The following is a 217,080-nucleotide window of genomic DNA, read 5'->3' on the forward strand; positions in this document are numbered from 1 at the left end:
TCCCCTATTTGGCCATTCCACGGCTGAAACAGTGCTGCCAGCCAATCCGATGAAAGAACCCCTCTTTCCCATGATTCCTGTGATCCTCCATCAGGGATGACTTTACCAAAGGCAGGCAAACAACTTGGCAGGTGGGCGTGGCACCAATGCCACATTTGAGTACCGAGAAAGAAACAGAATAGGTGAGGGTTAGTATTCAAATTATAACTATCATGTTACTTATGTTTTAGTGCTAATGACTAACAACAGAGATGCAGTCTGTACAGTTAATCAGCAGCTCTAGTCAGGATATGCTAAACTGAAGTAGTGAGTCTTCAGCCGGGATTTAAAGGCTGAGACCGAAGGGGCATCACTTATAAAAGCAGGCAGACCATTCCACAGTTTAGGGGCCCTGTAACTAAAAGCTCGACCTCCCACTGTTATTTTATTAATCCTTGGAATCATAAGCAGACCGGCATCTTGAGATCTTAATGTGCTCAGGTTTGTAAGTCATGATAAGTTCAGACAAGTAAGCGGACCTTGGCCATTTAATGCTTTATATGTTAAAAGGAGGATTTTGAAATCTGCCCTAAACTTAACTGGGAGCCAGTGTAAGGATTTAAGAACTGGAGTTATGTGTTCATATTTTCTTGTTCTTGTAATAATTCTTGCAGCCGCATTTTGGATTAACTGGAGGCTGTATAGAGAACAGTTTGAACAGCCAGTGAACACCGCATTGCAGTAGTCAATCCTACTAGAGATAAATGCATGAATTAATTTCTCAGAATCCTGTTTATTTAGAAAGCGCCTTAATTTCCTAACATTTTTAAGATGGAAGAAACATGTTTTGGACAACTTTGTAATATGCGCTTTAAATGACATGCTAGAGTCAAAGATAACTCCTAGATTGCGGGCTGATTCAGTAAAATTAATTGGGATTCCAACTGAGTTAAATGATGACAAAATATTGCTGTGATCAGCGTCATTCCCTCCAACAATTAACATCTCTGTTTTATCTGTATTTAAAGACAAGTAGTTCTCATTCATCCATTCCTTTAATTCACTAACACAACTAATTAAAGACAACATGGAGAAACTTCATTTGATTTAAATGAAAGGTATAACTGGGTGTCATCTGCATACAGTGAAAATTAACATTATGTTTCCTAATGAGAGATCCCAGTGGAAGCATGTAAAGTGAAAACAGTAAAGGTCCCAGTACTGAGCCCTGCGGGACACCATATTGAACTTCTGTGTATAATGATGGAGTACTGTCTGCACATTTCTGTACATATTGGAATCGATTTGATAAATAAGAACTAAACCAAGCGAGCACGGGGCCTGTAAGCCCAACATCATTTTCTAGCCTGTGCAGTAAAATAGAATGGTCAATGGTGTCAAATGCTGCACTTAAGTCCAACAACATAATTACAGTGGAGTTTCCTTCATCAGAGGATATCAGAATGTCATTTACAACCCGTGTTAGTGCGTTTCTGTACTATGACCAGTCGAAACCAGACTGGAATTTCTCAAATAAATTGTAATGTAAGGTGTGACTGAAGCTGACTGGCGACTACTTTTCTAGTATTTTAGAGAGAAAGGTAAATTTGAAATAGGCCTATAATTATTTAGTATGTGTGGGTCTAGGTCTGACTTTTTAAGTAATGGTTTAATGACTGACACTTTTAGTGCATCAGGTACTGTGCCATGCAATAATGAACTATTGATAATGTTTAGAAACATCCATCACACTTTTTACTAGTTTTGTTGGCACTGGATCTAGGGAACAAGTAGTGGGCTTCATTTTAGAAATTAAAGTTAAGACTCAGTTACAGGATTAAAATTACTAAAGTGCTGAATGCAATGTGAGACAGGGTCTGCTAAGCTAGTATTTGGTTTGTACTGTGATGCTGGGATCTTATATTTTTAATTTTCTCATTGAAGAAGTTCATAAAGTCTGTACTGCTAATATCTGTTGGTATTTTGCACTGTTGATCTGAATTCCCATTTGTTAATTTAGCCACTGTTCTAAACAGTACCGAGGATTTTTATTATTGCTATTTATTAATGTAGAATAGTATTCTGAGCGAGCTTTAAAGAGGGCTTTTTTATATTTATTTACACTCTCTGTCCATGTAATTTGAAAGACATGTTGTTCTCCATCTGCGCTCCAGTTTTCGACACTCTAATTTAAGAGCTTGAGTGTTTTCATTAAACCAAGGAGAATTTCTATGTGCTTTAATCACTTTTGTTTTAAGGGGAGCCACTGTGTCCAGAGCATCTCTCAAGGTCACATTATAATGTGATGTTAGCTGATCTAAATTGTTTTCCACGTTTACATTTGATGTTAACTGATCTAAATGGTTTTCCACAATTACCCTTGACTTACTCAAGGTATCTATAAATTTTGAAACAGAATTACAATCTAGATGTCGCACTGTCTTTGTTTTAATCTTTGTTTTAATCTGTGACGCAACGCACTTGAAATAACCAGAGAAACAAAGTAATGTCCAAAGAAAAAGAGATAAACTCCCAGGATGCCAGGGAGAAAGCAGTAACTGATGTTGCTAAAGGGGCATCACCCTTTGACTAATGTCAGTGTCACACTACACGACTTCTAGTCAAAGGGGATCTCCAATTTGATGACTGCCATTTCTGAGCTCACTGCCCGAGTATGTCAGATTAGATGAATAATAACGCAGGGTATGGCAAGTTCTGCATTTGGGTGACTCATATTTCCAGAGTATTGCAGACTCATCTCTTCTTTTTGACAGCCAATAACATTTTGCCGCACAAAAGGTTTAGTCGCAATCTCTGCTCTTTCCTTTCTATTCTGTTGTGGTATGAGAAACATAAGACATCAGACCGATGGTCCAAAACACCTGCCTTCCTTATTCCTCATATATGCAATATTCACTGGATTCAGAAAGTTATCAGTCCACTTCATTTTCTACACCCATTATTACGTTGATTTAATTTTACATGGATTCATTTGCCATTGTTACCCGTCAATCTACACTCAATAACCCATAATGACAAAGCAGAAACGGTAAGAATGTAGCGGTGCCACATAGTTAGTGTTTAAATGTCAGTTCTGTGTGTGTCTCGTTTCATTGTCCCATTGACTGTGTGTATGTGTAGCAGTTAATGTTGTCCCCGTAAAGGAGGACGGATGATGGGAGGAGTTCATAACCGCTAATCTGGAAAACACCTGTGTATCAATCAATCAATTACTGCCGTCACGGACTATTTAAGGAGAAGAGGAGGAGACGAAAGGAAAACTAGCAAGAGAGAGAGAAAGAGGAGAACCAATACCGCATTCACGAATACAACCTGCCTGCTGAATCATTTTCATTGCGCTTTGATCCAGTTTGTTTTTCATTCATCCGGACTGCTTTTCAACCTGCTTGCCGCTGAAGACCCCGGGGTCGAATCATCATTCGCCACACGCCGAGGAATCACGGTGAGGTTGTTCCAAACGCCGGGAAATACAAACACTACAATTGCCGCTAATCAGTATCCGTATTCAGGACATTTATTCACGTTCGGACTCAAGTTCACGATCATTCCGTTTGCTAGTCATTTGTCGTTTGTGTGGTGTGTGTTATATGTTACGTGGACAAGGGAGGGGATTTGTATATATATTTTCAGTTTTGCTTTGGGATTGTTGGGGTGGAGGAATATTTGGGTGTGCATTTGTCTTGTGGCGTGTCTTGTCTCATTTAATACATTTATTCCTGTTTAATTTTACATTCTGCCTACTGTGTCTTTGCATTTCAAACCATCGATTGTGAGGAAAGTTTATCTGTGTAGGAGTACGGCTTGACAGGAAAGGTTTCTCAGTAAATTATCCAGGCCACAGGTCTTGGAGGTGTAGCTGCCGGCTGGGAACAAGGGGTCGGCCGTTACAAGTCCACTTCATTTTCTACACCCATTATTACGTTGATTTAATTTTACATGGATTCATTTGCCATTGTTACCCGTCAATCTACACTCAATAACCCATAATGACAAAGCAGAAACATGTGTTCAGAAAGGTTAGCAAATTTATTAGAGGTCAAACACTGAAATCTCTCATTCATAGAAGTATTTAGACCCTTTGCTTTGTGCTTTAGGTCACTGTTGTGTTGGAAGGGGAATATTTGGCCGTGTGAGGCCCATACCGGTGCCGGTTTCATTAAGGATATCTCTGTACTTTGCTCTGTGCAGCTTTCCATCAACTTCCTATCATCTTGTCTCTGAAAGACAACTTAGCAGCACAATGTTGCCATCACCATGCTTCACTGCTATAATGGTGCATGAACAGGTGATGAGCGGTGTCTGGTTTCCTCCAGATTTGATGCTAATCATGGTTACTTAAGATCAGAGAATAATGTTTCTCATTCTGATAGTCCTTTAGGTACCTTTTAACAAACTCCAGGTTGACTTCCATAAGTCTTTTACTGAGGAGAGGCTTCTCTCCGGCCACTCCGTCATAAAGCCCAGAGCAGTGGAGTGTTACAGTGACAGTTGTCCTTCTGGAAGTTTCTCCCATCTCCACACAGGTTTTCTGCACTTCAGCCAGAGTGATAATCAGGTTTTTGGTCATCTCTATTACCAAATCCCTTCTCCGTCATGATTTTCTCAGTTTGTGCAGGTGGTCAGCATTAGGAAGAGTTGTGGTTGTTGTCTTCCATTTAAGAATTACGAAGGTCACTGTGCTCTTCACAACCTTCAATGCCGCAGGATTTTTTCATAGACTTCCCAAGCTGTGCCTTGATTCAATCCTGTCTCTGAACTCTGCAGGTAATTACGTCAGCCTCATAATTTGGTTTTTGGGACCTTCTATAGACAGCTGTGTGCCTTTCCTAATTATGTCCAATCGGTTAAAATGATCACAGGCAGACTTCAAAATTTGATTTTAATTTATGATACATTTGTATACAATTCCTAAAGTCCTGTTTTTGCTTTGTCATTTTGGAGTATCAAGTGTTATTTGATGAGTGAAAAAATGATTTAAGTATAAGGCTGCAAAATAACAAAATTTGAAAAAAGTGAAAGGTCTAAATACTTTCTGAATCTACTTTACATAGATAGATAGATAGATAGATAGATAGAGTGCATCCGGAAAGTATTCACAGTGCATCACTTTCTCCATATTTTATGTTACAGCCTTATTCCAAAATGGATTAAATTAATTTTTTTCCTCAGAATTCTACACACAACACCCCATAATGACAACGTGAGTTTACTTGAGGTTTTTGCAAATTTATTAAAAATAAAAAAACTGAGAAATCAAATGTACATAAGTATTCACAGCCTTTGCTCAATACTTTATCGATGCCCCTTTGGCAGCAATTACAGCCTCAAGTCTTTTTGAATATGATGCCACAAGCTTGGCACAGCTATCTTTGGCCAGTTTCGCCCATTCCTCTTTGCAGCACCTCTCAAGCTCCATCAGCTTGGATGGGAAGCGTCAGTGCACAGCCATTTTAAGATTTCTCCTGAGATGTTCAATCGAATTCAAGTCTGGGCTCTGGCTGGGCCACTCAAGGACATTCACAGAGTTGTCCTGAAGCCACTCCTTTGATATCTTGGCTGTGTGCTTAGTGTTGTTGTCCTGCTGAAAGATGAACCGTCACCCCAGTCTGATGTCAAGAGCGCTCTGGAGCAGGTTTTCATCCAGGATGTCTCTGTACGTTGCTGCAGTCATCTTTTCCTTTATCCTGACTAGTCTCCCAGTTCCTGCCGCTGAAAAACATCCCCACAGCATGATGCTCCCACCACAATGCTTCACTGTAGGGATGGTATTGGCCTAGTGATGAGCGGTGCCTGGTTTCCTCCAAATGTGACGCCTGGCATTCACACCAAAGAGTTCAATCTTTGTCTCATCAGACCAGAGAATTTTGTTTCTCATGGTCTGAGAGTCCTTCAGGTGCCTTTTGGCAAACTCCAGGCGGGCTGCCATGTGCCTTTTAGATGGCCGGCCAGCTCTAGGAAGAGTCCTGGTGGTTTCGAACTTCTACCACTTACAGATAATGGAGGCCACTGTGCTCATTGGGATCTTCAAAGCAGCAGAAATTTTTCTGTAACCTTCTCCAGATTTGTGCCTCGAGACAATCCTGTCTCGGAGGTCTACAGACAATTCCTTTGACTTCATGCTTGGTTTGTGCTCTGACATAAACTGTCAACTGTGGGACCTTCTATAGACAGGTGTGTGCCTTTCCAAATCATGTCCAATCAACTGAATTTACCACAGGTGGACTCCAATTAAGCTGCAGAAACATCTCAAGGATGATCAGGGAAAACAGGATGCACCTGAGCTCAATTTGGAGCTTCATGGCTGTGAATACTTATGTACATGGGCTTTCTCAATTTTTTTATTTTTAATAAATTTGCAAAAACCTCAAGTAAACTTTTTTCATGTTGTCATTATGGGGTGTTGTGTGTAGAATTCTGAGGAAAAAATGAATTTAATCCATTTTGGAATAAGGCTGTAACATAACAAAATGTGGAAAAAGTGATGCGCTGTGAACACTTTCTGGATGCACTGTATGAAAGACACTATATAATAGATAGATAGATATTAAAGGCACTATATGATAGATAGATAGATAGTGTCACTCACATGCGATTGGTAGGCAGCTAGAGGGTCTAAATAATAGTTGTACCATGCCAGACTAGGGGGTGGTGAGCTGCACTAACTTTCTTCTTCCTCTGCAGACTCTCTGGTAAATCTCACTAGGTGCCGGTGCTACTGATGACATTACTTCTGGTACCGGTGCCATGGATGGCGTCACTTCCAGTCTCAATTAAATCACTTCTGGTCCCGGTCCAGATGCTGTCACTTCCTGTCACAGCGTTTAAAGTCACTATCTTATCAAACCAAAATCAGTTCTGGAGAGATAGGAAAAGAACCATATAAGTTTGACAAGGAGATCTAAAAGGCACTATATTAGACAGAAAGAAAGAAAGGAAGAAAGGGATCTATATAAGAGATAGATAAAATACAATTTTAACAAAGAAATTTAAAACTAGATAGATAGATAGATAATGATCACATCAAATTAAATAGGAATCAAAACTCCCAAAAAACTTATATCTAGAAAATGACAAACATTTATAATATAAGTCAAGGAAATTACTAAAGTTATTTAAATTGTGACAGGTATAAAGTTGAGGCACTGTGAGATGTGCATCTCCTTCTTTTAAATCATTCAAAAAAGTGATGCTATGATGTCATAGGTCACATGACCCCTGCCTCATGTGCATAGCAACCACATAGCATTATAGTGACCAAAAGCTGTAGAATGGTTGCATTTGTTTGAAAACAAGAGTACAAAATGGCAATAGTATTGTCACTAAAAAGAATGTTAATAATAAAACACATAAATAAAATTATTATCATTGCAAAACAGAATATGCAGATTCATAAAATGGTTTGTCTTTTGAATGTTTCAGTTATGAAAGTCTTCTTAAATTACTAAATTACCAGTCATGTTTTACACTGAAATTTTAAACTCCCAAAGTTGTCTTCTTGTGTCCATTGTAGGCTCGTAATCAAAACAGACACGTGACATGTACACAACCCTGTACGCTACAGAGGGGTTGCAGGTTTCCTCACACTTTAGCTGAAGAGCACAGAAGAAGGAAAACATTTTTGGAAATTCCTAGCTAATCCAAGATGGAGTCGAGGGAATGGTGATTATTAAGAGACTTATGTCTTCATACAAAAGCATGTCTAAATGACTTAATTATGCAATTAAAGTGTGGTGAGAATCGTTTAGTTCAACTCAGCCTCATGACGATTAGAAATCCTTTAATTGAGTGTGCTCAAGCATTAATTACAAATCACTTTAAAAATGTCGACACTTTTTAGGAACAGGAGATTTAAGAAAACCAACAATAAGACTTTCTAGGAATTCACTCACTTGATCCAGTAGTGGGAAATTTTACTGTTGCAGCTTCACTAAAGAAAAACAAAGAAACAAGGACTGGAGAATCAATTTATGCACCCCAAGTCCTACTTACTCAGAAAGGCACCAGAAAGTCCACCACAGGGCTGAAAAAATAATTTATAATTCAAAAGTAAGACAGAAGTAACAATGAGGCAGTGAAGTAAACAAAGATCAAAGACTAAGATCAATTTCTGGGCCTACCTAAACCAGTCAGGCTGGCTAACAAAGTGCAGTGCAGAATGCTCCATTCCATTTGCCAGCCATCTGCCATCTCAATCTACTGGCCTCCACTTGCCAGCTGAGCTCCTTCCTCTGCTCCTCTCCGGACCCCTGGCTTGTCCAGCTGAGGAGGCTCTTACAAGGGAACTTCCCATAGTTGTCCTCACTCCCGAGTAAGATAACCTTCACACAGCCCTACTCTTAACCATGATGTCAGCATGAAGTCTGAGGTACTCCTTGAAATGGGTGTGTAATGCAAAGGCTAATCCATGTCATTGGATGTGTGCAGTTTGATTGGCTAGTCAACAGAACAGAACTCTGAAGGTCTGCAGCAAGACCCTGGTGGGCTAAAGGGTCATTACGCCAGAAGTTTAGTCAAAGTTTACACATTTATTGTGAGTGTCAAGGACCAACAGGTAGTAACAAACCAAAAACGCAGCCAGTGCTAGGTGAAGATCATCAACAGGAGCTGAAATAGGAGATCAAAAAATATACTGAGCAACCACAGCCCTGGGACAAACCAAAAATCAAAGTCACGTTCAGAAAAACCAATCCTAGCACTTGGCACACTTAGAAGAAAAATTAACAAATTATGGTCACATGACCAGCAATTTTACTCACATAAATAATAAACGGGAAACATTAAATAAATAACAGCCATTCTGAACAGTGAAATCTGCAAAAATCAGTGTATACTTTGACAGGAAGGAAAAGCAAACTGGCGACTAACCAAAGCTAAGTTCAAAAACTAGGTGAGGACCGAAATGAACCTCAGGCTCGATGAACTCAGAGGAGGAGACAACTAACACCAAAGGTCTGTCGAGTTTCTTTTCTTATCCAACTGAAGGAGAATCTCGACTTGCAAATTGGTTGGGTTCCCAGGCTGGGAACTGAAGTCCAGTGCAGTCCTTTCAAATGTGCTCTGGTGGATTTTTAAGCGGTTCTCGTGAGTTTGCTCTGATTCTTGAATGTTTGCTACTGTTTCTTGGATTATTCTGGAAGATTTCAATTTGATTCTTGTTAGCGTTTGGGATTCTTTTTTGGGCAAGTCCTTTTTGGTTTTTTTTTTGTTCCTTAGGTTGTATATTCCTTGCACTGTTCTTGTCTCTGTGGTGTTTGAACCAGAAACTAAACTGCAGCCAAACTACTTCACAAAAGATTCATAGAGCCAGGAGATAGCGCCTTGCTCCAATCTTATTTCGATTTTACGAAGTTAGAGTGAAACTGAATAGAAGCTAATTACAAATAATTACCGATTTGAAATAAACAATATAACTTTGCTATATACTCATCTAATTAATATAAAATAATACTTTCAGGCTTTGCTTCGATGGGACTAACAAACACAGACTAATCGAGAAACTTGCTGTCTAACTACTGACTTCCTGTAATTCTATTTCCACTTCCTTACAACAATTTACATATTCATAAGGTTATGTTAATATTCTTTTGAACCACAAATAGCTCTTCAGTGAGGCAGAACATTCCTATTTCTGCCAATAAATCCTGCTTTTATAAAAATGTTCGTGGCCTTTCTCTTTACTAGCCACAGGTTGACAATGATCGTGTCCCTTTTGTGTCATCTGGAGTGTCTATGGACTTGTATTTTTTGAACTTTAAGAGTCAAGCGCATTTTGGCCACATGAAGGTCTAGGCCTGCCACCCAAGTGAAAGCGAACCTGCCCTTTGTCTGCACCTTTTCTTGGGCAGTCTAGTAGGTTTCGTCCCTGCTTTGCTGGATGTTTTTGAAAGCCTCACACCACTTTTGACCACTTTTGAGATTAAATTGCAGCAAAACCAAACGTCATTGAAAACAACAAGACGGTCACGGCCGGTGGAACACAACACAAAATAGCAGCAACATCACAATGATTTGTGCAAAATACAAATAAAGTAATCATAACTAATATAAATTCTTGAGCATTGGAAAGGTTTTGGATTTGATATACTTTGTTAATTGTCTTTTCGCATGACCTCTGGGGGTCAGCACCCCTGGAGCAATTTTCAGGCTGAGGGTCTTGCTCATGTTCTAGAGCACAGGTGTTGAACTCCAGGCCTGGAGGGCCACAGCGGCTACAGGTTTTCATTCAAACCCTTTTCCTAATCAGTGACCTGTTTTCACTGCTAATTCACATTTTAATAGCCCTGTTAGAAGGATTCAGTCCTCTGAATTGATTTGTTTCCTCATTAAAATGCAGCCAAACAGAAATCAGACGTGAAACAAGCCAACAGATGACCAGCTAAACTGGGGTTTCAAACTCCAACCAGTTTCTTAATGAGAAGCCAATTCTTGCTGTTAATTGAATTCGTTATTTAATTCCACAGATTGCTGGTGCTCTCATTCTGCCACAGCTGACATTTCCAAAACTGTTGATTTTCTGTTTTTCATAAGAACATCGTCAAAGTATGTTGGTGAGTTGAGAGATCAACCTTACTGAGACCTTCACATTTCTTTATTTTCAGATATTGTGTGGTGTAGCGGCTTGTTTTGTGTCTCATTATTGTTTGGCTGCTAATTAAGGAAAAAGAAACAACTAAAGGGCCTGAGTCAAGTTAATTATAAGAAGTAATCAGCAGCAAACACTGGTCACTAATTAAGAAGATGGCAAGAATGAAAACCCGCCACTGCGGCCCTCCAGGACTGGAGTTTGACACCCCTGTTCTAGAGATACCAGCACAGAAAGACTCAGACTATCTGGGCCTAACCCAATCAGCCCATAATGTAGTTGAAGAATGAAGCAAAAGTCAAAAGCACAAGGATATTTTATTTATGGCAAAGTGGTTTGCACTGCTACATCACAGCTCTGGCTGCTCGGATCCAAGTCCCTGCTTGGTCATTTTTTGTGCAGATGTTCTCATTGTACCTTCCAAAGATTTGTGTGCATGTTAGGGTCATTGGGAAGTCTAGAAAGGCCCAATATGGGTTTGTGTGGGTGTGTGTGCCACACGTTTGGCTGATTAGCCCCTCTGCATTGGGTTCACTTTTGTCTCTAAAGTTGCCAGTGTGAACTTTGGTCTTTGTGATCCTAAAATTGGATTGGATGGCTTGTTCTATATTATGTTCATCCAAAGCAACCTGTAAACTCTAAAGGTGCGATTGTTTCCATCTATCTGCAGTGAGCATCTCAGCAGATTAAGTGACTGACTTGCGGCCTCTTACTAAGACAGTTGCAAGTCAATCCAGCCATCAGTCAAATGGTGGAGGAGAAGTGAGGAGTGAAGGTAACTGTATGTAGATGACATTGCATTAAGAAGGGACTCGCTGGAGGAGGTAAAGGAATAGAATCAAATGATACAGGTCTATGGAATGGGTGTGAGGTGAATAAGAACAAAACAGAGCTTTGGTAGCAGCAGCTGATGGCAAGCAGAAAAGGTTGAGAGTGGAAGTAGCTGGGGATGAATGAAGGCAGGAGAAATCCTTTTAATTAATTATACCATGGAAGACCCAAAGAGTGTCGGATTTAAAGAGAACATGCCGTAGAGCTGAGCGTAAATGGAGGAAGACTAAACTTACTATCCACTATGAAATATTAAAAGTTAAAATAACAGAATACAATAACACTGTCCGTCTTAAGAGGCGCTGCTATTTCTCCAAGATTATAAATAACAATGCTAGTAATCCCAGAGTCTTATTCTCTACAATAGATCGTCTGCTAAACCCAGGTAACTCAAAGGAATGCCTCCTAAGTACTTCCAGTAAAACCTGTGAGGCTATCGCTGTATTTTTAATCAAAAAATTAATGATATTAGAAATAAAAAGTATATCTCCCCAACACTAAGGATCCTCCTAAACCCCAGCATCCTGTTATAAACAAATTAAACTCTTTCACTAGGATAGATTTACCTGATTTAAAGAAAATAATCTCTCAATTAAAACCCTCCACCTGCGTCCTTGACCCAATACCAACAAGGTTTTTCAAAGAAGTATCAGGCGTGCTAATTGATAATGTTCTGGACATAGTAAATCCGTCACTAGATACTGGGGTCTTCCCAGACTGTCGTAGATAAACCCCTACTTAAGAAACATAATCTCGACCCCTCAGCTCTTGAAAATTTTAGACCCATCTCTAACCTGCCTTTCTTAAGTAAAGTTCTGGAGAAGGCAGTCATTATGCAGCTAAATGACCACCTAAATAAACATGCTATTCTTGATAAATTTCAGTCGGGTTTTAGAACAAATCACAGCACAGAAACGGCACTCGTTAAAGTAGTAAATGATTTGCGGGTAAATGCAGACAGAGGCCATTTATCTGTTCTCATCCTCTTAGATCTGAGTGCTGCATTTGACACCATTGATCACAACATTCTTAGAAATCGCCTTAGTCAATGGGTGGGCCTCTCTGGCACGGTCTTAAATTGGTTTGAATCCTACCTGACAGGGAGAAAATATTTTGTTAGTTGTGGTAATTACAACTCAAAGACACATGATATCCAATATGGTGTTCCACAAGGCTCTATCCTGGGTCCGCTGCTCTTCTCAATCTACATGCTTCCGTTAGGTCAGATTATCTCAGGGCACAACGTGAGCTACCACAGCTATGCTAACACAATGTCTGACTTGTATCTCAGAATGGATGAATAGTAACTTTCTCAAGTTAAATAAAGAGAAAACTGAAATCTTAGTGATTGGCAATGGATACAATGAGGCTATTAGAAATAAACTGGATACATTAGGATTAAAAGTTAAGACGGAGGTAAAAAGCTTAGAGGTAATTGTTGACTGTAATCTGAATTTTAAATCACATATTAATCAGATCACTAGGACAGCATTTTTTCACTTAAGAAACATAAGTAAAATTAGACCTCTTATATCACTGAAAGATGCTGAGAAATTAGTTCACGCGTTTGTTTTCAGTCGACTAGATTACTGTAACGCACTCCTCTCAGGACTACCCAAAAAAGACATAAATCGTTTGCAACGAGTGCAGAATGCAGCTGCTAGAATCCTAACTAGGAAAAGAAAATCCAAACACAGTTTTGATGTCACTACACTGGTTACCTGTGTCATTCAGGATTGACTTTAAAATACTGCTTATGGTTTATAAAGCCTTAAATAATCTCACTCCATCTTATATATCGGAATGTCTGACACCCTATATTCCAAATCGTAACCTTAGATCTTCAAATGAGTGTCTCCTTATAATTCCAAAAGCTAAACTTAAAAGAAGTGGTGAGGCGGCCTTCTGCTGCTATGCACCTAAAATCTGGAATAGCCTGCCAATAGGAATTCGCCAGGCTGATACAGTAGAGCACTTTAAAACACTGCTGAAAACACATTACTTTAACATGGCCTTTCTATAACTTCAATTTAACTTAATCCTGATACTCTGTATGTTCAATTCATCATAATAACTATTCATGGTGGCTCTAAAATCTGTACTGACCCCTACTCTCTTTTCTGTTTCTTTTTCCGGTTTCTTTGTGGTGGCGGCCTGCGCCACCTCCACCTACTCAAAGCTTCATGATGCTCCAACAATGATGGATGGATGGATTAAAAGCCAGAAGTCTACATGACCATCATTTTCAAGTCCTTCCGTGAGAACCCTAAATCCAAAGAGGACTGTTTCATTTATGTTAGGTAGAATGTCCAGAGAGGACTGGGCGGTCTCATGGTCTGGAATCCCTACAGATTTTATTTTTTCTCCAGCCGTCTGGAGTTTTTTTGTTTTTTCTGTCCACCCTGGCCATTGGACCTTACTCTTATTCGATGTTAATTAATGTTGATTTATTTTATTTTCTTACTGTGTCTTTTATTTTTCTATTCTTCAATAACACTTTGAGCTACTTTTTGTATGAAAATGTGCTTTATAAATAAATGTTGTTGTTGTTTTTAATTACAGCACCTTCAGAAGGTGAATTTCAGACTCACATTTTGATAAGTTGTGGCCTAATGCTAAAATTATTTCAATGTATTTTTTCACTTCATCAAACAACACGCAATGCCCCAGAATGGCGAAGTGAAAGCGGGATTTCAGAGGAAAAAAAAAACTGAAATATTACACTGACACAAGTATTGAGACTCTTTACTATGACACTTGAAATTTGGCTTAGGTGTATTCCATTCTGTTGATCATCGCTCAGATGTTTCTGCACACGTTTTGGAGCCCAGCTGCGGTGAGTTCAATTAACTGCACAAGACCAGGAAACGCACAGTCCTGTCTATGAAAGCCAAACAGTTGACAATGTGTCCCAGGTCAAAAACCACGGCACGAGGTTAAAGGAATTGCCTGCAGAGCTTAGATACAGGATTGTGTCAAGGCACAGATCTGGGGACAGCTACAAAACATTCCTGCAGCACTGAAGGTTCCCAAGTGTACAGTAGCCCTCAATAATTCTTAAATGGAAGAAGTTTGAAACAACCGGACTCTTCCTAGAGCTGCCTGTTGAGGCAAACTGAGTAATTGTGAAAGAAGGGCCTTGGTAAGAACGGTGACTAAGAACATGATAGTCACTTTGGCCAAGCTCCAGTGAACCTGTATGGAGACAGGAGAAACTTCCATGACAGTCACCACTACAAAGCTCCACTAATCTGGGTTTTAGGTTAATTGGCTATATGAAACATGGAAGCCCGGTCAGACAAGGCACCGAATGGACTATCACACTATGAGAAACAAGATTCTCTGGTCTGATGAAACCAAGATTGAACTGTTTGGCCTCAACTCTAGGTGTTTGGAGGAAACCAGGCACCGCTCATAACCAGTGTAATGCCATTCCAACAGTGAAGTATGGTGGTGGCAGCATTATGCTGTTGAAATGAGAGACTAGATGGGGTGGTGGGAAAGCTAAAGGGAGAAAAGTACAGAGGTATCCTTAATGTAAATCCTCTCCAGAGTGCTCTGGACCTCAGGCTTGCCTGAAAGTCCACTTTCCAAGAGGACAATGACCCTAAGCACAAAGCAAAATAATACAGGAGTGGCTTAGTGACAGCTCTGGGAATGTTCTTGAGTGGCCCAGCCAGAGCCCAACCGTCAATCCAATTGAGCATCTCTGGAGAAAAACTGAAGACAGCTGTTCACTGATGGTCTCCATCCAACCATACAGAGCTTGAGGGGATCTACAGAGAAGAAAAGCCAAAACTCCCCAAATCTTTGTGTGTGAAGCATGTCACATCTTACCCAAGAGGTCTCCATGCTGGAATATCTGCTATAGATGCTTCAATGAACTACTGAAGAAAGGATTCAAATACATGTGTAGGTTTTTATTGTAAACAGACTTTCAAAAACATCTAAAATCCTGTTTCCATATTGTCTGTCTTGGGTACTGAGTTTTGTTCGATGAGAGGATAAAATTAAAATTAGCGATTTTAGCACAAGGCTGCAACATAAGAAACATGAACAGTGAAGGGGTTGCCTGCTTTTCAAATCCACTGTATCTTACAAGAGAAACAAATATGATAAAAAGATCACAGGAGCGGTCCGAGCCAAACAGATCCCACTTAAGATGAAGTGAGACAACGGTTAGACCCTCTCTAATGTACAGGCTATGAAAAAGCAACAGATTACAAAAAAAGCTGAGGTTATGGAGATGAAATGCCAAAGAGTAATTTGGGGGTAAGGTGTGATGAAGTATTTAGACAGAAGCTGAGAATTAGGAACATTAGAGACCAACGAACGGCATGTGTTAAGAATGAAGGGGGGACACAGAAATGGGAAAGAAAAAGGAATACCAAGGAAGAGATGGATGGCACTTAGCAAGAAATAGAGAGGTGTGAAGAGCAGCAGTAAGATGACCCAACCCTTAATGAGACAAGGGGAGGAGGAAGAAGAAGAAGCCATCTCACCTCTCAGGGACACATTATCTGCTGAGCACATTAACGGAGCTGCTGCTTTTATTTAAAGTGTCTGACAAGTACCCTTGGAGGCTGTGATGGCGCACAGAGGCATTGCCTTGTAAGGAACTTTGACATTTCCAGTTATCTACGGCCTCCTCTTCCAGCCATGTCTGTTATACATTTCGGTTTCAATTTGATTTTATTACCTTTAGTCCCACAGGATACGATTATACATTTTTTTACTAAAGCATTATTTTGACTAAGTCGTCGGTACAGGCCTGTGTGAAATCATTCGTTTTTCAGGACTGATGCCAAGAGCTCAAGAGTAAATCGAGTGTGTTTTCTTCCCTTAAATTACAAGGAGTTTCATTTCTCAGACGGCTTTTCTTTATTGCTTTTGTTTATTATTTGTCAAGGGCCGAATGTGCAGCCAATGCCGAGCGTTCAGCCTGCCAGCACAAGACTTGGAGCAGACTGGCATCACTCCTACTCCTCTTAATCCCAGTCTGAGGTGCTGTGTCTCTTCATAAGCACCCCCTCTGCAGTGCCACAGACTGTGGGAATAAAGCGGGAAGCCAAGTCCCATCTACAACGCTCCAGTGAATTCACACTTTAGGCTGAGGGAGAGAGACAGAGAGAGAGTGTGTGTGTGTGTGAGTGTGTGTGTGGGAGAGTGTGTGTGTGTATGGGGGGGGGATTTCTGTGATCCGTATAATGGTGCCAAATTTTTAAGGAGGAATGTGGCTGATCTTGATTTCTTTTCTCTTCCAGTATGATTGTAACAGGATGGCTCAGTCGTTAGCGCTGCTGTAGGGCCAAGGGATCCTTTCCTGGCTCAGGATGCATAATTACTTCACATTGACATTTTGGTCTTCCTCACCTGATAAATAATATTACAAACAGGTGCTAACCAGCAAGTCTTTATCATTCATTACTTTTAGACCCCCTAGCATGACGTGACCCCTTGGATCCAATGATGTGGTTAAATTCTGGGGTGCAGAGATGCCCCACAAAGCCCAGAACCCATCTCAGCAGTGTGCCCCCTGGTTGGCTGAACGTCTGAGCCTTGTGTTGAATTTAAAGGGTCAAACCTACCCAGCACCATTCAGGGCACAGCCCCCATTTTCTTCTTGGGAAGCGCTTGTTTCTGTTTAATGTCTTGCGGAGTAAAACCAAAGCCTGCTAATCTTAGAGTTCTTCGTTGGTCGGTCAGTCAGTCACTCATTATCCAGCCCGCTATATCTTAACACAGGGTCGCGGGGGTCTGCTGGAGCCAAACCCTGCCAACACAGAGCGCAAGGCAGGAACAAACCTGGGCAGGGCGCCAGCCCACCACAAGACACACACACACCAAGCACACACTGGGGACAATTTAGAATCGCCAGTGCACCTAACCTGCATGTCTTTGGACTGTGGGAGGAAACCCACGCAGACACGGGGAGAACATGTGCAACCAGAATATCCCCTGTTAGGGCAGCCAGTATATTTACATCGCTTGGTGCCCCCTAGTGGACTCTGTTTTCAGTGTGGGTCCTTCCCTGTTTTGTGTCCCTTTTGTACCCTTCCACATACTTTTGCCAAACATTCATAACTGTATTTTACAAAGCAAAAGCAAAATGTCAGCTAAAAGCAGTGCCAGTCATGCTTGACATGTTAAACAAAGTGCCAAGTCGAAGAAACATTACCGAGTGCCCTCAAGATTCCAGTACAACAGAAATGTAGAACCGGACCTGTTGAATGATTAAAAGCACATTAAAATTCAGGAGGCCGACTCCTGCAGCGTTTATTCCTATTTATAGGTGCGCCAGCTGTTTCTCAGTCTTGAGGGTGATGTGCCTGTGCGCTGTGCTGGCTGGCTAGAAATAGCTGCTGTGAAGGCCGGGATGGTCTGTGCTTACGACCTTGGGGGGGCCGAGGGGGGTGCAATTTGTGTCGGCCTTTCAGCTGGGCTGTGATAAAACTGGAGCAATATAATGAGTTCATTGCGAAATGAGGCACATCAGTTGAGCAAGGGTGGGAGCAGAGGGGGGCCTGAATCGATTGTCATTTACATACTGCAGGTGTGGTGTGGAGGTCGGGTCCTTTACATTTATTTTTTGCTTAGTAGATGATTTTATCCAAAGCGACTTACATAATCGAATAGATAGGCTCTTTGGGAACAAGTGGCACAGGACAGGGTTACAAAATGGATCATCACGAGTGAAAAGCTTAGAACAAAGTACAAGTGACTCAGGGTGTACTCACACTAGGCACCTCTGTTTCGTATTGCCCTCCATTGGCCTGCACTCACACTGCGCTTTAACATTCCAGGCCCGGCCACACTTTTAGCATCACCATGCGACTTCGTGCAAAGCTGACACAAGATCCGAACACGGAGTGACAGCATGCACGTCAAAATGATTTTCCTAATTTTGTGGTTGTTTTGGAGTCATGTAGGGCAGCATGACGCATTACCCTCTTACAGATTTATTAAGTGTGCAGGGTGGCAATTTGCTGCTAATCGTGCTGCATATATGTGAAGATTTTTAAGGAGACAAATGATGTTAAGGTTGGAAATTGCAGCTTTTCTTGCCAACTACAGTTCACATTCATGTGTAAGGTGAGAATAAAAACCTGCTGTTAACTCAAATGGTACGGAATGAAACGAGAATTACACTTCTCTGACTTATCGTATCGTTGACGTCACATCTGTTTTCTGTGCTCAGGCACATTTAGTGTTCACACCGTTCCTGAATGCTACTGAACCGTGATTGGGCCCACCTTTTCCAAGCAGGCCAGGGCACTGCCCGGTTGGCTTGGCATGGCGTAATCACACTAGTCAAACGAACCAGACTTTGGGTAGTTACATGTGGACAAACGTGATCGGGCACAGAACCATTTGCCATTGTGAGTACAGTACACCCTTATACTTAATAATAAAAATAATGATAGATTTTATTTATATCGCGCTTTATATTTAACAATCTCAAAGTGCTACAAAATAAGAATAAAATTAACAAACAAAAAAATCTATAGGAATAATTTAACAAAAAGCCTTTCTAAAAAGATAAGTTTTTAGGTTTCGTTTGAAGGCATCGATCGACTGTGGGGCTCTCAAGTAGTTGGGGAGGGAATTCCACAGCCTCGGCGCCACCGAAGAAAAGGCTCTATCACCCATACTGCTAAGTTTAGTTCTGGGAACTTGAAGAGTGTTGGTATGCACAGAGCGAAGGGTGCGTGACGAAGTATGAAGGATAAGGAGTTCCTGTAAATACTGGGGAGCAGATCCATAAATGCACTGATGGGTAAGGAGGGAAACCTTGTACTCAATTCTAAGTGGTACAGGGAGCCAGTGAAGGGTTTTCAAGATAGGAGTGATGTGGTTATGCTTTCGCACCCTCTTGGTTACTTCCTTGGTTACAACAGCTAACACCAATTTGACAGAAATTCACCAAGCAAGAGAGTCTTCAAATGCTTCTTAAACACAAAAGGGAGTTAGAACGTCAAATGGAGGTGGGCAGTTCATTCCACCTTCTAGGAGCTACACACGAGATGCAGTCTGTTATTGAGATTTGACGTCATCATGGAACTGTACTGGTATAAAGACAATAGAGGCTTCCTTCCATTCATCAGCAGATGTGAGTAGACGAGAAGAGAATAGGACCTCACAAGGGTCTCCATACATACAGGTGATGGCCCAGAGACTACACAGTAGGCAAGCTTAAAGCATTTGAACTTAATGTGTGCTGCTACAGGAAGCTGATGTAGTGACCTGAAAAGATGAGTGGCATGTCCCCACCTCGGCTGGTTGAACACCAGAGGTGTTGAATGACCTGAAGCTGTTTGGTGGCACATGTCGGTACTCCCACCAGGACAGAGCTGCAGTAGTCCAGACGTGACAGGACCAAAGCCTGGACCAGAACTTGCGTTGCATACTCTGTCAGCTATGGTCTGATCTTGTGGATGAGAGACAGAGAGACCATAGCAACACGATTGGTAAAGAACAGCTGGCCATCAATTGCTACCCCAAGGTTGCATGGCGACTTGGCAGGTGTTAGTGATAATGAGCCGAGCCTAACTGAGATGGGGAGCTGAACAGATGTTTTTCTGCATGTTTTGGTATTTTATTCTGCTTATTGGTTTGAATCCTATATGAATTGTACTGGATTGGCTTGCAATGTTGAATTCATCTTGAAACTGCCATGACACCCATCTGCTGTTATCTCAAGCTTTGCCTTTGCTAGAGGTTAAAGCTGATGATGGCCATATATTTAAAAAAAAACAAGGGTAGCTTTGTTATTATATAGATAAGCAGTTCATGAGAGAAATTAAACTTGTTTTGTGGTCTCATGGATCTCACAGCCACATGAAATATTCCCTTCTAGCAGATAAGAGCTGATTACTATTTTCTCTGGTGAACAAATATTATGCAAGTATATTCTCCTTTGTTTCAAATACAGCCATGTATGGCGTAAGGGGAATGGATGGGGCGGTGGGGATCTCTTCATTAAATTGATCATTCGAACCAGTACCACTTAATTCAAGACTTATCATTGATAAGACCTCAAATCCACTGATGTAAAATTATGAAAGACCTCCCATTTGGTAATGGTCTAATGTGGCTCTCTCTTTTTTCTTCCACAATATCATTTGTATAACACTGAAAAGAGAAACCACAGGACATGATGATAAGGCCTAGTGAGGAGGTACATAGTGAAGAAGAAGAGAGGGCCCAGCACCGATCCTTGCGGCACCCTTGACATCTCTCTTCACTAGGAGACATGGTAGGATCTGCTCAAGAGATAGGACTCATACCAACTGAGGGCAGTCGCAGTGATGCTAAGGTCAGAGATGGTGACAAGGAGGAACGAGTGGTTGACCATGTTGAAGGCAATGGAGAGATCTAGCAAGATGAGAACAGATGACTTGTTGGTAGCTCTAGTTTGCTGTAACGCGTTGACAATGGTAAGCAGAGTGGTCTCGGTGGGAGGGCCCGTTCTGAAGCCTGACTTGGTCCTTCCATCTACTCATTTTCTTTACATACTTTATCTGGTATGGTATAATGGGAACTAGAAGTCTATGGCAAAAGCCCCAGGTACAAAGCAGAGCCAGGCTTTTGAAGAGCATGCTCACATGACCTTTGGCAGTTTAAATTTGTGCTTGGCCACATCTGCAGGTCTTTTAAGATGGGTAGCAGGAAAACCAGAGTCATGGGAAGAACATGCAGACTCAATAGACAGCAATTATTCTAGGAAATGAAGATATGAGGCAGCAGCACTAAGCAGTGTGTCACTATGCCCATCCCAAACAGGTTCAAGTGACACCTCAACCCACCTGCCATCCTGAAATGAACTGGCCACCACTCATCTAAAGCAGCTACATGTCTTCTCAGTACTAGGAAGATGTGGCATAGCTGAGGCACTTCAGCTTCTACTATAAATGTCACACCATCTCTCCTGCAGGGTACAAATGTCACAGAGCAGAGTAGATGTGGCTCTCCGGGCATCTAAGGGGTAGAAATATCAGGGTCAGAGGGGCTCCTCGCTAAATAAGCAGCCACCTGAGATTGCCAGCCTGCTGGCCTGCCTTAGTGAAAACCAGCTTGTTCATAAGCAAAGGGCACCGGGGGGACAATCCTGTCACACAGTGAAGAGACGGCATTGGCCTTGACAGGACTCCCCAGGCAGTCTGGAGAATTACGCGAATCAAATAAAAGAGGAAGAAGCCGAGAGGTGGGCAACTGATAGGGCTGTTGATATGATAATATTCATAAGCATAAAACTGTCACCATAACAGCGAGTGCTGCAGGCAATTTATTGTGTTAGTGCTAAATGGGCACCTTGATTGATCCGTCGAGCAGAAGCTCTTATTTCATTTGTTGCTCTTTAATGTCTGCGCTGACAGCGGTTCAATAATTGGACTTTACATTTCACATTTAGTAGACTTACAAAGGCTAAGGTGCAGGCGCTGATTGTGGAAGCAACCAGCCCTGGACAAATTTAATGGCAAATATATTTAATTTAAAAGTTGATTTCTTGCAGAACGAGATGCTGATAACAGCTAAGCTGACATTTCAGGGACTTTTATATTTCTGTTGTTTCTTTAGCCTGTGGCTGCCATCAAGAGGACTCGATTTAATAAATCATGCATGGAGAGCCCCGCCCCCTGGGGGCGTGGCCACAGCACTGACCTTAAGGGTCACATCTTCTATAATCTTTACAGAAAGACACAAAAAGATAACATCTTAGAGAAGAGAAAAGCACATTTTATGTATAATAAAATAACAATTCTATGTCAGCACTCCCTTCCCAAAACCAAACCCTTAAACAGTTCATAAGCACGAAGTTCTCAAACAATGACTCCAAATGCCCACTACAGGGGGGAATTACCATCAAACCCCAGGTGGTAACGAAAACAGTCAGGTAGAATCTTTATAAATAAAAAAATATAGATTTTCAGAACAATACTTTGTGGCATAAATACATTCTGAAGAGCACAATAGGCATAGAAATCAATGTCTTCAAAAGGCAATCCTAAAAGCGAACAAAATCTCATTCTGATATCCAAGAGGCAAAGTCAAAAACAGAGCACAGGCTCAAAGAAATCCAACAAGTCACAAAAAATAACAATAAGAAAAATCACAAGAAAAACTCACCACCACAACAAGGCACTTTACAGGGCTGGGGGCAGTCCCTAGACGGTGATGGACAGGTGGCTCCGCCTCTTGGGGAACCACCCACAAAACACATGGCTCATAATAAAAGATGCCCAAATATAACTAAATCAACAACAATGCCTAACATAAACAAAGAACAAAGCAGGCATAAAACAGCAATACAAAATCAGCCATGGTGTCGAGGGCCACGTCACAGCTTATGTCCATGAGTCCTGGTGTAACATATAGTAACATACAGCAAATCATATAACAGTTGTGGCCTGAGGGGGGGTGCACCAGCTCCCTTAACCTGACACGAACAGACACAGACACAAATTCGCAAGCAAAACACCAGCTTTATTCAGTGGGAAACGCTTTTCCACCATTTCCCACAGCACAGTACCAAAGAACAATAATAAAACAGCACAAAGAAATGTCGTTTCTTCTTTCATCTCCATTATCTCATCCAGTCCTGTGCCATTGCCTGACTTTGTTCCCGACTCTGCCTCACTGGGGACAGTGAAGTTCTCTGTGTTACCCTGAGCCCGGGAGGTTCTCCAGTGTAATACAATTGCCCTCATAGAAGCCCTTCTGGTTCAGGAGGAACCTCTACCTGTTAGGGGATATCTCTCTAGCAGAACCCACAGAGTCCAACATGGCTGCCCACCACAACTACAACTCCTATGCAGCCCTGCGGGTGTTGAAAGAGGAGTTGTATCAGAGGGATGCTGCCACCCAGGGTACTGGAGGAATACTTGGCTTTGTGAAGCAGTCTGCCTCTGTACTTCCATTCCAATGGCTTCCCGAATAGGACCAGGATTACAGTGCGATATGGCTGGGCTGTGTCGCTGATCCTGTGGTCCCTCCATTATGGTATCCAGTCCAGGTATGAACTTTGTCCCTATCCCAGGCTGGATCCCATCTGCCCTCTCTGGTATTTACCATACACCTGTACATATATATATATATATATATATATATATATATATATATATATATATATATATATATATATATAAATTCATTTATAAATATATGTAAATCTCAATCTGATTATTAGGTGGTTACCTACCAGGTAACACTTGCGGTTGGTCGGCCAGTCGGCAAACATCCGCCACGTCCCTTCAGTTGCGAGGAGCAGCTCATAAATATGTGATACAGTACCTGCCAAATAATACAAAGAGTGCACGACACGTGTTTCTCCCTTACTGGGGCTCGTCAGGCCTACGCACATTAGCATGCCCCCTATGGGGATTGAAGCTCGGGCATCAGGCGACTGGCACACTTATTTGGCAGGGTGAAGATCAGAGTATTGCATTCTTTTTTAAGTCTGAATTACAATCTGATTATTAGGTGGTTACCTACCAGGTAACATTTGCGGTTGGTCAGCCGGTTGGCAAACATCTGCCATGTCCTCTCAGTTGAGAGAAGCAAATATATATATATATATATATATAAATATTTATATATAAACACACACATACGCAATCGGGCCTCTGTATTCAGGGGATGTGTATTTGCAGAAAGCAGTTGACGTCACTTACTTAACACTCAGACGACAACTTCCAAAACAAACAGAACCACACAAACAGGCCAGGCACAGGACACAGAACACAAATCCAGAAAGAAAAACTGTCGAGCAATGTCAATTATAACCCAAACGAACAGGTCTGCAGTGGCCATGAAAGTGATATACTAACAGACACACAAAATCATCTCGATCATCCCTCCTTCCTTTTAAAATCCAGCTCCTTCTCCCAGAAGCCCCAGAGTGAACAGACAAAGCTAGCAAGTAACTTCTTAGCGTGATTTCTTGTGCGTGAATTTGTATCCCACTCACTCTACCCCAGCAGCATCAGCTACAATGTCAGAATCGGTCCCAGAAATGTTAGATATGTAAAAATACTAAAGATGGCAACACATTTCTCAACATTGACACCCCAAGAGTGTCTCTGTAATGCCCTGCCACTGTTAATAACAACATCACAAATTTATATTATGGCAAAATCTCTCGATTCTTAAAAATTCTCCTCTGGGTTCACAATAATCAAACGCCATCCTTCACTAGGCACAGCCTGACATGGGGGCACATGGGCACCAGGGTGGACACATATGGCACAAGCCATTCACCTCTACTGAAAAACAAAGTCAGATGAAATTTGGATGAAAGGTGTTAGGCCAGATTGTAAAACCAGAAGTTTCTCTCAACGAACTGTTTGCGATTTATTTATTCATATTTTCATATTTACTTCCTTCAGTTGCCATGTTTGTCACAGTTAAAAGTGACACTACTGGTGAGGAATCACATTAGGCTCAAACAAATTACTTACACGTCTACTTTTGGCTGAGAGAACTGATCAAAGTGTGAAAGTGAAAACTGCTAAAGGGAGGCAAAAGAAAAAGAGAACAGAAGTCAGAGTCTGAAATTAGAAGACTAATCTGGGTCAACTCAGAAAACGCACGCAGGCACACGATGTGACTAATGGCTGCACTGTCACGCCTGTCACTCATCCGCTCAGGATCGTCAGCTCCTGCACCAGTAGATTCAGCCACAGCTTTTATCTCATCCGCTGGTCCTCCGGATACTCTCCTAATGTCCACTGTGTGATGCAACTTGAAGCTTCTTCTATCGAGTGTCAGCCATTCGTCATCTTGTGTTGTGATTGGGAAAACATGGAAGTTAGAAACTGATTGTACTTTGTGTCTACAGCGTAATCACCCTGCACTTAAATGTAGCTGATGCAGCAGTAAGCAAAATGCCCCAGAGCAGCGCTCAAACCTGACCAGAACTCACCATTACCGACCCACTTAGCGTACCGATTAGTACGGTCAACTTTTGTTAGCGTACCACCATGACACTCAATGCCTCATGGGACACCCAGCCTCCTCCCTTTGATCGAATGTTGATGTGTCGCGATGAAGGGCCTACCGAGGCTCTCGGCTGCTCTTATACTAATTATGTAGTATCAGGAGAAATGTCTGTTAAGCCACCTCAGACCAGTCCAAAGTGACATTTTGTCAGTAGCTTATCAGTAAGTAATGGCATACCAGGGGGGCACTCAGAGCTTCACAGGGCACCAACCCCACTCCCTGGCTTTCAGTCGAATGTTGCCCATAAACAGTGCCACCAATAATTTGGCTCCATTTCAAGCATTACCACAGTGATTGATAAGTCTGTTTGTAACCAAATTCCCAAAGACTATCTGCCTCCTCCAATTGGCCCTGCATGAGTGTCTGCTCTTACCGTGGTGGGCTGACCTTCTGCCCAGGGCTTCTTCTTATCTTGAACACGGCAGCGCTGGTGTGATGGGCTACCGTCCGATGTCAACTTGAGCTGAATTTAAGTGAGTTTGGAAAACAGAAGCATGGATGAACGAAATTGGACACTTGTGGTGGAAGTTAAAAGTCATCTCTCTCCATTAAAGAGTCACAGGGAAGGAAAAGTGGGGAGTAAACCAGGAGCCAAACCCGGACACCAGGCACATTCACACACATCAGCTTTCAAATGTAGAGACGCCACTCGATCTCGAATGTTACCCGCTGGGATGTGAGAGGAGAGGGCAGCAACTGAAGAATAGGAAACGTGCAGAACCTGAAGCACGTCAGTCAGCAGTTGTGCTAACCACTGTGCCACCATTCTGCTCAGATGTAAGGCGGTGGAATGAATGTGAAGGTTACATTGAAAGCAACACAATCGGCCTGACGGCGCCAGAGGCCTCAATTCAACTCCTGGCTGTGTTCACTGAGTGTGAGGGGTCCCCTCATGTTTGAATACATTTGTCCCCCCATTCCCCACCATATCAGCACATTAGAACAATCTGGACGAGAACAGGCCATTCTGCCCAACAAAGCTCACCAGTCCTATTTACTTTATTCCTCCAAAACGACATCAAGTCAAGTCATTCTGTGCAGCTTAGTTCAATTTGTTATTTTAAATTCGCACCATCAGGTGCATAGCAGCTTATCACACCAACAGAGAAAAGCCCACGCAGACAGATGCCCCTTGGTGCCAAGCTCCAGCAGAGTGTGCTGCCCCATCAAGCACGGCTCACATAATGGAACCTTGGCTTGGCTTGACACACAAAAGATAACTCCAGGTAAAACATAAAAGTCCAAAATCCGAAACGCAGAAGTTAATCAGAACAAAGTCACAAAGCGTAATGTGAGCAAATCAAATACAAAAGTGGAATGCAGACTGGCAAACAAAATGTCCACAAGACCAAACAGCGTTCCAAATTCATTCCTTTTTTTCTGATTTTGTCAAATCTTGTCATTTTAAACACATTTTGGATTGTTTTCGGCTCACTGAAGCTAATTCTAAAGTTTCCTTTTCAATTTGATTGTGACGTATGTTTTGGACTTTTTTGTTTGGCAGTCTGAGTTTTAGCAGTTCCTGCCATTTTGGTCTCCGACTGCAAGGACAAACCCAGCAGTAGTTAGGGGCGTGTCCTCCGAGGTCGTGACCTTTTTTTTTTTTTACAATGTAACAGGATAAAAGATCATCATGAGATTCAATAGCTAATTCTCAAATTCTTATTCAATTCCTTTCTTGCTTCTCTACTCAAGTATTTAGATTTTTGCTGTTTTTGACCTCCGTTTTTGCTTTGGCTTTGTCACACATTCTTTTTTAACTCTCAGTTTTGACCTTTTTCTTGCTCACTCTGAAACCTTGTCTGCTAGCAGATGCCACAGTTCAGATGAAGGCTTTCATAAGACACAAGCTGCACTGGTCTCATAACATAAAGAAAGGAGCGACAGAAGAAAAGGCACAGCAGACTCTTTTAATACTTTGAAGACTTTAACGTGGGTAGTGACACCCTTTACATGTTGCCATGATGGGCTGTGCTGTTACATCACTTCAAGAGAGGCCGGCTGAATCAATAAGGTGAGATCAGTTACTGGGCGAACTCTCATCTGCTGGAGGTGGCAGCGAAGGAGACAAAACTGAGTGCATTTCAGGGGGGTTGCTGTTATTACCATAATACTGGAGTTCTTTATTTCTTGAGCTTCTGTAAGAGCTAAATATCCCATTGGGACAAATAAAGTAATATCTATCTATCTATTGTAGGAGGAACGCAGGATTAGACAAGCTCCCTGACCAGGAATCCGGAAGATCCCTTACCTGGATGGGAGGCCACATGGGAACATAAAGGCATCCCAGCCAAGAAAGTGAAGGGCGTCGCACCTGGACAAGGCAGCCTTAATGGGTGGACAGACATCCCGGCCAGACTGAACGGTTCCTTACCTGGGAGGGAAGCACCAAATAAAGGGACAGGTGTCCCGACCAGACATGGACTTCATAACCTCCCTGGCCACAACAGAAGAAGAGGCTGTGTTGGCGGACTACAACTCCCAGCATTCCTTGCTGGTTCCCAAATGGACTCTGATAAGGAGGGCTGTTGCCATCTAGTGCCTGGGGGGAATAAACATTCCCTAGAGATAGTCCTTCCCTGTCCTTTTCCAGGTAAGGAATCTTCTACACTCCTGATCGGGGTGCTCCTCCATCCTGTGTGCCTTCTACACTATCTATCATATAGTGCCTTTCCTATTTACCTATCTATTTATTTATCATATAGTGCCTTTCCTATCTATCTATCTATTAATCATATAGTGCCTTTCTGATCTATTTATTATATAGTGCCTTTCCTATCTATCTATCTATCTATCCAGTTGCATTGGAAAAGGAGACAGAAATGGAGGTCAAAAAACTCAACGCCTTTTCTTGTTTGACTTTTCTTTTCTCTTTTCTCTTTTCTCCCACAGCCCACATGTCACAGCCATCTCTACTTTACTGTTTTGTAGCTTCTTTTTTTAAATTAAAGTACAAATACTGCACACATAAACAATGAGTGATGTACATTTGTGTTGAATGCCGTAAACAAGATGAAGGGGAGCTGGTAAATAGATATCTTATTATTAAATCATTGATAAAGGTAAAATTTAAAATGTGGTGTTATTTTAGGAGAAAAGGGTGTCAGTTTTAGGACTTAATAAAACATGCATTTTTTTCCCCACTGAAATTAGTCAAGATGCCATTTTTGAAGTGTAAGTGGTAACCTTAGTGTGTTTCTTCAGGAGCACATACTGTAGTGGTTGGTGACGAGGCAGACGTCAGTATAACAGCCACACTGTGCACATGTGCTGGACAGCAGCAGACTGTAATAATTCTTTTATTCACCTGCACATGAAGCACTTAACCTGGTCTTTAATATGCGATGTAGCAGACATTTTGGAATGCCTTCCTATCATCAGAAACGTGGTGAGGGTCACGGTGGCAGCAGGCCAAGCAGGTCAGCCCAGACTTCTGTGTCCCCAGCCACAGATTGCAGCTCTTACTGGAGAATTCCCAGGGGTTCCCAAGCCAGCTGAGACATATAATCCCTCTGGCACGTCCTGGGGCTGCTGCAGGGTCTATAGTCAGTGAGATCGCGCCCAGAGCAGCTCAAAGGGCAGCCACCCAGTGGGGGGGCTTTCTTTACGACATGCCCAAACCACCTGAACTGGTGCAGCGACTCTACTCTGAAGAACCTGTGATGATGTGCTGAGCATGTTGTTATGTAGCAAGACCTTACAAAACATCAGTAGATCGGCTAATCATCTCTGGGCAGTGTGGCACATTGACATGATGGCAAAATGACTTGTTAATATGAAGGATTCACTGCTCTGATACTAATGATGTAATATCAGGAGAAATGTCTGCTAAGCCACCTCAGACAACAACAACAACAACAACAACATTTATTTATATAGCACATTTTCATACAAACAGTAGCTCAAAGTGCTTTACATATTAAAGAATAGAAAAATGAAAGACATAATTATAAAACAAAATAAATCAACATTAACATCGAATAAGAGTAAGGTTCAATGGCCAGGGGGGACAGAAAAAACAAGAAAACTCCAGACGGCTGGAGAAAAAATAAAATCTGTAGGGATTCCAGACCATGATACCGCCCAGTCCCCTCTGGGCAGACCACTCCAAAGTGACATTTTGTCACTAGGCCACATTGCAAAGATGAATAAACACCTCACTGATGCTCTGTAAGTGATTTGTGCTTCTTACATACACATAAATGAGGACTAGTGATGCATCTTTGCGGTTCCTAAACTAAAGTGGTACACCGGCCCTCCTTATCCCATCAGGGAATACCGTTGCCATGAAGGGGTTTATGTGATCTTCAACAATCTTTAGGTAGGTGGTACGTGTCAAAGTGACATCCACATCAATGTCAGAAGCCAAGATTTTCCAGCAAATCATCGCCCAGAGCATCACACGGCCTCTACAAGTTTGCCTTCTTCCCATAGTGTCTCCTGCTGCCATCTCTTCCCACACACCCAGCCATCCATGTGATCTTAAAGGAAATACAACAACAACAACAACAACATTCATTTATATAGCACATTTTCATACAAACAGTAGCTCAAAGTGCTTTACATATTAAAGAATAGAAAAATGAAAGACACAATTATAAAACAAAATAAATCAACATTAATTAACATCGAATAAGAGTAAGGTTCAATGGCCAGGGGGGACAGAAAAAACAAAAAAACTCCAGACGGCTGGAGAAAAAATAAAATCTGTAGGGATTCCAGACCACGAGACCGCCCAGTCCCCTCTGGGCATTCTACCTAACATAAATGAAACAGTCCTCTTTGGATTTAGGGTTCTTACGGAAGGGCTTGATGATGATGATGGTCACGTAGACTTCTGCCTTTTAATCCGTCCATCATTGTTGGAGCATCATGAAGCTTTGAGTAGGTGGTGGTGGCGCAGACCATCAGACCAGACCACCTTCTTCCATTGCTTCATGGTCCAGTTCTAACACTCACATGCCCATTTTAGGTGCTTTGGTGCTGGACAGGGGTCAGCATGGGCACTCTGACCAGTCTGCTGTGGTGCTCTGTGTGTGTGTCTGTCATGGACAACACTAAGTGTAGCAGCAATTCAGGCTACAGTCGCTCTTTTGTGTGACAGACGGGCTAACCTTCGCTCCCAATATGTGCCAACAAGACTTGGGTGGCCGTGATCCTGTCATTGGCCGCTGTGTTGGATCACTTTTGGTAGGCATACAGAGAAGACCCATAAGACTTGCTGTTTTAGACATGCCCTGGCCCAATCATCTAGCCATCACAATTTGGCCCTTGTCAAAGTCGCTCAGATCCTTACGCGTGCCCATTTTTCTTTCTTCTAACTCATCACCTTCAGGAACTGACAGTTCACTTGCTGCCTAAAATATCCCACCCCTTGGCAGGTGCCATGTCAACGACATAATCAATGTGATCCACATCAGTGTTATCTTTTTTTAACATTGTATTGAATTCATTAAAATCAAACAACATTCCATGCAAGCAAGTCAAATTTTACAAAACTACCCCACCCATGAGAGAGAGCTAGGCCAACATAGTGAAGCTTTAATAGTAGAAAAGATAAGTAAGTAAATAAACAGAACAAAAAGTGCAAGAGAATCCACTTCCTCAGTCTCTCTATTATATAAAAAAGTCTAGGGTCGAGATCGTGATTTTCTCGGAGACACTTGAACGTCCCGTGAGACAAGGAGGACAGCTGATTGTACAGGCTTTTAAATGTTCGACGCGCCGTGCAGCATGCAGATCACGCAACACGGCACAAGCAGCAGCAGCAAGCCAGCTGATCGAGCAAAGAGGAGGTAAAAAAACTGCATTTGTTTCCCATTGTATCACCGTTTAAGAGGGGGATTTGGAGGAGCGACTGTATCTCCTCAGCGTGCGTTCAGCCCCCCTCTTCACAACGCGAGAGGCAAAGACGCAAAGTGGCTGGCATGTAGTGCGCCCTGCGGTGTGGGGGTAGGTGAGCAAAGCGAGTAGGGGACAAAGCCCCCTAGTTCTAAAATATTATTAATTAGACCCTGCCAGGTTTTTTAAAAATTTCGTACAGATCCTCTAAGTGAGTATTTCATTTTTTCCAGTTTCCAATAGTATATAACATCAGGTACTCTCTGACTTAGAATAGGTGAGTTGGGATTCCTCCAGTTGAGTAAGATAAGTCTACGTGTTAATAAAGTAGTAAAGGTAATTCCAGTTTGTTTGTCCTTCTCCACTTTAAGCCCATCTGTGAGCCCACCAAACACAGCTGTTAATGGATTAGGAGGGATTGTGACACCAAAGCTGTCTGATAGGCACTTGAAGATTTTGGTCCAGAATGATGTTAATTTGGTGCAGGCCCAAAACATGTGACCCAGTGAGGCAGGAGCTCGATTGCAACGTTCACAGGTTGGATCTTGCCCTGGAAACATTTTGGACAATTTTAAATGAGACAGAATAATTGTATAATTGTATGCTTGCGCGTATGGAGCTCAAGTGAATTCTCTGCATTGCTACCTTCCACTCCTTTTCTGAGATGTTGAGTGAGAGATCTTTTTCCCAGTGTTCTCTTGGATCTTTGAAAGGGAGGGACTGTAAAATGGTTTTATATATTACAGAAATGCTGTCTGACTCCTCGAAACTGAGCAATATTTTTTCTGGAGTAGAAGTAGGTGGTAGGTGAGGGAAACTGGGCAGGTTCTGTTTAACAAAGTTTCTGATTTGAAGGTAGTGAAAGAAATGTGTCGCTGGAAAGTTAAATTTGGAGTGTAATTGTTTGTTGTGGTGGGCTGGCGCCCTGCCCAGGGTTTGTTTCCTGCCTTGTGCCCTGTGTTGGCTGGGATTGGCTCCAGCGGACCCCCGTGACCCTGTAGTTAGGATATAGCGGGTTGGATAATGGATGGATGGATGTAATTGTTTGTAGGATGCAAAGACGTTGTCTGTGTACAGATCTCTAAGTGATTTAATCCTAAATGTTTTCCAGACATTGAAAGCTGCGTACATTTGAGAGGGTGGAAAAAGGTGGTTCTCATGCAGAGGTGCCACAGATAAAAGTTTTTCTAACTTGAAGAGCTTCCCACATTGGTTCCATATTCTGAGTGAGTGAAGCACAGTTGGGTTCTTAGTATATTGGCGATATTTTGTATTAATTGGCGCTGCAGGATTTGATTTCTATTGCAGACCAGGAAACCACTTCAGTGGTCTTCAGGTTGTGACTGATCACCGTCTGTCTATAGTTTATTAAACTGATTTGGTAAGATTACGATTATGTGGTCACCATCATTGTAAGCTGCCTGCCTGTTAGGCTGACAGGACAAGCACAGATGGACCCTGAGAAGAAGCCTTTAGCGATGTGTCGATTCAATCCCTTCCAGTATGCAGATATCAACTCATTGACATTTCTCTAGCATTATTCTGGGATTAGGGGATCAGACCCAATGTCTGTATAACCTACCTAATATGGCTGATCACCCACCTCCCCAAAAACCATTTGAAATCTGGGAAGAGACACTAAATGCCATGTGCTTGGTGCCGATTTCCCAATATTGCATCTAATAAAGAAATAAGCAGGAAGGCTCCTCTGTGCTGTGAGTGACAATTGAAATGACTTGACTAATAGGGACATTCGCCCGCCTCACTGGAAAATGTCTTTCACTTTCAAAAAGCCGAGAGAACAGAAGGGCTAAAAATGCTTACTTACTGAGATAAAAGAATGAAAATGTACATTTATTATATTTCCTCCTAGAATGAAAATAGCTTTGAAATTTCAAGGGCCGCCTTCACTGTGCCTCATTCAGAAATGAAAGCTTCTCCTCAAGGGGTTGTCTCTTCCCATCTGCTTTATGCCCGGCCTCCTGTGGCTCGGATTTGGGCCTCCAGCTGCTCTCAGCGTATTCTTCATATTTATGTATGTCTGCCGCACTCCATGATGGATTTTCCCAGAGCTGCCTGCAGAGCTGCCAGTTTGGCCAAATGGAGCTCAACGGCATTTTCTCTGAAATGCGTAACTCTGAATTTGCACTGCTCTCCTGTCTAATTAATGTCTGGACATGTTAACTCTGTCAGCCCACTCTTCAGTCTTAGAGGTAAGAGGGCTGATGTTTAAGGACATCGACACAAAACGGACTTCACGCTTGTTTTCTGGCTCTGTAGTATTAAGGATGTTAACTCGGCCAGACAGTTTACCACCCAGAAGTCAAAGCTTTGACTGAGTCAGTGAGCCACATTTAAATATATATGTATATATATATATGTATATATATATATATATATATATGTATATACCTACACATGGGCAGCACAGTGGTACAGGACTTGCCCCCAACCCTGGCCATCACTGCCTGTGTGCAGTTTGAAGACACAAAGACACACACAGACACGTTTGGTTGATTGATGATTCTAAATTGTTCCTAGTTAATGGCTACGTGGCAGAGAGACCCACGGACCCTCATAACCCTAATAACACTTGATTAAGCAATTTTGCTTAATGAATAGATGGACGGATATGCCAACATCAACAATATTTATTTCTATAGCACATTTTCATACAAATGATTTAGCTCAAAGTGCTTTACAGGATGAAGAGAACAAAAAAATGACAAAATATCAAGATAAAATTAGGCAATACTTATTAACAAAGAAAAAAGTAAGGTCCAATGGCCAGGGAGGACAGAAAAAACAAAACAAAAAAAAACTCCTGACGGCTGAAGAAAAAAAAAAATCTGCAGGGGTCCTGAGGCCACGAGACCACCAATCACCTCTAGGCACTCTACCTAACATAAATGACCTCAATCAGTCCTCATGGTATTCAGGGTTCACGTGGAAGAACCTGATGATGACGGTCATGTGGACTTCTGGCCTTTAATCCATCAGTGTAAGGACATCACGGTGCTTTGATCGGGTGGGGTGGCGCAGATGCAGTACTTTTTAACGTGCTTTGCACAATAAAATTTTACATCTCTCTATTATAAAAAAAAAATCCTGGAGAGAAACAGTAGGGCGACGAGACGTGATCTTCACGTTAAGATCATGGAAGGCACTTAAAAGACCCGCGAGACTGAAGAGATTGACCACAGAGCATCTCGTGATGACGTAGAACATGAGATTCTTGCAACGCACTCCCTACTTTCAACCAAATAAGAGCACGGGCAGCCAGCAAACACACTCAGTCGTGTAAAGGAGGCTTTGAGCACACACAGATCCAGGGCACGTCCAATCGGGCTCAGAATTCAAAGACAGAAAGTTAAAGACAAAGTAGAACTTTATAAAGACGTTCACAAACGTTGGCGCTATACACATACAGAGCAGGTAAGAGATTATGAAAGCAGTGGAATTCGAAAGATTTAAAAAAAAAATAAAAAATGTTTGCGCGATACACATGTGGAGAAAGTTAAAGAATATGAAAGTAGGAAAATTAGAAAGTATAAAAAAAAGAAAGTAAAGATCGCAGTAGCGCAAACAAACGGAAATTAGTACTCGAAAAAGGGAAAATAATCACCATGGACCAGGTGTCATTGGAAAAAAAAGCAGGACAAAGCGAGGTCAGAAATCAATGAGAGTAGAAAACAAAGTAAAACGTCATAAAGAGGTTAAAAAACAAGGGGGCCAAACACATGCAGAGCAGGTTAGAGATAATGAAAACTGGAATTCAAAAGACGCGTAGAAACACATGCAGAGCAAGATACAGAATATGAAAGCAGAAAAAGACGACAGTGTCAAAACAAAGAAAGTAAAGATCCCATTAGTGCAAAAAAAGAGAAATTATTACTTGGAGAAAAAACGAAAAGGCAAATAGAGATCGAATATATGGACATAGGTGATATGTCAGAGCTATGTAAATATTGTAAGGCTTTGAAGTTTAAGTCAAGAGAATTTCCAAAACAGGGTTTACCTCACATGCATTTATTGGTTACTTTGCAAAAAAAAAATGATTACCTGCTGATGATGTCGATCATTTTGACTGTGCTGAAATTCAAAACAGAGAAACCTATCCTGAATTACGGTACAAAGTCATTAAACACAAGTCTCACTGACCTCATTTAAAAAATTCAGCATATTGGGACTCGAAAGATTCCAAATATTGTTTTTACAGAAGTTCTGAAATAAAAGTGAAACTAATGAAATAGCAACAATTCAAAGAAAAAAAAATCTTAAAAGTGTGTATCCAGAAAACTAAAAACGGGGTTTGGTGAGCGAAGCGAGCAGGGGGCAAAAACTGAATAAAATTTAGTGATCAGAAAAATAAAATAATCACAGTTTTCCCCTGGATGGCAATGCACTGTGAGTCTGGAACAAATGAACACACATTCCAGGTACATAGATAAAAACATGTCTATCTATTATATAAAAATATCTAGGTCGAGACGTGATCATCTCGGAGAGACACTTTAACGTCCTGCGAAACAAGGCAGTGAGACAAAAGGACAGCTGCTGTGCAGGCTTTTAAATGATCGACATGCAGTGTGACAAGCAGAACACACAGCTCGCCAGCAGCTGATCCATCCACATCTCCTTAACGTGTGTTCAGCCAGAGGTGCTTCACAATGCGAGCAGCAGAGACGCAAAGTGGTTATGGTGAAGTGCGCCCCCATGGGGTTTGTGGGGTGGCCAAGCGAAGTGAGTAGGTGGCACAGCTCCCTAGTTTTTTTTAAAAAATCTGTATTGGGTGGAAAACTGTCTAGATGGGATGCCCGGCCTCTGCAGGCCCCGCCATGTTACCAACTGTGTGAAGTTAATACAGGAAACGGATGAAGGAAAGGTAAAGAGTTCTGAAAAAAAGGACTCTTTCTACTGTGAGTGCTGGAAAACGGAGTCCCGTTAGTACTCTGTTTGATCGTAAAGTGAAGGAAGGGTCTTACTTAAGGGTATGAAGGATTGGTGAAGGGTCAAAAACGGCCCAGTCCAAGGTGAAGTCAAGGGGTGTGTGGTAAGGACTACATGGGAAGAGTGGGACTGCAGCAAGCATGTTGGCCACACATTCTTTTGTTTTCAGAATAAGAAAATAGCACCCCTGGTGAGCACATCGCCAGTGTAACTTTCATTAATGTAAGGAGGTAATGTCTGCATACGGGCAGAAGGTGTTAGCACTTGACACTCTCCTCATTTATTGGCACACATGTCAAGTCAAATCAAATCAAAATTTATTTATAAAGCACAATTTTAAAACACCATGAGTGTAAAACCAATGTGCTGTACAGTAAAATAAATATATATATATGAATAATAAATCAGTAAAACAAAGTACAAAAATTACATAAATGCTAAAAGAAATAAGTTAAAAGAACTGATTAGAAGATAAACAATTTACAGAATAACAATGGATGTGAAAAAAAATGAGTACATTATTAATAAAATTGATACCAGAGTTACTCATATACAGTTAAAAGTCCAGATTTAAACATTTGAACTGAAGAAGCTGACCTCATTTCAATCGGCAGAGCGTCCCATAACTTTGGTGCTAGAACTGCAAAGGCACGATCAGCCCTGGTCTTCATCTTAGACTTTGGCATAACCAACAATTGCTGTTGAGACAAACATAAAGTGTGGACTGGTGTGTATGGAGCTAGCAACTCGGCCAGATAGGATGGGGCAACACCATTTAACGACTTATAAACCAAAAGTAAAATTTTTAAATGAATCCTAAATTCAACTGGGAGCCAATGAAGCAAGGCCAAAATAAAGGTTTGTCTCTTTCGTTATTCTGTAGCGCCGAGGATGTGTGACGTGTATTAGCCAGCTGCTCAGTATTCAGGCTTACGTCTCGTTCGGTCATCACTTGTAGCAGGGCTACCTAATAATAGTGTGTTTTATGTCTGTGCCCAGTGCGTTTTGTTTCATCGTCCTGTTTACTGCCCGTTATATGAGCGTCAGTGAATGTTGTCCCCGTAAATGAAAAGGGGAAGGATGATGGAATGAGACATTTTGTATTTAAAAAAGAGGAGCGAAAGGCCAAGGAGAGGCGAGGAGAAACAGAGAGGAGACAGGAGACAATTTACCTGGGGCCTCATGTATAACGCCGTGCATAGAACTCACACTATAACATGGCGTAAGCACAAAAGCTGAAATGTGTTTACGCACAGAAAAATCCAGATGCAGGAATCTGTGCGTACTCCAACTTCCAAGTTCTTCCGTTACATAAATCCCGATCAGCGTGAAAACTAACGCTCGTGCACGTGCATTATGTAACGCCCCAAATCCTCCCAGAATTACGCCTATTTGAATATGCAAATCAATATAAATCGCCCTTAAGCGCAGTCTTCTGTGAAAAGACAATGGGAAAAGCACGGGGGAAAATATAAGAATTTCAGCGAATACCAAGTGGAGGCAAAGGAAAAACATACTATTTGTTCAAATAAACCGTGGTATAATCAACAAAAGGAAGTTGATCGAGTGACATAGCGTGTTGGAGAAACTTGAAAGCTCACGTTCACAAAATCACACAGTGCCGGAAATAAAAAAGAAGTCACATATCAAAGCTGCCGTGAAAAGAAGAGTTGTAAGCCCACTGTCTGAGCGTCATATGAAAGTTTATTAGGGTACAGAGAAAAAAGGCACACGGTGGGGAAAAAGCACGAAATGTCAACTTCAATCTCGACATTTCCACTTTAATCACGTAGTTTATTTTGTCATTTAGTAGAACATTATAAACTTCATCTTAAAATCGTTTAATTAACCAGTTTCTCAAATCACATCGTAATTAAAGTAGCACGTTAAATGCTTTGTTTTGTATTTGATCTTCTACTCTTATGTGCTCTATGTGTGTGAATCACTACTTGCTTCTTAAACTGGCTCTCTTCCTCCAACTGGACACAGAGTCCATTACATTTATCTTTTGTCGAAATTTGTCGCTGCGTTTTTAGCTGTGTTGTTATTTTCTCTTTCTGTGTTATATTCAATATATATTGGCGTAGCCGTCACTGCAGTCCTTGCTTATCTTTCCCCAAGTAACCGATCGCCATACAATCAGCTCTGTAATAGACGTTAAGCCATCTGTAAGCTTAGCGCCGATTCTTCAAAACGTTTAAAGAACATTGAAATATCTTCGTAGTACATGTTTAATTATTCTATCCTTAACGACACTCCCAGTGAAGAATATAGATTATTTAAATGAAGTTAAAGTTTTATGTGTATAATTTAACAAACATATTTTGCTGCATTTCACCTTAAAAATGATATTGTCATCATATGTAAATACGCGCTTTATAAAGTGGCGCAGGTTGTGAGATATTATAACTGTAGTGCAAGTTTACAGTGGGGTGATTGTACTTATAAGTACAAACAGTTCTACAAGGAGCAATTTATTGAGTGCATTTAAAGTTCTTGGGATGAAACTGTTTCTGAACCGCGAGGTCCGTACAGGAAAGGCTAACATTTTGCAGTGGCTGAGGTAGCGTGTCCTTAAAGCTGTATACCGATAATTCTCTTTCCGATCAGCTGCTGCTGTGATTCACACTCAGATACAGTGATATAAATACTCCGAGTCGTGCAGTGAGAGTAATATGGAAAAAGATGATCCGCTGTGGCAACTCCTAACGGGAGGAGCTGAAAGAAAAAGAAGAAGAAGAAGAAGAAGAAGAAGTGAGAGTAACAATGCTAAAGCAGTTATGGTATTTGGAATACTATGGCTGTTCCCTGGACCATTATATTGTTACGAGTTAATTACAATCAGATGCATTACACTAATAAACAATATGCGGTTAGTTTCTGTGTATTTATAAAGCCGCGTCATGAAAATAAGGAGTAATCACACAAGAACAGTACCATTGCTTTGACGCTGGGTGCCGCCAGTCTGCAAAACCGAGCGGAGAACTTGCGTACGACAAGGCATGAGGTACCGTGGAAAAGTGCGTGGATTTACACCAAGTGTAGGTTTTATACATCGCGATTTGAACGTGGAAAAGTTCTTACGCAACATTTCTGTGCGTACGCACCGTTTATACATGAGGCCCCAGGTCAAAATGATCTACCTACATTAAAAATGCTGTACACACACATATATATACCGAGTATCAGAGGTGGGTATTAACGAGTTACATTTACTTGAGTAACTTTTTTAAAAAATTGTACTTCTAAAAGTAGTTTTACTGCACCACATTTTTTTTTTACTTTTATTTGAATACATTTGTGAAGAAGAAACGCTACTCTTACTCCGCTACATTGGGCGACACTCAAATCGTTACTTTTTTTCCATTAGATAAAGTCTGACAGCCAATTTTCAATCTGCTCTGTAGCGAATGCTGTCAAGTTGCGCAAACGCCTTCCATCGCGTCTCCATCTCTGACGCGAGGTTTTGGATGTTCCCCCAAATCAAGACGCTGCAGCTTTGAGGACAGATGTTGTATTTTTCGTTTGAACACATTAACTGAGCTAATCATATTGACCATGGTTTTGTCTTTTCCCTGCAGCTGTAAATTAAGCTCATTCAACATGTTGGTCAGATCGGAAAAAAATGCCAAGTCTAGCAGCCATTGATTGTTATTAAGTTGCTTGTATTCTGCATGTTTAATGACAAGGAGAAACTCCTTTTTCTCTGGCCAGGGGTCTTGAAATCCCAGCAGGAATTTCTCCCTAACCATCTGCCTCAATGATGGCCTCTTTTATCATCTCTCCATCTTAGAAGGACTTCTTATGCTTAATGATTGAGTGACTCACCCGGAACGATGCTTCGGTGTGTCTGCTGTTGCTTTTGAATTCAGCCGAGTGAAAAATGTCCAATTAACTGCGATTTTAGTTCCCTCTCCTTTTTCTTTCTCAGATCGCTTTTTCAGATGGAAGTCAGTTTTGTAGTTTTTATGAACAGTTCAAAAGTGCCTTTCCACATTTTCCTTCTTTGGAATAGCAATGATAGATTGACAGATCAGACCAACGCACTTCGATTGTGACATTGTGAGAGAAAAAAATCCTCTTCCAATTCCACATCCAGCCCATGCCCTCCCCAAACAATTTTTTTTAAAATCCCTTCTTTAGTCGATATAAATTGGAAGGCTAACTAGATCACAGCCGGAGTTTTGCAGTAGGTCACGTGTTTGATCGTGTGTGCGGGATAAACAGTGTGTTAGAAGAAAAGAGATCTCAGACTGGTCGCCCTGTATGTCAACCACGTGACAAATGCCATAGGGAGGATATATGATAGACTAACATTTAAAAATGTTTTTTTTTTAATGCAATGCGATCGACCTGCACTACCTTAGCGCTCTACCGGTCGATCGCGATCGACGTTATGGGCACCCTTGATTTACAGTACATCAGTGTTTGATTTTATATTCCTGTCCATCGTTTTCTGGTTATGTCGTCATGTGCGGAGAAAAATACAACTTGTAAGGCGTACGACTTGTTATTAAGAGCAGGAAGCCTCAGGTGATTCCAGGAATAGTCTTGGTGGTGTAGTGACCGGTCTGGTAAGGAGTCGGCCGTTACACACTGAAGCACAAACTCTTTAGCTGTCCTTTCAGGATTTGTCACCACCGGAGTTCTTGTTTGCACCATCATGGTGTGCGGTGCCGTGTTTGACAATCCTAATGGTGACTGTGATGTGAATCCAGGAGCACAGGTCAGACTGTGCAGGCATTTGTCTGTCCTCGTCATTCACTTGATGCTAAGCAAATGGAGCCACTGTTCTTGTTCTTCCTCCCAAGAGCGGCTCAGCAATATGATGCATGCTCAGCAGATGTCACTGCTGCTTGTTTCCTTTCTGCCAAGCCACCCTGTCAAGTAGTTTGTCATAAGAAAGACACGAGCCGCCATAGCTTCTCATAGTTTGCCACCACTTAAATCTGTCATGTGAGTCACCAGACCCGAACTGACCAATCAGATTGCTCTTAGGGACCGGACACTCACAGACCTTAGTGTTTTATTATATACTGTAGTTGATAGATATAATACAAAGCGTTACTACTGTTACATATTGTCTATTATTTTTTTAATTATATTAACAAAAAATTGTTCTCAAAGAAAGAAAATGTTCCTTCATAGCTGACTTAATTGGGGTAATCTGTTCAGGGACGCTGGCCAAATCCAGAACTTTATAGTGCCAACGTGGACACTGAAGTGAGCGCCGCCACGGCCACATGCAAAGTCAGTGGACATTCCATGACCTTAAAAAGGCTTTCTTGGGTTGGATCCACACACCATGAAATCCGATTTCCAGAGCTAAACACTGACAATAGGAAGAGGCCGCAGCACATGAGTCATGTAATGAGCACTGCGAGTCATTCTGGCCCATACATGGAACACTTGTTAGGCCCTTCTGGGTGATTTTTATTAAAAATAAATAAAAGGAGACACGTCCCTCATCTGTATCTCATAACGGCAGGTGACCACAAACCACAACTGCTGCCCTGATTGCAGGAAAACAGACAAAGGATGGCAACGTCACCCTGACTTCCATGTCACCTGCCTGCGGCCTCGTTTTCTCTGAGCGAAGTGACAGGCTGGGTTTTCAAACAGCCAGCCATCCCTTGACTTGACCCTTTTGCTGAACAGGCTTTCTTCAGCACAATGGAACTGCAAGCCAGATGCCATCCCAGCAGCATCAGGTGCCAATGGCAGTGCATGGCTGGGCATACTCTAATGCCAGCATCTGTGGAGGAATGACCCAAGATGAAGTTCACATTGCAATGAGGGCAAAAATCTGAGATGGACGCCATTCCAGAGGGACTGTCTAGTGGATTCAGAAAATATTCAAACTTCTTCACTTTTTGCACACTTTATTTTATTGCAGATTTAATTTTTAATTATTAAATTTGCCATCCCATCAATCTACACTCAATAACTCATAATGTCAAAGGCATAGCATGTTTGCAGAGAAGTATACAAATCACTTAAACATCAAAAACTGAGATCTCTCATTCAGCACCTTAATGCTGTGCCGTGCTGTGCAGAAGCCCTTTGGCAGCATTTACAGCTTCACGGCATCTTGGGTAGGCCTCTACAAGCTTGGCACACCTGCAGTTCTTCTTGGCACGTCTCCTCAAGCTCCATTACATTGGATGGGAAGCGTCTGTAAGCTGCCATCTTCAGGGCTCTGAACACATTAAGTCAGGGCTTTGGCCAGGACCCTCAAGGACAGTCAGAGGCTGGTCCCAGTGCCACCCTGTATGGTTCAGGTCATTGTGCTGCTGGAAGGTCACCCCAGCCTGTGGTTGAGTGCTGCCATCTGCAGTAGGCTCTCTTCATGGATTTGGCTGCATTCATCCTCCCCTCAGGCTGCCTGTCAATGACACCCATAGCTTGATGTTGTCTCCACCAGCGCTTCGCCATATTGATGGTGTTAGGCAGGTAATGCGCACTCCATGGTCTTCACCTGACAAAGCTGCCCAAACAGTTCCATTTGTGCCTCATCAGACCAGAGAATCTTTATCCTTATGTGCCTTGCCAGGTCATTCGGCCAACTTCAAGTGTCTGTGTAGCCGCCTACCATTAACACCTGAGTGACGGAGTGACGGAGAGCTGCTCAGATCGTCCGCCTTCTCCCACCTTCACCATTTGTAGGCGGATTTAAATTTTTGCAGCAATGCGCTATCAGTGAACGTTCGCTCCCAATGCCTAACAAAAAGCAGACCAACTAGACGTGCCAAGTCAAAGTCGTTTATGGTGGTATGGCCGGGCTTGTATATTTTTTTTTTAAATGACTGTATAATATACCCTGCTGCGATTCTGTGAAGTGTGGGAAAGGCGCCATGTAAATAAAATGTACTAGCGACTGGGAGCCCGATCGAATCGGGCTACAAATTCTACGTTTGTGAAATCCATACATTCTATGCAAAGAATTATTTGTTTTTTTAAATCCTTGAAATGATTTTGTTATCATGGCACTGATTTGTGCTTAAAATAGACCTTTTCGGCCGATGTAATGAAGAGCTTCCTGTTTAAACTGGGCTGCGAGACGTGAACTCAGCTCTTCGGCGCACCTCATTTGATTTTTTCCGGCAAACAAATTTTCAAAACAAACCGTATTTTACGACTCTAATCAGAGTCGGAGTAATAAGTATGTTGGCGTAGTCGTTTTAGATCTGAGATCGGCTAAAATTTAAACAATGACCATTATTAATACCCAGTCATCATTACTCAGTTTGCCAATTGATGTCAGAAGGACGGATGCCAAAACCGAACTGCCCAAAGATAGATTTCGACGTACCAAGCAAATGGTGATACGTTCTAAATTACTTACAGATCTGGAGCTGTCGAAGGGTCTAAGTTAGTCGACGATGTTAGTCTTGGAAAGTACGCCCCACCAGACCAGCGTTCCAAAAACCAACCAAACTTACTGCTATCTGCTCGAACCAACACTGACTTACTATACTCGGCCGTCCAGCGGCGTCACTGAAACGTTCGAATATTCTGAGCCAATCATGCAATACTGCGTCTTCGCGTGTGCCACGTGATGTTCTAACTACAGAGGCAGAGTCCCATTGAATGGTTCTAACTTGTATTGAGTCGAGGTATTGACGTGAACACCATACATACGGATAGTTTCTGTCGCATTTTTGCTGAGTTTGTGCCAAACACTTCCTCTCATTAAACTTGTATCTTGTGAATATCGCATTCGTCTTAGGCATGACAAACGCCAGCGGCAGCGTGTCTATGAACCTAATTTAAACTTAAGCTTTACACCTTGCTTTCCTATTCGTTTGCATAAGCACAGTCCTTCACCAGCAAGTTTAACTCCATTACAAAGTGATCCAAAGTCTCGTTTATACCCTGCGTCTTCTCATTAAACTTGTATCTCGCGAATATCGTAGTCGTCGTAGACATGACAAATACCAGCAGCAGCCTGTCTATGAACTTAATTTAAACTTAAGGTTTACGCCGTGCTTTGTTTCCGCAGTAGCTGCACTTATGAATATGCTTGTATGCGTCACTCGCTTCATATTCTTTTGCTGCCTTCTCAATTGTGTAATGCGTTTTTTGTTCAGCGCTCTCTGGAGCTCTTACTTGTTCTCTGCGTACTGCATTCACAGTCAGTTCATGTGAGCCGCTCGGAGTACATGCATCGAAGGTTCTCAGCTGTGCTTATGCTATCTTGTGCGATCTTGCGATGTCCACGGCTTTATTTAATGTTAGCTAAGACCTGGCACTTAAAAGTTTCTCTCGCAGTTTCGCCGAGTTTGTGCCAAACACAATTCTATCCCTGACCATCTCAGTTTCAATAAGCACAGCCCTAAACCCGCGAATATTTAGCGGTAGAGTGTTCCTATTGGATTGCCGTTGACGGACGGCCTTATATGGGCAGGCACTCAATTACATGGGCGGCGTGACGATGAGGGATGCAACTCCGCCTTACATGTCGACCGAGCTGCAGGCTATGGCTGTATATATGTATATAAGTAGGTTCCAGTTATGACCCTTACGTGTAGAATTTCAAAATGAAACCTGCCTAACTTTTGTAAGTAAGCTGTAAGGAATGAGCCTGACAAATTACAGCCTTCTACCTACACGGGAAGTTGGAGAATTAGTGATGAGTGAGGGAGTCGGTCAGTCAGTCAGTCAGGACTTTGCCTTTTATTAGTATGGATAGAATGATGACACAGAAAAGCAGGCAAAGCTGACTGGCAACTGGGTTTGGCGTCACTGGTGGTCCAATGGTGGTCTGATTCTTGCCGAGTTTGAATGTTCTCCTTTTATCCGTGTAATTTTCCTCAGACACAAACCCAAGTGTGTCATCTCATTTATCAACTTCAGTTTTTGCCTGTGTGACTGAGAATGTGGGGTCTTACGATAGACAGGTGCCAGTGTTGTAGAGGTGGGCACCCTAACCAGACAGGTGCAGTGAGCAATACTAAATGAGCCATACTGTAGACTGGCCACAGGGTGGCAGTGCATCTGAGTGGCCTGAACCTCAAACAGCTCACAGTGCCACCCTGCAGAGTGCTGGGCTGAGTCAGCAGGGCACAAGAAGAGACGTAGCGAAGGTCAAACCTGAGAGCTCAAAAGAAAACGTGAAGCAGAAGTCAAAGCCACAAAATAACGTAGCCTGGGAACTGAACAACAAAATAAATGAAAGCAAAGTCTTAGGCTATCGGTATTCTTGGATGGTGATGGCATGGAAGGGTGACGTCTTACCGTGTCACTTAGGTGACATCACTCATGATGTTGGGTTGTAACCAAAGTGACAAAACAACCATCGATTGACAAAAAAACATGACTTTAAAAACTGCAAAAAATAAATGTAAGCCAGTATGAACAGCCATTGATATAAATAAATTACCTAATATTGAAAACCTCAGTGAGATGCAAAAAATTGTGATGAAATGTGATGATATTTTTGAAACAAATTAGCAATGAAAACAATTCACAACACGTAGGGCCTGAACTTTTATATGCAACATTCCATTGAAAGGTTTTCATTTGTGGCAGGCGGCCGGGATGCCCATGCCCAGCTGGGATGCCCATGCAGCAAATGTTCCAGGGGAGCAAGGATGGGAGACCCAACATCTCCCCCTGGACGCTAGAGGGCAGCCTCCCTGGGTGGCAGTGGTGCCTCGGACTCCCGCAGGGCTTCATGGGAGTTGGAGTCTGGTGAAGCCCTGTTGGGTTCCGCAGGCACCGCCAGAGGGTGCTGCAACAGGAGCTGCTGGCCCCTTTTGGGCACTGGTTTCGCCACACCCGGAAGTGCAGCCAGATGTCGCCAGTCAAACACCTGGAGCACTTCTGGGTGTCCAATAAATAAGGCCAGCAACCACCACTCATGGGCCAGAATCAGGAGGCGGAGGACGAGGGAGGAGTGCTGGAGGAAGAAGAGGGTGCTTTGCTTTGTGTGTTTGTGCTTGGGACTGTGTACTGCCTGTGGCACACGGGGAAGACGTGCGCCCACAGGCGAAGAAAAATAAATAGTTTATTTATTTTACGTGTGTGTCCGTGTCCAGTCTGTGTCGGGTCGGGCGCCTATGTAGCGCCTTATCACACGTGATCTATTAGGCCATTTTGAGACTAATTGTTATGTTTATTTATTGAACAGCAGCCGTGCTATCCAACTAAGATGGACTGAAATCGAAATAATCGACAAAGACATCAGCGCTAACGTTTAGGAATGTATTTTGTAATGCATGTAATAAAATGAATTGCATTTGTCATTCCAACAGATGGCACATTCCAAACACTCATACCAATAAAATACTTTACTACAAGTGTTTGTGATGCTTATGTCTCTGTTGTATGCCATTTGGTATGGGATTCGTAAAAGAAGTGTTAAGGTTGGTGATGTGCCATTTGTTAGAATGACAAATGCAATGCATTTTATTACTACAAATCATTGTGATGCGCCATCGGCTGGACTGAGAAGAACATAGCAACTGGACAGACATACAGACACTTGTCCTTTTATTATGATGGAATTTTTTTTTGGCTATCTGTGAAAAAACAAGTTAATCGAGGATAATAAGCAATATGACCACTGATATCGTTATTTAAGCAAGTCCGTTGCGCCATAGCTTGGCACTATTACACCCTGGCCATCGGACCTTACTCTTATTCTATGTTAATTAATGTTGACTTATGTTTATCTTTTATTGTGTCTTCTATTTCTCTATTCATTTTGTAAAGCACTTTGAGCTACATTTTTTTTGTATGAATATGTGCTATATAAATAAATGTTGATTGATTGATTGAAGGCAGACCCCTCAAGCCAATACTCCGTAATGTCAGACCTGATTGGACTCTCTTGACATTACAGCCTTCAGGCAGCTTTGTGTTTGGGAGTTCGGCAGTCGCCTTCAGAGAACACACAGGCGTAGACGAGCCCCTGCCTGACACCGGACACTCACAAAAGGAGAAACTGGGGTCTGTAACTGGCAAGAGCCCAGCAGGACGGCTATCAGCAAAGGCTGCATTGATTGAAATATTCACTGCAATTCAAATAAATACGTCCCACAGCTTGGCATCTTCTAAATCCACTCTTGTTAAATGTGGCTGGACTGGACTTTATAATTTATGATCAGGTAGCACATGGGTTTGCCAAAAGGGCACATTAAATCAAACATGTTGAAATGCTACAATAAAGACAACGCTTGACATTTTCACGGGTGCCGCCATCTTCTTTACACTTTCCATGACCAACGCTGGTCACTTGATGTGTGACGACTGATGGTATTAAACCGGAGCACTGGTGGTCATTGAGCATGTGCCAGGTGGATCATGGGTAATCCTCGTGATCGTCATCAGTGCCGTTTCCTTAAGCGCAGAGCACCCTACCTGACCAGCCAGCAGCCCACAGCGTCCTTTCCTGCTGCTCTTCTCCTTCACCACTCTGACCCAGCATGGCAGCTCATAGAGGAGCGATACGAGGCCAAGGACCCGGACAGAGCCTGTCTGTCTGTCTGTCTGTCTGCCTGCCTGTCTGTCTGTCTCCATGTCTGTCTGTCTCCATGTCTGTCTGCATTTCTGTCTGCCTGTCTGCATCTCTCTGTCTGTCTGTCTGTCTCCATGTCTGTCTGTCTGCATTTCTGTCTGCCTGCCTGTCTGTATTTCTGTCTGCTTGTCTGTCTGCCTGTCTGTCTGCCTGCCTGCCTGTCTGTCTGTCTGTCTGCATGTCTGTCTGTCTCCATGTCTGTCTGTCTGTCTGCATTTCTGTCTGTCGGCTCTTCATTTAAGGGGTGATAATTGTAACCCACAAAGTTTACGGTAATGAGGTGGTCCTTCATGTCTTTGACTTTGAACATGTTGAGAACCATTGGTGTACAACCGGCCGCATTTCAAGAAATGTCCAAACACTGAATTCATGTTGACTTCTCGTCCTTCTGCGCCTCGTCTTTTGGTTTTCTTGCTATCCGTTCTTCACACTTTGATCCCGTTTACCAGTTTTTCTTTTGTTGTTTTGCCTCTGTCTTTGAAGGATCCACCCATCCATTATCCAACCCGCTATATCCTAACTACAGGGTCACGGGGGTCTGCTGGAGCCAACCCCAGCCAACACAGGGGCGCAAGGCAGGAAACGAACCCCGGGCAGGGCGTCAGCCCACCACAGGTCTTTGAAGGATGCTATACTTAAAATAAAAAAACTGCCCAAAAGTCAAAGCCTTAGAACTGAACTCAAAGCAATAATGTCTAAGAGGTGAAAGTAACGCAGCTCACCGAAGATTTAGGACAAGACGAGTCACCTCTTCACTTTTTGTTCTTGATCGGCCTCACAAAGCTCTTGCCACTCTTGTGCAGTGCCCACCAAAGCCACGCAGCACCCCAATGTCATTTGAATCAGTGCACTGGGGGGCTCTGAGAGTGGCCCTGACCTTTGTGCCCACCGGTTGGTGCAGAGCGCGCGCACACACACATACACACGACTGGGACGGCGGACACAGGCCTGAGAGAAGAGCCCAGCGCACCTCTGGAGTGCAAATGGCTGTACCCTTACATAATGCCGTGTCCTGGGCACTGCCATGGGTGGGACTCACTCACAACAATCATGCGGTTTAAGATGGGAATGTCAAGGCTGCCAGGCGGAGGAGGAGGAGGATCACTAACAACAGAACAGCCAAACACAATGTGAAGTGACCCTCGTAGCAGTGACAGGTGGGCTAGCGGCACAGTCTCTGTGTCTGAGGGGGTCTTTCCTCCCACACATGTGGGCTTATTGGTGACTAAACTGGACTTTCCGCCTGTTACTGTTAGAGGGATCACTCAAGTGCACTGACTGGTGTAGGCGTCTGTCACACCGGGGGTCCCGGGTTCAGTTAGGGCCTTGGTTACAGTAAATGGGGGCTTTTCTCCAAGTGCTTCGGTTTTCCTCCAATATCCCAGGCACATGCAGGGTGGGTGGACAGGTAACTCAAAACGCTCATTTTGACCATGCCCAGCACTGAACTGGCAGCCCCTCTAAGATGGTGTCCTGCCATCTGCTCAGTGCTGAAAGGAGATACGAATGCACTGCTGCCGCTGCGAGTTTGGCTCGATGCTCGCTCGGTGAATCTTGGAACTTCTCAGCACGTCACCTGGCCGTAGTCGAGCAGTTAAGTGATGGACGGAGATTGTTGGGCTCCATTTGTGTTAAAAGCCGCTAAGTTTCTTGTCTGCGTAAAGAATTAGTCATCACAGTGCTGAGCTGTCATGGGCGCTACATAAAAATGAACTGAACAGAGTCAGTTGATAAATTTCAGTCGGGTTTTAGAACAAATCACAGCACAGAAACTGCACTTGTTAAAGTAGTAAATGACTTGCGGGTAAATGCAGACAGAGGCCATTTATCTGTTCTCATCCTCTTAGATCTGAGTGCTGCATTTGACACCATTGATCACAACATTCTCAGAAATCGCCTTAGTCAATGGGTGGGCCTCTCTGGCAGGGTCTTAAATTGGTTTGAATCCTACCTGGCAGGTAGAAAATTCTTTGTTAGTTGTGGTAATCAAATCTCAAAGACACATGATATCCGATATGGTGTTCCACAAGGCTCTATCCTGGGTCCGCTGCTCTTCTCAATCTACATGCTTCCGTTAGGTCAGATTATCTCAAGGCACAACGTGAGCTACCACAGCTATGCTGATGACACACAGCTGTACTTATCAATAGCACCTGATGACCCCGATTCTCTTGATTCACTAACACAATGTCTGACTTGTATCTCAGAATGGATGAATAGTAACTTTCTCAAGTTAAATAAAGAGAAAACTGAAATTTTAGTGATCAGCAATAATGGATACAATGAGGCTATTAGAAATAAACTGGATACATTAGGATTAAAAGTCAAGACGGTGGTAAAAAGCTTAGGGGTAATTGTTGACTGTAATCTGAATTTTAAATCGCATATTAATCAGATCACTAGGACAGCATTTTATCACTTAAGAAACATAAGTAAAGTTAGATCTCTTATATCACTGAAAGATGCTGAGAAATTAGTTCATGCTTTTGTTTTCAGTCGACTAGATTACTGTAATGCACTCCTCTCAGGACCACCCAAAAAAGATATAAATCGTTTGCAACGAGTGCAGAATGCAGCTGCTAGAATCCTAACTAGGAAAAGAAAATCAGAACACATCACACCAGTCTTAGCGTCACTACACTGGTTACCTGTGTCATTCAGAATTGACTTTAAAATTCTGCTTATGGTTTATAAAGCCTTAAATAATCTCGCCCCATCTTATATATCGGAATGCCTGACACCTTATATTCCAAATCGTAACCTCAGATCCTCAAATGAGTGTCTCCTTAGAATTCCAAGAACAAAACTTAAAAGAAGTGGTGAGGCGGCCTTCTGCTGCTATGCACCTAAAATCTGGAATAGCAGACCAATAGGAATTCGCCAGGCTGATACAGTAGAGCACTTTAAAACACTGCTGAAAACACATTACTTTAACATGGCCTTTTTACATCTTCACCTTATCTTAATCCTGATACTCTATATGTTCAGTTCATCATAATAACTATTCATGGTGGCTCTAAAGTCCGTACTGACCCCTACTCTCTTTTCTGTTTCTTTTTCCGGCCTGCGCCACCTCCACCTACTCAAAGCTTCATGATGCTCCAACAATGATGGACGGATTAAAAGGAAGAAGTCTACGTGACCATCATCATCATCAAGCCCTTCCGTGAGAATCCTAAATCCAAAGAGGACTGTTTCATTTATGTTAGGTAGAATGCCCAGAGGGGACTGGGTGGTCTCATGGTCTGGAATCCCTACAGATTTTATTTTTTCTCCAGCCGTCTGGAGTTTTGTTTTTGTTTTTTCTGTCCCCCCTGGCCATTGAACCTTACTCTTATTCGATGTTAATTAATGTTGATTTATTTTGTTTTCTTATTGTGTCTTTTATTTTTCTATTCTTTATTATGTAAAGCACTTTGAGCTACTGTTTGTATGAAAATGTGCTATAGAAATAAATGTCGCCATCACTGTCATTGTTGAGTCTGCCCTCCAGTCTGTGTGGGCTCCCTGCGATGATGCCCAGTCCAGGCCTGGCTGCTGCCCCTCTGGAGGGTGGTGTCTTACCCATGGGCCACAGAACCAGCAGTGCTACTCTTACACAGCAATTTGAAATGGAACTGAATTGTGAAACTGGGGTGTTAAGCGATTGGCCCTATTGAGCCCAGAACAATGGTGTTTTATATATATATATAGACAGTAATCCCTCCTCGATCACGGGGGTTGCGTTCCAGACCCCCCCGCGATAGGTGAAAAATGAAGTAGAAACCATATGTTTGTATGGTTATTTTTATATATTTTAAGCCCTTATAAACTCTCCCACACTGTTAACATTATTATAGCCCTCTAGACATGAAATAACACCCTTTAGTCAAAAGTTTAAACTGTGCTCCATGAAAAGACAGAGATGGCAGTTCTTTCTCACAATTAAAAAAATGCAAACATATCTTCTCTTCAAAGGAGCACCGTCAGGAGCAGAGAATGTCAGAGAGGGAGAGAGAGAGAGAGAGAGTGTGACAGAAAAGCAAACAATCAAAAAATCAATACGTGCTGTTGGGCTTTTAAGTATGCGCACCGCGATAAAGCAGCCGCAAAGAATGGAGCAATGTGAAGGTAGTCTTTCAGCATTTTTTACACCCTCTGTGCAAATGGCTCCTCTGCTCACACCCCCTCCGTCAGGCACAGACCATGTCAGAGAGAGTGAGAGAGACCGAGAAAAGCAAACAATCAAGCATGCACCGCTCGGGAAGCACATCGTATATCATTGAGGAGTTTTATTTAATACGTAATACATGCTCTGATTGGGTAGCTTCTAAGCCATCCGCCAATAGCGTCCTTGTATGAAATCAACTGGGCAAACAAACTGAGGAAGCATGTACTTTAAATTAAAAGACCCATTGTCCACAGAAATCTGCGAACCACTGAAAAATCTGTGATATATATTTAGATATGCTTACATTTAAAATACGCGATGGAGTGAAGCTGCGATAGTCGAAGCGTGATAGAGCGAGGGATCACTGTATATGTAGTGGTGAGTGGCTGGGGTTGGTACCCAGCTAGGACGCCTGGAAGGACTGGGAGAGGAACTATGCCTCCTCCAGACCACGAGATGGCAGCCGTCCTGGTTGGTATGGGGACCACGGGAACACAGCATGGACGCCCAACACTATATGAGCCCGTGGTCACCACCAGGGGGCACCCGGATGCCTATGAAGCCCTGGACGTCGGCACTTCCACCACACCCAGGGGTGCTGGTGGAAGGAAAACCAGGGATGCCTGGAGTGCCTCCGGGTACTCAGCCGGCACTTCTGCCACACCAGGAATTGCCGGCGGAAGTTCATCAAGGGGCACCTAGAGCACATCTGGGTGGACTTAAAAGGGGCCGCCTCCCCCCATTCGTCAGCTGGAGTCGGGTGGAAGGGGACGCCGCTTGGAGGAGAGGAGAGGAGAGGAGGCGGTGAAGAGCGAGGCCTGGACTGCGGGTGCTTGGTGCGGGGGCACTGGGTTGTGCATGGTACTCTTTATTGTAAATATTTTAAATAAAGCGTGTGTGGTGACCTGACACCGGTCTGGCCACGTCCGGGTTGGTCCCAACAGTATATATATATATATTAAAATACAATCGCAGAATACGTTCAAGGGAGTGTAAAAACGATGGGAAAAGAGAAGCCTATTTACGTTTTTTTGACAGATTCATTTTTGTTTTGTGGTGTAATGACAAAAAAAACCTCAATTACATTCTTATTATTATTAGACTGATTTAATTCTATTACCACTACAACATTGTTACAATAAGAATAATGCAAGATGAAAATATAGTTAACAAAAACCAACATTAAACGACAAAACAAATAATACCACGGATGTTTCATGATCTGCGGTGGGCTGGTGACCTGCCTGGGGTTTGTTTCCTGCCTTGTGCCCTGTGTTGGCTGGGATTGGCACCAGCAGACCCCCGTGACGCTGTAGTTAGGATACAGTGGGTTGGATAATGGATGGATAGAAGGATGTTTCATGATCAAACTGTTTGTTGCTTTTTACGGAGCACACCAGAAATGTTCTGAGCGTCAACTGGATGATAACATACATACGAGACCACAAGACAGTCTGCTTTATATAGAAGATATCAATATAAATATATATTGTGGTGTATGGCCAGCCATTCATCCCGGCCAATACCCCCAAGTTGCAGTGTGAAGCCCTCCCTGCAGTATGGAGGTGCCCTGAATGCCAGCAGGGAATCCTGGACATTGGAGTTTTTATACACAGCCCTGCTGGATACCATGGGGGCCACTAGGAGACGCTGCAGGGAGGAACAACGAAAGTACGTCCGAGTCACATGGACAAGGGGAATGACGCTGAAGAAAGGGACTTGTTATCTGACTCGGAAGTGATAGGAGATCACATGGACTGGGGATTGGAACACTTCTGGGTCAGGGACTATAAAAGGACTCCCAGACGGCGAGCTGAGCTGGGTGGTAGGAGGGCAACGCGTCTGCGAGTGGAGGATTGATTATTGTAGTTATTGTGATTGAATATTGGTTTGTTTAATGAGCATTGTGGAGGAGAAGGGGCTTTGTGCACTGCTGTGTTAATAAAGTCAACATCTGGACATTCATCTGGTGTCTGGTGTATTGGACAGGGGTTCAAGGGAGTGATACTGCTCCCTATCTGTCACAATATGTATGTATATGATGATATATATATATATATATATATATAAATACTAGAGGGGCAGCCCCCCTGGCACCCTAGGACACGTGGTCGCTCCTCAGAAACCCCCTCTTAAACGGTGATATAATGGGAAACAAATCCAGTTCTGGTTTATTTACCTCCTCTTTACTTGATCATCTGCTGCTGCAGCACGTGGCACTTTGACATTTAAAAGTCTGTACAGCAGCTGGCCTACTCTTTGTCTTTTATTTCCAGCCTTGGGCGTAGTTAAATCTCCTGGCACTCTTGGTTAAGTCTCGTCTCACGTGACGTGAGTTCTTGATATTTTTTAGTTTACAATTTAAAATTGGAATAAGAATCTGAAAATGTAACAACAGCAGATTAAAGTTCGATAAATTCTGAAAAGAATTACACCAAACATATATATGTAGGTTTTTAAAATAAGCCTGATTTAAAGCATGACAAAAAACAGAAAACATAAAATCGTTGCACAAAATTGTTGTACTTTTAGGCTTAGAATTTTATATATAATTATGTATGAGATATATATATCAGATACAGTGCGCCAGGAAAGTATTCACAGCGCATCACTTTTTCCACGTTTTGTTATGTCACAGCCTTATTCCAAAATGGATTAAATTCATTTTTTTCCTCAGAATTGTACACAAAACACCCCATAATGACAACGTGAAAAAGTTTACTTGAGATTTTTGCAAATTTATTAAAAATAAAAAGCTGAGAAAGCACATGTCCATAAGTATTCACATCCTTTGCCATGAAGCTCCAAATTGAGCTCAGGTGCATCCTGTTTCCCCTGATCATCCTTGAGATGTTTCTGCAGCTTAATTGGAGTCCACCGGTGGTAAATTCAGTTGATTGGACATGATTTGGAAAGGCACACACCTGTCTATAGAAGGTCCCACAGTTGACAGTTCATGTCAGAGCACAAACCAAGCATGAAGTCAAAGGAATTGCCTGTAGACCTCCGAGACAGGATTGTTTCGAGGCACAAATCTGGGGAAGGTTACAGAAATATTTCTGCTGCTTTGAAGGTCCCAATGAGCACAGTGACCTCCATCATCCGTAAGTGGAAGAAGTTTGAAACCACCAGGACTCTTCCTAGAGCTGGCCGGCCATCTAAACTGAGCGATCAGGGGAGAAGGGCCTTAGTCAGGGAGGTGACCAAGAACTTGATGGTCACTCTGTCGGAGCTCTAGAGGTCCTCTGTGGAGAGAGGAGAACCTTCCAGTAGGACAACCATCTCAGCAACAATCCACCAATCAGGCCTGTATGGTAGAGTGGCCAGACGGAAGCCACTCCTTAGTAAAAGGCACATGGCAGCCCACCTGGCGTTTGCCAAAAGGCACCTGAAGGACTCTCAGACCATGAGAAACAAAATTCTCTGGTCTGATGAGACAAAGATTGAGCTCTTTGGTGTGAATGCCAGGCTTCACATTTGGAGGAAACCAGGCACGCTCATCACTAGGTCAATACCATCCCTACAGTGAAGCATGGTGGTGGGAGCATCATGCTGTGGGGATGTTTTTCAGCAGCAGGAACTGGGAGACTAGTCAGGATAAAGGGAAAGATGACTGCAGCAATGTACAGAGACATCCTGGATGAAAACCTGCTCCAGAATGCTCTTGACCTCAGACTGGGGCGATGGTTCATCTTTCAGCAAGGCAACGACCCTAAGCACACAGCCAAGATATCAAAAGAGTGGCTTCAGGACAACTCTGCGAATGTCCTTGAGTGGCCCAGCCAGAGCCCAGACTTGAATCCGATTGAACATCTCTGGAGAGATCTTAAAATGGCTGTGCACCGACGCTTCTCATACAACTTGATGGAGCTTGAGAGGTGCTGCAAAGAGGAATGGGCAAAACTGGCCAGGGATAGGTGTGCCAATCTTGTGGCATCATATTCAAAAAGACTTGAGGCTGTAATTGCTGCCAAAGGTGCATCGACAAAGTATTGAGCAAAGGCTGTGAATACTTATGTACAGTACATGTGATTTCTCAGTTTTTTATTTTTAATAAATTTGCAAAAACCTCAAGTAAACTTTTTTCACGTTGTCATTATGGGGTGTTGTGTGTGGAATTCTGAGGAAAAAAATGAATTTAATCCATTTTGGAATAACAAAATGTGGAGAAAGTGATGCGCTGTGAATACTTTCTGGATGTACTGTATATAGTATATAATATATAATATATATATATATATATTGATATCTTCTATATAAAGCAGACTGTAACAGTCTTGCGGTCTCGTATGTATGCTATCAACCAGATGACACTCAGAATGTTTCTGGTGTGCTCCATAAAAAGCAACCAGCAGTTTGATCATGAAACATTCATCCATCCATCAAGTATCCAACCCGCTATATCCTAACTACTGGGTCACGGGGTCTGCTGCCAACACAGGGCGCAAGGCAGGAAACAAACCCCAGGCAGGGCGCCAGCCCACCGCAGATCATGAAACATCTGTAGTATTATTTGTTTTGTTGTTTAATGTTGGTTTTTATTAACTATATTTTCATCTTATTTCTAAATGAGCTGTGTAAGCCTGTGCTGTCAAAAGCCTGGGGTTCTAGAAACTATTGAAATTGTCAGAAAAAAAAATTGAAATGTAGCGATGTCAGCTAATTGAGAGGAACTCCTCTGGGCGTCTCTCCTCGGAGGTGTTGTGTTGCTGATGTGCTCACGTCGCTTGTGTATTAGTGGCTAAGCGGCTCTCTTTCATCGGAGGTTTCCTTTTGCCGATGTGCTCGCCTCACGCTAAGCGAGTGTCTCTTTCATCGGAGGTTTCGTTTCGCCTCGCTTGTGTATCCTCAGAGCTCTCACTTCCGGGCCGGACAGACACACACACTCCGTTTATACAGTATACAAGATAGATATATATATATATATATACTGTACTGTGCAAAAGTTTTAGGCAGGTGTGAAAAAATGCTGTAAACAAAGAATGCTGTCAGAAATGGAAGTGTTAATCATTAATTTTCATCAATCAACAAAATGCAGTGAATGAACAAAAGAGAAATCTAAATCAAATCAATATTTGGTGTGACCACCCTTTGCCTTCAAAACAGCATCAGTTCTTCTAGGTACACTGGCACACAGTTTTTGAAGGAACTCGGCTGGCAGGTTGTTCCAAACATCTTGGAGATCTTCTGTGGATGTAGGCTTCCTCACATCCTTCTGTCTCTCCATGTAATCCCAGACACACTCGGTGATGTTGAGATCAGGGCTCTGTGGGGGACTTCTTGATCTTCTTTACGCTGAACAAGATAGTTCTTAATGACTTTGGCTGTATGTTTGGGGTCGTTGTCCTGCTGCAGAATAAATTTGGGGCCGATCATACGCCTCCTTGATGGTATTGCATGATGGATAAGTATCTGCCTGTATTTGTCAACATTGAGAAGACCATTAATCCTGACCAAATCTCCAACTCAACTCAGCCTATAAGTTCAAGGAACCTCTACCATGCTTCACTGTTGCCTGCAGACACCCATTATTGTACCGCTCTCCAGCCCTTCGACGAACAAACTGCCTTCTGCTACAACCAAACATTTCAAATTTTGCACCTGCTGCCATTTTTCTGCACCCCAGTTCCTATGTTTTCGTGCATACTTGAGTCGCTTGGCCTTGTTTCCACGTCTTTTTGGCTGCAACTGTTCCATGAAGACCACTTCTGGCCAGACTTCTCCGGACAGTAGATGGGTGTACCTGGGTCCCACTGGTTTCTGCCAGTTCTGAGCTGATGGCACTGCTGGACATCTTCCGATTTCGAAGGGTAATAAGCTTGATGTGTCTTTCATCTGCTCCATTAAGTTTCCTTGGCCGACCACCGCGTCTACGATCCTCAACGTTGCCCGTTTCTTTGTGCTTCTTCAAAAGAGCTTGAACGGCACATCTTGAAACCCCAGTCTGCTTCTAAATCTTTGTCTGGGAGAGACCTTGCTGATGCAGTGTAACTACCTTGGGTCTTGTTGCTGTGCTCAGTCCCGCCATGACATGACACTGTCTTCATGAAGCAGCATTTTTTCACACCTGCCTAAAACGTTTGCACAGTACAGTATATCATATTATCTTATATATAAATGCGTGGAAATGTGTGTGTCCACCGCTGAAGAACGAGTCACCCGCTTAGCCGCTAATGCACAGGCGATGTGAGTACTTCGGCTAAACGAATCCTCCGAGGAGCGACGCCCAGAGGAGTTCCTCTCAATTAGCTGACATCGCTACATTTCAGTTTTTTTCTGACAATTTCAATAGCTTCTAGGACCTTGTGCTTTTTACACAGCTAGTTTTATATATATATATATTATATATAGTGTGAAAGGCGCCATATAGGCGCCCGACCCGACACAGTCTAACAATGGAGGCGCCTGTAAAATTAACACAAAGTGATTTATTTTTCTTCACCTGTGGGGCTCGTCTTCCTCGTGTCCCACAAGCACAAAATCAAAGCACCAAACTACTCAAGTTCTTCCTCCACTGCTGTCCTCTCGGCAGCTTCGTCGTCCTCCTCCTCCTCCTGACTGGCACCTTGATTGGTGGCAGTGCTCCAGGTGCTAATTGGCCTAATTAGGCTGCGTTGCCACCCTCATGGGCTCATTAAGCCGTGCGGCTCCCCCTGGTGGTGGCCATGGAGCCCAACGGGGTGAGCTCCGGTGTAACACAATTGTGGCCCCGATGCAACCCAGGGGGGCTGCCACCAAGTGTTCCGGGGGACATAATGTGCATCCCATGGCTGCTCCCCCGGATCCAGTGCCAAAGGGGAGTCCTGGCCGGGCATGGGTCACACACGTGCACATGGCAGGCTGCTAAAGGGCCCAGGGGAAGCAGTTTGCATTGCTCGTCTCTCCATTACCTCTGCAGACTTTTACTGTTTCTCACTGGCAGACATTTATTCAAACCCATTTTATGAAGTGGGACATTGAATTTTAGAGTTTGATGCCAATGCAGTACACCGTCAGGATTTGTAGCAAATTTAAATCAACTATGAATGATCTTAAGGACATTGGCAAGTAGCATAAAAAGTGTGCTGACCTGCAATAGTCTTTGCAAGACCGGACCCCCGGACCCCCCCTTACTGAGAGCAGATATGGCTGAGTGCCACAGTGAAGTGTCATGTGCCATGGTGCCAACGTGAATGCAGCTGTGCCCTTTACGTCAGCAGGCATTCTGAGGAGTCGAGTTACCATGTCTTATAATAAACTGCCATGTGCGTGCGTAGAGAGAGCCCTACCAGGTGACCTTCACCAGCCAGCAGTCGACCCGATGCCCCGTCACAGAAACTCGGCTTTGTGGTGCCTGTGGGCCCCTGTGTGATGCCCCCGACACTGCAGGGCTCCTTAATTATTGCAGTCCTCTGTGGGTGCCCTGTGAAGACCAGCTTTTTGGGAGTGGACGGGTGTCCTGGGATCGACACCTGTTCTGATTCTGTATGTTGGCAGATTCTCGTACGCTTTGTGAAGTGTTTTTTAGCGAATGGTTTCCCATTTTGTTTTGTGTGAGGCATTTATTTTTATTTTAGATGTTGTTTTTAGTTATCACAAAATATTTTGCTCTGTATTTGTTGTCATTTTGTATTTCTTTGAGCTCCGTTGTCATGATGCCATGATGGCTGCTATGGTATGCAGTCCGAGAAGTTATGTGGGTGACGTTATCAAATATTTGGGGTGTCAGACGTGTCACCATCTGAGTTTGAATAAAACAAAAAAAAATCCATCGGCGTGCGTAGAATGTTAAGATTTCCCACCCCCAGACGTTTGCTTTCATGTCTCTTTCCAGGACTCTCCGCTTTAGATTTGGGTGCCGATGCCCGACAGGACGGATCTCCGGTTTCGATTCTCTGCTTGTTTTCCGTTTCTTCTCTCGCTGATCCCTTTAAACTTTGTGACCTTTTCTGTGTAAGGCTGACAGGACCCTGGCCAGCCATGAGGTGCCCTGCCATCGTCACCGAGCGTGGCCTGCGGAGCCAAAGGGCCGTCTGCTTGGGAGTGTTCCTCGGTTGGGATTTGCCATCATTCTTATTCATTCATCTCTCTGCTTTCTCAAAGACACTTCGAGTTTCTAGACTCCCAGGAGTTGTTCTTTGCAATAGTAAGTAAATGTTTGGGTCAGAATTTTTTCAACCGTTTGTTTTGACGTCATTTTTGGACTGTGTTGCTATGATGCTAGTTGGTTGTTATGGGTGTGGTCATGTAGGTCACGACCTCAATGCTAATTATGAAGAGGGCTTTAAAGGGTTATTTGTTTCGGTCATTTTCTATCCGACAAATCCCCAAAGGCAATTTAGCATTTTCCTCGAATTCCCAATCCCCTTTTTTGTTAGTTCCTTTTTAAATTCCGTTTTTGCTTTGGAGTTTTTGGTTCCTCTGAAAGATTTCCTGCTTACGATCCTAGCGTGTTTTTCGACTACGTCATATTTCCTGGTCCCTTTTCTTCTGAGACAGCGCGTACTCCAATTGTAAAAAAGTGTATTTAAATCTACCAATATGAGAGCTCAGCACCTTGGTGTTGTTAGGGAACTTCTGGGTTTGTTTAACTGTGCTATTCATTTTGGGATGTCCCCGTGGACTATGGTGTTTGCTGGTGACATTGTGATCTCTAGCGATAGTAGGGAGCAGGTTGAGGAGACCCTGGAGAGGTGGAGATATGAGAGGAGATGAATGAAGTTCAGGAGAACAAGACAGAATACATGAGTGTGAATGAGAGGGAGGTCAGTGGAATGGTGAGGATGCAGGGAGTAGAGTTGGCGAAGGTGGAGGAGTTTAAATACTTGGGATCAACAGTACAAAGTAATGGGGATTGTGGAAGAGAGGTGAAGAAGAGAGTGCAGGCAGGCTAGAGTGGATGGAGAAGAGTGTCAGGAGTGATTTGTGACAAACGGTATTAGCAGGAGTGAAAGGGAAGGTCTACTGGATGGTAGTGAGACCAGCTATGTTATATGGGCAGGAGACAGTGGCACTGACCAGAAAGCAGGAGACAGAGCTGGAGGTGGCAGAGTTAAAGATGTTAAGATTTGCATTGGGTGTGATGAGGATGGACAGGATTAGAAATGAGGACATTAGAGGGTCAGCTCAAGTTGGACAGTTGAGAGACAAACTCAGAGAGGAGAGATTGCGTTGGTTTGGACATGTGCAGAGGAGAGATGCTGAGTATATTGGGAGAAGGATGCTAAAGATAGAGCGGCCAGGGAAGAGGAAAAGAGGAAGGTCTAAGAGGAGGTTTATAGATGTGGTGAGAGAGAACATGCAGGTGATGGGTGTGACAGAGCAAGATGTAGAGGACAGAAAGATATAGAAGAAGATGTTCCGCTGTGGCAACCCCTGATGGGAGCAGGAGAAAGAAGAAGAAAGAATTTGTTGAACGTTATTTCTTTTACGTTTTATGTTGCCGCTTTAGGTTCTCTTTTTTTTTTTTTATCAGCGACACCCTTTTGTTCTTTGCTGTCACTGACTGTACGCTTGATGCCAGCTTGTGTCATACGAGTGTTTCATTACGTGACATTCACCCCAAAAATGCCCAATAGAGGGGGAAATACTGTGAAACCCTGGCTAGTTACAAAAGAGGGGAATGAAGAATCTTTGCAAATGAAAAAGAATTCTTTATTATCAAGTGATTGTCTCCAAAATGATCAACCCGTACCTTGTTCTGCTGACGTAAAAGATTTAGTTTAGAAAATCTACCAAGGTGGTTGGTAGGTATCTAAAATGGCTTGATGGCACATAATCATCAATTCTTCCTAACAAAAAGCTCTGTTAAACTAAATTGAGTTCCAAAGAGCACAAAGGCACAGAAGGCAATGCCTTCAAGAACATCCAAATACACAATCAAGACGGCAAAGTCAACAAGCAGAGCAGATCACAAACAGCACAGAATGAACTCGAGGGAACTCACCACACCACAAGCGCATTCACAATGAACCGCAAGGGACTGAGGTATGTCCCCACCTTTACAGGGCTGAAGGCGGACTCTTGACGGTGACAGGCAGGCAGCCCCGCCTCTTGGGGGACCACCCACAAGACACATGGAACATGGGAGAAGATGCCTAAAATAAAGAAATTCATCGGTCCAACAACCAAAAATGCGACATTTAAACTTCAGCCCGGGGAGGAACTCTGACCGAAAAACGACAACATTCTCATATCACACAAATGAAATGGTACAATACAAGAGGACAAATATTCTTCCTTCCTCATCATTTCAGTACAACTTTCCATCTGTTTGTGCATAACTAAATGTGGGTTGACATCAACAGTGATATTTTCATAACGAAACGAGAACTAAAAATATTGTTTTTCTTTTACAAGCATGAGAACTAAAATTAAGGCAAACAGAGAAACTAAAACTAAATACTAATTACGATTAGTGATATGTAAGCAAACTAAAGTGAGAAGAAAAATTGAGTAAAAATGAACAACAACTGGTAATAGCATTTGCGTTCAGTCCGCTTCAGTCGTGCAGAGCGGTTGTTTGTGGGTCGCCCTGAGCGTTCAGCTACGCTGCGCTGTTCACTGTGCAGTGATGTCACATGGCGCGACCTCCGTAAAGGACCGTCGTTTGTTTGTTGAGCACATTTGGTTCATCGGGATGAAGCAGTAAACACGTGTGGTTGACGATGGCGAGTTTTGCACAGATGTTTGTGGGTAGAAAGCGAGAAAGTAACGTGTGGAAATACTTTAATTACAGCGCAGATTAAAAGCAAATGTTGTGTGCGAGAAGAAGAAAAAGAGAGTGTGGGTTTTTAGTTAGTGGGAAGAATACTACGATTCTGAGGGCTCATTTAGCTCAACATCAACCAACGAGTTTTAGAGCATTAAACGGAGCTGAGACGACAAAGAGAGAAGGCAAGCGTAGGTCTCGGAGTTTCAGTGCACGACCAGCAGGACCAGAACTTAATGGAAGTGCAGCACTTATCGGGCACCACGACTGCACTTGGCAGCAGAAATCGTCACCATACAGTCTTCTGGCGCCAGCGGGCCGAGGACCTCGTCTGTGGAGATGCATGACAGGCGCTCGTCGAGTGAATATTTTCACTGGGTGGCTATCTGAGCAGTGGACGTCTCTGGCACGTGAACAAACCTCGCTTACACAGACTGGTTCTTGGGTTGAAACATTCGATCTTGCTGGCTACGCTCACTTCATCCGTCTGATCATCGAGAGTCAAGTTGTGTTTAACGCCATTAGGAACTGGTGACTGAAACATAACTCGCATTGTAAAATACGTGTGGGCCGGCATTTGTGGTCTTGCAACAGAAAAAAAAAAACGAAAACTGTACTAATTTTATGTAAAACTAACTAAATAAAATAAAAACTAAAATTTTAAACACAGAACTAAATAAGAATAAAAATGTTTGACTGCACTGAAAACTAGAACGAAATAAAAAGAACAAATAATTTTATAAAATAAAATAAAAACTAAAAGTCCAATTAACGTATGAATTGAGATATCACTGGACGTCAATAGGAAGAGAGACAGCGAGGGGAACTCCAGGGGCCTCCGGGGGAACAACAACACGTGGCGGCGAAGCAACAAAGTCTGAGACGACGCGGCATAAACAGACGGCAAACGCCTTGGAGATGGAGGGCAGCTGCTCGTGTCGTTTAGGACTCGATGAAGACATCCCTCAGAAATCCAATGTGCAGGATTAGCAGCGGTTAACAAGCGACATGCGGACGATAAACGCGAGGGGACTGTGGAAGTGGACGTTTTCACTGAGCGCTTTGACCCCATTGGCACGCGCTGCTCGTCTAACACTCAGACTCAGTCACTGTGCGGGTCGAGGTGACTGGGGATTGGCATTCAGAGCTGCACGGGTCACTGGTCACCATATACTGTGAAAGTGGTGAGGGGGGTCCCTCTTACGCCACTCAGGGAAATGTCGCTGTGGCACTTCACAGAGCAAATGGCGCTCCGTGTGCCGCAAAAGAGAAAACTGGAAGGTGGGGTCCTTCTTAAAGATTCTCATCTGAAGATGTGGACCCCACTTCTGAGCGCCTCACTTCACTGAGCAAACACAACCGTGTAGTTCATGACAGAAGTTACCAGAAGTGTTAGGATTTGACTGCATTTTCGTTTTTTATGGGCTCAATTCATTTTCTAACATTGTGCTAAATCTCAAGTTTCCAACTGTGCCCCCGTGGTCTTGATGGACTCATTTTAAAGTCATAGTCTGGATCCACCTGACTCATTCACTTCATAATTTTAAACACTTCAATCATGTCTCCTCTTAATCTTCTTTTGTTTAAACTGTAAAGGCTCAGCTCTTTTAATCTTTCTTCATAACTCATCCCCTGTAGCTCTGGAATCAGCCTAGTCGCTCTTCTCTGGACCTTTTCTAGTGCTGCTATGTCCTTTTTGTAGCCTGGAGACCAAAACTGCACACAGTATCCCAGATGAGGTCTCACCAGTGTGTTATAAAACTTGAGCAGAACCTCCTGTGACTTGTACTCCATATATCAAGGCGCTATATAACCTGACATTCTGTTAGCCTTCTTAATGGCTTCTGAACACTGTTGGGAAGTTGATAGCTTAGAGTCCACTGTGACTTCTAAATCCTCCTCATAAGGCGCACTTTCGATTTTCAGACCTCCCATTGTGTATTCAAACCTAATATTTTTATTTCCTATGTGTAATACTTTACATTTACTGACATTAAATTTCATCTGCCACAAATCTGCCCAAGCCTGTATGCTATCCAAGTCCTTCTGTAAGTCCTTCCACTATGACTCCTAAATCCTTCTCATAAGGCGCACTCTCGATTTTCTGACCACCCATTGTGTATTCAGACCTCACATTTTCACTTTCTGTATGCAATCATTAGACGTCATCTGCCACAAATCTGCCCAGGCTGGTATTTTATCCAAATCTCTTCTTCATCATCTGCCCTTCCACTTAGTTGGGTGTCCCCTGCGGATTTCCTGATTATATTCCCGTGTAGGTCATTTATGTTTATTAAAAAGAGCAGCGGCCCACCGAGGGACCCCACTTAATTCTGAAGACGTTCCCCCTCACCCTCACCCTCTGCTCCCCGCGTCGGAGGCTGCACTTCTTTTCGTTTCATCGCTGGCCTTTCTAAAGCCATCTGACGATGAAGCTCAGTAACAGCATGTTGAGGCGTCTCTGTCAGCGTGTCCCCCCCATCTACGACTCAGAGCGAGGCGGCCCCCCACAGTCCAGAGCCTTTGCACAGGCGGCAGGGTATTTTTTTTTTTAGCATTCGGGCGCTCGACCAGAGTTTAAGTGTTAAACTTGATAGCGACACACGATTTGAACCTTAGGTCACCAGTGTCAGTCCATCCTGCCAACACAATTATCAGAATGGTCATCGGTCTGGAGGGGCCGCACGGGATCCGCGGTGCTAAAAGACGACTTCACTCCACTTTCAAACTCCTGTGGCGTCTCCTAGCGCTTTACACTCCAGGCACCGCCCATGAATCCACATGGCACTTTGGACACTGTGGACGCCAAGACAGCTGTGAGCCCCAAGACCTCTGAAGGTGTCCTGTGGTATGTGGTGCCAGGGCGTCAGCAGCAGGTCCTTTAAGTACTGTAGGTTATGAGGTGGCACCTCCATGAGCCTGTCGTTTGCCTGTGAGACGCAGTAGCGGTCCTAAGTTGAATGGTGGACCACCTGTACTTAGAAGAGCCTGCAGAATTCTGGAAAAAGGTCTTGTGGACAGACAAGACAAAAATGAACCTGCATCAGAGTGAGGGAGAGAGCAAAGTGTGGAGATGAAAAGGAACTGCCCACCATCCAAAGCAGACCACCTCATCTGTTAAATGATGTTTGGGGTGTTATGGCTTGGGCATGTATGGCCGCCACAGATCCTAGTGCACTCTCATCATTTATGGTGGAACTGCTGATGGCAGCGGCACAATCAATTCTGAGGTGTATAGAAACATCTGATCTGCTTGAGTTCCAGTAGATGCCTCCAAACTCAGTTAACGCTGCTTCACCCTACAACAAGATAATGATCCAAACATACTGCTAAGGCAACACAGGACTTTTTCAAAGCTACAAATTGGAATATTCTTGAATGGCCAAGCCAGTCACCTGATTTAAATTCAATTGAGCAGGCCTTCAGTATACTGAAGAGACAACTTAAGGGGACAAGCAAGCAGGAGCTGAAGATTAGAGGCCTGGCAGAGCATCGCCAGAGAAGACCCTCAACACCAGGGGCCTCATGCATAAAGCCGTGCGTAGAATAACATGACGTAAGCACAAAAGTGGAAATGTACTTACGCACAAAAAAATCCAGATGCATAAATATGTGCATTTGCCGACTTCTACGTTCTTCTGCTACTAAATCCCGGTCAGCGTGAAAAGTAACACACGTTCATGCGCCTGCTGTCCCGCCCTGTCTCCTCCCAGAATTACACCTCTTTGAATATGCAAATCAATATAAATAGCCCTTAAACTCAGCCCTCTGTGAAAAGGCAATGGCAAAAGCATGGGGGAAAATAGAAGAATTTCAGCGAAAACCAAGTGGAGGCAAAGAAAAACGTACTATTTGTTTAATTAAACCGTGGTATAAACAACGAAAGGAAATTGATCAAGTGACATAGCGTGTCGGAGAAACTCGAAAGCTCAAGTTCACAAAGTTGCACAGTGTCCGAAATAAAAAAGAAGTCGCATATCAAAGTCGCCGTGAAAAGGTGAGTCGTAGCCCACTGTCTGAGTGTCATATGAAAGCTTATTAGGGTACAGAGAAAAAAAAATAGGCACACAGTGGGGAAAAAGCATGAAATGTCAACTTTAATCTCGAAATTTCCAGTTTAATCACGCAGTTGATTTTGTCATTAAAGTAGAACACCATAAACTTAATCTTAAAATCGTTTAATTTACTAGTTTCTCAATCCCATCGTAACTAAAGTAGCACGTTAAATACTTTGTCTTGTATTTGATCTTCTATGTGCTCTATGTGTGTGAATCACTATGTGGTGCTGGGCTTTCTCTTCCTCCGACAGGACACAGAATCCATTACATTTGTGATATTACAGCTCTCTGAATAATTAAAATACTGAGATGTACTGTATACTTGATATCATTTTCATGATGATAGGAGTTAAAGCATGTTATTAAACATTGGAACACAGTGGCGCAGTGATTGTTCATGTCTCACTCAAGATGCTTGCTGCGCGTTACGTGACCTTGGATGAGATACTTTATTGTAGCAGTACTGTCTCTTTCAAACATACTAACCTCCAATTCCTGTCCTTACTTTTCTTTCTCCAAATACCCAATCGCCACACAATCAGCTCTGTAATAGACATTAAGCCACCGGTAAACTTAGAACACTGATTCTTCAAAACGTTTAAGGAACATCGAAATATCTTCGTAGTACATGTTTAATTATTCTATCCATCTATCTTTCCAGTGTCGCGTCAGCACCAACAAGAATACAGTGCGAGGCAGGAACAATCCGTGAATGGAGCGCCAGTGGCTCGCTAGCGCTGCAGCACCGTGTAGTTAAAGGTTTATCTGTATAATATAATAAACATATTTTGTTGCATTTCGTCTTAAAAATGATATCATCATCATATGTAAATACGCGCTTTATAAAGTGGCTCAGGTTGTGCAATATTATAACTGTATCACAAGTTTACAGTGAGGTGATTGTCCTTATAAGTACAGACAGTTCTACAAGGAGCACTTGATGCAGTGATTGTGTGTGTTTAGAGTTCTTGGGATGAAACTGTTTCTGAACCGCGAGGTCCGTACAGGAATGGCTCTGAAGCGTTTGTCATATGAGAGCAGTTCAATAGACAGAATGGCTGAGGCAGCGTGTGCTTGATGCTATATACCGATAATTCTCTTTCTGATCAGCTGCTGAGCTGTGATTCACACTCAGATACAGTGATATAAATACTCTGAGTGGTACAGTGAAAGTAATATGGAAAAAGATGATCCGATGTGGGATCCGAGGTGCAGTGAGAGTAACAACGCTAAAGCAGTTATGGTATTTGGAATAGTTTGACCATTCTGTGGACCATTATATTATTACAGGTTAATTACAATCAGATGCATTAAACTACTGCGGTGGGCTGGCGCCCTGCCCGGGGTTCATTTCCTGCCTTGTGCGCTGTGTTGGCTGGGATTGGCTCCAGCAGACCCCTGTGACCCTGTAGTTAGGGTTGGATAATGGATGGATGCCTTAAACTAATAAACAACATGCAGTTGATTTCAGTGTATTTATAAAGCCGCGTCAGGGACGTCGATCTAAAAAAGAAAGGATAACCACACAGGAACAGCAGCACTGCTTTGACGCTGGGTGCCGCCAGTCTGCAAAAACCGAGCGCAGGACTTGCGTACGCCAGGGTATGAGCTACCGTGGAAATGCGCGTGGCTTTACACCGAATTTAGGTTTTATACATCGTGATTTGAGCGTGGAAGCGTTCTTATGCAACATTTCTGTGCGTGTCTGTGAATCAAGCAGTCACTGCATGAAAGGGATGTGCGACAAAGTAGCAAATATAACTGCTTTAATAGAGCAGCCATTGCTGTGTCCCAGACGTCTTGGTGCCCTGAAGGTGGCGACCCTGTAGAAAAAGTGTTGTCATTTCTGTATGACGTAACTGGAGCGCCTGCAATGTGCACTTCATAATCACGATGTCTCAATTGTGTGATTTGTCATTTTAAACAGTCGAGCAGAGGAGTAAATCAAGAGAAAGGCGTCCCAAACATTATGGAGGGCACCGTCTAAGGTTGGTCTAATTGTGTATTTTGTTTCCCAGTTTTGATGCTCACCTGCCCATCGTAGGTACTTTTGGTGTTGGATGGGGGTCAGCATGGGCATTCGGTCTGGTCTGTGGCACACTGCGTGTTTCTCTCATGGCCAGCATTAACGTTTTTTCGACAGTTTGTGCTACAGTGGCTCTTCTGTGGGATCGTACCAGACGGGCTACCCTTGGTTCTTGATGTGCACAAATGAGCCTTGTATGCCCATGACCCTGCCGTCGGTTCGCCAGTTGTCCTTCCTTGGCCCACTTTTGGTAGGCATTAACCACTACATACTCAGAACACCCCACAAGACCTGCCATTTTAGAGATGCTATGACCTGCGAGCGGGTCCTCCAACTTACAGGGAAAACTTGGGGGCTGGTGGCAGGATTGGCACTCCCAGTGTGGTGCTGAGGTTTCACCCGCTGCCCTCAATCCAGGTGCTTTGTGGTGTGGTGCTCAAGATCACAACGCCCTCCTCCAAACCAGCCGTCTGGCCCGTGTCAGAGTCGCTCAGACCCTTACGCTTGGCCATTTGTCTTTCTTTCAACACATCATCTTCAGGAACGGACTGTTCACATTCTGCCTAACATACCCTACCCTTTGACAGGCGCCATTGTAACGAGACCATCAGTGTAATTCACTTCACCAGTCAGTGGTTTGAATGTCGTGGTGTAAACACAATTCACATTATGGGATACGTACTTTGTTATAAAAGGTGACCTCTGATGTCACACACAAAGAAATAAAAAGTGCACAGGAATTCACGCTCTTAAAGCCACAACTGCAATAAAGAATCTCCATGAAGCCCTCCGAGACGTCCCACCCAAACTGCTGGTCCTTACTGGGAATTTATGCAAAGATGAAGTGAGTGGGATGGGAAGCACTGGCTTCTAATTTAAGAAATCTGTCGCAGTCACGAGGGCTCTCCAACAATGACGAGGCCGAGACCCTCGGCGCACACACAGCCGCTCTTTGTAGGCCGTCACGACTGGCGTGCGTCTGGTCGCAATAATTTAAAAAACAAAAACCCGTCCTACTTCACCTCATTTCAAGTGATGATTGCCACGACTATTAAAGCCATTTGACATCCTCTTACTGTAGAAGTGGCTTCATTTGAACCATGACATGGAACCGTGACCATGGTGGTGGATTTTAGGAGGCCCAGGCCCCTCATGGACCCCGTGATCATCAGAGGTGACTGTGTGCAGAGGGTACAGACCTATAAATACCTGGGAGTGCAGCTGGATGACAAATTGGACTGGACTGTCAATACTGATGCTCTGTGTAAGAAAGGACAGAGCCAACTATACTTCATTAGAAGGCTGGCGTCCTTCAACATCTGCAATAAGATGCTGCAGAAGTTCTATCAGACAGTTGTAGTGAGTTCCCTCTTCTACACGGTGGTGTGCTGGGGAGGCAGCATAAAGAAGAAGGACGCCTCACGCCTGGACAAATTGGTGAGCAAGGCATGGCAAGGCATTGTAGGCATGGAGCTGGACAGTTTGACATCCGTGGCAGAGCGACGGGCGCTGAGCAGACTCCTGTCAATCATGGAGAATCTACTGCATCCACTGAACAGGATCATCTCCAGACAGAGGAGCAGCTTCAGTGACAGACTGAGGAGACCCCACACTATGCGACTCTTCAGTTCCACCCCAAGGGGGTAAACGTTAATATTATACAAAGTTATTGTCTGTCTGTTATACCTTCATTGTTATCACTCTGTAATTTAATATTGTTCTTTATCAGTATGCTGCTGCTGGATTATGTGAATTTCCCCTTGGGATTAATAAAGTATCTATCTATCTATCTATCTATCTATCTATCTAGTGCCTTTCATATCTATCTATCTATCATATAGTGCCTTTCCTATCTATCTATCTACAGGGTGGTCCAGATCTAATTATGCAGATCCAGATCATCTGGTTGACTTTGATTTATGTGGTGACAATTCCAGTTCAGCGCAAAGACGATTCTTCATGTCGTCAGTTCTCAAACTTCTCGATGCTCCGGGATTTTGTGGGTGATTTTCTATGTAATAAACTTATAAGTTATAGGTAATGAAAATTGCATAATTACTGTAGATCTGGACCACCCTATATCTATCTATTATATAGTGCCTTTCATATCTATCTGTCTATTATGTAGTGCCTTTCATATCTATCTATCTATCTGTCTATTATATAGTGCCTTTCATATCTATCTATTATATAGTGCCTTTCATATCTATCTGTCTATTATATAGTGCCTTTCATATCTGTCTATTATATAGTGCCTTTCACATCTATCTATTATATAGTGCCTTTCATATCTGTCTATTATATAGTGCCTTTCACATCTATCTATCTATTTTAAAAGTTATTTATGGCTGCCAGGCCTGTCACTACTTGCTGTAGTTAATAACTTTCTCTGTTTGACAGAACTTAACAGGCCAACTTAGCAGACCCAAATTGTGAACAACCCGACAAGTCTGCTGAAAGGCCTCCCAAGGAGCCCACAGAGGTGCCATCCTGAGGCTTCCCCTCCCAACTCCAGTTAGTCTGCTGTGGCTTTAGAGCCGGCCTGTGCATTTTCACACGTGGCTGTCAATGGACTCCACATCGCTGACCTGAATAGCACCACACAACCAGAAACGGTCCCTGCGAAGGAAAAAAAGTCGAGCCCTGAGATCCATCAGAATTGCGAATGCGGGCAGAAGGGAGAGATTCTTGCATGTTGTTTTTTTTTTTTTATTATTCTACAAACAAAAGAGACGACTCTACTAGTAAAGCCTCAATCCAAGCAGACACACACACACACACACAGAGTCCTTTGAATGTTCCCCATCACATGCTCATCAGCCAGTGACATTTTCCATCCTATTTTTCATAGTGACAGCTTCAGCACATTCGCACAATCCTTGTTTGTCTCTCCATTCCTGAATGGCACGGTCAAACAACAGCCACGCATTGTCAGAGGGCTCTCCAGAATGAGCGGCGTTGTGTCCGCACAAATTCAGCCGACTCTTTGGACAAAGGGCAGCAGTGTGGAAAACTCGTCAGGATGCTCCCAACTCCAAAGCCACACAACTGCTGGGCGCCGTGCTGTGCCGTCAGCTGTGATCCCCCCTGATGATGGAAGGCCCAGCACTTTGTGGAGAGATGGACACGCAGAAGCAATGGCAACTAACCTGACTGTGTGTGCTTTTTTGGTCTAAAAGAAGAAAGTGAGACCCTAGGAGAGCATGCAAACCTGAACTGCAGCACCATGAGAAACAACTGATCGCAACCCGACTTGTCCGGAGTTCCTACATTACTGTAACGCTTCTCACATTGAATCGTTTTTGTCGAAATGTTAGATGAAGCCTCCTGACCAAACACGCATGTAACTTACTAAATGAATAAAGTTATCCAGCATCAATCTGTACTGTGTGAAAAAGTAAGTGCCCCTTACACTTGATTCTAATCAGTCACGATGGGCCATTCTACCGAGACAGCTCTACCCGATGTTGACAACACAGTTACGGTCGGCCAGAGCTACCAGACATGTCTTCTGTGCACATCCTGCAAGATCTTTCTCTCTCCTCTGCCTCTGGCATGGTCAGTCTCTTAACTATCCTCTCTGCCCTTGGCATCAATGGGTTTCAGGCCTACCTACTGGGAAAGATGGCAAGGCTGCCCCAGAGATTGGGCTCTCTCCTCTTCTCTCTACACTCCACCTCACTAGGTCCTATCATCACGTCTCTTTGTTTTTCATATCGCTGCTACACTAGTGATACCCAGCTATACCTGAAGAAGACCACACAATATCCACCCTGAATCTACGCATGTCTCACTGATGTTGCAAACTGCATGAAGGAACACCCTTCTCCAACTTGGGCTAACAAAGATGGACCTTCTTGTTGTCCCATCTCTGTTCTGCAGAGCTGCTGTAAATTCAGAAATGCCGGTTGGGTTGTTGAGCATGAAAAAATCCATTGGCTTTAGGTTTGGAGTTGGACAAGGCAAGTCCTAAACTCAACTGGCTTTTCTCTCAGCCATGGACTTTCGTCTGAGTTTGCTCAATGTCTTGCTGCACGATCAGCTCACGGACAGATTTTGAGGCGTACTATTTAAGAATCTTCTCATCACGAGCAGAATTCAAAGTCCTTTCAGCTACTGCAAGACCTGAGATCCAAGACCTGAGGGAGCAAAGCCCTCTCCACACCACCACCACCACCACCACCATGTCCGACTGCTGCTATGATGTTCTTACTGTCGTCAAATGGCAATTACTCTGGGGTGGTGTTGGCCTGATTGTTTCACTTTTGTCCCATCTATCCATATATCATTCTCAACAAAAGGCCTGAGATTAACCCAGGAGTAACCTTTTAAAAGGGAGGTGAGCATTTACGCTCTTCTTGGTTAGCGATGGTTTCCACCAACTCATTTTTGCCAGGTGTCTTTCTGATGGTCAGGTCATCACTGCTGACCTTTGATGAGGCAACTGAGGCCTGCAGCTTTTTTTTTTTTATATAAACTTTCCTCGACTGTCTGCCTGACTTTACACCTCATTCCTAAATAACTGTGACAGGCTGGTCACTCCTGACAAGACTCATTACTGTACAAGTGTCTTCCAGTTACAGATTATGGATCCCATTGTGGTACAGCAGAGTCTCAGACCCCTAGAAATGGCTTCCCAGACTGAAACATATCAACGTTTTATTAAGATCTCATCGGGAATTTCCTTTGATTGCAACATACAGCACTTGTTGAATCAATTTGACTCGGAGGTGAAGGCTCAGAAAAGGAGAAGATTACAGCATATTGAGCAGGGCTGGCGCTAAACAAGAACGGCTGCACCATTTATACCCTGATCTGATGTGACTCGACTGGGGACAACTACTTTATCACACAATACCACTTGATGCTGGACACCTTTCATGAGATACTTGGTTTTTAATGTAACAAAGATAGATAGATAGATAGATAGGGCGCTATATGATAGATAGATAGATAGATAGATAGATAGATAGATAGATAAGGCGCTATATGATAGATAGATAGATAGATAAGGCGCTATATGATAGATAGATACTTTATTAATCCCAAGGGAAAATTCACATACTCCAGCAGCAGCATACTGATAATGAACAATATTAAATTAAAGAGTGATAACAATGGAGGTATAACAGACAGACAATAACTTTGTATAATGTTAAATATATACTGTATATATACATATACACACACACACACACATACATACACATACATATATATATATATATATATATATATATATATATATATATATATATATATATATATATATATATATATATATATATACTAGACATTAAGCCCGTTACAATAACGGGCGCTAGAACAGTATTGCATAAACATTATTAGTAACAGTCTATATTAAATAGCAAGGGACCTTGACCTCATTCTGTTTGTTGTCTTAATTTTTTTGTAAAAAATATTTTTGCAAGAAGCCTAAAGTAAAATATTAAAAATAAATTAGAAACGTATATGACAATACAGTAAGTATAATTAATATTGCCTTAGTGTAAAACTTTATAACAATCTGTAATACACAATATCTGAAGAAGATATTTAGGAAAATGTTTTATTTTTTTACCTCAGGAAATTTTTCAATAAAATTTCATTACAGACAACATTTTTTGTAAACACTCTTGTTCAGGACCATCTACAACGTTGACAACAACATCTGTAAAACTTCTAACTCTTGATAATGCAACATATAACTGACCGTGGCTGGACAGATTTGATTAACAAAGTTTTAAATTTGGAAATTGTGTTGATGGGAAGCTAAATTTGGAATGGAATTGTTCACAGGATGCAAAGACGTTATCTATGTACAAATCTCTCAGTGATTTATCCCATATGTTCCAAACATTAAAAACTGTGCAAGTTTGGGAGGGTGGAAAAAGGTGATCATCATGCAGAGGTGCCACCGACAAAAGCTCCCTCTTGAAGTGCTTCCTACATTGGTCCCATATTCTGAGTGAATGAAGCACAATTTGGTTAGTATATTGGCAATAACTTGTATTTACTGGGGTACAAAGCAAATGATATAACGAAGTGCTGCAGGATTTTATTTCTATTGTAGACCAAGCTTGTGTATGTTGATTCTACACACAACACCCCATAATGACAACGTGAGTTTATTTCAGGTTTTTGCAAATTTATTAAAAATAAAAAACTGAGAAATCACATGTACATAAATATTCACAGCCTTTGCTCAATACTTTGTCGATGCACCTTTGGCAGCAATTACAGCCTCAAGTCTTTTTGAATATGATGCCACAAGCTTGGCACACCTATACTTGGCCAGTTTTGCCCATTCCTCTTTGCAGCACCTCTCAAGCTCCATCAGGTTGGATGGGAAGCGTCAGTGCACAGCCATTTTAAGATCTCTCCAGAGATGTTCAATCAGATTCAAGTCTGGGCTCTGGCTGGGCCACTCAAGGACATTCACAGAGTTGTCCTGAAGTCACTCTTTTGATATCATGGCTGTGTGCTTAGGGTCGTTGTCCTGCTGAAAGATGAACCGTCACCCCAGTCTAAGGTCAAGAGCGCTCTGGAGCAGGTTTTCATCCAGGATGTCTCTGTACGTTGCTGCAGTCATCTTTCCCTTTATCCTGACTAGTCTCCCAGTTCCTGCTGCTGAAAAACATCCCCACAGCATGATGCTCCCACCACCATGCTTCACTGTAGGGATGGTATTGGCCTGGTGATGAGCGGTGCCTGGTTTCCTCCAAACGTGACGACTGGCATTCACACCAAAGAGTTCAATCTTTGCCTCAATTTTGTTTCTCATGGTCTGAGAGTCCTTCAGGTGCCTTTTGGCAAACTCCAGGCAGGCTGCCATGTGCCTTTTACTAAGGAGTGGCTTCCGTCTGGCCACTCTACCATACAGGCCTGATTGGTGGATTGCTGCAGAGATGGTTGTCCTACTGGAAGGTTCTTCTCTCTCCACAGAGGACATCTAGAGCTCTGACAGAGTGACCATTGGGTTCTTGGTCACCTCCCTGACTAAGGCCCTTCTCCTCCGATCGCTCAGTTTAGATGGCCGGCCAGCTCTAGGAAGAGTCCTGGTGGTTTCAAACTTCTTCCACTTACTGATGATGGAGGCCACTGTGCTCATTGGGACCTTCAAAGCAGCAGAAATTTTTCTGTATCCTTCCCCAGATTTGTGCCTCGAGACAATCCTGTCTCGGAGGTCTACAGACAATTCCTTTGACTTCATGCTTGGTTTGTGCTCTGACATAAACTGTCAACTGTGGGACCTTCTATAGACAGGTGTGTGCCTTTCCAAATCATGTCCAATCAACTGAATTTACCACAGGTGGACTCCAATGAAGCTGCAGAAACATCTCAAGGATGATCAGGGGAAACAGGATGCACCTGAGCTCAATTTGGAGCTTCATGACAAAGGCTGTGAATACTTATGTACATGTGATTTCTCATTTTTTTATTTTTAATAAATTTGCAAAAATCTCAAGTAAACATTTTTCACGTTGTCCTTATGGGGTGTTGTGTGTAGAATTCTGAGGAAAAAATGAATTTAAACCATTTTGGAATAAGGCTGTAACATAACAAAATGTGGAGAAAGTGATACGCTGTGAATACTTTCTGGATGCACTGTATTTGTGTCAATGTCCAGGTTTTTATCGATTGTATATTTGCCACCCGTTAATAAACTGTAAGTTAGGTAGAGCCATGCCACCTTCTGCTTTAGCTCGGTGTAGGGTCGGCCGTTGGATACATGGATGTTTCGAACTCCAAATAAATGAGGATATGATTGAGTCTAATTTCTTAAAAAAAAAAAAAAAAAGATTTTTTTTAATGTAGATGGGGCTGCTTTGAAATAGAAAAAGAAGTTTTGGAAGGATATTCATCTTGACAATGTTAATTCTTCCAGCTAAAGTGAGATTAAGGGTAGACCATCTATACAAGTCTTGTTTTTCCATACAGACAGCAAAATCTGGTTGATAAAGAGCTTTATGTTTACTTGCGATGTTTACTCTCAGGTATTTAAACTGATCTGCTAAAATAAAAGGGAAGGTGTCCAATCTAACATTGTGTGCTAGAGAGTTCACTGGAAAAAGCACACGTTTATTCAAATTAATTTTGACTCCAGATACTGTATCTGTTGAAATTCTGTTTGTGCAGTTAGGACTGCAGGCACAGTATTTTATGGATCTGATATATACAATACCATATCATCTGCATATAGTAATGTTTTCTGTTCAAGTCCTTCTCTGATAATCCCCTTTATCGCAGAAGCAATTCAAAAGTGAACTGCCAATGGTGATTGCAAATAGCAATGATGTCAGGGGGCAGCCTTGTCTAGTGCCGCATTCTAGTTTGAAGTAGTCTGAAATAATGTTTTTAATACTAATTGAACCTTCAGGACTGGTACCCTGTAGTTTCACCCATGCACATATGTTCGGGCCAAACCCATATTTGTGCAATGCAGTGAATAGGCAGTCCTATTCAACCATATCAAATGCTTTTTCTGCAGTCAAAGATAATAAGATCTCCAGGGTATTAGCCTTGGTGTGTGAATATTACATGAAACAGGCATTGAAAATTGGAAGCTAATTGTCAGCCTTTAATGAATCCTGTTTGGCCTTGTGATATTACCGAAGGGAGCACTTTCTCAATCCTTCTAGCATGAATTGGAGAGTATCTTAACATCATTGTTCAAAGGTGAGATTGGTCTGTACGATGCACATTGTAATAAGTCCTTATTTTTCTTAGGAAAGATGGTAATTAATGGATGGCGTAACGTTTGAGGCAGAATTTTATTGTTTCTGGCTTCTATATATGTTGCTAATAAAAAGGGAGCTAATTTAAACATTTTTATAAAATTCGTCAGGGTAGCCATCAGGTCCTGTTGCTTTCCACTCTGAAGTGAGTTTATACCACCTAATAATTCAAAGAGTGTCAGCAGTTTATCCAATTGCTCTGCATTGAGAGTATCTAACTGTGGTATCTGTAATCATCAAAAAGTGCATCCGATTCTGTTTTATATTCTACTCAGTTTAAAGGAGACAAGTAGTCTCTAAATGAGTGCATTATCTATTTATGCTCAATGATTTTGTCTCCATCATTGTTGGTAATTACTGCTATTGCATTGTGTACTTCCTGCGTGTGGACCTGTTGAGCTCAGATTTTATTAGCCTTCTCTCCGTGTTCATAGCAGGTTGAGTACTAAATGCAAAGCCTGCCTTTTCCTATAAAGTGTCTCATTTGGGAACCTGGTGTGTTCTCGATCTATTCTGGTGATTTTATTGATTAACCTTCTTGGTTTCCGCTTTACTTTTGTGAGAGAGAAATCAAATAATCTGTCCTGTTAAAAATGCCTTCAGAGATGTCTGAGGGAGTATTTGTCTCTATTAGCTTGGATATAAACTGTACAGTTCTCGTCAACTAATACTTGAGAGCTAAGATGCCAGCTGCAAGAGGAGTATGTGGGGCGTAATGATTTGAACTCCATGATCAGAGGGGCATGATGGAGAGAACAATAGTGGTGTACTTGGAAGATTTGATCGTGGGCAAAAAGTTGTCTATAAAGAAATAATCAACTCTTAATTAACAATGATGTACTGGTGAGAAGAAAGAACATGCTCTCGAGTTTGGATCTAAAAACCTTCAAGGGTCTGCTATGTTGGGTGCGTAGATATTTATCAAAATCACTTTACGATTAAATAAATTACCCATAACGATCACATATCGTCCTTCAGAATCAGATACTGTATCTGATAACACAAATGAAATTGTTCTATGTATTAAAATTCCCCATAGTTTTCTTTGCATAGCTGGAGTGGAATATTTGGCCAGTCCAATGTTTTTGTAACTGATCCTTGCTTAATAAGTGGGTCTCCTGTAAAAATATTATGGTGGTGTTTAGAGAATACTTTCTCTAATTTGTGATCGAGACCTATGACAATCCAGCTCACAAAGTTTGCTGTTTGGTCATAGAGGCACTATGACATTTTGTAGTCTTAAATTAAGGTAGGATAGCTTTAACCTTAATTTCCAGTTTTGCCAGGAGTTATTGCTATGAAGTCTGTTGCTGTGTTGGCATTTACAATTGTAAGGGTTAAAAGGACAGACAGAAATAGCTTGCTCTCTTTCTCTCAGCACCCCATTTAATTGTTAAAACAGTAGTTAAAATAAAAGTAGTCAAAAGCAACATATAATTAGATTAAATAAACTTTATGAATCCCTTACGATTAGATTACATAAATTTTACTAAGTCCATGGGGGATATACAAGAGTTCAATTACAATTATGATGATAACAGGCCACTCACCTCAACACGCTCATCCATCCTGCTCTCCACAGCACAACTTGGTAATTTATTGTATGTGGTGCCTATAAAAAAAAAGTATTCACCCCTTCAGAAGTTTTCACGTTTTTGCTGCTATACAACATTGAATCACAGGGGATTTAATTTGGCTCTTTTGACAGTGAAGAACAAAACAAGAACCTTTAATAATGTCAAAATGAAAACTGATCTCTGCACAGTGGTGTACACTAATTGCAAATATAAAACACAAAATAACTGACTGCATAAAATTAGGCACCCCATTAATATCCATCCATTATCCAACCCGCTATATCCTAACGACAGGGTCACAGGGGTCTGCTGGAGCCAATCCCAGCCAACACAGGCCGCAAGGCAGGAAACAAACTCTGGGCAGGGCGAAAGCCCACCGCAGGGCCCCATTAATAGGACACCCCTAAATCATCACTGGTGCAGCCAGTTGGTTTTTAACTCACAGATATTTCAACGGACCACTATGAATGAATTTTGTTCTAGCTATACCTGGTAATCCATCCATTAATTCCGTACCAAACTCTCTAAATCCAATTCAATTTTAAGTTAACACTACAGTTAAGTACTAGATACTATGCAAGTTCAAATACTGCTTCTGCATTCAACAAATGGTTATCACAGCACTATTGCCAATTTCACATAAGTTGCTAACATATTGTCTTTTCTTAAGATGAGTGTAAAACATTCATTTGTGAATCTCAAGTTGAGAAAGCTGCAGATACTTTCTTGACATATTTGAGTTTCAACTCTTTAAACTGAAAATGCATAACCCTACCAAATAATACAACAGATATGAAATTCCCTAAAGTAGATTTCTCAGTTTCCTATTTCTAAATTCCTGAAACTAATAATTATAAATAACATGTGCATCTAAATAATTTATTCCCCATAAACAACCTCCTTGGGGTCTCCAAAGAGGACTTAAATATTTTTTCTTTAACAAAAAGAGGCCCATTTTAGACAAGTTACACTGTACATCCTGGAAAATAGAATAAATTAAGGCCAACTTCTTTAGCTTTATGTACACAGTATAAACCTCTTTGTCAATGTGAAAATAGCATTCAGATAATTATTAAAAATCAATTAGTAAAATACCTGGTTTAGTAAAGTGAGCATCATTAACAAGTACAGGTGCCGGTCATAAAATTAGAATATCATGACAAAGTTGATTTATTTCAGTAATTCCATTCAAAAAGTGAAACTTGTATATTAGATTCATTCATTACACACAGACTGATGTATTTCAAATGTTTATTTCTTTTAATTTTGATGATTATAACTGACAACTAATGAAAGTCCCAAATTCAGTACCTCGGAAAATTAGAATATTGTGAAAAGGTTCAATATTGAAGACACCTGGTGCCACACTCTAATCAGCTAATTAACTCAAAACACCTGCAAAAGCCTTTAGATGGTCTCTCAGTCTAGTGCTGTAGGCTACACAATTTTGGGGAAGACTGCTGACTTGACAGTTGTCCAAAAGACGACCATTGACACCTTGCACAAGGAGGGCAAGACACAAAAGGTCATTGCTAAAGAGGCTGGCTGTTCACAGAGCTCTGTGTCCAAGCACATTAAAAGAGAGGCGAAGGGAAGGACAAGATGTGGTAGAAAAAAGTGTACAAGCAATAGGGATAACCGCACCCTGGAGAGGATTGTGAAACAAAACCCATACTGTGGGGGAGATTCACAAAGAGTGGACTGCAGCTGGAGTTAGTGCTTCAAGAACCACCACGCACAGACATATGCAAGACATGGGTTTCAGCTGTCGCATTCCTTGTGTCAAGCCACTCTTGAACAAGAGACATCGTCAGAAACGTCTCGCCTGGGCTAAAGACAAAACTGCTGCTGAGTGGTCCAAAGTTATGTTCTCTGATGAAAGTAAATTTTGCATTTCCTTTGGAAATCAAGGTCCCAGAGTCTAGAGGAAGAGAGGAGAGGCACAGAATCCACGTTGCTTGAGGTCCAGTGTAAAGTTTCCACAGTCAGTGATGGTTTGGGGTGCCATGTCATCTGCTGGTGTTGGTCCCTTGTGCTATCTGAGGTCCAAGGTCAACGCAGCTGTCTACCAGGAAATTTTAGTGCACTTCACGCTTCCTGTTGCTGACAAACTTTATGGAGATGCAGATTTCATATTCCAACAGGACCTGGCACCTACACACAGTGCCAAAGCTACCAGTACCTGGTTTAAGGACCATGGTATCCCTGTTCTATGGCGTATTGTGAAGAGGAAGATGCAATACGCCAGACCCAACAATTCAGAAGAGCTGAAGGCCACTATCAGAGCAACATGGGCTCTCATAACACCTGAGCAGTGCCACAGACTGATCGACTCCATGCCACGCCGCATTGCTGCAGTAATCCAGGCCAAAGGAGCACCAACTAAATATTGAGTGCTGTACATGTTCATACTTTTCATGTTCATACCTTTCAGTTGGCCAACATTTCTAAAAATCCTTTTTTTGCATTGGTCTTAATTGATATTCTAATTTTCCGAGATACTGAATTTGGGACTTTCATTAGTTGTCAATTATAATCATCAAAATAAAAAGAAATAAACATTTGAAATACATCAGTCTGTGTGTAATGAATGAATCTAATATACAAGTTTCACTTTTTGAATGGAATTACTGAAATAAATCAACTTTGTCATGATATTCTAATTTCATGACTGGCACCTGTATAAGGCATATGGCACCACCAAAACATTGCCTAGATCAGGCCATTCATCCAAACTGGATGACCAAGCTGGGTAGGCACTGATCAGAGAGGCTACCAAGAAGCCAAAGGCAAATGTGAAGGACATACAAGGCTACATGATTGTGACTGGTTGATCTGTGCATGTGACAACAACCTCTCATGCTTTACACAAAGCTGGCTGGTATGGCAGGGTGGCAACAAAGAAACTAATCTGCAAAAACACATCTGAGAGATACTGCTGCCTTGAGGAAAATGTGCCCGTGGTCAGATGAGACAAAATTGACCTTTTTGATTGAACTCCAAGTACTATGGTTGGTAAAAAGCAAACACAGCACACCGCCCAAAACACACCATACCCACTGTGAAGCATGGTAGTGGCAGCATTATGTGGGTATGTTTTTCTTCAGCAGGGACTGGGTGATTGGCCAGGATTGAAGGGAAAATGGATGCTGCCAAGTACACCTTAAATCTGGAGGAAAGCCTGCATCCGTCTGGTAAACAGCTGAAGATGAGAAGGTCATTCACCTACCAACATGACAACGATCCTAAACATACACTCAAAAGAACACCACAGCGGCTTAAAGATAGGAAGGTGAATGTCCTTGAGTGGCCAAGTCAGAGCCATGACGTAAATCCAATAGAAAATCTGTGGACGGACTTGGAGAACAGACCATTGCTGCTCACCACTGAATTTGACTGAACTCAAACAATTCTGCAATTTACTAATCTAGGTGAGCAAAGCTGGTATAGACGTATCCAAAAAGATTGATGGCTGTAATTACAGCAAAGGGTGCCTCTGCTGAGTATTAGAACAGGGGATAGATGACTTTTCCCTCTCCTGCCATTCTTGTTTTTCATTTTTTAATTTTCTGATCACTTTCTTTTCAACAATTTGATGTCGCAAGGCAACTTTTGTAAATAAAGCTGGTAAAATCTTCTTGTGATCAAGGTTTTTGATTTCAGGCTGTATGACAAAGTAACCATTTAAAAAGGGTATAATGACTTTCTATAGGCACTTAGGAAACTATAGTCTGCCTGATTCTTAAAGGTCCACTTAAACTAAGGACCAAACCTAAGCAAAGGTTTCCTTGCACAATCAAATAAAAACAGCAAACATTAACTATGATAAAAGAAAACTACATGCAATACCAGTGTACAATAAAAATGTTTTCACATGCCTTGTTGAATACTTAAGGGAACTCAACTGACCTTTCACATAGAATTTACGCTGTTCCCTTTTATGTAGGGGTGGCAATAAAAATAAATGTTGTAGAAAATAATTCAACATGGCCACTAACACATCAGACATAAAATAATTATTTCAATCTCAGTTGCAACACATTAAGTACTGCCTAGTGACCACTTCCTGTTCAGGTATTGTTTTTAGATTTAGAGTACAGCAGTCGCCACTCAAGGTTTTTGTTGCAAGAAAAAACATGGGATGGCTGCAAACAGTTGTCTAATAAGAAATCTCATGAGTGTTACGGCAGGCTGCAGCCCCTGTGACTGTGAGTTGGAATATGTAGACCTGAGAAATATATATATATATATATTTTTTTAAAAACTCTTTAGTATTACACATACTACTGTTAACTTTAAATAAAAACAGAACAAAGAAACAAACACTAAATAAAAACAACAACACTTTCAAATGTGTCTTTGTAATTTTAATTCCCATTAAAGGTACGCAAGATGGTCACTTTTGGCAGAAGTGAAAGATATATATCCAAGTTACAGTACAGTATAAAATATAGAATGAAAAAAATGTGTCATTTAAACAACAGAAAAAATTATCACAGAACATAAAGTAAATGGCATCTTCTAGGAAGTTGAGTCTTCCAAAATTTATTCTTAGTGATTATGAGATGAAACAGATTTAAGCCGAATCCAAAATAAAGCATATTTTGGTTTAATTTTACTTAAGTGTGACACCAATTCCCAGATCTTCTTGTGCATTTGTATATTTCTATTTGTGACCCAAGAAAATAAAATGATGGGTAATTAATTTCTAACATGGTATATATCAGAGCAAGGACTAGCCTGCAATATTTGATTGGGACAACCAACTGGGCAATATCACAAAATCTGCTTTAAAGTATGTGACATTGTGGCCTCCACTCCTTCCAGACCGATATTTTGACACCTTTGATTATTGTTTGTTTTTTGTAGATATATTTATACACAAACTGTAATTATTTCTATGGGATTTTTACCCTATAGGACTGAAGTATTTTCTTGACTCATGATGCTCTTGAAATAATTAGGGAGTAAATTATTAAATGTGGGTTAAAAAAAAACTAAAATCCGGGAAACAAAATTACAAAGCTCAAGTCTCTCTCTCTATATTATATTATATCATATTATATTATATTATATTATATAATATAATATAATATATGAGAGATTAAAAAAATACTTTATGCTGAAAATTTTATACCTTCAAATATATCATTGGCAATTAGATTTACTCCACATTTAATAACTTAGAAAGCCTGGGCTGCAAAATTGGCAACAATTGCTGAACATCTCTCTTAACGACTATGACTTAAGTTTTACTAAAGTTATTCAATTTGAAAACAGGAATTCTAGTCTAATAAAGAAAGTAAGATATAAAGATATACTGGATAAGGTAAACTCAAATAAAACTTGCATGTGCAAATAAAAAAAGAAAAATGGGAAACCTAAGCTAAGTTAAATGGGAAAGTAAAATCGCTTTAACTTTTGGACACTGGAAAACTGTCATTGATTAGAAAAATATTTTAAAATACTGCTGCAATTTATATTCTTCTATATCTTTGGTACATTCAGTTCTTTCTTATTTAAAACGGGTATTATGGAAATGCACCTCAATAAAAAAGGAAGGAAAAATAATGGCAACTAATACTTTATCATGTTTAAAAAGTATTTACAGTAGAAATTACATTATAATACAATATTAAAAATGTTAAGTCAATTTTAAAATACACATTACATTTTATTAGAATCAGATCACTGCCATCAATTTCAGATTCTGGCATTATTATTAAAAAGAAAAACAAATCATGGTGTGGCCGCTCTCCCTTCCTCTACCATCAGTAGTGTGGATTATTGAGTACCTCGTTTTAAAACATGTCATAATGACAAGCAACATTTGATTCACCACATCTCTTCTGTGTTAAAAGCAAAAAAATAAAAAATAAAGAACATCTGCAACTGATGTACAATATATACATTTGCTTATAAGAAAAACAAAGGGAAACATTCTTGTTATACCTGCCCACCCATTTTGCAAAATGACTTGATCATTTTAACTAATACCATTTTAATAGTTATGTGTGTAGGTATATATATATATATATATTTATTTATTTATGTATATTTTTAAACTGCACCACATACAAGTTATATACCACCATGTCAGCAAAAATACAGTGTTATGTACATTAAGCTAAAATTGGAAAAAAATAAAAATCAGTCCTTATTTGCTTTTTGTGGATGGTTTAGACAAAATGTTGGCCTCCTGCCCTAATCACTTTTCATTCCAGCTCTACCCAAAATGTATAGGTTGCTTGTCTTTTTCTGTGCCATGGAGTGATAGAGAGGATAATGATGAGATGCTCAGACAAATGGAAGTATGCCATAGACAAAGAGAGCCATAACAGCAGCACTAAATAATCCTGCTACTGGAACGGTCACAAACCAGGCTAAAAAGATATTTCTAAAAAGACGCCAGTCCACAGCTTTCTTGGATCGGATCCATCCTACAGCCACCACAGAGCCAACCTGCAAGTGTGATAAATAAACAGTTATGTTACAGCATTTGAGGAAACTTGGCTCTGACTACATACAATCAAGTACAAAGCAACAGAAACCGCTGATACCAGACATGCCACAGTTTATCCAGGTCTTTCTTATACAGGATGCAATAAAGTTTCATTGATGAACTCAGTTAAGACTACAATTTCAAAAAGTCACTTTAAGTTGCAATTATTTTATTGTTTTCCCCAGATTGTAGTTAAACTTGGCACAGTATAAACTATACACAATCTTAAAGCAACATCTGTCCACAAATAGTATTTTTGGGGAGTCCAGGATGATTAATAAACTAAATGATTGCTTTTTTTTCTGAATCCATTCTCATGTGAAGCTAGCATCACACAATTGACTAAACTTTCAGATTAATTCCAGGACAATTAGCAGATACAGTATGTTTGATTTTTTTGGCATGAAAACAATGTATTAAATTATTATTCACCCCTGAAGCTTTTGCTTTTAATACAAAAATATAATTAATTATTTCAAAGGTACTTATGAAGTAAAAAGCCAAGGGGGAAAACAAGGGGATTACTCTTCTATTCAAATCTACAGTGCTTAGTACAGCACTATATTTTTTAAACCGATTCAGATTAAACACTGGCTCCAAAAAAATTAATATATTTACATTGGCAAAACTACATTTTGTAGATACCAAGTAAAAACTGAACAAACCATGGCATTATGATATCAGCAAAACCAATTTGTCTTACAAAGCAAATTTTAAATTGAAATGTTACTTGTTACATTTATTGGGTTAAAGCAAGCATAAGTGAAATGATTAAAATAAAAGAAAAAATGGAAGAGAAAACAAGAAATAAGAAAGCTATTGTTTAATATTGCTATTTCTAGAATTTTATTTTTGCCTTTAAACACATGATTAAAATTAACATTTTCACTTGATCGTAACATTATATGAGCAATCTGTGAAATGCTACAGTATGTCAACCTAACAAAAACTCATTAAAGATTCCTGTAAAATAAACCTGCTCCTGCACATCCAACAGTGTGTGTGGTAAAATCTCACACTTGGGTGCAAAGAACTGAAATGTCAGTTTTCTTGCTATGGAAAACTACATTGAATAACTTCCTGCAAAGGGGAATTAACGGAAATAAATAGCAAGAAGCAAGACTTAACTCTGTACTTAAAGAGTACAAATACATTATAAAATATGTTTATAGGGTCACTGTCATGTGTACAGAGTTCAATCAAATTGTTACTTGTATGTGCTAATCACAAAATGTAGCATGTTGCCAATCTCTTCGACCACGACTATTGAATATAACAATAGAGAACATTCACACTTTTGACTGCAAGCGCACCAGACTGCAAGAAAAAGTGGCACAGAAATACTGTGAATGCTGGCTATTTTAATTCAAGAAGCAATGAATTTGACATCCTCTCAGGAGTCTGCATCTGGAGCATTTGCTCTAAAAGTGGCACTCGATGACCAAATAATGTGTTCAATTCAAACAGCATTTATTGTACACCGAAAACTGAAATAGCTTTTTACCAAAGCTGAATAGTAAGAAAAATAAACAATTTTGCATTTTCATTTTCTACACTTCAGATTAGTAATCATCTATTTCTCACCAAATAATATTCTACATAATACACCTGCAGAAGACAGTCCCAAAACATACATATTCTTCCAGGTGAAATCTACTCTGAACCTGCAACCATTTTGAGACACAGGTCCAACTCTTATACCACTTGGTTATGTTTTCTTAACTCTTTTTATTTGATTAGTTTTTTATTAAACATTGATCCAAATGTACACATCTTCACTGCACATACAAGTATGCATGTCATTTTAAAATGAGGTTTAAAGGCAAAATGCAAGAATAAATATATTCTAAATGAATTTAGAAAGTAGTTTTTCTCTTCTTTTATTAGCAGTTTGATTGTGACCATCACTGCACACTCCAATACCTTGCAATGAGTGGAGCTTATTGGAATGCCCACATTTGAGGCAACGAGTACAGTTAGTGCACTCATTATTTCAATGCAAAATCCACTGAAAAGAAATAATAAACACAGTGAGAGGATTTAGTACAACAAGACAACTGGAAAGTATCCCACATACCGTAACATGCAATGAGTAAAGGAAGGAGGGAAGGAAAAATTGGAATCAGTTTCACTCATTATGGCTTCGTCAGATCAGTCACTGATGGCCTTATTTTAATTGGGTTCATTGGCTATGAAGTCATCATTTAACACTCAATAACACACTTTCAACAGTACAACTGTGTGATGAATATTTATTCAGAGAAAGACATGTAAAAATACATTCCAGTGTTTTATCTGTTCAGTGTTTCAATTTATTGAAATATATAAACATACTATTCTTACTATACTGTATATAAACTGTGAAATAAGCATATTTTTGAAAAATTAATTTCAACTAAGCTGTTGAAAGCTGTCCTTTGCAACATTTTACAAGGCCTATTGATGTTATTTAATAGAAAAAAATAACTTCCTAATTCCTTATGTGAAATGACACAGAAGCTCTCAACACTACTCATGAGTATACATTTATTTTAATTATTCAAAATAAACATACTGAAGTAGTATGTTTGTGTATAATCTAATAAATCATTTAAATATGCCAGTTTTAATAGAAAGCGTATAATAAACACTACAAGCATGTGTGCACAGTATACTGTATACCACAATACAAAGTATTATTACATATGAATTCTTAGATGTTTGTAACTTCTCTTTAATCTGTAAGCCACTTTCAAAATGTTATTTTCCGTACAGTTTTTAACTTCATTAATTAATACTTATTTCTACATTTGCTTTAAAGCAATTCGCATAAAAATAACCTTTTCAATGTGAAAAATGTGTCTTTTTATTTCAAGAGGCTATGCCACAATAAACTGATCTGAGCTGCCATGAGCAGAGGAGGCCATACTGCAGGGGACTGCAGTCATCTGGCAAAGGCATACCTTGCAATGTGTGGTACTGATAGGGAGTCCAATATTGGAGGCAAAGACAACAGTAAGCGCTGAAGCCAACTCAATAGTGAATCCACTGCGGGGGGCACAAAGAAACAATACCTCACAGTCATTTTTTTGTTGTGTTTTGCGGCAGCCTTCTTCGAGCACACATGTGCAAGTTCAGATTTCTTACCTTACACCTTTTTTCCCCAGACATTAATCCATACTTACAATGCCACATAAATATAGCTAGCCATGTATATAAACCATTAAAAAGAAATCAGATTAGGTTCCCATATCATCTTTCAGTCAACCTTTTTTCAAAGCACATTTCTCCACTATCAGGGTATATTTACTTAAATGACCAAGTAAACATTCAAATTATATATATATATATATATATATATATAAAAAAGTAAACAAGTTTTCAAGTACAGCATACAAATACTGTATATATTAGCCCTATATTGCATTTCCTCATAAATCAAAGAATATATACAAGTTAACTAAAGAGTAAGTGCACTTAAATATACGCAAGTATTAAATTCACACAAATCTCTGGGCAGGGTAGGATTTAATGATCTAAACTTTCAAAAAGTTAAACAAGATAGTACACGTGATTCGTTTTGCTAAAGGGAATTGAAAATTTTAGCCACATAATGAAAATTAAGACATCAAAAAATGAAAAGGTTACATTTGAGAAGTCTCCACTTAAAGTCCTGAATCAAAAGCACTGAATTCTGTGCTATAAATCCTCAGATGCAACAGATCCATGGCACTGGACATTCATACTGATCTCTGCCAAGTCAAACTGGCTTTACACATTCACTCTAACTAACCTTTTAATCACAATAGAGTTCAAAGAATGAATATAAAGTTATTACCCAAATAGACATCCATTTGTAACATGCATTTAGTCTATGAAAAGGGACAAGTGTAAATAATAGTGAAGAACAGTTATTAGTAACAATGCCTGCTGATCCAAAGTGGCCACCATTAAGGACTTCTTTTGACATAAAAAATGGCGTTACCAAGCATACTGCAAACAACAGGGCCTAATGGCTCAGTGAACCCGTTTGTAAAAGGCAAAACAGGCAGTTAAATTCCCATAATTTTCTCACTTTGTGACAAACAACAAATAAACATAGCATGCAAGTAGTCTTCATGTTGAAATGTGTCGATAACTGTACTATACGATTGTATTTTCAGAGTTGCTTTGGATGAGAGTCATCAGTTATAGCAATAAAAGATAAAATTGTATTTGGTCTCTGTTAGGTTGTCTACAATAAAATTTACATAAAAAGTATAAACTGCATTCAAATAATTCAATAAAAGTGAAGAGTCTGCCTGTGACCCTCCTTGGTCCTTTGAGTATCACTGGTCCTAAGCATATTGCCTAAACTTAAGTCAAAGGATCGTTACGAAAAAGGTAGTGGGCGATGAATTTAATGAGAATGAAACGAACGACTCATACAAAATTATAATTTTCTTTCAGTTTAAAAATAATAAAATAATGAATTACATTTATATAGCACATTTCCGGCTACTCAAAGTGCTTTACATAGACAGTAGGGAGTTATTTCCAACACCACTAATGTGCTTCATTCACCTGGATGATGTGACAGCAGCCATTATTGTGCCAGTACGCTCACCACACATTAGCAATTAGGTGGTGAAGGAGTGCGAGAGATGGTTAGCCAATTAGAGGTTAGGTATGATTACAGGGCCAGAATGAACATGGTCATAATGAACAATTTAGCCAGAATATTAAGAAATTTCCTACTCTTTTCGAAAGATGCCCAGCAATCTTTTATGATCACAAAGAATCAGCACCTTGATTTTACGTCTCATCTGAAGAACAGCGTCATTTTTAAAGCACAGTGTCCCTGTCACTGCACTGGGGCATTGTGATCCACACTCAGATCACAGGGTCATACCAACACCTCTTCCAGCAGCAACCTAAGCTCTACTGGTTGGTCTCCCATTAGTACTGGCCAGGTCCAAACATACTTTTAGCTTCAGGCGGATTACCTGTGGTGAAGTGTAGGTGGTATATTTGTATACTGATAGAAGCCTTCACAAGACCAACAGACTACTTTAATATTTAAAAAGTCTGATTGAGCTTGCATTGGCTTATTTATTAAGAATGCCACAGTTAATAATTTGCTCCTCTTCTTCAATATTTGCTTTATTACGGCAGGTAAAAACAGACAAAATGTAAATGTCTGTCAAAACCCCATAAATATTATGGGGTGAGGGTTTAGTCAAAATATCATACAAACTCTACCCCCTCCAACTTATAGAACAGGAGTGGCCAACTCCAATCCTGGAGGGCCGCAGTGGCGGCAGGTGTTTGTTCTAACCCAGTACTTAATTAGAAGCCAATTCTCACCAATAACATAGCTTATTTAATTTCATGGTTTTATAGTGTTTTCACTCTACCATGTCAGTTCATTCTTAAATCGCAGTTTTTTTCCCTTTCTAATGATACATGTATCATTCAAGTGATTTGAAGCCTAAAACAAATGAGTAATTTTGAGTTCTTCAGTTTCTTTTCAGTTTCCTTTCTAGTTCTTAATTAAACCAAATAGTGAATGATGAATACTCATGGGTGAAAATGGAGACAAGCTAGATGGAGAACTGCTGGCCCCTTTGTCTTTTGCATGTTATTACTAATAAGGAGTGGGTGAAACAATGAATACAGCTGTTTTTAAGACTAAAATAAGCAATTAAGGGTTCAAAATCTTAACAAGAGAGACCACTAAAATGAAGCAATAAAATGTAAATTGAGCAATACCTGCTTCATCAGCAATGAATGATTTCTCAAGAAGCAATTGGGTTGGAACTAAAAACCTGAAGCCACTGCGGCCCTCCAGGACTGACATTGCTCAGCCCTTAATTAAAGTGACTAAGTAGCAAATACTAGTCACTAATTAAGAAAATAGAACTAAAACCTGTAGCCACTGTGGCTCTCTAGGATTGGAGTTGGCTACCCATTATAGAACAATCAACAATACAGTCCTGAACAGTAATGTCCTGAAACAAGATTTTTTATTTTCCCCCCAATTTTTACAACTTTGTTTCTCCTGTAACTTAATTCTACAATATTTTAAAATTAACATATAAATACTCATACAGTGGCTGAATTTTCTTTTAATACTTGTTTATTTAATAGTTTGGCATTAAGTTACATTAGTCAATATACTGTACTGAATGTAAGAAATAAATATTAGAGGGTGATCTTTTTATGACACAAATTCAACGTGAAATGATACAAAACATCATAATATAGTGAAATAATTATGTTCTCACTGGGTCTTTGAAACTTTTTAAGTTGATAAGCCCCAAGATGCAATGAGCACAAAATACTTTCCAAGTGAATCTTGGTTTCTCATTGTGCAGCCATGTGCATCCTTTTGTCTTACGTCTGCAATCATCATGAGAATCAATAGTAAGAAAACAGCATAGGAAACTTTATTTCATACTGTTGAGATCCACTTTGGTTATCTTTCTGTACTGCCAAATTATAAACATCTAATCGTAATGTACATTTTATGAGCGCCTGGGACAAATGTGATCAAATATAACACTACATGAATCAAAGTCAAAGCTGCTCCTTGTGAAGAAAATTTAAGAGATCCAATTTGGGTTCATGAAAAGTATAAAGTATATTGGAGCAGGAAATTTAAAATAGCTTGTTTCTAAGAGGTGCTAAGCATTTTTCTGCAGTTCCAATTGTACACTGACAAAATTTATTTTATCAAGGAAGTAATTAGCATTTATAGTCTGTGAGGAAAAATTGGCAAACATATTCTGCGCCATATTTACTAGTATTATGAAAAAGTTCTAGGAGGCTAGAATGGACAAACTCGGTCTTGGATGGCTGTAGAGAATGTTGGTTTTCAGTGCCAAATACCAGTTTCATATTGAAATTTAAGCAGCTCCAGTCCAGTGAATCACCTGAAATTGTACAATGATAAAAAAATAGACCTTTTCAGGGAAATAGCAATAGGTGAACAACTTAACTTATCTACATCAATGAAAGTTAATTAAGCCTTGAAAGTTGAAGCAAACAATTCCTACAGGTGTCCAGCTTGTTGATGATTTAAAAACCACTGTCTGTATTAAAATCAATACACCCTCTGAAGCAATAGTTGTACAATATTGCACTACATATTGCTATCATAACAGCAAGAAAAAGACCGTCAAAGAAAGAAAGACAGATCACTATAACCTTTAAAAGTACTCTTCTTTCTTTTAGAAAAATTGCAAAGGAAGCCAAGGTGTCAGTGAGTTCAGATTCCTAGATCAACAGGAACTTGAAAACTGGAGGAGGCTGAGCAGAGCAGGTCTGCCAGACCGAAAGACACAACAGCATCAGACAAGTTTCCTCAGAGTTAACAGTTTACATGTTAGGCACCTCACCAGACAGTAGCAAAAGTGAACATGTGTCATTTTCAACTGTGATGAGATGACTTTGAAATCATTGCTAATACTGGAAAATAAACTATTGCCAGTCTCCGTGTACTCTGAAATAACAGTGCAGAACAAATAGACAATTGGGTATATTGATATTTCTAAGCTGTTAAGCTGTGCTTGAAGCGGTTATCTTGTGAGGTGCCCATCATGCAAGCTGTTGACTTTCAGAAATTGTCAGACCTGTTCCTGTCAGAATTTCTTCCAGTTTCTAAGTTCCTTTTAATGATGTAGGAAACTATACTCACTGACACCTTGGCTTCTTTTGAAGTTTCTGTAAAGGAAAGATAGTCTTTGAAAACATATGTAACGGTCTATATGTCGATTGTCTTTTTCATGCCACTATAATAGCAGCATAATACTTCCTGCAGTTCAGTATTACCCAGATAATGATTCAAAGGGTGTAGCAATGAAGTTTGTTCCAACAGTGCTTTTTTTACCGACAGAGGGTGTGTAAATGACCAACACAAGCTGGGACACCTGTAGGAATTGCTTACATTAACTTAAAGGCTTAACTTCCATTGCTGCATAAAAGCTTTAAATTATTAATCCATTTCTTGTTCATAGAAAAATACTTTTTTGTGTAACTGAAAATGACATTTTTTTTTAACTTTTTGGTAACCTAAACTTTTTGCCTTTTCCCTCTGGCAGTTTACTGCTTTCCTTTGTATCATTTCAGGTTATTCACTGGACTTGAACTGCTTAAATTTGAGTATAATCTGGAAAAATGGGAGTGTTTCAAAACATTTCACCACTTAGAGCAGTATCTAATTTATATAATTTGTTAGTTTTTGGTCTCTTCAATTAAAATTTTCAAATCCTTTTAATCACTAAACACATAGTTAGTTAAACTAGGTATTAATGCCCAGGTGTATGTTAGCTTCCATTGTTCTCATTTGCAGAAAGCAAAATATGCAGCTACTGTAGCCATGCAGGACTTCTCTTATTCTGGATTTGCCAGATCTTAATGTTAAAAATAAAACATAGGCACCTTAACCCAATGCATCTTTACTGAATAAATCAAAGATTAACAGACATGATTTAAAACATTTGGAATTGTACTCTGACAGTTAACCCTATGCTTTCAATATATAAACATGATATACTGTATATAAACCCTCAATTGACACCTAGTAAACAGGACAGTAGTAAATGATCATTTAAAAACAAGGTGATAATTGTTCAACCAACACCAAATACGCACAAAAATAGAGAAGCCAATTTTATCAAGCTGCTATGTGCACTGAAAAGGCATTTACTCTGTTATCATACATTATGTTAAGCATGAAAGCTTTTCATTCTACTTAGGGAATAGGTTAAATCCCAAACCTCCATCATTTTAAAATAAATGCATACTCTACAAATGTTAGCTGTATAAATACTCATTTATAATTCAACTGAAAATTGATTAGTGGTTAAAATTATTATACATTTTATTTTAGTATTGAAATGTATAACCATTACTGCAGCTCTCCCCAAATAAAGGTAAATGTCTAAAGATTTTTTTTTTCCCCAAAAAATAAACAATATTTTACATGAAATTCTAAAAAAATATCCTGTGGGATGGAGCCTCCACAGTCCCTTTGCAAATATCTACTGATAACAGGCAGGATAACAGGCAGGAAAGGTTGAGAAGAGGTCCTATCAGAAGTGAAATAATCTAGAATGTCAAACAAATATGTTAATGCTAGACAATACACTGTTATGTACGTACTTCTGTTGAAGCATTTTCAAAATTCAAGAAACAAGGGAATTAAAATTGAATGCCATCATCCTAAATATATACCTTTCATACTAATATGCTTTGTTCAAAATTAAGGAGAAAAACAGAAAAATATTTAGAGTTCCAAAAATCTAACTAGCAGCAGGGTATAATGATTGAAAATACATTTGAAATGTGGCTTGTTTGGAATTATTTCTTGTATATTCAGTCTAACTCTGTTTTTTAAGTTGATCAAAAGGTATTTTTTAAACTGTACATATGGTGTACATATAAACACATTACAGCATATTTTAGCCACATTCAGACTTAAATATATCTTATAGAATATTATTATTATAATCTTAAAAAATGTTAACAATTGGTTTCAGCATGCAGCAGATATACACTTAATAAATTACCTGGAAGGAGTGATTGGCGTCAGATCTTTGCCCATGGTTTGGATGACTCTTCGACCCCAAACCCATAGGCCTGCACAAATGCCTACACCTCCATAAAAAAGCAACCAGATTGGAGTTGGGGCATCCTGCATTACGCCACCCTGCTTGTAAATCATCCAAAGTGCAACCAGTGGGCCAATAGCATTACTGTGGAGGAAATAATATCAGTTTACCCATTGTATATTTTATTAATAAGAGTGCAAACTATACATACATATACATACATACATACATACACACTGTATATATACATATATACATATACATATATACATATATATATATATACATATATACATATATACATATACATATATATATATACATATATACATATATACATATATACATATACATGTATACACAGATCCCACTTTCATGCTAATTTATTTAACTTATCAAAATTTAATTTTAGCAAGTAAACTGACATATTTATGCTTTACTTATTTTTTATCATGCCAATTGTATTAATTTGGGAAAAAAAATCAAATTTACATTAGATAACGAAAATCTCAGAAAAGTTACATTATTTAAAATTATGAGCTAATTCCTTTACAAATTTGTATTAACTGGTGGTCATAATGTAAGCCTGGGAGCTCCCCACATAGTTCAAACTATATTGTTTAGGGCTCTTAAATTATTACAGCATGACAAAGTGTGTTTGTACGTTATATCCTGGAATGTAGGCTAGGATGGACAAACATACCAGCCAGTGTGGATTTCTGTTAATAAAGGATCTGGTTGCTGACAACTCTACACATTAAACAACTCATAACTGTACTATTGGTAGGCACCTAATTCAAAGGGCTTATACACGTATAACGTGCTCTAGATATATGCCTGTTATAAGTGATGTTCATAAATTCTGTCAACTAAAAAACATTTCTGGACCAGTATTCACCTGAAAAGGTACTATATTCAATTTGTGAATTGCTTAGAAATAGGACTGAACTGACAGAAACCGACTTAATCTAATTAAGAGTCTTAGGAGAACCAGAGCCCACACTCAGCACCACTAGACACAAAGCAGGAGAAACTCTCTGCTTGCAGGGCCACTCATGTACACATTCAAATGTTCATGCTTACATGCCATATTAGAATTGGCAGTTAACTAAACATATATGTTTTTGGGATGTGAGACAGAAACTGGAATATCTGGAAAAAAAAAAAAAAGTCATATGAACACGGGGAGAACATGTAAACTCCATACAGACAACATCTGGGTATGGGATGAATACAGAACACTGGATCTTCACAGTAGCAGCTCTAACCATTGTGCTAGCTTACAGCCCATATCAGACTGATCCATACTAAAACATTTTATCCAAACCTTAAAACTCTGTTATGCTTTACTCAGAAAGAATATACTCATTTAATTTATTTACACAGTGCTGCATTTTTGTTATCATCATCTATCGCAAACACATTTCCTAAAAAATGTTAGATTTAATTGGTGAAAACAAAAGTAGCTAGATTACCTGACATCATTGCCACCATGTGCAAAAGAACCAAAGCAAGCTGTGAGAATCTGTAAGAAATGAAACAGCAGGAACACCTGAGGCTTGTCCTTTTCTTCCTTCTCCTCTTCAATAGCATCATCCTGGGAGAGTGGTTGAGGTGTCGGCCTTACATCTGCAGATAATTTCATCTCTACCCCACCCTCTTCAGCTTCAATCTCTGCCTCTGCAACTGCATTGCAATAACTTGAGTAACTGTCATAGCGAACGCGCTTCTTAGAGTATGATACAGAATCTCCCACCAACTTCTCACTGTCCTCGGGAGCAGTCGGCTCAGATGATCTGAAAGCTGGCTGAACAGGCATGCCACAGATTGCTGCAGTATAGCATGTATAGCTGTTGTTGCGACGAAGCAAGCGATAAGAGTTGTCAGGTACTGGAGGAGTACGGTCATCTTCCATGCGACCCAAGTGAATTTTATGTAGAAGATCTTTGTAAAGACCAGAGTCTTTATGAACTGTATGGTACACGTGGCCATCGCTTCGCATGTGGCCATCAAAGCTGAAAGATCCATTGGACAGAGGTGATTTGAGACATCCATTGGTCATGGAAGATGTTCTCCCTAAAAAAATTAGTTATTAGTCTTAATTTCCACAAAAACATTTACATACTTTGTGATACTCCCATGTTCTCTCAATTATATAGGGTGGCAATTATTGCCTTTGAGAGTACGTGGCTACTACTTTTCATTTCAAAGCACTGTTGTAATATGTAACATGTTTACAAATGCATATTTACAAATATAAACTGATAAGGCACAACATCAAAACAACCTGTCTAACATTATGTAGGTCCCCCTTGAGCAGCCACAGATTTCACAAGACCTCTGAAGGTATCCTGTGATATCTGGCACTAAGAAGTTAGGAGCAGATCCTTTAAGTTCTACATCTGTGAAACTGGACTGTGATGAGTATTTATTGTTTTGTCCTTAGAGTTTCTTTTTTGATCGGTAATATTAATCATTTATGTTGTTTACTGTCATAAATATACACACAAATTTATTATAACAAGTCTTGGTTTTGGGGTGCCACACATCTTTTTCTCGACAGCCACTCTTACACATGTGATTGGATTGTGCAGTGATCATTCTATTCTATGTTTCTCTCAACTTTTTTGCAACGTATTTAGTTCAATAAAATTACAATCTACAGTAATCACAGGTCCAAAATGGATTTGTGTATTTTTCAAATTCTTGGGTGTACTACACCACTAACCCCAGCAAATTGAAAGGAATTACTGTAATTAAAATATTGCAAAAATGAAACTATTACTCCTATAATGTTACATAACAAGACCTTAAAAAAGGGTTCTTTTGGTCTTAATGATACTTACAAAGAACCAGTAAAGTGGTTAATCATATCTGCAATGTGTGTTTACTAAATATATTAGAATCCAAATAAACCTTTGTTAAACTCTTTTTACATGACAGTATATTTGTAACAGGTGCATTTTTGCAGCATCTAAACTAAAGTGTTACCAATAAATGGAAAAAAAGACACCCTGCCAAATTGGGTTTCTAGGAACTATATTGAAAATAACTGCTTAATTATAATAAAAAGTGAATTAGCCAATCCTGCTACTGTTTTATTCTACCACTTAGTCTATATTTTTGTTATACTTAATGATTTTCATTTAAACCCTTAAATCGCGTTTTATTTTTAGAAATGCTAAATTGTTGTTTATTGTTTAACCTTTGACCTCAAAGAGTACTTTCCCCAGTGTTATTGGAAGTTTAGACAGATTCCAATAATAGTCAGATAGTGTTAGATTAGGGAAAACAAGAATATGTCTTGCAGCTTATATACATACCATACACTCTTCCTTTAGGAAAAACTGTACTCCCATTGGAAAGTGCCTCATTTTCTACAGTTGATTCAGTAGCACCACTGGTGAGGGGGACAACAGATTCATCTGCATTTTTTGCTCCTGGTAACTCCTTAAAAACAGGGGCATCCTCCTCTGGTATTTTGTCTAAACTTTCATCTGATATTCTTGAGAGGGCATGTTCTTTCTTTAATCGACCTGACAAGCACAGACATGGGTTACTACTAAAAGATATACTGCTTTACACTCTGCATACACTACCAGTCACAAGTTTTAGAACACCTCAGTTTATTTTCAAATTTAAGCAGTTGAAATGTATTGAATGATCTAAAATGGTGAAAAAGTTTAAATTTAAAAAGTTTAGGTAGGCAAAAACTGAATAAGGAAATATCAGAGTATTACAAGTGGACCTTCTTCAGGGAATAACTAATACAATACAACCTACAGATGCTCTGCGGCTATTAAAGTAAAGCAAGTCTTGCACGTTGAAGTAAACATCTTGCACAGGTGTTCCAGCTTCTGTTGAGTACTTAAAAACCTGTCTGTCTTAAAGCAGAGATGGAACAGACTGCATTACTACACCCTCTGAAGTACTACTTGGGCAATATTCCAGTGATAATATGGCAATTAATAAATGAAATGAGACAGAACATTATTACCCTTAGAATTGTAGGCTTTTCATTTAGAGAAAAAAATCTAAATGTCAGTGAGTATAAGTGTCCTATACAATCCAAAAGCAACAGGAAGAAACTCTGATAGGAAGTGATCTGGCAGACCCAACGTCACAACCCAATCAGAAGACAAGTTTCCGAGGGTCACCAGCTTGTGTGACAGGCACCTTACAGCACAACAGTTTCAAGCATAGCTTAACAGTGATCGAAAAATGCAAGTATTTGTTTTTACAGTGAAGATTAAGTTAATTTAGAGGAGTCTTCTAAATGTTTTAATATAAACAAAGACTGCTTAATATTACTTAAAACAACCTACTGTAGCAGACTTACTTGTGATTTTTCTTTTCATCCAGGGACACACACAAAACCACACTATAGCAGCACAAACAAGGGCACCAGCTAATGACATCAGCGCTATTGACCAAAGTGGAAGAGTGTCCAGTCCAAGCACTACACAAAAGAGAGATTAAGGATGGGATCATTTATACAATTTTGCTGTAGAAGAAATACAATGGAAAATGAAGATTTCCTGTATTATAAAAGGGATGAAGTGATCTCTACCTGCTTGTGCTTATACTTCAAAGAAAAGCACAAGGTTATGAAAAGGTATGGAAATTTCCAAATCCTCAGTCATTAACAATGCACATGAGCTACTTACATGAGTAAGCAATTTCTTTTTTAGTCTTGCAAGAATTAGGTTTCATTACTTTGTGCCAGCCAGTCTGATACTATTTGTACTAGAACACTTTTCAAAGCAGCTTTAGAAAAACAACAGCGGTAGCAGATGAAAAGAGGACTGTGGAGTACTTACATGGGGCCCCGGTATACATGATTGAGAAGGTGTTAATTCCTACAGTAGCAGCATAAAATAAAGGAAGTGCACGGAGTCCATTTGGAACTGGGTCATCCTAACAGTAGGCATAAGAATCGGAGAGAAAAAAAAAAAATAGGAACTGAAGTACCTATACATGAATTATGGAAAACTACAGCATAATTTGTTTGTAAACTACAGCATGTGTGTTAATAGTTCTAAATGCCCATAATGCAAACTTCTTTGGCTTTAATCTGAAATACTCTACTGAAAAAAACACCCACATTTATACATTCATTTGAATGATTATTTATCACAAGTTAACAAATAGTGTTTATACAATTATAAAAAGTTAAATAAAAACAATTGTTAAAATAGTTATTTGGACTAAGCAATAAACCTAATATTATAATAGAATACTAACTTGCAAATAATTAATGAAAGTGTATGCTTAATTTTGTAGATGGACATGGTTAATTTGATTGGTCTTAGTAAATGTATTACTTATAAAAATGTAACAAATGTATTTTTTCTTAACTTCCAAAAGATTTATCTATATTTTCAAAATTGTAACATACTCCATATACAGGAAAATCCAAATACATATTTTCAATCAGAACTTCTGCTGCAGTAAGACAGTGACAAAGACAGAAAATGGAGGACAACAAATTACAACACTAAAGACAATTGCACTGCCAGCAAAAAGTATAACCAGCGGAAAATTCTGGAGAAATAATTCTTTACTGAAGGCAATGATTTATTTCTAAGTGAAATGAAGTGATGTACAGTTGGTTGTACTGAGCATCAAAGAGATGCATCTTACCTTGTTCAATATGAAGAATCTAATAAGAAGAAAAAGCAACCCAGACATCAGACCAGACAGCAGAGGAGAAATGAACCAAGAGGCAACTGGATGAATAAACACAAAATGTTGAATAAAAAAAAAGGTAAACACTGTAATCTATACCCCTTTAAAATAAAAATTAATTAGTCAAAATATTAGAATACCAGATTAATGTGGAAAATAGAGTGATAGCTTCAAAAAATCAATAAAAATAAAAAAAAAATTAGAAACACATGCACTCTAAAAACATATAGATCAGAAAACCTTACTTCATTAAAATTGTATTACTAGTAGACAAAACAGAAAAAGATTAAATCACAATTAAATTACATATACCATTTAACTATACCATGAACAAAACAGGAAATGAAAGGAAAATGGTATGAACAATGTCACAGAAAAAAAAAACAAAGAGGAGCTGTATTTTTGTAATGGTATAAAATCTGCAAAAGTATTTATTGAACATAACTTAATACATAAAAGAAGAGGTTAATTACCAATCTTGACCAGTTGCATCCACTGAACACCCTGTGTACCAATAGCAACCAGGGAAAACCCAATGGTAGAGCCCACAATGCAGTGTGTTCCAGAAATAGGCAGCTTTAAGAAGGAAGCAATGAGCTGCCATACAGCAGAACCTGTTTACAAGAAAAAAAAAAAAAAAAGGAAGAGGAGAAGACTAATTAATTGACATCACATCACCTTTTTTAAGAAACAACAGTAGAAATGTTTTAGTAAAACTGTTATATTGTTTGGAATTTGCAACTAGTCAAAATTTGAGATGCCTATCCCATATTCAACCACACACACATACAAAAATTTACAAGAATGGTTCTATCAGGGTCCTGAATTGCGACTACCTCACCAATCGTTTCATTTCAAAACACTGGCTTATGGCTTTTAGAATACCAAGTTGGTATCATTACTAGATCATTAAGGACTCCGGACCACATGCCTTCACTTACTTGTACTGCATCAGCCTCTCACATACCCAAGATGTTCTTAATTCCTTCTCGCTATTACAAGGTCTAAACATGAAATACTTCTTTGTTGGTCATTCACCTTGGATAATGCCTACTATTTAGAAATCTCTCTATAAGTCTGATTAGTTAGGGTCCTCTGGTGTCAATATTCAAGTCATGGTTAAAATCCCTCATTTTCTCTCTTTCATGTGTATATGATTTTTAACCCATTCCCCTGTTCCTTGTCAAATGTAGACAGAACAAATGGACCTACATGTACAGAATCTGAAATGTGTGTTCTAGATAATGAAAAACATTTTTTGGGCAGAGCATAGAAGGAAATATCTAGTCATTTCGCTAAATTGTCTATATGATAAAAGGGCATATAGGTAACCAAAGATGGCTGATATTTTATGTACTACAAAAGAGCCGACATGAAATAAAGCAATACTTACAAAACTAATCAAAATATATAATAATTACATCTTAATTGTGTTTCATTTACTACAAAAAAAAACAATGTTATTAAACAATGAAAAAAATGTCAGTATGTGGATAAAAGAGCAGTTTTATATGCTGCATGGTGACTTGCATTCCTGTCAATTTGTGGTAGTCGTAAATTACACCAATGCACAAAGTGCAGTATGACTGCTGGTGCACAATTTAAGATAACTGAAAACTATATAACATTCTGATATATTAGAGATGCAAAACTGGGACTTTTTTGCATATACAGTAGAGTCTTGCTTATCCGACATAAACGGGCCAGCAGAACATCGGATAAGCGAAAATGTCGGATAATGGGAGGTGTTAAGAAAAAGCCTATTAAACGTCAAACTAGGTTATAATTTTACACATTACGAACCCCGGTTCAAGAACGTCTCTGGACACGTACAAATCGGGTTATGACCAAAAAGTTTTGCATCTGTTCACAACCACACACTAGGTATACGAACGAGCCAGTTTCCCTTTCGGTTTGTGCGCGCTGATGATTTCCGCACGTGTTCAGTCTCTCCCTGTGCATTCCCTGTGCAGCAAGAGAGAGGAGAGAGACACACACACACACCACACACGCACACGTGCAATGAAATCACACCCAAAGTTTACAAAGAGGTACCCTCATAAAAACTAAAAGACAATTGGTATTGAGGCTATACTTACAAGTTTACTTAATAGTAAAAAGAAAGTAGGTGTCTAAAGTTGAAACATTTTAACTCTCCAATTGTAGTTAATAAATAAAATCTATTTAATTTAGTTTAAAGTTCACCTACACACCACATGACAGTCACAAGTCTTAATAACAAGCTCCCACCAAGTGGCTCAATCCCTCATAGTTTTCTTTCTGTTATGCTCTATAATTTTGATGTCTACTTAAAGCCTAAGCATTGCACAGCAGGCTTCTGGACAACAACTCTGTGTTTTGAATTGTGAGACAATTTGGGGAAAATGAAGAGCTACAAAAAAAAATTTTATATTAACATTTGTAATGTACAAAGCTGTGAATGGTTTAGCACCCCTTTATCTTGTTGAAATGTTTTCATCTTAATGTAATAAAGAAAAATCTGTAATAACAAGGCACATGTGGTCACGTAATTCAGAGCTTTTAGTTACACGGTTATACTTTTTATTTTAGCAATAACACATAGTCCTATTTTTGATGAACACCAAGCACAGAGAATAAGGTAATTCTCCCCCTCTTTTTTTTTTTTAAAGAAATGGGGTGTTATTTTAACCTTTGATCGAGCAGTTTCTCCTTGCAATGAAATCACATCTTCAATGCTTAAGAACACAATGTACTACAAGGGCAAATCAAAAATTATGCAGAGACCGCTATAGATAGAAGTTGACAATATACAACACATTTGTGATGGCTTAGGGTTAGTTTAAATATCTACAGTGCAGCATTATGCTAGTTGAAGTGAGGGTCAAATGAAGATGGACACTCTGCTGTGGGATTGCACCACTGATGAACAACATGTTGTAGTGAGATTTCTTTGGGCAGAGGAACAGAAACCTGTTGGAACTCACTGATGGATGCTGGCTTGTGTAAATCAATAAGCTGTTGGGGAACATCATGCACTATGGCATGTGCAGATCCACTGCCGATATTGAAATGTGCAGCAACAGCAACTAATAATCTGTTGCTTCTCTCTGAAGAAGGGGCTCATCTTTAAAAGAGCTCAACGGTGTTTACCTTGGACACTTGCTGAGCATCTGTATATAAAGACACCAATGGTAACTGCATGATAAATATTTGAAGGCAGAGTTAATGGTACTAAAGGACAAGCAGCACATTCACAGACCCTAAATGCATCTGTTTGCAATTTATTTTTGAATACCACGCTAGTTTCTTAACCCCCACTGTTGTATGTATCAACAGGTGATCATTTTCCTGCTTGCATTACGTTGTGTATGATGTATTCAGTGTATTTATGTAATTAAGTCTTTACAAAACAGGCAGAAAACGGATAGTTTATTTTTTATTGGCTAAAATTGCATGTTCAGTGCAATGCTAATATTTTGCTCATATATTTAATGTAATATAGGGAGAAAGGTGGGTTATGTATGATCAATTATGTGTCAAAACTGTCCAATTATCATCACCGGTCAATTCATTGTCAAATCTCCAACTAGCAAACTTAACAGTTAAACAAATTATTGAAATTAAGCTAGAAAAATATTTTAAAAAATGACTTCCATTCATTTTTATAAAAGAATTCCTGGTTCATTTGCCTTTGTACTGCTATCTGTTTACTTGTTCATTTATCCTGGACTTTTTTCTCAATATTTATAACATGACTATGTGAAAAGTGTGGAGAAAAACATTTGTAAAACAGGGGACAAGTAGAGTTTTGAAATAAATTGGTCTGCTGCTTTTTAAGGCAATGATCACACTTTTCTGCCTTTTCTATACTTCACATTTGTAGACCATTTGCAGTTCACTGCTTGTTGGTAAATACTTCCATATGAATAACTACTCACAAGTAGAACATGTAAACATTTTATAACATGGCTGCATAGTTTTATGTATTGCCACAGCTTTTATCTCTCTTGTACAGTATATAATTCAAAGTGAATGCAGTATTTCATAGCCAGTACAGTTAAACTTTCTGTAATTAAAGGTTTTTTATTAAATTTTCTAAATTTCTTTGGCCAAATTCATATTTGCTTTCTGTTTCCTATTTTACATGTTTTATGTTCTTGTACTGATGTACTGTGTGTTACACACTTACTATGTAAATGGAAGAGATGCAAATATGAACTCATTTACAATTCTCTTACACAAACTAAATATTGACATTTGCAAACACTATTACAAAAAAAAGCACCAGTTACTTCTCTGGGGGAAAAACAAAAGGACATGGGAAAGGTGCTATATAAATAAAATGTATTATTATAATTATTATTGGGGAAAGGAAATCCAAACACAGCAGTTAGAAATAAACAAAATATTAAAGATGGCTTTACTCTCTCTGTCTGTCACAACTGGTAATGTTTTTAATGGACAAGCAAAGCAAAAGTTACATTTGACATTTAGTGTTCCAAAGAATTTACTACTTGGAACGTGTGAGACATTGGAGGGTATCTGATAATACTGGGTTCCCAGCAGACGCATTAAATTTTGTAAAGCCATCAATCACTTGAAATATTTTTTATAAACCAAAATATCCCTGTCTTGTTGCATGTTTCATTCACTGATTAAATATATAAATTTCTCACTGCAAAGAAACTGTAAATATTACAAATCACAGTGGCAAAAACATTTCAGATGACTCAATTAAGATTGGAGTTAAACCCCATTCTGGATTCTTTGCTGTAATTAAACACTAGGATAGTAAAAAAAATAACTTGGAAATATTCTTCAATATTAATAAGTTGAAAATTTGTCATTTAACATACCATTAAAGAGAAAAATTACATTATATACTATAATCTCAGCTGGGGCGTGATAATATAGACACTAATCACCCTGAATAGCAGCTGACTGCATAAAATCTGTGTATTTGATGACCAGAGGTTTTTCCATGTTGGTGCTAGGTACTGTCAGTCGATGGCATATTGTTAATGGGTGCTCTAAATCATCATGTAGTTCTGGATATTGCAGGTTGTGCACTTCCTAATTATAAGCATATCTTTGAAATTACTATCCGTGCCTTATTGTGCCCCAAGTGTTTGGTAGTGACTAGTAAGAAAAAAAATGAATCATTCATGTTCAGAGAGAGAGAGGTTGGGAGAGTGGGCCATTAGCGTGTGAGTTTTTGCCTATTTTTTTAAATTTTAAAAACTAAAATTTCCTTGTAAGCTGGAGGACGTACTTACAGGGCTGGATGCAGATTAACATCATACACAGGACGAAGCAATTGCAGGTTAAAGGGCCTTGGTCAAGTGCCCTACAAAGTACACACACACAAAACACAAAAGGTGCATGCAAAAGAAAACAAGAAATGTGGTTTTGTGTCAGTGCATTACTGTCTTAAAGATAAGACCATTATGTATGATCTTTTATGTGAACTATGCATAATTGGTGAACTTGCCTCTTTAAGAGAGCTACCCAGAGTGCTGTGTGGTTTACTTTGATTGGTGAGTGAATGCAAACAGGAGGTGAAGACACGAAAGGACCATTTTTTTCTGTTTGCTTGGCAGCGGTGGCACAAGCAAGTGAGCGAACAAGACAGAGAGAATGAAGCTGTACTTTTATTGGTTCAGAGTAGAACAACTGCAGTCAAATCTGGTTGGTTAACAGTGCATTAATGGGCGTTTTGATAGATATGAGGCATGCCTGTGTTTATTAATTATTACATTAGTCAGTAAAACATTTGATATTTGTTAAAAAAAATAATTTTCAGTGGGAAAATGATATACAAATGCATGGTTATCAAAGAAAACAGTCAGAAATATGGTTCTTTTTCCTATGAAGCAATACAAATACTTTTGAATGAATCACCTATGTAAACCTTTTTTGATGAACAAGGAATTCCCGCCTTTAACAAGGTCTTTTCTCCATCTTGTTCACTTGCATAGATATAACATACATGTGCTGCCCTTTAATCATTGTTACATGTGAAGTTTTTGAATCCAAAGGGTGAATAAAACTAAAATATAACTGTTTATAACTGCTTTTACACTTGAGACACATGCAGAGTATGTGTCTAACTATAAGACGTTCTTGACATTTTTTTCATATGACCATATTTTTGGCATCGGTATCAAAAGGTTCTCTTTTCATCATAAGCAAAGTGTAAACCTTTATACTAGTGGTTGTCAAGATCCGTCCTGGGGGGAAACCCCAAGGCTACTGGTTTTGATTTCAACCAATTTCAAAATCAGTGTGCGACTTTTACTTTTAAATGATCCCATTGTTTAATTATGCTATAATTATGTGAGTAAACTCTATAGAGGATTAAAATAATAATAACAATTCTTTATTGCATTGAACAGGTAAGGCAGGAATTTGCAAAACAACCAATTAAAACTCAAAATTCGAAAACCATTATGACTGTGTTTCCCATTTATGCACTACTAGCTACATTAACTGTTGAAGACAGGTACTAAAGTAAATGTTTTAAATATTTGATACTCTTGGCCTAAGTGTACCTTCAATGCCTTTCCTTGGTATCCTCATATGCCTGAGCTTCTCATGACCGGTGTTCCCTGTCCTTGCTCACCTCCTGTATGCTTTTATACATCCTGTCTTTGAAAGGGACTTTGTGTGCCTCACACTCGCAAGTTCTTTATCGATCACGTCCCCAAAGCCAAACTGGCCAATCAGACCAAAGCCGAGCTGGCCAATCAGCCTGCTCGAAGGAACTGGACCAACATAGACCGTAGCATTTTATAATATAGTAGATCCTTCCAAATCAGGTAAAAGCTGCCCAATTACTCTTGCTGTGCAACAAAGATAAGTGTGCAGTCAGAGGCAAGTATTATTAGACGGGAAAGGCTATGGTCTTAGCCCAAGTCTATAGCTGATAGTATATTATGTTCTATACTATATTCTGTGTGGTTTACTATCTTCCTCATAAAATGGACAGTACTGTAATTTTGTATTTTTTCCTTATTACTGAATGTTTTTCTTATTTGTTAATTAAAGCTTCATATATGCATAGAAATTTTAATAGAGAAGAAATCTGAGGCACTTGACGAAGAAAAAAATGAAAAATGTATTTAAATTATAGGATAAACGTCAAAATATGATTAATATTGCATCCTTGTTGTTAGATTGTGAGCAGCTGGTTATAATGTATACAATATTCAATGCTTAACGTCTGACAAACAGAAAGGAGTCACAGAAGCACAATCATTGCCCTTTCAGAGGCTAAAGTCCATACAAATTAACACAGTTTCTCTATGCATTTTTCAACATTTGCAAGATATGGGCTAGGAGGAATTATGTAATTGATATATTGGGAAAATTCCAGATTTGAAACATGACGCAAACACTGTTTGTTGGGAGTTTCTTTGATCACTCCATTTCCTCCTTCATCTTAAAGATGTGCATGCTAGGGTAACTACTGATTATAAACTGGCTCCTTAGTAGTTTGTAGGTGCAATGGACCTCTGCTCCATTTGGGGTTGGTTTACACCTTTTACCCAGTGTTGCCAGGACTATAAACAGAATAAGCAGGCTAGGAAAAGGATGAACAGGTTTATGAATTACCCTCTTCCTGGTTTTATCAAGAATCTTCTGTGCTATTAAGCACCTAGCTAGTTTCTGTCATCCAGAATCATCAAGGCAATAGACAAGTCAAGTTACAATACTGCTCATAATACATAGTTTTATAAAGTGGGTAAATTGTGAAAAGCACATAAAAAACAAAGCTTAGTCAAGATTTGCTTAAGTTGTAACATTAGCATTACTTGTTTTGGAATTCTAACTTCCTATTTACACATTATCATCAGGTTAAAGGCCATTTATCCGGATTTACTCCATACATCCACCTGATCACTTTAATCTTTGTTCTTTCCATTTTGATTCATGTTCTCTGACTACAACTCACTCCCATAAAGCAGGCTCTTCCCTATTACTATTCCCTATTATTATTTCCTTACAGCTTTCATTAATATTTTTTCTTTGCCAAATAAACTTCTTTAGAATGGGGAACGACCCATGGACTTTTCTTCCATGCCCCTCTCACCCTAGCTGTCACTGCCATGCCCACACCTCCATTACACTTAAGTAGCATAACTTCCCTTCTTTTCCAAAACCACTCCATTGATGGTATGCAAATTTAATCTTACAAACACTAGAACTACTCGTACATGTTCTTTAAATAATTGTTGCACTTGCTGCCTACAGAGTACCATTCACAACACATCTTTTATGCAATTACTTAAAACGACCTGTGCCTTGAACTGTGGTTCTCACAACACAGCCATATACCCAAGTAATCTATACTCCTACCCTTAACCTCTAGCCATAAACTTTGTATTTTCCTGCATTTCCCTTGAAGCTTTTTGCTTCCAAATCCACTTTGATATGTTGCTAACAATTCCAGATCATCTGTGTACAACAGCTCCCATGGCAATCCTTTACACAGTTATCTAGTTAAAGCACCTCCATTGTTATAATGAAAAGGAAGAGACTTCAAACAGAACCCTTAGTGCAGCCCCAACGTAACCTCACAATTTTTACTTTTCCCACCTGCTCTCCTGACTGCCAGTTAAGCTTCCTTCTACATTGACAATACCACAAGCACTAACCATTCATTCCTACTTACCTTAATGCCCTCAGCACCACCACTTGTCTTGGTACCCTGTCAAACACCTTCTCCACATATACAAATGCATAATGTACTTTCTTTCCACTGACCTAATGCTTTACCTATATTTGCTTAAGAACATGCAAACTGCATGAAAACTGCATCTATATTCTCTCTCCCATAATTGAAACAAAGTTGTTTCTTGCTAACCTGCACCCGACATCTTGATTCTTTTCTCTAATACTCTTTCACCACTTTTATTACCTGCTCCAAAAGCTTGTTTAATTCGTGTGACCCACAATCCAATGGATCACCTTTTACTCTGGATTCAAAAATGAGCACACTTTCCAGTCTTCAAGAAACCTTCCCAGCACACACACACGCACACATGTTGCAGTACCATATACATGTACTTATTCTAGATATTCTTAATCTTAAGTTCTTGTCATTATTTCTCAAAAAGTACAGACCTTTTGCCATCTGCTTTTTCATCCTGAACATTGTGGCAGATGGCCAGGGACCTTGCCCCACTGGGATACCTGGATCAGGGAAGCACTGGGAGAGGGGCAATATCTTCCTTGGGCGCAAGAGGGCAGCCCCCCTGATTTTCATCAAGGGCCCAACCAAGGGGCTGCCTGGATGGATCCTGAGCCGTGGAGGACAGCACTTCTCAACCACACCAGGAAGTGCTGCCGGAAGACCATTACCGAGCACCTGGAGCACATCTGGGGCATGATAAAAGGGGCCACCTCACTCCCTTCCAGAAGCCAGAGTTGGGAGGAAGAAGACCGAGCTTGCGATGGAGGAGTGCAGGTGGCCGAAGAGAGACGTAGGACTGAGCATTAGTATGTGAGTCACTGGAGCCATTGTGGTGAAGGCTGAAAATAAACTGTGTGCTGTGAACTTGGGTGTCATGTCTGTCTGTGGCCGGGCTAGCTTCTTACAACATATTCGTATTCCATTCCTCAGTCTCGGTCTCCTTATTGACTGCTTAGTCTCCTACTGCTTTTGCTTTCTGCTACTCCTTATAGCATCTCATATCCTCATTTTTCTATCTCTAACTCAGCATTCAATCACCAGGTTAACTTGTGTCTCTACAGCAAGTCTATCAAATTGCTGACATCTTCTGCAGTCCTCTTCCCCCTGACAATTTCTTCACCATTGTCCACTTGCCATCAACACACATGATGCTTCTAAAACCTCACTTCCTCTTGCTACCAATATCTAAGCAAATTTACTTCTCATACACTCCTCTTTCAGTGTCTAGACGTTCAATCCTGGTACATGCTTCCTCTTACTTTTGTTTAAAAAAACCGAGTGATTCTATTATACTCACAGTTATCCAATGATCATCTTCATATTTTCCACCATGCCTGATCACCAAGAAATTTTGTACATGCTTCTTACACCACTGGATACAAAAGTTACCAAATTGTTCTCTTCCTTTTTCAACATGATATTGCATATAACCAACTCCATTACATCATCAAACTCCAAAATCCTCTTGCCCTTACCATTCTTAGTACCGAAGCTAAATTACCCACGGACTCCCTCATAATCATAAGCACTAGATCCTATCTGTCTATTTAGGTTTCCAAACAGTACAATCGCTTTCCCCAGGGGCACCCCAGTTGTCATCAATATCAATTTAAAACAAACTACACCTTTGCCTTTGTCACTTCTGCCACCCTACTGAGCATATACTGAAACTATACTCATCTGCTGTTCATCAACAATCACTTAAACAACTCTAACTTGCTCATTCATGTTCTTCACTTTGCCTATTATTCAGACACAAATGCAGCAACCCCAGCACTGCTAGCTCTTCTCCTCTCTGAGTTGTCACTTCCATCAACTTGCCTCAAAACTCTTTTTTCTCTTTGTCACTTCTGACAGCATGTAAAGAATATTCAGGGACTATATTCATCTATTGTTTATCATTAACCTTCTTAACACCTAAAATATATTCAACCTCTTCACCTCCATCACTTTGCCAGCATTTTTCTGACACACACACCCACCCACCCGAATGATACTATTAACGGTCCTAAAACCTACTGTCCTACTCCCACTAAGCATTACTGCACCTTTACCTTTCCATCTCATTTTCTGTAACATGCACACATCTATGCGCCTTCTGTTTAGCAGCTCTACCATTGATTTTGCCATCATGCTACTTAATATTCCAAGTTGCAATCCTTACACTGTCTTCATAACACCTCTTAATCACGGATACTCTTTTGCTTGTCTTGCTATCAAAATGTGCATCCATAAATCAGACATTCATCAACTGCATTTCAGCAAGCTTACCCAAGTTACAGCCTGCGGCCAGCAAGTGGGGGAACCCACCAGGTACTATGGAGAGTAAACCTAGGTTTTGTATCACTCTTCAGAGGAGTTACTGGAGCAGACATTTTTAAGACCAGAAACCTTTCTTGATGCCCATCATTTGATTGTCTTTTACAACAAAGAAAAGGAGAATTGACTGCATTTAAACCCAGTGTCAAACAGGTAAATAATTTCCTGCATTACTGCCTTACAAATTCTAACAGCAATCCAGACAAATAATAAAAATATATTAAAATTACAAACTTCAATTTTCTTGCAAAGATGAATTCACAATAAACATGTTCAAATTTTCATTTAATTACAAGGTCAAAATTATTTTCTTTTCTTCTGAATAATCGCCTAATATACCCTAACCTTACAAACAGCTATATTAAAATATGCCCCAAGTAATACTATCATAGTGATTATCTGTATCCCACATACAGTGGTTTTGAGAAATTTAATTCTTTCATTAAACTAAAGTTTCAGAATTCCCTGGATACATGTGGACACCAATATGTTAATAGATTAAGAATATGGAGTTTTTATCAAAATCAGTTGGCTCACATGCAAATTGGCAGACCCATGCCAAGGCCCAATGAAAAGAACCACAGTTGTGCAATACTGGACACCCGTTTCTCTATCACTGTCAGATTTACCTCTAAAATTTAATTTAGTGTACATAAATACTGAAAAAACAGAAAAAAGTGTGTATAAAGAAGCATCAAATAGATGTAGACCACAGGGATACCAATACTGTAATTTTATTTTCCTACTCTGGAGAGTACATGTCTATTGATCTTTCTGCAGAGCCAAAGTGAAAATATCTTCACCAAAGAGGTTTATCATTTTAGTTTCTTTGGTAGATTTGTGTTTTTCCAGCATGTCATAGTCTTCAGCTTCTTCATAGAGATCTTTATGAATCCAGTTTAAGTGTGTTTTGAAATTTGTCTTGTTCTTTTCCTTTAAGTGAGGTCCATAAACCTGACTGCCACACAGCTAATTTTATGCACTTGCTATTATTGCCAGAGTTGTACTTCAAGTACTCCCAGACAATTCTTTGTTGTCTGTCCACGTTCAAGAACATGTTCTGTCTAGGCATCTGACAACAACCATACTCATTAGGCTACATATAGTGCTTAATGAACAAAGAGCTACAGTCAACAGGAGTGTTCCCTTTAAGAACTTGTTTAGAGTGAGCAAAACAATTTCTACTTGAGTAAAAAGAGTAAAAAAATTCAATTACATTACCCTGTGAGCACTACTTATTCTTATACAATTATCCATTCATATATAATCTATAATTTTTATGCATTACAGATTACACAAAGTGGCAAATTTAAACAGATTCGGTACTTGCAAAAATGACTACCAGCCAAAAATGTATTTCATTTTTATAACAATTAATGTATGAATCATCCATTCCTTTATGATCTAATCTGCATATTCTATCACAGCCAAATCTGACAAAATTATGGCCAAGGCAGAATTAAAACCAGAACCAAAAAAGTTGGTTTTCAAAAATGAAAAAAATGATACAAGAAAAAAAACCTGTAAAAACTGACCAAATGCTTTTATCTACCTACAAAGAGCATAGAGAAGAAAGTGTTTAGTTGTACTTTAAATGGAGTCTGATGAGTGGGGATTGGAGACAATGATGTAATCCAGAAAAATCCACATTGCATTTTTGTTTTTTTTTTCCCAGAAAGCTTTTCTTGCTATGCAGTCTTCAAGTCTTTCGCATATTATTGTGGTCTAAAGAAGAATTTTCAGAATATTCTTGTTGATACAAATTTTGAAAACTTGATGTTTTAACTGCACACCCATAAACGTAACCGACACTCCACAAGATATCTGACTACTTTTTCAGTCCATTCTCTGTGTGCCTTCCCTCTTCTCCACCTGCCATTCGTACAAATGTGTCCTGCATAAGAGGGACCTTCCTGACTATGGCTCTACGTAGTCTATGGGCAAAAGCCCAGGCTTTTAGATAAGTATAAACCATTCCTATCTGCATTCTCTTCTGCTACTACCAACACCAATTATGTTGTGCCCAATGTGTCCTGCCATCTCTGGGACACTACTGATTCAACAGATTCAGCTCAGGTCAGATATTAGGATTTTCTTTTTCAAACTGGGGTTAGTGCATTTCTCAAAATATTTGGTGTTTAAGCTTTGCTTCAGTTTAACTTACAAACCAAAATAACTTTAAAGCAAAATAACACTGAACTATGCACAAATAACATTTGCAACGTGTGGAGATTATGGAGATTCTTGTGTTCTACTGGAAAATGTTGTGAATTGAAATTTAAGTTGTGTGCATATGCACATATGAGCACCTCAAAGGGAATCTAGCCAATAACAAACTGCAAAAGTATGTCAGCAATTGGTGTACTGAAAGAACAAAAAAAAAAAAAAAGCCTACCAATTTTTTCTTTTTTTAAATTTCACCTACTTTAGTATGCAGCCTTTATTTCCATTGACTTTAGCTTCCTTATTTTCTCATTACATAAAATGCTTTTTTACATTTATACGTTTTATTTATCTACAAATTAAAAATTTTAAATTGGTGATTTTTGCATTCAATTTTGTGAAAGTTCAAGTTTAAGGGTCCAAAGTACCTTTTAGCATTTGCCAACAAGTTCTTGGTTTCTAAATAATTACAAATACTAACAAATGATCAAATAAGAACTTTATATATTTAGAACTGTTCACTATAACAAACCTTTACTGAAAAATAACAATAATGCAAATAAAATTACTTGTACCATTTCAATCTAAAGAAAAGGTTATTTACTTACCAACCATTGCACTGACTTCTCCGGCCATTAAAACTTCTACAGAGTTGTTGTAAAGGTTAACGTCTATAATGCCTTTTCGTATGGTCTCTCCCACCTTGGCGCCTAGCAGCACTGAACCAAGGGTCTCAAATATTGAAGCTAGGATGCAAGCCTGACGTAGACTAACTACCCCTGAGCCCACAGCTGTCCCAAATGAATTAGCCACATCATTAGCACCCACTGAAAAGGCTAGAACAAAGGCAATGATGAAGCCCAGGATTACCATCCACAAGTAATGATCCATCTCCATCTTGAAGTGCAAAATTAAAAAGGAAATAAATAATCAATTAATGAAAAAAATAAGATATCTAGCTTAATGATTTAAGATGACTGGTATGTGTAAACAAGGATTTATTCTTCTTCCCCCGATTTAACAAAGTGCTCTGTAGTGTTCAAGGGGAGGGAAGAGGCTGCTAACTGATAGTTTTCAGCAGACTGTCACAGAAGTTCGTTTCAAATGTGGCAAGAGGCAAGAGGAGTTCCATAGTTTGCTCCCAAAACGTTATGACCAAAATGTCTCCTTCCTAAAAGAAAAAGAAGAAAAAACAAAATAAGTGCCTGCAATGTGTTTTTGCTTAAGATATATTGTTTTTAAATAATGAACAGTGTTGTGAACATGCAAAAATGTTGTAGCACCATAATGAGACATTTCAAACAATACTCACTAAAATGGAGACACACAGGTAACTGAAAAAAATAAAGGAAACACCACTGTCAACCCCCTTAAATGAGAGCTGCTTCACGATAAGCTGGACAGTTTTAGCGTACCTTACATGTGTCTGCAATTGCATTCAAGGCATGTGACACCACTTTTTAATTTAAAAAAAGAAGAAGTTACCATTTGGATGATGCTATTAGAAAATGGATCCAGTTGGTTCTCTAAAACTTTACAAAACTGTATGTATGTATGTATGTATGTATGTATGTATGTGTGGGGTTTATGCACCACAACTATTCCAGTGTATCCCTCTCTAGTCTTAACAAGCCTCCTGCTTATTAAGTCTCCTGCATGTCTGTTTACCCTTGTATCTTTAATCAACTTCTAGTGGTTGATGAGGTCTTTGCTCTGACTTTTATATTTCTTTGCTTATGTCAAACCAAAGAAGCCACGTACAACTATTTTGTTACTTGAGTACACGTTTCAGCCATTTGTACTGTACTTGAGTAAATTTTATTCAGAGCCATTTTTAGTTTTATCCCACTACATTCTGAAGTCAAACAGCATAATTTTTACTTTGCTGCGTTTCCCAAAAAGTTCTTGTTAGACGTTGCACAGACCAAACTACAGGTATTATAAATTCATGAAATAGACTTATCAGGTGTGTTGTTAACTTAGTATACTTCAGCACTGGTCAGACAAAGGCAATAGAATGTGATAGATTATTCAAAAATAAAAAACACCAAGCATATCTTCCGCCACTCATTTTATAGGTTACTTCCATCCTTCCTGCTAGCTGTTAAAGTCTAGAAACTGCAAGTGCATCCTCCCCAAGATTGTATTTGAGCACCATGTCCAAAATTCTTACATGCAAAGGCGATTTGTTTATAATGCAGTGTCATCTGTGTTTGCAATCACCAAAAAAAAAAAAAAAACTATTCTTTCAAGAATTTTCCTTAAAAATTTAAAGCAACATGTTGAGGTAAGCTTTTTTCCTCTTCTTCTAAAGAGCCACCTACGTCCAAAAAAGCAGTGTCTTTGCAAACTTATGCAAACTAGACTTTATGGGCACAAGTAATATTTTGAGACAAGTTATACAGTGTCTGACCATACACACAATATTTCAGTGGATTATTAAAAATTTAGAGCGAGTCTGGCTGTAAAAGTTGCTGGTTAAATAGGGAAGGCAGATTTGGGATTCAATTGAGATCTTATGGCTGGTGAAGAGAGTGTTTGTGAATTTCCCCTTGGGATTAATAAAGTATCTATCTATCTATCTATCTATCTAAATGGTACAAACAAGGTGATGTTGTCTTGCTTTCCCTTTCATTATTCAAGTGGTAATAAAGATACAGAAGTCAAAATTACAAAACACTAGAATATTGACTGACTCGGAAAAGAACCCAAGTAAGCATCGCACATTATAAGACAAGTCAGGGTACAGAGATCACACAGCAGGTAGCATGCAACCAAATTACATAAAGCAATAAACTCCAAAATGTTTTCTCTAATGAAATATTAAACACGCAAACTGAAAATAATAATAATATTTTAATAATTTGTTAAAAAGCAAAAATAAACATTTAGAGATTTGGAAAGTATTTTTACCCTTTATAATGCACAGGTACAGTGATTACCTTACCAACATACCCAATTTGTCGATTGTCCTCACCTGTGAAAGAAATGGGTGAATTGTCTGTTCTCAATTAATTTATGAGGATAAATCCCTCCCTTTCACTGATGTTCTAACAGTCTGTCAGAGATTTTCCATAAAGAAAGCCAAAATGAAGAACAAAAGCACAGATCTGGGGAAGGGCACAACACTACAAAAACACTGAACATACTTCAGAGCTCAGTGCTGTTTGTCATACAGAAGTGGGAAAAAAAGGAAACTATAGCTAGACTGCCTAGGTCAGGCACTTGTCAGAGAGGCTAATGTGATGCCAACTGTCACTCTGACTGATATGCAGAAGTCATTGACTGTTTGGAAAGGAGGTTCAGCATCCCGGGCATTGCACAAAAAAACGGCTTTTATTTAGAAGTGGCAAGGAAGACCATCTGGCAGGGGAAAAAAAACTTCTTACCTGTAAAGAATTTGTAAAAAACTAACTTGGAAGATACTGCAAAGATGTGACAGAAAATCTTGCGGTCTGATGAGACTAAAGTGGAAAATTTTGGCTGTATGTGTGATGTAAATCTAGCACTACAAGTCAGCCAGGTAACACAACCTGCACTGTAAAAATTAGTGAGGTGGCAGCAGCATCATATTGTAAGGATGCTATTCACAACAGAGACTGGTTATCTGGTCATGTCTGATGGGAAGATGAAAGCTGCACAGATTATGGAAGAAAACCTGGCCCCCTCTGCTAGAAAGCCTAAACTGTGGAAATATGTGTCTGAACAGGAAATTGACCCAAAATACACTACTAGAACAACAATGGAGTGGCCTGACATAGAGAAACCTGACTGGCCTAGTCAGATTCCAGTCCTTAACTCTGTAAAACTTCTAAGCTGTGACCTAAAAGGTAGGTGTTCACCATAGCTTTCCAATTAATCAAGATCTTTACAAAGACTACTTGCAAAACGTGGTTCAAGAAACTACTGTCGAGAGGCAATAAATACTTAAAATTTGTTCATATTTAAGTTTAGGATTTTTTATGTTTTACACTATTTTCTATTTTGGCCAAAACTGTGAAAAAGATTACCCAGATTACGGTAATGATCTTTGTTTATATAAATAAAAAAAAAATAAAAAAAAGGGAAGGGCTGAATACTTCTTCATGTCACTATATATAAAAATAACATAAACCTGTCTATTTAAGCTGCAGTATTTAACTTTCTTTGCTAGACACCATTAGCTACAGTCCATTAGTTATTCATTCTATAGAGCTTTACAAACAATGCCCACTCTTTATCAACAGAAAACAACTGCTTCTGAGTTTTACAATCTACAAATTGTTTGACTTTGATTCCTTAACCAAATTTCATAGTCTGAGATCCAAAACATAAAATAAAATCCAATAAACTGCAGCAAATATTGGCAGCAATTCTACCAAAAAGTTACATTTAAAGAGTTCTTTCACTTTATTATAAGAAAACTACAACCTGGAATCTTCAATGCGATGAGTCAACTAATGATGCTGATGTTGATGACAAAGACAGCATTGAAAGAAAAAAGAAGGAAAGAAAAAAAAAAAAAAATCACACAAAAACACTGACTGCACAGCAGAAAAAAAAAGCGTGTGTTACCCAGAATTAATCATCCTGAAATGTACAGCAAGAAGTACTTTGTTGGCAGAAAGGAAGATAAATTGGTTATGGTAGCAACAGCTACACAATCAGTCTTTTAATCTCAATGAATTTTAAATGATATGACATTGATTGTAAGTTAAGGTAAGGATTCTAATCCAACAGGACAAAAGCAAAAAACCATATAATATTTACGAGGAGTCTGTATAAAAAGGGAAACATATCAGACCCCTAAAAAGAGCTAATATACAGATAGAAGCCGTAGAAATTAAACTGAACTACAAAGTTGCCGTAAATATTTGGGCTAATTCTTTACAATGCCCTCCTTATAAGATGCTACATAACTGTTGGTTAACTTTAATTACTTTGAAATATAACAAAATTAAAAAGTTACACAGGATTAAAACACACACACACAGAATGCCTTTAATTTGGCAATTTTTTTCTGACGTACAGATAGTGTACAGAATTTTGTAAGCTGATTGTACAATCTAATGAATCGATTTATTTGTAGACTTTTGAATGCCTATTAGATGTCATGAACTAGCAGTATTAACACTTATGATCATTTTAAAGCATTCCATTAGCAGTAATGGAGCCATACTAATACCTAGAAAGAGAACATTAATTGAAATAAAATTTGGATTAAAGAGAAATTAGTTAAGACATCTGAGGTGACATTCTGATGAAACATTTGATAATACAATTTGAAATCATTCATTCTCTACTTCTCGTGACAGACCTATATAAAGTGAAAAGTGTTTCTCAGATTCGGTCAAACTCTCTACACAGCTCCTCTGATGTATACAATCATTCCAAGTACTGCATCAGGAATATGCTTTGTCCATCTAACAATAATGTGAAACAAGTAGTACATATAAATGTAGTTAGTACCAAACCTCAACCCCACTTTATGTGACATTACAGTAGAATATACTTGTTTCATAGTAACTGCAATACTAAACATATTAATTACTATACTTTTGTGTAAATTACCATTATCACAGCTAAGAGAAACTTTTTGAACACTTGTAAGACTGACTAGAGCTAATAAGTGTAACTCATAATTGACATTTATGGGCTTAACTATAAAATAAATCAAAGAACACAGTTGACAGATCATGCCAGAAGTTCACCAAGAAATATTTTTGTCAGATTTTGACCAGTTATCTTTTACAGAAATGTCGCAGACTTCTTCAGTCTTATTATTACTGTACCTTCAAGTTGTCATTTCTCTTAATCAGGGCACGACCATGGGAAAACCGGAGTCCAAGCCACAATCCCTGGACAGGGCACCAGTTAGATCATCACAGAATGAACAACCATTCACAAACGCACACTAGGGCCAGTTTAGCCACAGCAATTTAACTAACCTGCATGTATTTGAACTGTGGGAGGAAGACCTCATGGACACAGCAAGAACATGCAAACTACATGCTGAGAACACCTGGGACATGAACTTCAGTTTCCTCATTTTGAGACAGTAGCACTACTACCACTGGACCACCTCTACAAAATGTTTATTTAAAATAATCACATAGTTCAACCTTAGCTTTGTGAATGAATATATTATGTACAGTACTGTACATGAGCACTGTGAATTTTTAAAGCCAAGTCTCCGGTTGTTTCAGTTTTTGGGGTAACAAAGGTAACTTATACATTCACCAAAATCACCATAAACATGTACAGTACAGTATATCAATGAAGTGAAACAGTCAAGGTCACGCCTGCCTAAGCCAGATTTCTGTGAGTTTACATGTTTTCTTGCAATGATCTTGCAAGCTTTTCCAGTTGTTATAGGCTCCTCCTTCTTTATCATGCTATGCCATTGTTCACCATAGAACTGTTGGTGCCCTGCATCTTTGTACATTCCATCTTGTCACTAGAACATTCCTGGACAATAGAATAAATATTAAATTATATAAGGTGTTTTCATATCTTAGCTGTTCTGCTTACAGTATATCCTTAAGAAATCGGCTTAGATATTACTTTTTATTCTCTAAAATGCACTACTACTATTAAAAATAAAAACAGTTCCCCTCATAAGCAACTATGAAGACAATCAATTCCCCGAAGCATTTTCTACCATCAGTATCTACTTAACACTTTTCAAACCTGCATTTTGAACACTCATTTAAAAGTTTTACTGAGAATTAAACATTACTATATTACATTCTGTAATTATTATCCAGGTGATGCTATGTTGTATAAGGAATTACTACAACATGCATTTAGAACAAACAATCCATTATATTTCTTACAGGTGCTCTAAACTTTAATCAGAGTACTTAATCTAAAGCAATACATACTTCAAAATAACTTTCATTCCAACTCAGAAAGAACATATTAGCTTTACAAAGTACGTTTTACAGAGCCCCTTCCAAAATCTACATCTTGACTCTTTTAGCGTATGTCACGGAGCTTGGCACCTTTCTGATTATACACTTGAATAATCTTTGGAATAACTTTCAATCGACTGAGGTTTTTAAAATGTTCAAGGCAAGTATTTGCATTCAATGAACAAAAATCTAATTGACTGAAAGGCTTTCCTATTTCATTTCTCAAAAGTGGTGCATGTCATGCGTTAGTTTCCTTTGTCTAATTTTAATTTCAGCACGCAGCAGTGCTTTCAACCTGACAATCTAATTAACAAAACAAGTTGCTTGAGACAAACTGAAACAAAATAACTATGCCTAAGGAGACAGAAGAGATGATCTGATAATTAACTCATTAAAAGTCTTACTATATCATCTGCATAGTTTAAAATGTCATGGTTGACCTGCATCAAAATTACAATACAAATGAACCCAGTATAACAGAGCTCTACCAGAATAAGGCATAAAATGTATCCAAGGCAAATTGAACACTGTAATATATTTAATGCTTATGTATAAGCAAGGCAGATTTTGTTGATTCTGACTCATACTGAGACATGCAAGAAAAAATAGGAAAATAATCAGAATTATAAAGTTATCCAAGGAAAAAACAATAGTGAATTACCTGTGATTAGTGTTATGAAATCCCCTATAATGTATGAAACATCAGAGCTCATTTAAGAAGCTCAATCAAAAGTAGCCTCTGTCAGACCTTAGCCTGTATCCTTTATAGACCTGAAGGACTTCTTCAATCTTCCAAAGTGCAAACCCAAATCAGGAGAATTATAAAGGAAAAGATTTCATTCTATCTATGCACCAAAGCCAAGCATTCAAAAAGACATACAAAAAATGCTGAAAGAAGAAGAAGAAGAAGCAGCAAAGAGCTTCCTTATGGTAGAACAAGCACTGAAATTGATTAATTAGAAAGGAGCCCTGCACTGCCTCTTAAAGGAAAAGCCCTGCAGTGAGGTGGGCAAAGAGGGAGTAGCACTTCAGAGCATCACTGAGTGACTAACCAATAAAACTGCGTTCTCTCTCTCTCTCTTGCTTGTCTCTATGTCACACACATTACTGTACGCACACAGACACTGCAGGAGGAGGGTTGCAGGCAATGAAGGTTTACCTTATTGCACAAGTACTGGCAACATCCACCACAAAGTGAGAGTATGGACATAACAAGCATATGCTTGATTAGAAGTGCTCACAATGTAATTTTCTAAATAACCCCCTGATTATAACAAATGTGTAAACTATGGTTATCTCTCTCACATGATTTCCATTCTTTTTCCCTCCCCCACTGGGTGGTTTCTGAAAATTATACATAAAAAAAACAAGTGGTTAACTTTCTCAACTTATTTCAATTGGGGGCAAGACACACACACACACACAGATATATCAAACATATAATTTAACACAGGGCACTATTTCAAATGAAAATAAACTAAGGACAAAATCGAACATTTTTAATGTCTTTTGGACAGACTGTTCTTACTGACCACCATATCTGAAAAACAAAATTAGAGCTTTTGAAAGCTGTTCATTTTGACATACACAGTATAATAAAGATAATTTGAAAAATACAAATTTCCTAAAAGTACAACAATAAATAACTTACAAATGGTATCATTTAAATACTGGAATACCAGGGGGGAAAAAACACACACACACACACACACACACACACACACACACACAAACACACACACAACAACACAATGGCACTGGTCTGGTCTCTTTCTAAATTTTGCATCTAGACTGCAAGGCACTACTCAGTGGTTTTACTGATTTCAACTAAGGAATGTATTTCATACAAAAAATTTATGACCTGAGGTTTATAACTAAACTACAGCCTGTCAGTGTCAAGATGGCATTCAGTGGCAGGGACTATAAATGCATTTTCCTGAGGGAGTCACACTGGCACTGTGGCTACCATTGCTGTCTCCCACACACTGCGTCCTGGGGTTTAAATCACGTACCTGGCTATTGTCTATGTGGAGAATCCCCTTTTTTGGGCTGTTTCTTGCCATGTGTTACTGTAAATGCTGCTAGTATATGTTTCAACCCTCTACAACCCTGAATTCCATGAAAAGGATTTGACAATATTATGCTTATGTGACCAATTGTGCTACACACACATAAAGGATACTAAAGAAAATAGCCACCTTAAAATAAAGCAAGTTCAGTGTTTGTACTGTATAATTACATGATTGAGTCCATCAGTTCATCCAATTACTAGGCCACCTTTTCCAGTGAAGGGCCAGGGCAAACTGGAGCCCTTTCCAGCACCAATATGGTCAAAGAAGGTGGTAACTAAACAAAAAGCCAGTTCTTCACAAATATACTCATAGCCACACAACCTCATACTCATAACAACATAATTTAAAATCAGAAATCTAATTAAATGAATGTGTGTGAATTGTGGGAAGAATGCTGATTAGTCAAATGACCCAACATCCACATATTGAGCTCATACATTGAATTACAGTTTCTGAGAGCAAATCAAAGGCTTTAGGCTACTGCTTACTGTTACACGAATAACAGCCCATAACCAAAGGAGTCTTAATATTAACTTCATATAATTGGACAGAGTAGCCTCACGTACCTCATGTCAGCCACATCTTTTTAGCTTAAGCCTTTGCATCAGGACTACACTGCACCAGCATTACTGAAGCAAATGATAGTTCTCAAATATTCACACAGTAGAGATCACTGCTACTATGGATCAGTGAATGAATCTGCATTGCCCAAAGATAATTTAGGAAACATCACACTAATGAATAAATCTATCTACTATATAGTAAAACACTAGGTTATCTTTGTCCAGTCCCTCAAAGGTATCTAAATGGTCAGTTTGGATTTGGCGACATGACGAAAGAGGGAGTGTGAGATGCACAAGGAGTAGTAAAGGCGTATGAGGCATGCTGAGAGATTCATCTTCAAAGACGACACGTATAAAATGAGACAGTAGTGCTTCAAAAATAAATAACAGAGTCTGACAAGCAGGCTTTATGGGAACATGCTTGAGAGAGGGTGCACCAGTCAAGAGATGTTCACAAATGGAAATACAGAACAGAGAAAATGCATTGATGGTACACAGTGCAAGAGATTGCAAATAATTTTCTAAATTATTCTATTACCTGTCTTCAAGTAGGTACCATGACAGGTACAGTACAGTCAAAATCACCAACACAGCAAGTACTCAACCCCAGTTAATGTTTTTTTATGATGTAAATCTAGAAATGTCCCATGAAAAATCCAAGTATAATATGTACTGTGAAAATACTGCATTAAAAAAAAACATATACACTTTTGGATTTTTTTTTTTTTTTAAAGAAGTTAAAATTTATTTTGAAACAATACAAATACAACATCACCTCTCCATGAAATAGTTTGTATTGGCTAAATCTTTAAAACTTTCAATGCAAAAGGGGGCTTGAGGATTTTTGTGATAATTTACAGAACATCTGATATTTATGCTATTGTCATTGGTAAAATAAATGTACTTATTTTTCTAAGAAGCCAAATTTCCTTAAGTGAAAACATTTTTTTAACAATCTGTGTAAAGTATTTTGGGGGACACCCACCATTTTTTATAGTGGAAGAGAAAGCTGAAAGCTGCTTGTAAAGCTACTTTATCTGAATCATGAAAAAACCTTTTCTTCTCTATGTGCGCATATAAGATTAGGTTGAATTAAAAAAGAAAATCACTATCAGCTATAACTGATTGCTTAATATCTATTCAAAGCCAGTGTTATTAGGCATTTTCTTATAGATGATTCATTTTTCAACATAATTCATGTTTTTGTTTTTTTTGCTAATAACATTTATGAAGGTTTTTCTATCTCTGAGAGAAACTAATTTTGTCCTGCATCTGCAAAAACTCTCCTCTAGTTGATTTCTTTACAACACACCATGGCAGCAGTTATCCACAATGGGCAACAATTTGTAGTCTCAGATGGCCAGATATGAAGACTATGGAGTGTATGGATTGAATCTACAGTTTTGTAAAGCAGCCTCTGCATTCCATATAGTGTGAGCACAGGCTGTGAAACTGAAGAGGGTCACAGGTTTTCTTAATAATTATCTTTGATTGATTACTGCAAATACCAAATAAATACCAAAGCTAATCAGTGCTTAACTGACTAGTTACATGGACCTTACAAGGTATAATAACCTACACTTATTAGCAACATAAAAACCTATGCATATGACCCTACTGGTATGTTTTATAACATTTTTTGCCCTAGTAGAATCTCTCGATTTCATTGTTTAGATCATTGCTTGTTATCTAGGTCAAAGTAAGGTATCCAGGATTTGCCTCTTTTTGAGAAATGCGTCTTAAATTTCTCTCTGAATTCATTAGCTTGTGATTCTCTTTGGAACCCTGAACACAGTAGATGCTTTCTTTCAAGAGTCAACTTTCTAGGAATCTAACTTGTTTAAATGTTCATGAAGAATGGACTGAATATCTCTACAGTGTCTGCTATCTCACACACTATTATATTTTGATTCTCCAGTACTATAAGCTCCACAGTGACAATAGTTTCCTTCTGTTGTCAATGTTGAAGTTTGGTTAGACCCTGGCTAATCTTTCAGAGATATTCTGCTATAATGAAATTCTGCAGCCCATTTACGACTATGGTATTGGAAGGTGGTCCCAACACATTCTGACTAGGCAATTATGAATTGGGGAAAAAAAAAAAAAAAAAAAGGCCTACTGTTTCTTAGCATTAGAAATTCCATTTTATCAGACTATTTAATTTGTCACCCATGTTGATTCAGTTCTGAAACAAGGAGGTAATCTATGGCCATGTACAAAACCAGTACTTCAGAATAACCCTTTTAGGTTCAGATTCATAGCTTTATGATCACCTATAGCATAAGCGGTGAACTTTTTTATAATTGGCTTATACAAATATAATTTCTAATTTAGGTGTAAACTCATTGATGCTCTGCTATTCCATTTGTAAAACAGTAACCTTAACACATTCTTAGGCAATAATGCACATAAACGGGTGAAAAATAAAAAACAAACAAAACAAATATGGAAAACATTACTATGTTTAAAACATACTGAGGGTACAAAACTGGATTAGGTCTATATATTGACATTTAGTACAGCATTACCATAGTTTCCCCTAACATTAGTGGGCAGGTCACCAAGTAATCCAAAGGCACTTACTCATTAATAAATCTGTATGAATTTTTGAAAGAGGCACACTGCCACCAAGTAGTCCATTGTATTTTTATGCTTACTTTCACAACAAATCTCCTGTTCTTATTCTAGTGTCAGGGTGAAAATTTATGAAACAATCTTTTAATTAGTCATGTACTACTACTTCCAGCTCCAGCAATTGGGCAGTGTTGAGATTATAACAACCACAATCTTAAATATAATGCCTTTCATCAAAAACTCACCACAAGTTGTTCTGAGCTATACATCTGTTTTAGGCAATAACCTTATCACCCTTTACCCCAAAAGCAAATATATCCCAGCAATTAGTTCCCCCTTCTCAATAATTCACATTGCAAAACAAACAACAGTGTTCGAACCTCCTACTTACTACACAAGTTAGAAAATGTATGTATTGTATAATATTCAGATGCATTTGAGGACTTTGTTTTGAAAGATTAGAGTATTTGTAATTTTTCTTAGCTTCACTTCTGTATTAAATATGTTATAACAATGAGTTATATTCAGAAATAATGGTAATGATAGAGTTGAACTGCATGCAATAGTACAGTACATCAAACACATGTTTTTGAATGACATTCTATTAAATTATGCATTTCAACACTGGCCCCAAACAGAATTTCTGTATGATGCCGCTTTAATCTTGAGTGTTGTGGAAAATGATCTGTATTCTATATTTATATACATATCTGCCTTGGGTAACAGAGGAGGTGACAGAAGATAGACAGAAGTCTTTCACTGTAATATTCAAGCAACAAATAAGATAGTAGTAGTTTCACTTACTTCTTCATGGCTGTGTCAACAGATGACTCACATACACAATACTGATAGGGTACAAATTATATAGCAATGAAGACATGAATTTAAAAAGCCACACTAAGTTTATTAGTCTGCTACACTACTGATGAGGGATACAAATCATTATTTGCAAGAATCCAACAATAATAGCTTCTAAGAAAGACTGTCTTAAAGTAGGCAAAATGTTTACCAGGCTAGGCATGGGATCATTTTTCCAGGAACTACAAATACATTACTACCAGTCTACAACATACACTGTGGCAGTCTTACTACTTATAAATATGTACTTTTACAGAACATTAAAAATAATATTTTTTTTATAAAAAAAAAAAAACAAAAAAAACGCTGTTCTTATCATTCCAGTTCCTCAAAGTATTTTTTAAATCACTGCTGAATAACCGAACAAATTAAAAATATGCAGTTGTTTTGTGTGTAGGTAACACTGCACTGGTCAACATAGTACACGGCTTGAAAACTCACACACATAGCAAAATATAAAAATGACAGTGGCATATACACTCTGTTCTCAGAATAACCACTCAGTTTCTATTCACAGGATGTTTCTAAATACAGCACAGAGTAGAGAAGTGAAAGGTCCCTGGCTCAAACTCAAATTCTTCACGTTAAAAAAATCTCCATATTTCAATCACATCGTCTTAGTCTGTTTAGGCTAATGCACTTCCACTTATACATTACATTCTACCCAGTGACATAACATCCAGGCACACTCCATGCTTCTAATTATTATTTTAATGTGGTGGGGACTGACCCTTGTGTGTGTTAATGAAACTTTGGGCTAACAACAAAAAAAAAAAGTTTTTTAAATTAACTGTTAAAAACCTGACTGACCACACAGGCAAAGCTGACAACCAGAAACTATAGTATGGTCAAATTTAGAAATTGAAAATGAATTGCCTATTGTATAGGAGGGTCACTTTAGTCAGTTTAACCATTTTTCCAATATAACCAGTAACAATAATGAGGCCAGTGATCTAAGCTCTACCTGCCTTTCCACTGAAAGTAAGAACTGTAAAGGAAGTCTAAACTGAAGAAGTCACAAATCAAAGGAAATCCACACAAGCAAGTAAGGGATTTTAAGTAGCAAGCAGGAACAAATACTTTGAGCATAAATTTTTCATCTGCGTAACGGAACAGGCAGTAAACCAATCTATGACGGCCATACAAGCACAGCTGTGTTGAGACATTCACAGGTCAGGGCAGATAGATGAAATTTTATTGTTGATTCCCGGAACTCTTGGTGTTGTAGGGGTTAGTTGAAGAAGCATAACGGAAACTAAAGTGGCAATGGTTTGTTTGCAAAAAAAAGCTTTTTGCCTTTTGTTTCAAAGGTCTTGCTCCAGAGACAGGCTCTGACCTGCTTCTTCTCCTTTTAAGGTATATCCAGTCTATATGCCGGTGGTCTTATTCTGCAGTCTCAGATTTAGCCTGGTAACTAATATGTGGACTTTCTCCAGAACTACACACAGTATTACAGTTGCCTTGATGGTTTTACATGAGATGATCTAGCTGGAAATCATTTAATCCCCACTAAGTCATAAAACAGATTTTATTTTGATATTATATACTGTATTTTACCAAAAAGAAAAAAAAAAACAAAACTCCAACATACAGAAGCCAGCTGTTTCGGTCTGGACATTTTTAATGTAGCCAGCCACAAACCCATATCTTCTAGGTTACAAAACATGCTCAAAGAGTTAAGCAGCTGCATCTGGGCAGGAGAGAAGAATATGCTTAATTTCTGCACACAGGACCTGCTTCTTAGCTACTGTGCTTCCTGGTCATTTAGGCCTTACCCTGTGTACAGCCCCACTGGACAGTGCTACACGAGCATATCGTGTTAAACAAATGACTCTTCACTTTAATCATGAGTGAAGGTGTCTGCGATTTTGATTTCTTGTTTGATTCTTCCAAATGCAGCTCAACGTCAACTTTTTTTTATTGTCATGTGACCATAGCATGGTTAAATTTTGTTCCAAATGTACCTGCCTCAGCAGTGCTTTATAGACCTGGGCTGAGCAGATGCTGTACCAGGTTGGCATACAGTCAAATTGTATGGACTCCTCCTTGGAAGTGTAGAAGACATTTAAAAGAGTATTACTGGTGAACCTTCTTGACTATATCCAGAATTAGTGATACTTCCTTCATAGAGGCATGGCCAAATGTTTTGGTTGGGTATGCTACATTAGGTGAACAGCTTCACAGGAGAACACCACTGACTGGCTAAGATTATGTAAAGTAGGATACAACCAAAAATTGCTGAAAAAACAGTCTAATGTGACAATGGCATTGTGTTTCATAAACAGTGAAAAATCAAAATATATACATCAATTGTTATTAAAGTTTGGATTTACTTAGACAAAGTAAGGATTTGAAGAGTACTGCAAGATGTTCATTTTGCCCAGATATGTAAAGCATACAACTGAAAAAGGATGTTACTTTCTCACATCACAATAACTCAGCAGACTTTCATGTCTGGTTATTGGTGATTACAGTCCAGAGGAATTACCAAGTATTTTTAACGCTAGATGGAAAGTTAACAAACTACATCAGAAAATAAATTGAAAAGCTACATCTTAAAGTTGTTTCCTTCCTTCCATCGATGAATGGATGGATAGATTTGCCTAAATTACCCATCAATCCATCTACCTACTTTCCAACCCATTTATTAAGTTCAGAGTCGTGGGGTTTAGATGTTAATCTGAGCGACGCTAGGCACAAGGTCAGAACCAACTGAAGATGGACAACAGTCAGTCAAAAGACAAACTCACAAAAACACTCGCACAGTCTTTGGGTGTAGAGAGGAAAAACAGAGTATCTGAAAGAAAAACCATATATTGAAAGAACATCCAAACTCGGAAACAGGCTCTACTCAGGCCAGAATGTAAATACAGTGCTCTGTAAGTGTGACACCACAGTGCTTACCATTAAATGTGCTGCTCCAGTTTAATTTAGCAACACCTGAAAAACTAACTTATTGTTAGATGTATATAATTACATGCATACAGATCATAAGTGGCAGCATGTCCAATCTCTGTAGTCTGTAAGTGGGATGCCACTTTCAACATCTCAAAAGTCATACATTTGACAATTGCACTGTAACCTGTCTTCACACATGGATCAGCTTTATGTGCTGAATCTTTGAGGAAGTGCTGCCAATCAAGAGGAGTTAATACACCTACAGTATATGAAAGGTGTGTCTAGTGAGGCATTTTAGGGAAAACTAAAAGCCATCTAGCCAAACGTTTACAACGCTGAACAATTTGCTTATGTACGCCTACAAGGTTTTGTGCAATGCTTTACAGTATGTGTCTCTCTTTTTTATATTCTCATGCATGTAATGTGGCACATTATTTAGATCGTCATTATGCCCTATGCTTTGGAAAAGTTGTTTCTAATTGTGTTGAACTTCATAACCAGGAAAAACTAAAACCACTTTTAAAAGTCCTATAAATGTAGTTGCAGCAAAAAAAGCAATATAACATCACAGACATAAAAATTATACAAGAGACACACAAGGGGTAGGTCAAAAAGCATATCTCAAAGTTAACATACAAACAAGGTGTGGGTTATAGCTGCAATATCCTAGCTTTGTAAGTTACTGGAAACATAGCTGTCTCGTGCTGTTGTTTTGAAGTTGTGCTCTAGGAACCTGTGCTTATGTCTCAATTACAGAGCCATCTAACCACTTTCTACTCCAGACCTTACCTAGTATCATTTTTATACATTGCGTTACTCCTCAAATAGCAGATCACATCCACTTTCTCCTTAATACGTAAACAGGAATTACCCAAGGAGCCCCATTGGAAAATATGAGATTATGAGACAAACTGGTACAATCTATTCAAAAGTAACTGAAACTGTACATTTTAAGAATACACTCCAGATGAGCTTTTTTTTTAATGTGATGACAAGGCAAGTAAAGTACTTCTGCAGCTCAGTCTTAACTAAGCACTAGACACAGACAACAGAATCAACACTTGACTAATCATGCCCAAATGTATACCTAGAATTTCTCACACACACACAAAAATGTGGTATTTAGAGATATAAGCCAATACATCAGTTTATTTACAGATGATATACAGTATATAGACAGCATAAAAATATACATTTCAATTGTTCAGAATGCAAAAAACAACTTTCAAACTAGGACCAAAGATGAAGGTATAACTGCAAGTTAAAGAAAAAAAATAAAAAATAAATAAATAAAATTATATTATATATATGTCTATGTTATGGCTGAATGAATGGCATTTTCTTCTTGTTAAAAAAACACAGTATGAATATAAACAGCATAAATTAACAGTTAACTATAAACAAATACTTTTCCTAGGAAATAAAAGTGCCAGAAGAGGTGTAATGTTGTAATATTTCCCCAATCGAGGGAGGTGCACTGCATTCTGACCGGCTGAAACACTTTAATCAGTAAGTGGACGTGTTAGGTGGTGTATTAAATTTCAGCTTTCAACCTCTGGCTGGGATTTAAATTCTTGTTTAATGTTCTTTTTGCTCAGCAAGTCTTTGATTTAAGTTAAATGTTATGTTTGTTTATTATTTGCATTATTCTTTATACTTGTGTTTTGTGGGTGCTTCCCCATGAGGTAGGGTCAGGTACCTATAAGAGCAATGGAAAGCCTCAGTGCTAACCACAGTCCCAAGTGATTCACTTAAATGGGGACTTCTTGTGCTTTGTGTATTACTGGATTTTGGACCTCTGTGCTGTGTAATTCGATTATTCTATGGACTTGTGATTTAGACTTACTCATCTTGAATTGCCATTGCCTTTTCAGACAATTCCTTTTTGCCTTTTGCGACTGTGCTGCTTCTTGTTACAGAGTATTTTTGTGAGGAGTAAATGGTTTTATTTATAAAGAATCTGTGTTCGTCCTTGTCACTAGCTAGGTTTGATGTTTTTTCCCCCTCTAGTGGGCATGTTTGGAAGTTTTTATGTGCTTTGGGAACTCTCAAGTTCATAACCATAAGTCAAAGGAACACTCAGAAAAGGTCAATAAGAGGAAAGATGAATTCTTGTCAAAGCCATGTCAGAAGCTAGAGTCAATAGGGTCACAACCTCTCCAGAGATATGCAAGCAAGGTGCCATGAAAGGAAGAAGACTCACTTGTAGCTGGTGGCTCACATCATGCACAACATCCTTGAAACATTTCTCCCTTGTGAGCATCAACAAAGACAAACCTATGTAGTGATGTCAAAAATCCACTCATTCATTGCAATAGAAGAGTAGAGATGAAATGAACCTAAATAGTAGAGAGGCATTACCGTAAGATTTATGAGACATTTATTATGGAAGTGATGGGGTTTGGTGTGCTTGCTTGAGGTGAGCGCTTGGTATTATTATGTCAGAGCAATCACCTTAAAAATGGACAAAAAGTTACTAAAGTAAATCTGTATACACATATGTTAATAGTTAGATATTACTCTTAGATTCATTTTCAAATTAACTTATTAAAAGAGGACAAGGACGGCTCTGGCAACAAAATGTACAGCCCTAGATAAGATACCAGTCTGCTGCAGGGTATACTCGCTTTCACATACACATTGCCTTACACCAGATCAAACTACAGGAATGTGTTTAGGACGTGGGATGAAAGCTGGATCAAAAAGATAATCAAATGAAATATAGGAAGAACTTGCAACTCAACACAAGATGGTGATTTGACACCAGTGTTCTGGTGCCATCAGTCAGCAGCATTTACTCCTGCAGCAAATACTGTATTGTCTAAAGTGATTTGTCTCTAAAATTGGGATGGATAATGCCTTTTCCTCAGAATGCAGACACTCTCTTGTTTACAGCTTTCTTTTAGCCCTTTTCCTGTTATTGTAATTCAACCGGGAGCTTTTATATTCCATCTTCACAGGTCTTTGAAAAGTCATGAAGCCATCATGCACAGCTGCCTTTTGGAGTCCTTCATTTTGACATTCTCCATTTTTAGAAGCAGTCCCAAAAAAAAAAAAACAAAAAAAAAACCCAAGAAAAAACCACCTATAGATATGCCTTTTGGTCTTCTAAGAGGACATGTATGACCAAGCACAACTTAATCTCTCTGCTGCAAGTGGCTGAAAAAGAAAGTTTGGCAAATAGGTTAAAACACTTACACAACCTGGACTTGTATAATACAATGTCTGTGGTCTTGTTTATTATCACTGTTCCCCATACGTTACTAGGCATAACAAACATAACAAAAGACAAAATTCTAAACAGCATACTCTAGAATTCCTTATGCAACAACAGGACATTCTATCTGCTGAAACCTTAAACACTGTGATAGCCATAACAGATGGACTAGCATCCCAACTTGGATGGTCGTCCTTTAACTGGTCAGTCGATCATTAGGGAAGGTCAATGCAGGCACGTGCACATCCCTGCTGATATGAATCCTGGTTGGTGTGAAAGTGTAGCCGATGGACTTAGGACAGCTGCCTGCCAGGAAAAGTCATTCTCCCAGTACAATAGATGGCAGTGCTACTCTGGTCTTACTCCAGTTTGGACTCTCACGGGGATACATGGGACTTGTAGTTCAGGAGGTACGCCCTTTTGGGTTTCTTTTAGGGACTGCCAGGTGGCGCTGCAGGAAAAGGTCAACACTTGCTTTGATAGAGCAGAGTATAAGTGAAGGAAGGAAGGACTGCATTCTGTATATGTTCACTGCAAAAGCCTGTAAAAAGTTAGCCATTGCAATAAAAGAACCTCAATTTGAACTTGTTACTGAGTCACTGAAATTGTGTCTGGAGTTTCAGGGTCTGCAATTGCCAAAGTGTTCACAACATATTAAAAAAAAAAAAAATCAGTATATTACTGTAAAAATTATTAACAAATCTAATGGTGGTATATCATTTGATTGTAGCCTCATTGAATGTGGTTGCACTGCATGTTTGTTTTCCTAACATATTAACATATGTAACATAATCCACGAATAATAAGATACAGGCTACTTTAATAAATCTTGATTGCAAGACTAGTTACAGTTAGCCTATTGTAAAATGGGAGGCGGCAATAAGTAAAACAATTATTATTGAAAGTGTCAAACTTCACACATACTGTGATCCTCACTCAGTGTTCTTGCCATGCAGTTCTGCATGAGACTGTTCTATAAGGGCCTCCAACCTTCATGAACATGTAAAATCTTATAGTGCATGCCTGCCTTTGAATGGCTCTCAGTACATGGGAGTCATTAAATGTGACAGGGCACCCACTGTCTAATCTAAGCCTGGCCCTCCAAGTGAAAGGGAATGAAACAATGCCTTTGGAATATTAGTGAATAGAAAAGAGAACAAAAAGTAAACATACAATTCTATAAGCATTATTGAAAAGAAGAATTTCTCATGCACAATATCAATATATTTACTTTCACTGATCCCACAGAGTAAAACATTTTAAGAATGTTATAAACAAAAAAGTTACAAGAAAAAATGCCCAGTAAAAAGCAAAAAAAGCAACTAATATTTAATTAAACACCTTAATTTAATGAGAGGAAAATTGAAAAGGAGCAACCCACTAGTGACAGTAAACATTAACTATAACAGAGACACAAAAACAAAACCACTAACAGATGAACAAATTGCGCTGAGTAAAAAAGTCATATAGTGCCTTACAGACAGTATGAATAAGGAAAAGGTAAACATAGTTGGGGTTGGACTCGCACTGGGAACAGAATCCGGGTTATTTTTGATGATATGGAGTGTGTTCTCAGCATTTGTAGACTCTCTAAATGTAGGTGACTTGACTATAGAATGCCAAATGCTGGCTAAAAAGACTTCCCTAAATGCTGTATCACACTTCTTAACCATCACAGAACTATGTGCTAAGGATCACTTCCAGTTTAAAAAATGTTTTAAATTTTGGGTCTCCATAAACAGGAGGACAACTTTATACTGCATCAATGCCTTTTTCAGTAGCAGATCTCCACCCAGCTGCTCAATTTTGTTGATGATGTGCAACACCTAAAATGCATGAGGAATCCATAGCCAGCCAATCTGCATATGCTGCATTATAAATTTAAAATAGGTGTCATTTATAGATGGATTTCTTCATGCTCACATGAAGGAACAGACAACTGTGTGGGTCTCTTCACCACCTGGCCAAATTCGTGTCCTGGTAAATTTGGAATGTTCTGGAAGCTAAACATGACAAGCTCACTACAGGTCAGCTATAACTGGAAGGTGAACACACCATGTTTTTTTTTTTTTTTAAATTTTAAATACCCAAAAAAATTCAGAACGCTTGATTTACACTAGATGGGGAAAAAAGATTTGAATCATTGTAAACAAACAGGCTTTTTTAAAATGTCAAAAAAAGAGATTGTGATAACTCAACTCTAATACAGATCTAAAGGAAAGGTAGCTAAAGAAATGTAATCACATTTTGAAAAAGGCAAGGGCACAGAAGAAAATCATTCAGATCAACTGTACTCACACCAATACATAGACCTGGATCACATTTTATACTGAAAAACCACTTGATGAGACAGACTTTGATTAGGATAGGCTCCCGGCCCCCTGTGACTCAGCCCAGGACTAAATGGTACTTTCAGTTAGCAGTGTAAAAACTTCAAATCAATTACACACCAGTGAGCACAGCAAAATCTCTGAATTTCTTTGATCACTACACGTATAAAAGATATATTCACATACCTAGTGCATTTTTCACAGGAAAAGCTATTAAGAATCAACTGATGCGCCTTACTTTCTAAAATGGACATTTATATTAAATATCCATCCATCATCCAACCCGCTATATCCTAACTACAGGGTCACGGGGGTCTGCTGGAGCCAATCCCAGCCAACACAGGGCACAAGGCAGGAAACAAACCCCAGGCAGGGCGCCAGCCCACCGCAGATATTAAATATCCAACATGTCATATTATTTCTATATTAAAACAGACACACACACTTATAACTTTAAATAGATAAAAGTATCTTAAGTTCATTTATTTCTTTCTCTGATGAGAGGGCAGGATATGAGTACTGGATACGAGTACAGACGGGGCAAAGAGTGACCTATTTTATAAAAGCACACATGCAAGTAAGACACAATGGTGAATCTGAAGTAATCAAAATCGCACTGATAGAGAACCACTTGTGAGTTCCTATCAGGATCAGGTCAAGTTGCATACTTCTTTGAGGGAGTATATTAATTCAGATTTAAATTTTTAACTTGATAACTTCTGTTTCCAGAGCACTCCAAACCATTATTATAAATGTATAAGAGTGCCCATGAAAATGGTTGGTCAAGGAGGGAAACATATCAGACTATTTAATTCAGCAGCATTCGATCCAGATCCAAGAAATTGCAAGCATTCCTAAACTTACATACTGTAGCTCTTAATAATAATTCTTTGCATTTATATAGAGCTTTTCTCACTACTCAAAGTGCTCAGCAATTGCAGGTTAAGGGCCGTACTCAAGGGCCCAACAGAGCAGAGTCCCTTTTGGAATTTATTCGATTCGAACCTACAACCTTCCGATTGCCAGTGCAGATCCCTAGCCTCTTAGTGAATGATGTTTTCCTGTCACCGTAAGTGCAACTCAATCAAAAAAAACACACACACAAATACTTAATTACAGTATTAAAAACTAAAGGACTTACTGTATACTTTAGTATATTTGGCCAAAAGGAATGCAATGGTGAAAGAGAGAAATTGTCAGAATCATGTATTTTAGTCCACTCTACAGAAAAACATTAAATTGTTTTCAATTTAAAAAAAAGAAACTATCAAGTCTTAAATAAGTGTGGATAACTAACATGACATTCAAATACTTGGGGAGAAAGAAGTAGGAGAACCCAACTCTCTGCTCTCTAGTATCGGTATCATACAAGTCAAAAATAGGACTGTAACTCAACTACTTCAGTAAGACTTTATGCTTATTGGTGCCTATCTGGGAGAATTTAATTATCCTTCCACTTTTGATGCAATCTAAAGAAAAATAAATCACATATACTGCACATACTAATCACAAGATAATTACAACTGGCTGATCAAAATGTAGCATAAAAAGTTTGTTACTTATTTTAAAATGCTATGAATGTTTGTGTCCTTCTGTGGTCCTGGACCCCAAGCTCAAAATACAAGAGGAAAACGCTTTCTAGGCTCTCACTAAACTTGATTGGACATACTAAAGATAGAAATAGAGTGATAGAAATCTCCAAATCTGGCAAGCTTCCAAAATATCAAAGAAAAAAAAAAACACTACAGTGAAATTATTTATTAGTGAAGGTACACAATGCTAAACATGATTACAAAAATTATAGCTGGCCAGAATGTATTGCACTGTGTCCTGGTATGAGAGAATGAAAACTTAAAATTGCCTCTTAAGCAAATTTAGGAGCTGTCAGAACCTACTACCCTGAAATCAGCAATGTCACCTATAAAACATCTGTCACCCATTAACCAACTCTGTAACTCACCACTACAAAAATAGTAACAAGGGGGGGAAAAGCATTTCCACTTCTTTAATAAATAATATGTACTAGATTATTTGAATATCTAATAGCAATAAATCAGATACTGTAAATTTCTCTCAAGTTTGCATAACCAGAATAAAGGATCAAGTACCTTTTTATGATTTCCAGTTTCTCCTCCTTCCTTTGATCAAGTATCAGCCAAGTTTTATATGGTTCTTAGGTTATTCCAATTGCGCTGTGCTGTTCAAATGTTCACTGATCCTTCCAGCTGAGTCGTGTGGCTTCTTGACCCCCCACTGCTGTTTTGTTTTCCACCCCATTTCTAATCCAGCCCCCACCAAACCACACACACTCAATATGCTATTCAATGCATGCAGCACATGACACGGCTAATGTGTGGTTGGGAATTATGGGATGCTCCATTGCTAAGTGAAGTTGTGCTATGGCAGTGGGAGAGAAAAAAAGAGAGAGTGTGAGTGTGTGTGTGTGTGTGTGTGTGGGTTGCGCATGGGTCTGCTTACTTCTCTCTTGTGCACATGCAGCTGCCACTTGTTCTGGCGGAATGTTGGGCTGAATGCCCAGCAAAGGATTATATTTTGCTTGAGCCACTCACTCATATTTATTCCATATAGCAATGAATTGGGGTTTAAACTGCATTAATCTAATCACGTGTGGACCAGGGGAAGAACTTTAAAATATCTTTCAGCTTTCAATAGGCAAATGACTAGACACATTTGATATCAGAATGTTGCCTATACAGCGCCGCAAAAAAAAAAAACACCTTTTTTATTAACAAAGTCCAGGCAAACCACTGACAACAATGCAGCCACGTGAAAGGCATTATAACAGCTGAATAGTGCTGAACGCAAATTATTTCTTCAATAGAAAATAAAATTATCAAATGCATAATTCTCTCTCACAATGTATTACAAACATGAGACTAGCATTGATCAACTGCACTTTAATTGACAAGGCTTTGAAATGAATATTGAAATCAACTGTCCAAGAGGATGTCTGCATTGTATTAAATAAAGTCCTATAACTGCTACCTCCTCAGAACAATATGTCAAATTAGCAAAACTTTAAATTTCTCTAAATGCACATACAAAGAAAGAGGACCTTTGCTGCACACAAGGAATGCGCATTTAAAATAACTAAGTATTCAGTTGATTTAATGTGCTACTCAAACAGCTATTTTAAATGAACTAACAAAAGGAAATCTTTAATGGTTGATTACAGATTTTGGATAGAAAAGAATTTTGGAGGATTACAAATGGCATAGAGTTACACCATATCATTATATTTTGCCTTAACATGGGTGTCCAAATAGTTTTTTCATTTCAAGCTAATACACTCAAATTGCAGTCAAAAAGATAGTGTTAAGTATATATATTCTTCATTTATGCAACACTGCTAAAGACAATGTGTTTCTATAATTGTTAGATTATTCCTTAAATAAATTTTGTTACATGTTAAGCATGAGAGGTAACCATTCTCTTGTCATCAGATAGCCAACCAAATCATATTTTTCACTTGTTGACATACAGAATGGGCCAATATATAATTTAATATGTTATTTTTGTGTAGTTATGTCTGTGTGTTACCCATATTTCTTATATAAGGTGTACATGTCGAGAATAAAGATGAGATGTTGACTTTATCCTCGACATTTACACTTTAATCTTGACGCTTATGACGAGAATAAAGTAGACATGTTGCTACATAATTTATGACGGGGTTTGAGAAAATCTAGTAAATTAAACATTCATTTTAAGAAGAAGTTTAGTTTATGATGTTCTACTTTAATGACAAACTATGAGAATAAAGTCAACATGTCGAATTTAATCGAGATAAACGGTGAGAATAATGTAGAAATGTTGAGAATAAAGTGGAAATGTCGAGAATGCGTACCTGCCATACTGCAAGTGTGAATTGAATATCCAACAGGCTCTTCCTTTACCACTCAAAAGTCTTAATGTTGGTAAAAATACACATTACGCCTCTGAAAGCATAATTCAAGAGCTGATGGATGTCTTAGCATCAGAAATAAAATCTAACATACTGAAATTATACACACAGAAAAGTTTTTCAGTATTCTGTGTGATGAAACCATAGATATCTCAAATGTAAAACAATTAATTATTTACATTAAATATGTTTGCCAGGTGACTAAAGAGGTCAGAGTTAATTTTGTATCAACCTGCAATATGATTGACTGCATAGCGGAGACTATAACCAACACACTGAGTGAGACTATGGACACACTAGGCTTGAATTTTATGTCAGATCCTCAAATGAAGGTCTCCTTAGAATTCCAAGAACAAAACTTAAAAGAAGTGGTGAGGTGGCCTTCTGCTGCTATGCACCTAAAATCTGGAATAGCCTGCCAATAGGAATTCGCCAGGCTGATACAGTAGAGCAATTTAAAACACTGCTGAAAACACATTACTTTAAACATGGCCTTTCTATAACTTCAATTTAATTTAATTTAACTTAATCCTGATACTCTAAATGTTCAGTTCATCATAATAACTATTCGTGGTGTCTCTAAAATCCGTACTGACCCCTACTCTCTTTTCTGTTTCTTTTTCCGGTTTCTTTGTGGTGGTGGCCTGCGCCACCACCGCCTACTCAAAGCTTCATGATGCTCCAACAATGATGGACGGATTAAAAGGCAGAAGTCTACGTGACCATCATCATCATTTATGTTAGGTAGAATGCCCAGAGGGGACTGGGCGGTCTCATGGTCTGGAATCCCTACAGATTTTATTTTTTCTCCAGCCATCTGGAGTTTTTTTGTTTTTTCTGTCCCCCCTGGCCATTGAACCTTACTCTTATTCGATGTTAATTAATGTTGATTTATTTTGTTTTATAATTGGTGTCTTTCATTTTTCTATTCTTTAATATGTAAAGCACTTTGAGCTACTGTTTGTATGAAAATGTGCTATATAAATAAATGTTGTTGTTGTTGTTGTTATGTTTTATGTTGCAAAGCAACTCTTTTTAAGTTTTGTGGATATTATACATGGTTATGCTCAGGATATGTCAGCCCATTTTCACTGGAAATGCCTATTGGTTAAACTGTCAGCAAGGAATTTGCATTTGCACTGTTATATTTTTATATAGCTTTAATGCACATAAAAACAGCTGCATGTTTAAGTGAAAATAAATTGAAGGGGTTTTTTTGCACTAATAAAGTTGTGGAGTTGTAAAGTATTTTGTCTTGCGTCAATCATATCGTCAGTTATATCGTTATCGCAAATTTTAAATATATATCGTGATAAATAGTTTTGGCCATATTGCCCTGCCCTAGTGTACATGAAGGGCAAAAACAAAGAATGAACATAAAGACTACAAAAGGAATCTTATTGTACCCAGGGCTGTGGAAATGGAAGCAAGCCAAGTCGATGCATTTGTATTTGTATTTGCAAGCAATACAAGTCAAATAAATCACACTTGAAAAGACCAGTAAATAAAAGAAGTTCTTACATTTTCACAGCTATCTACAATTTAATCTAATTTATAATAGTGTTTGTGACGTATACTAACATCGAGGTTAAGAACAGATTTTGGCAGAGAAAACAATTCTTAATATGAACAGTAACTGATATATAAAATAATATTTTACTTTGAAGTAATTTACATATGTACTATTGATTTTCCAGTTTCCTCAACAAGTTCTGTGTGTCTAATACACACATGATTTAAGGAATATAGCCTTTCAAAGTATGTCACTTCTGAGTATCCATCCATCCATTTATCATCCATTGGTTTTGGTTATTGAATTGGATTTTCTTAGTGAACAACTTTTTCAATTCAATTCCATATTGATTGTTGACCATACAGTGTTTTGACAAACATTCAAACAAATTACAGTATGTACCTGTACATTGTTTTTTAAGCCATATGGGAAAAAAAGATTCTTCCATTAAAAAAAGTAATAAAACTGGCCAAATTATTATTATTTATTATTATTATTATTATTTTTTAACTACTATAAACAGAGGTACCAGTTCATTATATCAGGAATCCAACGTTTTGATAATAACTGAAATGCATCAGGAAAGACAAACAAACAAATTGAACAGTACAAAAATTAGAAGGGCATCATTTCTAAAATGCTCAGAGAATTGAGGCTTTCACTGGTCACAGCGTGCCAGTCATACATCCAAAGAATCTTTGATAGCTTGGGTACAAATTGCCACTCATCAAGTATGGTTTTCACAATTGATAACCACTACTGTATAAGACAATTTTAACTGTGTTACATCACCACATTGATAGCCAAGGCAGGTTAACGTTATTGCTATGGGATCTTGCCTGGTCAATAGGGTCTGCCTCCCAATACAACTAGAGGAGCTGCAGTGCAGCTTCACGAGCAGCTCTGTCCAAGATATTTGAAGATATAGGATTCAACCAGTGAACCAGGGCTTGATATTCTGGATTTTAACTTTGGATTGACATGGTTTATGTATTAGTGTTTTAGTTGTGGTTACTAAATTGGATTTTTTTTGTGAAAGACCTTTTCCAATTCCATTGTGCCTCCGATCTGAAAAAACTCATTGTGTACTCAGAAAAGATGATCTTTTGTTTTTGTCTTTGACAAAAAGAATTTGTGTGTCTAAAAAAAACAAGAATTTCCTTGTCAGCTTCGTTAAAAATCATGCTAGCTGGAAACTTGGGATAGTTAGTTTTTTTAAAAAAAGATGGAAGATTGATTTGGAAAAGATCAGTCAGCATCCATGGTGCAAGTATTTAGACCCTTTCTTGTTTTTCTGTGACTGGGATAATAATAATGTGTTACAAAATTGTGTTACACTATGGTAATGCGGTTTGGTACAGATTAAATGTTGCAAACTGTTTTATTTAGGTTGCTCACATTTCATCTAGTTGTTTTGTTACCAGGCTGTTGTTCTCTGCTGATTGTTGACCTTACACTGTTTTGACAAGCACTCAAACCAATTCCGCATATTCTGATTTTGCAAGTAATACAGAAGAAAAGCATCTTCCATCAAAAAAAGTTATAATAACTAGGGCAGTTTATTTTCTTTGATTCTTTAAAAAAAGAAATAAAATGTCAGGCAAATATTAAATTAATCTTTTTTAAGAAATGCAATGATGACAACACTGAAATCAGATTATTAAAACAATGAAACCTTTCCCTTATAAGCTGTTCAAGAGATATTTCTTTAGTCTAAAGTAATTTAGAATTTAAGCTTACTTAAGAAAAATATTTAACGGTTAAAACATGGAAAACACCTCAGCCTTGTTGCACACTGGCAGCCACTTGGTAATTGTTTTCTCGATATACAAGTAATGTGGGAATTCATTATTTACATCAAAGATAACAGTGTCTCGTGAAATTATCTTTGCTTTTGCTATCGAAGTAAGCAGTTGGTTTACTGATTACTTGTTTTGCTTCTATTAAAAACTATTTGAAAGGGAAGCCAAAAGAGTAGGTTGTATTTGGAGATATAGCTAGTCAAAATCACAAAATAAGTTCAAGCTTTGCTAGCTTAAATCACCCATAATACTGATCCAAGACACATGCAATTTCAGTTCCATGGGTTATTCCTTTTTCCAAGTTTTGTTAAAATCTGTGACACAGGTCCAAAAGTGTGATGATTTGAAATGGAATTACCCAAAACACACAAAAATTAACTTGGGACACACACAGAAAACAACCATGGAGAAGATGCAAATTCATCACCTTTCATACAGCAGAACACGCGCGCGCGCACACACACACACACACACAAACACACAAACACACACACACACACACTGTTCAATTCGGAATCATCAAACAACATGGCAGCAAGTCTTACACTTGTTGAAGTAAAACGGCTATGTCTGTAGCAAGCCAAGACAAAGAGAGGGTGAATGTGTAAATTCAGCAGAGATACCACTGACATGCAGTATTTGAAGTCCAAATTCATCAGTGCAGGAAACTACATGTGCAAAGACGACTCCTCAGAAATAACTATAAATGAACAGATATATTACCTAAACATGTAACACAATCAGTTGGATTTGTTTTGGTGGCATTCTGTCATTTCATTTTTAAAGTATTTTCAGCCTTAATCAGTACAATATGACTTCAATGTTAAAAAGATCAAATGCAGTTCCTGTGGTGAGTGAATGGTGTAGGGTGTTTTAGTATGGGAAGAAGTAGTTTTGTTGTCTCACAGAATGCTGCAACTCAGCGCAGGCAGTGGTATTTGGTAATGTTATTACCATGATTCAGAGGTGATTCATTGTAAGTTCATTTAAAATTTCTACAAATCACGATGTCGTATTGGCACAAAAATCTAAAATTAGATCTGCAACAAACTAGAATTTAATATGTTTACTCACTCTAAAACACAACATTTTCAGTTGTTCTCTTTCTACCATTTTTTGAACAAAAACACTTAGCATACATTATAGAATGAATTATATTGTCTATACAGTATATTTTCTTTTCTTATCATGCATGCAAATGCCATGTCATAAAAAGTACATAAAGCCAAGCACTAATTGGTATTGTGAGCTTGCAATGTACAATGTGCAAGCAGCGAGCTTTGATAAATCATGTAATCAGTTTATTTCAGATGTATTATCTCATATACACAGTACAGTTACATTCCTATTTGCCTGCAAGTAGTGCTTGAAGTGTAATCAAATTACTGGCAGTACACTGTTTTGTCAGTCTTGTTCCTACTCTCAATTCAATATTACTTTTGCAGGATGAGCCTGGTCATCTTGACTCAATGAGCATTGTTAATATTCAATCGAGGGTTGGAGGTCCCTTTTGAAGCTTCTGTCCTTGTCTTGAGCCCAAATTTCATTGCATAAGTTATGTAAAATATAACAGCACAAGGAACGGCTCCAGGTGCCCCATGACTCTGCCCAGGATAAGCAGGTTAAGAAAATGGACTATGAATGAAAAACACTGCAATGCCACCAGCAAGCTGCATCAGCTTGAAGATCAGTCACCTACAGTATGAGCTGACATTTCATCTCACAAATTAGTGGCTTCTGGGGACCCTTTGAAAGGGACAAACCTGCTGAAGTTTAAAAAGAATTCCAACTTGTGCAGCCACAGTAAAAGATAATTTTAAGGATAGTGAGCTACCTAAAAGAGAGAGAAACCATTGGCCAGTAGTGGCACAGTGCTACAAATATTATATATATACTTTGTATATATTATATATATATACTGCTCACAAAAATTAAAGGAACACTTTAAAGAAACACATTAGATACATCAGCTCTCAATATGAAGTTGGATATCTATACAAATAACGACAGGGCAATGTCTTAGGAATAAAAGGATGCCAAGTCTTTTAATGGAAATAAAAGTTTTCTGCCTACAGAGGGCTCAATTGTGTAGACACCCTAAAATCAGAGTGAAATGAAGATGTGGCAGGCTAGTCCATTTTTCAAAAACTTAATTTCTGCTACTCAAAATGCTTTTCAGTATCTTGTGTGGCCCCACGAGCTTGTATGCATGCTTGACAACGCCGGGCATGCTCCTAATGAGACGACGGATGGTGTCTTGTGGCATTTCCTCCCAGATCTGTATGAGGGCATCCCTGAGCTGTTGTACAGTCTGAGGAGCAACCTGGCGGCGCCTAATGGACCGAAACATAATGTCCCACAGATGTTCTATTGGGTTTAAGTCAGGGGATCGTGAAGGCCATTCAATTGTTTCAATTCCTTCATCCTCCAGGTACTGCCTGCATACTCTTGCCACATGAGGCCGGGCATTGTCGTGCATTAGGAGGAAACCAGGACCTACTGCACCAGCGTAGGGTCTGACAATGGGTTCAAGGATTTCATCTCGATACCTTATGGCAGTCAGAGCACCATTTCCTACGCAGTAGATTTCTGTGCATCCCTCCATGGATATGCCTCCCCAGACCATCACTGACCCACCACCAAACCGGTCATGTTGAACGACGTTGCAGGCAGCATATCATTCTCCTTGTCTTCTCCAGACTCTTTCACGTCTATCACAGCTGCTCAGGGTGAACCTGCTCGTCTGTAAAAGTACAGGGCGCCAGTGGCGGACTTGCCAATTCTGGTGTTCTTGAGCAAATTAGTCAAGCTCCACGGTGCTGGGCAGTGAGCACAGGGCCCACTACAGGACGCGGGCCCTCAGGCCATCTTCATGAAGTCTGTTCCTGATTGTTTGGGTAGAGACATTCACACCAGTGGCCCTCTGGAGGTCATTCTGTAGGGCACGAGCAGTGCTCAGCCTGTTCCGCCTTGCACAAAGGAGCAGGTATCGGTCCTGCTGATGGGTTGAGGACCTTCTACGGCCCTGTCCAGCTCTCCGAGAATAACAGCCAGTCTCCTGAAATCTCCTCCATGTTCTGGAGATTGTGCTGGGAGACACATTAAACCTTCTTGCTGCAGCACGTGTGGATGTGCCATCCTGGAGAAGTTGGACAACCTGTGCAACTTCTGTAGGGTTAAGGAATCGCCTCATACTGCCAGTAGAGATGATTACTCAAGCCAAAACTGGCACGAGTGGAAAACCAGCCAAAAAAGATCAAGAGGGAGAAACTTGAAATGACCTCCACATGTAAAACCAGTCCTGTTTTGAGGGTTTTCTAATTGTTGCCACTTTAGTGCACCTGTCGTTAAGTCCATGAACACCAATACAGCTGAAAGTGATTAACAATGACCTCAGCTGCTTAACCAACCAGAAAATTATCAGACAGGTTTAATTGATTTCATGCCAGGCCCAATAAAAAAAGTGTTCCTTTAATTTTTGTGAGCAGTGTATATATGTATATATACACACATACTGTTCCCATTCAAACGTTGTGCATGATTCACTGATCAGGCTGCCTTCCCTCAACTACAGCACACCCCTTCTATAAAAGGTAATCAGAGGAACCTCACACACCTGCTGCAGTGAATACAAGTGGCCGGCAGCTTTATTCTTAGGTGTGCGGAGTTTGGAGTTAAGTTTCTGCAAGTTTGGTGCCAATCAACAATGTTTATTTACACTGATGATGTCCCTGGTCAATTGCCGATGGACATCATCAGCAACAATCGGTACAGCCCAAGTGTGTAAACAAACAGGACTTTCACATTCTGGTAAAGGCTGTGTGAAAGTCATTATCAAGACAAACACAGATTGCTAATACAGATTAATACTTAGAACACTTGCTCGTTATTAACATTGAATATTTATTTGCAGATTATCTGCAAAGACCTAGATAAGATAACTTACTAAAAACAAAGTGAAGATTGTAGTACAAAAAAAAAACAAAAAAAAAAACAATGCAGCACAAAAAAAAATACTTGGAATGGACGGTATCCATTCATTCTTTTAAACATAACATTAAAGCATGAAATGATGCCAAAAATATCAAAACAAATATGCTAACAACCTCCGCTAAAAATATTCATTTGTGGGAGTCAATTTCAAAGACCTACCAAAGGCATTTTCAATGTTAGTACTAGGGAATCTCAGTCTTAAATTTATTAAGTTACCTGGGGTTTTGTGACAGATTAGATATATGCAAAGTTGGGAGGTATGCGCCAATATCGTGTTGCCACACCTACCACAGGACAAACCACCTGCATTGGGACCACAGTGCACTGGGCAACACCTCAGCACCACACTGTAACAGTATATGCTGGGGTGTCTTAAATTTGTTCTATTATTTTTAAAACTTGTGGGCCTTACAACTTCAATCAAGAACAACATCTATTTCTTTATTCTGACAAAGATGCCTTCATCATCAAACTTGTGAATATTGAGTCTTACAGTGCAACTCCCCAATTCACTCCTTTCGTTTTCTTGCAGGAGGAGGCGGCTCAGTCAATGATGGGTTCATACAACAACTTGAAATTATCATCTCAGGATGCCTAACATTACTAAAATAAATGTATAAATATTATAATTAGGTATTAGGCAACAATTTAACATACACTGATGAAATCCTAATATAAGATTTAATTGGGGGAGGGTGAAGGCACAGATGTTTGGCTGCACTGCTCATTATAACAAATCTGTAAGCAACGCTACAAACCTTAATTTATCTTCTTCCAACAACATTCTCAGCATAACATATAAAATCTCATTACTGGCTGTTAGAAAAAGGCATTACGGTATGGCTCAATCGAGAATGTTCCTCTAAATCCATGGTAAATCTGTTTTAAATTACAAGGGAATAAAGTTAACACTTTATCCGAAAATCACAGCTGGGAAATAATTTCTGAACATACAGTACTAGATATAAATTTCACAAAACGATTAAACAAATGTAAATTAAGTATTCAGTTTGTAACCAACAGATATTTATTTATATTAATGAAAAATGCTGTGGAATCAACATGTGTGGCATACCCATTGTGTCTCAATTTGAGTACCAAGGATTCTTCTGCAGATCAAAAACAGTGCATACACTCCAGTGCATACAAATCTTTTACTGATACATTAAGCATTAACCTCTCATACAAATGTGACCACTTTATTTTTATCTTCAGCTGAGCTAAAAAAACAAAAATAAACTGATGCGTCTCAGATTGGTATTAGAATTACTGACATTTTTCTCCTCTTCCACAAGATGGCAGCTATTAACTTGAGATGGCAAAAAAAGAGAATGACAAGAGCAAAATGGCACACTGTCAGACTTTATAATTGAGAAGGATTACAGTTTACAATAACAGATATTTAATAAGCAAAAAAAAAAAAAAAATAGTTTTGTACCCCCCATATGAAATCTTCCTCATTGTTTTTGGAATGGGCAAACAACTTAAATCATTATTCAAGTATTTTTTTTGATGTCAAATAAAAAAGCAATGATTTCATTGGATTTTATACTGTATTGAGGAGTTGTTCTGTTCTGTGTATTGTATTATATTGACCCCCTTCTTTTTGAAACCCACTGCACGCCAAACCTACGTGGAAAGGGGTCTCTTTTTGAACTGCCTTTCCCAAGGTTTCTTCCATTTTTTTCCCTACAAGAGTTTTTTTTTGGCATTTTTTTCTTCTCTTCTTAGAGAGTCAAGGCTGGGGGCTATCAAGAGGCAGGGCCCGTTAAAGCCCATTGCAGCATTTCTTGTGTGATTTTGGGCTATACAAAAATAAATTGCATCGGTGGAGGGGCACACAACAGAAAACGTTTAAGGGCCACTACTACTGTACACGTGTGTTCTTCTACCTAGAACAGCCAGCTGTAGTATTGGTCAGGCATAAAGGTACCCACTTTAGAAGCACATAATGGAAAAAACAGCTGACTCGAGTGCTTGGTAAAAAGGACATGGAATCAGCATATAGCTAGATCTAAGAATGGCTTGAGAAAGCGCTATACAGGTAGCAGTTGCTGAACACCAAAATAAATAAATAAATAAATAAATAAATAAAAAATAGGACGGTTCAAAATGAGCATACTCTATATCACATTATAGAGTATGCAAAGGTCAAAAACTAACTAGTCATGAAAAAGAAGAAAGCAGTTTCAAGTCTAAGCAAAGATGAAACATGGAAGGCTCTCTACAATAAGACCTAAACAAGTAAATCAAAACAGGTGAGCCCACCACAGTGAAAACCTGCTGCCTAGCAACTGAGCAGGTCACCTGAAATATAAACAGAAATAACACTTGGAAACAAATACCGATCGGAGTATTCCAGTAACAACTGACAAGATTATTTATAGCACAGTACTCTGCCAGGTGCAAAGCAAATAAATTCCAATCCCGAGTTTTTGCACAAATAAAACAAAGGCAGAAGGGCATTGAAGGGTGGAGACGATCGACACGGACTATATAAAGTAAACACCTCAGACTAATGTAGCCAAAATTACTATGTATAAAAAAAAAACAAACATTTTTTTCCAATATTTTTACTCATTATCCATATTATTAATTAGCATCTGACATTTGAAATAAAAAAGATAAAGAGGGTTAAATGTAAAAATATCTATATGAGCGGTTTCTTAAATCCATGCCCTAGCCTAGGTGTAAAAATGTCTGACGAAGGATTCTCAAACCCAAAATGTGGAAAATGGCTATTTCTTCCATCAGCAGGTGGCAGTGTTAGCCATCTATAAAGAATGGTTGAATTTAAATCTACCAGTGCCTGCGGTCGCCAAAAGTCATAAATAGCTGTAACAGTAGAGACAGGAAAGTATTTACAAAAGGACACCACAAACACAATTAATGTTTAATCCTGAAGTTTTGTTTGAGTTATTTGATATTTTTTTTCTGTATTCAGTATTATAATTACACTTATAAAATTGGGTTTATAATAAACATATACTTTGCATTTTCTCCCCGTGTCTGCGTGGGTTTCCTCCGGGCGCTCCGGTTTCCTCCCACAGTCCAAAAACATGCAGGTTAGGTGGATTGGTGATTCTAAATTGGCCCTAGTGTGTGCTAGGTGTGTTTGTGTGTGTGCCCTGCGGTGAGTTGCCACCCTGCCCGGGATTGGTTCCTGCCTTGTGCCCTGTGTTGGCTGGGATTGGCTCCAGCAGACCCCCGTGACCCTGTGTTCGGATTCAGCGGGTTAGGAAATGGATGGATAAACATATACCACTCATTTATATAATGATAAAGAATATAAATATACAGCAGTCAAAAAAACAGTTTTCAAAATGTAGCTAAAGTAGAAAGGATGCGATTCCATTTCGTGTAGGTGTTGGGCATATGTTTTATAAAATTTGATGATCGAGACCAAATGTGCTCAACCTTGATCATGGAGGGCCACAATGGGTTTGAAAGATTATGACAATTTATTTCTATTAGATAGATATATATATATATATATATATATATATATATATATATATATATATATATATATATTTCTTTCTATCTATCTCTTCTATATATACACACATTTTATATCTATATCTATTTTTTTAATATATAAAATGTGTGTGTGTATATATATATATATATATATATATATATATATATATATATATATATATATATATATATATATAGTAAAGTTTGCACTCCTCCCCATGCCACCATTTTCCAGTGACAGTAGGTTCTCTAGTTGAGGTTATCAGAATAGGCTTGACCCTACATCCTAAACAGGATAAACCCGAAAGGACCTGTTCATCAAAAAATTTTTTATAATACTGTATGTTTTAATTAGTTTAAAAAATTTTTATTAATTTTGCATCAGTGTCTTTGTGCATTATGTGGTTGTCGATGAATGCAATATGTTGCACATAAATGCACTACTAGCATATAGGAGATTTAACCAAAAACACTCACAAAACTGCTTCTCTTTGTCAAATAGCTTGGCTACTTACGACACCATTTAACATGCTTTCCTTCATTATGATTTGACTCAACATGGGAAATTTCCTGGAAAAAATTAATGACAAAACACAAACTAAGTCAGTTTCTTGATGTACATGTATCTATTTTGTACAAACAAAAATAAGAATTCAAAATAAGTACAGTACTGCAAACTGATCATAACTTTATAAATGCAAAAACTGTCTATATTCCTGAAAGGCCAGATTAACAAAAACAAGAAAAATGCAAAGTCATTGATTTTAAGAACACAGAAAGGTACAGTAAAGTTAAACATTACATTTACAAAAAAACATTTTTTTTTATTATACCTGCACACATATAGCTGTGTTCTCAGACTGTACTCAGTGAAAAGTGCTATACGAAAAGAAAATTAATTAAAAAGATGTTATGTATACTAGATTCCACACAATTGTTACCAGGCATCAAAAAAATTAAAACTACAATTAAAAAACCCACCAAAATAAGGTAAACGATTAGATGAAAGGTAGCGATTATATTAAAAAACTTTGTTCACACTGAAAAAGACAACTTTGAAGAACAGATGGACTCACCAAAAATTTAACAAACAGGTAATTAGGAGATTTCAATTAACATAATTTCCTTTCTGTTACAGTGTATCTTTCCAAGAAACAGAATATTTAATATGTTATGAATAAAAGAAATGTGTTTCAACTCTCTTACTAGCATGAATATAGCAACAAATTTGCAAGAGTGGGAACTCTATAGAATACTGTCAACAAGAAATTGATTATTGTTGCGAGATCACGGATCAAACTTAAAAATGTATTCAGCAGCTCAAAAAGAAAAAAAGTTTTGAGTAACCTACCAAAAAATTTCATAAAAGTAAAACACATATTTATTACCTTGATTGTTAAGAAGGCCATCATGACTTACTTTAAGAAAAGACACCCATAAATGCTAAAGGAGGCAAGAATTTAGGGTGTGTACGTGGATATGTACAGACTTGGATTAAACAATTAAAAAAAAAAAAATAGGCTATGGGGCAAATAAAATTCTTTTTCTGAATTTGGAATGGTAAGTAAGGATCTTGCAAGATCCATGCTCATGCTCATGCAGAGCATGACTGCATTCATGCATGTGTGCAGACCTGGGCTGTAGCTTGGGACTCTCAAATTAATCAAATGTATATATAAATACTTGCTACCTTTCAAAGAAACACTCCAATCATCTGACTGGCTGGTCACGCCCACTTTAACCCCTGATTGTTATTCCTAAGATGACTTTTCCTCCTCATGTCTCATGCACAATGTCATCCCCAAGTTTGTCTCCAGTAACCAGTAGCTAGTGACAAAGTGTGACTATTGATATAGCATTTTTTTTGTATCGGTATACTGCTGCTGGAGTATGTGAATTTCCCCTTGGGAATAATAAAGCATCTATCTATCTACAGCAGCAGGGTGAGCAGAGTATGAGTTATTTGAATGGAAAGTGATTGTATAAGAAAGCAGTTTATTGAGGGGCAGTAGTGACAGTTCTTCAGAAATGGACAGCAACACTATAATACACTCTAGTTCTAGTACTGGTTAAACAAATGAATGGGACGGGTGATAACTTAGATTAAATGGTAAATTATAACACCACTCCTCAATTTGCATGGTGTGACAAGAATGTTGGGCAAATTTCAAAGCTGCTGTTCACTGGATCTCGAAGTCATAAGACAGACTTATTAAATACAAATGATCTGTTACCAGTGGCAACAAGAAAAATCCCTCAAATAAATAAGTATGCAAGTTAGAAATATATAGAATACAGGCTGTAATTGTAGTCTCTACAAAACAATAAATGCATAATTAAAATAGTGTAGTGAAAACAGTTTCCATGCAAATCCCAACAAAGCAGAGGGAGCAGGAAGTAGATTTAAAAAAAAAAAAAAATAGGGAGTAAGAAGAAAGGGAATGATAAAAAAAGAAAAAAAAAAGGAACAGATGGAAACTGCCAAAAGCAGAGATTCATCCCCTTGAGATATCAGCTCACATCACTTACCAGGCAATGTGTGGATGATCTGCTGCTTCTTTAATAATATATATTCAAACTCCAAAGTGCTCATTTTCAGTGTCACACATGAAAATAACTGCACTGATTTCCTATGGTATAAATTCAGCATTTGCCATGGAGTTCACAATTTGCCAAGAATAATTTGAAAATGTCAATAGTTTTATAAAAACTAAACCTTGCTCACTGTTAGCTCAAGACTTTCTTCCATAATTAAAGGAGACGGGAAAGGGCAGTATATGTTACTATCGGTCTTTAAGCGCTACAGTGCAACTTGACAAGTAGTTCAGGAAACATGTCCACATTTAGGACTTGAAATTCAGTGTAGGACTGTGAGAATTACACATTTTATTTAAAATACTGAATATTTCATATTTTTAGAAGGCTATTGTTTTTACCAATTACAATGTGAACTGTGAAATAAAAAGTATATGAATCAGATGAGGGATGACTATTTACTACCCAGGTTACCAATGCTGATGTGTCAGGCTGAATAAAGAAATTAGCAACAACAAACAAGTGGATTAAACTCTAATATAAGCATCATTGTGCATATCTGCAATAGGGAAACAATGTTCACATTCACTGTCCGAGTTTAATGAAGCTACAACTGTGCCAAGTAAAAACAAAGACAAATTTCACATAAAGTTACTATCTGTACCTATAGCCAACCTACAGTGGAGATGATCTACAGCATACCTGGTGTTTATTTCAAAATAAAATCTGAGTCAGTGTTTCAAAACTCACACCCTGCCCAGACACATGCATATCTTGCGTTGCAATGCTGCTTTAAAAGGAAGCATGAAGCAGACTGACTTAATGATAGTCTCAAATAAGCTGAAAGCAGAATAGACTCAGACATGTAGTTGAGAGAACTGCTATAAAAACAGTCTACTTCACTTCTAAAAACAAATTAGCAAGTGCTAAATATGTGCTGCTCTTTGAGCTTTTGAAGACAATGAAGTGCCCATCACTAAAACAAATAAAATGTCATGATATTGCATACTGCATCAATCTGAAAAGTCTGGGAAAGACTGATATATGAAGCCTGTTCCATTAGCCTCTACTTCAGAAATCCTCTTTTTCACTCTTCTGGAGGAGTCTTAAGTTTGATCACATGATTTTCCATCATCTTATTCGTCTTATTCATAGTTCAAGTATCCTGAATGTACAAGTGAAAACACAAATACTACAAACTACGCATTTTAGACAAAACAACTGACAAAATGACCGGAGGACAAACTTGATTTGACCGGTCTAGTTTCAAAAGCAGCTTTAAACAGTTGCTATAAAAGAAATTTTGTAAATTATTATGAATATTCATAAGCTTCTTTGGAATTGATACAATGATGTTTGGATTCCAACTTTGACAGTACTGATTAACAGCTGGTTTTCAACTGAAAATAAAAATTCAAAGAATTAACTTACTATACACAAATGGTTAGATAAATAATGTGTGATTATTACAGATTATTCTTCCCAAAACCCACACAGGCACTGCCTTATCCAGAAGTCTATATACCCATCCTATCTGTTGTTTTATCGAGAGTACATCCTCTAACCATCATCTGCTAAACATAAAATTAACACATTGATGTTAGTTCACATATGGATTTTTTTTATAGTCTCATGGAAACAAAACCTGAGCATAATAGTAAACTCTGCTTAAGGTAAAAAAGAAAACTGGCAGTATTTCATGTCACACAGAAAAGTATTAAATAAGACAGAATTTACAACTGTCTGTAACACAGATGTGCACAAACAATAAATGTGAATTGTAAAACTGTATGGTTTAATTTTCCATGTCCCAGTGCAAATTTAATTTCTTGGATAAATATAATTTAATTTCTTGGATAAATATAATAGAGGAAACTGTAAATAAATATCAGTATGAAATGGTCCATACAGTAATTCCATGTAAATTTCACTTTAATGATACTGTAGGAAAATTGCTTAACAGAAGATTAGTCTATTGTAAAGTACAATAAGTACATTAACTCCTATTTATTACACACACAAATGTAGAATAAAATGAACAGGAAACTGAACAAGTTAAACAATATTTAATTTGAAACTATACACAACTATACTTCATGTCTATTAGATGCCATTGTGCATTTTTTCTGAATTATCCGAGGCTTGCTTATTTTAATTAATTGAATACAGCATTTGCAAAATTTTCATTAACCTTTCAATTTGTTAATGCTATGTTTAAGATCTCAAACCATTTATTGAAGTTTTAGAACTTAAACTAAGCTTGGTGATGCTAATTCTGCATTCTCTTCTAACAATCAAACACCATGGGTTCATTTAAGCAATGGATTTAGGCTTTAAATATGATCTAAATGGAAGTTCAATCAAAATAAAAAAAAATTCCCACAATCTCTTCTTAAAGGTTAAGATCTTAAATTTGTAAAACAATAGTTAAACAAGCTGAAAAACCTTGCAAACAAAATATTGATAACTGATAAAAGAAAAATGTAACTTTTTGGTCACAACCACAGAAGACTATATATGGAAGAAAGCTGGTCAAAAAAAAAAAAAAAAAACCTGAAGAAATTAACAGTTTGGAATCAACACAGTAGACCTTGTTATGTTTCAGAGTTGTGTGGTACAAGTAATGATGTGAAGGTCGAAGGAAGAATTCATGCAACTAAAGATCAAAAAAACATGAAGATAACGCTCAAGAGTCCGAGAAAAGCAGATCCTAATGAGAGGCTGAATATTTCAGCAATACATTGATTTAAAACATACTTCAGGACCCACCAAAAAGTACCTACAAGAATTAAACTTCAATGTTTTAGCCTTCTTCAACGTCAATAACCTTGATTTCTAACTCTGAGTGAATTTAACAAGTAATTTAACCAAACCAAAATCAAATTGCATTCAGACGGTGTCTATGATTCTTTGAACATCAACTATAATGTGTGCAACTACAGTTTCATGATATCAACTTATTACACACCTGTGGCAGATTCTATTACCTTCCTGTTAGAAAGCCAGAAGTAACGAAGGAGCAATACAAGGAGCAATAGACAATGTCAATACAAGCATAATTACAATTTCCTATATTGTTGTTTAAAGCAAAATAGCTTTCCAGATGACTTCTTTGACATTGCTTTATAATAAAATACCAACAACACGGTCACAATGTTTGGGGAAGTACATCACACAAGAGAATTAATATATGGATGTCCCACTCTGTACAGGCAGAAAGAAACTACAGTTCCAAAAAAAAACACAAAGGTCACGAGAATGACACATAAACGGAAAGTTTGGTATAGATGCTAACTGTCCCATTTCTGTCCCTACCTCAAGATCACAGTTTAAACCTGAGCAAAAAAATTATGAATGTAAACTATACTAAATATCATTCTTGCACGTCACCCTGGAAAAAAGGTGACAGTCACATCCCTAACAGCAACAGTAATTATTAACAGCAAAGATAACAAGGCAGCAAAATTACCAATCAGTGGCATTGTCAAGAAATAAGCAAAAATTGAAAAGGAGCAAACTTAGTCAAAAGTATCAACAATTGAAACACCAGCAGCGCTTCCAAATTCCATGTCTGAAGATTAATTCTGCACCCTAATAAGTAGGGTGGGTCACAGGAAGGAGCTTACAAAGTAGTCACTAGAAAGTAAGGACCACAATTCAGAACAAACAGAACACAGAAATGTCCACAATTTATTCTATTTTTATTTTGTTTTTTTTTTGTGCTGGACTCCCTGGTAAATAATAGACTGTGCACCCCCTTTTAAATATTTACCTCATCACCCTGAATTCCATATGAAATGCAGCAACACTACAACAGTATCAACAAAATAGATAGAAACAGCATAGTATACAGTATACAGTATATGGCTTCACAAGTACACAGAAACCCACTCTCACTGGGAGCTAGGCTCATATACATACTAAAAATTAAGAAAGAAATAAAAAATAGGGATTGATAACTATAATCATCTTTCATGTGATATAACTGTCAATTCTAATACCATAATAATATTGATATTTCCAATAATTTTTCTGCACTTTCTCTATATGCAAAATTCAACCATAATTCAGTACAAACTAATTATTTAAATGACTGGTTAAATTAGTTATTAAATTAATAATTTGTTTCTAACAATGTTTTTAAATTTCCCAAATAGCTTAATTTCAGAAACAAAGTCCAGTCAAAGTAACAAACAACCATATTATTTCTAAGAGGTTTTAATCATGGAAACATAGTGCATACTGGGAATTAATGTGAACTAATGACTTAAACTTAATTGAATAAGGAAACACATTCTAATCCTTGCTTTCGATATTAATATGTAAAAGGACTACTCATATTGATTCATTAATCAACTACTGAAATTACTAAATATCTCCTGTCATTTTTTAACCCGCTTTACCGAGTCCACAGTCACGGGAGGGGCTGATGCCTATTCCAACTAGCATAGGGCACAAGGCAAGAACAAACCCTGGACAGAGCGAAATGGGTGAATATTTCTAATTTAACTCAATTCCAAACTTTCACCAGAAGAGAATCTGAACAGCTGCAGAGTTCTACCACAAGCATATAAGCTCTTTGAAATTTTTAAGGAGGAAGTAGAGGAGGAGTTTGGCTATGATTAGTCCTTCATGACTCTTTAACTCTTGGTGATGATTGCGATTTGAAATATTGATCTACTGCACCACATCAAAACTGAACATGCAGTATGTCCCTACTTATGTACTTGGAAACCTTTCCTTAATTCTGCAGGAGGTTAAACCTGAATAGCAGAATACAATAAAAATACCACTTAAATAATAATGATTTAAAATGCTACAAAAAACTCAGTGCAATTTTTCAAGTGATATTCTTTATTACTGCTATAGCAGACTGCCATAAATGTCAGCTAGTTGTAAATGTCAGCTAAGTGAAGGTAATGTGTTTTTATAAAATCATTTCAACTTCAGCAAGAAATGATTCCATAGAATTGCTCATATAAACAACACACTACATGGTTTTTGAAGATAATTCATAATCCTTGCCATATCTTTTAGTTAAAATTTTAGGAAAACTGAAAAATAATGCTATGCTATATAATACAGAAAAAGTGCACACTATTATATTGTCATTAATGAGGATGCTACTAAAGGAATTAAAAATCATTAATGAAGAAAGCAAGCATGACTAACCAAAAATAGCTCAAAATATAATGTCTAGAATGGATGTAAACCTGTAAAGAGAAGCAAAAGACCTTACAAGACATTTCAAATATTTGGTGCATTCATTTTCCAAAACATACATGATGCCTTCAAAACCAGACAGCTTACTACTCTGGGCCTGTTAATACAATTCCATAAAAGGAGAACAGGCACCAGTCAAGACACAGAGGCATCAGTTGCCAGGGTGGCTGTGCTGTGCCTCTTTAAATCAAACATGTTTCCTTGATCTAAACAGTTATTTATATGTTCAACAAAAATAAATAAATAAAATCAAAAACTGGCTTACTACCTGTACTCAATCAGTTTAAAAGCCACTTTGGCTACATTCACACTACAGGTAAAAATGACAATTTGTTCCCCTCATTTCATCACTGATAAGTAAGCCAAATCTGACCTTTATTGAGAAGTATGAACAAAACAAAAAGTACATATAATTCTAACTTTTCACATAACATTTAGACGATTTCTGAATGCAGTACTAAATCCTGTACAGACAGAAGTGGCTTGCTTTGAGTTAGGCCTGAGCACTTGAATGAAAATTATTATACTTTATTTGTCCCCAAGAGGATATTAAAATTTTACAGAAGCTGCCACTACCTCCAAAAATAAACAAACAGATATAATAAAAACACCACCCCTAAACCCGAGAGCTGCTGTTGTCAATATCAGGCTTGTAAACGAAAGTAAGATGAGGTCAGACCTGCTCAAATTGTGCCAAAGATTTATATTTAAAGTTTTTAGCATTTGGAAAGAGCATGACTAGCTTGTAGTGTTCACAAACAGAACATATTAAATAGTCACAAGCATTCAGAATGATTCAACATTAAGATATTGGTACAGAGAAAATCATTTCTGTTGCTGAGTTAGCCAGGATGATGTATTTCTCTTTCCTGGGCAGTGACATGCATGAATTTAGTCTGTATTTCAACGTTTTGATCACAAAGTTTAGTTTGAATTGCACTGTGATCTTTTTCACCATTGCACATTCATAAAAATATCAAGTCCTTTTCCTGCTTTTTGCAATCAGAGGAAACCTGTCTGTCCAGCAATAATATAGAATCTGAAATAAGAGGTGCAAGTCAGTTCTTCACAGTACCCAAAATATCACAGTATAACTCGCTATGGGATACAACAGTTCAAACAACTTGTTTGAAAGAAATAGAACATGTTTCATTATACAGTACAATGTCAGGCCAAGTCTGAATTTTACTTTTATCCATGCTCCTCTTACACCTCCAGATTATCTTGTATCTTTTATCCTTGCTCCAGACATTTGCCCTTTCTCATTTTTGGATGAGCAGCTCTTCCAATAGGGTGTAACGAGGGCTCTTTAAGCAGTGGAGATCACAGTGCCACCAGATGCATAAGATAAAGTTTAATACATCTGAGTTTACATTCCTCAGAGTCTCTTATAGTCTCAGATGTTATAGAAGTAGGCAGCCATCAGATCTTCTACACTGACCATGCAACATTTCTAAAGTTCAGAGCTTATATGAGAGGCAGTTGAAATGGGCAGAACCATAGGTCTGCATTGACCGCAGCATTTCTTCAGCTTAATTTAATAATTGATTAAAAATGTATGGTAACAAGCCAGAGGCAAAAATCTTATAACTAATAAAACTAATTACATTAAAACCATCAATAATTCTAAATAAAAAAGAGAAAAGATCTGTAAAGGCTGAAGTGCCCAGTAGTTGAATGTAATAATTCATACTTTTTTTTTTAAAATAGTAGATGAAACATGTCAAGTACCTATTGACAAAAGTACACCTTCCTGAACATTCTGAAAATGTCAAACCACTGCAGTGTGAATATAACCTATGATGTCCATTACCAGAAGTCCCTCGCCTCACCATCTGGAAAAGTCAATTAATTTTGCTGGCAGATGATTTATTGAAGTATTTTGTAATTTGTTATCATATGGAAACCATTAAACCATAACATATGTTTGGCCAAAAGTATGAAGAGGCCATTTCTCAAAAATATAAAATTTTATTGGAATATTTAAATCAGAAAGACATATATTCTCTCTGAGAATTCTAGATAATGCTTCAATCCCATTGTGTTTATAATTTCGAATTTAAAAAAACAGTAATACACAAAGTCAGATACAGTTGCTTTTCAATTTTAGAGTCTTAACAAAATCAGCGTATGTGACAGCACTAAGCTATTGCCAAGCTTGGATTCAATGATTCAGGCTGAAGAGAAAAGAAGCAATTGACACAAATGATATACAGAAAAATACTGTTACAAGGTCGAAAATGTTAATATAAAAGTTAATTATTCAACTCATGTGTCCTATATCTTGAGACATACCCGGTACTAAACAGAACATACAGTACTTGCACCAGAGTCATAAACATGTACCTGTGCCTTTGTGTAATATTGAGTAACCAGGAACTGGGTACCCATTTAATCAAGAACAGATAAGTGCTGCACGGAAATGACTTTTGTTTGTCTATTCTCCATTACTAGATGATCATAACATTCTGAGTGTAAGCTGTAAAAGTCTACATATGTATATATTTCTGCTGCTTATATCTAGGTACATAATCCATGGTGTTTTGGATCAGAAAATAAGCTTTTGTCTTCATGGCATTTTTATTTTTGTATATTTTTGCGTACAGTGCAATGGGCTTTGTAATTCGAAATGAGCTTGTGAACGCTGGCCCGGACACAGATAGGCAGACACGTGTAAAATCACCCCACACACGTTTATTTTACACTAGCAAAATACCCGAGAAGTAGTGTGTTAAAGAAGTTATGAAAAAGAAAAGGAAACATTTTAAAAATAATGTAACATGATTGTCAATGTAATTGTTTTGTGACTGTTATGAGTGTTGCTGTCATCAAGGATTTGATTATAATTTCTTTCAATCAGGTTCGTATTTGGAGGACGTGTCGTGTTCAAGTTACATTCCGTGTTTGTCAACCGTCGTAAAGATAACAGGTTTCATTCATTGAAGTGTTCACTACCCAAATCAGTACTCATGAATCTAAGATATTTAACAGGCATTCCCGGTATTAAGTTGTGGATTTGCCTGCGAGTATTTAGCGACCGCTGCATCAGAAAATGTACCACGACGTCTGACATGCCTCCTTTTTACTGTTTTCTCACAGTTTGGATTGCTGCTGTCATAATCAGTTTGAGTTTCGGTAAGTGACAGTTCTTTGATCGATGGTGATCACCTCGATAGACATGTTAATGGGGGTACGGTTGGAACGGTAAAGGAAATGGGTACCTGAACAGTAAACTAAGTCTAAAATACCTACACAATAACTATAATCGTAATAAACGAACAATAAAATAGCGGAGAAGCCGTGGATTAAATAAAAAGGCTGCAGTTATCAGCAGGGAGATGTGAATACCATGGCGAAGTAAGGAAGGGAATGAAGAGACCGGAGCGACGGACGGCCTTATATGGGCGGGCAGCCAACTACATGGGAGGCGTAGGGATGGGGGAGGACGTAACGCTGCCTCACACAGCGACCGAGCTGCAGGCTATGGACGTATATATATGTGTAACTAGGATTCAGTTATGACCGTTACACGTAGAATGAAATCTGCTTAACTTTTGTAAGTTACTTGTAAGGCATGAGCCTGCCAAATTTCAGCCTTCTACCTACATGGGAAGATGGAGAATTAGTGATGAGTGAGTCAGTGAGGGCTTTGCCTTTTATTAGTACAGACTAGCAAAATACCCGCGCTTCGCAGCGGAGAAGTAGTGTATTAAAGAAGTAATGAAAAAGAAAAGGAAACATTTTGAAAATAACGTAACATGATTGTCAATGTAATGAGTGTTTCTGTCATATATATATTATATATACACATTGTGTATATATATATATATATATATATATATATATATATATATATATATATATATATATATATATATATATATATATATATACACACATATACACACACACACACACGTATGTATGTGTGTGTGTATATATGTAGATATGTATGTATATATATGTTTATATGTGTGTGTATATGTATATGTATGTGTATATACAGTATATATATACGTGTACGTGTGTGTGTGTGTGTGTGTGTGTGTGTGTATATATATGTAGATACACACACACATATACAGTCTTTGGGGTGTGAGCAACTGTTGCTGGGGGTGCCAGAATCCATGAAGGAAGAAAAATGAAAAACATTATTTGTACAAAATCTTTATTTATCCATTCCTAAATAATTAAATGGGCAGGCTATTTCGTATCAGTGCAATACGCTGTTTGTTAAAACGGATGACTCCGCCTTCAAGCAAGTCTGCGTGGATATTATGAACTATCGTTTCTGTTCAAGTTCGATTTACATTTTAAATAGAAGGAATTTTTATTTAGTCGACAGAATATTATTCCGGAATAAATCAACTCAAACCTTAAATAACATAATATTTTGCTCTCCATAAAAATATATCCTGTCAAAATTATACAAATTCAAATATGAACATGGTGCATAACAAAACCTGGAAATATAAATAAAATTTATAAAAATTAGTTCTTTTCAGCAATAACAAATCAAATCATTCAGTTGTCTTTGCTCTTATGTCATTTTATCAGAGCTGGGCGCCTGGCATCTTTATTTGACCACAAGTCCGTTTATGTTTGGTGTGAGGTTCTGTGTTGTGGAGATTCTCAGGATGGACTGCAGGTGCTCATCAGTGAGGCGACTCCTGTGTGCTGTTTTAGATAGATAGAAGAGCTTCTCACACAGATATGTGGTACCAAACATGCACAAGGTTCGAGCCGCATGTAGACGGAGCTGGAGCATTTGTGCGGGCCGTGCAGTATCGAACTTTGCCTTCAGTGTGCCATTACACTGCAGCTCAATCACCTCCATCTGAATCTGCACAGGTGCAGTTTCCTCATCGACGGCAAATGGGTTGCGAAACTCCTCAAAATTCTTTTTTTGTTCTTCAAAGCCACCAAAGCGCCGTACGAACTCAGTGCGCTCAGTTTATCAGCAAAGTGCGTATTTGGGAACACCGTTGTGCCGACTTGGTTCAACATTACTTGGCAACAGGGAAAGTGGGGCAAGTTGCACTGGTGCATTTGTGTCTCCCATAAAAGTAGCTTCACTTGAAATCACTTTGTGATTTTGCACGGGTAAAAACGTCTGCTGAAGTGTCAGATTCTTCTTTAACTCTTCTGCTTTCTGTATCTTGTGCATTGCATTCAGGTCTTTCAGGTTATCTTGATGTTTTGTCTCATAGTGCCGTCTTAGATTAAATTCTGTAATTATAGCCACATTAGCTCCACAAATGAGACACACGGGTTTACCGGCAATGTCAGTAAACATATACTCAGCCTCCCATCGGTTTTTAAAGGCTCTATGTTGAGAATCACCTTTTCTCTTTGGCATTGTGTGGGCTAGCTTCGCAATAACTTGCAGCATCATAAGCTAGACTTGATTAACGCAGTAAGTGTTCGGCAAGGCAGCTGAAGCGCTGCATTATGGGATCTGTAGTTTATTGTGTTACCAGCGCTTCATATCCCCGGGCCATTAATAACAATAATATAGTATATAAAATGATCTCGGGCCGGATATAATTACACGCGGCCGGATGTGGCCCATGGGCCTTGAGTTTGACACATATGGACTAAATAGAACTTGAAAAGAAATATTTTTTCGAATGTGATCGCGCAATTCAGATCGAGTTGACTCGCACTACAGTACATCGAGCCCGCGTGCTATTGTGGTTTTGCCTATGTGCCTCAGTAAGTTACCCTCCCTCGCCCTTACTTTTTACCGTTCATCTAATGAATACACTGAGTATGGCTTTAGCAAAACAATCATTGATCGCGAATGAAGTATCCATTATTCATGAAGCTTCAATTGGTGAACTGTCTTTCTGCGTTAACCGCATATGTTTTCATACGTCTTAAATCAAGGGGATGCGAGGCTAAAATGAATCGAGAAGCGCGCGTACATACTTAGTGCATCCCCTCTCGGGAATCGAACCTCGTACGTCGGCGCTACAGGCGAAGGCTCTATTATTGCGCCACGGCATGTGGTTTGTCTATTTGAGCGTAGCAGTGTAATTCGGTTTTTGTTCAGCACTCTTTGGAACTGTTGCTTTTTGTCTGCGCACTGCGTCAGTTCACATGAGCCGCTGAATATGGTTTTATATGTCACTCGCTCGCTTCTAATTGTTTCGCTGCCTTCTTAATTATATAATGCATGTTTTCTTCAGCGCTTTTTGTAGCTCTTCCTGGTTTTCTACGTAATGCGTGATTACGTGAGAGGCGTGATGATGTGACACAAAACTCCGCCCCCCACAGCTTTCGAGCTTAACTCCATTACAGTAAATGGAGAAAAATAGCTTCTAGTTATGACCATTATGCGTAGAATTTCGAAATGAAACCTGCCCAACTTTTGTAAGGAAGCTGTAAGGAATGAGCCTGCCAAATTTCAGCCTTCTACCTACACGGGAAGTTGGAGAATTAGTAATGAGTCAGTGAGTCAGTCAGTCAGTGAGGGCTTTGCCTTTCATTAGTATAGATAATATATTACAATAAGTGCTATTATAGCTAACCTATAGGTAACAAAGCTATTTAATTATTAAATCAATTTTCAAACTCACTTAATCAAGTTTAATGTCACAAGGAGCAAAACAAACATGCTTGCATAAACAGGTAGTCCCCAGGTTACGGACATCCGACCTACGACTTACGAGGACGCAGCTGCGACATATGTGCCTCAGTGACTGCCGCTCCGTCATCTTTGGCCTGGGGATGCTGCAAGCGGTGACTGGAGGGGGGTGATATCGCTGCTTGCGCAGTTTTGTGTCCCTCGGGCGGCTCCAAGCGGCAATCCGTGGTCCATAGTCACCAGAGCCACAGCTATCACTGATGTTTAGGACAATGGTTCGCTGCCCGTCCACTACGCCGCCATAGCTACTGCACCTGACTTGACGCAGACTGGATGGAGCGGAGGGGGGCATTTCACTGCTCGCCCAGCACACATGGCTGGTAATGCTGCAAGCAGTGACCCAGATGTGGCTGAACGGGGCGGCGGGGGTAGCATTGTAGTGTGCCTCGGATGGGTGCCTGTTGAATTGGGGTTGAGTGATTCACTACCCGCCTTTGGCCACACCGTGTTCGTTCTTGGTAGGCAGACACTGCAGGCAGCATATTGTAGTGACTGTGTGGTGGGCAAGTGATGAACTCCCCTTCGCAAACCCCATTCATTCTCAATAGCGAGTCTCTTGTCAATACATCAGACGTGTTGACGGGTGCCTTCCTGCTGTGATAGTGTGTATAGTGCCGTGCAGAAGAGCTCATCTTAACATTTTGTCGTCACCCTTCAAGAATGTCTCTGAAACACAAATCTGAAGCAAGTGCTGGTGATACAGTAAAGAAGAGAAAAACCATCACCATTGAAAATAAAGTAGAAATAATAAAATGGTCAGAGAGAGGTGAAACTCCATCATTCATTGGCAGAGCACTTGGTTACAGTCGGTCAACAATAGCATTTATTAAAATAATGTACCTGTTCTGACTTACATACAAATTCAACTTAAGTACAAACCTACAGTCCCTATCTTGTAACCCATGGACTGCGTGTAATTAGGAATCCAGTTAAATTAGCCCCTGGTTATTGGGAGGCACTTTAGAAACTCCTGCATTAAAAAGTATATTTTAAACTAGGTCTTGAAAACATTTAGCAAAGAAGTAACACAGCATCAAACAGTAATAGCAAATCCAATTAGGCAACTGTGAAAAGAGATTTAGCTAGATACATTGTAAAGTGTCTAAACTCTATTGGGACCCCCAACATGCTAAAAAGCGTCCCGAAGCACAACTGCCGCGCCTGCAGAAGACAGCTTATCCTTTGCCCTGGCAGGCTCCCAGCACCGCAGTGGCTTGCCGCAAAAGCAAATCCGAGCCGACCGCAGTTGTGCTATAAGCGCCGTCATTGATGGGTGATGCAAGGAACATTATTACTTGCCACAAACCTGGCCACGACCCTGCCCGATTACCGTGTCTGTGTATAGGAGAGTAGTAGATCCCGCTACAATAAATAACCATGCTGTTCCTGTTTCAATAGGAATAAAGCTGATTTTGCTGAAGTACTGAGACTTAGCATCGTGTTTTGGGGTGCAAGACAGGGACTCGCATGTCACAAGATAAAAAAGGTCTTCCTGATAAAGTACCTGCCTTATAAAGAGAATGGCTGAGGGAGAAGTAACTCTGATTAAGGTTATTCAAGCAACTGCTGAGATATTAGACACCTGGGTATGGACATCAGCAGTCACTTTCCAGAAAGATATCTTATTTCCTAGAATAAAACACCACATTTAAATCCAGCTTCCCAAACATGTAAGGGAAATGCATAAATGAGTACAGTACTTGGAAAACTACCAAAAGTTCCAAAGGAGCAACACATCTACTGCATGTATCCTTTTTGTGTTTCTGTGCTATTCCTGTTTGACAACACTTCACATATATTTTTACATTGGCAATAAAGTTAGTAATACACTAAGAATAAGAGCAGTATGTCACTATCACTTAAGCGTTTCAAATGTTAAAGTGCTTCTGTGCACCATTTCAATATGCTTTGTTCCACTTAATCCTTCTCTGCCGGATGTAAACAAAAAACAGACACTCAATGCCCACATTGGGCTTTTAAAGACTGAGTTGGTGAGAAAGCACTTTGTACGAGCAACTTAAAATTACTGCTTTTCAGGCCATCATTTGGATTTCTAAACATCCAGATTTTCCCACACCGCATATAAACATTCTTTATAGAGTTTCTGCTTACTAGTCTCACAAACTGCTAACAAAAACACCTTTCATTTCTTTATTGGACAGTTAAAGCAGCTTTTTGTTTCAAATGTCACTGAAAAATACATTTCAACATGACACCATAGATATGCAATTGTTATGAATAATCTCATCTATTGTTAGCATGCAAACTATTACACAGTGATCTATAGCAAACATTAGAAACCTTTATAAATCCAGGAAATTAATAAAACATATTTTATTTGTTTATATATTAATGGTAGATTAAAAAAAAAAAAAAAGAAAAGAAAAAAACGTAAGACAGGTCAGGAGGCAAAAACGTTCACCTGCAGTGCTAAGCATTACAAAATCCTGCAACTGTATTTTCTTTTTATTTTATATTACTACATTTGCATGCAAAAGTATTCAATCGCCTTGAAAGTCATCAAAAATTTCCAGCATGACAAAAGATCTGTACACATGTTTATTTATTTATTCAGTATTTTCAATGTGAACTCTTATGCTGTGACAATATATTTCCAAAGTCAATCTAAACTTTTTATAGATATTTAACTGAAGAAGAAAAACTCCAAAGTTCTTGTTTGCCCAAGTGTCCAAGCCCTACACATTCATACTTTGTCAAAAAACCCTTTGATTCAATAACGTCCTTCATTCTTTTGGGTATGTAAGTTTGTCCCAGTTTTACACATTGTTCAGGAGCGACTCTTCCTCATTCTTCTTGGCTAAATTTATAGGGATCCTCTAGGTTGGTGGGATGGGGCTTCTGGACAGCAGTTTTGAAATACTGCCACAGATTCTCAGTTGAGTTAAGACTTGGCCATTCCAAACCATTCACCTTTCTGTTTTTCCAGACATTCCAGTGTAGCTTTGCCCTCATGTTTAGGGCCATTGTCATGCTGAAAGATAAATCATCTCCCGAGCCGTAGGTTCACAGCAGTCTGGAATAAGCTCTCCAGCAATATTGTGCAGTATTTGTGTCCATCCATCATTCCCTCAGCTCAGTGCTCCCAGTCCTAGCAAATGAAAAACATCCCTACAGCATGATGCTGCCACCACCGTATTTCACTATAGGTATGGTGTGTTTCTTGAGGCATGGGCAGTGTTAGTTTTGTGCCATATATAGCTATTTGAAGTCTAGCCAAAAAGTTTCTATTTTGATTTTATCTGACCATTACACCTTCTCCCACATCTTAACTGGGTCTTTCTCTTTCTCTGTAGCAAATGCCAAATGTGCCTTTATGTGGACCTTTTGAAGGAATTACTTCTTTCTTGCTACCCTGCCTGCTTTATGGAGCGCTCTTGGAATTGTTGGCCCAAGCACCTACACTCTAATTTCAGCCAAACAGCATTTCAGACTTCTGAGTGTGACAGTTGGATTTTTAGTCACCTCTCTCTTCAGTCAAACTCTTGCTCTGATGTTTAGCTTTGAGGGATGGCCTGTTCTAGTAAGCCTCTGGGTTCTGTGACGAACTTTCCACTTTCTTATATTTTGTTTTATTGTCATTTCCTGTCTTGTGAAAATATATACACTATATATATATAGTATATATATATTATATATATATATAGTATACATATAGTATATATATATATATATATATATATATATATATATATATATATATATATATATATATATATATATATATATATATATATATATATATATATATATAGTATATATATATATATATATATATATATATATATATATATATATATATATATATATATATATATATATATATATATATATATATATATATATATTATATATATATATATATATATATATATATATATATATATATATATATATATATATATATATATATATATATATATAATATATATATATATATATATATATATATATATATATATATATATATATATATATATATATATATAGTATATATATAAATATATATATATATATATATATATATATATATATATATATATATATATATATATATATAAAGGACTAACAAGAAGTACTTAATCATGGTCAAATGGCTGTCCCCATTATGTCTTTTGTGATTAAATTATCATATGTATAAACCTAGAGCTTCCAAAGCACAGAGATTTAAATACTTATGCAAACACTAACTTTTGCGTTAAACAGCTACAGAAAATGGTTTATTTTGATTTTGGAAATGTTGATACAGCAGAAGAGTTCACATTAAAAATACTGAATGGATAAATGTGTACAAATCTTCTGTCATACTGAAAATTATGACGACTTTCAAGGACCCGGAATTTGCATACAACTATAACTTCTACTGAGATAAATAATAAAACAGCCTCCTATCTTAGCATATCCTTTAAAATATCCCATTCAACTTTGTTGTAAATCTTTCACTCACATCAGTTGACTTTTCACTGGTAAACTTTACTATATGCCTTTGTAATAAGGCAGCACTGACACTAATACTACACAATACAAATGGATGACAGCTGTTAAGAGTTTAGTTCCTGCATTTTAGCTTAATTTGTATAACACTGTTGAAAAGAATACTTCAATAGATAAGGCTGATTTTTGAACTAGAACACCTTCTAATAGCTTTGGTATGCATATCATTTTTTATTATTTTGAAATGGGAATTGGTGACATTTTTGTTATTAGGAGGCTGAATGATCTTTTTCTTAGATTAACAGTCAGGTATACTTTTAGTTTTCTGAATTTTTCAACAAAACAAGATAGGTATGGTTGTCATACTGGTTACTTTTTGGCTCTGCTTACTAAAAAGAAATAGATCTCTAAATTCCTCATTTGTTGAGCTATTCAATATTCAAATCAAACAAAAACTAAAATAAATTACACCTAACCAGAACTTGCAAACAGTTTACAAATTAAAACTACTCAGGCATTGGTATACAGTTAGTTATACATGTTTGACTAGATAATCCTATTCAATGCGCTGATATTTATTCAACACAAAATGAACTTACAAGAATATAACTATTTGTAAAATCTGCAGTTATTAAACAAATATTGTGCCTGTAAACAGACTTCTTCCTATCCAACAACATGTGCAACCTACATGTCTCCTTTGCTAATGTACACAAATATGGCTGAGGGCTGTCTGCCAAAATACAATTTGTGGTCTGTTTCTTTAACAAATGTAGTTTCTAACATTTTTACCTCTGAAAACCCAACACATTTTTTTTTTAAAAACAAACCTGTAACATAATAAGGAATGGTACCAAATTAAGTACAAAGGTAATAATAAATAATAAAAAGGCGATTCTGCTCAGGATTAGCAGATTTGGAAAAACGGATGGAAGTTAAATAATATCAGTTTTGTTGCACTTCACATTCTGGTCTAATGTACAGTATATCATTATTTATACTCATTAATCATGGCACAAGAGAGTGGCAACATGTTGAATGCTAATTAGCACATGCAGGTAAACCTTTTCAATGTACATGCGACAATAATGACCCTATAAATCTGTAATTGCATATTTTATTTTTGTTTTCTTGAGTTCATACTATAAATTATTCCAAAGTTATATTTATTTTCCTAAACAATGTAAACTATTTTAACAGACTGCCCTACAAATCACACTTTTATTTTATCAGTATCATATGAAGTATAGAAGAGCATGAAAATGTTTTAGTAAAGAAAATGGGCTCAATGTATCAGAGACTGAAGTAAAACCTCCACTATGAAAACTATAATGAGGCTAGATAAAACTAGAATTTAAGAGGATGCAAATTTTTACAAAAAATCTGCATATTTTTTTTAAATCTAATGAAATCTAATATCTAATATTACACATTAAACAGTATAATAAACAATCAGCACATTCTTCTCCACTATAAAATTTTGCATGAATTCATTTCTTGTCAAAAGTGGTATTCGGTATAGCAGTTTTAAGGCTTTTACAACATATGGTTGGGCATAGGATATTGACCAAATCATAGCAAGTTGTTCATAATTAGTCTTAAGCTACAAGAGTTACTTTCGGGCTGGTAATGCAATTGAACTACATTTTATCATTGCAGCAACTTCCATCAAAAGTTCTGTAAAAATTTTTTTTTTTTTTTAAATATACTGTAGATTCCGGAATATAAGCAGAGAATTTTATCCTAGATTTTTGGCTTGGAGTTTCGGGGTCGGCTTATACAACCAGTATCGTTTCAGCGTAATGCCGGTTTTGCCGATGAATACGGAAGTAATTAATGATGAAACCACAGCGCCATCTTTCAGATGAAGAAGTAACTTTGCATGTCGGTACTTTAAATTAAATAAACAATTTATTCAAAAAAGTGTTTAAGTTGTTGATTTTATTAATAAAATTTATAACAAATTATCAGGAAGTTTAAAATAAAATTTTTCGTTTTGATTTACGACCAACATCTTGTGTTACGACCCGAATGCGGTCACGTGTATCCGCTTGTGCGATTGTAAACAAACAGCCGAGAGCGTTCGTAGGCGTCAGTTGGAGCCCAGATACATGTGTTTGTGGATGTAATTTCGGTCATTGCAGTGATTTACCTATATATATAGTTCACTAAGACCATGCAAGCAAGACACATAATTGCTAAGGAAGGAAGAGAAAGTAAAGAAAGCGATCACAATCGAAACGAAGATGGAAATTGTGTAGAAATATGAGAGAGTGCTGTTCGTGTGACCGATCTCACTAATATGTACAGCATGTCGAAATCCACCATCTCAACAATTTTACAAAGAAAAGATTAGCATGAGGAGGCTCCTTCTAAACAATAATTCCGTTTCATTCTCCTCCTCCCTTCCTGCAGCCCAAAGATGTCAAATTAAATGGCGAGTACAGTATGAAATTGTTGTTTCTAGAATAGAATGCCTTTTATTGTCACTATACACATGTACAATGAGATTAAAAGCAGCTCCTTCAGTGCAGACATATGTGTAGAACACAACAAGTAAATAAACAAATGGTGCGAGAATATGCAAAGAAGTTGCAAAAAAAAAAAAAAAAAAAAAGTTCTGTATAGGGCTTGTATGGTTGTTTTTTTAGCCTTAGCATAACGCTGGATCTGCAACCCCGCTTCTGCTTTCTTTCCCTCCTCTGTCTGTGTCGTCTCCTAGACCCGACAACAATCCATGGAGAGCCCGCTGGTCTCGCTATGTTGTCTGGGATGTTGTGCGTGTGATGAAAAACACTCGAAACAGATGTCTGGCTCTGGACACAGATGTCTATAAGGTTCTGATGGGTGTAGCGGATGTTCGCCAAACCGATCGTGCACAAACAAGCAAAAAAAAAAAAAAAAGTACAAAAACAAAAAAGCCTTGAGCCGCTGCGAAAATGCGCGCGGACATGCTCCTAGCTTCATCTAGCCTACTTCTGGTAGGCTAGGAACTTTTTATAACTTTTTGGTTAGTACATTAGAAAAATTATTGGTGTTTCGGTAAATTATGCACATTATACAACCCTTTTTTATTATGAAAAGGTTAAGTAAGTGTTGCAGTGGGAGGTTCGGAACGCATTATGGGTTAGCCTTTGCGAACGAATTAAGTTCTTAAGTCAAGGGTCCACTGTATTGCATATTTAAGTTATTCAAATTTATAACGAGTCTCCGGAAATCCACCTGCCAACGTACCGTATTTGCGTATATAGTTTCAACACAAAGGTTTCATTTTACCAAACTACCCTGCAATCACTTCCTAGTTTCCATCAAAAATGCCGGCAGTCTCAAATTCTCGCCGATAAACATGATAAATATACCTGAAGAGACACTTTAAGTAAATTTAGAAAATTTTGCTTGGAGAAGGGGGTCTACCGCATTAGCAAATACATGTAATTTAGTAGGTAGAGAAGGGGGTCAGCTAATATACTGAGTCGGCTTATATTCTGGGATCTACGGTAATTTTTATTATCATGTGCATTTTATTGAATGATCCTTAGAAGGGTCGATTAATTGGATTGATGGAACAGCACAAGAATAATACAGCAGAAGCAAGATGGACAAAGATGGAGGCTTATGGTTTGTTCATGCATATATCTTGAGCTGCATGACCATTAGTTTAAATCAGACAACATTGCCCTGAAAAATCTATTATCATTCTTTAAGCTGGCTTGAAAGCTCCAAACTATTTATTTCCCCACTGATATTCATCTTTTAATTAGTTTGCAGGTTGCTCTTGAAAGAAGCACCCTCTGCTGAGAAAACATTGAAATTTAGTTTTAAATACAAGTGACTGATTTTTCATTTTCAAGCCATACCATGACAAGGAAAAATATAGCAACAAACAAACAAGCAGGTGAAGAATGTTTAAAATGTGTTGTTTTTCAGGAATGCAGGTCAAAATATATATTGTGATTTATTTTTTCAGATGAATTAAAACTACAACTACAGCACCTCTTCCGTTTAGAACCTACATATTCACTTCTAGACTACGACTCAGGATGGTTTTATTTTCTGTGTATGTTTGCACTTTAAATATTTTTCCTTCTAACCGAGTATGGACGGCAAGCTCCATAGTAAACCATGTTTACATTTAATGTCTTCATTTGAATAGCTAAAATATGTCAAAATTACAATTTAGATATGTAAACAGTAATTTTGACTTTAGAATACAGGCAGTCCCTGGGTTATGTACAAGATAGGGACTGCAGGTTTGTACTTAAGTTGAATTTGTATGCAAGTCGGAACAGGTACGTTATTTTAATAAATGCTATTGTTGACCGACTATAACCAAGTGCCCTGCCAATGAATGATGGAGTTTCGCCTCTCTCTGACCTTTGTATTATTTCTACTTTATTTTCAGTGGTGATGGTTTTTCTCTTCTTTACTGTATCACCAGCACTTGCATCAGATTTGTGTTTCAGAGATCTCCTTGAAGGGTGAAGACAAAAAGGTTAATATGAGCTCTTCTGCACAGCACTGTACACGCTATCACAGCTAACACATCTAATGTACTGACAAGAGACAACGTCCTGCTATGTGCGTAACAGTACAAGCAGGCTTACTATTGAGAATGACTGGGGGTGGCGAGGGGCAATTCACCATTCGCCCACAACACAGTCACCCCCACTACAGTATGCTACCTGCAGCATCCGCTCACCGAGATCGAACACGGTGCGGCCAAAGGCGGGTAGTGAATCGCCCAACCCCAATTCAACAGGCAGCCATCCGAGGCACACTACAATACTACCCCCGCCACCCCGTTCATCCTCAATGGCCTCTGTTCAGGCACAACCGGGTCACCGCTTGCAGCATTACCAGCCGTGTGTGCTGGGTGGGCAGTGAAACGCCCCTTTCCACTCCATCCAGCCTGCATCCAGTCAGGCGCAGTAGCTGCGGTGGCGTAGTGGACGGGCAGCGAACCATCGTCCTGCACACAAGCTATAGCTGTGGCTCCAGTAACTATGGACCACAGGTCACCACTTGCCGCCGGGAGCTGCCCGAGGGACACTACACTGCGCGAGCAGCGAAATCGCCCTCCAGCCAATGCTTGCAGCATCCCCAAGCCAAAGATGACGGAGCAGCAGTTACTGAGGCGCATGTGTTGCAGCTGCAGCCTCGTTCGTAAGTCATAGGTCGGATGTCTGTAACCTGGGGACTACCTGTACAGTGAAACCACTAACGGCACAATGTACGATAACATGCAGTGAATACACATGACTCGTGCATTTACAGTTTTCATCCTCTTTCTCTGTGCGTTTAGCATACATTTGCTCAGAGGTTGATGCGCTTGCTGCTTCCTGAGCAGATCTTTTTTTCTCCACCCTAGCGGCCTGCTTCGTGTCTTCTTTCGTCTGCATCTTTTTGCGTTAAAAGTGATTAAGTCAGTGTTTGTGTTACAATTACTTAGTACATTTTCTTTAAACTTTCACTTAAACTGGCACTGAAGTCTTCAATCTGCCTCAAGAACGATTTAAGATATGAAGAGGTAGGGGAAGTGACGAGGAAGTAGGGATGAGAACGGCGCCCATACACATATGCCATACGGCTGCTGCCGAGCGTTGATTCAACAATAAAATAAAAATAGGAATAAACTTGGAGGTCAATCATCACCCCAAAAGCGGACAGTAGACGTCACTTAGTATATGTGTACTGAATTTCAGCTCAATAGGTCAAACTGTTTGTGAGCTACAGGTGATTTAAAATCCTGGAAAGACAAACAAACAGCTACGGTAGCGTATTATATATAAAGATTTAGATAGCTACTTGGCTGGTCAACAATGAAAGTTACTAGTATCTCCAAAAACTGGCACATGTTTGTCACTGCTGCCCCACAGATTCAGAGCACTAGATTTGAACCCCATGCCTGGTCTCGTGTGGAATTTCAGTGTCAATATGGGCTTTTCTACAGGTATTCCAATTTTCCCCCCACATTCCCAAAGCTGACCAGATTAGGCTAACTGGCAAATCCAAATTTGTCTGAGTTGTTGGTGTGTGCCATAAAATTGATTGGCACCTTGTCCAAGTTTATATTCTGTCTCAGACCCTTCTTATAGATCTCTTGAGAATTTATGGGCATAACTAGCATTCCCTCATAGGAGGACAGATATAAACTATTTGTTATTTGCTAAAGAGTGATCACTAATCAGTACTTGTGTGTTTGTGTTTTCTTTGGTTCCATTACTTGGTGGTGGTGCTTTGTGCCACTGCCATTGCCACCAAGTACACCCCAGCCATCTGTTATAGTGAAAGATGGCTGCAGCTCCACAAGAGTATCTGGCTAATGGTGACACACTCATGGACTGTAGAAGGTGCCAGTCTTTTGGTCTTGGAACCTCTGAAGTTTTATTTTATCCAACAGCCTCCTAATGGAGGTTTTGTTTTCATCTATTCCCTATCTGACCACTGCATGTGTTATTATACTGGCCATTATGTTGCTCATTCCTACTGTTTAATATAAAGTTTAACAAGTAACTTATTTTTATTTGTACTTAATGAACTTCTTGGAAAGCACTTTTAGCTCAGCTTGTGTATAAAAATGTTATAAAGAAATTCAAACCAAACAAGTCTTTTATTTTTTTGTAAGAATGTTTCTATGACACTCAAAGAAACTGTTTCATCTTGCTTTTGCAATCACTTTTCAATACCTGACCTGATGCCACTATCACTACCATAGCACATTTCACAGAGATGAACCTTCAGAGTGGGGAACAGGTGTTCATCTTAAATGGCCTGGTCTGGACCATAGAATGGATGGCATCTCTTTAAATCCATAGTTTTACAGAACAGTCTTTACAACCTGTGTAGTATTACCATTGACTATGGACACTCCAGAGGATATTTTTTCCAGGGATGTGCGGAGTGGAGTTGTTGTTTTCCTCTCGATCTAATGTCAATTGGCTATAGTTCAACAATTCATGTGTTTAAACAAATCTGTGCTTTTATTTGAACTCACTATCTTATTAGTAATTTGTTTATATTTGTATTTTAAATTGCACTCAAGGAAAAGTGAAATACAAAAATAAGTTGAATTTAACCAAATTCAGCAGAACTGTTGAACATCCTGTCCCGAATCACGACTGTCCTTGCCAGTTTCCCCTGATGCAAATGACAAAGCAAAACAGTGTAATATTGATTAATTATGGCAGCCTTTCAAGACATGTGCCCAATATGGACTAAACCCTCAACATCACTCAAGAATTGTACACATGGCCTTGCTGGCACTGGTTCATACGTCGGAGTGTCACTATGCCTGTATCATTTCAACTGTTGTTTGGATTCTGGATTAGAGTTTTGAATCCAGATTTTCTTTCCGGATATGAAATGCATCTTAAAAATTTACCATGTCTGAATCCAGTATCTCAGGAATCTCTTTGGAACAAAAGTTGAGAATATTGATATCATACATTTCAGATGTCAACATTCTGTTTCCCCAAAGTGCATAGACCATTCTCATGTGTAATTGTTAATGAGGAGTAGTTAAAGCTAAATTGAATCAAATCTCTACAGAAGTTATTTCCACTCAGGCCTCAGGATCCTTGTGGGTACAGGATTTTGTTTAAACTAGTTTTTAAAAATAGTTACGGTAATTATTTTACTTGAAACTGATCTGTTTAATAAGTTGATCTTTGTTTTCTTATTCTGTATTTAGAAAATAGCTTGAGATTTACATTCATAAGAATTTACAAATAAAACCTGCAGCTATTGGAATTTGGCGGCTTATTGGCTATTTGGTGGTGGTAAAACACTGACTTGGTGAGAATAAATCTTCGAAGCCATTGGATTCTCTTACAAAACAAACATAGTAGTAGGGTGTTGTACCGTGTTAGCCATGATGGATACAGTGAGACTTCAAGCAAAATGACACCTTTTATATTGTAATCTACCTCAGTAATCCAATAAGAGGTCATTTTGCTTGACTTTAATACAAATATAATGACATTACAATATTTGATTTGGTTGGTTTTTAGCAGGTCAATTTTGTTCTGAATTAAGAATTATACACTACAGATTATAAATGCTGCAAACTTGTAATCTTTATGTGTTAGTACAGAGAAGCTACAGTCTGGCTACTCTTTCAGATCCTAACCCTAAAAATCTTGTATGAATGGAATGAAAGCTTAAGTCATGTTCAATTAATATTTATGCCAAATACCAGGAAATATTAAATTTCCTTGTACACGAACAAGACCAAATAAGTAATTAACTCTGTAAAGTTCAATGAAACAAAACCAAACTATTGAAATGCCTGATACATCAATAGAAGAGTCTCTGTGGGCCAGTCTATGGGCCAATACAGAAAGAAAAAAAAAACAAAAAAACAAAAAACACACAAACAGCAATTTATACTAAACTCTATCCAACACAACATTAAATCTTACATAAATAGGATCTGATATCTTCTTTCTAAATAATAAAAAAACACAGCATAAGAGCCTTACTTCGATTTTAAATGAAGGAGGGCATTAATTTCTTCATAAAAGTCACACATTTTTCTTATCATTCCTACCAAATATTTCTTCGCCATAAACATTATTTGTATTCCTGTATTTTGATCCTGTTGGTTCCCAGCGCTGCTCCAAAGCCCAGAAGCAGATGGTCTGTTGTGTTGGTATGACAGTAATGCATAGGCTGCTCTCTTCCACCTGTCCAAATGAGCCATAATGATACATCAGTCAGCATCTACAAGTGGTATAGTGCAATGCTTGCCTGGAACATTTATCTTTGTCAACATTTTTAAAGACAAGCAATTGTCAGAAAAGTAGAATAACCGGAGTAAAATTAGAGAACAACGATGGAAAAAACTTAAGAGCTTAATTGGTCAATACAATTATTATATTTTAATTATTTTAATTTTTTTCATTGTTATCACTCTTTAATTTAATATTGTTTCTTTGTATCAGTATACTGCTGCTGGATTATGTGAATTTCCCCTTGGGATTAATAAAGTATCTATCTATCTATCAATGGTGTTCAGCAAAATAAATCTTAATAAAAACAGTTTTTCAGAAATCCTGAATTGTGTACCTTTAATACTGATTTTGTAGATTAATATTCTAGATATACTGGACTTCCAATTGTGCACAAATCATTCCAGTCATTGCCATTTTTCATATGCATGTTCCCTGATTAAATTACAAGATGAGGAGAAAATCCCATTATAAATTGGCACAAGGCAAGAACCAGCACTTTTCTAGAAGCCATTCCATCACTAGCTAGTTCAACATAAAATTACCCTCTGCAATTTCAAGACTCCTACAGGTAATGGAAGGAGACTTCACAAAATCCCAGAGCAAAACTATCAGAACATGAAAAGCACCGTCAGACAGCGATGAAGGCAAGGAGAACTCACAATAAAACTTCCAAATTACTCAGAAGAAACTACATATCTTAAAAATAAATAAATTTAGTGGACAGCTATTAGCAAAGTACAGTTTTATTAATTCAGTTATCTATACTAATAAAAGGCAAAGCCCTCACTCACTCACTCACTGACTCATCACTAATTATCCAACTTCCTGTGTAGGTAGAAGGCTGAAATTTGGCAGGCTCATTCCTTACAGCTTACTTACAAAAATTGGGCAGGTTTCATTTCGAAATTCTACGCCTAATGGTCATAACTGGAAGGTATTTTCTCCATTAACTGTAATAGAGTTGAGCTGGAAAGACGTGGGGGGGGGCGGAGTTTCGTGTGACATCATCACGCCTCCCACGTAATCACGTGAACTGACTGTCACGCAGATGCGTAGAAAACCAGGAAGACCTCCAAAAAGCGCTTAAGAAAACATGCATTATATAATTGAGAAGGCAGCGAAACAATAAGAAGCGAGCGAGTGACATATACTACCATATTCATGAGTGCTGCTACCTCGGAAAGAAAACAAGGTGTAAACCTAAACTTTAATTTAAGTTCATAGACAGGCTACCGCTGGCGTTTCACATGCCCACAGGTAATGCGGGATACAAGTTTAATGAGAGGACGCAGGATATAAACGAGAGTTTTGATCACTTTGTAACAAAGTTAAAATTGTAGGTGAAGGGGTGTGCTTATGCAAATTCCGAGAGACTGTGTTTGTGGGGGATTGACAGTTAAGGCTGGTTGGGGAGTCACGTCATCATCTCTCCTCCCATTTACCTCATTTCGCTCTGAGCTGAGCTCCGCGGCTAACGTCGTCTTCCAAAGCAACTTCGTCACACTGCCACCAAATACTCACAGAAAAATCCACAAGTTAATACACACGCTGTCTCTAGAGTTTCTCCACACTGAATCCTCCAGGCACTACTTACAAAAGGTTACATTGACAATCGTGTTACGTTATTTTTAAAATCTTTCCTTTTCTTAGCACAAGCACAGCTGAGAAGCTTTGATGCATGTGCTCCATAAGCGTTAAAAATAATGCATTTAATCACACTTTGCATTACAAGCAAAGGGAGCTTTTGTCAATGCATGATTTCCTGGTACACCGATTACATTGATCAGCGCATCCCGATTCATTTTACCCTCGCACCACCTTAGTTTGAGAAGAAGTATGAAAAATATGAGGTTAACACAGAAAAACAGATCACCAATTCAAGCTTTATGAATAATCGATTCGCCATCAATAATTGTTTTGGTAAAGCCATACTCAGTGTAATCCTTCTTCCATTTTATAATTTTTCCGCCACTCGCCATGATTAAATGAACGGTAAAAAAGTAAGAGCGGCGAGGGTGACTTATTTAGGCAGGCATATATATGACAGCAACACTCATGACAATGTCAATCATGTTAAGTTATTATTAAAATGTTTCCTTTTCTTTTCATTACTTCTTTAACACACTACTTCTCCTGTAGCGCGGTATTTGGCTATATATATATATATATATATATATATATATATATATATATATATATATATATATATATATATATATATATATATATATATATATATATATATACATACAGTGGTGTGAAAATCTATTTGCCCCCTTCCTGATTTCTTATTCTTTTACATGTTTGTCACACAAAATGTTTCTGATCATCAAACATATTTAACCATTAGTCAAATATAACACAAGTAAACACAAAATGCAGTTTTTAAATGATGGTTTTATTATTTAGGAGAAAAAAATCCAAACCTACATGGCCCTGTGTGAAAAAGTAATTGCCCCTGAACCTAATAACTGGTTGGGCCACCCTTAGCAGCAATAACTGCAATCAAGCGTTTGCGATAACTTGCAATGAGTCTTTTACAGCGCTCTGGAGGAATTTTGGCCCACTCGTCTTTGCAGAATTGTTCTAATTCAGTTTTATTTGAGGGTTTTCTAGCATGAACTGCCTTTTTAAGGTCATGCCATAGCATCTCAATTGGATTCAGGTCAGGACTTTGACTAGGCCACTCCAAAGTCTTCATTTTGTTTTTCTTCAGCCATTCAGAGGTGGATTTGCTGGTGTGTTTTGGGTCATTGTCCTGTTGCAGCACCCAAGATCGCTTCAGCTTGAGTTGACGAACAGATGGCGGACATTCTCCTTCAGGATTTTTGGTAGACAGTAGAATTCATGGTTCCATCTATCACAGCAAGCCTTCCAGGTCCTGAAGCAGCTAAACAACCCCAGACCATCACACTACCACCACCATATTTTACTGTTGGTATGATGTTCTTTTTCTGAAATGCTGTGTTCCTTTTACGCCAGATGTAACGAGACATTTGCCTTCCAAAAGTTCAACTTTTGTCTCATCAGTCCACAAGGTATTTTCCCAAAAGTCTTGGCAATCATTGAGATGTTTCTTAGCAAAATTGAGACGAGCCCTAATGTTCTTTTGCTTAACAGTGGTTTGCGTCTTGAAATCTGCCATGCAGGCCGTTTTGCCCAGTCTCTTTCTTATGGTGGAGACGTGAACACTGACCTTAATTGAGGCAAGTGAGGCCTGCAGTTCTTTGGACGTTGTCCTGGGGTCTTTTGTGACCTCTCGGATGAGTCGTCTCTGCGCTCTTGGGGTAATTTTGGTCGGCCGGCCACTCTTGGGAAGGTTCACCACTGTTCCATGTTTTTGCCATTTGTGGATAATGGCTCTCACTGTGGTTCGCTGGAGTCCCAAAGCTTTACAAATGGCTTTATAACCTTTACCAGACTGATAGATCTCAATTACTTCTGTTCTCATTTGTTCCTGAATTTCTTTGGATCTTGGCATGATGTCTAGCTTTTGAGGTGCTTTTGGTCTACTTCTCTGTGTCAGGCAGCTCCTATTTAAGTGATTTCTTGATTGAAACAGGTGTGGCAGTAATCAGGCCTGGGGTGGCTACAGAAATTGAACTCAGGTGTGATACACCACAGTTAGGTTATTTTTAACAAGGGGCAATTACTTTTTCACACAGGGCCATGTAGGTTTGGATTTTTTCTCCCTAAATAATAAAACCATCATTTAAAACTGCATTTTGTGTTTACTTGTGTTGTATTTGACTAATGGTTAAATGTGTTTGATGATCAGAAACATTTTGTGTGACAAACATGCAAAAGAATAAGAAATCAGGAAGGGGCAAATAGTTTTTCACACCACTATATATATATATATATATATATATATATATATATATATATATATATATATATATATATATATATATATATATATATATATATATATATATATATATATATATATATATATATATATGAATTACCTCCAAAAGCGCTGAGACTTTTGATATCATGAGCGTGTACAAAAGGGTCTCCTGCCCAGCAAAAAGTCGAGCAGCCAGCGCGTGCATAGCTGTGCCGGCCTTTGAGACGCTGACTGCGCTTCTGCCTTAAGTCAAAGTGAGCACTTTTAATTTTTTTCTTCCTCCCCCTGCGCTATAGCCCAAACAAGTGCAAACACGGGACCCCTTTTCTACACCACGGCAAAATAATATTAAGGCGATTCACACTTTCTTTTGCACGTATACGATTATGAGGTCCTCAGCTCGGATTATGAAGACACGCACAGGAATGGAGGACTGACAGTGCCATCACAGCCGATTAATGGCGGGGACGTCTCACCAGTTTACACAAGACCCACCGCGACTGTCCCCAAAAGGCGATCATAACGTCAGCGAACACATCTCTATACTATATAAAAGAAAAAGGCAACTTTCCTTTCTTTACACCTTTTTCCTTTTATCCCAAACCAAAGCCTTTCTCTCTTAACACTGCAGAGGACACAAAAATAATTTTCTTTAATTGCCGGTAAGGCACATTACCAGAGGCACAAATTTGAACGTTCACATAGAAAATGTCATTTCTATACCACAGCCGTCGTGTAGCGCCTTTCAAAAGGGATCTACTACCTAGAGATGATCCATATACATTTTAGCTGCTGTTAGTTACTTACCTGTTGTGTTACACAGTCTTTAAAATGTAGTTTACCCAACCACTCCAGTAGTGCTCAATGTACCTGTACTTCTTAAAACGTTAATGTTTTACTGTTTAATAGCTTATAGACTATATTTTATTATTTTTCCCTTGCACTCAGTGACCAAAGCTATACACACACATATAGACACATACAAACATACACACACACATATAGACACATACAAACATACACACAAGTATATGTATGTGTATATATATATATATGTATATATATATATATATATGTGTGTGTGTGTGTATATGTAGATATGTATATAGATATGTAGATATCTCGTTTTGGCATCAAACCATGAATCATTTATTTGCTTTAAAACATTAGTTTGGTTGAACTCTGCTTTTAAGAAGGAAATGCAGTTATTAGTGCTATTACCGCAAAGAGTCCCTACCCCATGTTGCTATCTGTCTGGATTTTTCTGGTCTCTCTCTTTTATGTAGATATGAAGATATGTATGTATATGTATGTATATATATGTATATATATGTATATATATGTATATGTATGTATATATGTATGTATATGTATGTATGTATGTATGTATATATATATATATATATATATATATATATATATATATGACAGCAGCAATCAAGCTGTGAGAAAACAGTAAAAGGAGGCGTGTCAGGCGCGTGGTACATTTTCTGATGCAGCTACGAAAACAACTTGACGCTGCCACCAAATACACAAAACAATTACTTTGACAATCATGTTACATAATTTTTAAAATGTTTCCTTTTCTTTTTCATAACTTCTTTAAACACACTACTTCTCCGCTGCCAAGCACGGGTATTTTGATAGATAGATAGATAGATAGATAGATAGATAGATAGATATGAGAACAACACTCATATCAATGACAAAACAATTACATTAACAATCATGTTACGTTATTTTTAAAATTTTTCCTTTTCTTTTTCATTGCTTCTTTAACACACTAATTCTCCGCTGCGAAGCGCGGGTATTCTGCTATATAATATATATGAACACACTTTTACTTCAGCCTTTTGTTTAAAGATATTTGTGAATACAATGCACTGTGTAACTTTTTGAACAGCACTAATAAGATTTAATTATTCATATGTGAAAATTTATCATACTGAAAAGCTGGATTATGAATACTAGACTCTTGCAATTGTACTTAATTTGGAGGTTATGAAACAATCAAGTACAGTATCAGTCAAATGTCTGGACACACCCAGATATTTTCATGTTTTGATAGAAATCAAATTACATTTTGTCACACACAAATTAAACAAAGTATAATGCTTAGTTACTCAACTCCAGTGATGGTGTTTTTAAGAATATAAAAGTACACTGATATGTGACTTTTTAATAACAAAAAACTTTAAAAGAATTACAAATATTTGATAAATAATTAAATAAATATCTCATTAGGTTAAATAACTTAATGCAAGAGTTAAAAACAGTTTGTCATGTAATTCTTGTCACTTTCCTTATTCAAGATACGAATGCGCAGTGGGGAAAAAGCTTCTTCTCAGCATCTCTAAATTGGACTTTAGGCAGCGGTAGTGCCGTTGTTGGGGTGGCTAGTGTCAGATAATTTCACTGCCCCGATCCAGCATTGCTTGGTGTAGATTTCCTGGAAGTTTGAGAATGCACAACTAATAACTGAACCACTCAGCAGACCTTTTTGGTTCTGCAATGTGCTGTTCACCAAACCAGGCAGTAATACTTCCTGTCAGGTTTATTTTTAATGGTGGATTTAAAGAATTTCTTTAATAATTAGGATGGTAGTTCAAAATCTCTAGGCAACTGAGGTGGTAAAGACATTGCTGTGTCTCCATTACCAATCTGTCAGTATGTCTGGACTAAGGTTAAGTCCTCTGTGATGTGGACTTGTCCACCCTCCACACCCCCGTATTATTAGTACTGAGGGGGTTGTAGTCCCTCTGCTGTTTTGTCCATAATCAGCTCCTTTGTAAGGAATAAACTACTCTCCTGACACCAGTATGACAGACTCACCATTTCATCCAGGTAAAGCGTGCTCATTGTTGTAAGAATCAGGCCTACCACAGCTGTGTTATTAACAAACTTGAAAATGATGCTAGAGTCATGCTCTACCTGTAAAGTCATTGTGTAAAAGGATTCCAGCAGAGGGCTCAGAACACAGCCCTGTGGAGCACCAGTGTTGAGAGGGAGGGATGAAGTGTGACCACCCAATCAAACCAACTGGGGTCTTGCCTGTCAGCGAGTTATAAATCTACTTGGACAATTAGGTTCTCAGACGCAGATCCGAGTATGTAGAGGTTTTAAAAAGAGAATTATTGTGTTAAATGCAAAGCAACACAAACTGTAATGGATCCAGTTCTTTTGGCAGATATTTAATTCTTGGCTTAATTCCTTGATTTCCAATACCTTTTCCATCAAGATACCACTACACACGGATTTAAGAATGCAGCCACAACACTACTGGTGCTTCTAAAGGCTATTACTGCTTGAAATGACTGATTTTTTTAATTTGTTGTCACATACAAGTACAAAGCTCCATTTTGCCCAAATGGTCTGCTACCTTAGTTTATCTTTAACTAATCATTTTAAATGCTAGTTGGTCAGAGTAAGGCAGGTTACATACCTACCTCAGTAGCAGAATTCAAATAAACTATGCATGATTCCTTAACAAGTTTTTCTACAAGCTGTACGAAAAGTATAGCAAAGTCAAACGGTTGTGGCTTCAACCAATCTTAAATCACTTTGACTCCATTGCTAGGGTAAACGCCAATTTAGAACTTAAAACTGAATTATTACTCTTTCAAATTAGGCAGAAGAAACTTGACAATTGGATTATGTCTTGGACTAAATACTGCAAAAAAAAGACATTAGAACTTTAAAGCAATCCAGCCTTTCTGCCCAACAAAGCTCACCAGTCCTAACCACTTAATTCTTACAAAACATGGAGAATGACAGCTATTTAATGTTAATGTTCTGCATCCCAAAAAAAAAAATATATATATATATATATATATATAATTCTTTTATTGCTTGTCCTCCTCTACCTCATTCTAAGCGCAAATCCTGTAAATACAATGCTTTGAAAGCATAGCTGCTAGGTTCACTCACCTGTTATACAACAAATACACACACACAAACATATAGTGATTGTGGGATCTGGGAACACAACCACATTTTCAAACTTTCTTTGATAAACAAACAAGAAAGGCAGAGGAAAACCTTGATGCTCAGTAAATTAGATGCGTTAGCACAACCAAGCAGAGCTTGAATACACATGCAGCGCACATACAGTTTAACAGAACAAAAGCTTTTTTCTTTAAAACACTGTGCACATACAGTACAATAAAAACACCTTTTTGGAAACCACCACAGTCCCCACCAGAAAAAGTGGTTTGAGATGGTGAAATCTTTTGGAAAACACCTCTTGAGAAATGGGGAATGTCACTGTAAACACTCACTTATTCAGCAGAACTGTACTGAGCATGTAGATGATAACAAACTAGGTGGAATGGGACATAATCTAGAAATTAGCAGAATCATTTCACAGGAAACTGGATCCTGGATACAATATTACAGGCTTGGGTATGCAAGGCAGTTTATTTTGGAAAAGTTAGAAGAATAGCGATTTACAGCCTTTGTTGTGCTAAATGTCTTGTACCCATCAAAATTGTTGTATTGTTGTAATAATCACCTTATGTCAAAACAGAGAACATACCATAATGCTTATTCCATTTCAGGATCATAGGGCTGGAGACTGTCCCAGTATTGCTTGGCCATAGGGATGTCACAAGAACCAATTTTTTGGTACTAAGTCAATATCAAAATACCAAAAATGTAAGAGTACTATCTTTATGCAGGATCTATGCCAAAGTGAAAGTCTGTACCACACTGATGAGTGACTGCAAGTAGATGTTTTACTTTGGAAGGCACAATATTATTTGATACAATCGTGAGTAAACACATGTAAAATGCCTCACAGTGCTACAAGACCACATGAACACATATCAAACAGAAAAGCGACAGAAGTCATGTGTGGAAATAAACATTTTAGTGCATGCTTAGAATTGGCTCAGAAACATGTGTGCATGCTTTGAGAGTGCATGACATTATTAATTAGATTCTAACTATAATTGCTTAACTTGTAGATGAAAAGATTAAGGTTTCTTAAATACCATATCCCATACTATCCTGATAAAGAAACAGAGGCTTTCAATTGATTCTTTAATGATTTGTCTATAGACATTCATCTGAGCACCCACCCTTTTCCTAAACGGCTTCAGGGTCACACATATAGGACTGTATGATGTGGGAGAAAACTGCACAGCGGCAGTGCTAACAACAGATGTAGCAAATAGAACTCTAGACAAGTTACAAGTAAAGCTGCTATTTGGTCTAAACCAGCAATACAATGAGCTGCTCCACTTGTAAATAACATAATAAAATTTTGTGTTTCAATGCTTTGAAGCCCAAAGCACATCTCTCGAGGTAATGCAACATGTATCGTGTTAACAGAAATGCACCACACAGACATGCAGTTAGAGCAATACAGACAAAACAGCATACTGAAATTGAATCTGCAAGTGCTAGAGTTGTATCAGTCACGTGGATTTAAAAGGTAAACAAACATTCATTAGTATAATCCCTAACATGCAATTATCGCAGCCAAAGTACATACAGTATATCATATGTAAGAGTGGAAGTCGAATTGCACCTAGTAGGTGACCAGATAACTGTTAAAACAAGCCCAACTTTATTATCTGCCGAGTTTGTGCTCGAGTTTCATACTTTTATCTTCTGAGCTTATGCTTAAGATGTTATTTATATTCACTATGATAAAGGCATTTTTGGTGACATTATAGCAAAATATCTCAAACTTAAGAGAAAATGTCTTATATTAAGACATAATCATTGCTCAGTCTAAGTTTCTTGTCGATGGCAAACTTGGGAAGCATATGGTTTAGAACGAAAATGAACGTGCACCCTCTGTGCCGAGTGAACTTTTAACACATTTTAAAGTTACGTACTCCTAAGCTGACTATCAATCAACCTAGTGGACGGGGTTAATTGTGGATATTTAAAGGTATCAATGTTTACCATGTCCCGTTAGCAACTGGGAGTAACCAATCATGTTAAAAGTTTTCCGATTATGTAATGAATTGTGATCTAATCAGTGAATTATATAAATATAGTGCAGAGGACACTCCTTTCCTTTGAAATACTTGCTAATAAGAGATGCCGTGTTGCCTCTTGCAAGACTTAGATTATAAAGAATAATGATTGACGCTTTTTCCTGCCTGTGTGCGACACCCAGTGGCGGTGACCGTTAAAGTTCTTCCACACATACATACAGTCAAGCGCCGATTTATGGTCTACCGAGTTCAGGCAACTTGGACTTGTAGCAGAGGGCCATAGGAAATGAATAGCATAATACTGTTCCAAAACATTGCCAAAAGCAGACACAGTAATAAATGTTGTTATTATTATTTTTTACAGGGTTTTGTTTGTTTTCCAACTCTAGGACAGCCTTTTAAAACCACCAGTGTTTCTCAACCTATATGGCTATTAAATAAATTAATGCAAAACTGAAAAGTCTAATTTCATACAGGAAGCCTTAAAGTTGGTACAAATGTAAATAAAAGGGAGAGATTTAGATAAAGCAGGAAGAGTTTGTAACATTTGAAATTTGAATCAATTTGACTCATCTGTTAAATATTACTTTTTAGTAAATTTATATTTGCATCATTAATTGGTAAAAATCTATCTTAAGATGGCAAATGTTACAAATCTAACGGATGCATTCTCTGATAAACCACACTTTAAAGTGGTTTTTGTAACAACATGCTTTTGAAGAGTTTAAATGAAAATATCCAGAATTATTTTCACAAATTCAACAGTACAGATAAAATAATGTTTGAATTTTTATGTTTAATGTTGGTTTTAAGCAGTATTTTTTGACTAATAAGAAAATTTCAGAGAATAAAACTGGAATGTGGATGTGAGATAAATCTGTTTCACTGTGATGATATGGTTCTTTACAAATGCTATGTTAAAATTTCCCTACAATGATAATATTAATTTTGTGATTTACTGTGTATTTACTTCAAGATTTATGTATTTTATAATTAAATGTTTATATGCTTAGTTGTGATTAATCACAATCATTTGTGTTTTTTTTCCCCCCATTCCCAGCCCCAATATTTATATATTTTATTTTCTATTACAAAAAAGGTACCATATTTTCCACTAAATAATGAAGATACTTTTAATTAAAGAGCTGGTGGTGAAAGGGATTTTAGGTAGAGAGTATTGTAAAAATTTCACTGGTATTGTGACATCTTTACTTGGCACATAGCAGAAAATTGTCCTGAAAAGAATGCCATTCCTGTTAATCATAATAAGTAATCGAAAGAGACGGATTACTTTAGGAGAATCCAATTTAAAAATAATATAGACTGTTTAAATAAAGTGGCCAATAATTTAAATATTAAATGTTTCAGGAAAAAATGTATTTGTCACTTACCAAATATTTTTTTTTATTATTTCTAAAATTACCTTTTTAATGCGGTCTTTGGCAATGAAACACATTTCAGAATGTGAAAGACTGAAAGGCTTAGTTTGAATCACACACAGGACATTTAAAATGACAATGTGTGCCTGAAATCGGCAAGCAGATCTGGCCAAAAGGGAAAAAAAAAAAAAAACAAACAACAAAAAGCATCCTGACTGATGTATCTCCAGTGATTTTGGCAAAACACACATTTGGAACACTGTGCCAGAAGACATGCTTTTAGACGCAAAAATCTTTGAAAAAAAATATTATAAAAACAAGCAGATAAAATATTTTTACCTAATTATTATAAGGCTCAATTTCAGTTTTGCTGAGTAGCACCAAAAAAACAAAAAAAAAAAACCACACCATTCTATCTTAAAGCCAAATGTATATTTGCATTTTATTTTGTGCACACCACATTGCCCACTGAAAATCTGGAGTCAAGTGCAATACAGTATAACTCTCCAAGCATAACCCCCATATTATGTGCTATTCTGTAGTGGAAGCAAAGGAAAAAAGGACATTGCGATTTTAAAATGACTAGACTAATTTATGGTATTAAATATTTCCTTTCTAAACTAAAAGCATTTTGCATTAGGATGGAGACACAAGCGACAGTGACAGTGACAAAAGTTATTTAGTTTGCATCAAAAACTTGGATCCCAAGATTTATTGGCTACTCTTAACAACTCAGATTCTATCCATCTCATTTCTCAATTCATTTCTTTGTTTAAAACTGATTAGTACACAAGTCCTTTTCAAGACTGTATTTTAACCTAATCTGTAGCTTTTGTATACATTATGTAGTTTGTAAAACTAATATGGGATGAAGATCATTACTGGCTGCAGCTCGAAGCGGGAGGCCACCATTGAGAGAGATGTGGAGAGAGCAAACCAGATGAACAACTTCTTCAACATGTTTGACCACCCTAACCCGCTGTCACCTCAGAGTACTGCACCCTCCACCCATCCTTCTGCGGATACCAGCATAGGAGAAAGTTTCCCCCAACCCACAATTACTGCAGCCCAAGTAAGCAGAGAGCTGAGGAGACTTTGTGCCAGCAAAGCAGCGGTTCCAGACGGAGTATCGCCACGACTGCTGAAGGCCTGTGCATTGAAGCTGAGGAGTCCTCTACAGCACATTTTCAACCTGAGCCTGGAACAGGGGAGAGTCCCAAGGCTTTGGAAAATATCTTGTATCACCCGAGTCCCAAAAGGTATCCCGTCCTAGTGAGCTGAATGACTTCGGGCCTGTCGCTCTGACGTCACATGTGATGAAGACCATGGATCGGCTGCTGCTTCACCACCTGAGGCCACAGGTCCAACACGTCCTCGACCCTCTGCAGTTCGCATATCAGGAGAAGGTGGGAGCGGAGGATGCCATCATCTATATGCTACACCGATCCCTCTCCCACTTGGACAGAGGCAGTGGCGCAGTAAGAATTATGTTTATGGACTTCTCTAGCACCTTCAACACCATCCAAACTCTGCTCCTTAGGGACAAGCTGACAGAGATGGGAGTAGATTCATGCCTGGTAGCATGGATCGTGGACTCTCTTAAACACAGACCTCAGTATATGCATCTCGGGAACTGCAGGTCTGACACTGTGGTCAGCAACACAGGAGCGCCGCAGGGGACTGTACTTTCTCCAGTCCCGTTCAGCCCATATACATCAGACTTCCAATACAACTTGGAGTCCTGCCACGTGCAAATGTTGGCAGATGACACTGCTATTGTGGGCTGCATCAGGAATACTGCATCCACTGAACAGGATCATCTCCAGACAGAGAAGCTGCTTCAGCGACAGACTGCTGTCACCGTCTTTAACTCTTTAATTTAATATTGTTCTTTATCAGTATGCTGCTGCTGGAATATGTGAATTTCCCCTTGGGGTTAATAAAGTATCTAAAACTTTCGACTCAGTAATAAGTGATTCACAAAAATGAATAAACTGAGTATGTTCAAGCTTTGTTCTTCATTTTTAAATTAACATATTTTTATTTGTGCTAATGCTGTTTATTATGTTCTTTTTCGGTTTATTTTACTAAATTAACACAAGATAATTTGTTCAACAAATACTAGTTCTGCAAAAATGCACTAATCTACTAACTCAACACCCAAAGCTATTAGCTTTAATATACATGTCTGTATGTGCACTGAAGTACACCTCTTGGTATATTCTTGTGAGGAAACAAAAATCCTCATGAACTACAAAAACAACAAGCAAAAAGCCATACAGACAGTCTCCATAAGAGAGGATGTCAGAAAAAAAGCAGCCGGTTATTTATACACAGTCTTTTCTTCATCCAAAGACAGGCAAAAGGTAATTTTAACTAGATAAGCATTGGCTTGGAGAATATTAATTTGACAGTTAAACTATATTCATTATGTTAATTAAATTTATGATAGATAGATAGAGATAGATAGATAGATAGATAGATAGATAGTAAAGGCATTATGTGATAGATAGATAGATAGATAGATAGATAGATAGATAGATAGATAGATAGATAGATAGATAGATAGATAGATAGATAGATGTAGTCCCTCCACCCTAATCAGCTTAACATATGGACTTTATACAAGCAGGTTATTCAGAGTATACAACATTGGTTCTTTTTAAAAATTACTGGCTTGTATCATTTTGAATCAGGATAAGCTCAAAATCTCCACAACCTTGAAAATAATAATCTAGTTACATGATACAGGAAGGATACTTCTTCTAAGCATAAGAAAATCAATCTGAAAACAAATGGTTATTTATTTCTTTTATTTTTTTTTAAACAAAACCCTTTTAAGAGAATCCCCCAGGTAATTTATTGCACACAATTCTCTATTGGTGAATAGACTAAAATGAAACTGTAGGTATTGCTAAATTTTACTGGAGACAGAGAGTCTGTGCTGGGGCACAATGCCAACAGCTGCCCTGATAAGATGGCTGACTAATATGGGATCACCACTGGCCCTGCTGAATCTCATAATGAAAATCTGAATAATTGAGTCTTACTTGACATAACTTTTGCCTGTCATATTTTTCTGCCCATTAGCTATGATGCATTGAATGCTGGGATTGAATATTTACCTTACTGTACTATGAACTTGGTACGTGTTAATTAAGAGCTGCCACCTTCATACAATTAACTGATTTAATGACATCAACCTTGACTAGTGGATAGCTTTAGTATCTGTCTTATTTTTGAGGATGTTTTTTTACGTGTAACATTAAATGTATGATCTTTGAATGTTTAAAAGGGAGCTCCAAGACTATGTACGCAGTTTCTTAGATTACATAAGAATCTGAATAAGGATTGATTTGTTGAATTCAACTGTGGTCTAGGTATTCAACTCCATCCAAAAACAATATCAAATCACATACCTTCACAGAATACACTCTACTTTTATTTAGTTTAGACTTTAATACTACTCAGAAATACTGATTCATAAAACAATCCTTTTCACTGCCTCTAAAGCAGGGGTGCCCAATGCGTCGATCGCAAAGGTAGTGCAGGTAGATTGCGTTGCATTGAAAAAAATTTTTTTAAACATTAGTCTATCATATATCCTCCCTATGGTCATCCCGCACACACGATGAAACGCGCGAGCTACTGCAAAACACCAGTTGTGATCTAGTTAGCTTTCCAATTTATATCGACTAAAGAAGGGATTTAAAAAAAAATAGTTTGGGGAGGGTATGGGCTGGAAGTGGAATTGGAAGAGGATTTTATTCTCACAATGTCACAGCCGAAGTGCGTTTGTCCGATTATTAATCCCAAGGGGAAATTCACAAAGTATCTATCTATCTATCTGATCTGATCTGTCAATCTATCATTGCTATTCCAAAGAAGGAAAATGTGGAAAGGCATTTTCGAACTGTTCATAAAAACTACGAAACTGACGTCCTTTCAAAAAGCGATCTGAGAAAGAGAAAAAGTAGAGGGAACTAAAATCGCAGTTAATCGGGCCGCCGTCATTTTTCACTCAGCTGAATTCAAAAGCTCCTTGACTGCATTATTCAGCTCTACTTATTTATGCGAGCCAGCCTTTTCCCAAATGACGATTATTAAATTAAAAATTCTGTAATGACCATAAATGTATTGAATTGTTATTGTGCCATAAAGGTTATTCAGTTATGCAAGGTACGACAACATACATTATGTATACTCAGTATATATATATATATATATATATATATATATATATATATATATATATATATATATATATATATATATTTTTAATAGGTAGATCATTTTAAAAGTAGCTCGCAAGCTGAACAAAAGTGTGGGCAACCCTGCTCTAAGGGATATTTTATTCCGAACAGCACTATTTTATTGTGGTAAGGAATTAACAGTGTATAACAGTGTTTACGCAATTAACTAGTATGAAAACTGAAAAGCAAATTGGAAAAGAAAAAAAAACAGTAAATTTTGTTTCTTTAATTGCCAATATGACAAATGACACATTAATGGGGATTATTTATTTTGTGTACTAGATATTGATACAATTTTCAGCTTGAAGTATTTTTTTAAAAAGCCTTAAATTTTCTCCATCATATACAGTACATTATAGGACATGATCAATGTCTCACCATTATATAAATTTGTGTGAAAGCTGAAAGGGAACCACCCATCCCCCACTATTCAATTTCATACAGATATGAAAAACCCCTGGACAGTGTCAGTTTAAATTTAATAGGGTCCTTAAAAGCTACACCATTTAAATATATATTCACATATATAGACCTGTATAGAAATGGGGCCCCTACCTCCAACCTCAAAAACAGTTTACATTTACATGCATGCACATCTGCTTACTTTGAACAGGGAGGCCAAAACCCCGAACCCACCCCACACCCGCTCCTCTAAATTCTTAACAAATATATAGAACACATCTGCAGACTTGTGCGAGGGGGGGTTTGCAGCAAGATACAACTGGTGTAAAACACAAAGATATACTTTAGTGAATAACAAACAAACAACAGTCATAAACATCTAATATGTACTGTATAAGCAAATTTCACATTAAATCTTACTGATTACTTGCTTCAATTGAAAAGAATACACTTCATTGTAAAATCATGTTTTGCAATAACCATCAACAAAAGCAGTCACCACAAAAGCAGGAATTAATCTAATGCAGGAATATTGAACTCCTGGACAATTGTGCATATAGCATGTTCAAGAATAAGCAGATCCAGTGACAATACTATTATTATTACTTATTTGGCTGATGTCTTTATCCAAGGGAACTTAAAACATTTGAGATTCAATTGGTTACATTTCTTTTATATTTTTTCAATTGCACCAAAGGCAGGTGGAGTACCTTGCTCATGGTCATGCATTGTCAGTAGCAGGAACTGAACACACAATTTCAAGGTTTAAAAACTACACTACTCTTCCTGCCAATAACATCAGCTCTAGGTTAATAAATAAACAAAAAAAAACACACAACAAAAACCTGATTAACTGACTGCACAATAACCGAGGCCTACTGGTTTATGGAATTTCCAGGGTGAAGCCAAGTGACACAGCTTCCATTTAACAAATGGACTACACTCTGACACCTTTAGTGACCCGCATACTGAAAATAAATTGCATCTTTTAAATAACATTTACTCTCTACATACTGGCAATACATTCATATGAAGTATTTGAAAAAGCATTCCAGTGCTTGCAAAACACAGTTGAGAACATGATCTTTTTTTTTTTTAATTTTCAGACTATAATTAGAAGTCACCATTAAGTAAAACATACTTTAACTCAATATGTGTGAAAGATGGTCTAACTACACTCAAAACTGTGCACAAAACTTAAAATGTACTTGGAAAGACTCCATTTTGTGAAAGAGGTTTTAGGATCTTAGCCCAATACTTAAAACAAATTGGAACAAAATCTATTAAAAAGCCTAGGGATTGCATTAATCCATAATCCTTTAACAGCTTTGTTTAAATACCCAATGGACCACTACTGCTAATAAATCTATTATGATAACTTCCTGCTAACAAGTAATCTCATTTTGCTCAAGTGGAAGAATCGAAGCCTGGTGAACATATTTTCCCCACTGTGCTCTTTTATTTGAAATTAGAAACATTTTAAATTCAGCCTACAAGAAAAAACTTTTTCTTTTAAGAAATTTGTCATGTCCTCAGCCAGTTGTATATTCAATCACCTAAATTCACTGAAGTATCGCCAAACCTACGGCTATGTCAATACCTCTTTTCATTTTTGTTATTTTATGATTCTTAAGGGTTTTTTTTACATTATCTGTAAGATGGAATCATTACTTAACACTATTTATTGATATGTACATTATAATGAAATTTAAAAGCAATAAAAAACTGGCAACAATGCAAGCTCAAATCAATCCAAAAATTATACTTCCTTTTTATACTTGCAAGTCTTCAATTTATTCACAATCACTGCCTAAATCGTCAATAACACATTTCTGCATTTTTTCCTTTTAAAAGGTAACTAAGCAACAGTTACAAGCCATGTTAGCAATTTTTATTTTAATCAAGTTGTCACTGCTCATTGTAAAATAAGTTGCAAGATGGTTAAAATTACAAGAAAAATATATTAAATATGCTGCTTTGCAAGGACATCAATAAAATGTACGAAAAAAACATGCAACATGAAAAGAGTGAAGATAATTAAATTGAATTATCTTCATATCTGATAGAGATATTTTATTAATCCCCAAGGGGAAATTCACATACTTCAGCAGCAGCATACTGATAAAAACAATATTAATTAAGAACAATAAAAATGCAGTGCAAGTTAAAAAAAAAAAATGCAAGGTGGAGAGTGCGAGGCAGGTATAACAGCCTATAATCTTGTAAAGTGTTAATGTTTCTGCTCAGTGCCCGTTGCTCTGCCACAGTTGTCAAACTGTCCAGCTCTGTGCCTACAATAGAGCCTGCCTTCCTCACCAGTTTGTCCAGGCAAGTCTTCTTTGTGCTCCCTCCCCAGCACACCACCACTTAGAAAAGGGCACTCACTACAACCATCTGTTAGAACATCTGCAGCATCTTAGTGCAGATGTTGAAGGACGCCAACCTTCTAAGGAAGTATAGTCGGCTCTGTCCTTTCTTACACAGAGCATCAGTATTGGCAGTCCAATCCAATTTATCATCCAGCTGCACTCCCAGGTATTTATAGGTCTGCACCCTCTGCACACAGTCACCTCTGATAATCACGGGGTCCGGGAGGGTCCTGGGCCTCCTAAAATCCACCACCAGCTCCTTGGTTTTGCTGGTGTTCAGTTGTAGGTGGTTTGAGTCGCACCATTTAACAAAGTCCTTGATTAGGTTCCTATACTCCTCCTCCTGCAGCCCACGATAGCAGTGTCGTCATCAAACTTTTGCTTTCGCTGAAGCTGCTTCTCTGTCTGGAGATGATCCTGTTCAGTGGATGCAGTATTCCTGATGCAGCCCACAATAGCAGTGTCGTCTGCCAACATTTGCACGTGGCAGGACTCCAAGTTGTATTGGAAGTCTGATGTATATAGGCTGAACAGGACTGGAGAAAGCACAGTCCCCTGAGGCGCTCCTGTGTTGCAGACCTCAATGTCACACCTGCAGTTTCCGAGATGCACATACTGAGGTCTGTCTTTAAGACAGTCCACGATCCATGCCACCAGGTGTGAATCTACTCCCATCTCTGTCAGCTTGTCCCTAAGGAGCAGAGGTTGGATGGTGTTGAAGGTGCTAGAAGTCCAGAAACATTATTCTTACAGCACCACTGCCTCTGTCCAAGTGGGAGAGGAATCGGTGTAGCATATAGATGATGGCATCCTCCACTCCCATCTTCTCCTGATATGCGAACTGCAGAGGGTCGAGGGCGTGGGGGACCTGTGGCCTCAGGTGGTGAAGCAGCAGCCGTTCTATGGTCTTCATCACATGTGACGTCAGAGCGACAGGCCAGAAGTCGTTCAGCTCACTAGGACACGACACCTTTGGGACTGGGGTGATGCAAGGTGTTTTCCAAAGCCTCGGGACTCTCCCCCGTTCCAGGCTCAGGTTGAAGATGCGCTGTAGTGGACTCCCCAGCTCCAATGCACAGGCCTTTAGCAGTCGTGGTGATACTCCATCTGGACCCGCTGCTTTGCTGGTACAAAGTCTCCTCAGCTCTCTGCTCACCTGTGCTGCTGTAATTGTGGGTGGGGATGTCTCTCCTATGCTGGTATCAGCAGAAGGATGGGTGGAGGATGCAGTACTCCGAGGTGAGAGTGGGTTAATATTGTTAAACAAAAAACAGATATGTGAATGGTTTATCCTGGGCTTTCCTAGCCAAATAAACTTAACACGGATCCTCAAGACCAGCATTTAAACCATTTGTACAGCTGCTAGCCTCAAGAAGGCCAGGGACACAATCATAAGCACTCTCCTCACAATACTTGTGACACACAACACTAACCCAAGCTACAAAGAGAGTCCAGTATGTGTTCCTTGCTTCACTGCTATAGTCGCCTAAATACATGCCTCTTTCATCACCAGATTTCAATAAAGAATATTCTAAAGAATAGCTCAACAGCAGACTTCAGCACTATTCTGAAGTTCTACTGCTATTGCTTGAAGGTGAAATTGATGAGACACTCTAGAAAGCACTTACAATTAAAACTCAGAGAAATTAAAGTACAGCAGGGGGAGAAAGACCGCCATCTACAGTACAGTAATCCCTCGCTATATCGCACTTTGACTTTCGCGGTTTCGCTCTATCACGGATTTTATATGAAAGCATAACTAAATATAACACGCAGAATTTTTGCTGCTTCGCGGTTTCTGTTGACAATGTGTCTTTTTACTTCCTGTACATGCTTCCTCAGTTGGTTTGCTCAGTTGATTTCATACAAGGGACGCTACTGGCGGATGACTGAGAAGCTAACCAATCAGAACACGCAGTTAAGTTCCTGCGTGCTGAATGCAGTGTTAACCAGGAAGTCTCGTCTCGCTCATTCAGCATCAACGTGTTTCTCTGTGTAAAGAGTTGTGCTCTTTTGTGTTTATCTTTGTGCATAGTCAAGCCCTTCATTATGGCTCCAAAACGATCTGCTACTGCTTCAGGAGCCGTGCCCAAGCGCAAACGGAAGATGTTAACGATTGCCGAAAAGGTAAACGTTTTGGATTTGTTGAAAGCTACGATTCTTTTTATTTAAAAAGTAGGAAAGGAATATAAGATCTACGACCGCAGTGTCCTTTTAACCAGGGTGCAAAACAAGTTGTAAGTGGATGTAATAAGGCAGTAGTCTGGATGGAATCTGCTTTAGGGATTTGGATTGAAGACTGCCAGAAGAAGAACAACGGCTCTCCTTTGTTGTGCAGTAAAATAAAACTCATTGTTATCTGACAAGTCATTGTGTCATTGTTGGTGAGTAACCATAATTAATTTTCTACTTACAGTACTTAGTACATGTACGTACGTTTAGTGTCACTGTACACACATTTACTGTATACTATTTTTCTTGCATTGTATGTATTTATTGCTGGTGGCCTGTCTATCGTAATGGCTGTAACATATGTGATATCGGAGACACTCAATATCTTTAAAATAATATTTAGGTTTTACTGTATATATATTACTGTTTATATACATAATTTCAATGAATCTTACCTAATATCTAAGAGAATACAAAGGGTTTATGCTGTATAACTCTTCAGGGAATATTTATAAACAGTGTGGGAGATTTTATAAGGGCTTAAAATATATAAAAATAACCATACAAACATATGGTTTCTACTTTGCGGATTTTCACCTATCGCGGGAGTTGCGTTCCAGGATTACTGTAGGAGGGATTACTGTATATGCAATTTGTTCCTTATGCATTCCTACACCACTAGAGCGGTTTGAACCAAACTTTGCACAGTAACTTCCTATAACACAACAAGTACACCCAGGAACACAGACAACCACCCTGCAAAGATATACTTACGGATATACTATAAAGTGACAGACGTAAATAAACACACAGCAATCTATCAGGCATATGAGGAACTTAGAAGGCAGGTATGCTTTACTAAGAAATGAACAGACAGTCATCATTTGTTGATTTATTTTCTTTATAATTTATACACGATTCAGGTTGTAGTCTCAAGGGACACAACCCCCATAGATGCTACAAAAGGTCCAATTTCAAGTTTCAAATTTTGCACAATATTCACCTCTATTCAAGAATTATAAAACATTTGCAGAAAATATACAACAGCTCCAAAAACAATAGATGGCTTTGTAAAGGAGTGATTTTGGTACCTGAAAATTAGAACATGAAAAACAAAAGTGAAAATGGCAGAGTTGGGCAATCATATTCCTGGAGTGCTATATACTTTTGTTCTAACCAATTTATTAATTAGGAACAACTTTTTCTGGTGGAACACACCATTTACAAATACGCACCAGAAATGACAGATTAAAACAAAATGTACATTTCTTGGAATTTTATACTGAAGCCACCTTTGGAAAGTAGCTAGCACCTGTGCTGGCTCAGCTTCTTTAGGTGCCCAGCAAGCTCAGAACATCGTGACTATCAGTGAAGGTGGCAGGAAGCGAAAGATCTAGCAGAATGGTGATCAGCTTTGATGGTACAACAGTTTTAAAAGCTCACCTTAAGATTATAAGCACCAAACTGGCATAGCAGTTTGTATTAAAGAGATATACCAGGGCGGTATGAAACGAACAGTAAATGGTATCTTAATGTCTATCATTTGATACAATATGCAAAAAGGAGGTAGTCTAAACATTCATCATAATCTGGGAGAGTACAAAATGGACTGTAGACATTAAGATTATTTCTTGACACAGTGATGATTAATGTCTTTTTGAAGAAGGCAACGAAATTACAACTAAGAAGTCAAGGAGACCACCAGCTGGTTGATCCTGGTTCTACTAATTGTTCAAAACTCTACTTCTGTCACTCACAGAAGCAGAGATGGGGATTTATGAGGTGCTTCTTGCACTCACACAGGAGGAACTTATCACAACCAAAACAAAGAGGGTCAGATGCAGTGTACCCAAGATAGTACCCTACTAGTTGCAGATTAAGACCAGACTATGTAGTACTGTAATAACAGGAGACGATCCTAAGGTCTAACATCTTATTCGATGTTAATTAATGTTGATTTATTTTGTTTTCTTATTGTGTCTTTTATTTTTCTATTCTTTATTATGTAAAGCACTTTGAGCTACTGTTTGTATGAAAATGTGCTATATAAATAAATGTTGTTGTTGTTAAATGCTGTTGCAGTGAACAGCATAACAAGATCAATACCAAGTTTAACTAACTCACAGCTGGCTGTTCAATTGTGGCACGAAGGCAATTAGTGTCCAGCTCTCTCAATTTACGACATGCCAATACACATTCCTCTCAATTTAAATAGGCAGAATACTGAAACAGTATGCATTCATTTAAATATGTTGAAAAATAATTGCAATTGTTAAGCTACATTAGATCAAAGTGATTGTCACTGTCATTATTATAAATGTTATTCACATCCAGCATATGAAAAGGGCCTGAAATCCCCATATATGGGGTAATGATGATGAAAAGTAAACATTAATAGAAAAACATATCTGAAGCATAATTATCTCTGTGTTGCTCATGGGTGGATCTATCATCAGAGTGAAAAGGTTGCATGCCCTTGGACCTTGGCATATGAATTTTTCAAAAATACATGAAATGAGTCTTAGAGTGGATCCATTGAAATACTAAGGTCTAAAAGAACCCAAAAGCCTAATTATGTGGTTTTGTTTCAAGTTGAACTGCTGAAATCAAGTTATGTTAATAAGTCCATTATTAAAAGTAACAAACCAACTGAGCTGTGCTTTTTATATCCTGATGTTTTCAAATTCTACACATAAAACTGTTCCATAAACATTTAAATACAACATACATTCAAATGCCATTTTGAATTATTTGAACAAAACTGCATGCTAGATTAATACAATAGTTGATATATCGATTACAAAATAGTAGTTTATGGCAGTCCTAGTTGGCAAGCTTTCATCCATCCACCCATCCTCTTCCACTTATCCGAGATCGGGTCGCGGGGGCAGCAGCTTGAGCAGAGATGCCCAGACTCCCCTCTCCCCGGTCACTTCTTCCAGCTCTTCCAGGGGAATCCCGAAGCGTTCCCAGGCCAGCCGGAAGAACACCTCAACATGGAGGCATCCTGATCAGATGCCCGAGCCACCTCATCTGACTCCTCTCGATGCGGAGGAGCAGCAGCTCTACTCTGACCCCCTCCCGGATGACTGAGCTTCTCACCCTATCTTTAAGGGAAAGCCCAGACACCCTGCGGAGGAAACTCATTTCAGCTGCTTGTATTCGCGACTTCGTTCTTTCGGTCACTACCCATCGCTCATGACCATAGATGACGGTAGGAACATAGATCGACTGTAAATTGAGAGCTTTGCCTTACAGCTCAGCTCCTTTTTCAACACGACAGACCGATGAAAAGCCCGCATCACTGCGGACACCGCACCAATCCGCCTGTCTATCTCATGGTCCATTCTTCCCTCACTCGTGAACAAGACCCCAAGATACTTGATCTCCTCCACTTAGGGCAGGATCTCACTACCAACCCTGAGAGGGCACTCCATCCTTTTCCGGCTGAGGACCATGGTCTCGGATTTGGAGGTGCTGATTCTCATCCCAGCCACTTCACACTCAGCTGTGAACCGATCCAGAGAGAGCTGAAGATCACGGCCTGATGAAGCAAACAGGACAACATCATCTGCAAAAAGCAGTGACCCAATCCTGAGTCCACCAAACCGGACCCCCTCAACACCCTGGCTGTGCCAAGAAATTCTGTCCATAAAAGTTATGAACAGAATCAGTGACAAAGGGCAGCCCTGGTGGAGTCCAACTCTCATTGGAAACAGGCTTGACTTACTGCTGGCAATGCGGACCAAGCTCTGACACCGGTTGTATGGGGACCGAACAGCTCTTATCAGGATGTCCGGTACCCCATACTCCCGGAACACCCCCCACAGGATTCCCCGAGGGACACAGTCGAACACCTTTTCCAAGTCCACAAAACACATATAGACTGGTTGGGCAAACTCCCATGCACCCTCCAGGATCCTGCTAAGGGTGTAGAGCTGGTCCACTGTTCCGTGACCAGGACGAAAACCACACTGTTCCTCCTGAATCCGAGGTTCGACTATCCGACAGACCCTCCTCTCCAGGACCCCCGAATAGACTTTTCCAGGGAGGCTGAGAAGTGCGAGTGTAGTTGGCAAGCTTTATTGGGCTGAATGTCCAGTTCCCTTTGAAACTGTTCTAATGTTTTTGACAGGAGAGAGGTCTTTGACGTGCAGCATAACCTTACACTTTGACACCATATTTGCAGTGGTGCAATACGACAAAACACTTTTTTTTTTACTGGGCAAGGCTAGCTAGAATTAGACCAAATCATCTAACATGAAAAACCAAAAATTTTCATAATGATTTTGATAAATTGAAGGAAGAGATTTTCTTAACCCAACACAATAATTATCAACTTATTTGATGTTAAATTCTGCACGTTGCAACCCATTTATAAAACATAGTGTGTGAGCCCAATATAAAACATACATTTAAAATTAAATCTTTAAGAGAAATTGCTATTGGGAAATGCTTTAAAGCAATAACTGGACTAAGTTCAGGAAACGCTGAAGGAATAATTTTCTTGTAAACAGATTATTCCCTAAAATGCTTTTAAATACTTTGCTTTACAATTGAGAATTCACAAACAAGGGTAACTGTTAATTAATACTCACTCACATCTGTGTATTTATTATCAAGAGGTTGCTTTAATAGCTGACACTGTGAAAATTTGTATTTCCAAAAAAAAAAAAACTGGAAAAACTTAACAGGTCCTGGAAAAATACATAAATAATGATCCTTGAGTTTTGTTTTTTTACTGTGGAATTAACCAGGAATTTCTGTTTTGAAAAATTAGATCTAGACACACAAAAAAAAATCTGGAAGACCAATCATGGGTAGGAAACTGTCTTCAGTTAATACACTATTAGAACACAACCCAGAAGGCACATTGGCACTGCAGGACCTAGTCTGAGAGAGCCTATGAAAACAAAAGGACCTTTGGACTTCAAGTCAAACTATTGCTAAATCAGAGACCAATCACAGAATGCACAGACCACTGTCCATTTTCAAAAATCTGTCACTCCTCTAATTTTGTATACCTATATTTTCACTTTAGTTGCTACAAAAACAGCATGCCATCAGGGGCCTAATATATCACACTTTTTAAATCAATAACTACTGATTGCAACTTCCTATGAAATGATGTGCTTTTGAATTTGTCTTACAATAAAACAAAGGCCAAATGAGTACACAAAAGGACACCAATTTCAAGTGAATTTCGCATTTTGTGAATGCGCACGTTTAGAAGACAGCTGCTTAAAACTCCATCTGAATAATCAATTGCCATTTCTGACTGATGTAATATAGGGCAGTACTTGAATGTATGTAGTGTTTCATAATACAGTGATGGCAGGACATTTTCTAAGCAGTTCCTGTTTTTCTTTCACAAAATATATTCTTACTCATTTTTGGACAAAAATTGACAATAAAAATAGTCTACAATTACATTGACAATATGCAGTGTTGATTCTGGTAAACAATGGTGACAGTCCACATAACTATAATTATATATGGCATATAATGTTTACAGCACCAAATTATCACTATGATTTATTTCTTTACTTTGCAGCAAGCAAAAAAAAATACCTTAGAGTGGTCAAAAAAACTACTATGCAGAGAAATTGCACATAGATAAGATAAAGCAAACAACTATTTAACAATCTGAATAGTGGAAAACACAGCACTTATTCTATAATAACTAAATTACATATGGCTGTCTGTTGGTTACAATCTATAGTGGACAGAATTAAGACAGCCTTTTAGAGCTGCACCAATCTGCCCCTTGTAGATACTCTTCTGTATGCCAGATATACCATATAAAACAAATCTCTCTATTATAAAAAAAAAAAAAAATCCTGGAAAGGAAAAGCAGGGCGATGATACGTGATCTTCTCGGAAGTTCTCAGAAGACATTTAAAAGACCTGTGAGACAAAAAGAAACTGGCCATGGAGCGTCTTGCAGGGACCGTAAACATGAGACTTGGTGCCAAGAGACTGTCCCAGGGCCGTCTCGTAGGGATGTGGAACATGAGATTCTTGCAAGACACACCCTACTTACAAAAAAATATCACATAAGACATACCCATCAAAAAACACAAGTCGTGTAAAAGCACATAGAACACACAGATCCTGTGCTCTCAGTACATATAAAGCATATAAAGACAATACTGAGAATAGAGACACAAATGCGCTGCAGATAAAAAAGGCAGATAGATTATGAAAGCAGTGGAATTCGAAACGCTCAAAAAAACGATGGCGCCATACACATGCAGAGAAAGGTACAAAATATGAAAGCAGTAAAATTCAAAAGTATTGTAGCATCCCAGTCAGGTTGAGGCCTTTTTGGTTTTAAGTGACTGTTCGGTCCGATTGAGGGAGGGCAGAGTACAGCACAGAAGACTGATAGCAGGGTATTGATTGATGCGGTAAGGCGGTGGGGCTAGACCCGGGGGGAGGAGGGGTTGGAGAGGGTGCTAGAAAGTTGTGTTTGGGGTCAGGAAGTTGGCGATTGTTTAAGTAGAACTTTATCATGTCAGTCGCTACGGTATCACAGAAAAGATAGTAAAGATCGCATTACTGCAAACAAAAGGTGATTAATCATCAGAACTAGGAGTAAGTGAAAAAATAGCAAGACAAATCGAGGCCAGAAATAAAAGGCAAAGAGTAGACGACAAAGTCTTTTCGTCAATGCACAAAATGTGGATTTACACAATAATGGACCATACGTTATGAGAATCTGTGGTGGCACAACAATTAAAGCAACGCCAAGTTGAATTTCAAAGAACACACAATTCGGTCAGGTGTATATTGATGATGACAGAGAAGCGATGCAAATTTTAACAGGCAAAAAGAAAAGTAACGTATATATTCTGCGAATAACATTACACATCAAAGGAGATCGTGATATGCCATTCATATTAAAATATTTAAAGTTTAACCTTGAGAATAGCTTTTGCTATGACAATCAATAAATTACAGGGACAAACATTAGAAAAAGTCTGATCATTTATTAGAGAAACAGAAACAATATTCACTCACGTTGCGTTATCACAATGCGTCACCAAAAAATATTGTTTAAAATGAAGCTTTAAAAGTAAAAGGGCAAATAATGAAATTGAAACAATTCCAAAGAAAAAAATAAAAATAAAATTGTATATCCGATCAACCAAACACAGCGGGTTGGCGAGCGAAGCAATCAGGGGGCAAAGCCCCCTAGTAACAAACAAACAAAATCATTGCCTTTGACTTTGCTTAAATAGAAAATAGTCACTGCACGTTTTCTGTTCAGTAACAGGGCAATTTCTAGCTTTTTCCCTTTTTAGAACAATTTGCTAAATAGACAACTTTAAATTGTACTTTATACTGAAATATTTACTTTTTAAGTTTATGCCATTTTTAACATCTATGTTAAATACTATGTTTAATTCTATGTTTAAAACATCACAACTTGGTGTGCATTTTTATTTTCTTGTTCTAGTCTGCTTTGTTGTTTTGCTAAAACTGAAAATGAATTTCTTATTGTCTATACAGTATATTGATGGATATGATTTTTTGAGTTCACATTCCTTTCTTATGAGACTAAATCTTGGTGTGCACTTCCTGCCCAAATTTTAAAGTAGCAAAGATTGGGGTAACTTGTAGTTAGAAGCAGAGGACTGGTGTGCACATTTCAAAGACTGGGTTTTTGGATGCCTGCATTACAAGGAAATTTGCATCGTTGTCTTTGTCAGTTTACTTGGACAGTTCTGCAAAATTTTCAACCTACGAACAGTTTTTAGCATTTATCAATGGTTAAAAGATCTCAAATACATTTACACTCAACATGGTTAAACAAATACATTTCCAATAGTGGAAACCACGTTTATCCTTCCATTTCCTTATCTGTTTTTTTTATATATACAGATACAGCAGATATACTGAACTGAAACAGCTTTTAGCCACGTACCAATTCATAAGCCTGTTAACTCCAGCAAGTGAAAAAACTTTTATTTTTATGGGGTTTGTATGATTAACCACGTCTTCTTTTAGCGTGCCAAGTAACAACTTTGAATGAAATGACAGATGTTACAAGACATTTGCTAAACATTAAGCTCCTTTAGTATTATTTGTACCCGAAATGCGTTTGCCCACTGCACACTGTATTTCCTTAACATAATTTAACACTTTTCTATAAAGTAATTTCACTCCATTGGTCCCTTGAGGAAGGCCCCTAACCTGCAGATGCTACGTCCTGTGTGTGACGTTAACCTGCATGCAGGTCAACCAACTTGCAGGGAAAACTTGAAGATTGGTAGCAGGATTGGCACTCCAGCCACCGTAAAAAAAAAAAATTCACTCTGTTCCATTCCATTCAGACTAGTGTGGTGCTAAGGTGTCACCCGCTGCATGACCCGGGTCCTAAATTGGGATGCTGAGGTGTTTTGTCATGTGGTGGGTGTAGCAACGCACTGTTTCAGCGCATGCTCCTAACCTCTCTCTCTCCCTCCTTCTATAAAGCAAAAAATAACCGAGATCTTGGGTGCAAAATCAGATTATGTCATTATTGTAACACAGAGGAGAAATACCACTCAAGTAAACATGTCGAGGCACATTAATGTGAAGCTTTAGCAGGGTATAAAAATGTTCACTTCTCCTACATTATGTGTGCGCCTATGGCAATGGAAAAGACACTATGCTCTGGTGGTAACTACATGCACCTGCACAGGTGTGTTGTTTTACGAGACTATTCAAATATTTAGGCTCCAGGCCCCCACAACGTTGAAACAGACAAATGCTGGAATGAAAATAAGATAAAATTTCAAATAAAAAGCAGAAAATGAGGACACTCATAAATAATACACAAAGGACAAGTATACTGTGTGGTCATGTAACCTACAATTCCATCTCTGGAACAAAGTTTGCCAAACTAAAATAGGAAATATGTTGCAGGATGACTGAAGCAGTATTTTATGGGATAGTCATGTCATATTAGTTTTAAATATCGCAATGGCAAAATATCCAATTAACTGATCAAGGCATTCATGCTATTATCATCTTTCAAATCCAGGCAAATCTGAACAATTTTTTTAAAGGATCATAAAAGTTGAAAACTAGATGCCGACATGACTTTTACATTTAGTTATTTACAAATTAAAACAATTAAATGCCAGAATGGCACAATGATTGTGGAACTGAGTGGAATAAGACTGCAACCAAGAAGGTCCCTCGCGCCTCAAGCAATGGTGAATCCTGTGGCTCCAACCTAAATTGCTTTCAACAGGATCTCTTGGTGCTTTTACTTCTCCATTTCTAGCTATTTGTTTAAATTCAAAAATATCAAAACAGCAACTACTGATTTTCACTGAAATTGAACAGTACTATTTAGCATAAGGTAATTAAGAAAAAATGTTTATTAAAAGAAAAAAACTGATCTATGAATTAAATTTATGACAAAACACACACACATACCTAATGCGTCTTTATAATCAGCTTACTGAAATAAATCACACAGAGGAAAGGGAGCTTCATAAAAGCAACACAGAGTAAAAGCTTATAAAAATGGTTAGAAAGACAATTTAAAGGTGTCAAATTCTGTAAATGGCAATACAATCTAGTCTGATACCCCTTAATCTTGGTCTAATTTCAAGTTCAACTTTAACACAATGTGTACAAAGTAAAATGAGATTCTTACTCGCGTATCTCCCACAAACCAGTGACAGTAGCATAATACAAAACATCAAACAATGAACACAACAATAAGCATAAGAAATAGCCATTTGCCAAGATAAGCCGTTGTCAGAATGAGCACTTGCTGGGGGTTTGGCATTCATAAACAGAAACAGACTGCACAAACAACAGAACAATAAGAACACATACAAAAAACATTTACAAACAAGTATGCATGGACCAATGAGTAGCACGTTGCTACTCTGCACTGTTCATCCACCCATTCATTAGGTTCATGGCTAGAACAAACCCTAAACTGGTCAACATCTGACTTCTAGGACAAAGTTAAATAAATATGAAAATTAATAAAAAGTACTGTGAAATATGACAATAAATAACATGAAATGTATGAATGATTAAATGTGTCACAAAAAGTTCTTCCTTGCTTATTGCTTAATGAATTTAACTTTTTCTATGACACCACACACAAAATGAAATAAGCCATGCATTGAAAACTGTCACTTTAATTCGTCACGCAGAGTAGCATTATGAAATTTGCTTGACTTGGGAATCCTGCGACTCGTGTGCAAGCTCAGATTTGTGACTATGCACACTGGACAAGCATGAAAGAAAAAGTTACCCAGAATGACAGTACAAAGTGGCTACTCTAATTCAAGAAACTCCAAATATATCATTAGGAGTCTATATCTGAAGTGTCTGCTGTAAAGGTGACACTTGATGGTCAAAGGTTTATGTCCTCTCTACCGGAGTCTCACCAATTAGAAAAACTGTATTTGCTCGGACCCACCCTCTTAGGTCTGACGAGTGAAAGTGACAGTTTTAATTTCATGACTTATTACATGTGGTGTCACTGAAATAAATATATGAAAAAATAAATACATAAATTGTATTTCAAGACATTTAATTATATACACTGATATTTCATTCAGTTACGTATTAATTGTCACATTTCACAGTACATATATTTGGCTATTTATTTACCAGCGTCAGTTACCTGACAAAGGTAGGTAATAAAAGAAATTTAAAAACAGCATTCCTCCTGAGCCTCACCTCAGTGTCTTCATGTGGCTCGGCCTCTCTTGCCCAGCGCTTCCACTCTTGACCGCAGTCCCATAAAGGCTCTGCTATTTAAGGCGCTTTGCTTGTCTCCCAACTGCTTTTTGACTACCACCAATAGTCAACACTCCCCACTACCTGCAGCGAAAACATTATTCATATTCTTCCAAATACCTCCCATCTCTGAAGGAAACTCAGGTTGTACCTCGTTAGTATTTAAGGACTCAATATTGCACAGTAAGTTATTAGCTTTGTTATCACTAAATGCTCCACTTTAGCTCACTCTCTGCATAACAATAAAGTCAAAATCAGGACCTGAACTTGGCACTTCTAAAGTATGTCTTCACTCTTACTACTGAGCAAACAAGGGAAAAACTTGATCAATGACATTGTTCTGAGGGACCACACACACACACACCTACCTCAGCATTTTATTACACAGTACGTAGATTTATTTGTATTTTACTTTGTCTGAAATATTCCTCTATACGCTTACAACCTGGGAAAAGAACAATCTACCTGTCTTACTGCATAGACTGACACTTCAGACTGCCGAGAAAAACCTACCCAGACACTGTACTATCAAGCCAGCCTTAATTTCTCACTTCTTCTAAAACAAAAACGGTACCTAATTAGATATTATAACTAAACATTAGATAATAACCACCTCTTTAGGCTGTTACATCCATCACTCAGTGAAATAATTCAGTAATCGCATTTGATGGAGGGCATTTGTAAAGGGGTTGCAGCCAAATCCTTACAAGTCTTCCTCAAGAAATCACCTGCCCTTCAGCATGCCTTTATGCTCTGTATAAATTGCTCTGCAGCACCAACATTAACTCGACGCCGATTTGACAATTTAATTGGTTTCTCTGGGATGTTTTATTGATCTAATTTGGAAAACATTTCAGCAGCATTCAAGCTTATTTTTAACAGAAACAAAACGATCAATTAACCAGCATTTGCGCTTCTTGGCCGCTAATTTGCATAAAGGAACACCCCTTCTTAGCAAGATCCCCATAGACGCCTCCCCTAAAAAAAGTATATATTTGCATAAAGTCACGCCCTTTCCATGCGTAAACGATCACAGACGACAGTTTAAATGATTAATCATAATCCAAACACTGCAACATTAGGACTGTTTCCGTAGGGGTTTTAAAGAATTTGCGCTGGCTGGCCCTTTACAAATCTGGCAACTCCGGTTCATACATCGGCACTGCAATCACACCAATAAACAGGGGGTCCTCACAATGCACCCGCTTTTCCCCTCTGTTAACTGTCCGCTCCAAACCTTCTTTCTGCGTGTAGTAGCACAAACCAGGTGTCCACAGGTGACTTAAACAATATCAATCGCTTTGTTAAGGCGCTATGTGAAATGCACTGCTGCTTAGAGATCACTGATCGTCTGACATCGCTTTACCCCTATAGGTTACAGCGCCGAAAAATAAGAAATGCCTACCACTGAGAGAAGAAAATGATTGTGTCGACGGCGACATTAGCAGGCCTGGAATTCCTAACGGAAGGCAAAACTCGGCCGGACACCGTCGGAGTACTCACCGAGTAGCGATGTGGTGAAGCTCTCCCTGTCCCGGGACTTTGCGGATTTTGGTGCCTGAATTGTCCACCCGTGTTTCACTTCAGTCCTCTTGTTGGTGTACCCCGACTACGTTCTGAAAACCTGCTGTAGCGCGTGGAAAGGAGAGAGTGCCCACCACGCGCCGCCCCAAACGCCAGCCTCCCAGAAAGCGTAGAGACTGGCTGCCTCTTTTCCTCTTTGCTGTTCTGTCTTCCCCTTTTCTTTGCAAGTACAATCTAGCCTAAGGATAAATATGAGCTGACATTGTTTTAAAAAAAGCCAAATATCGACAAACTGCTCGAGACAAGTGTGAAGAAGTCCAGTTGACCGCCAGCGAAACCGCCAATGATCGCGTCTCGTATTTAGGTGCAAAAAGCAGCGCGGAGGGGCGGGCAGGGGGTGTGACAGCAGGATTTCCAAGCTGTAATCGTCTATTCTTTATTGTGAACTGGTCCGCCATTTCTGTTCACTGTTAAAAACATTGCGTCTCCTTCTCGTTAATGGTTTTTTAGTGTATGTTGGGAACAGACGGGATAGTGGGGATCTAGGGGAACACCGTCGGTGCGTTGCACCCAAAACGTGGAGTCCAGCATTCCAACAAGCGCGCACGTGTAGGCTGGCAGCGACTGGGAGGGAGGAAAGAGGGCGGTGCGAGGCGCGGCTGGCTGCGCGCGCACCACTCAGGTGTCAGACAGTCATCGCTAAGCACACAGACGAGCGCGGCGCCGTGGGGAGGGGGCGACTATAGGTGGGAAATACCAGGTGGTCCCGAGGATCGGACACGCGGGGCGCTAATCTTTTATGTGTTATCATAAATGGTTATTTAAATCCGTCTCCTAACGACACTAACTCCAACTAGGAAAGAGTTAGTGGATTAAAAATGGAGGAACTGGAGTTGATCTTATCAGCCATTTTACATTGCTCAAAATGGGCATTATCGCTGGTCTGCAAAATTAGAGATCCATAAAAACTGTTTTAATTGAGTAATTCATTTTATTTGCATTCATGAATTAAAGTATAAGTACAATATTAATATCACATTTAAATGCAAAATTATAAAGACATTTAATTAGAACTGATGATACAATTAGCTTATGTTTACAATATTGTTTTAAATCAATTTAACATGAAAATATTTAGTCACTTTCATAACATATATGCAATGAGAAACAATGACATTCATTGACTTGCATATGAGGAGTGCCTGATCGGAAGTGAGACTTCCTGGGAAGGGTTTTGGATTTTTCAATGTTGACCACCTGAAGGTGAATCCACTTCTCCAACCTCTGGATGCCTTTAGGAAAGAAAAGAAAAAATCTTCTTGCGAGTCAGACCACTGCACCACCTCATCAATGACAGCATCATCTGTGTCAAAATCTCAACCATGCAGGTGTTTCCTCATGTCAGGAAAGAAAAAGAAATCAGAAGGCACCAAATCTGGTGAAAAAGTAGGGTGAAGCAACAGTTCCAGGTTGTGTTCTTGAAATATGTCCACTGTCACGCGTTCTCTGTGTGTTGGAGCACTGTTGTGATGAAAGAGGAATCCAAGGAATACGTTTTCAGGACTTTTTCAGCAATAGCAGGCAGGAGAAATGGTTGCTGGGTTCAAAGTTGGTGGGAATTACAAACAAGGTCTGGTCTACTTAAGAAAAAAAATGGCATACCTGAAGTTACTCCTTCATAGGTAGGCTCACTTCTTATCAGACCCCCTCATACTTCTCATCTCATCTTCTTAACTGTGCTTCCTGGTGAGGGTTATAGTGGCAGCAGTCCACAGCTCGTGATCATAGAACAGGTTGTAGATTGACCTGTAAACCGAAAAACGTAGGTCCCACTTTACCACCATGAACAACAACAGAACACAGAAGAGCTGCTGCTGCATTTATCCACTTGTTGATCTAATTCTTTTTTCTGTCACTTGTCAACAAGGTCTTACATCCTCACCTGGTAAGAGTAATCTTCTTTTTTTTTTGAGAGAGAAGCATAATCACAGACTTGGAGGTGTTAATCCAATTGTTTCAGATGCTGCAGTGAATTCAAGTGTGTGCCAAAGGTCATAGACAGATGAGGCAAAGAGGACAACATCATCTGCAAAAAGCATGCTCTCCCTAGCTTCTGCAACTGGACATCTTCACATTCTTGGCTATGCCTTGTCATTATGTCCATGAAAACCTCAAACAGGAGTGGTGAAAAGACCCAGTTTTGTCATAGTCCAGCTTGCAGTCATTGAGTAAACTGTGACTTCTGCATCATATCAAAGTGTGTTTAACGAGAATGTGTGTCCATCTGTCCAAAAGTTGAAGTTGAACCAGGAATGGACACTTGCAGATCCACCAAGGAATGGCTTAAGTAGAAAAAAAGGAGAATTTTAGACTTGCCTAATCAAATCCCTGATTTGAGTTCCATTGAAATGCTGTGGGGGATTTGAAACAGGCAGGACATGCAAGAAAACCCACTATATAAGAAACATCATCTGGATGCACTGGGACACATCATCAGTGATGTATCCTGAGGTCATTGGGCGTTTCGGGTCTCGCAACATCATACACTCTCGCTCAGGCGACCCAGCCGGGGTTGATCACTCCCCAACTTGTGTCCCAGTAGCAATCCACGGATCGGCACAAACATCTTGTAACTACAGGAACTTTGCATTAAGAAGTTTGTTAAAACTTCAACAGAGTCAAAGACTGGTAGGCAATTATGCAACATGCCTCAAGAAGAAATCGTTTATGCTACAAGGGACAAAAGCAGCTTCTGAGCACAAGTGTGGGCTTACTTTTGCCCCAGTAGGCCATTACATGTTGTGATGTGTGAGTCCCTGTCTTGCTCCCCAAAACACGAGGCTGATATAGCAACTTATTCCACATTAAAAGATATTGGGTGCAGGTCCCTGCCTTTGGATGGTCAGGAATCCTGCCGACTACACTAGTGTGGAATAACAACACAGACTGACACCGGAGGCACATGAAAATTAAACAAAAATGTATTTTCTTCAGCCGTGGGGCGCGTCTTCCCCGTTCCCACAGGCCCTACACAGTCCCCAAAACACACAAAAAGAAAACACCAAAACACACTCTTCTTCCTCCACTCCTCCCAGGCAGCTTTGTCCTCATCCTCCTGACTCTGGTGCCTCAAGTAGTAGTTGCAGGCTCCTCTTGTAGCAAACCCGTAAGTGCTCCAGGTGATGATTGTCCTAATTCAGGCTGCACTTCTGGGTGTGGCTGCATCACCGCCAACACAGGCTCAGGAAGCCGTGCAGCTCCCACTGGCTGTGGCCACAGAGCACAACACGGCTGAGCTCCGATGGTACCTGATTGTGGCCCCAATGCATCCCAGGGGGACTGCCACCAAGTGTTCCGAGGGAAGTAATAAGCCTCCCATGGCTGCTCCCCCAAATTCAGTGCCAAAGGGGCATCCTGGCTGGGCATGGGTCCCAGCCGTCTGCCACACAGGTCAGCTAAAATGCCTTCCTTCAATTAAGCTTTAGAGAAAACTGGAAACCTTCTGCACAAATACATCAGACAGGCTCCATCTTTTGACAGGACTTTGACAAACAGTTTCATTAAACCAAGCTTAATATGAGGTGGTGGTAGCAGCACCTCATCTGGACCTACCATGCTTGATCTGGTGATGTTTTTGGCATGAAGCTATAGTTTTTGCTGCATTCCATTTACCCTAGAGGTTGGATGTTGGAGCCCTGATATAACGTCACCCCCAAGCTGATTGCATTCCAATAAAACATTGTGGAAAACCAATGTGGACACCTCCAGGATAAACCTTGTTTGGCCTGCTCTTTCAGAATATAGACAACTATGAACAATGTATTTCACTGTATTTTGCGCACCCAAAAACAGTGATAGAGGTTGGACAGCACTGTGTGTGTGACTGATTTAATGAGACACAAATAGACAAAAGTGCTACTAAACAGTATATTCCACTTCCACTTACTGTTGATGCATGGTGCAGCCATCTTGGATTTCGAGGTTGGGGTTGGTGAGACTCTCCTGACTTTCTGATTAGGATATCCAACTTTTGGGGACATTCCATTGGAAACTTCCTACTGAGAACTCAGAAATTTTGACTTCCAAATTCCAAGATGCAGTTCCTTCTGAACCCAGTGCTGTCCAGCTCACACATGGTAATTTTATATGTCTCAACTGGTAACCCAGTAAGATATTTAGGTAGATAGAATTGTATTTGTCCCCAGGGGGAAATTTGGCTTTTCACAAAAGCTCTTTAAATAAATAAATTGATAGATAAATAAATGTATATACACACACAATAAGGCCTGAGTGCACACCAAAGATACACAGAACTTTAAGCTAGGTTCTGGGCTTATTATGGAATAAAATAACTGTTTTGCTTTCAACACAGATTTTAATAAAATTCAAGTAAATTATCAATCTCCAGGTTCATGAACTACCTGACCAACAGAAAGGAGTTTGTGAGGCCGAGGGACTGTATGTCAGAAATGGTGGTGTGTAATAGTTGAGCACCTCAGGGGACTGTTCTGTCTTCTTTCTTGTTGACTCTCTCCTCAGCAGACTTCCAGCACAATACTAGCACTTGCCATCTACAGATATTTTCAGGGGACTCCAGCATCATAAGCTACATTAATAATCGAGATAAGTCAGAATACAGGGAGATTGTGGAGGACTTCATCTTGTGGTTCAGGAACAACAACTTACAACTCAACATCATCAAGACAAAATAACAGGTGGTGGACTTCAGGTGTACCAAGAAGCCTCTGAGACCAGCCACCATTCAGTGGGGAGGATATGGAAGTGGTGCAGATCTACAAGTGCCTGGACTGGTCTGACAATACAGTATCTCTGTACAAGGAGGACCAGAGCAGACTGGACTTCCTGAGGAGACTTGGGTCTTTTGATTTGTACAGCATGCTGCTGGAGATGTTCTAAGATGTCCATAGTATCCAGTGTGGTATTTATGTTGTGGTCTCCTGGGGAAGTAACCAGAGCACAAAAGAAGCACAAAGTCTAAACAAATGTCTTAGGAAATCCTGCTCTATCACAGGGCGAACTCTGGACACACTGAAAGCTGTTGTGGAAGAGAGGATGGTGGCAAAATTGGATACCACCATGAAAAAGTCTCTCCATCTCTTCCAGGAGGTGCTCTCTTGGAGCACGTTTAGCTACAGGCTCATTCCACCATGGAGTAGTAAGAAGCACCTCTGGGGGTCTTTTCTGTCCCTTGCTATTAGGCAATTCAATGCTTCCACCCAACTTACTAGTAAAGTTTATTTGTTTATTTATTAATCAATTGATTGATTGGCTGTACTATTTTGCCTGTAAGTCTGTATCCTTGTTTTTTATGTTTCTGCTATTGTATGCATCTGAACCTTGGGATTAATAAAGTTTATCTAATCTAACCTAATATAAAATAAAATGTATAGTGTGTAAACGATAAAAAACTATAACTGACAGCAAAAACTGTTTTGTGGAAAAATGATACGTGATAGAGAAAAATGGTTTTGATTTTTGAAGTCAGTGCCCAAAACTATGTAAAAATGGCATAAAATAAATCATTTTGTATTTCATGAAGCCTTCTATTGTTGAATTGAAGAGGTTAAATCCTGTGGGTTGGATAAAGAAAAATGGGGAAGTGCTGAGAGAATCCATTTATTCATTGCCCTGGTGGCTTATTTATGTGCAAAGGCTGCTGTTCGACACGGGAGGTCCTCATAAACTAATGGAAAAAAATATTTTTTTCTGCAGGACAAATGAATGGGATGTGTGGGCCTGGCAAATGGAAGGGATTTTCATCATTTCAGCTGTGCTTGAACTTTACCAGGCAAATAATTGTGCAGGTATGCAGAAGACAACTTGTCCATTGCTAAAGGTGTTTTTCAAGGGATTGCAGTAAAAACTTTCCCAACCAAAGGAAAAAAAGTGATGTCACAGCTTTTGATGACTCTTACATGAGTTTACTGTCTGAATGTTTGGAGTTTCTGAGGGCGAGGGAGGGCTTTTAGCCAAGTAAAATTAATCTAACTACATGACACTGGAAAATGACCAGCTAGAATGCTGTAAGAACCTTTGATCAGCATTAGGCAACTTGGCCAAACACAAGAAACTGATGATTGTGTCAGTACAGCTTATAAACCTACAAATATAATGACAGCAACTTGCAACAACATTCCTGTTTTTGTGATTTGTGCCATATTATTTTTAATTGTTATGGAAACATGGTACAGTGAAATCATATACCAACCCAATCACTGTCTACCACCTTATTGACATGTTTGTTAGTTAGTGACTTTAAATTGGTGCTGTATGACTCTTGCAGCATGAGAAAGAATGTTCTCTGGTCTGAAGAAACAAAAACTGAACTCTTTGGCCAGAACTCCAAGCACAATGTCTGATGAGAAACCAGGCACTGCTCATCACCTGCCTAATACCATCCCTCCGGTGAAGCACGGTGGTGGCAGCATCGTACTCTGGGGGTGCTTCTCAGCAGTAGGGATATAGAGACTGGTAGGAATAGAGGGAAGTATTAATGCAGCCAAATACAGAATTCCTTAAAGAAAAACTGCTCTAAAGTGTGCATGACCTCAGTCTGGGATGACGGTTCACCTTTCACAGTGACAATGACCTGATGTAGACAGCCAACACAATGCTGGAGTGGCTTTGAGACAAGTCTCAGACTGTCCTTGTGGGGCTCAGCCAAAGCCTAGACTTAAATCCCATAGAACATCTGGGGAGAGACCTGAAGATGGGAGTTTACAGACACCTCAAAACCAATCTAACAGAGCCTGAGAGTTGCTGGGATAAACTTCCCAAATCCAGGTGTGCAACGCTTAGACAGACTT

At 38.7% G+C, this 217,080-nt stretch overlaps 1 protein-coding gene across 4 annotated transcripts; it reads right to left on the reverse strand.

Annotated features, from left to right (window-relative positions):
* Positions 1-83,314: 83,314 nt before the first annotated feature.
* On the reverse strand, positions 83,315-210,875 carry slc20a2 (solute carrier family 20 member 2). 4 transcript variants are annotated; one of them, XM_039750365.1, is made up of 11 exons: positions 210,233-210,875; positions 114,492-115,054; positions 101,198-101,338; positions 100,680-100,765; positions 99,857-99,953; positions 99,376-99,495; positions 98,360-98,572; positions 96,512-97,112; positions 94,995-95,180; positions 88,407-88,491; positions 83,315-85,424 (listed from the first exon to the last, which is right to left on the reverse strand). In XM_039750365.1, exons 2-11 carry the CDS (start codon positions 114,778-114,780, stop codon positions 85,260-85,262), a joined length of 1,983 nt encoding a protein of 660 aa, XP_039606299.1. In that variant the 5' UTR covers positions 114,781-115,054; positions 210,233-210,875; the 3' UTR covers positions 83,315-85,259. The 4 variants fall into 4 exon arrangements, with proteins under 4 accessions (XP_039606299.1, XP_039606300.1, XP_039606301.1 ...); XM_039750366.1 differs by lacking the exon at positions 210,233-210,875 and adding an exon at positions 137,397-137,647; XM_039750367.1 differs by lacking the exons at positions 88,407-88,491; positions 210,233-210,875 and adding exons at positions 87,388-87,472; positions 121,438-121,721.
* Between the last annotated feature and the right edge of the window lie 6,205 nt (positions 210,876-217,080).

Source organism: Polypterus senegalus, chromosome 4, assembly GCF_016835505.1.
Source record: "Polypterus senegalus isolate Bchr_013 chromosome 4, ASM1683550v1, whole genome shotgun sequence".
Classification (NCBI taxonomy): Eukaryota; Metazoa; Chordata; class Cladistia; order Polypteriformes; family Polypteridae; genus Polypterus; species Polypterus senegalus.

Excerpts from the sequence above, each read along its gene's own strand:
- slc20a2 (XM_039750365.1), bottom strand. The coding sequence starts at position 114,780 with ATGGAGATGGATCATTACTTGTGGATGGTAATCCTGGGCTTCATCATT. Across the intron at positions 101,339-114,491 it reads AGAAGTCAGTGCAATGGTTG|GTTCTGCTGTATGGCAGCTC; the intron begins GTAAGTAAATAA and ends TCTTGTAAACAG. Across the intron at positions 97,113-98,359 it reads TCCTAAAGGAAGAGTGTATG|GGAGAACATCTTCCATGACC; the intron begins GTATGTATATAA and ends TAATTTTTTTAG.